At 44.8% G+C, this 288,358-nt stretch overlaps 2 protein-coding genes and 1 non-coding gene across 4 annotated transcripts; 1 reads left to right on the forward strand and 2 right to left on the reverse strand.

The window, feature by feature from the left end:
* The first annotated feature begins 2,375 nt into the window (after nucleotides 1-2,375).
* LOC129405212 (U6 spliceosomal RNA) lies at nucleotides 2,376-2,482 on the forward strand. Its single transcript, XR_008630395.1, has one exon. It is a non-coding gene; the product is annotated as a U6 spliceosomal RNA (small nuclear RNA).
* Nucleotides 2,483-9,876: 7,394 nt separating this feature from the next.
* ABCA4 (ATP binding cassette subfamily A member 4) lies at nucleotides 9,877-151,162 on the reverse strand. The gene is given in 50 exon segments (XM_055139903.1): nucleotides 9,877-9,909; nucleotides 13,140-13,223; nucleotides 15,204-15,453; nucleotides 17,617-17,709; nucleotides 17,796-17,899; nucleotides 18,916-19,050; nucleotides 20,984-21,125; nucleotides 22,053-22,159; nucleotides 23,532-23,594; nucleotides 23,940-24,060; nucleotides 27,144-27,273; nucleotides 27,538-27,661; nucleotides 31,547-31,694; nucleotides 32,535-32,650; nucleotides 34,108-34,285; nucleotides 36,372-36,541; nucleotides 36,829-36,903; nucleotides 37,017-37,122; nucleotides 39,376-39,408; nucleotides 40,462-40,556; nucleotides 43,687-43,869; nucleotides 45,788-45,890; nucleotides 46,157-46,281; nucleotides 47,972-48,225; nucleotides 52,407-52,455; nucleotides 52,823-53,028; nucleotides 58,234-58,321; nucleotides 59,405-59,598; nucleotides 60,929-61,066; nucleotides 61,419-61,558; nucleotides 62,471-62,602; nucleotides 64,504-64,678; nucleotides 66,353-66,442; nucleotides 69,539-69,604; nucleotides 73,509-73,713; nucleotides 75,685-75,906; nucleotides 79,870-80,092; nucleotides 82,542-82,718; nucleotides 83,347-83,552; nucleotides 102,745-102,942; nucleotides 103,835-103,951; nucleotides 104,658-104,797; nucleotides 105,787-106,027; nucleotides 108,973-109,062; nucleotides 125,831-126,028; nucleotides 131,238-131,365; nucleotides 136,996-137,135; nucleotides 140,219-140,360; nucleotides 141,980-142,073; nucleotides 151,091-151,162. Coding segments are annotated over 50 exon segments (6,837 nt in total). The 5' UTR covers nucleotides 151,157-151,162.
* A 41,407-nt stretch (nucleotides 151,163-192,569) lies between these two features.
* Nucleotides 192,570-257,944, reverse strand: ARHGAP29 (Rho GTPase activating protein 29). 2 transcript variants are annotated; one of them, XM_055140154.1, is made up of 23 exons: nucleotides 257,861-257,944; nucleotides 236,601-236,829; nucleotides 229,211-229,345; nucleotides 221,711-221,807; nucleotides 220,592-220,664; nucleotides 219,123-219,171; nucleotides 218,522-218,659; nucleotides 217,257-217,321; nucleotides 215,696-215,806; nucleotides 215,524-215,604; nucleotides 215,130-215,318; nucleotides 213,768-213,905; nucleotides 210,806-210,963; nucleotides 209,770-209,909; nucleotides 209,254-209,358; nucleotides 206,407-206,505; nucleotides 205,565-205,704; nucleotides 205,175-205,363; nucleotides 204,543-204,680; nucleotides 197,903-198,135; nucleotides 196,403-196,733; nucleotides 196,165-196,273; nucleotides 192,570-194,832 (listed from the first exon to the last, which is right to left on the reverse strand). In XM_055140154.1, the coding sequence occupies exons 2-23, from the start codon at nucleotides 236,803-236,805 to the stop codon at nucleotides 193,949-193,951; spliced, it is 3,807 nt and encodes a 1,268-aa protein (XP_054996129.1). In that variant the 5' UTR covers nucleotides 236,806-236,829; nucleotides 257,861-257,944; the 3' UTR covers nucleotides 192,570-193,948. The 2 variants fall into 2 exon arrangements, with proteins under 2 accessions (XP_054996129.1, XP_054996128.1); XM_055140153.1 differs by lacking the exon at nucleotides 257,861-257,944 and adding an exon at nucleotides 242,586-242,740.
* Between the last annotated feature and the right edge of the window lie 30,414 nt (nucleotides 257,945-288,358).

Here is a 288,358-nt window from a genome sequence, read left to right on the forward strand (position 1 = left end):
GTTCAGACTTGGCTGCTCCGTGGTCTGCCAAGCTAGTTTGGACAAGCTGCATTAGAACTCCTTCACATGGGGTCATTCAGGCCAATATAGAAGACCTTGAATCCTATTTATCTTTTCTTCCTCCTTACAAAGCACTGCGTGTACACTTTCCTGAAAAGTTGCACTCATTTATTTCTTAGGAAGAGGCTTCAGATAAATGCTGGGCTCATCAAAACATGCATATTCCTCAGAGAGCTGAGGTAAAGTCTTCTGGAAGAAACAGGAACACCGGTATTTGCAGGCATAGATCTGAAGGGAGTGTCAGGAAGCATTTGGTCATCGACCTCAGCTCATTTCACAGATACAGGAATTGCCATAGTTACTGCAGAGATTTCAGGAGAATCATACCTCCTGGTTCCCCACCCGCTGATGTTAGGGATCAAACCCAGGGCTGCACAGATGTAAAACATGTGCCTTACCCCCACTCACACTCCTGGCCCTTACTTTTTTTTTAGGTCTTTTCCCACTATATTATGCTTTTCATAATCTAGTTTTTTGCTTAGAAATTGAAGTCACTACATCATCATCATCATCATCATCATTTTTTATTGAGGTGCCATGATTTACAAGACTGTTAATGATGGGGTTTCATGCATGTAACACCACACTCACTACATTTGGGGGTATGTGTGAGAGGATCTTTAGGGTGATTATTTTCTCTTTGCTAAGAACCCTGCCCCTCCAAGAGGTGAGTCCCCACAGCCATGTCTCTCCCAGGTCACCCTTATCTGCAGACAAGGAGGTCCTCAACAACTTTAGAACTTGGCAGCTGGAGTGATAGTACAGTGGGTAGAATGTTTTCCTCATACACAGTCAACCTGGGTTCGATTCCCAGCATCCCATATGGTCCCCTGAGCACCATCAGGAGTAATTCCTGGTGCAAAGCCAGGATTAATCACTGAGCATTGCCAGGAATTGCCACCCCTCCCCCCGAAAAAAAGTGAAGACTCAATGCCCTGAAACTCAGAAGAGATGGGTACTCCCTATGAAGGGCTTCTCAAAGAATTCATGACCATTGTGCTCTTTGGAGCTGAAGAAACAGTATAGTAGGGAAGGTGTTTGTCTTGCACGAAGTCAACTAGACTCCATCATCATGGCACCACCCAAGCCAGGCCTGAGATGTTTCTTTAGCATAGAAACCTTGAGCACTGTTGAATAGGATCCCTCACAAAAGTCTAAATTTGTGTTGTAATACCAGCTAGCTAAAATGGTATGAAAAGTGCTCAAGTGTGTAGAAGGAAAAAAACCCTTGATTTCTTCACCTACAGGTAGAAATACATTATAGTAAATGGAATAAGAGAGAGTGAGAGATGGGGGAGGGGGAGATGTGGGACAGGTCTGTGTCTAAACCCTGCTCTGCCTCTCTTGAGCTGAGTGAGCTTGATACATCACACAATCTCCTAGAGCTTGAGTGGTCTCATCTGCAAGGTGGGAGTAAGAGTAATGACTTGACCATAATAATTAGTATTATTATATTTTTGCTTTTTGAGTCACACCCAGCGATGCACAGGATCACTCCTGGCTCTGCACTCAGGAATCATCCCTGTCGATGCTCAGGGGACCATATGGGATGCTGGGAATCGAACCTGGGTTGGCCACGTGCAAGGCAAACGCCCTACCCGTGTGCTATTGCTCCAGCTCCTTGACCATAATTATGAAAAAGAAATGCCGCTCATGAGAGAAGTGCGATTAATGTCCTATTCCTCCCAATCCCATGATGTCTTTGCAGCCTCATTGTTTGCTGTGGATGTGCAATAGGGTCAAAGCCTTTGCCACGTGGTCATTAAAACTTAGGGCAGTCAGTGAGATGACAGTTTGGAAACAGGAAGGACACAGTTTATCTGAGAGAAGAGGAAGCATCCAGGTGCACAAAAAAACCTTTTGTATGGCTATTAAGATGAAGAAAAACACTGTGTGTGTGTGTGTGTGTGTGTGTGTGTGTGTTTGTCTGAAATTAGCTTTTGTCATTTAGCGTTTGAGTAGCTCCTTAGCTGAAGTCATTTGGGTCCCACGGATAGGACCCTCTGAATCCTAGGCAAGTTAACCACACAGGGACAATAAAGAGAGGTTTTACTATTTTTAGGTTGTTACACCAAATGGAAATTCCCAAATGGGAAGAATGTGTAGCAGAAAGAATGTGGGGACTGGTGCAGATGGGGTGAATGTCAATTCCCACTATATAGTCTTGAATTTTTCAAAGCCTCAGCAAAAGTCTCTGAGTTAAAGTGGAGAAAGCCAGGGAGTGAGCTTTATTCAAGAGCCTGGCTCTGTGCTCAGGAATCACTCCTGGCAGTGCTCAGGGGACCATATGGTATGATGAAGAAAAAACCTGGGTTGTGCTCGCTTCGGCAGCACATATACTAAAATTGGAATGATACAGAGAAGATTAGCATGGCCCCTGCGCAAGGATGACACGCAAATTCGTGAAGCGTTCCATATTTTTACAATCGAAACAACATCTGCACATGTATGTTCATCGCAGCACTGTTTACAATAGCCAGAATCTGGAAAAAACCCGAATGCCCCAGAACGGATGACTGGTTGAGGAAACTTTGGTACATCTATACAATGGAATACTATGCAGCTGTTAGAAAAAAGGAGGTCAAGAATTTTGTAGTCAAGTGGATGGGCATGAAAAGTTTCATGCTGAGTGAAATGAGTCAGAAAGAGAGAGACAGACATAGAAAGATTGCACTCATCTATGGTATATAGAATAACAGAGTGGGAGACTAACACCCAAGAACTGTAGAAATAAGTACCAGGAGGTTGACTCCATGGCTTCGAGGCTGGCCTCACGTTCCGGGGAAAGGTCAACTCAGAGAAGCGATCACCAACTACATTGTAGTCGAAGGCCAGTGGGGGAAGGGAGTTGTGGGCTGAATGAGGGCTAGAGACTGAGCACAGCGGCCACTCAACACCTTTATTGCAAACCACAACAGCTAATTAGAGAGAGAAAACAGAAGGGAATGCCTTGCCACAGTGGCAGGGTGGGGTGGGGGGGAGATGGGATTGGGGAGGGTGGGAGGGACACTGGGTTTACGGGTGGTGGAGAATGGGCACTGGTGAAGGGATGGGTTCCCAAACTTTGTATGAGGGAAGTATAAGCACAAAAGTGTATAAATCTGTAACTGTACCCTCACGGTGATTCTCTAATTAAAAATAAATAAATTTAAAAAAAAAAAGAAAGAAAAAACCTGGGTTGACCGGTTTACAAGGTAAGCTGCTCAAACAAGGTAAGTGCCTACTTGCTGTATTATCACTCTGGCCCTTGTATTAAAACTTTGATAAATGATATCAGCTTGTTCTTTTTGAGTTTATTTAGATATCAATGGAACACTCACAAAATCCATTGTGTGACACACACAAATGATATTTAATTACTTATAACTTAGAAACTAGCAGAGAAGTTGGCATAGAAGAGTCAGAATCATAGAGTTAGGTCCTGTGTAGTTGATTTAAGTGGAAACATCTAGTGGTTGTTTAAACCCTCCTATCTTAAACTGTAAAAAGTTTACTGGACTCCACACCAGGCTGTTTTCCCTCGGGGTACCCCAGAGGAAGGTGGGTGAGAACCCTCCCTACCCCAAGGGACTGAGCCCTGGCAGCCAACCTCCACTACCCAGCTGCCACCATGCTCCAGGCTGCTTTCTGGACCGTGTGGCTGTGAACATTATAAGACACTTCCTACCCATCTTCCATAATTACCACACCATATTTGATAGAGTTCAGACAGTAGGCAACAAATCACAAAGAGTAATATATATATTGCTCGGCAAGTTACCGAGCCCGGCAAGCTACTGAGAGTATCCCACCTGCACGCCGTGTGGGCAGAGCCAGGCAAGATACCTGTGGTGTATTAGATATGCCAGAAACAGTAACAAGAGGTCTATTCCCCTAACCCTGAAAGAGCCTCCAATAGTTGGGAATGACGAGTAAGGAGAGGCTGCTAAAATCTCAGGGCTGGGAGGAATGGAGACATTACTGGTGCCCGCTCGAGTAAATCAATGAACAACGGGATGACAGCAACAGTGACAGTGATCTTAAACTGTGGCTATGACCTAAGGTGGCATTGCATAACTGAATGTTGTGGTCACAAAAAATTTAGTAAGTGAAAGATTTGTGAATGTGAAGGGCCAAAAAATTCTCTCATAATCTAACATGTTATGAATCTGGGGTGTTGCTGGTAGCACTTGTCCGTGTTGCGTTTCTTGGATGAAAGGGGTTATAAGGGAAAATGAAAAGAAAATGTTTAAGAAGGTCTTATTTGGAGGGCTGAAGGGATGATAGTACAGCAGGTAGAGTGTTTGCCTTGCATGAGGCTGACCCTGGGTTTGACCCCCGGCACCACATAATAGTCCTCTGAGCCCTACCAGAAGTGATCCTTGAGCACAGAGTCAGGAGTAAGTCTTGAGCACAGCTGGGTGTGACACATCCCTCTACCCCACAAAAAAAGAGGCCTGATTTGGGGAAGGGGAGATAAAAAATAATTCAGATGATTGAGTGTGCACATGATTTGCATGCAGGAGGCTTATGTTCCATCCTTGGCAGGACATGGTTCCCTGAGCACTGACAGGAGTGAGCCCTGAACACAGAGCCAAGAGGAGTCCTTGAGCACTGCTTGGTATGGCCCCAAAATTAAAAAAAAAAATTTAAAAAAACATCATCATCGCTGGTTTTCAACACTGGACTAGCAGCTGAAAAACAGATTTAAATCACCTGAGTGTGATCATTTCCCCCATTTCTTCCCTTGGATTCTAAATAGTGCCTTAATCACTGAACCTGGACTCCAGCAAATTCTTGCCAGGAATCAGCATTTCAGGGGGCCAGACTGCTGAGTGTAGCCCACCAATGTTCTAGGCAATGAACAGGAAGCAAACATCGCCATTCAGAGGCTGGTCACTGGGTCCTGTGTGTATGTGGCTGGGGGGTTCACATGAAGCCTGGTCCACTCACACAGAGGCTGTTGACTCATTTCACACCTGTTGTAACTGCCCCTGAGTGGGCGCAGGGGTCAGAAATAAAGAAGTTGCAGACAGGTTCTTGCCCCACTCTGCGAAGTCCTGTGGATGTTACTTTCTGCAGCTCCATCCAACTTGAGAAAGAAGCCACTTTACTATGGAAGAGGTTCGAGAAGAAGGGACAGATTCTGGGACAGGCTCTGGGCCCTGAGGACCACATACGGGCGTGAGCACAGAAGGTGGGTGTACAAAACCTTGCCCTCAGGGATGTTCGCCTGCGTCACGAAGTCTGGGCTTCCTGCCATAATCAAAATCACCAGAACACACGAAGGTAATTTCTGCAGAAATTCAGATCATTCCATTATTTAGGGGTTCTAAGAAATTAGTGGGTGGACTCTTGCTCGGAAAGATATCAATGCTGTCAGTGTGGATGAATTGCTTCTGAATCAGGTTTCTCTTTCATCTTTTATTTTGTAGTTGGGTGGGGTGCATGGGTTTGGGCTACATCTGGCAGTGCTCAGGGGTTATTCCTGGCCCTGTGCTTACGGATTACTCCTTGTGGTGGGAAGCATATAGTGCTAGGGATTGAAACAGGGTCAGGTGTGTGCAAGGCAAGTGCTCTCCCCATTATGCTATCTCTCTAGCCCTCACCTTGAGTTGCAGAAAACAAGGCAACCTTAATCACCACCATTTCAGTTCTCCGAGATAGTATATTTGGTGTTTCAAGGGTGTACTCAAATCTTCCCTGGACCTCTATTAACCAAATGAGGGTCAGTCCTGTCCTGCCAGAAATTCTTGAGCCCTGACCAGATTAGGCAAGGATCGCCTCCATGCTCTTGCTGCCAGCTGAGTGTGTACCCCTGGGAATCCTGAAGCCCCAGGGCCTTGTGCTCTCACATTGGCACCTCTTGTTGCCCTGGCACAGGGGCTCCAAAGGGTCCACAGCAGAAGGTCACAGAGCCCAGAGGCCTGTGCTTTGCTGTGGCTTCTGTCTCTCTCAGTGCCAGTGTGAGCCTGGCAGCCCTGAACTGGTTGCTGGAGGATTTTCAGAGGATTAAGGGGCTTTTCTGAGCGAGCAGGGATAGGGTACCTTCCGCCAGGGTGATTTTTCAGAAAAAGATCAAATCACACCAGCCCTCTCTCAGGCCTTGTCTCCTGCTTCTGGATCTGGGGAAAGTGTCTTTGGCATCTTCCTGACCCGTGAACACAATGACTCTTGAAGACCATTTTCCCAGGGCTGCTCCTTCACCTTTTCATCTGAACTGCTGAAGCCTTTCAGGAACCGCAGTTAAAACAGAACTGATTTTAACAATGTTCAGGTCTGAGAATAAAAGAACATTACAGGATCAAGTCCAAATGGCTTAGTCTTGTGTCCAGGGTTTGCTGGGATATGGCTCTGCCTCTCTCCTCCTTTCCCCGGAGCTCCTGTCCAGCCCACACACCTGCTTCTAGCCAAACTGGGCACCTTGTAGGATGAGGGTGCTCCCTACTACTGGAAACATCCATCCTCCCATCTCCACATCTTCCCTTTCCCCTATTATTCTTTTCTTTTTCTCTTTTATTTCAAAAATTTTAATTTACATTAGGGAGGGTGATTCAACCATACCCAGCAATGCCCAGGGTTTATCCCAGTGGTCTTGGGCTCACTCCTGGTGGGGCTCAGAGGACCACTGCAGGGTCCTGGTGGGGCTTGGGAGCCAGGGAAAAATTGGCATTGAACTTTTGTAGGGCAAGTGCTTTCCCGACTGTACTATCTCTCTGCCCTTCCCCACTTTTCCCCCTTACCCTTGAATCGAGTCATCATCTCCTTTGGATTCTGATTCCCCACCCTCGTGGCACTCACTTTGCATCATAACCACTCTCGGACTTATCTTACTTCCCACTGGACCACAAGCTCTATGCAGGGCGCAGGTCTTATCTTTGGATCCCCAGCATGTACTGTGCTTCCCAGTCCTCTGGGGAGGCTCAGAAGCAACTGGAAGTGAATTAAGTCCTCCGATTTGAGGCACTAGAAATGTTGGGGTCACTGGGCTGGAGTCCATTTTAACTTCAGTATTGAAATACTGGTTACGGTGGTGGTTTCAAAATTCTGGTTTCTCAGGGGGTAGAACAAGAGAAGAATAAAGGAGAAACCACCCCAGACCATGTTATTAATGATCAGGCCTCCTACATGCAAGCAACAAGTGGTAGGTGACGTGCCTCTGCGGTGTGGCCCTGTCCTTGCTATGCCACCCCACCGCATGAAGCTGGAGTTCCTGGGCAGCGCTGATGGATGGGTGGGCTACAGCTGTGCACTGGGGTCCCCAAGGACAGAATCTGAGATGGAGGTCCTATTCCAGGGCCCCAAGAAAGAACCTTGGGTCAGCATAGCAGGTGTACCAATGCTTAGCACTCTTAAGGACACCTTGGCATACCTCATCCAAAGGACAGCCTTGGGGTAGCAGCAGCACATCATGATCAAGAGTCAGGAGCACTGGGCCAGAGCAGGAAGGGCACTTGCCTAGCATGTGGCCAACCCAAGTTCAACTCCTGGCACCCAGAACCCCATCAGAAGTGATCCCTGAGTGCAGAGCAGAAGTAAGCCCTGAGCACTGAGGCAGGAGTAAACTCTGAGCACTGCCAGGGTGTCCCCAAACAACACAGAAAAAGCTACCATCGCTCTTTTGGCCCCAGCCAACTATAAATCCTCCTTACTTCTATCTTGATAGTCCCTTGCAGGTGAAGTCAGATCTGAGAGTGTGGGTGTGTGGGGGCCACACATTCGATCCTGGGGTGCGGTCCTGGAGCTGAGGGGCATCCCTGGGCAGGTGCCTGAGAGTAGAGCTCCACACACAGCTCATTCAGGTTTGCTTTGTGTGCTTTTGCAATCTTGGCTGGACCCAAACTTCCTGTCCGGCCTCTGGGCTGAAACCAAGTCTGCTCCTGGAGACCAGGGAGTGTCCGGCTCTGAGTGTTTATTCTCTCTTGCCACTCCTCGTCTTTTCCACTCTGGAACCCCTTTGTCTCTTTATTTCCCGTTTGGCCAGTAATCTGACTTGCTTTTCACCTTTCTGAAAGGGTGAGTGAAAGAAACCCTGTGCTGTGCATGAATTTCCATGGAACCCTGCGGACTGAAGGCGAAGTGGTTGGTGGGTCCTGAAGCCCAGGCGCTTGGCCTTCCTGCACCAATCTTCAGTATTGCTTTCAATCTCTTCCTCCTGCACTTCCAACCCCGAGAGGTGTGTTTTGCATTCACGTTTGAAGCATTGCAATACACCCCATTTCTTCCAGCTCTTAGGCTGTAGAAACGGGCGTTAAGTGTTGTGCTGCTGAGAAGAGGCCCAGTGTGTCTGTATATCCAGTTTGGACTCAGCTTGAAGCTGGTCTGCTGCTAGGTGGTTCTTTAGGATTAAAAGGGAAGAAGGTGCAAGTATTGGGTGAAGACAGGAGTGGGCAGCCACAACTTAAGCTTGCCCTGAGTTTGACCGAGCCTCCTACCAAGAGCCTCCCTTTGCCCTTGGGCAAGTTTCTTAATCCTTTTCAGGCTTTTGGGGAAAGGCTAACTATTGTTGAAAATGCTAATTATTGAAAATGCCTGCTCAACTGCACATATGAATACAATCCAGATTTCTTTCTGCAAGACCAGAGGTCCTATATCCCTCTGCCCTAACACCTCCAGCGAGCTGGCCTGTTTTTCACTAAAATAGGAAGAGCAGGCCTGGGTGTTCATTAATCAGAGCTATTTATGAGGAATCCAGACTCCAGAGCAAATTCAAATAAAATGTGGATATGAAAGCCAAGGGAGTGTGTGTGTGTGTGTGTGTGTGTGTGTGTGTGTGTGTGTGTGTGTGTGTGTGTGTTCTTGCTGTGGGTCATATGCTATGTTATGTAACATCTGCTCTTTGATCCCTGGCATTATCTGATGAGAGTCTGGTTGCAATTGGGGCCAATGTGCCTTGGGACTTTTTTTTGTGACCTTGCTAAGAGCTGGGTGACTCTCCAGAATCTCAATCCCGTTTAATGAATAATCACTTGCCTGGCTCCATGTGACCCAGCCCAGCTGTTTTTCAGATCCAGCAAGCTTGCTTATTCTTATCTCCTAGGGGAAATCCTTCCAGATGGTTTGTAAGGTGCCATGGGCTGGGCTCCTGATAGTCGGAGTCCGGAGGGTTCCTCCTCCCCATGGTGTTGCTGCAGCGACCACCGACCTCCGTGTGTGCACACATACTTGACACAGTGCTGGGGGCGGGGGGGGGGGACACGACACACGCACACAGTTGCAGTGCTAGGACTCTTATCCATGGTGCCCACAAGGGTCTGCATACATTTCCCTGTGTTTGCACACGTCTTCTCTGGGTGTGACCCTCTTCTGTTGTGCTCACACACACCTGGCTGTGAAGTGTCAGATTTCACACCCTCTATCACAGCGTGAGGGGTCCAGAAAGCTGAGCTTCTGGGACCCCAGTGATCACTTTCGCAGACGCTCACATGGTGACAGGAGCACACGCAGGCTCAGAGAGGTTAATGAAGCAGAGGGCACGCAGTATGGACAGCAGGGACTTTAGACAGTTTGGGATGAGGACATTTGGATTTAATTTTCTCCTTAACCAGAAAATACAGGAAAGGGGGAGAGTACATACGCGGGGGACACACTTGAGCAGAGTGATAGCCCAATCCAAGACAGAAGAAGGGACTGGGGGTTCTATGACCACAGCCAGGATGAAAGGGGCTTCAGGGTCATGTGCCTGGATCAGTTCCCCTAGTCAGGGAGTTTGCGTTGGTTTCCCCTCTGAAGGAGCCCCTTTGGCATTCACTGTGCCCACGGTGACTTCGGCAGCACAGGTTCCAGCTGCTGTTCCGTCTGAATGGGGACTGAAGGAAAAGCTTCCTGTACTTCCAACTACTCGGCGTTCCTGTCCAGCTGCCAGCTGCCCTGGGCTGAGGGGAAAAGATCAGACCTGTGAAGGGACGTCAGATGGGCCCTCATCATCTCGGCTATCTGAAGATGATGTAGCAATGACTTTTAGACTTTTATTTCATTTGTCTATTTTTTGTTTGAGGACCATACCCAGCAGTGCTCCGGGGGCTATTCTTGGGTCTGCTGAGGGGACATTATACAATTTGAACTGGGGTCAGCCACATGCAAGGCAAGTGCCTTAATACAGATACTATCTCTCTGACTTTGGTTTTTAGGATTTTAAAACTGAGAGTGCCAGGTTTGGGGTGGGGGTGAAAGGTTAACCAAAAAAAAAAAAAACACAGGAACACATCAAGTTCTAAGGGAGCTAACTGTATGCACCAAAGTTATAACTGTCAATTAACAAATAATGGGGAAGGCTGGGAGGGAAGGAATGTCCAACTAGACATGGAGGGAGAAATTATAGGCAATGTGGTGGCGGTGGTGGTACTGCTAACTTTGAACAGCAATACCGTATGCTGAACACTATAACTCTGTTAACTATAATAATTTCTTTTTAAAAAGTAGACATGGGGTTGAAGAGATAGTACGGAGATTAAGACGCTTGCCTTGGACATGGCTGACCTGCATTTACTTCCCAGCTCCACAGATGTTCTTCCAAGCCCCAGCCAGAATGAGCCCTGAGCACAGCCAGGTATTACTCCAAATTAAAAATTTTTTTTTAAATGAAAAAAGTCAAACAGTCATCTTCTTTCTCAGAAGGGAGCTCAGTGAATTCTGTGACTCAGACAGTTCTCCACAATGAGGTGAGCTATGTGTTTTCTTGTTGCAGAAATGTCAGAATCCTTCCAAGTCTCTCCTTGAGCTCTGCCACCCGGGAGCTGCAGAACTGTCCCCCTCAACCCCGGCTGAAGCTGTTACTTTTCTCTAAGATGCCAGGTAAGCTACCTTCTCTGTTTACCTGACATCTTAGAGGAAAGCGACACCTTCTCTCTCTCTCTCTCTCTCTCTCTCTCTCTCTCTCTCTCTCTCTTTTTTTTAAGGAGCAGAAGACTTTTTTTAAAAAGAAATTTACATAGAGAAATAGGGGAGAGAGAAAGAGAGAGGGGGGAAAGTGGGGGAGAGAGAGAGGAGAGAGAGACAGAGACCCATGTTTAAATAGAACTGAGCTTCAGAGTGAATCAAAGGACAAAGTTCCACCTTCCATGTTGTGCTATTTCAGAAGACTGGAAAGGGGTCACTGTGATTGTTTTTTTAGCTCAAGAAAGTTACTATGAACTTCTTGTCTCCCCCCGCCCCCCTTTGGTGTGTGTGGGGAGGTCACGTCCAGCATTCTCAGGGGTTACTCCTGGATCTGCACTCAGGAATCACTTCTGGCGGTGTTCAGGGGACCATATGGGATGCTGAGAATCTAACCCGGGTAGGCCGCATGCAAGGTACATGTCCTACTCGCTGTGCTATTGCTCCAGCCCCTCTGCTGTATATTGCTCTGGCCCCTGATCTTCCTGTTTTAATATCCATGAAGCTGTAATTTAGATCATCCCTCTGAGGAGGTGAACAATCTCTTTGCCCTCTTCCTGTATAGGTGGCTCCAGGAAAGCAGGAAAATTTGGAGGGGGTGGGAGGATACTGGAGCTGGGGTTCAGGATAGCAGGTTCCAAATTAAAATCCAGGCACTAAGTCCAGTCTGGAGAAGAGAACACCAAAGTGAACTTTCTGAAGGGAGAGATGTGATCTCCAGTGGGAAGGTGGAGTTCAGTTTCTGACCAGCACCAGGCTGTGGGGGGAGGGAGTGGGGCAAGCAGGAGAGCCGGGCATGGAGCACCACATCTAAATAAAATGTGGTTTTACCCACTCATCTGGTTGAAAAGTCACACATTCTCAGAGCTAGGAGTGTCTGCCTTGCATGCCTCAAGGCTGTGGGTTTGATCCCCCTAGGGCCCCTGAATACCACTGTGGAGGCCCCCATAAAAACACAAACATTAGGCTGGAGAAATAGTACAATGGGTAGGTTGTAGGGTGCTTGCCTTGCACATGTATCTCATATGGTCTCCTGAACACCATCAGGAATGATTCTTGAGTGCAGAGCTAGGAGTAACCCCAGAGCTTCACTGGGGTGATCCCCAAAACATTTGGTGACCAAAAAATACCCAAAAAACTAATTGGTAAGGATAAAAGTTAGGTGAAAAATCTGTAGTAGTGTATAAGAGTACAGATCAAAAATTAATTGAGTTGTTCCTAATTTTGGAAAAGAAAAATGTGCTGATTGCTCAATTATAATTTTAGTTGTGGTGGTGGAGGAGGTTGGTCATACCCAGCTGTGCTCAGAACTTCTCCTGGCTCTGTGCTAAAGGGTTACTCTTGGTGGTTTTTGGGGGACCACACATGGTACTAGGGACTTGAACCAGGGTTGGCTGCATATAAGGTAAATTTCCTATGTTCTGTGCTGTCACTCCAGTCCCTCAATTATTAGCCCGCTCAGGATGTTTTTAAGTTGACTTATCTATTAGTTAGCTCATCTGCAGCTAGAATTAGCTGCTGATGATCATAAACCAGATCCATCTGGCTCACAGACGGTTTAGTCTTAGTTTCTTAAGATTTGTGCCAGGTGGGAAGAGGAACATCACTGGTCATTCAAGGAAATACTTTTTCTATTCAGTTATGCATAGGTGCTGTGCTGGGCAGAAACCAGCAAGCACTTACTCCAGAAGTTATCAGAAACCAAGTTACAGATCTGTTATCTATAATCTTGATGTTTGCTGAAGAACAAAAGCCCTCTTCCCCAAGGACAACAATCCTCCATCTAATCAAAGCTTTGAAATGGAATGGAAATTAACTCCCTTCCTTTGAAACTCAAATGTATGACCAGGCATAGATGCTAAGCACACCAATACCCAACATTTAAATAACCTCTTTTATCTTTCCGTTTCTTATTTCTAAAATTCACATTCTCTTTCCACTAGAGGACAAAACATGGGAAAGATTGTTTCAGAAGTGCTCTCCCAGGCCATCTAACTGGTATTTTGATTATAAAAGAGATACACACTAAGTCTTTCAGCACAGAACTGGTGGAAAATGTCAAGGATAGAGTAGGGATGTGGTCGGGATCCAGAGGGATTAAGCACGGGGGTGGGGGTGGGGGTTAGGGGGGTGGTGGTTCTGAAGGAGACACAGGCCCAGTGGAGGCAACTCTGAGCAGAGGCCCCATCCACCATGGGCAGTGGAAGAGTGAGCCATGAGATTACCTTAGCTTATTGTCTGACTCCAGCAGCTCGAGGGTGCAAAGGGAGATTGTGAGTTTCAGTTTGTTTAGCAAAGTTCACAAACACCTGGAGGAAGATGAACAGATAAGTCAAATGCATTAGATGCTTCCAATGGACTATAGCTGCCATAAAAAAGAATGGATGTTCTGACAGGACTGTGGCATGGCAGAGCTCTGGGGACATATGTGAAGTGAAATGTTGTAGACGTGACAAGATGGAGGCTGAGGTGCCACTGCAGTGAGGTGGGAAAAAACAGAATGTGGAGCAGAGAACACATTCTATGCTCTGTGTCTGGAGTGTCTGGAGAGAGTGTTTAATGGGAGCTGTTTGATGTTAATGGGAAATGTTGAGCATTTCCAGAGTTTCAGATTGAACAGAAGTTTCCGAGCATGATGATGGCTGCTCAGCCATGCGGCTGCACTGAGACCACAAAAATGTGTACTTGGAAGCAGTTAGTAACGCCAGGTATTTTTTTAACCAAGATTTAGAAAGGGATCCCCATACCTATGACACTCACACATCTTTATCAAAACTCACTCAATCATACACTAATTTGGGGAGAGGGACACCAGGCCATATTTAGGGGCTATTCCCCAAGAACAACAATCCTCCATCTAGTCAAATGGAGGGGACCATGTGGTGGTAGGGACTGAATTGCACCCTGTATGCAAAGTGTGTGTTTAGTCTGATGAGTTTTCTCTCAGACCAGGAGTTTTAAAGCCTGAATTTTTATATGTAAATAAAAAATCAAATAGAAAATTAAAAAGAAAATAGAAGTCATCAGTAAATATTAACATAAAAAATCCCATTAAAAAATGGGGAGAAGAGATGAACAGAAACTTCCTCAAAGAAGGAAGTTAGGTGTCCAAATATATGAGAAAATGCTCTGCATCACTGATAAACAGGGAAACTTAAATCAAAACAACCATGAGATACCACCTCATACCAGTGAGACATCACAGAGAACAAAAACAACCAATGTTCGTGTGGATATGTGGGGAAAAAGAGCCCTCATTCACTGCTGGTGGGAATGTTAATTAGTTCAACCTTTTTGGAAAACAATGTGGATACTCCTCAAAAAACTAAGAATTGAGCTTCCACACGGGCCGGAGCAATAGCACAGTGGGTAGGGCATTTACCTTGCACAAGGCCGACCTAGGTTTGATCCCCGGCATCCCATATGGTCCCCCCAGCACCGCCAGGAGTAATTCTTGAGTAAAGAGCCAGGAGTAACCCCTGAGCATTACTGGGTTTGACCCAAAAAGAAAAAAAAAAAACGGAATTGAGCTTCCACATGACCTAGCAATTTCAACTCTGGCATCTATTGCAAGGGTCCAAAACCCTAGCAGAAAAGCCATTTGCACTTTTATATTCTTTGCAGCACTATTCATGATGGCCAAAATCTAGAAACAACTCAAGAGTTCAAAATGTGGCATATGAACACGATGGAATATTACTCAGCTATAAGAAAAGATGAAATCATGCCATTTGCTGCTGCGTGACTGGAATTGGAGGGCAGCGTGCTGAGTGAAGTCAGCCAGGAGATCCAGAATGATCTCATAGGTGGGATGTAAAGAAGCACAGTAGGGGAATAACAAAAGGCCCAAAGCAACAGAATCTAAGAGCTTGTCTCTAGAACTGAGCCTACTGTATCTGTGAGCTGGGGGAGGGGCGGGGGAATGAACACTCTGTTAGGACACGTGGCATGGGAATGTGTATTCATGCAATGGGTATGAATGTGTAGGAATATGAAGCATTGGCACTATTGCACATTTGTAAATCACACTGACTGGAAAAGGGGTAGAGAAAAAAACAAAAACAAAACAAAAACAATGACCATCACAGACCAGAAAGGATGAAATCATGCATTTCAGTGGCTGTAATGGGGTAGCATGATATTAAGGCGATGGTGCTTGCTGCTAAAATGTCCTCAGAGAACAATTTCTGTCCTATCATCGTCCCCCATCCCCCTCCATAACTAAGGGCTTAGAGTATGCAGCACGGCACCTGGGGAGCTCCCTCCCCTGTGGGGCCCCAGCCACTCGCCTGGTCCAGCGTGGTCTGCGTGACGGAGTACTCCTCGATGAGCAGGCTGTCCTTGTGGGAGAGGAGCAGCTGGAAGATCCTGGCCAGGGAGGAGGAGGAGACCTGGAACTGCAGCAGGTTGTGGTGCCGCTCCCTCTGCACGCTGCCCGGGAGGTTGCCCTGGAAGAACTGCTCCACCGGGTTCAGGTCCGGCAGCGAGCCATCTCTCGGGGACCTGATCTTCATGGTGACGATGTAGCCGTCTCCAAACCTGGGGGTATGCATGCACATGATAGGACAGACCCCTGGCCGGGACTGGGTCCTCCTCACATGAGGAAGGGACTCAGTCCCAATGTGGGAGATTACAAGCCCATATCAAAGACCTTGTGTGTGAAAGAAAAAAATGAAATCAGAAGCAGGCTGGTTCCTGGAGAGAGCACTTGAGCCTAATTTTGAAAGGTCTGAATATCTGCGGGCGGCAAGGACTGGAGTGCAGGCTCTGATTGTCTGGGGCCCTGGGTTCGATTCCCCAGCGCCAAATTAAAAATATCAATCAATAGCTCTGTGGCACTGTGGCGCACTGGACTGGGCCAGCTGTTTTCTGCATCCAGCTGTGGAAGGCACCGTGTCCTGCTCTTTCCCTCTAACTTGCCTGCTGAAGTCAGTGAGGTGGAGTGCCAAATGGAGGTCAGAGTCTGCCCCTGAAGGCCTGGGGATTCAGGGCTTAGTTGCTCATGCTAAGGGCTGCCTGGCCCTTTGAGAGTGGTGAGGAGGAGCTAAGACTCGGGAAGGCAGTTTATCCCAAAGAAGCTGCCAGAAGCAGACGGAAGTGTCAAGCTAAATGCTAACCCGTGTTCCCTCCTCCTTTCACCAATTGAGCTGGTCACTGCCACGTGGATGAATATTCCTCCAGAGAGTGTGTGTGGTCACTGACTGGCCTAGATACTTATGTCAGGGTGGACAGTGTTGGTTTAACTTAGTCCAGGGCTTCCCCCACAGCCAAGGATCGTCCTCGCTACCAGAAAATGTCTTTGCCTATTAGTTCCAGAAAGTTGACAGTCCCTCCATCTGGGAATACTCCCTTCTCATCCACTCTGCCTCATGGGGGAGTGAGGGAGAATGGCATAGAGGATGTTGTGTGGACATGGAAAGCAGCAGATGAGATCTGGTGACTCTCTGTGCTCAAGTTCCCCTTGATGTCCACACAGCTGAAGTTGTTCAAGAAATCAAGGGCCAAATGCCCAAATGCAGTGACTCTGCTTGATCTTTCCAAAGCATTTCTCTACCCAGATGCATAAAGGAGGTACCAGGACACAGGCCCCATGTCTGTATCTCTCCAGAAACTCAGCTGCCCAGCATGGCACGGTGGTAGAGGGCTGTTCCCTATGCTGACTAGTTTGTTGGCACTAGATAGTCTAGACTCTCAGTGAGTGATGACTCTCAATCCACTCTCGAGTTATTTATATTCAGAGGGGGCTGAATATAAATATTGCCAAGCCTTGCTCAGGAGACCCTTCCTAGCGATGACCTGGCAGGCCTGTTATCCAAAACAAGGTCTGAGGATGAGATACTAAGGCCCCCCACTGGTGTTCAGAAGCCTCCAGGGCTGTACACATTGGTGCTTGGGGAATCATGTGGTGTTCACAGGGATCAAACCAGGATTAGAAGAATTCAATGCAAGTGACTTAAGTCCTGTACTACATCTTCAGTCCCTGCTCCCAACTTAAAAAGCATGGGGAACATAACATTATTATAATAAACTTTTTTTTCTTGGGGGACACACCTGTCGGTGCGCAGGGCCACACCTAGTAGTGCTCAGGGAGCCATATGTGCTACTGGGATTTGAACCAGTGTCACTGCTATCGCTGCATGCCAAGCAAGTCCCGTAACCTTTGTACTATCCCTCAGTCCCTAATAATCTAATTTGAGTGCATTGAAAGCTTTGGGACACAAACTATCATTGATACATAATTCACAGCAATTTTCAGTCTATGGGTATAGAATAATCCCACTCAAGGTCTTTGGCATTGCTGCTTTGTTGTAGGATGCATGGTTATGTCTATAACATGATCTATAACATGACAGAAAGGAAAGCTGATTTCCAGGCTGTTCCGTTTCTTAAATGTCCCTCTGTTGGCTGTGGATTCTCACTGAAAAGATAGGTACCAGCACTGGTGTGATAATGCGGCCATGGTCAAGATCTCCCCACAGCCCACCAGCTTGGCGTGTGTCCTGACACGAGTGTGAGTGCTGCTGAGGCCCCAGTCACAGCCCCCAGCCCATTTCCTCTCTCCATCTGCTGTGGAAAATGAGTGACTGGCCCCACCGGTGTCAGTGGGATGAGGGGCAGCAAGACTCCCCCAGGGGTCTGAAGGAGCACAGGGCTGCTCTGACCACCCCCAGAGGTCACCCAGCTGCCCCAGCATCTCCTTACTTGTACTTGAGGTGCTGAGTGGTGCCCAGACACTGGAAGGTCCCCCTCACCATGATGGCCAGCCGTGTGCACAAAGCCTCGCATTCTTCCATGCTGAGGGCAGGAGAGAGGTGGTGAGTGGCAGGATGGGGGCCTCCCATGGCCCAATGGCTCCATCCCAGCCCCCCGGATGCTCTTGCCTGTGGGACGTGAGGACCACAGCTCTGCCTTCTCTGATGATGTTCATGATGGTGTGCCACAGCATGCGGCGAGCCTGGGGGTCCATGCCCGTGGTGGGCTCATCCTGTACAGGGGGCGGGCTTGGGGTCGTCTTCTCCCAGCCACCACCCCAGTTCTGTGGACTCCCTCCCACAGCTCTGCCCAGTGCAGTTGGGGCACAGTTGCTCCCTGGTTGTTGAGGCTGGGACTAGGTGCAGGGACTGAAGCAAGAGGTGAAAAGGGGGAGGAAATAACCATCCTACATGGGCCAGAGGTCAACAGAGGTCACAGAGGTCAAAGCACTTGCCTTTCACATGGCCCACCCCAGTTCCCTTCTCAGGCCACATAATATCTGGAACACCACCAGGAGTAGCCCCTGAGCACTGTTGGGCATGTCTCCAAAGTCCCACCCCCCAAAAAGAAAAAAGAAAAACAGTTTGTGCACCTCTAGACCCATTTCAGCCCATATTGGAGCAGATGAAAGCCAACTGGGACAGAGAGATAGGACAAAGGAACAGTCTTGCACGTGGCAGACAAGGGTTCGATCCCCAGCATGGCGTAGAGTCTCCAGGTCAATCCCAGGCATCATTCCTGATCACAGAGCCAGGAACATCCCCTGAGCACAGCTGGGTGTGGTTCCAAATCCCCACCCCCTAAAACCAAAAGGGTTAGGGGAAAGAACCTACATCCAGGAGATGGAGATAAGAGTCTCGGTGATTCTCACAGTTCCCCTCTGACCCACTTTTGGAAACCCTGGACTGCATGAACACGAAGCCTGCCGGCCCACCCAGTTCTGGAAAGAATCACGTGATGCTGTGGCACAGGCAGTGCACCTGGCCTGCGGGTGACCCTTGACCTCCTCCAGTGGCAAAATCTGTGAGCAGAGGCTAACATCCCCCAGAGGTGCCAAGTGCTGGGCCTCAGAAGAGACTCGGTTTCTCTCACCAGTTGGAGACCAACTGCATACAAAGTTGGGGGGAGAGTCAAGACTAAGGGGTCCACTGTGTTTTCTCAGTAGTGCACTCCACCTCAGATGCAGCACAAGGTCATACTCATCAGCCCACCTGTGCCCTCTGGCACAGGCTGTGCTGGCACCCTCACCAGCAGCACCAGTGGCGGACAGCCGACCAGGGCGATGGCTGTGGAGAGCTTCCGCTTGTTACCCCGACTGTAGGTACCGGCCAGGCGATCTGTGTAGAGAGTCAGCCCCAAAGTCTTGATACACCAGAGTGCAACCTAGGGCAGAGGAAGAAACCCCATTTGGGAGAGAATGGCAAGCAGGCTGCATGGCCCTCTCCCACCTCCCGCAAATAAAGCACTTCTTTAACTTTCTGGCATAATAATAAGACATTTCTGACTCTTTTTAGATGCATGCTGTCCCAAGCCTGGAGTTTGATGTTTATCTGAGGTTCATGGTTTCTTTGAAAGGGGAATGGCATTAGAGACAAAAATCTGAGCATAAAGCATTTTCACTGCTACTGAGGTAGTCTTCCTTCTTGGCCTTGTCAAAGACCTGGTAGACATATACAAACACAGAGATGTATAATACATGTACAAACGTGTGCTATATGCATGCACAGCTATAAGCATGTACAAACACATTCGTATGAACATTCCACTGGCTATGGTGCTAGTTGTAATTTCAGCCCAACCCCAGAGGGCTCGTTCTCTTCTTTTTCCCTCTCAATGTTTGCACGTTCTTCTCTCGCAGTGAGAACTCTGACTTCCAACAACATGAAACGTTTATTCATTACTTAATCCTCTATCATGTCTAAAATTTCAGACTCGCTCTTCCCACGCCCTTGTAAAAACATACAGACTGTGAAAGTGTAGAATGTGCTTCCAGTTCTTTCCCTCTGGTCACCTGGGCCAGGCTGAGGTCACAGAGTCCAATATCATGTCCTCTGCCCCGCACACTGCAGTGATTATGACATTTACTTAAAATAAAATTAAATTGTTTTTTTGCTGTTTCAGAAGTTGTGTGTGTGTGTGTGTGTGTGTGTGTTTGAGGGTCACACTTGGCAATGGTCAGGGGTTACTCCTTGGCTCTGCATTCAGAAATTACTCCTAGCAGTGCTACAGGGGACCATATGGGATGCCGGAGATCAAACGTGGATCAGATGTGTGCAAGATGAACATCCTATCCGCTATAATAGCTCTTCTGCCCCAAGAGTTCCTTTTCTCCCTCCTTCTTATTCTTACTAGATTGTTGTTTGAATATGTAGAAGATTCACATGCTCCCAAAACTCAAAACTTTGCAAAAGGATCTCCTGAGGGAATTACTATTCCCTGTCCTTTTCCTGTCTCCCTACTTTCCTCCCATATCTATGGTTTTTAGGATTATCCTTCTTGGGTTTCTATTGTAAAGGTAAGCAGACATATGTGTGCCTTCAAGCCTAAAAGTTATTATTCTATGTTCTTTCTTTCTTTTTTTTTTTTTTTTTTTTTTTGCTTTTTGGGTCACACCTGGGTTACCAGGGGTTACTCCTGGCTCTGCACTCAGGAATCACCCCTGGCGGCGCTCAGGGGACCATATGGGATGCTGGGATTTGAACCTGGGTCGGCCGCGTGCAAGGCAAACGCCCTACCCGCTGTGCTATCACTCCAGCCCCTGTTCTTTCTTTCATACTTTGTTTTTTAATTTCCCAAAATCTTTTGGAAATAACTCCAAGTCAGTTTATTGAGATTTCCGCCCCCTCCTATTTTTTTCACATCCACAGATTTTATTATATGTAAAACAAATGTGTCAGCTTAATGTACTATGCCTGAGCATGTAAGCAATTTCCACTATTTTGCAACTACAAATGCAATGCTTCTTGACCCTTTCAGAGACCCTCTGCATATGTGTTCTGTTCCCTTGTGCATATGCATTGTTTAGTTGTGGGAGTTTTAGCTTCAGGGTAAATTCTCAGTGGTGAGGTTGCTGAGTTGAAGCATGCACGGCTTTGTTAGATCTGAAGACAGGGATGTTTGTTTTATTCACTGTTCTGCCCCCATCTTCTACTAAGTACACTAGAATAGTAGGCACTCAGTAAGAATTTGTGGAATGACAGAATGCATAGTGCGTCCCAGTTTCCCCATCTCTAACGTCACTTTCACAAAACAGACTTCTGGTTTATTGAGTAAACCAGAGCAAACACAGAACAAACTACAACAAACTATCTCTTACGCTCTCAATTTCCTCTGCTGGTACCCCTCGAAGACGTGCATAGAGGTAAAGGTGTTCTCGCCCTGTGAGAAGGTCATCGATGGCATCAAACTGAGGACAGTAGCCCATATTTTGACGAACATCAGAAATACTGGTTAAAATGCTGCAAAAAAGTAGAAGCAATTAGCAAACTTCCTCCATAAAGGGGGTGACAGAGATCTGGAGTGGGCAAGCTCCACTAACAGAATAAGGCAGTCACCTTATCTCTTCCATTTTGTTCAGAAATAGGAATGGACTTCAAAGCAGAGCCTGTTAGCTAGAAAGTGATTAATTTCAGAAACTTGATGCTTTGAATCAAATCCTTCTAAGTTCCCTTGTGCGGAATACATCAAATACCTGTTATTCAAAAGTCAGCTTTGTTTTTTTCTGGATCACTTCAAATGTGAGTTAAAAAACAAAGAGAAGACCAGATTGAAGAAAGTAGATAGTGGGTTTTGGGGTCAGAGAGATAGGAGCTAAGGTGCTTACCTTGCACATGGCCAATCCCAGTTCAATCCCTGACACTAAAAATGGTCTCCAATCACTCCTGGGAGTGACTCCAGAGCACAAAACCAAGAGTGGCCTTTGGGCACTCATGGCTCACGACCCCCCAATCTGAATGCGTCTAGTGGTTTTAATTCCTTGGAGGCATTTGGGAGTAGCTAGAGAATATGCCTGCCTCCACACCCAATGGAAATGAATTTCTCCATGTGCATTTATTGGTAGAGGCAAAGTCATGGAGGAAATCATTAGATCACTGATGGATCAGTGTCTGACGCAAGATGATGGCAGAAATCTGTTCTGTTCTGAGACTGGGACTGGGACCAGGACTGCACAAAACACTTCAGGACAGGACAAAACACTCATCTTTTTTTTTTTTTTAATTTAATTGAATCACCATGAGATAGTTACAAGTTTTCATGTTTGAGTTACAATCACAAAAGGATCAAACACCCATCCTTCCACCAGTGCACATACCCCACCACCAATATCCCCGGTATGCCCACCCCCTTTCCCACCCTCTCCTGCCTCCATGGCAGACAATACTCACCTTTTGCCAGCTATGGTGGCATCGCCTGAGGTGACCGTAGTATCACCGGTGAGCATCTTGAAGGTGGTTGTTTTCCCAGCTCCATTCACTCCCAAGAGGCCAAAGCACTGAGGGGAAACACACAGAACTGGCCTCGCCCTGGAGCTCAAGGTCTGGAAATCCAGGCCCTAGGGCTGGTGTGTGGGTTGGAGAGAAGGATTTGATTTTATTTTACTCTTGGACCATACCCAGCAGTGCTCAGGGATGACTCCCAGCAGGGCCCTGAGGTCCATATGTAGTGCTGGAGATAGAACCTGAGTGGGCCTCATGCAAGGCAAGTGCCTTAACCCATTGTACTCTCTCTCTGGCCCTGGAGAAGTATTTCCAACCTGTATTGCCATTATAGGGGCCATTAGCCCCCTACAGTGCAGGGTAGCAGAAAGAAGTGCTCCCAAATATGGCATGAGAATGCTGAGCTGGAAGCAATTGAGAAGCAGCAGGTATGAGAAAAGCTCTCTGCTTTGCCTAAAAGTGGAAGAAACATGTATTAAGTTTGCATCCCACCCCACCACTCTATGAGGGAAGACAAAAGCTAATTAATCAGTGGAGAGGAGCCTGGGAACTATCACCAGAGGAATCACAACACACATGTCCAATTTGCCATTCCCTGCCCTTTGTGTCTAAGTGTTGTCTTTCTGTCGTTGGCCACTGTGGAAGCCGGTGTGGCTCCTGTGTCTTCTCTAAGAACACGTCTCTGCTTCGAGGGCCCACGGGCCCACATTCTAAGAAGTCTCTGAGTTGTTCATCTCTGATTGCTTCCCAAGAATGTGTGATATACAGGCTTAAAACTTGTTTTTTCCCACAGGAGGAAAAGCTAGTAGAGGGATGAAAGTGCTTGCCTCACATGTAGCCTACTCTGGTTCACCACTGCAGATGGCCCCCTGAGCACAGCTGCTTCCCCCAAAGATGAACAATGTTTAGGATCTCATTAATATTGCTTTTAAATAATTATTTTTAGAAAAAGTCCCTTTCCTTTTGGTTATGAGACTCTGGTGTTCTTGCCCTTGGCTCTGGTACTTACCCATGGTCTGTTTCGGAGCTTGTGCACATTTTAGTCCTGGTGTTCCTCTGAGTATCCACACTTTGCTGTGGTACCAGAATCCCCTGCCAGTGCTGCCAGGGTCTCAGTCACTAGTTGCATGTAAGGTGCTGCCAGGGATCAAAGTCAATGCCAGGTGGTCACTTGGCCAGTGAGTTATCCCCAGACATGTTATGTTAGTTGTATGCTGGATGAGAATCTTGCATATATTTTGAGTAAAAGTAATGACCAGATGATTTTTACCTGTTTTCCTTCTGTCATATGACCACAAAAAAAATCTTAAAGTGTCCTGCATGGCTTGCAGTATCTTTCTATTGACTAGCTGAGTTAGTGGGAAGAAGAAACGCACCCAGACACTGGTTTTCTGAAGCCCTTTCACATATGGTCTGTGGCATACCCACCTCTCCAGGGCGGACCCCCACACACAGCCTGTCCACTGCTGGGCTGGAGCTGCCAGAATAAACCTGCAAGATGCAGAGAAATGGGCTGGGAACTGGCAAGAGCAGCAGGGGAAGAGAGAGCAAAGTGGGTTTAGACCCAATCTACAGGAGGTGGCAGCCTACTCTCCTGGGCCCAGAAAGGACTCTGAGGCACCGAGAAACCTTGTGCAGGCCTGGTTCTCCCAAGGGAAGGGAGATGACTGAGAGGAATTCAAGTGGAATTGAATGTTCTTGGAAGCCAAACTATTATAACATGGGTACAGTTCCACATCTAGTTAGGATCGTTTGCATAGGCAAATTTGGGCATGCCTTTAGTGGGTGCAAAGAGCAACGGGCATTGTATGCTATGACCTACTCCTATTCCCTTACCTTGGTCAGTTCATTAAGCCTTAAGAGAGCCGTTTTATTTCCTCCACTATTAATTCTTTGTCTTTCTTCTGCCACATCATCGTCTTCATCTAAGATCGGCTCCTTTGTGGGCTCAACCATCCTGGAGGGAGGATGGAGTCAGGATAGGGCTGGCGACAGTCTTCTTTGCCTCTTTCCATCCCTCACAGCTGGCCCTGCCCATCCCACCACCCTCAAGGCCTGAATCCCTACAGGTACTCCCAGTAGGGATACCCAGCAGAGGGGGCTGCAGGACCCAGTTTGTCCTGTGTCCCAGGTCTGGTTTCCCTGTGTGATTCTGGCTGTCACTGATGCTCTGTTAACCTGGTCCCCTTAAACCATGAGACCAGGGGAAGAGATAAAGGGCTCTACTGAGAGGATAGTGGTGAAAACAAACTACACAGTGGCCGGTTGGGTCAGTCTCAAACCTGGCTGCTGTCACCAGTATTAAACTCTCCATGGTCTAACACAAGCACTCTGGAAAGGTGGCAACTGGGAACTAATCTCCTACAGCTTTGAGTCTAGTGTGTCACTCATGTCCCCACTCCCTTACATGGTTTCTCATCAGCTATAAGCTCAGGCCCCAGATCCTCACTGAGAGTCTGGCGCCCTGCTTCAGGACCAATAGCCTGCCCACCTGCAACCCACTCATCTCACACACTCAACTTCCACTGGCCCTTTGATCCCCCCTGAGCCCCAGCTGGGATGGCTTTTCCAGCACCTGCCTCTGCAGGAATTTCCAGTGTGTCTGCTTCTCTTCCTCCAGATGTGTGCTCTCTCTCTCTCTCTCTCTCTCTCTCACACACACACACACACACACACACACACACCACACACACATACACTTTCACACACATTCCCTTTTATTTTTTTTCCTCCTTTCTTTCTTTCTTTCTTTCTCTCTCTCTCTTTCTTTCTTTCTTTCTTTCTTTCTTTCTTTCTTTCTTTCTTTCTTTCTTTCTTTCTTTCTCTCTCTTTCTTCTTCTTTCTTTCTTTCTCTCTCTTTCTTTTTCTCTTTCTCTTTCTTTCTTTCTTTCTTTCTTTCTCTTTCTTTCTTTCTTTCTTTCTTTCTTTCTTTCTTTCTTTCTTTCTTTTTCTCTCTCTCTCCTCTCTTTCTTTCTTTCTTTCTTTCTTTCTTTCTTTCTTTCTTTCTTTCTTTCTTTCTTTCTCTCTCTTTCTCTCTCTCTCTCTTTCTTTCTTTCTTTCTTTCTTTCTCTCTCTTCTTTCTTTCTTTCTTTCTTTCTTTCTTTCTTTCTTTCTTTCTTTCTTTCTTTCTTTCTTTCTTTCTTTCTTCCTTTCCTCCTTTCTCTCTCTCTTTCTTTCTTTCTTTCTTTCTTTCTTTCTTTCTCTTCTTTCTTTCTTTCTTTCTTTCTTTCTTTCTTTCTTTCTTTCTTTCTTTCTTTCTTCTTCTTTCTCTCTCTCTCCCTCTTTCTTTCTCTTTCTTTCTTTCTTTCTTTCTTTTCTTTCTTTCTTTCTTTCTTTCTTTCTTTCTTTCTTTCTTCTTTCTTTCTTTCTTTCTTTCTTTCTTTCTTTCTTTCTTTCTTTCTTTCTTTCTTTCTTTCTTTCTTCTCTTCTCTTTCTCTCTTCTTCTTCTCTCTTCTCCTTCTTTCTTTCTTTCTTTCTTTCTTTCTTTCTTTCTTTCTTTCTTTCTTTTCTTTCTTTCTTTCTTTCTTTCTTTCTTTCTTTCTTTCTTTCTTTCTTTCTTTCTTTCTTTCTCTCTCTCTTTCTTTTTCTCTTTCTCTCTTTCTTTCACACATTCCCTTTTAAACACCATCACAACACATACGTTCTCTCATACATTCACTTTCACACACACTCTTACATTCACACTTAAATCACGTTCGTACACATGCACAATCACAGACATACATTATGCACTAACATGTGCTCTCACATACCCTGGCACATTCTCTGTCTCCTTCTGTCTCCTTCTTTCTCTCTCCCTCTTTTCCTCCTTTCTTCCCTCCCCCACCCCTACACACATACATGACCTATTCTTGAAGATGTAGCTTCCTCTCTGAAGCCCTTCTTAACCACCTTGATCTAGAGTCTTTTCTCTCCCACCAGCCATATTTGGTCATCACCAAGTCTTGCCTAAGAAACTTCTTGGGATTCACCCCATCACCCTCCCTTGCTCCTTTTCCTGGTGCCACCCATGTCTCCAGACACACTATGGTCTCATTCTTAGTGACAGAGGACTTCTGTCTGACCTCTGCTTCCAGTCCTGGCAGATGAGGTCACCCCCTCCCACTCTCCCTGATGTCCTCAGGCCTAAGTCCCAAGCCCTTATGCAGGTGAGAGAGCCACTCTCGCATCCACTCCCTCCTGCCCCTCCCAACCGGCCAGGAGCACCTGCCTCAGCCTGGTCCTCCCTGTCCCTCCCCACCTTCCACTGGCTCTGCCTGCTGGTCTGGGCAGAGGCAGGGAGTGGAGTCTGGTGCTAAAGTGTGCAGGGCTCACTCAATTGTTCCTCTCTATCTTTGATCTCTGAGGTAGAAACTAATGAATCTGGTAAATAACGCCCTCCCAATCTCCCAACTGTCTCTTAAAGGTGCGGTCAGGCACAGGCCACAGCAGGGCTGCATTTCTTCACACCCCCACAGCCCCGTAGGAGAACCACTTCGTGTCACGCTGTTCCACTCAGAGTGTTGACGGCGGTCTGCCTCAGGCCTCAGAGCCTTGTAGTTGGGAGGTTCCCAACAACCTAATTCTCTGTGCATCAAAACCTAAACAACCATCTCTGAATTTCTGTGTAGCTTTAACCCGACTCTCCTGAGAGGATGAGAGGGTAAGAAATAACTTTCCAGGACCCCGTGAGGTGCCGTCAGGCTGCACGCAGAGCCCTCAGTCTGGCATGGGCCGCCAAGGAGGTGGCTTTCTGGGCACTGGGCACCATGGCTGAGTGGGGCGAGGGGAAGGGCTGACCCTAGGAGGAACAGCCTGTGAGCAGGGGCCTGCAGAGTGAGCTGGCAGCTGAGGAGGCCTGACTGAATGGGGAGGTTGGTTAGTGCTTCAGTTCTTCATTCATCCTCTTTTAATCCATCTCTTCCTTATGTTACTCAGGGCAAGAGAAGCTTTGAGGCTGCAACAATCCATCATGGAGGGGGCCGTTGGTGAGGAAAGACAGAAGCCCAGAGGGGAAGCCGGGTCCCGAGCTTTCCCGGGCTGGCCGCAGGAGGAACATACCTTCGGGTGAGGAAGAAGTGGTGTTGGAAGAGCAGGGTGAGGACGAAGTACAGCACCCCCTCCAGCGCCAGCGCGGTCAGGTGCTTCCCCAGCAGGTCCCACCGGAAGGGGTTTGAGGAGTGTGTCTCACCTGGGGGCAGAGGTGAGCGGAGTGACGCCCACGTTAGCAGCCACAGTGGCCCCTGCACTCTGGGTCTCGGCAGGGCCTGAACTTCCTCCGGGAGAGCCCAGCTCCATGCCCCAGCCAGAGCAGGGAAGGCGGGAAGAGGCCCTGGCCCTCAGTCATGGACACAGGGGCTCCCCATCTCTCGGAAGGTCAAAGCCATCCCAGCCCAGCCAGGCTGCCCTCTGAACCACCTGCTGCCCTGGGCACCTCCCCCAGACCGCCACCCACCGAACCGGGCATAGACGTCCGTCACTGCCTGGCTCAGCGCCAGGTCAATGAGGCCCCGGCCCAGACAGAAGTGGGGGAAGATGGGGAGCAGCTTCCTCAGCATGGCGTTGAACCTGAGCAGCATCTGCAACAGAGAACCAGGGCAGTCAGGGCAGACGAGCCACCCAGCAGCAGGTGCCCCCCAGAAGAGGCTCCGGACAAAGAATGAGGCAGCTAGCGGGGCTCTGGAAAGGGCTCATCAGGCAGATACGGCAGTTCCACTGTTAATTTTTTTTTTTTTTTAATGGAGACCATTGCTAGTAATCTTAGTCCCGCCTTGCTGGCCTGATGATCCCCGGTGCTGGGTTAGCCCTGCCATGCTGCTTGGACCATCAGGGCTGCCCCAGCAGTGCGTGGCGGGAGGAGGAGTGTGTGGGGGGGTGGGGAGGTGGTATACAGTGCTGAGAGTTGGACTGGAGCCCTGGTATGTGCAGGTTTGTGCTCCACATCAGTGGCCATGTATGTGGGAAATAAAACATGCCCAGGAGATATTTTCCTTAAAGCCTGCGGTCAGGAGTGAGAGCTGAGAGGGCTCATGTGCATGCTTTATGTGCCCTGGGTTTGATTCCCAGCATTGCATGGATGCGGAGTGCTGCTGGGAGCAAAGCTTGGAGCTGGGACTAGCCCCTGAGCTCTGCTGGGTGTGGCCACCAAACCCACAGCAGCCCCCATGAAACCTGGTTATTTTGAGCCACACGTGGCAATGCTCAGGAGTTACTCCTGGCTCTGCACTCAGAAATTACTCATGAAGGTGCTCAGGGGACAAGAGGGGATGCTGGGGGTTGAACCTTCCCTGCTGTCCTTTCTCCAGCTTTAGGGCAACACACTTTGTTTCATTTTGTTTTGAGGGTGACACACTTTGGAGTGAACACAGAAGCTTTCCTACATCTATACCAGGCATGGTAGCAAATGCTTGCAGTCTCTCTCTCTCTCTCTCTCTCTCTCTCTCTCTCTCTCTCTCTCTCTCTCTCTCTCTCTCTCCCTCTCCCTCTCCCTCTCTCTCCCCCTCTTTCATTCTCCCTCTTCTCCTTCTCCCTCTATCATTCTCTTTCACTCTCTCCTCTCATTCTCCCTCTCCCTCTCTCATACTCTCCCCACATTCTCCCTCCCTCCCTCCCTCCCTCCCTCCCTCCCTCCCTCCCTCCCTCCCTCCCTCCCTCCCTCCCTCCCTCCCTCCCTCCCTCCTTCTCTCTCTCTCTCTCTCTCTCTCTCTCTCTCTCTCTCTCTCCACCCCCTTCCTTTCTTTCTTTCTCTCTTGCTTTGAGCTCTGAGCTCTGCAGAACAATGACAGCGTCTGAGGTTGTTACCAGCAGAAAAGAGCCAGACAATGAACCCGAACCTCTACTAAGCGCCAGGGTGATGTCTGTTCATCGGTGTCAGACTACAGGCTGCCTTAGACTGCACCTCACCTGCACCTTCCCCACCTGGCAGCATCCGTCCCCGGCAGCCACACTGCCTCCTCTCTTTAATCTATCCCTCTGCACAATCCCTTCTGCCTCTAGGCCTTTGCACTTTTTTTTTTATTTTTTATTTTTTGCTTTTTGGATCACATCCAGCAATGCACAGGGGTTATTCCTGGCTCTGCACTCAGGAATTACTCCTGGCGGTGCCCAGGGGGCCATATGGGATGCTGGGAATTGAACCCGGGTTGGCTGCATGAAAGGCAAATGCCCTACCCGCTGTGCTATTGCTCCAGCCCCCCCTCCCTCTCTCTCTCTATTTGCACTTTTAATCATTACCCTTAGCAGGAGGCATCAGCTCTTCCCTCAGCACCAAGAACCCTCTCTCTTAGGTCTTTGCAGTCTGCTGCTGTCTGCCATGGTGCCACTGCCGAGTATTTCCCACTGCCTACTTTCTCCACCTGTCAGTGGCTCCAGGGGGCTGGGCCTGAGCCTTATGATTCTGGGGTCCTTCCTGAGTACAATGACTGGCTTAGAGTCAGCATTTCATTACTACTAAAATCAGACTTATTCAGATCAGCCTAACTTTTGACCTTGGCCCTGACTGGGCACGATAGTGTTGTATCGGGGTACAATGCTCTGTCCGAGCTGGGGTTTGACTAGTCCCTAAGCTGCACACAGACGACTCTAATGCTGCAGGACACAACCAGTGGGCTGCTCATCCTCCATCCTCCCCTGCTGCTCCCCTGGCTGATGGAGCTGGGGCAGCCGCACCTGGTCCCTGGAAGCACCCACAGAAGCTGGGGTCTCGGCAGCATCTGCCCGCCTGGCCAGTTACACAGAAGTGATGAGCTTCTAGGTGTGGGAGGGGCAGTGGATGGCTGCAGGAGCGCAGCCCACAACGGGGAGAACGTTCAGAGCTGCTTTGCGCTGGCAACTGAATTATCCAGAAGAAACGCTCTGGAGGCTGGGCCAGCTGTGAGCTTTTAGAGATGAAACCAGCTCTAAGAAGCAGCACTTTTGAGTCTGCCGGACGCTGCGGCCAGGGCCCAGGTCTGCATTCTCGCTTATCTCAGTGATGGGACAGAGAGCTTTTGTTCCTTGCCGAGGGGCCACAGAAAGCATGATGAGGTCTGGGAAGGGTCACTGTCTGGAGCCTCGAGAACTGGGCAGATGGTGCAGGGCTGCTCTGGGGCTCACAGCAGGGTGGAAGTGGGGTGGCGTGGGGGGGGATGGGAGGGTGGGCTACAGTGTAGTAGAGCAGACACTGATGCATTCGGAAGACCTGATGGGGAAGGGAAGCCTGGAGAGGCTCTGGGGACACAGCTCACGGCCAGCCCGCCCTTCGAGGGGATGTTCCCAGGAAGTCGCAAGAGGGGCTGTGGAGCAGAGTCCTCAGCCAGTGTGAGGGGCCACCAGCGTGTGGGGGGAGGGGGGCAGGGCTATTCCTCCTCCTGCGCTCAGGAGTGACCCAGTTGGTGCTTGTGGGAACCTCTGCAATGCCTGGGATTGAACTCGGCAGTGGGCAAGGCAAGAGTCTTAACCTCTGTTACTATCTTTCTAGCCTTGTGACCAGCTAATTTATTTATTTGTTTTTCTGATAAGGATCATTATTGACACAGCTCAGGGGCCCGGGGCTACTCGAGGGCTCCCAGGGTGATGATGAGTGGTTCAGGGGTGCTGCATGTCTTACATTGCCAGGGATCAAACTTAGAGCCCCTGCACATGCCACTCACATGCTCAACCTCGCACGCTATTTCCCTGGCCCTGCTTAGCTTTTCTTGGGCAGGGAGAAGCCTGGGGGTGTGGATGGGGCAATTGGACTTTATAGTTCATAAAAATGAGTCATTCTTCATCATAAATTCCTAACCCTTTCCTCAGGATTGATTTTCATGCAGACTGGTTAGAATGTTATAATTAGCTTAAGAGAGGGGGAGAAAGAATATAAAGGTACGACTATAATCTTGTGTTTCAAGAACTCATAAAAAACTCAAATAAGAGGTTATCTCCGGAGAAAGGAACCAGGCAATTAGGAAACAAGGACAGGAAGGAGGCATTCCATGGCATGTTTGCTTTTCATTAAAAGTGTTGAAATCACATGAGTTCACTGAGGCAACAAGCAAATCTGAAAGTTTAGGATCAGAAAAGAGTTCAAAATCTCCTAACAGTCTCGGTGCACAAATGAAGAAGGGGCTTAAGGGGAGGAGGGAGGAGGAAGGAAGGAAGGAAGGAAGGAAGGAAGGAAGGAAGGAAGGAAGGAAGGAAGGAAGGAAGGAAGGAAGGAAGGAAGGAAGGAAGGAAGGAAGGAAGGGAGGGAGGGGAGAAGGGAGGAAGGGAGGGACGGGAGAAGGGAGGAAGGGAGGGAGGGAAAGGATGGATGGATGGAGGAAGGAAGGAAGAAAAAAAGTTGAGGGAATAGAGACGAGCAGGTGGGTGGTGGAGAGAACAAACATTCATTTGGTCAAATGGCTCTGCTGGACCTTCAGTTTGAAGGTCGTGGTTCTGTTGGCCATCCTTTGTTCCTGACTACCCAAGTATTCAAGCAAGGAAGCCAGGAAAGTCGCACTCACCGGGTTGTTCTCAAACAATTCCAGGACAAAGGTGATGGCACTGCTGTTGATGCCGATGAAGAGATTAGCACAAGACAAGGCCACATAGGCTGTGCTGGGGACATCAAACAGGAAGGACGCTGGGTACATCATGGGAATGATGGCCCACCTGTGTGAAAGGACATTGACTATGGACAGAGTTCTGGCTTCTGTTCTGTCTGCTGGCCCTCGTGAGGGGGTGTTCTCCTCTCACTAACCGGCTCTTCAGTTTCAAGTGGGGAGATACTCTATCCCCTCGTGGGTGTGGGTGAGAGGCAGAAGATCATGGTAAATGCGTTTCGGGACCGTTTCTCCATTTCCCCTGCAGCCCCCACCACCCCAGCTTGAACCACAGAGCTGAGCAGAGATCAAATCAGGCTCATCTCCACTGCTCAGAGAGGACAGGGTGCAGTCCTGCTGGGCCTCGAGTTCTCCACTCCCAAAGGAATGAATGGAGAGCACTGCTCTGGGGCATGGGAGGGCCCGTTACCACCATCTGCATTTTACAGAGTGGGAAACTGAGGCCCAGACGGCATAAGCAACAGGTCCATGGTTACAGGTATTTTATGTGCCCCATTTAAAGGCAAAGTGTCACCCATTGCTCTGTCATCTGACTGGATTGCATCCCCATCTCCCCCTGATTCAGAACCAGCTTTTCAGCTGGAGCCTTGTCCTGTGCTCAGGAATGCAGGGGCAGTGCAGAGGGAGATGGGACAGCCTGCCACGAGGACTCTGAGTCAAAGCGGCTTGGGGAGTGACAGGCTCCTAGATCAGGCCAGAGGTGGAAAGGAAGGAGCTTCCATCCCCATGGACCAGGACTCGGCACCATTGTGTGGTGTCACACAAGCTGGACAGACTCCTGGGCGGCAGACACAGACCATGAGGGGGCCAGGCCCCACCCCCTCCCGCCCCCCTTTCCTGTCTGAGGAGCCCCACCCCCCATCCTGTCAGCTTGCAACCCGGGACGCACCCGTAGAGCAGGAGCAGGGCCACAAGGGCAGGAAGATGGCTCGGGGAAGTGTAGGCTTGCTTCTGAAAGCCCACGAAGATGCTGACCACCAGCGCGGCGCTCACAGAGTAGTTCGCCTTGAAGAGAGGAGAGGAGAGGAGGGGAGGGGAGGGCGAGGCCCACACTCATGGCTGGGATTGTAGTTTTACCTGTCTGAACAGTTCTCGGGTAGCAAACATAAGTTAAACTGTTCCAAGACTCCTGACCCTGCCAGCCCCAGCTCGGGGAAACTTCCTTCCGTCTGTCACCTTCTTTTTCTTCTTCTTCTTCTTCTTTTTTTTTTTTTTTTGGTATTTAAGCAAAAAGGTATTTAGGCACCTAATATGCACTTACAACAGTTCTAGTATTCTGAGTTCAATTTTTGGTATTCTGGGGACTGGAGAGAGAGAGTAGAGCAGGTAGAGTGTGTGCCTTGTGTGTGACCCACTTAAGTTTCATCCCCTCATCCCATATGATCTTCCAAGTCTGTCAGGAGTGATCCCTGAGCACAGAACCAAAAGTAAGTGCTGAGCACAGCCAGGCTCAAAACCAAAAAACAAGCAAACAAACAAACAAACAAAAACAACCCCAAAGAAGCAAACAAACAACCCCCAAACATTTCCGTATCCTGAGTTTCAATTTGGGGTGGGGAGACTGTCACATCTAGTGATGCTCATGGACTCCTCCTAGCTTAGGGGTTGCTCCCTGCGACGCTTGGTGCTGGGGACAGAACCAGAGAAGACCACACACAAAACATGTGTTTTAATCCCCAACTTGTATGCAGCTGATCCCAATTGGATCCTTGGTACCACATGGGGTTCCTCGAGCACCACTTGTGGACTCTTCTAAGCGCAGAGCCAGGAACAGCCCCTGAGAACCTCTGGGTAGGGTCCAAACCCTCCCTCTCTAAAAAGAAAAATATCTCTTCCCCTAGTACTTATTAACCATTAGTAATGGAAGAGGAATTTGTAGTGGAGATGCTTTCAGACATTTTTGTACCCATGGGTGTTCTGGTACTGGACACTGGACACTGTCACAATAGTTGATGGGAGACAGCAGAAGTGCCTCCTGTCAGGGGGACATGCTGGGACAGCCACTCCTGGGCTCCTGCAAGGCCAGCCTTCTGCAGAGCCATGACCATCCCAGGGGTCTGAAGGGCCCTTAGAGCAGGGCCTCAAAGCCCCATGGAGGCTGGAGCGATAGTACAGTGGGTAGGGCGTTTGCCTTGCACGCGGCAGACCCGGGTTCAATTCCCAGCATCCCATATGGTCCCCTGAGCACCACCAGGGGTAATTCCTGAGTGCAGAGCCAGGAGTAACCCCTGTGCATTGCCGGGTGTGACCCAAAAAGCAAAAAAAAAAAAAAAAAAAAAAAGCCCCATGGAGCCCCAGCATGGGGTCTGAGTCCTGTGATTCTCTAAGCAGTTGTTAAGGGGCTGTAGATGCATGACGCCTTCAGATGAGTTCCCCGGGGCAGCCCCCACAGCACAAGCCTCTTTCTGTGTGTCCCCTCAGTCTGGGCACCTGGGAGAGGGCACCCTGACACCAACACTTACCATGTCCCACAGGAAGTTGGTCACCCAGTAGGTGGTGGGGCTCACTCCACTGAGAAACTGGAGGTGCTTGGCTTTGTTCACCCTCTCCTGGATCAAATAAAGGACGAAGCTGGCCGGGACGAAGGACATGGCGAGAATCACACATATGGCAACCATGGCGTCCACCGACGTGGTGAGCCTGCAGGAGGATGGAGAAGTGCAGAGAGAGGAAGAGGAAGAAGAGCAGGAAGGCAGCACCCCAGCCTCTGTGTGAGCCTCCAGGACCCTCTTTCCCCCTGTTGTTCCACTCAACTGTCTCAAGCAAACCGGGCCAAGAAGAAAAATGGATGAGTTGGAGCCATAGTATAGTGGGTCGGGCACTTCCCTTGCACCCAGCTGACCTGGGGTTTTATCCCTGGCACCCCATATGGTTCTGCCTCTCCCTTACCCCCCCCCCCAGCACCACTAGGAGGGATCCCAGATCTCAGAGCCAGGAATAAGCCCTGAGCACAGTTGGATGTGACCCCAAAACAAAAACAGAAACATGGAGACTTTGGGCTTCCTGTTCTGTGTTACAACGAAGATTCATATTTACTATTGTGTCACATTTACTATTGTATCATGTGAGGAGGAAAGTCTAGACACTTCTGTCATATTATTGAATTGTTGGTGATGGAGTATAAATGAATTTTTTCTATCAATCATATACTGATAGAAACCATGCACTGACTAGTGCTAAAACTTTGTCTGTAGAGTCTCTTGAATTGCCTATGAAGATACCCATAGGATCTGTGAAATTTCTTCTCTTAAATAAACATCTTGGGTAATTGATGTTTTCCAGAAACACATCCGAACATGGGGAAATTTCCATTAAGTATGTTTAAGTGAAGAGAGAGACATCCTGTTATACAGAATCTTTGTTCTACGCACACTTTCCTGGGTAGCAAAGAAAACAAATCTGCTAAGGGGTTGAGCATGGCCCTTAGCCTACCCTGAACTTCAGCTACACCAAAACCCTGGGCAGGGGGCAGTGCCCACCTGGAGAACAGACTCTTTTAAGACCATACTGGGGCTAAAAGACAATATGGTGGGTAGGGCACTTGTCTTACACGTGGCCAACCCAGGTTGGACCCCTGAGCATCTTTACAAGTAATCCCTGAGCACAGAACCAGACATAGCCCATGAAACTCTACTCAAAGAAATGAGAAAAGACAACATACTTACTATAACAGCCTGAAAAATAACTGCAGCTTGCACTATCCACACAGTAAGAACAGAACCAGGGAGAAAGGAAACTCACACGAATACCCCCATAGATGTGTTACTTATTATCTGTAGATAACAAGTCCTTAACATTCTACACATTTTTATGAGCCTAGTATTTTGTCAACAAAAGTGTCCTAGTTCAGGGGCTGGCGTGATAGGACAAAGGGTAAGGCATTTGCCTTGCATGCAGCCAACTTGGGTTCAATCCCCAGCATCCCACATGGTCCCCAAAGCCTGTCAGGAGTGATTCCTGAGTGCAGGAGCCAGGAATAACCTCTGAGTACAGCCAGGTGTGGCCCCCAAACAAAAACAAACAAGAAGAGTGTCCTATTTCCTATTCCATATTCAAGAGGCTTGGCAAGAGGTAAAGGAAAGTCAGGCTGAGCGGGAACTGAGCTCACACATTTATTTCCTCAGTCTGGGGCCCTCAGAGGCCTCAAGGGGATGGACCCACAATAACCTTCAGTACTGTTTATTTAGTAGTTTTGCAGAACGCCAGAGTACCCCAGTCACCCCAGAATCTTCCCAGAGACATTCCCACCTGAGGCAGGCCTTGTCATGCGTGCACATACAGCATACTGCACAGGTTGCAGGCGTCTGACCTGCCTGAAGCTATGCTGGAGGAGCCTAAACCAAAGGGAGGCAAAACCATCAACTTCTCCAAACCTTCACGGCCTGAGGGAAGTTTCCAGAAGCTCTGATAAATACTACTGAGGAGATGAAAGGGGAACAAAACGTACCCAGTTCTGGGGAGGTGGGCTGGAAAGAAAGCTATTTGCATAAGCTCTAGAGCAACTTGTTATCAAGAGACCAAGTGGAAACGAACCAAGCTCTGCTTATGACCCCGTAATGAGGCTGGAGAAAACTCTTGACTGACCACTATGTCGGCGCCTTTAAAAGTCTGGTTAAATCACTCTGTGGGCCAGCCCAGCGGCCAGCCTTAGTGAAAATCCTGTTTGGTCTGAACAAAGGGAGATGATGAGGAGACAGTGGGGCCCCAGGGAGCCATGGGGGCTTACACAGTAATCTCCGAGAGCTGCTCCTTGGTCAGATTCAGGGGCTGGCTTATGACAGTGATGCCATATTCTTCAGGGTCCCTGTCCTCAAGCAGGCGGGCCCGTAGGATGGCGTTGTGGGCCACGTTGAGGAAGCTGACCAGGGCATGCCAACCTTTGTTGTTAAACCATACCTGTGGGGTGCAGAGGCAGCATCTTTAGCTTGTGCTGGGCAGCCCCAGGACCCTCACCCTCCAGATGCCCCCATTATAGCTGAAGCACAAAGGAGTCCACAAAGAATGTGAAGAGGAGGAGGAGGAGGAAGGGCTTGGCATCTAGAAGGCATTCCACGCAAGATTTCAACAGGAAGAGGGATGGAATTTAATTAAGGAAGGAAAATAAAACTAAAATAACAGTTCATGTGAGCTTTTTATTTATTTATTTTTTTTTAGCTCTAGGGCAGATTAGGTAATGCTGAGACCTTAACGTTGTCTTCAGTTTCTAGATGTTTGAGGAAGGAAGACATTTCTTTAGAGGCCTCTCGGGTGATAGGGCCCTAGAAAAACATAATAAAGAAGAAGGAGGGTGAGGGGCAGAGGTTCTTTTTCCTTCGTCTTCAGCTCCTTTCTGTGTCCTGATGGACGCCACATCCCCAGGCTGTTGACCTACCCCGCTCATGTTCATGAGCTGCCCCAGGTCGCTGAGAAATCCCACCAGGGCATCAGCCGTGAGGGGGAGAGCCGGTAGCTTTGCGCCGACAGAAATTCCTCCGTACCTGCCAATGGAATCAGAGGGCCCAGGGTCAGAGCTGGCACACGGGGCTGTGGGCTTCATTCTCTACTGGGAAATGAGTATTCCGGGGCACTTGCCTGGGCAGAGCTCTGCTCAGCAAACCAACCCTTGGCTGCCCGGGATAAAGTTTGCTCAGCCTTCGGGGCTCGGTTTGCCCAGCTTTTCAGCCTCCCTTACCCCTGCCTTCTGCAGCACATTCTGGCTGGGGCACCCTGGTCCAGGCTGCCCTGGACTCGCTGCCTTTGCAGGGCTCCTAGTGCTGTCCCTTCCTGAGTCTCCACCAACTCCGGCTCGTCTGTCCTGAGCCCAGACTCTCCCCGACTCACCAGTGATACCTTTCCCAGATCACGGCTGCTTTGCAGGCTCTGCTGGAACACTGGCCTCGCCAGCCCCATCCCTGGTGCTCTCTTGCCTGTTTCCTGCCTGAACCCCACCCCCATTCCTGCACTCATCAGCCAGACGTGTGTGTGGGGGGAGGGGATGGCTCTGACGTCTCCACGTGTGTCACTTCAGCATGTGGGTTATAGCAAGCTGAGGTCAATAGAGTCCTCAGGTTCAACCTAAAGTCACTTCTGACTACTTCCTTAACTGCCTTCAAAAAATTAAAATTGTCATATTACCCAGAATTAAGATTTTTGTTTCTTCTGTTTGTTTTGCTAAGGCTTCCTCTTGGCTCTGCTCAGGGATCCCTCCTGGTAGGCTGGAGAACCATATTTTATGCCAGATCAAACTTCCAGTCAGATTCATGCAAGGGCAAGCACCTCAACCTCTCTACTCTCTATCTGACTCTAGAATTAAGAATTTTACTAGAAGGAGCCTTTCTACCTTATAGATAGGGGAAGCCTATCTATAAGGGGAAGCAAGCAAGCATCTAATTGCACTGCTGCTGGTCTTCACCATATGAGCCACCCTTTTCTCACCCTGAGAGAATAGGAGATCCCTTTCCTTTGTCCTTGATGCCACGTCCCCAATCTTACTTCCTAGTTCAGCATATATTCCCTCCTCCCACCCCATCAGCTACAGAAACCACATCCATGTAGATTCTCCAGAAAGATGCCATCTAATTCTTTCTTTTCTCCTCCCAAAATGTCTGATGTTAATTTGATGACTTATTTAGTTCAAGAAAAGTCAAGAGAGTTTGGAAAGTTTCCTCTCCACCCTATATTATTCCACATCACTGTGGAAGTCTACAGACCACGTAGACTCTAAATTCAAGCCCTTCTCTGCAGGAGAAAGCCTGATTACCCACAGAGCACAATACCCCTGCAAAGTGGGGGGGAGGAGCTTGAATTCTAAGGTCTCCACATTGCCCCTCTGCCTCTCAGACATGCCCCCCACCCCTCCCGTTTATGGCCTAGAATCCACCCAGGAAATCAAGTCAGCATCAGCTCTCTGGGGATTCTCTAGACCCACTTCTGTGGAGAGCTACCTCAGTGCTAGACCCCCGGGGTCATGCAAATCTCTAGAACTGTCTCAGGACGGTTAGTCTGGGATGGGCTCAGAAACTGGCCACGGAAAACCAGGGGCTCAGGTCAGGCGACTTCTCACGAAGCAACCTAAATTGTTACCCTTAGAGGTTTCAGAATGTCCGTTGGGTGAGAATGTTCTGGAATAGTTCTGGAAATATTTGCATTTGACATCCTTCAAAGAGAGTCACCACTGAGCATCCTCTGGTTGGGGTCTCCAGGTCACGTAGCTTCCTGCCAGATCTTGACCACTCCTGAGCCCGCAAGGCTAGAAGTATGATTCTTTTCCTACTTGCAGTTTTATTCATTCACATTTTTTTTAATTTTTGGGGTTTTGGGGGCCACATCAGGTGATGCTCAGGGCCTATTCCTGCTCTGTGCTCCAGAGTGACCCTGGAGATGCTCAGGGCATCGTAGGTGGTGCCAGGCATTCAAACTGGGACCAGCGGCACATAATGCAAACTCTTTACACACCGCATTATCTCTCCAGCCCCCTTTTGGGGGCAGGGGTAGGGTTGGGGATACTCCCAGCAGTGCTTAGGGGCTACTCCTGGCTCTGTGTTCAGGGACCACTCTTGGCAGTGCTCAGGGTACCATGTAGTGCTGGAGATTGAACTGGGCTCAACCACATGCAAGGCAAGTTCCTTAACCTCTGTACTATGTCTTTGAAACTTCAGATTATATATATACACAGACAGACAGAGGAGGGGGGGGAGAGAGAGAAAGAGAAAGAGAGAGTGACAGAATGAGAGAGAGAGAGAGATTCCTACCTCTGTTCATTTACCCAGAATTTGCTCTTTAAGCTGAAAGTCAAAACGAAACACAGTAAACACAGTGTAAGTACAACAGTAGCATTGACACTCTTTCCCAGATTACACCACTCCCATGAGAAGCAGTCAGGAGACAGAGTTAATGGAACTGTGATCTGCAAATACCAGGGGTGGGAGTGAGGGGACCTTGGAATAGTGGTGAAGGGATCCAGCACCCAGGAGGGGCATCGTGTAACAGCACCACACATGTGAAATAATAGCATTGACACGATGGCAAAAACCAAACATGTAAATAAATAACTAAAAAAAAAAAAACCACACCCTCAAAGTAAAACAAATAAAGCAGTCATTCCTGTTCCAACCAAGTCTGTGACCCTCAGCAGAGACTGCAGTCAAATCTCTGTGGCCCCTGGTCATTGTGACGACAGCAAAAAGGAACAGGAAGAGCAGAACCAAAGACAAAGATGTAAAATATCCTTCCTGAACATTTGCTGGGGTGTCTCACGTTCAGGGGTGGGTTTTTCCTTGCATTTCCATGTCCCGCCGAAACCCCCAGCCTAGGATTGACCCAAAAACTCATGCAAAGAGGGGAACCAATGTTCCTCACTGGGGTCGGCAAGTCACATCTGCACGCTAGACTCTCTGGCATCCTGCTGTCACTTGGCACTGAGTGCCTCATCTCCACCCAGAAAAGATGGCAACAACCGTGCAAGCATGTGGGGGTTAAGGGGTGGGAGTGTCTGTGCTGCTCCCAGGGCCCTTCCCAGGGGAAATTAAGGATTGCCTGCACACTTGGGGAGGTTCTGAATGAACCCCAAGCCCCAAGCTAAAGAGACGGACTTCCAGCCAGTCAAGGGGGAAACAGGGGCAGATGCCAACCCTACATCTCATAGTTTAGGTCCACGAGTGAACCACCTGCTGCTGAGAACACAGTCTGGGATGGTTGTGGTTCACTGCATTATTGAATCAATTGTACACACTCTAATCTTTGTGCTTGGATACCCTCAAATTAGGAAATGGGAAAGTGCACCACTCTCATTGCTGAGAAAATGATCCTGAGCTTCTCTGCTGCATCCAAACCCTTACCTGCTTTTTATAAGTGCGGGATACGTTTTGACCAAGAAGTCAGAGATGTTCCTATTGGTGAGGTCCTGCAGAATTTCACCACTACGCTGGGTTCGCTGAATCAATGAGACATCTGCATTAGTAACTGGCATTTGTTCTGCTCCAAAAATTACTGATGGGCTCAATTGGAAGAATTGTTAGTAAATAGCTGGTCTCTCTCTGGTTTCCACCTCTGTGAGCAAGAGTTATCTCTGACCACCCCTCATTTCTCCAAATTATTGACTAGACAGGTTCTCTCTCAAGATAAACTTCCAGTCTGTCTGCAATCCCCAGTTCCACCACAGCCCACCCTACCCTGGCCTCTGCACCTCTACGGACACTCCCAAACTTGCCTCCCTGACAATCCCATCTCACATCCTTCTTAATTCATTCCCAGCGAGTGGCCAGGTTGAACTTTAACTTTAAAAAATGTAGATCAGAACAACCCAGTCAATCCTAGAATCTGATCCTCCAGATTCAAGATCAAGGATGGTGGGGCCCAGGTAATGTGGCGTGTGCTCTCTGAACCACCTACCCACCTGCATCTCACACACACACACACACACACACACACACACACACACACACACACACACACACACACCTCAAATCCCCATTTTCTCTGACCATCTCTCATCCCCACTACACCCATACCCCTTGTCTGGACAACCTCACATGTAAGTCATCCCCATGTTTATTCCTCAGAGGAGAGTTTTCTATTTCCAGCCAGTCTCTCTCATCATATACTGTTGTATCGTCTTCACATTCTCTCCATCTGAGTTTTCTTTTTTCTGTTGGTGGTTGGGGGTGGTTAGGTCTTCCCTGACCATGACCATTCTTGGCTCTGTCCTCAGGAACCCCTGGGGGTGCTTGGGGAAACATTGGTGGTGTCAGGGCTCAGACTAGGTTCAACTGATTTACAAGACAAGCCTGGCACTAGCTCTCCAGCCCCTCTATCTGAGATCTCATTGCACCCTCTCCCCCCTGCCCCCACCATCTATTTCCTTGTTTTTATCTCCTTGAGGACTATAAATTCCCCGAGTGCTGGAACTTTCCCTGTTGTGTTGTGTTCCCAGCACCCAGAAGAGCGCCCAGACAGCTGAAACAATAAAGTTATGACATGAATAACAGAATAAGACAATAAAAGAGTAAAACTGACCTACAAGCAAATTACTAATTGCTTTCAAAATACATCTGGAAAAGTAGTTAACCAAATCTTTGGAGAATTTGGGCTAGAGCGGTAGTACAGTGGGGTAGGTGTTTGTCTTTCACGAGGCTGACCTGGGTTCGTTCCCTGGCATCCCATATGGTCCCCTGAGCACCACCAGGAGTAATTTCTGAATGCAGAGCCAGGAGTAACTTCTGAGCATCGCTCAGTGTGATCCAAAAAACTCACACACAAAGAAAAGAAATTCAAAAAACGTTTAAAAATTCTTTGGAGATTTTAAAAGTGCATTAGCTTGGCCACAAGATGGCCAATAATTATTTTAAATTTGAGTGTTCATAGTGCTGCTTTAGTTTCTTGTTTTGACAGGAAACTTGAGTGTCAAGGGTGCCACCCAGCGGTAGCCGAGGGAACAACCATCACTACACACCCTTTTTATAGACTAAAAAATCTTTTTAAATGCACTATTAAATCTCCAGGCTGGAGCAATAGCAGAGTGGGTAGGGCGTTTGCCTTGCACGCGGCTGACTCGGGTTTGATTAGTCCGTTCCTCTCGGGGAGCCCGGCAAGCTAAAGAGTAACCCACCCGCAAGGCAGAGCCTGGCAAGCTACCCGTGATGTATTCAATATGCAAAAAAACAGTAACAAGTCTCACAATGGAGACGTTACTGGTGCCTGATCGAGCAAATTGATAAACAATGGGATGACAGTGATACAGTGATTAAATCTCCACATGGTCTTATTCCTTCAATTGCCTTTCTCCACCTTGTTCATACCCCCATCATTCTGTTGTTCCTACTAACGATAAGTTGTTTATCCCGAGTGTTTGAGTGTTCACCACTTAGAACATGGCAATATGTTCTAAGCTGCTATTTTGTTTGTTTTTAGGCCACAGATAGCAGTGCTCATGGGCTACTTCAGGCTCAGTGTTTGGGTATCTGGGGACCATGTAGTGCCAGAGACTGAACCTGGGACTCCTACATGCAAATTATGCAACCAGCTCTTTAAACTATCACCCTTAGCCCTGGCAGTTTTCTTAAGCAAGTTCATTAATAAGTGTATTAGTGGACATGCATTTGAGTGGATGTTACTGCATTATTTATAATGGGGAAAATTAACATACATCCAGCAATGAGAAAAAAAATAAGTCTTTTTAAAAAATAAATAAAAGGGGGCTGGCGCGATAGCACAGTGGGTAGGGTGTTTGTCTTGCACACGGCCGACCCAGGTTCGATTCCCAGCATCCCATATAGTCCCCTGAGCACCGCCAGGGGTAATTCCTGAGTGCAAAGCCAGGAGTAACCTCTGAGCATCGCCGGGTGTGACCCAAAAAGCAATAAATAAATAAATAAATAAATAAATAAAAGAAGCAGATCAAAACAGTGGGGCAATGTGCAGGCATTTAAAAAGACAGTAAAGTTGTAAAAGTATCGAGATGGAACTAGTTCATGATAAGTTCTTAAGTGACAATTGCAGGATTCAAGAATCCTATTTAAGGGGTAAATCCAGATGTTACCGGTCATCTTCACAGGATAGAAGTTCTTTGCTCCACTCTGACATCTGCATTTCTAATTGTTTCCATGAGCGAGCACATCTTCATACCTTATTTATTTGGTTGGAGGGGTTACATCTGGTGGCGCTCAGCACTTCCGCCTGTCTCTGCACTCAAGAGATCACTCCTGGCAGAACTCGGGGCACCCTATGTGGTGCTGAGGGTAGAACCAGGGCTGGCGAAACGCAGGGCAGTGCCTTACCCCCTGTTCTATCTCTCCAGCACCAACCGTGCCTTGCACATTTTTCAAGACTTAAAGATATTCTCTTCCTAGATTGCCTCAGGAGTGTTTTACGGAGCCTTGGCTCAGGAGCTTTGACCAGGTGGGAGATCAGCCTGTCAGGAGGGACGGGGGGGGGGGGGCGGGGGGCAGGGGCTCTCGGAGTCCCGCTCCTGCTGTCAATGTCAGACACCAGCTGCCAGCAGCTCAGGAGGGCTGACGTCCTTTCAGCCTCATGGGTTTCCCACGGTGGGGGTGGGGGGGAGCTACCTGCGGAGGCGGAAGCCCCCCTGCACCCGGGGGGCACTCGGGGAGCATGGTGAGCTTGTCGCGGGTGCTGCATTTACACGAGGGCGAGGGGTTGTCCGCTGTCCACTCCTGCCATTGCAGTAGGTGGATGACACTCGGGGCCATAGTGGGCGTCATCCAGGGGGTTGCATTGCCGCACACGTACTCAGTCCTGGAGGACAAGAACACAGGGGAATTAGCTCCAAATCTGACAGTGGCTCCTAGAAGTGAGATCTGGTGCTCACCCTGCTCCCAGCCCAGTGCTCACCGTGCTCCCAGCGCCTGTCCTCCTCCTCCTCCTCAGGCCCTAAGCTTCCCTTCTGGTTCTTTCTATTGGCTTTAGGGCCACACCCACTGTGCTCAGGGGTCACTTGTGGCAGAGATTCCGCAGGCCACTCCTGGGCACCAGCCCTTTGAGCCCTTTCCCCATCTGTCCCCTACTCTTGCCAGTTGGTTTCTGCTCAAAGTCAGAAACTAGAAGTGACCGAGTGACCAGGCGCCACTGTGAAGTCACAATCTAGTTTGTGAATGGGTTGAGCTGCTCTCTTCTTCTTTCTTCCTCATGCTGAAGAAGAAAGAACGGAAAGAGGAATTCACAGAACTGAAAGAGGAATTTGAAATTAGCCTGATGAATTTGAAAAAAACTGTGGAAGAAGTTAAGTTGTATTGAGTCTGGGGAATTTTTAGTGGATTTCAACTGTCCTCTGCTGTTCCGTTCTCTATACTTTTGTGATAATTAAGAGTTGGCCATTGTGAATTTGTAACTCACAGTAAGAAGTATAAACTTGGTCTGTAGTCACTTCTGGCACAGATCTCCCCCAGCCCTTGGCATTTCTTGGGAAAGGATGACGAAGAGGGCTGGGCCATGACTCAGTGGTAGTGCCTGATGTATGTGCCGCCCTTGGTTGTGTCTGTGGCACCTGTGTACTCTCCTTCCTTCCTCTTCCCTTCTGCTCCTGCCCAACCCAACTCCATGGGGTGGACCTGGCAGACCCTGATCTCTGCAACAACTAAAAAGACCAACAAGGGTGTGAGTGTGTGTATTGTTATATTAATGCAATGACTTGAAAAGTGCCCTAGGATGGGGACTGGGTAAAGGCCCCAAGCATGTGGACGGGAGGTTACAACCTGCAGATCCAGTCCCGGGAGGAACTGGAGGCTGCATCACCAACACTGGCCAATGGTTGAAGCTCAGACTAAGTTAGAATCCAGAAGTCATCAATTAACGTATCTGGAAGTAAGCTAGAATCAAGCAGATCCTTACGTATCTCCCTCCACCCCCCAGCACAGGGCTTGGAGGGCTGTAGGCTAGAACACAAGGTAATGTGGGGATATTAGCACATTTCAGGAGGGCCAGCAGCTCAGCCCCTGCCCCAGGCCTTGACTCTCATCCCTATCTGATCCTAAGAAGGTCCCTGCATCCTTTTATAATATGCCGGAGGCCATGTAAGCGACATTTCTCTGAGTTATGTAAACTGCTCTAGCAAACAAAACGAACCCAAGAGAGAGAAGTTGGGTTGGGTCTTCCGGCTACATAACCTGTCAGCTAGAAACAGTCTCCCCTGCCGCTTGCAGGGTGATCTGTCAGGAGTGGACCTTTGTCCTTCTGCTCTAACGCTGTCTCCAGGCAGGTGGTGGCAGGACTGTGTTGGGTGGTGGCTGAGAAGTGCTTGGTGGTGTGGGTGAAATCTTCATAGACATGGGGTGCAGAATCTTAGCCACAGGCCTCTGCATTTGAGAATCAATGCCATTCTAGGCCCATTAAACACTAGTACAACTCCCTCCCCGCACCTCCTTTCCCTGCTCAAATTGCTTGCAAAGAAGCGTTGGAAGCCATGCCTCGCCAGTGTGACTGGGTATTGGGGAGTACAGAAATTCTGAGCTGCGGGACAGTGCGGGGCTTCCTAGGAGTGACAGAGGCCCTTGCACATAAGTGTGGGAGCAGCTGGGCAAAGCTGCTCAGGTTTCTGGGGGCGCCTGTGAAATAGAACAGAGCAGAGGTCAGGGTGGGGGCTTCCATCCTGCAGAGCGGGCACCTGGACACCAAGATTCCCAGGGCCACCACCGGGGTGGGCTTGGGCACTCACGGAAGCAACTCTTTCTTCAGGCAGCGGTTGCCGAAGCCCGGCTTGTCCAGGAGCACTTCGGTGAGGGCCGAGTGCTGCTCACTGTCCGGCTGGTCCATGCTAGACGGAGAAAGAGGGGCTGACGGGGGGAACCCCCACGGCAGGCACGAGGAGCAACCAACATGGGACTCCACCTGCGTTGACTCAACGGCTCACTACTGAGGACAGCGTGTGCCTGTGCCTCTGTAAGCCCTTGCGGCACCGTCCAGGGCAAGGGCGGGGACAGCCTTCTCGGGGGCAGCCCCACCCCCGTCCCAGGAGAGCGAAGCAGCATGTCAGGAGCTCACCCCACAGGGGTCAGTGAGGGTGTCTGGGGGCCCCCACACCTGATAAAGGTGTACTGTTGTCCGTACATCCAGGGGTGAAGGGTCAGCGCGGGGTATTCACCAAATGGAGGGACAATGATGGACAGCATCAAAGCCAAACACACGAAAGTGGCCGGGAGCACAATCTGTGGGAAAATCAACATGGAAACAGTGTGGACTATTGTATGTAGCATACTCTACACACTCACACACATATATGCACACAAACACATGTATGTGCACATGGAAAAACACGTCCGATTCTTTTAAGTATTAAATGAGCAGCCTCATGCCTGAACCCTGTTGGAGGTCAGGCTTGTGGGGAACATTCTAATTGGTGTGTGGAAAGGCAAGACGTGGAGAGGAAATAGAACATTCTGGCGGTTCGAGAGATAGTGAGGAGACTAAAGTGTCGGCCTTGCATGTGACTGACTATGGTTCAATTCCTGGCACTGCATGTGGTTCCTTGAGCACTGCCAGGCTTCCTCCTGAACACAGAGCCAGGAGTAGTCTCAGCCTAGCTTGGTGTGCCCCCCCCCCCCACCAAACAACCAACTGTCTGTAGCACTGTCACACTGTCATCCTGTTGTTCATCTATTTGCTTGAGTGGGCACTAGTAACATCTCCATTGTGAGACTTGTTACTGTTTTTGGCATATCGAATACACCATGGGTAGCTTGCCAGGCTCTGTCATGCGGGTGGGATACTCTTGGTAGCTTGCCAGGCTCTCCGAGAGGGACAGAGGAATTTAACCTGGGTCGGCTGCATGCAAGGCAAATGCCCTACCTGCTGTGCTATGGCTCCAGTCCAAACAAAACAAATATAAATAGAACATGGTGAGTGTCATTGAGGAACTGTTGAAGTAGACCAACAGTGAACTCTGACAATCTTTGAAAATCAATGTTTGGTTCGAGGAGAACCAGAGTTTCTTTCCCTTAATGGAAAACATAGAATAAAACAGAGGATAGTGACCTTACTCTATAGGGTGTGACAAATACAAATGAAAGCAGAGAGAGAGGGACAAACACAAGAATTCTTGCACTTATTTGTGGGATATATAAAAATAACCACACAGGATGTGAAAAATATCCACAGACATAGAAACGAGGGCTAAGAAGATTGGTCCATGGTAGGACGTTTGCCACAAAGGGGGTGGGGGAGTGCAGTTAGGACAAAGAAGGGACGACCATAACCAAGATAGTTGGAAATGATCACTCTGGACGAGAACTGAGTGCTGAGAGGAGATAGAGCTATATGCATGACACCCTTTCAGTAATAGTAACTGCAAACTACAGTGCCTAAAAGGAAGAGGGAGAGAGAGAGAGAGAGAGAGAGAGAGAGAGAGAGAGAGAGAGAGAGACAGAGACAGAGACAGAGAGAGAGAGACAGAGAGAGAGAGACAGAGAGAGAGAGAGAGAGAGAGAGAGAGAGAGAGAGAGAGAGAGAGAGTCGGCTGCGGGAGCAGGGTGGGAGGTTGGGGAGGTGGGGCAGGCCTTAGGGAAACTGGGGACACTGGTGGTGGGACATGTGCACTGGTAAAGGGAGCGGTGTTGTAACATTGTATGATAGGAACTAAATCATGAACAAATTTGTCACTGTGTGTTTCAGCATGATTCAATTAAAAAAAAGAAGCCAAACCTATTAACACACACCCTACATTCTATTTTCTCTGCAGGGGGAGTTGAATCCTCACAAAGAACCTTTGGGGTGCCAAGAAACAACACCAAGTTCGGGGGAGAGGGAGCAAAGCCCCGTGGTGGGCAGGAAGCCTGTGCCCAGCGGGCCAGGCGGGGCAGGGCAGGCAGCAGGAACAAGAGCCGGGCGAGGCGCGGCTACCTGGGCCAGGAAGTCCTGGTGGCTGCGAACCGCGTGGTGGCATCGCTTGACCAGCAGCGCCTGCACGTGCTGCAGAACCAGCCGTGCTCCCGAGTGGACCCGCGCGCGCTCCTGCGGTGCTCCGGACGGCTGGCCCTGGGGGTGAGGAGCCGCCTCCTCCGAGCTGGAGGCCTGGGACGTGTGTCTGGCCGTCTCTGTCTGACCCGCACGGGGGTGGCGGTGGCTGACGTCCTCTCTCGTGCGCTGGGTGTAGCCTGGGCAGGGAGAGGGGATGGATCGACAGAAAACACGTGGTGTGGACCCCCATTGTTTCCTCTCTGCACTGTGCTTTTCTTCTTAATCCCAGCCACGCCCATGGGGGGAGGGGGCTCACTCACTGCCTGCTCTATTCTAGGATCGGAGGAGCTGAGGTTCTGGGGATTCCCCAGGCCGTTCCCAGGGTGTTTGGGGCCTCGGGGAGCACTTGGTTCCTCACATCTGGGTGGGAAGCAACGGGGGCATGTGACTCAGGGATCAAACTTGGCAGGGCACTTGCTAGCCACAGGCCCTACCACCATACAACCTCCGGGGCCTTCCCTTCATTTAAATCTGCAGCAGGGAAGGCACATGCCTTGGATGTGGTTAATCAAGGATCCAATCCCTGGCACCACGCGTGGTCCCCTGAGCCCTGCCAGAACCGATTCCTCAGCACAGAGGCTCAGCAGAAAGCCCTGAGCACTGCTGAGGACGGCTTCAAAAAATATAAAAATGGGGCAAATCTGCAGCAAAGGGGCCAGTGAGATGGCTCAAAGGGCGGTAGCATACACTGCAGGTGGGAGCCCCAGATTCAAACCTGGTACTAAATGATTCCCTAAGCACCACTGAACCGAACTGCAGTCCTGTAACACAAGTAGGCCCCAAGCATCACCAGGTATGGGCTCTGAAAAGGAGTAAACCAGCAGCAGCAAAGTATCAGGTCAGGGAAGTTAATCTTCACAAAAATTTCATTTTGCGGGGGCTGGTGCGATAGCTCAGCAGATAGGGCGTTTGCCTTGCAGGCGGCTGACCTGGGTTCGATTCCCAGCATCCCATATGGTCCCCTGAGCACTGCCAGGAGTAATTCCTGAGTGCATGAGCCAGGAGTAACCACTGTGCATCGCTGGGTATGACCCCCCTCAAAAAAAGCAACCCCCCACAAAAAATTCATTTTGCTGTATAAGTAATCTATAGATAGAATAACTAGAACTTTTTTTTTCAATTCTCTATAAGAGTTAACAGAACAAGATAGATCTAAATGTATTGACAGAGAAATCTAAAACACATAATAGACACAAGTAGGAGGTAGCAGCCTATGTGCCGTAAGATCAAATTTATGTTAGAGAGAGCGTATGGTATACACGAAGAAAAGTGCTGTCTCATACACACCCTTGCCCGTGCATCGAAAGCCACAAGGGTCTGAAAGAGGGTCCCCAGCTGTCTGCTGAGGTTGTCACCTCAGAGGCAGAACTAGCCAGGGAGTGGAAGGGAAAGTAAGGAGGAAGAGCTTTTGCCTTTGTTGCATAATCTGAGTTTTTAAACAATAAAATAAATTCACTGTCACTGTATCACTGTCATCCTGTTGCTCATCGTTCACTCGGGCACCAGTAACGTCTCCATTGTGAGACTTGTTGTTACTGTTTTTGGCACATCGAATGCACCACTGGTAGGATTGCTAGTGTCATTAAAAAAACTATAATCAGAGTCAATTTGTTCTTTCAAGATTCTCAGAGTCACCGAGAAGTAGCAGAAAGATTCATAATCTGGTGTAAGGAGACAGGAAGCCTGACTCTGCCTTGATGTGGCTATTAGTTGCCTAAGGGATAGTCTAAACCTGATTCTCCTGTCAGAAGAAAATGAGAGCTGGCCACAGGGGGGCTGTGGAAGCTAAAGGAGCTAATCTGTAGGAAAGCGCTCTCCAAATCATTGGTTCTGTTGAGCCCTAGTTTGCACCACTGACAAATGCCTATTGCAGAATACCCGGAGGGACGTAAACTGGGAGAGCCGAGAGGATGGTTGACTGACTTACAGCTGTTTCCTTTTTCTTTATCATTTATTTATTTATTTATTTATTTAGTTGTTGTTGTTGTTGTTGTTGTTGTTGTTTTCCCTCCTGAAGGGGGAGGTGGTGGGTTTGGGCCACGTGCTGCAGTGCTCAGGGTTTATGGCTGGCTCTGTGCTCAGGGATCATTCCTAGTGGTGCTTGGGGGAACCTATGGGGAGGTGGGAATTGAACCGCTATTCCCCCCACCCCCGGTGTTCCCCTTAAGGGACTCAGCAGGGCTGGGGTCTGCTCTGTCCTCTTTTCAGCTACAATTCTCAGGCACGGGGCACCAGCCGGGGCCACTCAGAAGGGGGGTTTCTTCTGTAGCCCCAACAGAGTCAGGCACCCGAGTCCCAGTTGTCCAGAACCCGGCTCAGGTTTGATGTGGGCTGTTTCCAACCCTCCATTGGAGGATCCCCAATCTCCTCGGGGCTGTCCTGTGGGCCTTGCTTCCTGGCTGCTGCCCACGGCCCATAAGAACCTGTGCAGAACCCCTTTGTCCCTGGCTCTGCTGCCCTCTAGTGGTCCCCGGCTCCGAGTCTCCCCTTAGATACAGCACCAGGCATGGTGCATCGCGGCGTGTTGGACAGCCGCAGGCTCCTCAAAGCTTTGACAAGACCAGAAAATACCTAAAACCTAAAACTGATCAAAAATTTTTAAAGTATCATCTTAAAACATCCAGTTTTTTAAAAATCTGAGAAATCTGTTTCACACATTGACAGCGGGCACTAGATTGGCGAGTGAAGACTGCGGGCTCACTCTCTCCCTGGCTGGGTCCGAGTCCTGCCCCTCTCCTGAGACTGTAGTGATAATGAAACATGACAGTGGGTGCAGAAAGTTCTTTGTGAAGAATAAATGATATCTTAACTGAGGTGATTTGTAAATGTAGGCCTAAATCTTGCCCAGATCTCTCAAACTACATGCACAAGGAGTTGGCATACCTCAACTCATTTGATGCTCTCCGCAGTCCTCAAAAGTGCGGATGATTATTTTCACCATCTTTTGAAATGAGGATCAGAGGGTCAAAGAGTCTAATTGTTGACCCGAGGCCACTTACTCCCTCAGCAAATTACAGCGCTTAGGTTTAATATTTGTTCGACTTCATTCTGCACAACATTCTACACCTTTACCCACACTGCCACTTTGGAACATCCTGTTCTGAGCCCAGGTCGACTAACCTTCTGATTGTTCTCCTGAGAAGGCCTGATTATCAATAAGGGGGTATTCTGTGTAGATAAAAGGCCCTAACTTTTGAATCCAGTATAGCTGCTGATATAAACTTGTACTTATTCATTCTGGTCTTGGCCAAATGCAAATATTTGCCTTTGGGTGAGTTAGGAGAATGCAGTTTATGTGGCTGTAAAGCTGTAAAGGAAAATGAGGTCCTGTGATAAGCTCCCCACCCTCTCCGGGGGCGTGCAGGCTCCTTCTCCTTCCATTGGCAGCAGTGGGGGTGGGGAGGCAGGCACTGGGTCACGCCCAGAAGTGAGAGCTTCTGGCTTTGTGCTGAGGGATCCATCACTTCTGGTAGTGCTTAGGACACCATATGTGGTGCTGGGGGTCAAGCCTCGGTAAACTGTGTATGAGGCAAGTGCTTTGGCATCTGTGTTATCTCTCTGCCCCACGGCTCCTCTTTCTCCACCAGGCCAAAGGAAAAGGCTGGCACCGGATGGTCCCCCTACCCATCGCCCCCAACAGCCAGGTGTGTGGGAGCAGCGCCTCTGAGGGTCCCGACTAAAACATGTATGAGCACCACCCGGGGTTGACCTCCAGGGGGCGTCTGAGCACCTCCGCGTCTCCGAGGGAGCCCTGCAAGCACAGCAGCTCAAGTGCTGGGTGGAAGGAACTTCAAGGCCTAAATTAATGAGCACTGCCCAGGCCAGCAGTGATCCCCCGTTCACTGAAACAATGAAGGGAAGGGGAGTGAGGGCAAAAGAAAGAACTCACAACTAATTCATTTTGGCATCCTGTGTAGAACCAAAGGTGCAGAAACATCTGGGATTTGGGGGCCAGATCAAGACTGTGGAGGAGTACTCAGCTGCTTTGTGTTTCAGGATCTTTGGTTTGTTTCTTGGGCCTCCCAAGTGGTGTTCAGGAATTCCGGGGGGTCCTGCTGGGGGTTGTCCAACAAACTGGGACCTCAGTTCAGCACAAAGCCCCAAGAAGGTGATGCTGTAGTGTCAGGGGTACCCGGGCCACCTCAAGGTGCTGGAAGGCCTCTAGCATCATGCTCCGGGACTGCACCTTGTGTGCAGGGAGTGGAACCGGGTCAGGCACATGGGTGCTAATGGCTGTGCTGTCTCCTGGCCCCTGTGCTTCAGGAATTTCATTTTAGACTTTGAGGATAGAGCCGGGTGTTGGGGGAGTGTACCATACCAGCAAAGAGAGGTCCTGAATCAGAATCCTCCGTGACCTTCAGAAAAATCTATCAAGAAAGAAAAAGAGACAATTTGTTTAGGCGTTCCCCGCTCTCAGGACACTGCCTAAAGCAGGGACATTTTGTTGCGCATTACCTCATAATGGAAAGAAACTACATTATAACTCTTTGTCTTAGAACACGGTTCTTCTACAAACACAGAAGTGTGTGCACATGATGACCACAACTATGTAAATTGTGTGTGTGTGTGTGTGTGTACAAAGGCAGGAAGAAATAAGCCAAAAATGAAGAGTGTAGCTATGCCTGGGGGAGGGAATTATGGCTGCTTGCTTCTGCAAAACTTCCCTGTATGGTTAGACTTTTGCACATGACCTTCTTCTGCTGCCTATGGACACCAGCCAGATTCTCTGCTTACCTCCTCCAGGGGGGTATCAGAAATCCCAAAGCTGCTGAGCCCCAAGTCAGTCAGTGTTTCCTCCAACTCTCTGAAAAGACTGGCATAGGCCCTCTGCTTGAAGTTCTTGTTCGGAAGTAAAAAGATCAGTTCCTGGCCAATGCATTCCACCAGCTTTGCTTCTGGGACGTGGTGGTGAACCAAATCCATCAGCTCATTCACATCCCCTAGGATAAGATAAAGAAGGACTGACGCTAGCTCCATCCTCCAGAATCGGGAAGACTGTGAGCCCGCCCGGGCCCCTCCTTTTCTCTCTCGTTCATCTGAGGAAGGGGCATTTTGCTGCTCAGAAATGGCTTCGGAGGACTGGCTGCACCCTTGCACCGTCTGTAGATTAGCTGACTCCATGGTGGGTGCTGGGAGGGAGAAGGAGTGGAACAAAGGCAGCCTCTGTGAATCAGCTGGGAGGCGTCACCATCCCTGTGCCAATCTTTTACTTTGCTCAATCAATTGTTCTGTCCCTTCAAAGCTCTGCAGCATCAAGCAGGATGCTGATGATCAGCATCAGATCCTAATTTCTTCATCTACGAAAGGTAAAAATAACGGCACCTGCTTTATTTATGTGGACTGACTGGATCATTACATAGTAAACTCCTAGATTAACGTGCCCGATGCATAGATGAGTGTGGGCAGCCACTGGTAGCCGGACCATCATTTCGGTAAAGGAGCTTTTGTCCTTATTGTGCTCATTCTTATCTACCACAGTTGTCTAGGTAAAGTCAAATTGCTTTTGTGTTTCAGGTCTGACTGGAACTGGTGACTAAGCTGGCTGAGAACTCCCCTTCCCAAGTCACATACTGTGCCTTGCCTAACTAACTTCATAAGATGGTGCCACAGTCCTTGGAATTAGCCCCCCACCACCCACCCCTCACCTCAAACAACAACAACAACAACCACAACAGCCAACAACTTAATACCCAGCTGGCAGAAAAAGAAGCGGCATGAGAGGCTGTGGACTCAGGTCAGGGGACAGGTGTGGATGCACAGCATCAGCATGGAAGAGTGTCCAGTATTAAATATTTACCCAGCACCTCAGTCCATCAGAATTACATGTGATACTTTAAAAATTAAAAGCCTAATTAATGACCTTGATCCATAGACTCACAAATGAATCTCAGAAAGGATTAGCTCGCTGCAGAGATGTCTCCGGACCCCAGTTATTTACAATTTTAGAATTTCAGGAGTGGCCGTGAGGCACTCATGATATTCATAACAAGCAATAGGAAATAATTTATCTAGTATCTGCCTGTGGCAGGCAGGCTTGAATGCTGGTGGGAAAATTCGAAATAATGGTGGTGGGAAGGTGTAATGGTGGTGGGATTCGTGTTGAAGTGTTGAATGTAATCAATTAATGTAAACAACCTTATGAAAATAGAATTTTAAAATAAAAAAACCAAATGCCTCATCTTAAGAACCTTTTTTTCTTTTTTCTCTTCTTTCTTTCTTTCTTTCTTTCTTTCTTTCTTTCTTTCTTTCTTTCTTTCTTTCTTTCTTTTTTTTGCGTCACATCCGGCGATACGGTCAGGAATTACTCCTGATTCTGCACTCAGGAATTATCCCTGGTGGTGCTCAGGAGACCATATGGGATGCTGGGAATCGAGCCCGGGTCAGCCACGTGCAAGGCAAACAACCTACCCATTGTGCTATTGCTCCAGCCCTCGTTTTAAGAACCTTAAAACATGCATTTGAAGAGATAGTCTCCTAGCACATTATCTGGAGAGGCAAGTCAAAGAGGGAGGGATTCTGGGATTCCAGCTCTCAAATGTATTCCCCTCAAGCACTTCCCCTCAGAGTGTGAATCTGAGATGGAATTTTAGTGGGAATCTCAGACCTGGGACATAACGCGTGCCTGGGATCCTTCTGTCATCACAGCGTCACCTGGGTCCCTGACCCTGGCTGCTGAGACACCAGCTTCCATGCATGGAGTAACAGCTGCTGAGCACATCACATCACAAGCCGAGTGGAGACAGGACATGCCAACCAGGGTCCCTCTGCCTGCAGAGCAATGGCTGTGGCTGAGGTTGGGCCGGGTGCACGGCCTCACCCACTCAGTACACCACGGTCTTGTATTTCCATAGAGTGCAATCAGCAAGACACAGCAGATCAGCCTTGCAGACTTGTGGGTCCCACACAGGGATCTTACTCGAATACCTGACTTGGGCAGCCAGGGAGGACTCTGCTCCTGAGCTCCCCAGGATATCACCTGCGCAAGACCAATCTTTCAAGACCAACTGAGGTAGTAGTGAGACCTGATGCAAAAAGAGAAACCCAAAGAATGGGGGACAGAGGAAGGAACCCAAAGGAAGAGCAAGACAAAAACCCAGGGGAAACAAAAATCTTGAAGAAAATAGTGACTGGAGTGATAGGACGGTGGGCAAGCATTTGCCTTGCATGTAGCCGACCTGGGTTCAATCCCCAGCATCCCATGTGGTCACCTGAGCACCAACAGGAGTGATCCCTGAGTGTAGAGGCAGAAGTAAACCCCTGAGCATTGCTGGGTACAGCCCCCAAACAAAATAAAACAAAAGCAAGCAACCAACTAAACAAACAAACAAAAAAGGAAACGAAAATCAGCAAATTACCTGCTAAGGAATCCAAAGTGACAGTTATGAAGACACCAAGCCAGGGGAAAAAACAGATGAATTAGGGAAAAAAATTAAATGATCCAAAGAAGAAGTCAGGGAGCAAAAGAATAGTAGAACTGAAAATTATAATAGAGAATCCATCATGGACTGAATGAAGCAGAGTTGTAGACAAGTGAGATGGAAGATAAGGTAATAAAAATCCAGAATAGCAGAATAATAATTAAAAAAAGATTTTAAAGAAATAACCTGATACTGGGGCTGGAGTAATAGCACAGCGGGTAGGGCTTTTGCCTTGCATGCGGCCAACCTGGGTTCAATTCCCAGTATCCCATACGGTCTCCTGAGCACAGCCAGGAGTAATTCCTGAGTGCAGAGCCAGATGTGACCCAAAAAGCAACAACAACAAAAAAGCATAGGACCATGAGTAGCCCCTGAGCACTGCTGTGCCCCCATACCTCTCCCATACACACACGCTGAAAACAAACTTTGGGAACATATTCACATGTAGCTCTCAACACAAAACAGGATACATTTGCATAGAAAGTTATGCCATGCCAGGACCTCTCGGTGACCATAAAACTAAATCTATTTTTTTGCTTTTTGGGTCACACCCGACGATGCACAGGGGCTATTCCTGGCTCTGCACTCAGGAATTACTCCTGGCGGTGCTCAGGGGACCACTATGGGGTGCTGGGAATCGAACCCAGGTTGGCCACGTGCAAGGCAAATGCTCTACCCGCTGTGCTATCGCTCCAGCCCCCAAAACCAAATCTTATAGCACAAAGATGCAAAGCAAATGGACAGTCAAAACAAAACAAAGGCACAGATCATGAGCATCAGAAAGAATAATGGTGGCTATCAATCAGAGGGGAAGAAGAACAGGGTAAACTTTTGAAGGGAAATTAACTGTAAAATGGTGGATGGAAACGGGACTTTGGGAGAGGATCAGAATGTAGCCTACATAGCTGTCAAATTCTAATGCCTCACACTGGAAATTGAGCAAAATGTTTCAAATGAGTACATGAGTACAATGACCCAAAGAATCCTGTGACTTTCCATCCAAATCTTCTGCCTGGCTGGAACCGGAAGCGTGGTTTCACATCCAACCTGTAAATCAGACTCAATTGTCTTGGGTTCATGGATGACTTCATCAGGAGGCTGCCCGGCCTTGCGTGAGGAAGCCTTTCTGCCCCCAGAGCTCTCAGGGGTCACAATTCATTGTTCTCTTAGGAAGGAAATCGAGCCTGAGGCTGCTGGATTCCCAGGAGCTGAGTCTCAGAAGTGTGTGTCAGCCTTTCCAGAGGCAGGCTGAGCAGGGCAGCTGGCTTTCAGCACCTGGCAGGGAGTCTGTGAGGGGGTGGGAGTGAGGCACCGTCCCTGGGAGCTGGCTGGGGTGAGAATGTACTGCCTTCTCTTATTTGGGCTACTGATCGTGCTTCCTACCAGTCACAGAATTCCTACCTGTTCTCCTCAAAGTAAACACACTTTCACTTACATTAAAGCAATAATGGAAAAATAAAAGAAAAGACTCAGCTGGCCCTATTTCCAACTTGACATTGGTACACCAGAGTAATTAATCCTATTAGTATCCCTTTGTGTGTATGTTTTTTTTTTCTCCTTTAAAGATCAATTTCCTGACCAGGATTCCTCCTGGTCAGAAATGTCAGAATGCAGGGAGGGACCATAGCCATGCAGGCTGGGAAAAAGCCACAGGAATGTCCTGGTGCAAGAATATGTTCATGTTTGTCCCAGGTCCTGTCACTGCAAAGATAGAAGGAGAGCATAAACAGTCGGCCATGCTGGCATTTCCCACCAGCTTTCAAACAGAGTACATGAATATCGCTGACTTCCCTTATCTCATCAGGTCCTAGTAAATGCCCGAGTTAGAAAAATGTTTGTGCTACATCTCTTTGATTTGCAGATATCTTGTCCTTTGTTCACTTGGGTCAGTGTACAGGTTTGGTTGGGCTGCTGCTTAGAGATAGGAGTGTGTGACGTGCTCTGCATAGGCAGCTGTGTGTGTGTGTGTGTGTGTGTGTGTGTGTGTGTTGGGGGGAGATGCAGTGTACAGGTTTGGTTGGGCTGCTGCTTAGTGATAGGAGTGTGTGACATACTCTGCATAGGCAGCCGTGTGTGTGTGTGTGTGTGTGTGTGTGTGTGTGTGTGTGTGTGTTGGGGGCAGATGCTGATGGGGAATGGAAAGAATTGTTCGCAAGCACTCTCCTCTGGAGGCTAAACCCCACAGGGCAAGCGCTTCCACTGGGAGCGTTCCCATCTGCAGCTCTCTGGAGTTGAGGGTACACAGTTCAATGTCCACACTCACCCTAAGGGAGAGTTGCCAGAGAGCTGGGCGTCTAAGGAGAAAAGTTCAGTCTCACGGGACAATGAGGTCCTTCCACTCTACATGAGGCAGGAGAGCTGCGGGTCACAGCAGTGCCACCAGAGGGCTCCACCTGCCTCTTCTTTCCAGACACTGAGGAATGTGGTCAGGAGTTGGGCAGGAGGTCCCCAGGCGTGGAGGCTTAATATGGGCAAGTGTGCAGAGTGAACGGAGGCTGGCTTCCTCATGAGAGGGAGATCTTACACCCAGCTTTCCAAACCTCTTTAGTCCTAGGAAGGAGCAGGTAATTTTGGGAAAGAGATGGGCCCTCGTTTATGGCCATGGACCTGGGCACACAGGGCGTCCTTCCCCCTGCCCTGCCTGAATAAATGCATGACACAGGCCCTAGCAAGGCGGCTGAGAGTTGAGGACCAGATGGAACCGGTGTGGCACTGCCCCCATCTTACCATCCAGGACTTGTTCCAGACTCGGCTCATCTGGGCAGGCTGGACACGTGCCGGAGCAGCCGGGAGACACACAGTTGTCACGAGCCCCCTGCAACAGGTGACATCCCAGCTGCACAGAGAACGTCTCCCCGAGCCCCCACGCCATCCCCCTCACAGCCTTTCCGTTCTCTCTTCCCTGTGGGATCTACGTGTGCTGGACCCTCGAGCATCTCGAGGGTGCTCCCGCTTAGCGTCATCCCTTAGAGCGTGTGTGAATCAGTGTCCGAGAGAAGACAGGTCAGTGGGGCCCTTTGGTTTCTCATCCATTCGGGATCAACTCTAAGGCTCTGCCTGTGCAACGCCTCCCGCTCCTTCCCCCAAGGCTCCTTCCTCTGATACAGGAAGACAGAGGAGCAGGCACTTAAACCGCAGGGGTGCGGACACGAATAAAACATGACAACATGAATGGGTTTGGGGCCTGCACCCAGGAATTGCTCGCACGCCCACAGCCGCCTGTGCATCTTTGCCGCCTCCCAAAGCGGCCGAAGCAGACAGGGTATGTGGAAAGAAACCAGCGGCAGTGGCTGGGAACAAGTCATTCATCTGGGATGTCAGCTGTCAATCTCCCGGCCAGAGCTGAGCCTCACCATCTCCACTTGCTGAAGTGGTCTCTGCTGGTTGGTACTTTTGGTTTTATTATTTGAAGGGTCTATTTCTAAGGAGCCATTTCCCAGCTTTCATTTGCCAGTAAGACATTAGTGTTGGGAGAAAGAGGGAGGGAAAGCTTAAACTACTTCTTGGTAAAACAGAGAGTCTTACAGAATTGCTTCTGTGTTGTACTAACCATGTATGTCTTGGGGATTCTGGAGTATCAAAGACTCTAATCATTGAAAACTTGTTTCGGGGTGGGAGAAATAGGCCGGCGGGTAAGGAGCGTGTCTTGTCTGCAGACCACCTGGTTTGGACCCCCGCACCATATACGTTCCTCCAATCCCTGTCAACAGTGATTCCTGAGCACAGTGCCAGGAGTCAGCCCCAAGCTGATTGTCAAATCTTACAAATGGTCTCAGAAACCAAGCCCTGGACACCCCCTTTGGGTAGAAGGCATACTAGGGAGATAGTCACTGAGTGAGCTTGCGCATGCACCACACACCCGTTGCCCGTGCAAACTCATACACGGACAGGCACATACCTCAAGGCCTCGCCGTTGGCCCTGCACGGTTTTCATTCTGCGCACCAAGGTTAAGTAGAAGCCAGTGCCGAAGCAGCTCTTGAGAAAGAGTGGGGTGCCCGAGCAGTAGAGCTTTCCTTGGGAAATGATGGCGATGCGGTCCCCGAGGAGGTCAGCCTCGTCCATGTGGTGAGTGGACATGATGATGGTTCTGCCTGCAAGAGCAGGGGCCGGGGGAAGCACCAGCTGACCTGGGTCAGGCTGGACAGGAGGGGAGGGGCAGCCACCTCTACCTAATATGAATGCAAAAGTCAGGAGTCTTTTTTTTTTTTCTTTTTGGGTCACACCTGGTGATGCACAGGGGTTACTCCTGGCTCTGGACTCAGGAATTGCTCCTGGAAGTGCTCAGGGGACCATATGGGATGCTGGAAATTGAACCTGGGTCGACCGTGTGCAAGGAAAATGCCCTACCTGCTGTGCTATCACTTCAGCCCCAGTTAGGAGTCTTAAACCTGCCATTGTGCAGTGAAGTCCAGAATACTTGAGAATCACAGCAGCAGCTGACATTTTGGAGCAAAGTGGCTTCACATACATCTCTCGTCATCAGGAAGAGGATTGGGTTCAATTAAATCATTATCTTGGACCATTATTCTCTTCAGGCAGCATCCATTGCATGCTAGACCAGTGTTTCTCAACCCTCTTCTCTACCAGGTCCCCTTTCCAACCCTGTGTCCCTCCTGTGGCTCCTGTATTCTAGGGCTTGCCACCTAATCTGATGTATGGCTCCTCATTTATGCAGTTTCACCTCTGTCCCCTTGGAATATCCTGGGTACTGCCAGTCGAGGGGTTCTATTCCATATGTATGTGCTGGATCATTAAGTACTGCATTTATAATCTTAGCACAGCACTTATATGTGTGCCACATACATGCATTAACATATACTCTCTCTCCCTGGTACTGAAGATATCATTTAAGAAAAGGAGTAAATTAGGATTCCAGGATGGTAGAGCAACCATAGGATGAGCCACTATTTGAGCATTCTGCACTCTGCTGCTGCTGTCTCTTCTAAATCTCCATCTTCTGCTTGGAAGGTGGCTCAAGGTAGGAAGGAATGTTCCATTTCAAGACAATTTCCACGGGCAACAGTCTGCTGGCACACTGAAATCAGGTACATCACTCCTGTACCTGGTCCAGAGTGGTTAGCTGAGAGCTCTGGAATTTCTTGAGATGTTTATAGGTGACTCTGCCTCCTAGGTCTTGACGAGGAATTTTACCTAGAGCTGCACCCTCTGTTCCAGACAGAAGGGCTGCACGTTGAGACAACGCTCTACACTATTTGAGGAATCTGGCTGCTCCATCAGTAACTCCTCAGGAGGCTCATCAGGAGACTTCGCCTGGAACTTAGATTCACCCAAGACTGATAAAGCCCCATCTGCATGTGATTATGACTGTTATCATCTTTAATTACATAATACCAGGGCTGTGTGTTTTGGGGGGGGGGGTGGTCACAGATAAAGACTCAGTGAGGGCCCAGGGGCCATTACCTGCGCGATACTTCAGGAGCAGGTCCCAGATGGAACGTCTTGAGTAGGGGTCCACCCCAGCGGTGGGCTCATCCAGAACCACCACCTTGGCATCTCCCGTGAAGGCAATGGCCACAGACAGCTTCCTCTGCATACCACCTACAGGTCACAGCAGCCACGAAAGACAGGAAGGCAAAGGACTCGTTTGAGATGATCTACTAGGTTTCTCATGCCTCAAACCTGAGTGTTGGACCAGCCTGGGAAATGCAGAAGAGGCCACCCCTGTCTCCTAAAACCAGACCAGTCCAGAATGGAAGGCTAGTCTCAGATCTTAGCTGAGTCACATAGCATCAGAACAAATAGCAGGACAGCGTTCCATGTGGAAATGATCTCGAGGGGGCTCCCTGAGAGGCTCAGAGCTCTGTAACTCTCTGCATCTCCTGATCTATCCCTTAGCAGTCGGGAACCAGGGGTTTGCCGGCCACGACCCCGTGTTTCCCATCACAGGCACCTGAGAGATCCTGAGTTTCTTCATTCCTTTTGTGGTGGAGGCCCGTGTCCTCCAGCATGGCCTCCATCTCGAGCTGGGCCTCCTCCTCGGACTTCCCTTTCAGCTGCGCATAGAACAGGAGGTGCTCCGCCACCGTGAGGCTGTGAGGGGACAGGGTAGGGCAAAGGCCAGGAGCTCAGCAGCATCACTTCTAGACATGCATCTTACAGAAATCATGAGGGATGGAGATGGAGATTTAGGAAGCAAGTCTCATCATAGTATCTCTCACAGCAAAAGAAACAGAGCCTGCGAGACATGTAATAAGAGGGGGCCCTTTAGAGAGATGGTCCAGGGGTGAAGACCTTGCACGGGGTTGATGCCTTGTACAGCATGACCCCCTGAGCACAGAGTCAGGAATGATCCCTGAGCAGGATCCAGGAGTAAACCCCGGGAACTGCCAGTTGTATAGGCCAGGAACAAAGGGTCTGAGGATAAAAGATATAGAAAGTCCACCTGAAAAAAACAGTTTGCAGTGCCAGCTTTAAGAGGGGAACAAGGAACACTAGTTTCCACTCCTCCCGCTGCCCCATCTCGCCCCGCATCACTTGATCCTGAGTTGAGCAAGGTCACAGCAGATCCACCTTGCCAGAGACAAGTGGCTTCCTCTGAGCAGGAAGACCTCAGCTGGGATGGCAAAAGGCAGCAGCCCAGCTCCATGTTCTGAGGGCTATTGTCATTGTGAGCAGGACCAGGGCCTTAAACAGGGGGCAACTAGGGCCAGAGACAGCATGGGAGATGAGGCAATTGCCTTGCGTGCAGCTGACCCTGTTAGCATCTCCAGCACTATAAACGGTGCCTGAGCCCCACCAGGGTCACCCCTGAGCACAGGACCAGGAAAGTCCCAGAGCACTGCTGCGTAGAGCCGGCTACCTCTTCTCCCCACCTCATATAAATATGTTTACAGGAATCCAGACAGGGGTATCACTTCCTGTCCCCAGCATTGGCACCCCTGTGCTGGGCTCAAGAGAGGGCCAAGGTGAGGACAGAAGGGTGTCAGTTCTAGTTCTACTTACTGGTGGAACAGGATGTTGTGCTGTGGACACAGGCCAAGGCTCTGCCGGACGGCATCCAGGTTGCTCTCAATGTCCTTTCCCCCAATAAGCACAGTCCCCGATGTTGGCGGCAACAGACCCGTCAGGATGGACCTGCCAAGTGAAGGAATCAATGGCGGAAAAGAGGGCCTGGAGGGGGCAGCCCCAAAGCCAGGGTCAGGAGGAATCTCAGAGCGACTCCTGCTGCAGACATTCTCAATGAAACCAGCCATTGCTCCCTGTGGGAGCTGAGTTTCCCCTCAGACGCAGTAACAAGGAAGGCCCAGGCCGTGATTTCAGCACCACTCTGCCTGGTGGTTCTGCTCTCTGGTCAGTGCTGAGGGACTAACCAGATTCCCAGCTGCTGACTCTTCCTGTACCGCAGAAGATGATCCTCAACTCAGCCCCACTGCTCTAGGCACCGTGGGGTCCATCAAAGATGTTTGGTGCCTGATCAACGTTCTGTTTCATGAAGTCACCAGTGCAAAGACCCAGAAACGGTCTTGGTGGGTGAGTCCCCAGCATTTCGTATGCATGCTTTGATTGGTCGAATTGAAGTCAGGTGTGGGAGTTGCCACCCCAAGATCATCTTTGGATCAAAATACGAAAAAGCTTAATCCCAGGGTTGGAATTTATTTTGGTAAAATGACACTCATCTCATGGGGCTATGGTGAGGCTCCAATGGGCTGATACCTGCACTTCGAACAGTGCCAGCTTAGGGTAAGACTCAGACATAGCACCACTCTTTTGCTCATCATTGTTTCAAGACCCAGGGGACGGTGTCATTCAGCGACCATGGAGTCAGTTTTTGCTTTGGGGAGCCCTCAGCTTCTCGAGGGAACTCTGGCCTCCGACCATTCTTTAGTTAATAAGGAGCGAGATGGGAGGGAGCCCTCCCACCCGCCCTGTCCCCGAGTGCAGATAACTATCTCTGACTATTTGAACTTGTACTTAGAAGCTGAACTCTCTTGTTGATCAACCACTAGAGGGAAACAGACCCAAATATAATGGCAACAGCCCCACATTCCGTTCACACATTCCGCCCTCAGAGAACATTCCAACACAGGGTGGACACGGCTGTTCCTTCCTGGGGCTCTGGAAGAAGCCAAAGGACTTGAAGACTGTGTGTATCACACGGCTCCCTGCCCCTTCCTTGGCAGGGCGCCTTGGTGGCTCCATGGGAAACCCGCGCTGGCCACGGGATCTGCAGCAGAGGGCGCTCTGGTCTCTTCAGAGCCGGCGCCATCCTGAAGGCCAGTCTTCATCAGCCCCCAATTTTAGCCTTAGGTTGCCAGGTGGCTCCCCCTAGGTCCCTCAGAGACAGCACCCTTTCTACTCTCTCTCCAACTAACACCGGCTCTCACAGGTAGGGTAAAGATGCTTCTGGAAAAACAAATCACACTTATGACAGGAGGGGCCTGACTCTAGCCCCACTACTGATGACAGAAGTGCTGCCAAGGTGGGGGTGGGTGGAGGGGCAGAGACTAGAGACAGGTGTGGGAAGGCCTGGCTCTTGGACCATTACAAGCTGGGAAGCTTGGGAAAGTCACTTCAATTCTTCACATGTCCCAGTCACCAGCACACAAAAGTTACAGGGCACGGGGCTGGAGCGATAGCACAGTGGGTAGGGCATTTGCCTTGCACGTGGCCGACCCGGGTTCGATTCCCAGCATCCCATATGGTCCCCTGAGCACCGCCAGAAATAATTCCTGAGTGCAGAGCCACAAGTAACCCCTGTGCATCACCGGGTGAAACCCAAAAAGGAAAAAAGAAAGTTACAGGACACTTAGGCCACCAACTTCTCATGGGTACCGAGCAGAATGATGTGTGTGAGAGAGCTGTGGCTCCCTCACAGTGCTCGGCATGTGCATGATTTGGATGAGTGTCCTCTAGTCAGGGAAGCAGCGGGGGGCAGGGGGACGGGGAGTGAAGAGCAGAGGGTGGCTCACGGGGAAAGAGAACAAAAGATGACAGGACAGAAAGGCCAGCCAGCCCCTCTTCGCCCGGAGACTCACAGGGTGGTGGTTTTCCCTGCTCCGTTGTGACCGAGGAGCGCGGTGATCTGGCCCTCATAGAAGGTAATGTTGAGGCGATCCACGGCTGGCCTGCCATAGGGTTCAAAAACCTTGATGAGATTCTTCACGCAGACCCCGGGCACTAAGCCTGGAACCTCCCGTTCAAAGAAGGAGTCTGGGAGGGGGGAAAAAAACAACAACAACGACATGAAGGCCTGGAAGAGATAGCATAGACGTAAGCCACTCGCCTTGCACTTAGCTGGCCTTGATCTGATCCTGGGCACCACATAAGGTTCCCTGAGCATCATTGAGTCATCCCTGAATGCAGAGCCAGGAGTAAGTCCTGAGCATGAGCATGGCCAGGTGTGGCCCCCTCCACTCCCCCCCAAGAGATCAGTATGAACTTTTAATGTTTCCTGAGGATCTTTCTTGATAACCTTCTATTCCCATAGCTTTTAGCTATGACTTTGGTGAGGATGATGACAGAATATCATGGAAAAATAATCTTTAACACTGTGGACGGTTTCTGCCAGGAGCTTTCCTTGGACAGTTGCATGTCACCCTACATGCAAGGGAAGGGGACAGGGTAGTTGTCAGACTGCCCATTGCTGCCATGAGCAAACCTGAGTCACAGATGCCCTATGGCTCATGAAGGTCACGTGATCTGAGCGTGGCAGAGATGAGACTCGAGCCCTGGGCATTTGTTGTCTCTGTGAAGGGTGAGCATCTCCCCATTGGTCACAGGGCCAGCAGCTCAGGCCCCTCCTCTCATCACCAACCTGCATCTGTAGAGTCCCTCATGTCCACTCTTGGAACTACCTTTCCCATGGTCAGCTTGGCTAATCTCAGAGTCCACCTTGACTTGACCTGAGTTCTTGCTCCTCAGAATGCCTGAGTACCTTCAATGAACTGGGCGGCCAGTTCCTCTCTTCCTCGGGAGTGTCCTTCAGATGCTTCTCCTCCCCGTTAGCCCCCTAATCCTGTTGTTATGAGCCTGGGCTCCTCTACAAACAAACATGATAAATCAACCCAGTGCTGCTTCTCTGGGGCCTCCCAGCCTCTCCTGTAGTAGGGACTCAGAGCCCTGATTCTCATTTTGGAGTTCCACCCAGGAGGGAGAGAAGCTTTGGCAGCAAACAAACTCTTTGAAGAGCTACGGGTCACTGATCCCAACTTTGGGAAATGCTCCCTAGGCCAGACCAGAGGTGGGGGTATGCAGACCCTCTCCACCCCACTGCTCCACTGCCACTAGAGCCAGAGTGAGACTAAAGGGAGTATTTTAGCATTCACAGAGGAGTGTGTATGCCTGGGGAACAGAAACCAAGGAACAAAGCTCAAAACTGGCTCCAGAAAGAAGGTAAGAGCAGCAAACGCCAAGGTGACATTTGCCAGCCAAGCCCCCGGCTTGAGGAACTCTGAAGTCACTTCCATGGTCAGGAAGCCCGGCTGATGCTTGAATGAACGGGCGCCTGGATTTGTAAACCACGAAGGAGGTGTAGTCAGCTCTCTAGACTCCTTCCCTGTGTACAGAGGCATTTATTTTTGTCTTTCCTTATATCTCATATCCGCTCTGAGTCCCAGTGACCCAAGTTATTGTTCTTGCTAAATCCTCGGAAGTCAGCACATTTGTGCAGCTCCCTGGGGATTTGCCTAACAAGGGCACAAACGTACCAGACTGGGGGACTGGCTTTCTCCAGGAAATATGCGTTCACGTCTGGCTGGGCCCCCCTCTGCACGCGTGTGGCCAAACCCCAGAGAGGCTCTAAGAACTCACCCTTCCCACAGAGCCTGTTTCTGGGGGCTTCTGTACCCCGTGCTAAGGCGCTGCCTTCTCCAGTCTGGTTCTTACCTTTACCTCCTTCTGGGCCTTCTGGGTCCTCCATTTCCTCCGTGAGGGGCTCTGTCTTTTCTAGAGCTCTCTCTTCTCTGGTTGAACACCCTGCACCAGCCACAAACCGTGGTTAGGGTTACTCTCCTGGTGGGGACTGAGGGAGGGAACGGGAGGAACAGGGAGAAGGGGGAAGTGGAGCCCCCTCATCCTGCACTCAGCTCTCTTGCAGGCCGGTAGCCTGCCCAGACATCAGACCCACTCTCGGGGTTGTCGAAGTGGGAGAGATGGCTCAGACTTTGCCATGATGGCTGAGCCCCAGGGGGTTCTGTAACAGAAGCTTCAAAGCCTCTCCTTCCTTGGAGTGAGCCCCCTCTCCCCGCCGTCCCCCCCCCCCCGCCCCTGCATTAGATCAGACCAGTGAGTAAAGAGGAAATCATTAAACAAGCCGGGTTGCACTTGAAACAAGTGCCATTTCTTTATTTTATTTTATTTTTATTTTTTGCTTTTTGGGTCTCACCCAGCAATTCACAGGGGTTACTCCTGGCTCTGCACTCAGGAATCACTCCTGGCAGTGCTCGGGGGACCATATGGGATTCTGGGAATTGAATCTGGGTCAGCTGCGTGCAAGGCAAACACCCTACCCACTGTGCTATTGCTCCAGCTCCAACACGTGCCATTTCTTTAGCTACCCAGTGGGCCTTTTCACACCAACCTAAGACCTAGTAGTGTGAATCTCAAGTAAAAATCCAACCAAGGGGGTATAAGAGGAAGCTTGACTTACAGAATGAGAAAGAGTCTGCCATGCCACCCAAGAGACACTGTGTAAGGACATTCAGGTATTTGGGAGTTCAGGCATAGGCCTGTGAAAATGGAGACCCAGGCTGAAAACACAGGAGCATGTCTATGTGCACACAAAGACACATGTGCATGAGCACATACATGCATACACACATAGACACACACATTTCATTACATACTCCACACACTTACATTCTCATAGATACATGTACCACACCATGACAGTCACTTTTTGCAGCATACATTCTTATACTTCATACACCTCATACAATACACACACACACACAACACACACACACACACACACACACGCGTGCGCGCGCACGCACACACGCACGCACCATATTTTGTACACTTGACATTTAAAAGGACATCCTGGAAGAGGAAGAGAAGCAAAAGAACACGCCAGCCAAAGAAAAGGGCAAAGGGCAAAGAAAAGCAAAGAACAAGGGAAAACTGTGGCCCTTCGGCTTCTACAGGCTGCCTGGTCTCCAGTGCAAGAGTGTGGTGAGATTTTAAAAGAACAGCGCCAACAAGAGCCTCTGTCCTTGGCACACCCTCTGCAGCTGTCCAGGATGTATGTTGGAACCAGCTGAAAAGGGGCCCCCGGCTCCAGTACCCCTATTTCTACTTTCATAAGGATTTTCAAATCCATCACTCACTATTCCTTTGGTCACGTTACTGGCTGTCCTATTGTAATAATGTGTGATTAAATGACTGGGGAAACTTTTGTCTCCAGCCTTTAGTCATTACGGTGATGTCCTTGCCAAGAAATTTGTATTCTAGTTCCAGATTTTGTCCAAAATGACCAACACAAACTTGGGCAGCTACTTAGCTTCATTTTTTTCTGTGAAGGGTGGGGGACCTGGGGGAAAGCTCTTTTCTGATTTAAAAATACTTGGGAACTGATTTCAGCCTTGCCTGTGAGGTTAAAAAAAAAAGATATCTGGCTTCTGTCAGCAAAAATAAATGTGAATCATTCTTGAAAGGACACATTTGTCTTTAAAAAAAAATTTGAGGGCAGAGTGTCTGCTGAAACTGGAGAGAGGGGGAGAGGGAGGTGGAGGGGGAGAGAGAGAGAGAGAGAGAGACAGAGACAGAGAGAGAGAGAGAGAGAGAGAGAGAGAGAGAGAGAGAGAGAGAGAGAGAGAGAGAGAGAGAGAGAGAGAGAGAGAGAGAGAGAGGAGAGTATCCAGTCTTGATCTTCATCGAAATTCAAACATCCCAGGGCCACACACTTGGGTTGAAAGGTTTTTTCACTTGTGATAGACTATAACTTCATGATTGAAGATATTTAAACATTTACTGACAAGACAGGCAAAGGAACATAATGGAAAAATACTGAGCTGTCAAAGTGCTATTTGTTGGAGCCATAAAGAAAAGGAAAAGAAAAGAAACCCACCCAAGTCTTTTTAAAGGCCCTAGGCTAATCCCCTAGAGAAAACAAACATTTCTCAATGCTTCAAGGACAAATCCTGGCCCACACTCAATAACGCAAAGTAAAGAGCAGGTAGGTGAGGAACAAACAGATTGGAAAAGTGTTTCCTTTGCTTCCAAGTGTCCTAGCTCCCGGGGAGTCCCCAGCACTGGGCTCTGGAATGCCACTGTCTTCTACCAAAGTGTCTGTGTGGTTCCTCCCACTTCTAGAACTCTCCTTGGCCTCCTGCCTTGCTCCGTACATTTTAACTAAAGATGTATTGTGGGAAAATCTTTGGAGCCCTCTTCCCCAGCTGCAGGAAAGGTCAGTACAGTCAGTAAAGCGCCTGCCTTGCATGGGGCCCACCCAGTATCCCATGGGGTCCCCTGAGTCCTGCTGGGACTGATTCCTGAGTGCAGAGCCAGGAGCAACACCTGGGCACTGCCTCGGGGTGTGGAAAAGAAAGGGAGGGGGAGGAGAGAGAGAAAGAGACAGACAGAGACACAGAAACAGAGGCATAGAGACATAGGGACACAGAGAAAAATTCTGGGAGGGTAGGAGGGCCTGGGAGAGAAGGGATTCACTTCTGCGTTTGAAATGATGGAGCGGAATAAAAATCCAGGAGGGGAAGCAACCGAAATCAGTGCAAAGTTCCCTTCCGACTACTTTCTTGACTGCAAACAGAGAGTCTGCAAGTGTGATTTGTACGAGAAGCGCAGGGGTCTCCTTCCACAGAGAGGGCTGAATCCACTGCAGGAGTCCGGGGTCTTGTCAATGCTCAGCCACTCACACCAGCCCGGCCCAGTGACTCACAACAGGTGGGTTCTCAAGCCTGTGATGCTCCGGCCGAGCAGGGGCCAAGCCCCGCTAAACCAGCTAGCTAGGAATCACACTCTTGATGTCAGGAGGCTATCACCCCAGCACATCCAAAGGAAGTCGTTTCAAACATTAAGTCCATTTTTTTTCTGTTTTAATTTTAAATAACTCACCTTCAGTGCCAAGCCAATAGGACTCTTGTAGAAGGAAATACCAAGGAAGTGGGGTTCCATGTTCTCCTAAAAAAAAATAGGTAAATAATGAAAAAAAAAATCCAACCGGTCTTGCCTTTGCACATTACTAAATGAGGGAGAACTTATCTGTACCTCCGATTGACGCTACAAGAGTTATAGTTGAGAAGTAATTACATAGCATGCTCAAAACATAGTTTTGTTCAAAACATGGGCTTCTACAAAAATGAATCCTTCCAACACATTTTAATGTGCAGGGTGGTGGGTTTTGGTTGAACACAACAACACTGACTCCTAACACTGATGATGCTGGCAGACATTAGGTTCAGAAGAAAACCTTTATTTCAGGAATTCAGCTGTGCTTCAGTTCAACATTTACTCTCTCATGCTCAGGCCCTCTGTTTACCGCTAACATGCACTGATGCTCTGTGTTCAGTCCTGTGCAGTTGCCGTTTGTGAAATCATTTCATCCTAAACAGTCCCAGGAGCTAAATGGTGCTCTTCTTGTGCATTAGGAAATTGAGGTTCTAACCCACTGGACTATTGCTCCAACCCCTGGAGGCACGATGACTTTAAATCTTCCCAGTGTCACAGCTGATTACCTAGAGGTCCAGGAATTCCAGCCAAGGTAATCAGGTTTTAATACTACCAGGCTGAACCATCCACTTCTACCTGACTCATCTGGGTTGCAAAGAAAAGACTCCATTTGTTTCCATGCTTTTAGCAAGTTTTCCTTGCCGTGAAGTGCTGATTTGGGGAGACACTGACTTTGCTTATTTAATTATCCCCTTTCACGCTCCCTGCCAGCCCCTATGCTCCCTGGCAGGCCCAAGTCTGGCCTGTTTGCTTTGCTCAGAACCCAGAGGTGCTGCATCAAACAGGTGCAGCTCAGTACATCACTTGTTCACTTCTAAAGCTTTAGTTTGTTGGATGAAAACCTCTCACAAACAGGGGCAAATGCTTTCTTTTTTTAACTTTTAAAGTTTTGGTTTGGGGGCCATACCTGGTAATGCTCAGGGCTTACTCCTGGTTCTGCCCTCAGGAATCACTCCTGGAGGTGCTCAAAGGATTATATGGGATGCTAGGGATTGAACCTGGGTCGGCCATGTGCAAGGCGAGCACCCTACCCACTGTACTATCTCTCCAGCTCCAAAAACATGACATTTTCAACTCCTGGTGAGCATGAGTAGGGGCGCCGCAGTGACCGAGCACAGAGAGCACAGCCAGAACGTGTGAGCCTCACAGAGCATGACCTGGTAGGCACAGGTACAGCAGCGAATGGAGTGGAAGCCTCAGTGAGCACCTCTGCCCAGGGTGTGAACACCACAGCCTGATGTGCAAACCCTGGAGAGCACCACAGCTAAAAATGTGGGAGCACCACAGCCAGGCAAATATGCTAGCCCTGTCACTGCAAGAACAACAACAGTAGCCCTGAAAGGATGGGCAGGGGTGGTGGTGCCAGGAGAGGGAATAAAATGAAATAATGCAATAAATAAAATAAAAACAGAATTAAAAAAATAAATTTAATTTTCAACCTATTCAATTTTGACTTAGTCTACGTCCTTTAAAGTAGCCCTAGAAGATAGAAAATATCAATCTATTGTTTAAAATCACCATCACAGCCTTATACAATTAAATTAAAGATAGCACTGTAGCACTGTAGCACTGTCGTCCCATTGTTCATCGATTTGCTCAAGTGGGCACCAGTAACGTCTCCATTGTGAGACTTGTTGTACTGTTTTTGGCACATCGAATCCCACCATGGGTAGCTTGCCAGGCTCTGCCGCGTGGGCGGGATACTTACTTGGCAGGGGAGACACCATGATCACAAAATTAAAGATATGTTGACTAATTCAGAATAGACTCAGCCTTTGTTCTCAACTCCTGCCACAGCACTTCTAAAGCTCATGGCAGTTGTTGAGGGATAGGATAATAATATATTATAAATAATAATATAATATATTATTATTTTATAAAAATAAAATAATAATTTTATTATTCACCATGAGCTCTCTTTCCAGCCACACTTGAGTTTATGCTAAAAAGGTGACTCCTGGGGCCTGGGGGACCCTATGCTGGTTTCCTGGTGAATTCTGGTAACCAGAAACACCAAATATGTGAAGAAAGGACTGAAACATTCAGCTGTGCCTGTGGGGTGGGGGTGTGGGGGTTCTGCTAACTTCTGCACCAGAAGATTCCGAGAGCTTCCAGGCAGCTGAGAGCAGCAAGGTACAGGGTGAGGAACACCCTGGGAGGCAAGACAGCCCCACCTTCAGCTCTGTCCTACCTGCCCTGTGCATCTCTTTTATCTGACTACTGCAGGGTTTATTCTTGGTTATAAAACGGCAACTCTAAGTAGCCAACTTTCTGGAGTCCAGGGGGTTGTTCTGTTGAATTACAGAATCAGAGCAGAGGGGATCGTGAGAATCCCTGATTTTGATGTCACTTGGACGAAAGATGAGGAGCCTGGACACCACGTCTGCGGCTGGCACCTGCCACAGGCCTCGCAGGTCTGTGCCTCTGGAGCCATGTCAACTGTGGTAGTTGCTGTCAAAATGGAACTGAGTTGGTGGATCCCCCACTGGTGTTGGAAAATTGGCCAGTGTCGGGAGGGAAATGACACATTAGCTATTGAAAACGGAAATAGCGGAAGGAAAAAAAAAACCTACCAGAGTGTTAAACCCCCATCCCATGGAATGTGGCCTCTTTTGAATAGAGAGTAACTGCAGATGGGATTGGCTAAACTGAGACTCTGTGACACTAGAATCAGGTGAGCCCTAACCCGGTGTGACTTGTTTGCTTGTAAGAAGACAAGTGTGTGAAGACAGACAGACACCCAGGGAAAGTCTAGGTGAAATCTGAGAATGCAGCTCCGACCCCAGGAATGCCACAGCTTGCAGAAAAGTCACCAGAAACCGGAGGAGACGAGGAAGGATTCTTTCCAGTCAGGTTGCAAAAGGCCTGGGCTCCTGCCAACACCTTGCTTTTGGACGTCTAGTCTCTAGAACTACGAGACAGCAAATGTGTGTTGTGTAAAGTCACTCATAGCATTTTGTAATGGCAGCCATCAGAAATGAGTCACTTGACAAGGATCCAAAGCCAGGCCTCCTGACTCAGCCAGTGACCTCTGTCCTACTCCAGGGTCGCCACTGACATATTTCTACCAAAGCCCACCCTGGTGCTGTGAAAGCCTCACGCTGTCCTGCTGGCCATCTTCTGGACATGACCATGGGAGCTCCACCCCGGGGCCTCAGCCCATGGTGCCATTTCCACAGCACGCAACTTTCCAGCTCCTCTGCAAGATGAACTGGAAGGTTTGATTTCTACAAAGCAAATGAAAGAACCGTGATCCATCTAATAGTTATTCAGTGTCCACAGAAAGTTAGGCGCTTCTGAACACTTGTGTTCTAATAGTGTACAAAGTTGAGTGTGTCTTGTGGGGTCCTGTTCTACTCCAGGTATAGAGTTGACTTAAAAAACACATAAGGATGTATCATGTCAGTGGCATTTGATGGAGACATTTGAAACACAGGTTAGAATAAGGGGACAGGCACATAGGAAAGAAAGGGCAGGGAATGAGGAAGACCTGGTAGCTGGTAATGGAGCACCTTGTAGGCAAGGGTTAGGATACTGAATTTTACTCTGAGCAAGAGGAACCCACTGTATTGATCTGCCGGAGGTTCTGGAAGCATCTCTGAGCACCATGTATGGAGTTGAAAGGTCAGGAAAATGATGGCAGGAGGAGGCTGGGCTGGGGAGCACAGGGGCTCTGTACCTGCGGTCTACACAAAGCACTCATGGACTGAGGTTTGGTCCTGGACTTAAATGTCCAGTGTTGGTCTGACAGCCACATGGAAATAGCTGAGAAACAACGAGACTGACGTGGAAGAGAGTAACAAGGCCCAGGGCTCTAAGGAGCCTGATTAACTTCCCCTGAGAAGAGGCCTCGTACCTGGAAACACCTGGTCTAGGTACCAGGCCAGCAGGCCGTACAGCGCAGCATCGAGCAGCAGCATCTTCATGGACAAGAGGAAACTGAATCCATCTCCTTCCACAGGGCTGGTCCCGATGTTGGTCCACTGCAGCCCCAGGCCTTGCTCCTCAAAGCGAACCAGGTACTCAGTGCCAAAGCCAAATGCCACTGGAGACAGAAGGCTCTGCAGGGGTGGGGTGGAGGGGACAGGTGAGTGAAGGGTCTGCCCCAAGTCTGTGGCCCCCAGAGCCCAGAGGTTGGGGATGAAGCACCAGGAGAGCACCCACACTGAGCACCTACCCAAGGGAGAGGTCATAGAAATCTCCCCACAGTTCTTGGTAGAACAGAGATAGAAGCTTTGTTAGAACAAAGAAGCTAAGTTTTGGCAGAGGAGATAGGTGGGGACTCCTGAATTTAATCCCTTATACCCATGCCCCCCCTTGAACACCGGAATCTCTGACCCTATCAAAAAAAAAAAAAGATAATCTGAGTGCTTTGTGCAATTTCCATTGGAAGTATCCACCTTCCTGTGTCCTTGAGTGGATTTAGGGGACCAGGACCAGAGATGACCCCTAAGACCCCCACCCTCCACCTCTGTAAATTACATTCTCACTTTCTCCCATCTCTCAAAAGAGGCCACCCAGTGTCTTCAGTCCTCTGTGGTGTGCAGACGAGGTCTGCAGGGGGAGATCCTCAGTCAGGTCCTCCCTGCCCTCCATCCTGCCCCCTGCCCCTGGGGGGCCCTGGTGGGCAGGATGTCTGGGCAAAGGCTGGGCTAGTTCTAGGGCTTACAACCTAGAGACCTCCCTGTGGTTTGCGGGCCGGCTGGGCTCCCAGTGTCCCTGCAAAAGGAAGAAGCTGTGTGCTCACAAAAATAATTTAAAAAGATTCCAGCCCAGCCCTGCTGCACAGAGATGCTCATACCATACCCTGCTGGCCGGGCCCACACCCAGGCAGCAAGCTGTGGCCTGCAAACAACAGCCATCTGCCCAGTGCTCCAGGCAGCTGTGGGCTGCCCACAGGCTGAGTCCGGATTCCTTCCCGGTGGCCTGCTGGGATTATTTTAGAAAACTGGGTGCTCTACATGGTAGCAATTAATTTCCTATTTAACAAGAGAACTAAATGACAGCTGCCCTGATTCTGAAGCCAATGAGTTTGAGTCATCAGCACAGCTTAGAGCTTGGTCTTTACAAGGAGAGGCAGGGCCTGTCTTTTCTCCAGCCCTTCATCTGCACACTGAGGACACGGCGACTCTGCAGGACAGATGGCAGGCTACACCCCAGGCCTAGGGAGGGCTGGATTTGGTCAAGATGTGGGTGCACCTGACCCACTTGGAAGCAACAGGAGGAGTCAGTGCTGTTAGTTTGAGAATCCACACTAAGAGACCTCTTGGACAACCAACTGTTCTTTTCTGGAATCATCCCTGGCTCGGGACAGGCTCAGTTTTTATGTCTCTTTCTGCATGCTTTGGAATAGCATGATAAAGAGATGTGTACAGATGCCCCAATTCAAGAATTTTTGGCTAGAAAGAAGAAAAATTTAGTTCATGAAAACACAATTGTTTTCCCTTTCTCTTTTGGTTGTGCCTAGGATTGGGGACCCAGGTGAACACTCTACTGCTGAGCTACATCCCTGACCCCTGAAACCATCTTTTGGGACAGAACAAGATAGGCAGTTCCCTTCTTCTTCTTCTTCTTCTTTTTTTGCTTTTTGGATCACACCTGGAAATGCACAGGGGTTACTCCTAGCTCTGCGCTCAGGAATTACTCCTGGCGATGCTCGGGGGACCATATGGGATGCTGGGAATCGAATCTGGGTCGTCCGCGTGCAAGGCAAATGCCCTACCTGCTGTGCTATTGCTTCAGCCCCAGCAGTTTCCTTCTTTCTGAATCTTCCCAAACAAGAGGACGAGAAAACAGGGTAAAATGGACTTGGCTGTTCTGTGTGGAGCCACAGAGACTCAGGAGATGAACTGGCTTTCACTTCCAGGGCAGGCAGACCCAGGGGTTGGACTAGGAAGAACTGCTAGAGGATTGTCCTACTTTGTCTCTGTGTCTTTCCCCCTCACGTCCCTTTGAGTTAAAAGGTTAGTCCTCAGAGTGCTACAGATCCTCAGAGGCACAGGATCATGCTGGGGTGGGCCCCAGGCACTCACCATGACCATCTTTAGGTTGGCGGTCATGCGCTCTTGCCAGGCGAAGCAGAGAATATGCGGCAGGTAGAGGGTCAGGTAGATGAGGCCACTGCAGGCAGCAGCCAGGCTGGCCCTGGAGAAGAAAGTGCTGAGCAGGAAGCACTGCATGATGGTTGCCGTGGAGAAAGCCAGCAGGAACAGGAAGAGGATTAGTGGGTTGCTGTAGTGTAGAATTCGCCCATGCTGAAACCAAAAAGGATGACTTCTCAGTCTCTCCCACTGTCATCTAGAAGCCCCTCCTCTGTGCTGTGATTATGGGGCACTCAGAAAGATTTGCCTGGGGGTGGGGGGGAGGTTTACTGTGGTTTTTGGTGGTGGAATATGTGCACTGGTGAAGGGATGGGTTTTCGAGCATTATGTAACTGAGTCTTAAGCCTGAAAGCTTTGTAACTTTCCACATGGTGATTCAATAAAACAATAAAAATAAAAAATAAATTAAAAAAAAGAAAGATTTGCCTCACAGAAGGGCTCCCATCAGCCTCACAGAAGGGCTCCCATCAGCCTCGTGTTGGTACCCTATTTCCACAGTTAATTCTGCGTGTGTTGAGTTTCTCTAATCCTCTGCATACCATATTCTTGGGCAGAAGCATCCTTGGGGTTGCTTCTCCGTGTGAGTCATTATTCTGCAGGATAGAAATGGCCCTTGGCAGAGTGGAGGAATAAGCCTGGATCGGGGGAGTAAGAGCTGCAGAGCTGCATCTGGAAGCATCAGACACTCCCCATGTATGGAGCACACAAGGTGGAGGAAGGAGTGTTAGTCTTCTGTCGGGAACCAGGGGCCCTAACTCATCACTTCAGTGTCTATTTTGAGATTTATCACTCACATAACTGAAAAGATCAGTCTTTGGATAAATCTTCCCCAACCACAAATACCAACAGATACAGTTCCTAGAATTGGGTTGTGACATTCAGTATCTCTAGTCTTAGTTCAGGAATGGTTCACTTTGACTATGTAGAAATAGGGCCAGACTAGTTCATTTTATCTTTTATGCTTTTCTTCCTTATTATAGTCATTTCCTCTGCCCCTCCTCTTTGTTGTTAATGCCTTGGCTGTGATGACCAGGGGTTATTCCTGGTGCCTTCCCGAGTACATGCACATTGTTAGCATGATGCTCATGGAACTTACACACTCAGGTATTCTAAGCTACTGTATTATTACTCTGGGCCCTGACCGCTTTCAGTATGTGAACTGGCCTTCAATTACACTACAGGATAAACTAAAATTTGAGTTCATTTATCTTTAGTTCCTTTTGCGGTAGGCATCCTAACAGGATTTTTATCCTTTGCACATAACTTCAAATACATATAATGTTCTGTTCTTTTCTGAGGAACAGAAATGTATTAACAGGTTAATCAATTGACTTGGTTCTGATTAATTGGTGGTAGTACCTTGAAACATTTGGTTCTCAGGAGAAAAAAAAGATTAGCAATATCTGTCTTGGCCATGAAGTATTGGCCACTTCTTTGCTATTGCCTTCATTAATCCTTCATTCACACTTTCATGTCTGCAGGGCACTCATGGAACAGATCGGGAGGAGAATAAAGCAAGGGCAGAGGAGCGTGGAAGAGAGCCTTGCCTAACTGGAACCAAGCACCAGGAAATGAGAGAAGAAAGTAAACCGTGTGAGGACTGAGAGCTCCTCATCTTGTGTCAAAAGCTCTCCACGTCACCCTGAAATGCTCTCTCGATCACGTCCACCTCAGTGAAAGTCACAGCGTTGCCTGGTCATGTGACTAAGTCACAGTGTTGCCTGGTCATGTGACTTTTGAATGGAAAAATGTTAAATTGATTGTTGCTTTTCTCAATCTCTAGTTTCCAGCTCAAAGCAAAATCTTACTAACTTCTAGGCTGTATAATTTATCTTTGACTTAAAGTCGAGATGAGAATCACTTGGCTAACCCAACTATTTTACTGAACTTGACTTCCTTTAATGACCACCTTTTCTCTTTTGCTCTGAAGGGCTTAACTAACAATGAAACCTTCCCATTGTCCCAACTTCCAGCTTCTTTCCTGCCTTGCTGAGGTGGAAGGAAGGACAAGGGAAAGATGGGAGAGTCATTCAAAAGAAAATCTTATTTTGGTGTGTAAAACTCTGTTTCCGTCATCCCTGGAACAATGTCCTTGTTCCCACAAGGAGAAACTGCTTTGTACAAGAAACTCCTGGTGAACATTCTTTGCTTCATTGTCCTAAAAACTTTGAAGTCCTCTTGCCCATTCTCAGGAGAGCAGATCTCAATATCATGTATTGGCAACAAGCTGAGCGAAGCCTCATGACCAGGGCAAGATACGATGTAAGTTTATGCATTTCGCAAAAAGAAATGTTTAAAAGTTTTCACGCTAACTCTGAGGGCACAAAACATTTTGGTGGAGAGTGGTAGGCAGAGGCTGAAGAATGGAAAGAACAAAAGACCCCTGGAGGAGGACCAGGGCTCAGCTTTTTCCTCTCTGTAGGTCCCTGGGCCCCTTTGCAAATGTCGAGTCATATCAGAGCAAGGTGATGCTGTGCAGAAAGATCTTTATGTCCACATTAGTTTTGCTTGAGTACAGGAGGCTAAGGTCACAGCTCACTGGACTGCAGTGCTACCCTCAAAAATAAATCTCTCTAGACAGTCTTCCTAAGAGAAGGGGCAGGGTGGAGTTTAACAGGACATGTGCTAGTTGCATAGGAAGTAAGATGGAACACTCCTGGACCAGATAGGCACAGTGTATGGTTCAAAATAAAATGAGGGCTGCAGAAATAGTAAAGCGGGTAGGACACTTGCTTTGCATGTGGCCCACTGAGGTTCAATCCCCAGCACCCTGTGTGCTCCCTCCAGTCTCTCCAAGAGTGATGCCTGAGCCCTACTGGGTGTGGCCCCAAAACCAAAAGACATGCGCTGAGCCAGTCTGTGGCTCATCACACTTATTGCCAGGTGCAGAGACAAGTCTGATGGGCAAGACGCAAAACAAGTTAAAGGAATCTACGTTTGGAACTCAAAAGTCTGAGACAAAGATAAACAAGCCCCAACCAAAGAGGTTTTTAAAAACTGCCTACATTTATGTCTTTTTCATTCAACAAGTATGAAAGATCATTCACTGTGGAGGAAGTAAAACGGAAGGAAAGCAGTGCGTTGTGAAATACGGTTTTATTTTCAAGTCTAGCTCGTGAGGGAGTGGCCAGATTGCAGAGGATAAGCTGATTCATGCTGTCTGTAGTGATAATAACTCCTTATCACTGAGAAAGGATGGACTCCAAATTCTATCCTTTAAAGCAGAGGGGTCTTGGGCCAGAGACATAGTATAGTGGGTAGGGCATTTGCCTTGCACGTGGCTAACCCAAGTTCAAGCCCCAGCACCCCATATGGTTCCACGAGCCCTGCCAGAGTAAGCCTGTAAACCCTGATCACTGGCTGGGTGTGACCCAAGAACAAAAAAATAAAAAAAGGAAAACAGAGAGGTCAGGCTAGAGCAATAGTACAGTGGGAAGGGCATTTGCCTTGCACATGGCCAACTTGGGTTTGATTCCCAGCACCACAAATAGCTCTCCAAGCCCTCCTGAAGTGATCCTTGAATGCAGAGCTTGGAGTAGGCCCTGAGCATAGCCAGGTATGGCCCAAAAACCAAATAACTAAATACATAAATAAAACAAAGAGGTCTTAGAAAATTCTGCAGGGAGCAGAAATGTTCTTCGGAGAAGCCATGAATAGCATGGTTGTGATGCTGATTAACAAACAGTTAAGTCTCTTTCCTTCCCTAAAACACCAAAAGACTCTTGCATTCCTGCCCTAGCTGGTATTGGGGACTCTAATAACACACACACACACACACACACACACACACTAACTCTTTGCTCTGATATCTGTGTTTTGGGAAGAATTAGCTCTTTGCAACATACAGTCATGCTGTGCTGGTCCATGGAATGATACCGGCTAATTTATGTAGGTTTTCTGGGCAGGAAATGGAAGAGAGAGGATGTCATGTCTCAGGTTTTCTAATTCAGGGTTCCCTGGGGTAAACTCTGATACCAGGTTGTCCACCTTGGCTAAACTATGCCATGCTATCCTTGGTTGCCAAATTACTAATGTAAATACAAGTTCATTCACGGAAGGGAGGGTGGTAGGAATAAAGGAGTATGAGATTTTTTGGGTCTTATCCACTTGGCTTACCATGATGAATATGGACAAGAGGAAGATGCTCATTGACATGATGGAGAAGCTGTCCAGGAACCAGGTACACCAAATCACTGCATTGGAGACCCCCTGGGTTTTCAAGGTCTCCTTCAGTCTTAATTCCTTTTCTAAGACGATGCTCTTTACAGTCATGGAGACAGAGTAGATCCAAGCCAATACCATGAAGATAGGGAAACAGCGGTTCAGGATGATCATAAAACTGAATCAAGAGGAGAGAAACAGAAATACAGAATGGATGCACCGGGGTGAGGTGGAGCTTGGACTGGGTGAATATGGGGAGAATGAAGCCCAGGTAAAAAACGAAAGGAAAATCTCTACTGGGCACTCAGTGGCCTGTATCTAATATTACCTGGCATATCTTCCCTGAAGGATTACTTTTTCTTTATTTCTGTCCTTTCCTTTTTCATTTTATGTTTTTGTTTTTATGCCACACACAGCAGTACTCAGGGCTTACTCCTGGCTCCGTGCTCAAGGGTCACTCCTGAAAGGAATTGGGGGACCACATGTGGTGCAGGGGACTGTACCTAGGTGGGCTGTGTGCAAGGCAAGCACCTTACCCATAGGATTACTTTTTCTTTAGAGCAAGTTAGTAGCTTTCTGGTTGGCCCAGCTGAATATTCTATATGTAAAATGGTCAGATTAAACCGTATTATTAAGTGTGTATGATGGTTATATAGCTTCCCTGCCTGGTCTCTTAGGAAAAGACTACAGACTTGATGATATAGGAGGTACATGAATAGCTAGGTACATGCTAACAGATACTGACATCTGAGAAGGTGGACCACAATGGGAGCTTGTAGTGGTGAGATCAATATTTGGAACAAGGAGTTCAACCACATTCAGTAGCACTGTCTGCCCTGAAACAGCCATGACTCTGCCAGGCACATACGGGCAGACTAGACCCATGAATAATGCGTATGGCAAGCAGAGTGGGTCTGAGAGACAGGAATGACTTTATTGTGAACTTTACCTATGATCTTCCTGCTCTTGATGTGCTAGTAACACATCACTGGGACCATATTGTTAAAAACTGGTGAGGATAGATGCGTAGAAAAAGAAAGTGGGTACATATGCACAATGGAATACTACTCAGCTATAAGAAAAGATGAAATCATGCAATTTGCAGCGATTTGGGTGGTACTAGAGAGGAACTTGCCAAGCAAGGATAGTCAAAAGAAGAGGGATAGATAGATAGGAACGACCCTCTTCTACAAAGGGTATAAAGAAATACAGCCATGGAGCAACAAAGGGCCAAAAGAAACAGACCAGGAGAGCTGGTTTATGGAACTGAACTTATGTGGGGAGGGGTGGTTAGGGAGGGGTCCCTGGGACATTGCTGGAGGGAAGTGGGTGGTATTCTGGGAATGGTGGGTGGTGTTGGAATGATGTATGCACGAAATTATCATTAACAAGTACTGTAAGTCACTGTACCTCAATAATAATTGGGGTGAGGGGAGAATGAAAATAAACTAGTGGGTGTTTTCATAGGAAGGACCCTATTCCGGTAAGGGAGGATTTCACTCAAGATGGCCCTAGGGAAAGAAATTGAATTTCTGAAGGTTGCACTTCTAGAACCAGCCACCAGAGGGCTCTCCCACACCTAATGGCTGAACCCCCGTTGCCGAGTCACAGCTGCCCCATTTTCCTGCCGGCCACTCCCAAGTGCTCCGAGCAGTGGAACTGGACTTTTGTTCCTGGTTCTACTTTCCATGTTAACCTATAGTCTGACGGCAGAAAGGCCACTGTCATCTCTTTTCATCTTTTCTTGGGTTGAGGAGAGAGGCAGTTGGAGTAGGGTGTGAAGAGGGAAATTTTTGTGCCCACCTGGGCTATTTTACCATCTTATCAGCCAGCAATTCCACTCTTCTTCTCTTCCGCCTGTTTCTCTCTGCGCCAGCGCCCAAGGGCACTGTGGTAAATCGGCCCACTGTGGTTTTCCCTTCTAGTTGTTGGATTGTTTTAGCCCCTGTTGCAGGTCCTGGATATGAATCTGCCCCATCCACCAGCCAACTCTTCCTCTCTGCCCACCCCCAACGCCCAATCCGAGTTCGGGATGGGGAGGCCGTTCATTTCACTTGCTACCCACTAACGAACATACCGGACTGGGCATGGGATGCAGAGTTGGGGGCAGGGAGGCAGGGAGGGAGGAAGGATCCGAATCATCCACCACATTCCTCTACCTTTTCACTAAGTGTCCATCATGGAATGTTAATTAGAGAAGGAGATGCATTGTTCCAAGGCTCCTAGGAGCCCAACCTACTTGCCATGCAGAGTCCTAATTCGCTGATTTGGCAATCATTTGGCAAACACTCTGACCAGAACCCTTCCACATACCAAAGACACAACGTATTGGAAATTTAAAAAGCCTCTGCCCCCTCCCCCAACCTCACTTCCCTTCCTTCCCCTCCCCTACCCACCCTGCGTTTCACCTGACCTTTTTACACACAACATAAACTCCTTTCTCCTGTGGGTCTCTGGTGCTGCCGGGAGCCTGGCAGAAGCAGGCCCTGATGTCAGAACTCTCTGCCTCCCTCCCCCCAATCTGGCCCCATCCCCAGGCTTCTCTCCAAAGCTCTTGAAGCTGGGGGAACAGGCATCCCTATGAACTTGTCAGGGAGACAAACAGCGCTTCTGAGCTTCCCACTCACGAGTCATCCACGAAGCAGGGGTAAGGCATCTGCTGTAAATAGACTCCAACAGGAACCTCAGCCCGTGTCTGACTCCTGGTGATCCCCTGTTCAATCATGTCCTGCAGGTAGGCAAACCCTCCCCAGATGTACCGGAAGTCTTCCACTGGATCTGCTCTGGGGCCAGAATCCCAAAACCTAGGCAGAAACGAGAAGGAGGAAGGATGCAGAGAGGAGTTGGTCCTCACCAGCATCCCAGCATCACAGGGCTTGGAGCCTCTGCTCTTGAGATCTTTTCCCTAAGCTTTTGCAAAGGATCAGGTTTTCTCATTCACCATTAAACTCTCACTCATGAGGAGTAACCACAACATAACTCATCATTGTTTTCATTCCAGGAAGCTACTTTGAGTTCTACAAAATGTCTTATTTCCTCTTCCAGAACTCAGTTTTAGAGATGGATAGATGGAGTTCAGTCTCATGGGCTTACTTTTGCATTCACCATCATTTCCCAGGGATTCTGGAGAGACCGCTAGCTGCAGGACATTTAATACCTAGAAGTTTTCATCTCCAGACTGCACAAGGCTAGTCAGAAACAAATGCTGTGTGGAGGGATGAAGACATGAGGGCTGAGCCTTCTTTGTCTCCACCAGCTCACAGAACCTATGGCTTGCTTAGTTCATGGATACTGATGAGTTTCGATGCCTTCTCAAAGAACCCTCCTGCCCCCAGAGGGGAAGGTTGATCTGAGACCAGAGACCTGCCCCCATCCTTGCTGTATAGGCTTTTGGGGATGCCCAAATCCTTCAGGGATTTCCTGAAATATCACCTGTCTTTGATCTTGTTGGTTTTTTCCACCACGTCTATGTCCATCCGTATCTTGTACTTCACATGGGGTGGCAGGGAGCTGGTCCAGGGGTACATGTCAGGGAACACCACTCCGGCCCAAAGCCTGTTTTCTTCCAGCAGAGATAGGGCTCGCTGTGTGAGCTGAGTTTCATCATCGTAGCTTTCAAACTTATCCAGAATCAAGCACTGCAGACAATCACAAAAACTGAGAGAAGAGCCCCTACTTCAAAGATTCAACGGCCCAAAAAAGAAAGCAGGGGACCAGGCCTGCTGCCCCAGGAGATGGGTCAGATTCAAGAAACCAGTAAACTCAGTTTGAATCTCTCCAGGGCTTGGTGTCAAGTTTTCGATGTGTCTAGGTTTGGGGGTGAAGGGGGACGAGGAAATGCTGACTTGCCTGGACTCTCCGGCTGTCCAAATATGTGAGCTGTCAAAATGACAGAAGTACTCACAGCACCCCCCACCCCCCCCCGCCATGACACGGGGAGTCGGGGGAGTGGGGTCACTTTGGATCCAGCCTGCTTTGAAGATCAGAAAGCCTGCCGATAAAAGAGTTTTCAAGAGAGAGAAACAGTCCGAAGGGTGACCCTCTGCCTCTCGGCAGACACACAAAGATGGCCAGCTGCGTGAAGGGAGAGGAAGAGGAAGAAAGAAAACAAGAGCGAGTCAGATGGTCTCGAGAGAGAATCATTTCCAGTTGCAATCATCTTGTGCTGAGTAATGAGGGCAAAGAATGAATTGCCTTAATATGCACCCCCCCAACCCCCGGAAGTGAAGAAAATCTTTACCTACAAGGAAGCAAAATGAAGAATCCTTTCAACTCTAATATTAGGAGTGGTACATTCCATTCATTTATTAAAGAATTCTATTGCACACAGATCTGGTTTTCCCTTAACCTCTCGCTCCTATGATACACTAGGTTATTGTGTCACTGTTTCTTTCTTAGAACCAAATTCACGAGAGGTCAGATGGCCTTGTCTTGATTAATTTGTTCGGCAAATACTGAGAGCCTGCAACGTGCCAGAGCCTGCTGGACTCCAGGGATACAAGAAGGAAAGATAAAGCCTCTTCCTGAAGGAAACTCAAGACCTAATGAGGTAGAGGATTGGAGTGAATCAACCATCTGAACATAGAATTGTTCAGGTTGTGATGAGAGCCAGCCCAGAATTATCCTGTAGACCCACAGTGAGCTGTGGCTAAGTCTACCTGGAGGAGTCCAGGAGGGCTGTATGGAGGAGCAGACTCCGAGTAAGAAGAGGGTAATTGAGAATTAGGTGAAGAAGAGGAATCAGGAAGAGGTCAGCTCAGGCACATAAATTATCTGAAGAATTTAAGAATAGAGCAGTTGTAGAGCTGGAGAGATAGTACAGCGGGTAGGGTGTTTGCCTTGCGAGTGGCCAGCTTGGGTTTGATCTCCAGCATCCCATATGGTCCCTGAGTTTATGAACGCAGAGCCAGGAGTAGGCCCTAAGCACTGACAGATATTGTCCTTCCTCCCTGCCACCACTTCTTTGAGAAGAAGAAGAAGAAGAAGAAGAAGAAGAAGAAGAAGAAGAAGAAGAAGAAGAAGAAGAAGAAGAAGAAGAAGAAGAAGAAGAAGAAGAAGGAGAAGGAGAAGGAGAAGGAGAAGGAGAAGGAGAAGGAGAAGAAGAAAGAAAAAGAAGAAGGCACTAGAGCAGTTGTTTGTATCCTTGGCTGTGCTTTTGAACTATTCGGGAGCTCTAAAAGGACACCCACAGGGCTGGAGAGACAGTACAGCAGGTACATTGGCCTTGTGCACAGCTAACATGGGTTTAATCCCTGGCAGCCCATATCGTTCCCTGAGTCCCACAAGGAATGATCCCTGAGAACAGATCCAGGACTATGTCCTAAGAACTACTAGGTGGCCCCCCAAAGCAAACAAACTAAAAATTTTTTTAAAAGACCTGCATGCAGACCCCTCTCCAAACAATGAAACCAAATTCTCAAGAGGCAGGATCAGGGCATCAGTGTTTTGTCCAATATACCCCGGGTCCTTCCAATGTACATAAAATCAAGGGGGTCGACAGAGGTGAGCAGTAACAGATGGGCACAAGAAAGGTGAGGAGCAGGTCAGCCCTGCTGGTTTCCAGCCGATGGGGCCCTCTGTGCCCAAGCCAGGGCTGGTCTGGCAAACCCTGAAAAACCATCAGGTGTCTCTACTGGGCTTTTAGCAGGGTTGTAAGGAGAATCAGATCAAGTTCCTGAGAGAGCATTGCAGGAGGGATGGAAAAAGATAGCAAGAGAGTATTAGGAGGGTTTATGGAATCATGCTGGAAGGAACCAACGGAGCATACAGCCCACTGAGCCCATGAACTACCTGGGACTCTCATTCCACTCAAGAGGAAGCAGGAAGCAGGAGACCTACTGGGCCAGGCAACAAGAGGTGGGTAGGGAGAAGGACCCACGATTTCTTTTCTACTTTTCAATTCCAGGCCCAGGCTCGTCCTGCTGTCTCAGGAATCACAGAACAGGCTCTCCAGTCTCTCCATGTGCTCCAATTTTTCTGAGGGCCTCCCTGGAGATGCTCAGAGACCCCGGGATCAACTCCTGGTGCTACTTGGCCTGGTGTGACCTTTCAGTGTTTGGGGACGTAATGGGGTGACATTTGGGCCCAGCAGTGCTCTGGAGGGACTAAGTGGTAAAGGGAGCAAACTTTAAAGGGCCTGGTGCGTCAAGCTCCATCCTTCTGAGCTGCCTTCCTGGTGCTCTGTTTGAGGAGGAGAACGGCAACTTCAATTTGGCATCTGAAAAAGGGAGGTTTAAAGAGGCTAAGACACTTTTTGAAAGTGGTAGACAGGTATCAAATTCCAGTTCAGGGGATCCCACAACTATTTGTGGGAGAAGCAAAGAAGCAACGCTAAGTGGGCAGGTGGTACAGACCTGGCCAGAGACCCAAATTCCTGGAGGGAATCTGGCAAAGCCAGGCCAGGCACCCAGTTCCCTCAGCTCTGGGTCTTCTGAGTAGAATTGTCCCCCTGGTCCTGGGAGCCGGTCCCCTATAATGTTCTCAGTCTTTAGATAAAAGGAAAGAGAAACAAAGGAAACTATTTGCTCTCAGCTGATATGGGAAAGAGGAACATAGGCCTTCGGGAGCACCCCCAGCCAAGGCTTACGTGACACTCTACTAAGATCATTATTTTAAAAGGAAACGCCATGTGCGCCACACACAGAGGTAAAGGAACTAAAACACGTTTCCATCAACTGTTCTATTGAGTAGGCACTGCCCATCCTAGCAAGGGCCAGTCCTTAAATGAGATGGACTCAAGTAACTTGTGCCACCAAAGGTCTTAGGTTAAATGCTCTTTTTTTCTGGAAAGAAATCATGTAGGATTTGTTATTTTGTAATCTTTGAGTGTATTGGGGGTGAGATGGGGGGCAGATAGGGAATCTAACACGGAAATATTCACAATAGTTGAAGGCCAATGGTCTGGCTCCCAGTGATTCTCAAGTATTGAATGCAACAGCACCAAGATAGGGATAGAGGACTGATAGCGACATCAAAACAGGGCTTCTATACTACATACAATGAAAGAGAAAAAGAAAAGAAGGAAGGGTAGGAGGCAGGGAGAGAGAGAAAGTGGAAGGAGGGTAGGGGGGAGGGAGGAAGGAAGGAGGGAAGGAAAGAAGGGAGAGAGGGAGAGGGAAGGAGGGAGGAAGGAGGAAGGAAGAAAGGAAGGAAGGAAGGAACGAAGGAAGGAAGGAAGGAAGGAAGGAAGGACATTTGTTTTCTTTAGGGAGACAGTGTCCTACAAGGATGAATAAAAAAGTAGTCTTAATTTTAAAACCATTTGGTTAGTATAGAATTGCATACATAGAATTTCAGTATTGACAGCTAGAGTGAACTGGAATAACATTCCTAAATTAAAAACAAAATTATCTTAGGAAATAAAAATTCTCCTCTGTACTTTCTCTTAGCCACGGCATATCGTCAAGCATATAGTATTTGACCATCTGTTCACACAAGCACAGAGCATTTGGGTAGAAGTAGGCACAGGGGTCTTGTGATCTGATGTCCTTGTGACCACTGAGGAAATTGGCAATAGGAGGCAAAGGGCCTTGCTCGAGGTCAATATAGGTCAGAAACAGAATCTGAATCCGTGTCTTCAGGTGTCAAGCCTGAAGGGCAGAACTGTTCTCACATGTTGTTCTAAGTGTAAACCACACTGTAACCACAGAGAAGGGACAACAAAATTCCTAAACAAGAAGTCCTCTGCTCCATTCAGTGGAACTGTACGGTCAACCCGAACATTTGGCAGCAATGAAAATGTTCTATATTTGCCCCATTCAATATGATGGCCAGTAACCACACACGCGCGTGCACACATACACACACACACACACAGAGTTGTTGAAGTGTAACTAGCATGTCTAAGGAACTGATATTTTTGCTCTCTTAAAATTAAATAGTCACGTGTGGTTGTTGGTCACTCTACGGGTCAGCATGGTTATAATCTCTGGAGACAGTATGTTTGTGGAGGGGACAGGGGGCCATGTCTTGGTCTTTTGGTCTCTGAAATAGTCCTTTATTTAATCCTGAAAGGGATTCAGTACGTATTTTCTGCATTGAATTGATTGAAATTTCCAAGTCTCCAATGTTGTAAAAAAAATATAACCTTATTCTCATGTGTTTTGGGCATGATAAATAGTAAGAAAGTAAGAGAAATTATAAACATAATCGAAGTTGGAGAAATGAGAAAAAAATGGCATTTTGCTAGGATGCCACTGAGCATATAGTTTGCATGGAAGCAAACTAGCCGATAAAAGCAAATACATTTCAATAATGTGACTTTCCATCCTGGCCGTTTTATCAGGCAGCTGATTCACAGTCAGGCTTCCTGCTGCATCCTGGAGATTGGTGCCTTGATCCTCTCCGGACAAACAAAGCTTTAAAGGTTCTCGAACATGTGTGTCTACCCTAAAACTTCTGGCCTGTTTTCAAAGTTGGGTTAACGCCCTCCTCTTGGAGTGTTAAAGAGATGAATGGACCTGAGAAATAGCCCCACTCTGCTGTCTTCTCACTCAGTGGCAGGTTCCCCTACTTGTGAAACTGATGTACTCCAAGGATCCAGTGCTTGGGAAGGTCAGGTCAGTGCCTGCAGATAGGAATAAAAGCTGATACCAAGCCAGAGAGACAGTTCAGGCAGCAAAGCACTTGCCTTGCACATAGGTTTGATTCCCGGTACCACCTATATATACACCAAACTGCGTATTAGGCATTAGGTTAAATCAGATCACATCCCCAGAGAAAAGGCCGCCGGGACGAACACAGAATGTCACTCTCATCTCACCTTCCTGAGCCAACTGAACAATGCTTTAGACACAAATCAGAAGTTGGGTGAAGTCCTTCCAGGAGTGATCCCTGAGCACAGAACCAGGAGTGAGCCCTGAAATAATGCTGGGTGTGGCCAAAACAAAACAAAACAAAACACTGGACAGAGCATAAAAGTCTTTGGGGCAGGAAGAGGGAGCAGGGAGCTGGTGCTTGCTGAGTACAAGTGGTGCCAAACCGGCCCAGGGCTTTGTTCCTTTTAATCCCTTCATTTCTCACCATCACCATCATCATTGAGGCCGAGGCCGTTAGGATGATCACGCCCAGCTCTCTCCCTAAGGGGCTCAGGGAGCTTTCTCTGAAGACTGCCAGCTTTAATCACTAGGAACAAAAGCACTCGAAATAATAAGGATCTGATCAATACCATTTCATTACTGTTTTTGCAAAATATCTGGAAGGTAAGCAGAAAGCAGAGTCTAGTGGCTTTTAAGTCCCGGCCAGACGACCATGGATTCCCAGCAGCTGTTTATCCCTGGAGGAAGGCAGCTATTTTCTTTAAGTACTATGTCTGGGGAACATAGTCCAACCACAACACCTCCTCTGCTTGGAACAATGCTGTGGACGGGAGCCCAAGCCCCACGGTCCACCTTGCACAGTGGGGGCTGTGTGTGGGGAGGGCTGGAACTGCGTATTGGACATTAGGTTAAATCAGATCATATTTGCAAGCCGCAGGGGTGACTACAGAATGTCACCCTCACCTCACCTTCCTGAGCCAACATGGACACTGCTTTAGACATGAATCAGAAGTCAAGGGATGACACATGAGGTGTCTGTGCTTTCTTATGAGGAGGTCTTCCCTGATCCTGCAGGTGGCCATCCTGCCTAATAAATATACATATCTGTAGGACTATATGCATGAGTGGACTTGAGAGGCAAAGAGGAAGGACTAGGTTTTAGGAAAGGTTTTTGACATATTTGGCCTGGTGCCATTAGCTTATAAAGTAAAACCATAGGCAGTTCTCAGGCCAGAGAGACAGCTCAAAGGGCTGGGGTACATACTTTGCAAACAGGAACCCCAGGGTTCATCACCAGGTTCATAGCATGGTCTCCCCAGGCAAATCTAGGAGAGACCTACAGGCACCATGCCAAGAGTAGCCCCTGAACAGTGCTGGAGAGGACCCCAAACCAACCAACCTACCATTATTGGTTCCGTGTGGAGTCCTCTAGAAGAGCAATTTGGGTTTACACAGAGAGAACCTATGTGGTCATGAAAATTAGTTAGGAAAGAAGGGAGCAGCCAGGAGCAGGAAGAGAGCTCAAAGTGCTGAGAACATGCTTTGCACACAGGAGCACAGAATCTCAACATCACCTGCAGCCACTCCTGACCACCAAGCTGGGAGTAACCCGAGGCATTATGAGTGTGGCTCCCCGAAAACAAACAAGAATGAAAATGAAGTAGAGGGCTGGGGTGATAGCACAGCGAGTAGGGTGTTTGCCTTGCACGAGGCCAACCTGGAGCACCGCCAGGAGTAATTCCTGAGTGCAGAGCCAGGAGTAACCCCTGAGCATTGCCGGGTGTGATGCAAAAAGAAAAAAAAATGGAGTAAATAAGAATTGTCAGTATAAGGGGCTCAACATAAAGGTGACCCCACCTTGGGTGAAATAATTCAAAGGGCATCTTCTATAAATAAAAAGACTGTCTTATTGGGAATAAAAAGCCACCCAAAGGTGACTCAGTGACTTATAGCATTTCCCCAGCAAGGGTTCAAACCCCTGTATGTACCCTGAGGTCATGACGATAGCCCCACATCTGGGATATGGTGAGGGTGAGGGGTGGCAAGAGGGAAGGCCATACTTTACTAAGTATGGCCTATGGCCCAAGAGGAAGATTCTAAACAAATATTGCAGCCATAGTTCAAAACACCCTTGAACATCATTATTTTATCTGATGAAAAGCCAGGGCAATGAAGTCAGAAGAGGGTTCCCTTTACCCCTGAGTTCCCGAGTGCTGGAGTGCAGCCCTGTGACCGTCCTGTGAAGTTCACACCAGCCCTTGGCATCTCTGTGGGTTGTTCCTGATCCTTGCCAGGAAACAGAGCTGGAGTTCTCCCTGGTACCGGCAGCTGTGTCAAGACCTCTCAGAGGTCAGCCGTTTGTTTACACAGTTAAATCAAACACCACTTGAGAGGAGAAGTCTCGGTAGCAACAGGTTTCAACAATGACTTCTTCAACTCAAAATCAAACACACTATGTCACAGATGGATGAAATGCTCTAGGAAGGGCATTTCATTGGAACCGCTGTCCAATGGAGGAGAAAAACGAGTCTCTCTTTGGGGCCTTTGCGTGTTTTTTACTGTTTGTTTTAGTTTGGGGGGCCACACCCAGCAGTGTTCAGGGCCTTCTGCAGGTTCTGTGCTCAGGGATCACTCCTGATGGGACTTGGAGGACCCTATGTCAGGGATCAAACTCAGGTCAGCCCCACTCAAGGCAAGCACCTTACCTGTTGTACTATCTGTCCAGTTCCAGAAACATCTTTTTGTTTGAACTTGATCATCAAAGCATAGGTGCCTTTGGGCTGGAGTGATAGCACGGTGGGTAGGGCATTTGCCTTGCATGCGGCTGACCCAGGTTCGATTCCCAGCATCCAATATGGTCCCCCGAGCACCGCCAGGAGTAATTCCTGAGCGCATATCCAGGAGTAACCCCTGTGCAATGCCGGGTGTGACCCCCTCCCCCAATAAAGCACCCCCCCAAAAAAAAAGATAGGTGCCCTGTGCTGACATATTAGACGGATGTACCGAGGATGTGTCAGGGGTGAGACCTTCGGGGCGAGAGACGACCTGCACCCCTGGAGTTGTTGACTGCATCTTCCTGCCTCTGACGCCTCTCCCTGCCCAGCTCAACCTGAAAACAAAGAAGCTGACCAGAGAGCCAAGGGAGGCCTGGAGGAACCCTGTGCGTGTCAGCGTGGACACCTGAAGTTCATGCTGGAAAATGCCAACGGATGTGGGCAAATATCCCAGGATAGATTTCCTACCTGATCTAGATGGGAGTAGTCAAGAATCATTTCCCACGACATGGGCAAAGCTCTGGGATAAAACAGCTCTGGGCTGTGTGTAAGCTGGTTGAGAGGAGGAGCCAGAGGTCACGGTACTGCAGCCTATGTTCTCGGAAGACCTGAGAAGTGCACACAAACGTCTGAACTGTTGGACCACCAGGAGCGAGGAAATGCACCGCAATTGGCAAACAAAGGGACAGGAAATGCACAACTCTTAAAAAACAAACATTTTAAAAATAAACAAATGCAGTAATGAAACAAATAAAAAGGTCAAGGAGGGACAAAGTCATCCTCCCCTCCCCTTCCCCCCCACCTCATGCCCCTCCCCCCGCCCCGCCCCATGCATGTGTCTAGCTGGATCCAAGGGGATGCCTCCTGGCTAACACCTGCAGGGGACCAAGCTCACAAAGCTTTCTTGTTTAGTCATTTCATGTTACCATATTAAACATATTTTATCATCAACAGAATTGAGCACAGACAAATGAAGGCACTTACGGCTCACAAACGTCTACAAACAGGCAGTGGGAAAGTGAAGCTGCTCTAAATCCCAGATGCTTTGGGGGAAGTGCTGGAGTTGGCATACCCTTGCCTACAGGACAGATGCCTTCCCAGTGCCATCTCTGGACACCACTGCTCCTACTTCCCTGACGTGACATTAGCCCTGTGTTCAGAGGTCTATTTCTCCTTGCAGGTGACACCTCTGTTTGCAGGTGTTCTGCTTGCTGCCTGAAACCATCTTCTGGCCTTGTTGGCCAGCACATGCATCTCTAAGGACCAGCACCAATGTCTTTTTGGTTTTGATTTGCCATTGATAATGGCAGTCTCCCTCAGGTCACCGAAGCCACAGAGTTGAAAAACTACAAGATCGATAAAAAGAGAGATTCAGTGGATTGGGTAGAATAGAGAGAAGCATACCAACAAACAGTGGTCCAGAAACCATGATGCATAGAAGAAGGCCTGGAAACAGGAGCAGAGAGACCCCAGTGGGCGAGGTGAGGAGTCAGGGGCCAGCCTGGGCAGGGGTGAGGTCAGGGGAGTGGGCCACCTTGGAACATTGAGCAGAGGTGGCTGGGCTACCCCTGGTGAATGTCCCCTCAACAGTGATGAGGGGTGACTGGGGTACCTCATGGCAGATTGGGGTTTTAGGAAGATTTTGTTGGAGTGAAGGAGGAAGCTAAAGGGCATCAGTGGAAGACTGGAGGATGGGCGACAAGGGAGGCATGAGAGCAGAGGGCACAGGCCATACTCAGAGAGGGACAGGAAGGAGTTTCAGAGATCCTGTAGAGAAAAACATTGACAGTCTTTGGAGACTCTGTGTCATTTTAAATTTGCACCAAAAATGGGGAGGGGGCAAAGAGATAGTACAGGGGTTAAGGTGCCTGGCTTGCATGTGGGCACTCCTGGTTTGATTCCTGGCATAGCATATGGTCCTTCTGAGCATAGAGCCAGAATTAAGCCCTCAGCTCTCAGGCTGTGATCCCGGTCACCCCCCCACACACACACTACAAATAATTTTAAAATTTTTTATAGGAAGCACGCCAGGCAGTGCAGGGTACTGGCTGAATTCTAGCAGAATTGGGTCAGCAGGACCAGGACCAGTGGTGCTCAGGGGCCGCCAGGGCCATCTCCTTGGGGACCATGCCATGCTGGAGATGGAAGTCACAGCCCTGCTCATGTTAGGCATGTGTGCTACAACTTGAGTTCTCTCTCCAGCTTCAGACAGGCCATTGTTCTCCCAGCTTTGGGTGACGCCTTGAGGACAGCTTTATTAAGTGGCATGCTTATCTCATTGATGCTTAGCCAATCTGAGTAGTTTGCTGTTCTGAATATTAAAAAATAAACTGAACCTTCATCCTATTCATCAAAGAATTCATCCAAATTATACTTTCTAATGCTTCGCCCCCCCACCTCCTGTGTCACCAACCAATGTCTCCTCATTGGATATCTGATTTCATTGGAATCAGACAGGTCTGGATAAGAATTCTGCATGATAAGGGGTTGGAGCAATAGCACAGTGGGTAGGCATTTGCCTTGCACATGGCCAACCCAGATTGGATTCCCAGCATCCCATATGGTCCCCTGAGCACCGCCAGGAGTAATTTCTGAGTGTACAGCCAGGAGTAACCCCTGTGCATTGCCAGGTGTGACCCAAAAAGAAAAAAAAAAGAATTCTGCATGATAAAGTAGGAGGCAACCAATCTTAGAGGGAAATTTTTTTTACAGATATGTATACATACATATGTATGCATATATGTATACACACACACACTCTTGCTTTCCTTCAAGGAAAATTTTTTGTAGCATTTCCAGCAGTTTTTCATAACAAACAATGCAAAATAAATTATTTTGGTTCTGCTTTGGGGCAGGGGTTGCGGTTCAGGATGGAAACATCTGAAATATGGTAGTGGGAAGATGTAATGGTGATGGGATTAGTTTTTGAATATTAAATGTAATCAAATATTGTGAACTACTTTATATTAAAAAAAGAATTTTGTATGAGTGTAAGCATGCATGCGCGTGCACACACACACACACACACAAACACACACCAGCTGTGGTAGATCAGGTAAGTCAGTTGTTAATCTGCAACATGATAACAATCATGCCTCTTGGGCAGGTCCTTAGGAGAGTTGCATGAGATGACGTGTAAAGGCGTCCAGTATAAGTGACCAGCTAGACGAGACTTCCGGACACGTGAGTTTATCCCCATTCTTTCCTCAGCCCAGTTCTATGCTTCTGAGACTGAATAGGCTTCAAACGAAGCCACTGGCTATGAGATGTGTAGCATCTGGTTTATGGCCCTTGAAATAACATTGCCTTCATAGTGTAGATTTCTAGATCCTGCCCTTCCCCCTGCTTCTCCCCTCATACAGTATAGCTGGAGTCTAAGAGCCGAGACAAGAAAGCAACAACCACACAAATATCTACATGTTTGTCTCTAAAATCCTGACATCCCTAGAAGCATTATCTTCCTAATCCTGCTCTTTCTTAGGCTAGCCGGAAAAACACACTCCCAGAGCGAATTCTGGTTGGGTGGTGTTGGCCAGCAGCCAGGAACCTGCAACGTACAGAAGAAAAGGAGTCTCCAAACTCCGCTACTGATAGCTCATCAACCAGATAATCACTATGTAGATAATAAAGAGTTAGGCATATATACAGGCTGTGTTGACAGCCCTTAATGAATGCGTGTTTTTCAAGGCTTAGGGAAAGGTAGCTGGGCCTGGTTAAAGTACAATTTTATGCTTTGGTCAAAGGTATTTTCATATTAACGTTTGGCTGGATTCAGCTTCCTGATGTGAAATCCAAGACTTGTAATTCAAATATACTATGAAATTAAAATACACTGTGAACTCTAAATAGCATTCCATCTGTGCCAGGCCTAACCTTTTGCTAAACAAAGAAATCAAAGGGGAGGGGTGTGTGTGTGTGTGTGTGTGTGTGTGTGTGTGTGTGTGTGTGTGTGTGTGTGTGTGTGTGTGTGTGTGTTTCTTTTAACTAAAGGGGAATCGGAAAAATAAGTTATTAAATTTTCTAATTCTGCTTCTCTCTAGAGTCAAAGTATAGATGAGTAAGATGAATATAAATCATGGTTACAAACGTATGTAACGTACCATTTGAAGGTATTTGCCTGCATGAAGACTCATTTTGTCTGGGATCCTTTGATTGGAAGAATAGGGTGACCTGAGGCCTAGAGAATTTAGCCACCCACTGACATGGATGTGACTTCACTATCCCTGTTACTGTTTGAGGGAGATTGGGGGGGGAGGAAGGTGTTTTCCTCACATTCTTCACTTGGTCTGAAGAAATGGTACAGTGGGTAGGGCACTTGCCTTGTACGCCTCCAGTCTGGATCCAATTCCTGGCACCCCATGGTGTGAACCTTGAGCACAGAGCCAGAGGAGCCCTGAGCATTGCCAGGCACGACCCCCAAACAAACATCAAAAATTAGGTGGCTTGTAAAATGTGAGACTCCCCAGATATCACCACTTCCCTTTCCATAGTCTGCCACCCTCCATTTGCCTCTCAACCATTTTGTGGGGGACGCAACTCAAGATGCTCACTAGCCACTCCTGGTTCTATGCTCAGGGGTGTTTGGGGGACCCTATGTGGTGCCAAGGATTGAACTAGGTAGGTCTTTTGGCCTTTCATCCATTTTTAAAATGACCCCTGAGGGAAGAAGGAGCAGGTTTAAGGAACCAGTGAGATCTAAAAGCGCCTTGCTGAGCAGGATCAGAAATGCACTGGGCCTCGAGTCACACCCTCAGAGGTTCGGGGCCTTCTGGAGAGTCTGCCAGTCCACTAACACAGATGTGATTTTCCTGTCCCCGTTACTGTTTGAGGGAGGTTCATCCGGAGAAGAAGGTGTTTTCCTCACATTTCTCTGGGCTTCTGTGGGTTCATCGTCAGGGCTGTGGGGTGGCAACCTTCTCCATTCTATACCAAGCACCTTGTCACCCTTGTGGCCACTGGGAAATGGATACTATACTCCCGCCTCAGAGCAGGGCCCCAGGAAATGGACTCATGGGCCAAATGGTTCACCCATAAATGTTCCAGTTCTCTGCCACCAGCAACCCTCTGACATCTGCTGTTGGCACCTGGCTTTGCAGAGCAGAGTGGAGGCTTAGCAGGTCAGGGGGACTTCTGCTGAGTGATGCGGCTTGTAAGTGGCCAAGAGCCAGGCCCACTTTCCTCACCCAGTGGGTGAGAGGAACCCACCCACAGCAATGACCCAGCAGTCCAAGGGCATAGAACACTCTCCAGGTAGCTCAATGGAAAGTTGGGTGACCAAGGCCTCACCCCAAGCAGAGACAAGGGGGGGGGCTTATCCTTTATTTTAGGAGCAGGGGCAGACTACTGAATCATCCCCACTTCCTGTCAAGACAAACTTAAGAGTTTGCTCTTCTCAGAGCCTCTGTGCCATATTAATGTCATATCTGAATACCACATAGACTCAAATCAACAAAATTTTCTTCTCTTGTGTGTGTGTGGGAGGGGTGTGTGTGTGTGGGGGGGAGGCACCTGGCAGTGCTCAGGACTAACTCCTGGCCCTGTGCTCAGGAATCACTCCTGGAGGGAATCAGAAGACAATACAGGGTGCTGGGGGTTAACCCCAGTTTGGCTGCATGAAAAGCAAGTGCCCTACCCACTGTACCAGGTCTCTAACCCCATGATTTTTCTTCTAAAGAGCATCTTTGCTTCACCTTCCTGAAATGATTTCTTGTCTGTTTGGGAGTAGGCAGGGGATTAGGCACTGGGGATTTGGGGGGTGGGGGGCGGGTGTGCTGCTCTCAGCTGTTCGTGAGACAAGTCCACCTCCTCCAAAGAAGAGCCTGAAGGCCAGGAAAAAGGCTCAGAGGGCTGGAGCACAGGCTTCCCGGGAGCCCTTGCTTGCTCCTGACCCTTGAAGGCATAGACCACACTTGGGGGACGCCTGGAATCCCTGGGGACGGTTACCGAGTTCTGTGGGACATGAAGCTGTCGAGGCCTCAAGCATTAGAGGAAAACCATGCAGGATACACAGCATGACTGGTTTCGTCTTCACTGCAAGTGTCCTTCCAACCTTCTGCCCTTTTCACCTTTTGGCTCTTCTCCCCTCCCCCAGGGCTAGGCGATTCAAAAACCCCAACATAATCACCTACTGTGCTGCGGCCACTGTCAGAACCCCTCCTGGAACTGCCGTGGGGAGGTCACACACCTGTACCCGCTGCCTCCCCAGCTTTGCTTGGGAGTTCTTTGACCTCTGGGGCATTGCAAGGCCCTTGGGAAGTGGTGGAGGCTGAGGAATGTGAATCTTGCCCTGTAACTCCCAGAGTGGGGCAAGGAGCGGCACCTGGCGGGACCTGTCTTTACTGATGCCATCCTCCTCCTGCAAAGCAGTACTTTTTAATTTCTTTGTGATCGTATCAAAAGGCTAATCTCTATTTAGTGCTGACTATACGCCAGACACAGACACGTTCCAAGTATTTTTGTATGAATCGACTCAGTGCTCATTAAAAACAAAAACTGTGCGCTGTTCAGTAAATGCTATTGATAGCCTCATGTTATAAATGTGGGACTGACGTCAACCTAGCAGGGATGAGCACCAGTGAGTCTGACTCTGGAGACGAAATTCTTAAGCAGTTAAATACAATTTAAGTATCTGTTGGGTGCTGAGAGCTCCATTAAGCTCTAGCTGTATTGTGGGGAGAAGGAAGGAAATAATCCTTCAAGAAGCAAAGACTTTCATGACATGCCATGGCTCAAAGCAAAGAAAAGAAGGAGTTTTTATTACCAATAGCACCTTGCAACCCTTGTGAGAAATGCTGAGAGGCCTCCTGCAAGAATAAATGACTAGAGTCCCTTTCTTCCATCATGTCCCATCCAAGATTCTGCCTGTGTTAATCTATGGCAGGAAGATGGTGGCAGGCAGGGCCAGGGCTGGTGAGGACCTATGAGGGCAGGGGGCTGTCACCAGAGCAAGGTGACTACCTCCCACCCAAGGACTGAGATTATGCAGAGGGTTGGATCTCTTCCCTGGAAACTCAGAGCATCATCTGGATGATGTCCACGGATCTGCTTTGTAAAAAGCACTCATGGTCATTCTTGTCTTGATACAAGGTGGGGGCCACTTAATAATGACCCAAGTTTCAATGCTGTGGCTCCCTGCCCCAGACCCCATTGGGCACCTCTCTCTCAGTGCAAGGTGCACAGTCTGGGAGAATTCTGGCACCAGGGATAGCAAGGGAGTCTGCAAGAGCTTGAGGTGATGGGGGAAGCCTGGTTCTCAGCAGCAGGAATCTGGAGAGCCTTGCTTTCCTATTGCAGAAGATCTAGTACCTTCTTCTTCTTCTTCTTCTTTTCTTTTCTTTTCTTTTCTTTTCTTTTCTTTTCTTTTCTTTTCTTTTCTTTTCTTTTCTTTTCTTTTCTTTTCTTTTCTTTCCTTTCCTTTTCTTTTCTTTTCTTTTCTTTTCTTTTCTTTTCTTTTCTTTTCTTTTCTTTTCTTTTCTTTTCTTGTCACACCCAGCAATGCTCAGGGGTTACTCCTGGCTCTGCAATCAAGAATTACCCCTGGCGGTGCTCAGGGGACCATATGGGATGCTGGGAATCGAACCTGGGTCAGCCACGTGCAAGGCAAATGCCCTACCCGCTGTGCTATCGCTCCAGCCCGAAGAATCTAGTACCTTCTGATGGTTCCAGATGACACTAGGCCTGCCCTACCCTGCCCTACCCGTGGGTGTGACAAGGTTTTAGAGATGTTCCATGGGGCTTGAGTTGAGAATTCCCAAACAACTCTTAAAGTTGCTCCGTGGGCCTGAGGTACTCAGTCTAGCCTTGCAATCAGTAACCGCTCACTTGCTCTAACCATGTCATGGTCCAGGGGTGTGTGAAGAGGTGAAGAGAGGGCCAGGGAAGTACTGAAGAGTGGATGGCCCAAACTCCGTGGGTGCATGAGTGATATCTGAGCATAGAGTTTCAGAGCTGAAGGGATAGAAGCACACAGATGGGGAAGGAAGAGCCAATTTAGGCTTTGCACTTCTTCTTTCAGGAGACAGCCTCCCTGGCCCATGTCCCACTGCCGTCACCATGTAAATTCATCTACTGGCCTGGTTCTAGAGACTCATGAATAAATCTTGAATGAGATCAACTAGCTGCAAAAATTTCTCAGACACCTCTTCCCAGCTGACAAGTCTGTGGCAATCTTATTGAGGGAGCCGGACCAGACCCTACTCAAAGCCTCAGCAGCTATTCCCACACCCCAAAGCTGTCACCATGCCCCTGCAAATGACAACACTGACATCCCAGTTGTAGTAGTACACCAGATTGGATGGGATATAACACAGAAGCCAACTAACAACAGCATTAACTCAGAAGGCTCAACTTGCAACAACAGCTTAGTAAACCCTCCCACAAAGACTTAATGTCCCCATGATGAGATACAACAATTTTCACAAATTTTCTTCTATGGAAATACTTTTTGATCTTTCCATTGGCCGTTTACTAGTAACAAGCAATATAAAATAAGTTACTGTGGTACTGTGGGCCTGCTATGGGGGCAGGCTTGAGGGGCGGTTGGGAAAATGGAGACAATGGTGGAAGGAAGGTGATAGTGGTGGTGGGATTGGCGATGGAATATTGAATGCCTGTAAGAAGCCATCATAAACAACTTTGCAAACCATAGTGTTTAAACATAGTGTATGTGTGTGTGGTGGGGGGGGGATAAGTAAAAGGAAACAGCCTCCCACTGAACAAGAATCCTGTTCTCATGCGGTTCAGGTAAAGTTAACTCTGCTCTCGTTCCCCAGGGTCATGCAGCACACAACCCCAGAGAGACTGGGGTAGGCTGAGGGCCCAACCTAGAAAACTGCTTATGCAGAGGGAAGGCCATTTCCTCTTCCTGTGGACCTTTTGGGGTAAAGATACCCACCGAGGGCTGTGAGCTGCTGGCCTGCCTGAAAACAGAGCTGGACAGAGGCAAGCAGGAACGTGAGATGGAAGGAGAGGGTGGGTGATGGTGACAACCAATTCCTAGATCCTCTGAACTTCAACGTTATGTCAATCAATCAATTCTCTGCTTAGCTAAAGCAAATACACTTTTGCCCAGGGGTGGGGTCTTGAAAGTCAGAGTGTGCCAGAGGGTCATGTGGGGGAAGAGGGCAGGCAGCGGGGCTGAGAAGTGAGGAGAGAACAGGGGCTTGCAAGGTAGCCAGGGGTGTGCTTGGACAGGACCCATGTTCCATGGAGACAAAGGAAGAGTGATGTCATGAGAGGGGTATGATGGGATTCTGAGGTTAGTGTGGAGCCTTCAGAACTCGAATAGCTGGAGTCCAGAGAGAAGCTGGGGGGCTTCACAGACTGGTGGGCTGAAAACAAGTCCCCCAGCCCTTGGAGAGCCTGGAGAGCAACAGGCAACAGAGCAGACACAGCTCAGAGAAAGGTGTGATTTATATGAAGGTGCATGTTATGGAAATATTGTCCCTGATCATGAGCTCTGAAAACTCTTAGAATTTCCCGAGTGAGGAAAACGCAGTATTTCTCATTGACTTTTGGAAAGCACCTGCAAGTGGGCGTGGGTTCCTAGGGAAACCATCTGTGTGATGAGAGTGTTAGCACTCTTCCAGCAATCCTCTATAACCAAGGAGGAGGAGGACCTGGAGGTTGAATCAATTGCCAGTGGTCAAAGATTTAATCAATAGGGGCTGGAGTGATAGCACAGCATGTGCCTTGCATGTGGCCGACCCGGGTTCGATTCCCAGCATCCCATATGGTCCCCTCAGCACCGCCAGGGGTAATTCCTGAGTGCAGAGCCAGGAGTGACCCCTGTGCATCGCCGGGTGTGACCCAAAAAGCAAAAAAAAAAAAAAAAGATTTAATCAATAATCAATAATGCCTATGTAATCAGTTTTCCAGTCCAGTCCAGGACTGGAGCGATAGCACAGTGGGTAGGGCATTTGCCTTGCACGCGGCCGACCCGGGTTTGATTCCTCCATCCCTCTTGGAGAGCCCGGCAAGCTACCCAGAGTATCCTGCCTGCACAGCAGAGCCTGGCAAGCTCCCTGTGGTGTATTCGATATGCCAAAAACAGTAACAACAAGTCTCACAATGGAGACGTTACTGATGCCCGCTCAAGCAAATCAATGAACAATGGGATGACAGTGCTACAGTCAGTTCTCCATAAAGTTCCCCCAAAAATCAGGTTTGAGAGATTTCAGGTTGCTGATCTTATGGAAATTTGAGGTGAATGAGGCCCTGGAGAGGCCATGCATCTTTTCTTTCCATCTGGCTGTTAGAGTTATATTCTTTTACAATAAATCGGGCATCTAAGTAAGTATAAGCAAAATGTTTCTCTGAGTTCTCTGTGCTACTCTAGCAAATTAATGGATGCTGAGGAGGGATCATGATGCTCTTGTCTGCTTTGCTAAGTTGCTCAGAGGCAGCGGGGACAATCCAAGCTTGTGATTGGCCTCTGAGGTGGGACAGAGGCGCCATGGGGAAGCTGAACCCTAAGCTCAGGTGATCTGGTGGTGCCATAGGTAGAGTCAGAGCTACATCACACTGCAGAGCACAGATTGGTGGCAAGGGGGAATCCTGTCTACTGGAACTCGACACAGAATTGCCCTCAGAGACGGAAGTCACAGCAGGAAATGAAGAGCAGGCTCTGAATTCAAGAACATAGAATCTAGCTCCTGCTTGCTACCCATAACTGTTGTGAGTTGGGAGTCTTATTTAACCTCCTAAAGACTGACTGCTGCATCATTTGCCAGGTCTATTCTGAGGATGAAATCAATGTATGTCAGTAAAAGCCCTTAGGCCTGGGCCAGGCACAAGATTAGACTCAACACATCATTGCTATTGTGTGGAAGATGAATGATAATTAAGGGGACCTTAAAATCTCTCCTTGAGAGTTTGAGGAAGTGAGTGCTGAGCACCATAATCCAGAGAAAAAATGCCAGGGGTGAGGCTTTATTGGGAGTCAGAAGACAAATTTGGCCCTGGACGTGCTAAGAGTGTGAGGTTTATGGGCACTGTTCAGCAGTAGCCACGAAACAGTGGCAGATAGGAAAGGACAGAGATTAGAAATGGATCCTTTGAGATTTTTGTGATTTTGTTTTGGGGCCACACCCAGCAGTGCTCAAGCGTTACACCTGACCCTATGCTCAGGGGCTACTCCCGACAGGGCTTAGGGAACCCTACGTGGTCCTGGATTTCAAGCCCAGTTCAACTTCATGCCTTAATCTTCTGTACTACCTTCTGGCCCAGAAATGGGCCCCTTTTGGGCCAGCAAGAGAAGAGCAGCCAAGGTAGTGGCAGGGAGCTGTAGGAGGCGGATGTATAAGGGGGAAAGGTTTTAAGTGTGGACACACTTTAGAACAAGAGCCACAACTGGCAATGTGCTTGAGGGGATTATGGGAATTCTCATGGTAATTCTCCTTTCTTCTATGGGGAAAACAAGAGCTAAAACCCACACCACCTGACCAGCTAAAAGATCTCTGGCCTCGCCCATCAGGCTGTCTTTGAGGGTCCTGGTGTGGCCCTGAGGGGGCTTGTCTCACCTCCAGGTACTGATTCACCAGCCGTAGAGTGCGATCAGTGATGTTGAACACATCCCTCCAGTTAAAGTTGGCCATGTCATCCACTCTGCTTTTCTGTGGACCATTAGACAGGAAGTCCAGTGCCGCCTCCACAGTCAAACCTTCTTCACCAAACTGCCTGTCCAAGAAGTCTTTGACTGTTGGGTTCGCCAAGGTGTTCTTGGGGAAAGCAATACAATCACAGCAGTTAGACTTTCCAATGAGTCATTTGTCCTTCAACTATCCCCACATTTTAATGAAGGAGCTCTAAAGATTCCCAAAAGTGAGTGGGTTTCCCCCAGTGGGAGGGCATACCTATTTAGTTCTCTTTCCCCTGAAATTCAGATCTCCATCACTCCATCTGTCATCCCGTTGCTCATCAATTTGCTCGAGCAGCACCAGTAATGTCTCCATTGTGAGACTTGCTGTTACTATTATTGGCATATCGAATATGCCATGGGTAGCTTGCCAGGCTCTGCCATGCGGGTGAGATACTCTCGGTAGCTTGTTGAGCTGTCCGAGAGGGGCGGAGGAACCGAACCCGGATCGGTCGTGTGCAAGGCAAACGCTCTACCCGCTGTGCTATCGCTCCAGCCCATAATAGAGGGAAAGTGTGTATGTTGGGGGGTGAAAGTAGAGTGAGGGACGGGGGCGGGGAGGGATAGGAAATAGAGGACACTCAGAAGAGAGGATGCTCTCTTCTAAAGGAATTTCATTCTCTTTGACTAATCCCTGCTGTATAGGACCCAGAGTTTTGCAGAACTGGTAATGAGAGTAAACAAATTTGTGCAAGTAACCTTGCAGTCACAAAGCTGGCCCTTAGGGTGAAGCTTCTTGGATTCTGAATTCCTCAAGTGGCTTGATCAAAGCAAGAAACCTCAGGAAACCATTGGTCTTGTGGCAGTTTTCTCATTTCCTCCAGAATTCCACGAACACATTTGTCACCCACAGTCAATGACTTCACTTGGTGACAGCTTTCATATATTTAACCCTTTGCTGGGATGATGAAATATGGACCTTTCTAGACCTTCTTCCCTCCCCCCTTCCCCCCCTCCTGTAATGCCGTTCATACTCTGATCATGGTCATCTGTGTGCTCTTGTCAAAGAAGTCCCAGATCTGGGGCCCTACTTCTTCCCAGGCTTTGACCAACTTCCTAAAGCGTCCCAGTTCCTCGAAAGTCGAGTTGGCCTAAAATCAGAGAGAGGGAAAAGAACACAAAGGGGAAAATGTGAGAAATCTTTGGTTGTATCTTTGTTTCTCTTGTTACAAACTCCCTGATATTTGGGAAAATTTTTTAAAGGAAGATTTGTTTTGTTTTGTTTTCTGTTTGGATCCATCCTAGAACTATCTTGCTATTTCCCAACCTTCCAGAGGGACAGAATCCAATTTCTCAGTAGCTCAGAAGTAGTTGTCAAATTGATGATGTTATTGTATCAGAACCTCATTAGAGTTAGATTTGAACTTGCCCTGTGAAGAAGTACACCTCCCTTTCTCCCTGTCACTGTTCCAAGTAGCCAGGACTCAGAAAACCTGTGAGCTCTTCCCTTAAAGGAGTCAATAACTCAGCAATGGGAAGAGAAACTTCACTGTGGGCTGCCTGCGAAATGGGAGAATCCAGGCTGGGATCAGAACACTCCACTGATGATTGTAAGTAGGGGAGGAAATGAGAAGTTAGTTAATTTTGCAATTCTCTGTCTCTGCCTCTCTGTTTCTCCCTCCCTCCCTCTCTCCCACCCTCCCTCTCTCCCTCCCTGTATCTCTCTCTCTCTCTCTCTCTCTCTCTCTCTCTCTCTCTCTCTCTCTCTCTCTCTCTCTCTCTCGTTCTCGCTCTCGCTCTCTCTCATTCTTTAGGGCACTCTAAAGGAGGAAAGGGGTCAGACAAACTGAATCATACATTCTTCAGTATCTTGTGAGCTGCTGGGGAATCCGGAGTGAAGAGGATTTTTCCCATCAGCAAAGGCTTTGCGGCCCTCCAGGCAATTTTGGTGAGAGGATTTGACTCCAGGGTCCGGATCAATGCGTGACAAAAGGTCGCTGCCGGGAGAGAAGAGCCCGATTTCATAGAAACTACCCGTTGCTCAGCGCTAAACATAGTCATTAGTGTGTTCAAATCACATGTCTCATTCAACTCTGGATTTGACAAATAAGCTAAATTAATAGGCTGCACCCTACCAATAACAAGCTCGTCATTAGTAAGTAACAAAATGCCACAGTGCATCTCAATAAGGGCCTCTTCAGGAGAAACAAAGGATGGGGCTCGCCCTGTAGTTTAGTCCGCTTTAGGAGGCTGGGAAGCCAGCCCCGTCCCTGCCAGAACAGAAGCGCAACTCAGATGAAAGGCTCTGAAGCTAAACAGGGCCTCCCCTAGGAATCTTCCCTTTAGTCTCCATCATTTCCCTTCAATGAGCCATTTAGCGCCTTTGTGGCAGTGATTCTCTGGGAGCCCCCCTCCCTCTGGACTGTGCTTCTTGGCCTTCATTTTTAACTAGAGAGTCACCCCGTTGCCTTTCTTCTATCCACTCTCTTTTATTCCATTGATGCCAAACAAAATAGTGAGAGGTGGGAAAGAGAACTTGTCCTTTGGAAAGTAGTTCAGCACTATCCTTCAGCAGATTTTCACTGCATTGTGTTTGTAAATACACCCCACCACCCCATTTACTTGTCAGAGTCCTTCTAACCCAAGCTTTGTGTGGGCTGCTGGCTTGCCTCCTCTTTTTTCTTCCTGATCTTCCTCTGGCACTTAACCCTGGTTCAATGAGGTCAGTGGGAAAAGTCCACTCTATTCCCTTTCCAGGTGGCTCTTTCCATGAAATGCATCCAGAATCCAGAATTCTTCCTGAGCATCGGCTGCCCCTCCCTGCCCCCCACCTCCCACTACCCATTCACAATGGGGAAACGGACTTCAGGGAGATGTCGCCTCTTGGCAACAAGAAGCCAGAGCCTTCGGCAGCATGGTTTCCTTTGTAAGCTTTCGCAGCATGCCAGGCTGACTTATAGGCAGGACTAGAACTCAGAATACCTACTTGCGCTTCCATCTGAAGACTCGACGGGATCTTTCCTGGTGGAGTCAATCCCCAGGAAGGCCTTATAGTTGTTGTCTTCATACCAGTTGAAGGAGAAAACCCGTGAGCCTCCTCCTTCTGGGTAGCCGCACAAGAGGGCAGATAAACTGGCCATCAGCTGCGTGATGGTCTCGGGTCCCCCAGTCTGCATGAGGGGCCTGCTCACCCAAAGCAAGTCCTGCACACTTGGCCGATGGATGAACTAGAACAAGAGAATGGCTTCTGGTCATATCATCGGATTAATAACCAAATGTTTTCTCAGATTAATAATGATCAGATTAATTATAGAATGAACCCAAAGTCCAAAGCTTGGGGAGGCTTCCAGATACACATGGACTTCTACATGGTGAACAGAAATCTCCCGAGCCTGGGAGATAGCTCACAGGAGTGGGGTGCATATGTGTGAGATCTTCAGTTGAATTCTTAGCACTGTAGCTGCCCCCTGCCCCCCATCTGGGTGTAGCCCCAGTGCACTGGGTCAGAGCACTGACTTATAAATACTCTGGGCTGAGTATTGGTGGGAGTAGTCCCTGGAACCCTGAGCACTGCTAGGGAGAACCCTAAAATGGAAGAGATCCAAATGCCTATTTCCACCATAAAAAGAAAAAATAACAAACAAAACTTATTGCCATTCATCCAGAACCCAGGAGAAAACAAGGATATGACTTTAAAGCACAAAGTAGCCCCAAAGCATTTTAATCTCGTGCTCTCTTTCCCTTTGTCTGAATTCACTGAGCCAGTGTCCTTGAGGAAAAGAGAGGGTATTACATTACTGTAAGCCAGCTCAGAGGCTCTCTCTAAAGATCTCTGGTTCCCCACAGCCTCCAACCCCCAAGACAGGGAACTGGAACAAGTCTGGGGAATGGGAGATGGAGAAATGGCTGTGTCCAAGAAAGACAAGATTACACGCATTTCTTTGCTCAAACAGAGGAAATTTATTTTTGTTATTTAAGCTAAATTTAGTTACTAATGTTTGGAAAATGATTTTCTTGGCTTTATTTTACCAAATGTGATTTTATCTATTTTTGTGGGGGTGAGTATGGAGCATTGGTTTAAGATTTGGGGTGTGTGTGGGACCCCCAGAACTCAGGACTTATTCCTGAATTTATGCTCCTGGACCACTCCCGGCAATGCTCAGGGGACCACACACAGTAGAGAACATGTGTGGTTTTGGGATTCAAATAGGGATCAGTGTGCCCCTTAACCCCTATACTATCTTTCCAGCTTAACTTTAAGATTTGTAAGATCCTGTCAAGTACAGAAAAGATGAAGTCTCCATTCCTGGAAGGATACTTTAAATTCAGTGTTAAGTTAAATGAAGGCTAATGGTGGGCTCCTCTCCACGGGGGTACCCGTGGCCCTTGATGGCCTGGTTGTTTAAAGTCCATCCATAAAACTATGAACCAAATTGAAGGTTGTCAGAGGTGCCAGGGTCTCACAGTCCTAACTCTCCCTATGCCATTTGACTTTGGGGGATAAAATGAAAAATATGAACAATATGCTTCTATTCCTTAAACACACTTCATTAGTCATTTTCAAAGGCACGTGGGAACTTAAAAAACTATTCAGATTCAATCAGGTGAGACTGAAAACAGTTCCCCTCCCGCAGTCAATGATGTTCACCTGTCATCCTCTCTTTGTCCACATGCCAACACTTGCCTTCTGAAACTGTTGAGCGCTGGGCAGAGTGAGTCATGCCCCTAATCATAGTCTCGGCTTCAATCATAAAGGTGGAATCTCAAATTGCTTCTACAACAGTGGGTCTTATGATAGTCTTCTAAGGGGTTATTACCATTCTTATGTTGCTCACTTAATCAAAGCACTGGAAGATGAAGCAGCCACTCCAGGGTCAAATGGTCCAGTATCGGTTCCTGTACCCTGGGTCACTGGCTTCACCCTCACTCAAAAAATGTGCATATTTTCTAGCTAGATAGGCAAGAAACTTTCTGAAACTCCCATATGGAATTGAAAGTGCTGGTATGCTTGAGGTTTTAGTTTTTCTTTCTTTCTTTCTTTCTTTCTTTCTTTCTTTCTTTCTTTCTTTCTTTCTTTCTTTCTTTCTTTCTTTCTTTCTTTCTTTCTTTCTTTCTTTCTTTCTTTCTTTCTTTCTTTCTTTCTTTCTTTCCTTCCTTCCTTCCTTCCTTCCTTCCTTCCTTCCTTCCTTCCTTCCTTCCTTCCTTCCTTCCTTCCTTCCTTCCTTCCTTCCTTCCTTCCTTTGTCTTTTTTCTTTTGCATTGTCTATCAGCTTCACCCTATTAGGCTGCTATGAACTTTCACAATACTTATAAAGAAAAGAATGTTAGAGTCTCCCACCACAGCTGGAGGCCATCTGGACACCCGGCCCTTCTCTGACTTTCTGGAAACAGTGTACATTCTGTCCTGGTGGAACAGAGAATCTAACCATTGTACTTTCTCATGGTTACTAAGCCCAAGTCAGCAAAGGAGTCTGGAAGGGGGAGGAAGTTTTTTTGTTTTTGTTTTTAACGGGGGCGTGGTGTCTTTTGCAGTCCTACCAAGGTACTTATCTTGCTTGGAGGTAGTGGTTTTGCATTTCTCATATTTATTGGACTGTGTTTTTCACAAGACCAGCTACCATATCTATCTCTTCATCAGTATATGCCCCACACCTCTCATCGACTGAATGGAGAATCAACTTTCTACCTGGCAAAGATTTGTGAAACTGGATATTTATTACAACTTGAACATATTTGGCAAAATACTACTCCCAACTCAATGACTATTTTTGTGATGAAATGACCTGACAGAATAGTTTGGTAAATACTCTGTAAATCAATGCTACTACAGTGGGTTCTAAGAGCACAATTGAATAATGGACCATGGCAGTACTGGGAAAAAATGAGATTTGATTGTCAAACCACTGGTAATCTGTGCCACACCACACAAGAGGTGATTTCTTCCTGAGTGTGAAATTGAAGGAAAATTTCCTTTCTTTATGTCCTCAACTCCAGGGGAGGAGCAGAGGAAATTTATATAGGTACATATGCTCTGAAATTGCTGGGTGAAAAGAGTAAAAGTAGTTCTTCTTAAATAAGTTTGCAATCCAAAGAAGTGATTTGAAATAATAAATATGGCTAAAATGGTGGAATGATCGAATGAACTTCGAATTAATATCATCAGACCACTTACCTCTTGAATTCTTGGCGACATATCAGATAATATTTTCCCCCAGGATCTCACATCAATACCTTGAGAACCCCTGTCTAGGAGTGTGGAAAACTGTAGTGGAAAGGGGGAAAAAATTTTAAAAAACACCCATGTATCTGTAGCTGCACATATTCACATAAACACATTTGATCTCCTGACAGGAAGGAGGGCAACTACATTTTCTCTTATACCAAACACTAGACACTGATAACTGAACTCAGGTTGCCTGAAGAGAAGGGGTGGGGAGAAAGAAAAGATGGGGATGTTTATTAAGAAGAAAAGAAAACATTTCCTTCCTTATTTTTGATCCTAGGATCTCTTCTGCAAGACTGCTTTCAGAAACAAACTCTTTCATCTGATCGGGAGAATCAAAGCCTCTTCTCCAAGTGACCCTGTGAGGGAGGCATCACAGATAGCTTCACAGTGGCCTGAAATATGCAGAGTGAATCTGATTGCTGGTTTGATGACGCCGAACAAGGCCCATGGCGGAAGGAAACAGACAGCTGCAGCTGGCGGGGAAAGTGTGCGTGTGGAGGGAGCCCATCTCTTCACCTAGGCCTGTGTGGACTCTCCGGTGTTCTGATCTTTTGATTCATGGATTTTTTTCCCCTTTGTCTCTTTTCTAGGAAAGTTTCAACACTCCTATTCAGCCATTCACTTCTGCTATTTCTTTTACTTGTCTTCAAGTGGCTGTGGTTACTGGCAACTTTGTTTTTGGAAGGGCCACACTTGGAGGTGCTCAGGACTTACTCCTGGCTCTGTGCTCAGGGATCACGCCTGGCATTGTTGGAGGACCATGTGTGGTGCTGGGGATTGAACACAGGTCAACTGCTTGCAAGGCAGGTAAGTATGCACCTCTCTGTATTGTTTCTCCAGCTCAAGCTTTAAAGAGAGATGTTCCCTTGTGGATCCCCTGCTTGATCCCTGCTGGACATGGTGACCTCAGCCCAGGTGACAACACCCAAGTGTTCATGAGTTTAATGGAGAATGTGAGAGTCTGCAATTGGTTTGCTTCAGTTCGGAGCCTGAAGTGAACACCATGTTTTCTAGAAACTGAGATCAAGTTCTGCTGAAAGCTGTTCTTCGTCGTGGTTTCCAAGTGGCGTGAATCCGAGATTGGATGTTCTTTCTGACTGAATTCTAAGTGTGTAGGCAGTGGTTTTCAAAAGCAAGTCTGCCTCTAGGCTACGCCTGGAGGGGAATCTGCATTTAACAAGTTCAACATGCAATTCTGATTCAAGTACTTTTGGCCCACACGCCACATGTTTCCGCTTTTCGTTTTCCAGCATGGTTCTCCTCCATGCAGGCAGGCCTGAACCAGCTGCCGCATGAACAGCTGAGGATCAGGGGCTCTTGCCTTCACCCACCCAGCCTTCCGACCTAGCTGGAGCCCCTCTCCCCAGTGGGAGCAGGTCTTACATTCCCAGGGACCCTGAGACATAAGAGGGAGTGTAGGCACATTAATATGATTAGGCTTATTTTTTAAAATATACATTTACAACAGTAAAATGAAAGCTTTGTTATGTCCAAGAGCTACAGACAGGAAAGTACAGAAAAGCTTCTTCTCTCCTTAAATGGAACACTGGCCTCGGCATCGGTCTTTCCAGGATTTTCTTCCAAACTCCCTGAAAATAGCTTCAGTGTATACTGGGTAAAGCCCTAAATTCCTGTCTCATAGGCAGGTGGAGCTGAGGAGAGTTGACAGGAAGGGAGGAAGCTAGTGGGCAGCTTGTGCAAAGGCAAGTGATCACTAAGTGCTTCCACTCTCTCTCCTCTCTCCAGCAGGGTCTAGTACAGGAGATGGCTGTGCTGGGCGATAACTCCAGAGCTTCTCTGTCTACCTTGCAAGTGTCCGACTGTGAGTCCGACTTGGTGCTACTCCACATGCCAAGTACAATCCTGACAGCTCCACTGTCTGTGCTCCTCAGTACCACAAGCAGTCCCCAGCCACCCTACAACCAGATGTGTGCAAGAGCCACAGTGAAAGGGTGTGGCCCCTAAGAGATATGAACGTGCCCTAATGGAAAAGCAGGTCTCCAGTGAACATGTGTGCAAAGTACCATAACGAAAAGAGAGTGACCTCACAAGCACTGTGGTGGGGAGCATGCGCACTGCAACCTGATGTGCATCCCTTGGGCAACATAATTAGATGTGTGAGTACCACTGCCACGGATACATGTGACTCCCAATCACTGCAATCAAAAGGGAGGAGGGAAGAAATTGAGAGAGGGTCTAAAAGATGAATCAGTAAAGTTCCATGTGCATTTTATTTGATCAATCTGAACAAACCAGTCGAAACAGAGTGAAAGTGAATGGATTGTGTGTTAGGTAATATTAAGAAATTATTGTTAATGTGTCACATATAACTGTATCATTGTGGTTTTGTGAAAACAAGCTTTTTTTTTTTTTTTTTTGCTTTTTGGGTCATACCCAGCAATGGTCAGGGGTTACTCCTGGCTCTGCACTTAGGAATTACTGCTGGCGGTGTTCAGGGAACCATATGAGATGCTGGGGCTTGAACCTGGATCTGTTGTGTGCAAGACAAACACCCTATCCACTATACTATTGTCCCAGCTCTGAAAAAGAAATCACATTTTTTTATTTGTTAGAGATAAGTAGAGAAGTATTTAAAGGTGAAGTCATATATTGTCTATGATTTGCTTTAAATTATTCTAGGGGGAAAGTGAGGAATAAGTAAAACAAGAACAGCCAAATCATTGACAATAATTGAAATTGGATGATAAGTTTATGGGAGTTTATTGTATTATTCTCTCTAATTTAATACATAGTTCTATGATAAAATCATTTAAGATAGGATGTGTGTGTGCATGTGTGTGTGTGTGTGTGTGTGTGTGTGTGTGTGTGTGTGTGCAAGAAGAATAAACTGCCAGATGAATTGACTAGTAGGTCAATATTCTCTTTTCATTTTTCTTCTTCATGAGGCTGCCTTTTCTCAGGCTCTCCTAAAAAAACGTGATCACAACAGCCTTATTGCCAGGCCCTAACCCTCTAGAGTCTTCTTTTCTAACGCACTCTGAACACTCTCACCCGACTTTCATGATAGGCCAATCCCATTTTTTCCCTTTTCTTACTCCAAGTTCTTGCATGAGTTCCTAATGCCTCCAGCAGTGCTTTTGATGCTGGCATTTACTTTCTCTTTATCTCTTTTAATAGACCACCAAGATCCATGTAGACCACAGTTGTGCCCTAGGCTGGACATAGAGTAGACTCTCAAACACACATCAAACATGACGAGTGTATGGATGAATCCTCATATTAGGACAGTAAGCAGATCACTTGCAATTGCTATCCATCTAAAACTTCATGACAAGGCAATGAAATAGTAAGTATCTGGTCCCACTCTGTCAGTTGTGTGTTTGTCTGTATCGCATAAATCTTTTTACATGTAAAGATATAAGGAAGTGGTTCCTGCAGTTATGGAGGTTGACAAGTCCTACGTTCTGTAGTGAGTTGGCAGCTGGAGACCAAGGAAGAGGCAATGTTTTAGTTTAAGGACTTTTTATGGGGTGTGGGAATGGGGGAGTGGGGGTTTGGGATTAGGTCCAGCTGTGTGTGGGGCTTACTCCTAGTTCTCTGCTCAGGAATAACTCATGGTGATGCTCTGGAGACCATATGCGGTGCTGGGGATCAAACCTTGGTTGACCATGAACAAGGCAAGTACCTTCACCCCTGTTCTAGCCATTAGTTTGTATCTGAAGCCAAAATTAAAAATCTGATGTTCCAGTTCAAAGGCAATCAGACAAGTGATAAAGTCTCTTTTTTACCTAGAGAAGGAGGGCCTCTTTGTCCTAGTCAGGCTGCTAATTGATTGGATGTGACTAACTCATCTTAGGAAGGATGATCTGCTTTTCTCTGAGTAAATTTACTCTTCACATTAATATGAAGCTGATCCAAAAACACCTTCATAGAAGTATCCGTGATGTTTGCCCAAATATCTGGGCACCCCATAGGCCATTCAAGGTGACACACAAAATGAATCATCATAGGCGGGGGATCTATCTTCTATCTTTTTATGTTTGTATCACTCAGCCTTCCTCTCCATTGCATTTTTCTGTAGTGTGCAGGAGACCATTGTGAATCACAAGTGGGCAGAGAAGCGCGGGCTGCCCCAGGGACTATGGCACGCCACAAAGCACCCTTAGAGAAGGTGCTACAGGACAACTCTACTTTCAAGTTGCCTTTTTGAAAAAGAATAAATGAATTTTGGGGTTTTTTTCCATCTTGAAATAAAATTTCTCCCTACCAGAGGTCTTTGTTAGAAGTGGGATGCAAGAACAAGTGGTGAGGGGCTGGAGGTACAGCACAGCAGGTAAGGTGTTTGCCTTGCATGCGGCTGACCCGGGTTTGATTCCCGGCATCCCATAGAGTCCCCCAAACATCGCCAGGAGTAATTCCTGAGTGCAGAGCCAGGAGTAACCCCTGAGCATTGCTGGGTGTGACCCAAAAGGAAAAAAAAAAACAACCAACCAATCAAACAAACAAATAAACAAAAAAAACAAGTGGTGAATAAATTACTTACTGAAAATTCATAATTATCCCATTCAATTCAACTAATTCAATCACATTGTCCAGGTAGTTCTGGATTATATATAGAATACTTTTTTGTTTATTTGTTTTTGTTTGGGGCCACACTCGATGGTTCTTAGAGCTGACTCCTGGCTCTGTGCTCAGAGATCACACCTGGTAGTGCTCAGTGGACTATTTTCGGTGCCTGGGATTGAACCTGAGTTGGCCGAATGCGTTTTACCCACTGCAGTATGTTGTAGGCCCAGGATATAAATTACTTAAGAGTTTATTTGGTTTGGATTTTGGTTTTGAATCACACGTGGTGATGTGCAGGTGATACTTCTGATTCTGTTTCCAGGTGTAGCTGCTGCAGTGCACAGGGGAGCCAGAGGAGCTGGGGACGGAGCCCAGGCCTCCTGCACGCAAAACTTGCTCTCAGCCCATCCACTATCTCTCTGGCTCAGTATTCAGATGATGCTGTTGTTGTTTTAAAAGTAACAAAAGTAATGCCTCTGAAAAAGATCTCCCTGCAGCCCGTACCTCCCCCAGGGGCAGTGGCCATTAACAATTACTCTAAACTAATAACAATTTGGCATTTGTTTTTCTATAAGCATCAATTTTCTGACTTTATTTTTCCATTTTGGCCTGAACTGACAATCTGAAAATACATGTTGACCATAATTTGTAGCTAATTGCACTAGTTTATGTGGCAGAGCTTGTGGAACAACCCCCGTGCCCCAGATCATGGCATTTCTGCTTTCCTTAAAGACTGGGGACTGGTTTCAAGACTAAGAAATAAGCAGGTCCACCTCACCCTCACTTTTATCACTCTGTTGCCAGAGTCCTAGTAAATCAATAAAACAAACAGCAGAAGACCATAGGGGGAAAAAACCCAAAACAAACCAAGGCATGCATTTCTTCAATACTGACGAATTCTCAAGTTATGTACTAGATATGAGAGGTACAAAAATGAACAGATCTATGATGACCACTTAATACCTCTACTGCAAACCACAACAACCAAAAGGAGAGAGAGAGCAAAAGGGAATGCCCTGCCACAGAGGCGGGGTGGGGTGGGAGGAGGACGGGGTGGGGGTGATGGGAGGGATGCTGGGACCATTGGTGGTAGAAAATGGACACTGGTAGAGGGATGGGCACTCGACCATTGCATGACTGAAATGCAAGCACAAAAGTTTGTATGTCTGTAACTGTACCTCACAGTGATTCACTAAATAAAAATTAAAAAAAAAACTTAAAGAAAGAAATCAACAGATCTCTTCCCCCCAGAAAGAACTCATATCAAGAGTTGTAAAAATTCATCTTCCTCATATTCCCATCCCTTGAGCACAAACTGAGCCCCACTACACCCTCCCTTAGAAGCTCTAGAGTCCCTTCTATCTGAGGACAATCTGTGCACATAGGTTCTTGACCCTCTCCCTCCTGCTTCAATTTCTGTTTTGATGGTGCTGGGAATTGAACTAATTGTGCAAGGCACATAAAATGCTCTACCACTGTGCTACATCATCCTGCCCTTCGTCCCACTCAAAACTCTCTGTCGCAGAGATTACTGTTTGTTCATTCCTATTTTACTGGAAAAAAAAAAAAGGTATCTGGTCAAAAATACTACATTTCCCAGCCTCCTTTGTTTCTGTGGGTGGTCAGGTGACAAAATTCTGACCAAGGGGCCGGAGCGATAGCACAGCGGGTAGGGCGTTTGCCTTGCATGCGGCCGACCCAGGTTCGATCCCCGGCATCCCATATGGTCCCCCAAGCACTGCCAGGAGTAATTCCTGAGTGCAGAGCCAGGAGTAACCCCTGAGCATCGCTGGGTGTGACCCAAAAAGCAAAAAAAAAAAAAAAAAAATTCTGACCAATAAGCTATCAGGATAGGCCATAGCCTAGGCAATTATGTGCCTTGCACAAGGTCTTAGTTTTAGGGAACCACATTCAGTGGGATATCCATTCAGGTGTGACCTGCAAGCTGTCTTGATGAAGTGATTTAACAGAAGGGAGTCACAAGTTCTGCCCAGAGTCCTGAAGGGCACTCTTCAGCTGATGTTTGAAAAAAAAAAAAAAAAGACAAGTTGATAATCAGGAGCATGGGGAAGTGTTTGTGGATGTAAGGAGAGGCCAGGAATTTTAGGTGTGGGGAAAAATGTGAGGAGGGTCAGTGACAGAGAGAGAACTAGAAAGACAGCCAGATAAGAGGACACCAGAAATGTGGGGAGGGGTTACAGGATGAGCAAAGGCTTGAAGTTCATTTTCATGTCTGGTTAACATTTGTTTTCTCAATATTTTTTATTTTTTAAATGAGCTCTTATTATTCCAGTAAGTTATATTAGTCTTTAAATAATTTAAACAATACGCACTATTCAGATATTTACAGAGATCCAGTTATGTATCATGACACCAATTCCTTTCCTAGTTCTTCCCAGTGAAGGAAAATATAAAGGGTGTACTTATACTTTTGTCTTAGGAAGCTCTTATGCCTCACTAAAATGCCTGGCCCTTAGTCTGGTAACCAACTATCTGGTGTTGCCATAAATTAGAAAATCACTTTCCCAGCCTCCCCCTCTTCCTTTGGTTCCCTCCCCTATTATCTATTCAATGGATTGTTCTATTTGCAAGGATTATTCCTGCCAAAAGCACCACAAGAGACTGTAAAGTTTATTTGAATAGAAATGTGAAAACATTTCTGGAAGAAAGGTCATATACCAGAATGGCAAGTATCACACACACACACACACACACACACACACATACACACACACACACACACACACACACACACAGAGCACACCCTGCTGCTTCCTATGCCAAAAATTTTCTTATAAATTTCCAAGTCACAACTAACCTTCCCACGTCAGGACTGGGTGCAGCACTGCCAGCCTATTCCCGGGTCCGGCTAGATCTCCTGAGCAAGGCTGGCAAGACAATGGTGCTGTGGAAAGGGCTTGAATCGATCTTTCCCCATAGCTGTGTTTGGTCTTTTGGGTCCCTAGGTTTTGCATGTGTTAAAGAAGTAGATACAGAGTTCAAGCCAACAGCAAGAAGATTTTGGCTACATGAGGTCCCTGGATTCCAAAGGAAAATAAATGTGTCTATTCTTTGGAATCTTTTATTATCTTTCTTTTTGGGGGGGGGGATTTTGGGCCACACCCAGCAGTGCTCAGGGCTGCTCCTGATTAAGGGTAACAGAGTCATTCTTAGTTGTATTTAGTGGTACCAGAGATGGAACTGGGGTTGGTTGCATGCAAAGCGAGTTCCTTACTCCTGCTGTATTAACCATTTAGCCCTTCTAATACATTTTTCTAAAGGCAAAATATAAAGGTTGGTTTTTTTTTTTTTGCTTTTGGGCCACACCCACAATGCTCAGGGCTTACTCCTGTCCTGGCTCTGTGCTCCGGTGGTACTCAGGGGATCATATGAGGTGCTGGGGACTGAAAAGGGAGTCAGCCATCAGCCTTTTTTTTTTTAATTTTAAAATTTTATTGAATTACCGTGATATAGTTACAAGCTTTCATGTTTGGGTTACAACCTCACAATGATCAAACACCCATTCCTCCACCAGTGCACATTCCCCACCACCAATATTCCGGGTATTCCCCCCCTTTCCCACCCTCCCCCTGCCTCTATAGCAGACAATATTCTCCATACTCTTTCTCTACTTTGGGGCATTAAGCCATCAGCCTTAATCCTTTGCTATCTCTCTGGCCCAAACATATTAGTTATTAAGAAAAACTTATTTGAGCAGCATTTGCTGTATGAATTCATCATACAGATGCCATTAGGACAGTACAAAAGGAAGAGTTTATGAACTTATTAATGTTTTCTAACTTTCTCTGGTTCAAAGAAGACAGTATGGAAAATAGCATTACTTTCTAAATTGAGAATCCACCGAGGCCTAGAGTAAACAGGTAGCCTCAGGTTAAACATATCGCTCTGAGGATGGTGTGACCTCTGGGGGCCAGTAGAAGATTCTGGAATGAAGATGAGCTGGTCTGAAAAGCACCAGGATGGAAGTGATAAGCAGATGCAGCTGGCACAGAGGGGCACGGTGGCTGCCCTCTGTGTTCAGTCTGGGCTGCTGCTAGAGGAAATCCAGATTTATCCGGGCGGGAAGTTGTTGCTAGGGAACTGGGAGCATGTGGATCGGAAGCATGTTTGCTGCAACCTGACAGTCGTTAAGCATCAGATGAAAAGAGAGGAAGCGAGCTGTGGTGAGGGGACAACCAGGAGGGGACCCCGAGTACCAGGAAATGTGTCATGAATGGAGAATTCAGACTCAATCACTCAGAGGAGATGGAAATGCCAAACTGTCTCTATTGGGAGAGGTCACAGAGAGACGTGCTGTCTCCCGGGGCCGGAGGGGACAGCTAAAGAAATAAAAGGGTGAGCTCTGAGGTATGTTTACAGACAAGTTAGGGGGCTCTTTTGGCGCAAAGAAACCAGGACTTTTTCTCTCAGGGGTGAGTTCATACTCAGTATTTGTGGTCAATAAAAAGCAAAATGGGATTGGGAGCCGGGAGATGGCCGAGTGGTTCTCCTGCACGCATCCATCTACGGTTGGGTCCCAGGGGCTGCCGCCTGTGACCAGCGAGGTTCTGGGAACTCAGCGGCTGCTTGGGTCTCCCAGAGAGTGCTCCCCCACCCAAACAGTGTGTCATGCAGCCAACTGTGTGCAAGCCCCACCAACAGAAGAGTGAGATCCTCCCCGCAGCATGCACCGAGGCTGAGTGTGTGAGCACCACACCCAGACGGGCGACCCCCTGCCAGCCCCACGACAAGTGTGTGTGTGCAAGTCCTACTCCTGGCAACCATAGTGGAGGGAAGGGGCGAAGCGACTCAGAACTGCTCCTTCTCTGGTGGCTCCGCACTGGAATGGCCTGGCAGTTAATAACAACAAAACAAACAAACAAACGGAGGCCTGGGGTTTGTCCCCAAAGACTAAAAACAAAACAAATTCCTGAATTTGGAATCTTGGGGGCAAGCACAATGTCACTCTGTGAGACGGACCTCTTCCCAGGCTGAGGGGCCTGAGGGAGGAGAGTTCCCCCCTGAGTGTTTCAAAAGAAACTTTTTGGAGCCAGGGGAACCAGGGAGGCCGGGCCTTGGCATTCCTGTTTTGGTAAGGCTGAGATGTTCATTTCAAAGCTGGATCCACTGCTACCCTCACAGAAGCCTCACGACAGACCCCGCGAGAGGAAGATGGAGAGATTGACAGCAAATTAAGATCCATCCTGGAGCCAGAGCCCAGTCTCCTGAGCCCAGGAGATCTTGTGTGCCCCTGGGGGCAGCCACACGCTGATTCTTTCTCTACGGGGTCCCGGGTGGGGGTGGGGGACAAGATGATTAGAATTAAGGAAGAATCTGTGACTGTACCGAGACCTTTCAGGAAAGGATGTATATTATAGTAGGTTCTTAGGTTTTGGACCATAGTTGGCAGTGCTCAGGGCTTACTCCTAACTCTTTTTTTTTTTCTTTTTGGGTCACACCTGGCAATGCACAGGGGTTACTCCTGGCTCTGCACTCAGGAATTACTCCTGGTGGTGCTTGGGGGACCATATGGGATGCTGGGAATTGAACCCGGGTCAACTGCGTGCAAGGCAAATGTCCTATGGGCTGTGCTATCGCTCCAGCCCTTACTCCTAACTCTTGAGCTCAGGAACCACTTGTGGCGGGGCTCAAGGGTGGAACCTGGATTTGCTGTGTGCAAGACAAATGCCCTACCTGCTGTACTACCACTGAGGCCCCAGGAAGGAAATGTGAAAGGCAAAGGCTCTGACGCAGGGTTCAATATTCAGGGTTCCATGAGTTCCCATCACCCTATGGCTGTGAGGACTTTAATTTCTCTCGGCAAAAGCTTTACCACTGCAGTCAGAGTCTCAGAGTCTGAATCCAGAAAAAGGTTAGGAACTACTGTTCTGTAGCGATAAGATCCACAGAGGCCAAGGCAGGCCTAAAACCAGTTTGGTCTGTAGAGAACCTGGCATTCAGTGCTTTGGTTCTGGATCTGTTTCTGAGGAAAGGACATGGCCCAGTATGTCCTAAAAGAACTTCACAAAGGCCTGTGGATGTCTTGAATGACTTCAGCTCTGACGTCTCAGTATCTTCTTCTTTTTAAATTCATAAAAAAATACTATTGCTCTGTTGTGAAACCAAGCCTGGTGAGCTGCGTGGCAGAAGCCTAAATGACACCTAGACAGGCCAGTGACTGTCATGTGTGTGGCACGACCTACACAGGTGTCCACGAGGCTTCCTCTTGGATTCAGAGCATTTGCTCTAAAACTTTTTCCTGCTGAACATTTATATAAGTCCTTTCCTTCCTTTTTCTTATTCCCATTTTGTAAAGTGCACCCAGGGAAATTTTGATCACAGTAGACACCTAGCTCTGTACATGTAGTTTTGTATCAAATGCTGTAGCACTGTCGTAGCACTGTCGTCAGGTTGTTCATCGATTTGCTCAAGTGGGTACCACAACGTCTCCATTGTGAGACTTCTTGTTACTGTTTTTGGCATATCGAATACGCCACGGGTAGCTTGCCAGGCTCTGCCGTGCAGGCAGGATACTTTCAGTAGCTTGCTGGGCTCTCTGAGAGGGACGGAGGAATTGAACCCGGGTCGGCCTCGTGCAAGGCAAACACCCCACCCACTATCGATCCAGTCCAAATACTGTAAATCAAATACACTTGCTGTGGCTTAATAATTTTGGGGGAAAAAAATCCAACTTGTTTTCTGAGGGTGTCCAGTTTACCCTGTCACAGTCCTGCTGCTCCCCTGCCAGGGCTCACGCTGTTGGTACCCGGCCTCCTTTCTCTCTCTCTCTCTCTCTCTCTCTCTCTCTCTCTCTCTCTCTCTCTCTCTCTCTCTCTCTCTCTCTCTCTCTCTCTCTCTCTCTCTCTCTCTCTCTCTCTCTCTCTCTCTCTCTCTCTCTCTCTCTCTCTCTCTCTCTCTCTCTCTCTCTCTCTCTCTTCTTTCCTCCCCAAAATCACACACAGAAGTGGGAGAAAGTTACAATCTGAAGACTTAGAAATTGGAAAGGAGAAGAAGTCACAAAGTTTAGTCATGAATAGAACCTTGTTGGGAAATCCTGGATTTGGGGGCGGGAACCTGGACACAGCCGCGTCACTACCCAGAGTCGCAACTTAACAATGGAGGTGAATGATGGCAGGGAGCAGTGACCAGGCCAGCTCACATTGATTCCCAGTGATTCAGGAATTTAGGAAGCATGGCCAAGAACATGGCTGGGCACCGAAGGCAGCAGTCTGGCCTGCCAAGATGAGGCCCTCTCTCCACCTCAGAATTTAGTTGTCACATGCATGGATAAAGGCAGAAAAGAGGAGAATGGCCCCGGAGCAGCAGTGGGGGGAAAGCAGGCCACATCAAGCCTCACTGGACGTGCTCACAGAGGGGAAACCGTGGGCTGAAATAATGCCCAGGGAGGCCGAATTTCCTCTCCCCCTCTCCGTGGAGAGGGGGAAGGGAGGGAAACTCAGATTTCCCAGCAATGTGGCAGGTCTTGGCACTCGCTCCGGTTCCCCTGCCGAACTTCCACAAATAAACATTCCGAGAGAGCCGAAGGGACAGATCTGCTTCTCAGCAAGATTTCAAAGCTCTGCGCCAGCGAGAAAACAGGAAGGATCTAGAGGGAGGAGACGAGGGGAGGGGCGATGCACGCAGTGGGCCAGATCAGATGGGAAACGTCCCAACCCCTCACCCGAAACTGACACGCCATTTTTTATGAGGTGTAAACGTTTCAGGCGGTGTTGGCTGTGTGACTCCATGGGCCAGGGGCTGAGCTGCTGAGTTTCAGGCCCGGGGCGGTAAGCCCCGAAGGGCCACAGGTGAAGACAAGATCTTTCACGCCATCTCAACTCTGGTGAAACCAAGAGGGACTCGAGCGCCTGGGAGAAAACCCAGGCACCTGCTGGCGTGTTCCCTTCCCAGTCACCTCTGTCCCACCACTGTGCATCCAGTGAGTGAGTTTGTGTGTGTGTGTGTGTGTGTGTGTGTGTGTGTGTGTGTGTTCATGCATGTGGGTCTTCATCTTTGTGTGAGTGTGTGTGTGTGTTTGTACGTGTGTGTCTGCGTCTTTATGTGAGAGAGTGTGTGTGTGTGTGTGTGTTTGTGCGTGCGTGCACACACGCACGTGAAGTACAGACATGCATTTGGATTATTTGAGGATGATAACACTCACTTCTGACCTCCAAAAGGCTGAGGGAAAACACAGCTGGCCCCAGTTGGTGCTAACCCCCCAAGCACCCCTCTCTCTGATTCTCTAGGGTGCCACAGGTTCTTGGGTCCCAGGTGGAGGTTGCTTTCCCTCCCCCACACACCTCAGCTCCTCACACAGAAGGGGCAGCTGCCGTCACAGTGGCTTATGGAGTTTGTCCCTCTCTTTGTTAATGAGCACTGGCTTGACATTTACTAGAACCTTATTTATACACTGGTGTACGTGCGCCTGAGAAAAGAGCCCGGGAGCACAGGAGGCCCAGCCTTCCCCCCACGGAGCTAAGTGTGGCAGCTCGCCAACCAGCTGCAATAACAGCCTGGTCCCAGAGGGCCCCCGGCGGCCTCAGAGCAGTGTCGCCGGTCCAGGCCCAGCTCAGAGGCTTGGAGGCTCTGCCCTGAGCCCTAGGTGCCTGACTCGGGGTCGTTTTCTGAAAACACTGATTGGATGGGTAAAGGACCATAAAAACAAAACAAAACAAAATCCCATCTGAATGTTAGCAAAAAAAATTTTTTTTTTAATGTTTAGCATCCATATCCATTTATCAAAGGAGAAGGCACATTTCAAGGGCACCAGATAGGATGTTTGTCATCTTCACAGGGTGGGGGAGGGGGGCTCGCATCCTGTCCCACTCTGGGCTTCCCCCGCGGAGAAGGGCAGGAGTGAGAGGGCTGACAGGGTAGTACTCGGAGCTCTGGCATCTTCTCTGGACTGTGCTGGGGTCACCAGGCCCTTTGATAAGAGGCCAAGAGGCCTCTCCCTGCACCCGCTCCTCCAGAGAGAGCGCCTCACAGCCTCAGAGGCACGCAGGCTCTGTTATTATTCCATTTGGCCTGCAGAAATCGAGACATTAAATCAAACTCCTTGTTCTAGGTCGCTGAGTTTCAACCCTGGCCAGTCATTGGAATGATCTGGGCGGCTTTTATAAAATACCAGAGACTGAGGGAATCGGGCCCCTTTGGGGTGTGGGGGCTGGGCCCAGAGTTGTTTTTCGAGTTCCCCAGGTGGTTCTGTGGGCAGCTAGACTGGGCACCCCGTCCAGGACTTGGAGCCACTGTGGGGGTCTGTATTTCTGAGCTCTGCTGCTGGGGCCCAGGGTGTGGCTTGTCTCAAAGTTAGTTGTGAGTTAGCTGGGAGCTCAGGAAGAGCCACAGAGACACAACTGCTGCCATGTCATGGGTGACCTGGTACAGAACCGGGGCCCTCGCAAATGTCCAGCTCAGGGCTTCAAGCTTGGACATGGGTCCAAAGCTGGAGAAGGAGCACCAGGGCTCAGGTCAGTGAGGGTGGCCAGCCAAAGTTCTCCAGGACTTGAACTTTGGCACCTGCCAGAATAGCCTGTCAGGCTATTTCTTTCTTTCTTTCTTTCTTTCTTTCTTTCTTTCTTTCTTTCTTTCTTTCTTTCTTTCTTTCTTTCTTTCTTTCTTTCTTTCTTTCTTTTCTTGCTTTTTTGGGCCACACCCAGCAATGCACAGGGGTTACTCCTGGTTCTGCACTCAGGAATTACTCCTGGTGGTGCTTGGGGAACCATATGGGATGCTGGGAATCGAACCCGGGTTGGCTGCGTGCAAGGCAAATGTCCTACCCACTGTGCTATCACTCCAGCCCCATGTCAGTTCTCTCTTGTCTAGTAAATATACTCTGGAGCCAGTAGCCGATGGTTTGGTGTCCAACCTAAATGGAAAGTTCTACCTATCTCCCTTTCATACCTCCCAAGTTCAGAGCTGCCCTAGTTGGTTCAATGGGCACAGTCAGAAGGTATATTTACCTGTGCCAGGGCTCCAGGTGCTTATGGAAAAAAGTTATACCACTTGCCCAAGCCTGAGGATGACTGGCCCGCTGCCCCCAGAAAACCTCCAAGAGATCTTGCGACATGGGTACGGGGTCTCCTCGCAGAGCCCAGAGCGAGGGATCTTACTTTTCTATTCTGACTCAGAGCAGAGAAGCCTTTTTTTTTTTTTTTCGGATTCTGAAAAACAACTAAGAATATTCTAAAATAGGGCTCCTCTGGGGACTTTGGACAGAGACCTTTGAACCACAAGCTTTTAAAATTTTCCTACCACATTCAGGGCAAAGAGCCTTTTCTAGAGTCCTTGGCCTTTCCCCCAGCCTAGCAGTGCCCATCTCTTGAGCTGGGGAAATCAGAGGGGAAACCATAGGGTGATGTTCCAAGAGTCACACTTTGAGAAGGACAAAGTGTGAGCGCTGCCAGAAAGGCTGAGATCCTGTTTAATTAAAAATACCTCTCCCTTACTTGTCTGACGAGCTGGTTTTCTGGGATAGGAGAGAGCAACCATAAAAAGGCAAAACTTCGCATTCCTCAGCCAGGCACTTTGACCAACACCTCCCGCAACAGGGTGCCAGAAAATAAAAAGGACAAAGGTCAAAATTGCAATTCAGTGCCTAAGACTGTTATATATGTGTGTGTACATGTGTGTGTACATATGTGTGTATGTATATGTGTGTATGTAGTACACACACATATATAAACCTTCTCTGAAGGATTCTAATTTTGAATGTTAAAGCATGTCCTACTTGTTAAATCAATCAGGGCAACAGGGTAATAAGGCAATTGAGGGCAGAGCCCAAATCTCCTGAATAGTCTCAGAGGTGGAAATCTGGAACCTGCTTTTTGCTTTTGTGTTTTTGGGCCACACCTGGCTGTGCTAAGGGCTTACTCCTGGCTCTGTACTCAGGGATCACTCCTGGTGGGCTCAGGGGACCATCTGAGTGCCAGGAGTCAAACCGAGGTCAGCCACGTGCAAGCCAAGTGTCCTGTCCACTATAATATCTCTCTGGCCCTTGGAACCTGCTTCTTTTGCCAATTTCCCTGAAGACTGTCATGTCCTCTCAAGTGTAAGAACTACTGTTCTGCATGTCCTTTCTATAGTATTGTTCCCCCTCATCTTATCCTTCCAGCAAAAGAGGAGCCAGTATCAGGTCCAGAGGACTCTGGGATATGTTTCTAGAGCAGAGGGTTGAGCTTGATAGGAGCAGGACTTACTGAGTTTTTGAGACCATGAAAATTTTTTGTTCTTCTCTCCCAAAAGTAAGTTTTAGAGCCACGAGCAGACCCACAGAAAAAAGCACAAAGCTTTCATTTATTGAAATGTGTTCAATGTTTTGTGTGGACTTTTCTCCCTGAGTTTTTTTTTTTCCTACCAATTGACAATGCATTGTATTTGTTTAATGGGGTCAGGAAAGGTCACCTACAATGAGGAAACGGCCAGCAGGGACTAAAAGCAGAGCTTCTCATCCTCCTCCTCCTTTCCATGTGCTCGAGGCGGTGGACTCAGTCCAAGTTGCAGATGGACTCAGACCTGCCTCAACTTCCCACCTGATGTTGATCCTGAGAGAGACCCCAGGGCTGGGCCACTGCTCTAGAAATACGGCCCATCGGTATTTGGAAATGGACTCCTGGGGTTCCCTCAAGAATTCTCTTGACAGTGATAGTTAGAAATGATCACCCTGGACAAGAACTGAGTGCTGAAAGTAGGTGAAGGGATATATACATCATGACCTTTCAGTGCCTGTATTACAAACCACAGTGCAGAGAGAGAGAGAGAGTCAGAGAGACAGATGGACAGATAGACAGACAGAAGAGAGACAGAGAAAAAGAAAAGTTCCTGCTATGGAGGAAAGTGGGGGGTTCTGGAGAGAAACTGAGGAAATGTACACTTGTGAAGGAATGGGTGTTGGAACATTGTATGACTGAAACCCAATCATGAACAACTTTGCATCCGTGTGCTCATGGCAATTCAATAAAAATAAGTAATAAAAGGAAAATCATTTTTAAAAAATTGTCTTGAAAGACCAGACTAGAGGAGATGTGAAGCCAGTGGTAGAAGGTCAAGGGCTCTTCATTGGTGGTGGTAGGAGGGGGGTAGGAAGTTTGTATATCAGTACCACAAAGTTAACGCTATTGTAGCTTCCTAAACTATAATAAATTAAAAGAGAAATTGCCTGGAACCTTGACTCACGCTCTCCCCAGCTGTCCACTCAGGAGTTTCCTGATGGCTGACCCAGACCCCTCAGGATCTGGGATGACCTCTGAGCGGGCAAGCCACTAGCTAGTGCCCTTACCACACGGATGAGCTTGAAGAAGTCCACATTGGCATACAGCGTGTCTTCCACCCACTGCAGGGTTCCCTGAGAGAGGGGGCACAGGGCCTCCCGCACCGTCCGCGCCCCTCGGCGCTGGCTGAAGATGAGGAAGCGTTCCAGCAGCGCCTCACTGCACGCTATGTCCTTGAGCGCAAGGTCCGGGACTCCATGAGCAAACTGCAGTGGAAAGAAGTGGCATGGGGAAGTTTTCCAGAGCGAGAGAACATCACCAACCTCCTAAACTGCCACCATTTCCACACACACACAGTCTGTTGAGTGCATGGCCAGGAGAATTAAGATTGCGGATGGAATCAAGGCTGCTCACTAGTCATGAGACTTTACGAGGAGATTATTCAGGATTATCTAGAGGACCCGACATAATCAACCGCAAGGACCCTCTCATGTGGAAAAGGGAGGAAGTAAGCCCTTCTGAGGAAGGCTTGGCCAGCCTCTGAAAATGAGAATACATCTTCTGAGTTCATGGGAGCAAGGACTGTGGACAGCCTCCAAAACAGGCGAGAAAAAGGAATCAGGCATCAAGGCCCCCCAGTAAGGAGGAACAGTAGCTCCGCTGACACTTTGACTTTCAGACTTCCGGCTTCCTGAACTCAAAGATGATAAATTGGTGTTGTTTGAAACCATTGAGTTCATGATCATTTGTTACAGCTGCATTAGAAATGGAATATATTCCCAAGGCTCACTGTATCAAAGAATCATTTAAAGCTTGAGGAACCAAGGTAAAGGTGCTTGCCAACTTTACAAATGGTCCCCCGAGCGCCACCAGGAGTCACTCTTGGGTACAGCTGGGTGTGGCCCAATACCCCACCCTAAACACATTTTGGTTTTCAATGGAAAGATCCCCTCTTAGCAAGGATGCTTGGTGTGGGTGAGACTAGGACACACTTTAAGTGCCGGTAGATGTCCCAAACACAAAAGACAAAACACCTCTCCTCACCAAACTGAGCAGATAAAAATACTGACTCAATCCTTTCAGGAGGCAACAATTTTCCATATGAAAATATCCCAAATAAAATCCCAAAGAGATGTGCTCGTTTTCATATATATATGCATATATATGAAATATATATGAAATTTGACTAGGCAGGCTATGTTTTATCTGATGCCTCTGACTCATGGATATCCAACGTGCTTGATCACTGGCGGGGTGCATGGACAGGGGCTCTTAAAATACCATCCCTGGAATGGCCTCTGGGATCTGAGGAGGCTGACCACGGTCCAAGGGGTCTTGATCACCCAGAGCAGCAACTGACCACCGAGAGCCAGGCTCTGCCAGGAGTGGTCCTGTTCTGAATATCACAAATGAATTTCTGAGCATCCCTGGCTCTGAAGTCTTTGCAAGAATCTCCAGTGCTACATTCTTCTGGTCTGGAGAGCAGGTGCAGACCCTCACACCCTCTGCTCTGTCCAGATCCCACAGGGAAACCTGGTCCCTAACGAGACCCAGTCATGGTTGCCCAGGGGCTGGGCACAAGCCTTTCAGGGTTCTGTAGCAGGAGACAGCTTCCCAGTTTTGCCTGCTCCTAACTTCTTACCTGTAGGGAAACCCCCTTTCCCTACACTCATCCCAGAATCTGAAATGTTTTGACGTAGATGGAATTAGTCTGTTCTTTTTGTCCAAACTTCTCATATTACAGAGGAGAAAAGGGAGGAGCAAGGAGGATTTAGGAGACCAGAAGAAGTTACCCATCAGGCAAGTGGGAAATCTGGGACCCAGGGAAGGCTCCTGGCTTATTTTCTCTCCCCCTCACTGCTCCTTCACTGAGTCCCTGCTCTGCCAGGATGAAGAGAGCTACCGGGCACCCACAGGGAATAGACAAATCTGTGACCCCTCAAGGAGATCACCACCACGCTGGAAATACAGATAGCTGTGAGCACTGGGTGGGGAAAACTCAAACCCAAACACAGAAAAGATAGGGCAAGGAGTGCCACTAAAAAAAGTCCTGCTAGGAATGATCCTTGAGCACAGAGCCAGGAATAATTCCTGAGTTCTACTGGGTGTGCCCCCCAACAAAATGCAAAAAACAAAAAACGTAGTGTTTTCTGGATCCTTACTAGGTGCCAGCAGTGTTCTAAGTAGTTTACTATCAATTCCTTGAACCCCCAACCACCATAGATAGCAAACACTTTTATCATTCCTGTTTTGTAAAGGAAACCGAGGCACAGAGTGGTTAAGCAAGTAGCTTCAGGTCACACTGTTACTGTGGCTGGCTAAGTTATGAACCAGAAGCCTGTCCAGAACCATTTGAGAGCCCTTTGTCAAATAGGGAGGGGGGGAGGGCAGGACAAAGAAACGAGGGCTTATGAATGATTTCACTGCGGCAACAATTATGCTGAGTCTTAAAACCTGTCTGGGAATTGTTAGAGCCTGAGGTGAGGCTGGCGAGGGGCCACAGATCTGCCCAGTTCTTGCTGTCTTCTTGGCCTCTGAATGGTGCAGGGAGGAGCACTGCCCATAGAGGTATGTACCCTGCAGGCACCAAGCAGGATGGGCCTGGAAGGACCATTTCAGTGAAGACCCTTGGTCTTGAGAAGACCCTTGGTCCACCCAGTCCTGAATGCCACACCTCTGTTTGACCAGATGGATCAATTCATTATACAGTCACAGGCCTCGGACTGCAGTTGAAAGTCAAAGTCAAGTTGACCCAGGTCCACTGATACATTTTTCCCCTTGTACCCCTGGGTCCCACACTCACAGATTCAGTGAACTGCACTCACTCTGTGTCGAGTCAGAGGAGGCAGAGTCCAAGGACTGTCTCTAAAGGACTTGAACCACCACTGAGAGGACAGCCTGCAGGGTTCTGAGACCAATCCCTGTAGGGCCAACTTCAGTTAAGTTTGGGGGAGTTAAAAAACACCAAGCAGGAGGGTCAGTGGCTCTTTCCCCCATGAGCACTTGTGTTAAATAAAGTAGTGAGTGCACGGCTACTGCGTCTCAGTCTGAGGTGTGTGCTCTTTTGGCTCTTTCCACTGGGCTGAAGCCCACGTTCTCTGCTGAGTGCAAAATACACCTTTCCCTCCCTCCTTGGAGTTCCCTAAATAAAACGAGTTTATTTAAAAATAAATAAATAAATAAATAAATAAATAAATAAATAAATAAAACAGAATTCAACAACTAAGCCATGAATAGAGTTCAGTTCCTCAGCTGCCCTGGCCCCCTGCCCAGTGCCCGTCTGTCCTGGGGACTGAATGTTCACGTTGGACAGCTCAGGGAGCGAGAACATGGCCTCCGGGGAGGGTTGTTCCAAGGGAGAGAGGGAAGGCCTCGTGGAGCCGGGGAGCAGGGGACCGGGAGGAAGAGGCAGCTGAGGGGGCTGCTCTCTGTGACTGCCCCGAGTCAGTGCAGGGACCTCTACTCCCACCTAAGCCCTGGGGTCTGCCACCTGGGACAAGCCAGCCACATGTCACAGAGGCATGACCCTGTGAGCCCGTCCCCTTCTCCACACATGAACGGCCCCAGGCCCGCTGCCAGCATCAGGGTGACTAGTTAGCCAGCAGTCCAAATGTCACATGGCCTGGGAAAGGGAAAGAAATTCCCCCTAAATTCCTGCCCTTATCTCCATCTCCCTTTTATGACCCACTGAAAGCCATCACTGGCATTTCCAGGACTCGAGTTTTACGAGCTGAAGAGAAAGCGAAGGGGAAGAGGAGCCGCTGGGGGCAGCTCCCTGGGCAGGCCTGGCATGCTCTGTGGGTTAACACACTAGCCCCGTTATCATTTCAGTGAAGACCCTTGGCCATGAGAAGCCAGGAAGTCAGATCCGGGTTTCTTGACTCTTGTGCAGAGAACAAGCTTCAAAACCGATTTTGAATCCCTGGCACCACATATGGTCCCTTGTGTACCATCAGGGATCACGCCCTGGTGGGACCCCCTCTGTCCCCCATCCCATGGCAGAATCAACCTCACACCATGAAAATACACACCCAGGATGCTCCAGACCAGGGACCCAAATCAGAGTCAGCCAGGAACCCCTGGAGGGCTGGTGAAAACCCAGGACACAAGCCCAGCCTGAGGCAGGGCCTAGGAGTTTGCATTCTTTACTGGCTTCCCTTCTTGTTGATGGGTCTGGTTGGAGACCCACTTTGAGGACTGGGGTTCTCACTTCAGCTTGAGAACTTCTAAACTGCAGGAAGGGGCAGACCCCACCATGGGCCTGGGAAGACCAGGTTCCTCTTTAGTTCTAGAGAGGGAGGGAGTCACCGAGTTGGACGCTGCCTTGGGGTCTCCAGGAGGGCTGGTGGGAAGGTCACAGTAGCTCGCAGATGAGAGTCACGTGTGCTTGGCAAATGCGGGAGTTTCGAATAAATGGGGGAGGTTCTGAAAACAGACAAAAGAGCTATGGGGCACAGGAGCAGTCAGATATGCAAGAGGCATAGAAGGCGCTGGTGGGGTCTGAAAAAAAGTGGCACAGGAAGTCAGGGGTCCATGCTGCCTTTATCAAGTTTCCCCGCACCCCTGAACACTGTATGGATAGTGTTCCCCTCGCCTCCCTTATTGCCCAGCTGCCTTCTCCTCAGCCAGGTCTTTTCTAAGATCCTTCCTCAGGAAGACCTTCTTCTGTGGCCATCTCACTTAATATGGCCTCACCCCAGGCCAGAGAGATATTACAGCGGGTAGGGTGACTGTCTTCATGCTGCTGATCCAGGTTTGATCCCTGGTGCTGCTTATGGTCCCTGAGTCAGGAGTGATCCCTGAGCACAGAACCAGGAGTAAGCCCTGAGCACCAACAGGTATGGCTCAAACACTCCCTCCCCCCCAGTAAATTAAAACAGGCAAACAAAACTGTCCCATCCCATGCTTTCCAGGGCTTCTCTACCCTTTTTTTTTGTTTTTCTGTAAGGCCACGTGTGGTGGTGCTCAGGACTTACTCCATGCTCATAAATTTAGCACGACTTAGGGGGCCAACTCGGGTTCCATGGAGAGAACCCAGGTTGGCTGCATGCAAGATAAGTGCCCTTCACTGTACTATCTCTCCAGCTTCCACTTTTGCTTCTTTGATTCTTACCTGTGGCCCTGAGAAATGCACACTCTGGGAGTGAGGTGCTTGGTCCATATCGCTCACATTTTTTTTTCATACCTAAAAATGCCCTAGATACATGATTATTAATTAATGCCCCAAGATACCTCGATTGCCTCGGCTCTAAGAAGAGTCTGGACCCTAAGATTCCTATACACACTAAGCATCTGTGGTGCTTTCAGTGTTTCTGGAATTTGTGCCATTTCAGAACCCTGGGCCAGAAAAGCGCATCCTCTCAGGCCCTTTTCCTGAACATGAATTATGGATTCCACATGTGAAAGGAGCAAGAGGGAAAAGCTAGGGTGAGCCAGGCCTTTCCCGGAGACCCCTAGCTAATGATGTCGACCTACCTGCTCAGGACGAACTTGGGAGCTGACCAGAAGGTGGGCAACCGAGTCAGACAGGCCAATGTTTTTCACCAGGAATAGTGTCAGTGCTTCTTCGTGTTTGAGGATGTCCTGAATGCGCATCCCCTTTCCTGTATAACAATGACAGAGCAGAGGACGTGGGATCAAAAGCTGGGGGCAGGCATCTAGAATGGATTGAAAACATTTCTACTGGGACTCTTGGAAGAAAGCTCTGTTCTGGGGTGTTCTGGAAGCACCTGGAATCAGGGATCCTGCCGGTGGGTTGTCCCCAACACAGCCACAACATTTCCTGCAAAACAGCCAGGCAGATCTGAGTGCGAAGGTGCAGAAAAGTCAGCATGAGGAGCAGGGGGCTAGTTAGATGTTTTCCCAGGTCGATACAGGACAGTAATCTCAGAAGGGCAATCTCAACCAGAGTGAGGTAACTGTCATCCAGGGAATCTTTGGCAATGTCATGAGGCATTTTTCTGCAAGTGGATAGAGATCAGTGATGCTTCTAACATGCCATATGCACTGGGTGCCCTCACCCCACCCCAGCTTACCCTCCCGTCTCACATAGAACTACCATCAAAAAAACTTTTAAAAAAGCAACCAAAGGACTCTCTGGCCCAAAGTATCAACAGTTGGGAGGCTGTAGCGATAACACAGTGGGTAGGGCGCTTGTCTTACATGCAGCCGACCTGGGTTCGATCCCCGGCATTCTATATAGTCTTCTGAGCACCGCCAGGAGTGATTCCTGAGTGCAAACCCAGGACTAACCCCTGAGTATCATCAGGTGTGGTCTCAAAACAAACAAAAGTACCAACAGTGGGGTGGGGATGTGTCTCAGAAGGCAGCTCAGGGGGAGAGATCAAGTGCCCTATGTGTGAACCCTGGGCTTTATCATCAGAGAAAAGTCATTCGACAACATCGAAAAATAACTACATAAAAACAGACAAGCAGAGAGATCATCTTGTCATCGGCCACCATCCATGTCGCACGTCCTTCTCTCCCAGAAGGGAGCATAACATGACACTCACCATAACAATGCCGCCAGCCCCCGGGCCAGGCTGTTTCACTCAGGGCGCCCCAGAGGGGTGCGGGTGAGACCCCTCCCCACCCCAAGGGACCCAGCCCGGGCAGCTGAAAGCCCCCAGAACTCAACCGCCGCCATGGTCACAGCCGCTCTCCTCATACTCAGGCCGAGCTTCACCCACAAGTGAACCTATTCCTGGACCGCACAGCCGCATCCTTGGCCACGAGACACTTCATACAACACACCTACCCATACTCCAAGAGTACCACACCACATTTGATGAGGTTCAAAGTAGAAGGTAACCAATTTTAGAGAGAAATATTTTTTACAGATATATATACATATATATGCATATATATGTAATATATATGTGTATATATATGTATATATATATATAAAAGCACACAAGGCTCAACCTTTAACAACATGTTAGTGATCTCTTATAGAAGGGTTTAATGGCCCCTGGGTGAAATACAACAATTTTCACACTCTTTCCTCTGAGTATACTTTTTTTGTAGCATTTTAAGTGTTTTTTCATAACAATACAAAATATAATATTTCGGTTCTGCTTTGGAACAAGGATTGGGGTTCAGGATGGAACCACCCAAAATATGGTGGTGGGAAGATGCAATGGTGGTGGGATTGGTGTTTGAATATTAAATGTAATCAAATATTTTTAACTCCTTTATAAAATAAAAATAATAATTAAAAAAAAAACCCAGACAAGCAGAAATTCCAAGTGTCCACAGAGCTAAGAAACAAAAGAACCACTCCAGAAATGGAGGGGCCATGTACGGTGTTCCCCTTGTAGTGGTCAGGGGTCTGAAGCTCCTTCTCGGCATTTCTGCCATCACACTAAGTCTCCAGGCTATGGGTGTTTTCACCAACTAGGAGATAATGCCCTTTGGGGCAAGAAAATTTTTAAGTGGGATAAAGGGGATGGTTGTTGCCTGGGCTTGCAATTGCATGCCCTGATCTGCCCCAGTCACACTCCCTCCAAGCCTCAAGAAGTAGAAATTTTTTTACATGGAGGCATGAAGGGTGCCTAGCAGTTAAGGTGACCTTGGGGCAGGTGACTGAACATCTCTGCACTTTCTACAGCTGTCTCCTGGGGATATCGGGGTGGCGGGGGTGGAGGGGAGGGATAAGGAATGGTAGGTAGGGTTTCAGCTCCCAGGTCTGCAGACCGTAAGTGCTCATCTGGCTGCATGTTTTACCCTACTAGCCTCTCCCAGGGGACTCACACCCACCTCCACCACCTGTTTCCAGGGTCAACACAGCCTGCAGCTGGCCTCTGCCACGGTGAGGGAAGAGCTGGCGAGAGCGGAGGGGCACAGCTCCAGGTATTTGTGAAACCATTTCAACATCAAAGGAACGATTGCGTGGCACAGTCTGTTTCTCCCCACCCCTCCAGGAGCTCAGTGAACTGCTCTTTCTTTATTCTCATTTAATTACTTTACCCTCATCCTAACACTCTAGAGTGCCGCCCTGTCCAGTCCCCCAATTTTCCCCTCACCAGGCACCAGGCCAGGAGGCATCCTCCCTGACTGCTTACCCTTCTGTTCTCAGGGTGGAGATGGGGGTTTCGGGATTGGGATGGGGGGCTCTCCCTGTCCTGTGCACTTTGCTGTGACTTTCCTCTGGAAAGGGCAGGAGTCAACACACAGGCCTGCGTGAACAACTCAGGCCAAGGTCACCAGCCCTGACATTTCCACACACCAGCAGCTACCATGGGTGGCCCTCATGGCTGGCCCTTTGCTAGGAAAAACCCAAAGGCTTTGATAGAGGGGGAGATACGGTACAAGAAGATGCCCAAGCAGACAGAGAGCTGCCTCTAGAGCCCTCTGGCCTGTCTTACTCCTGCCTGCCCTCCTTGTTGGCCGTGTAAGCCTGGTCACCTCCTCATCCAGCTCTCCCTGCCTTTCAGCCTTCCTCTGGGCTGCCAGCTCAACTGTTCCTCTCCAGTCCCTTCCTACACGGCAAGACAGAAACACAGTCCTTAGCAAACACCACGTGCCTACAATCTCTCCAGCTTGGCTGGAGATCTCTATGGCTCTGGCTGCTGTACTCTGTCTTAGATTCTGTCTAGCAATATTGAGCACCCTCTTATGAGTCCTTGAGGTTACCTCTCTCCCATACCCAGCATTCGAGTCTGCCATGGAATCAGGGCCTCCTAACTGTGGAATCACAGGAGGTGCCAATAAATACTTTTGTTGTCTTGACTGGGAGTCAGGGCCCCCATTTGACTGTTTATCTCTGTTATTCTTTAACTCGCTCACCCAACCTTACATACAAATAATTTGCTGGGGAGAGGGAGACCTGGAGTGATTCCAACCCCCTCCCCCAGGTGCCTTTGAGACAGGGGTGGTGGTGGGAGGAGGGACAGGGTAGGAGCTGGTCCCATAGCCCTGAGGAGGGAAGGGGCCACCCAGGAGGGAGACAAGACCCCCACATGGAAGAGGTGACCGATACCAGACTAGTCTCCTGAGGGAGAAATGTGAACTGGGTACCGGAGGGGAGAAAAATACATTTTTTGCTTAAAATGTGGTTCTTCTTGTTCTCTTCCTTGGGAAGATTAGCATTAGGGGGTTGGGGTCCGCCAGGCCCCAGGAGCTGAGGGAAGCTTCGGGCCAGCTGGGGTGGGTGGGAAGCCTGCAGAATGTGGGAGGTACAGGGGAAGGTGTTGGGAAGATGATTGAGAGGCCCAAGCTGGCTGGGGGGTGAGAGGAGAGGGGGCTTTGGGCTGGTCTTTTGACTGCTAATCCTCCCCTGCTGAGAAATGCAGCCCTACAGGTTTGCTGGGGAGAAGGGCGCCGCCTGGGTCAGCCATCACATACTTTCCCAGGTCACTGTGGAGCTGCCAGGCAAAAGGGCACCCAGCCGCAGCCCCGCCTCCTCCCAGAGGCTTAACCCTCCACGGGGCACTTGGGGACCAGGACTCCTGGGCCCCAGGAAAGACTCCAGAGTCTTCTGCAATGGGTTTCTGTTCCCCAGCCCGGAACTCCAACAGAGACCAAGTCCCTGGACTTGGGAAGGGTCCCTGTGCTCACTCTCACAACCACCAGGCTCAGGGGATCTCAGTCCCCCTCATGTTTTTGGGGGGAGCCTTGGTGAGTGGGCCCCTGTCCCTCCTTTCCAGCCTCCAAACTGAAGGTTCTCCTGCCACAGCCTTTCTGCTCTGCCCGCAGGCCCGCAGAAGCGGCCTCTTGCCTGCCAGTTCCCAGCTAGTGAGGCTTGCGTTGGGTCCCAAGGCTCCTTTGGGGTTTCCTAGAGCCACAGCCAAGAGCACAGAGAAGCCTTGGTCTGGGGTGACTTTGTCAACTCGTCCTCTGGGCTGCACACTGAAAGGACGGCAGTGCCGGGTGGTGGGAGGCAGCACTCGCGGTGAGGACAGCCTGTCCGAGTGCTCCCAGATGCCCAGGAAGGGTGCTCTTTAGTGGGTGGCTCCTCTTTCCCCCTCCTCCCAGAGTGATCGCCGTGCTCACACCTTTCCAACTTCTTCCAGCCTTGGCTCACTGAGCTTGCGTCCAACACAGCAAGGCGCCAGAGAACACAGGAGGGGTGATCTGGTGGCAGGAGGTGACTATGGGAGGCACAGGAGATCAGCTTTTTCTTTTTTCTCTCTTGATTTTACTTTATTTTTTATGTTTTTCCGCCACACCTCGTGATGCTCAGGGCTTGTTCCTGGCAGGCTTGGGAGACCATATGTGGTGCTGGGGATAAAAACCCAGTCAGCAGCATGCAGGCAAGTGTCTTCCCTACTGTAATAACTCTCTGACCCCCCCTTTTAAAAAAAGTTTGGTAATATCTCCAAGGACCCAAAAACAAAATGCAGAAAAGATATTGCACTCCTATGTTCATTGCAGCACTATTACAATAGCCGAAATCTGCAAATAACCCAAGAATAGATGATTGGATAAAGAAATTATCACACACACACACACACACACACACACACACACACACACACCAATACTATTCAGCTGTAAGAAAAGATGAAGTTATGTAATTTGCTGATACATGGATGGATCTGGAGAGTCTGATGCTGAATTGAATGAGTCAGAGAGAGAGGGACAGACTTAGAATGACCTCACTCATATGTGAGATATAAAGAAACATAGGGCTGGAGCGATAGCACAGCAGTAGTGTGTTCGCCTTTCACGCAGCCTACCCAGCCGACCCGTGTTCGATTCCTTTGCCCCTCTCGGAAAGCCTGGCAAGCTACCAAGAGTATCGCGCCCGCACGGCAGAGCCTGGCAAGCTACCCATTGCATATTTGATATGCCAGAAACCAGTATCAATAAGTCTCACACTGAGAGACGTTACTGGTGCCCACTCGAACAAATCGATGAGCAACGGGATGACAGTGACAGTGACAGTAATGGAATAACTAAAGCTCAAAGGCATTAGAAATGAAGAGCAGGAGAACAGGTCCTTAGTAGAAAGCTTGCTACTGAGGTAGTAGGGGGAGCGGGTGGGGGCAAGGGCAGCAAAGGGAGATGGGATAAGTCTGGGAAGTGACCACGATGACAATGAAAGAGGGAATGGTCATTCTGGACCAGGACTAGGTGCTGAAAGGAGATAAGGTGCCAGCTCCAGCTCTAACCCTTCCAGCCCCACCCCCTTGAGTGTTTCCTGCCTTTTCTGTTCCCCCTTCCTGCGCCTTGAATATCTCAGATGGGTGAGGCAGGAGATAGTGAGGAGTCACCCCACACCTTCCGTTACCTGCAACTCTCTCAGGGTGTGTCCTGAGGGTGTTCATCAGCTGGGATAAGGTGCGCAGCTCTGCCCAGACTTGGCCCAGATGCTGGCTCTCTGGGGCATCCATGAGGAGCTGTTGGAAATCTTGATACACCCTTGCCAGGCTGGAAAGAAAACAAGCCTCATCAATGAAGAGAGATACCATTTGTTCTTTTTTTCCTTCTTGGTTTTTGGACCACTCCTGGCAGTTCTCAGGAATCACTCCTTGCAGGATTGAGGGATTAAATGGGGTGCTGGGGATCGAATCCACACAGGGAACGTGCAAGGCAAGCACCCCACCTGCTGTACTATCACTCTAACCCAGGAGAGTTGTCATTTTCATGATAACTTCTGTGCTGTTTTGTAAGGTGACACATGTGTCCTACACATTATGTCGCCTTCCAATGCTTCCAAGGGAAAACAAGGAAGAGGCTAGTCACTCCTTAGCACATAGAGAGCAACAGCCAGGGAGCACTTTGTCCATCTTGGAGCTGGACCAGATCTGGTCACCTCTCAGCCCTGTGCTCTGTGTCCCATGTCCAAAGAAGCATTTTGTTTTATTATTTAGTTTTGGGGGTGGTTTGGTCCATACCCCATGGTACACAGGGCTTAAGCTTTGGCCATACCCCGTGGTACTCAGGTACTCAGTTCCTCCCTACAGATGTAAGCACCTGAGCACATCTACATGTATATACACACGCTGGTGCACACATGCTCCCCTCTGCAATGGCAGATTCAACAAGGAAAGCAGAACAGACTAATTAGATTTGTTCCAAGGAATCTGAATGCACAGGTTGAGTCTGAGGTTCTGTGATGCATCTGGGCATTGAGAAGCAGAAGACCTTGGTACGTGGAGACGTTGGTACATGGTGAACAGGGCAGATGCCCAGAGGCAAGCTGCACCTTGCAAACCCAGATGGGAGAAAACAGCTCCTGATGACCTCCAGTTCTCATCTGCTCATCCTGGAACTGCCTCACTGCCCTTGGCTTTGCAAGGTCTAGTATCCCAAGCATACTTCTGGGACTTAAGCTTGGGAGTGGGGGATGGGGTGTGTTTGGGTGTTCTAAGTAAAAGATCTGTGAATAATAAGTCAATATCTCACTCTGTGTGTGAGTGTTTGAAAGAGAAAACCCAAATATCTGCTTCATATGCCAAATCCATCTGCAATCTAAAGGCCTCCTTCCAGAAATCCCACCCTGAGATCTTGAGACACTGCCAGTCAGTCCTAAATCAGTTCTATTCTGCTCCAGGGACCCTCTGCTGAGACACCCCAGGACTCTCCCTGCTTGATAGCATCACCCCACAGGAAGTCCTGGACACGTGATGGATGATTTTCCCCAGACACCTCCAAGAGATGAAAGCTGGATTGTGAGTTTGCAGGCAGTGTTTGCTGCCACATGAGCCCCACTGAAATGTCACCTCCGTGACATTCCCAGGAAGACAGGTGTTGCCTCTTTTACCTAACTAGCTCCCGGTGTTAGCAAATGATAGGCGCATGACAATCTGGGCACTTTGCGGGGGGGGGGGGGGCGGGAAGCAGCCGTTGTCTGTTCTTAGTGGGAGTTACCAAATATTCTTTGGGTTGGACTGATAGCACAGCGGTTGGGCGTTTGCCTTTCACGAGGCCGACCCGAGTTCGATTCCTCCACCTCTCTCAGAGAGCCCGGCAAGCTACCGAGAGTATCGAGCTCTCGCAGCAGAGCCTGGCAAGCTACCCGTGCATATTGGATAAGTCTTTCAATGAGAGACATTACTGGTGCCCACTCGAACAAATTGATGAGCAACGGGATGACAGTGATTGATTTCACAATAAGTCAAAAGACAGTTTTGTCCTAGAGAAATTTTAGTCAAAATTCCTCCAAGAAAAAGCTGGAGGAGTCAAGGGTCTCAGTTTCCATCTGACCTGGAGTATCTGCGGATGGGGTGAAGTGTTTGCAGCTGGACTGCAGGTGTAGGTCCAGACAGCCCAGTGGGTGCAAGAGAACCTCCTCTTTCCTGAGCCCTGGAAATCGGACTCACCCACATCACATCGCTCACCTCCTGGTCTATGGGGTGACCCAAAACTAGTGGTAGAATTTCAAGTCAAAACCCAGAGCAAGAGGCTGGAGCAATAGTACAGCGGGTAGGGCGTTTGCCTTGCACGCGGCCGACCCGGGTTTGAATCTCAGCATCCCATATGGTCCCTGGAGCACTGCCAGGAGTAATTCCTGAGTGCAGAGCCAGGAGTAACCCCTGTGCATCACCAGGTGTGACCCAAAAAGCAAAAAACAGACAAACAAACAAAAAAAACAGAGCAGGAGCATCTACCTAAGACCAGAGATCCTTAACCAGCAGTCTACAAGTTCCATGACATTCTGTCACTGTCACTGTCATCCCGTTGCTCATTGATTTGCTCGAGTGGGCACCAGTAATGTCTCCATTGTGAGACTTGTTGTTACTGTTTTTGGGTCGGGATACTCTCTGTAGCTTGCCGGGATCTCCAAGAGGGGCGGAGGAATTGAACCCGGGTCAGGGGTGGCATGAAAGGCAAACGCCCTACCCGCTATACCATCGCTCCAGCCTACATGACATCCTACCAACTATAATACTTTGTGTGTATGATAAGTTCCTGGGAATGCGGTCCCCAGTTTCCATCAGCTTCTGGGATTGGGTTTCAGCCCCACAAATTAGGAATGACAGCTCTGCAGCCATATGCAGGCCTTCCCTGGCCCAGGGAGCAGGAGGCAGTTATGACTGAGGATTGGACAGTTGTCCTTTACTCCCCGGGAGACAATTTCAACTTAGATTCACCCACATTCATAGTGTCCTTGACCTTTGCTCCAAGCCTCTCCATGGAGGACAAGCTCTGTCAGGGCGATGTCTGGGGAATGTGACCGGGAGAGTTTTGTGTAGGGTCATTGTTGTTCTCATACTGTGACTCTACACAGAAGATGGAGCCCCTGGCAGTGGGGAGGACACAGTGCTGCGTGGAAGGACTCCAGGTCACAGTGTGGGGATATAAGGACCCATACCTGTGTTACCTATGTTTGAAACTTTCTCCTGGGTGTCCTGGTGGTTAATAGAATGTTCTAGAGAGACAGTGCTGCTCCTTAAGCCACAAAACATTCCCTCCAGGGCTACGGGGAAAATAGGGGAGTAGCCGTGGGTACAGGTTCCTCTCCCACCCCACCGTGAACTTCCCAGCAGGCCGGGAAGCTCAACACTTACATGGAGTTATTATAGTTCGACACAACTCCAGGAGATTCTCCAGGAGTGGGACTTTGAAAACAAGGATTATTCATGTTGCAGAAAATTCCTTGGAGCCATGGCAAAAGTCCTGCTGAGGGCATCGCCTTGTTGGGAAAATGGCCTTGAGGACAGAAAATGAAGAAAGGCATTAATTAGGTCTGGAGGTCAAGCCCAGGCACCCCCTTCTTCAGTTAGGAAGCAGGAGCACCTAAGGTGTGCCCACTCAGGGCCAGGGGCTGGGACAGGCTCTCTTCACTCAAGCCCCCAGTGGAGTGAGGGGACGACAGTGTCTTAGGAGAGTGTGGATGGAAAGGCAGAAAGGGACAGAGGGAGGGGAAGCACATCATTTTCTGGAGGAAGGGGAAAGGAATATTAGCTCAATATGGCTCAGGGACTGGTTGAATACCCAGAAGGAACAGAGATTCATCTGTTCCTCAGCTGTGTTCTGAGTAGCGCTGTCTGTAGCACTGTCATCCCATTGCTCATCGATTTGCTCGAGCGGGCACCAGTAACATCTCCATTGTGAGACCTGTTGTTACTGTTTTTGGCATATCGAATACGCCACGGGTAGCTTGCCAGGCACTGTCATGCGGGCAAGATACTCTTGGTAGCTTGCCAGGCTCTCCGAGAGGGACAGAAGAATCGAACCCGGGTCGGCTGTGTGCAAGGCAAATGCCTTACCCGCTGTGCTATCGCTCCAGCCCTGTATCTCCCTTAAATCTGCTTGCAGGTTGGGGAAGCGAGAAGCTCCTTGGGGATAAGGTACAGAAGCAAGAGTTTGGTGCCCAGGAGGCTGACACTGAACTTGGAACTTAAAGCTCATGGACAGGAGTCAGGAGAAAAGAGAACTGAAGAGCTTTGCAAAATGTCAACTGCCCAGAGGGAGATGTCATCTGACTAAAATTGGGTGCAGACAAGCTCATGCTCAGACCCAGAAAAACTCTCAGATCTGAGAAATAATAGTTTATTAAGCATACTACTTTTTTTTCTTTTTCTTTTGACTTTGAGGTCATACCCTGTGGTACTCAGGGCTCATTCCTGGCTCTATGCTCAGCGGTCATTCTTCGTGCTATTCTAGGGACCATATGCAGTGCCAGAGATCAACCTGGTCAGTCGCATACAAGACATGTGCCCTAACCCCTGTGCTACCTCTCCACCACAAGTATAATAATACCTTATATACCTTCCCTTTCTATTTTTTTTCTAATACCATATATGATATCCCGAAATTGCCTCCAAATATTTTAGGAAACTCACCTGTAATATGCCTCTTTAAAAATCAACAAGACTTTTGATATTTAAAACAAAAACAGAAACTCCAACAGAGAGAAGCTAGGGATTTTGTGCAGGAATAAGGGCAGACACCTGCATGTACCCAAATGAAGTTTAGCTCAGGTGCCACATGGCCTCCAGAACGCTGCTGCGTGGAGCACTGCGTGGAGTGTGCTGGTACCCTAAGCAGCATCACGTTCTCTGCACCCTCAGCACCTAGCACAGAACTGGCCACCTGGGTGACTAAGTAGTGTGAGGCGTGTCCCCAGGTTCCCTGAGCGCCCCTCGAGAGTGCTTCCCTCCCGAGCAAAAACAAAAACTTCAGCAGATGCAAAAACAAACAAAAAATGTACCTGAGCAGATTTGCTTGTGACCCCTCTATTCTCCCCATCCCACCTAGGCCCCTCCCCCAAAGACCTTTCTGAATGGCAGAGCAGGAGCTCCAGGCTGGCCCAGGTCCTCACTTACATTCGTGATGGCTGTAGAGTGGATTGATATTCCTCAACCAGATCAAGACCAGAAATAAAGATAAAGGCCACACAAGTTCCACCACCAAGCGAATCTAGAAGGACACGATGAAATAAAGTCAGACCAGCGATCCTGAGGTTAAGGGTACTTATCAGCGTCTTGCCAGTCTAAGCTATAGGGACTTGAACTGAGGAAGGGGAAGCACATTATTTTGTGGAGGGAGGGGAAAGGAATATTAGCTTTTATCTAAGGTTTCCTTCTTCCATCCACTCTTTTACCCTGCCTCTACCAGGTATTTCAACTCTAAGACTGTGTCCTTGTTGTTGTGGGGAGGGGTGGGGGAAGGGGGGTGGGCGGCGGTAGCAGTGGTGAAGGTGCTATACTGCTTCTGTTTTTAAGGAATCTGCATTAGCTCAGAGCCAGTGTTCTTCCCTTGGCAACTTCTTATGGTTTAAAGAAACAAAGCAAGCCAAACTCCTCCCAAGGATTTTTACAATTCTGGGGGAAACTTCAGGTGTCAATCCAAGGAATTTTACAATTCTGGGGGAAACTTCAGGTGTCAACATATAACTGGAAGTCAGTATTTAAATATAAATTCAATTCAGATTTCAAAACTACTGTCTAAAGTGGTTGTTGCAGCCTGCAGGCTGTGGCTTAGCACTTGAGGGTGGGAGGTGTTGGATTATAGGGGGTGAAGGGAAGACGTCAATCGACAACATCCTAGATCTTTGATCCAACCCCCACTCCAGAAACCTTACGAAAAACCCGAAGATCCCAAGGGCACCTGAAGCATGTTGCAGATAGATAAGTAGCGGGGCTCCTGTACAGAACTTTTGGGGTGAAAAATTTAAGAAATTGGCAAGCCCTGAAACCCAAAGGCATGGAGATCACATCCCTTTTAGATGCAAATCTTAATAAACTCTTTAGAGAAGGAGAAACTGAGGCCCCACCCAAACAAGGGTAAACCCCACTAGAAAAGAAAAAACCACAGGCGATCTGAAGGGTCATGATAAGAATATAAAAGGATGATCAAAAGTATGCCATATGGCCCCAGACTGACTTTTTGTGTAGGTTTTTTGTTTGTTTGTTTTGTTTTTTTAAATCACTGTGAGATATAGTCACAAAGCTGTTCATGATCGGATTTCAGTCATACAATGTTCCATCACCCATGCCTCCACCACCAATGTCCCCAGTATTCATTCTCCCCACCCCAACCACCGCCAGCCTGTCTCTATGGTAGGCATTTTTCTTCTTTCTCTCTGTCTCTCTGTTTCTGTCTGTCTCTGTCTCTGTCTGTCTGTCTGTCTGTCTGTTTGTTTCTCTCTCTCTTTCTCTCTCTCTCTCCTTTTGGGCATTATGGTTTGCAATACAGGTACTGAGAGGTTATCCTGTTTGGTCCTTTACCTACTTTTAGCACACAATTCTTCCAGATTGATTTTTATGTATGCAGAGAACTCTAGACCCAACAATTGGAGAAATTATATATAACCTTCTCCCAAAAGCCGTTCTCTGCATTTTCCCTCTCTGGAAAAGCTTGTCTTATATCTAGAACATGTACCTCTCTCTGTCTCTGTCTCTGTATCTCTGTCTGTCTCTCTATCTCTGTGTGTGTCTCTCGCCTCTTACACTTCTCTAAGTAAACTTCTTTCAGTAAAACTATTTTGCTTCACTATTTTGCGTCCTTCTGAAATTCTTTTCTGTGAGGGAGGCGATGGACCCAGGAAGGATTGTGTTTCCTTTCCTTCAAAGAGCAACTCCTCATTGCAGCCTAAGTCCATAGACCCTGAGAACTTGGGTGGAGGGAACCTGTTCCGTGCCTGCAAAACAAGTTTGCTTTGGGTATAGCTCGGTGAGTGCCGTGGGGGGCTGGTGGGCCATGAGTGTCTATGGGGTAAAGGTGCTCGCTTGGGCAGGTGTTAGCAGTCCTGACCCACACTAGGTGGCTAAGCATTGAGGTGTAGCATCAGGCTGGCCTCATCTGAGGTACAAAGACACACCTGTGGAATGAGTGTGCCTGGGTCGATACTGGGCTCGGAGGCTCCTTGGGAAAGTTGGAGTTGACATGAAGGCTTGTTTTCAGGTTTAAGAATCTGCTCCCGGGGCTGGAGCGATAGCACAGCGGGTAGGGCGTTTGCCTTGCACGCGGCCGACCCGGGTTTGATTCCCAGTATCCCATATGGTCCCCTGAGCACCGCCAGGAGTAATTCCTGAGTGCAGAGCCAGGAATAACCCCTGTGCATTGCTGGGTGTGACCCCCCAAAAAAAAGCAAAAAAAAAAAATTTGTAAGAATCTGCTCCCCTGGGCCGTGGACAGTGGCGCTTCTCTCCCACCTCCCTTCTCAGGGGCTCCTGTGTACGAGCAGGCCGGGAAGAAGCAGTAGGAGTGATACGGGCCTGTGAGGAAACCGGAAGTTGTTCCAAGTATCTCCACCACCGAAATGAGGCTACCAGTCTTGGCTCTGCACATCTGACTCTTCCCTTAAGTCTCAAGTTTACAACATTGGCTTTCTGCCTTCCTTCCAACTAGTGAGATTAGACACTGATTTGGAACTGCAAGATCTGAGATAAGAATCACTTTTGGGGAGCTGGGGAGATAGTTCAGAGAGTTGGACTATGTGCTTTGCCTGTGGGAGCCCCGGATTGAATTGCTGGACCTGCCTAGTCCCCTGGCACTGCCAAGAGTAGCCCATTCCCAAGCAACTCACCAGGAGTGGCTGCCCAGCATCGCCAGGTGTGACTCCTTCCACCCCTCAAAAATAAAAAGCAGAAACAGCTACAAGAAGAATCGCTTCAGGTTGCTTAATCTCTGAGACTTGTTTCCTCATGCATAAAATGGTACTACTTTGTCCTAAAGTATACCCCGAGGGTTGAAAGTATATCAGCGTTCTCAGACTGCTCCCAATTAGCTCTCTGTCCCTGAACAGCCTTTCAGTGTCTTGGGTCTCACGCATTATAATAGGGCGATACCAGAGCCTATGTCTACGAGCAGATACGCGGATGAAGTAACTGAACAGTGTGAAACACCTAAAGCAGAAGCTGGCCCGGGAACGTTTATTGCTGACTCACTTCTTCCAAGGACCCCAAAAACACAATGGGTGGTATACGTGGTGAAGGCAAAGGAACAAGGAGATAAAATTAAAACGCTCAGCCTACGCTTAGGCACTCACAGCCGTGTCCCCTCTACTTCCTTTTTCTAGATTCCCGCTCAGTTGCCGGTGTGGAAGTGCGGGGCTTCCTGGGAAAGTGATCCCGGCTTCCTGCAGGGGGGTGGAGGGCCAGGGCGAGGATCAGGCAGTGGGCCTGTCTGGCCTTGAGGAGAATGGACACCCCGGTCCAGTGCAAAACAGCCCTCTTGGCTCCTGGCATTGTCTGGGTCTTCCTTGTGTTGCTCCCCGCTATGCTGCACTGGCCACACTCTGCCGCTCTTCCCCTCCTGGATTTTTAAGTAGTTTAGTCAGTGATGGGGTAGTGCCTTAAACACAGTTCTTTTTTCAATATTTAGGAGAGTCGCTGGCACATAATAGTTACTGAAGAAACATTTGTTGAGATGAGTCTGCTGCCTGGGCTGGAGCGATAGCACAGCGGGTAGGGCGTTTGCCTTGCATATGGCCGACCCGGGTTCGATTCCTCCGTCCCTCTCGGAGAGCCCGGCAAGCTACCGAGAGTATCCGGCCCGCGCGGCAGAGCCTGGCAAGCTCCCTGTGGCGTATTCGATATGCCAAAACCAGTAACAGGTCTCACAATGGAGATGTAACTGGAGCCCGCTCAAGTAAATTGATGAACAATGGTACGACAGTGCTACAGTGGTCTTTGTGTTGAGAGTCACAGTCCTACCATCCATCGGGAAAGCTTCCTCTTTCTTCTGTTGCCTGACCCTGGGCCTGGCGTGGGCCTTATCTCTGAGTGAGCCGGCTGCCTTCTCCTATAATCCCTGCCCGGCCAGGCCAGTGATCACCTCAGGTGACCCAGATTTCCAGTTCTCACATTGCTGACTGCAGCAGTCCCCTGCAGGGGAGGGGAGTGGGGAGGGGGGACACTAAGCTGAGGCCTGCCTCCCCCTCCCCCGCACCCCCCACATTGGTGCTGCCAGGATCCCTAGAGGGAGGAATCAGTGTGGCTTTTCTTTGAACCCAGCTCAGGTAATTCCATGCACCCCTGGGACAGAGATCCAGGCTGTAGGTAGGGGTGTGTGGGTGCGGGGCGGGGGGGTGGTGAAGGGGGCTTAGAAACACACTTGTTGAGGGGCCTTCGTTGTTACTCTAACTCAGCAGTGTTTGTTTGGGAGGACTGTGTCTCACGCGTCAGTCCTCCACAAAGACCCCCGGCGCTCATTTCCAGCCTTGCTGCAACCACTTCTCCTGCCCACAGACCCCCAGTCAGCGCCCCCACCCCGAAGCGGCATCCTTGTCGCTCTCTGCTGCTCAGCAGGGCAGGCAAGACCCTAGGGAGAAATTCCACAGTGGAATTAAAAACATGTTTTTAGAGCGGCCCTCACTCCCCCCCCCTTCCCTTTAAACATGTCTGTAACTTTAATTAAGCCCAGCCGATGCTCAGAAGGGGCCACGGGCATGTTTTTTTGCAAACTGGTATTTCCTTGTTCTCTGTCTTTTTCTGCCTCCCCTCCCCCGCCCAGTGCTACTCTGTCTGCGTGGGGGAGGAGGGGTCATCGGGAAGGGCAGGGCTGAGTTTGTTTTACGCCCTCCCTTGTTCCACATTCTTCCCTTCCATGGTTTTAGATTTAAAAGTGGGTAGAAATGACGCTGGAAATAAACTGTGGGGGTTTCCAGTCAGCACCTAGAACCTAGGTGGAGTCTCAGCCTGGACAAGTAGGACCAAGCCCTGGCTAGGCTGCCAGCTGCCCGCCTGTGTCCAGGAGCTGCCAGACACCTGGGCCTGGGACAGAGGAAATGAGAAGCCCCCCTAGACTCATGAGGCCTCAGGCCTCCTATGGTTTAGGTAGTTAGAACAGTGTTCATGTTTACAATATCCATATACAAAAAGCAATCTATCCAATCACCACCAAACTGCCCGTAACCCTCCCACCCTGCCCCGCTAGCCTAGTCTTTTTTCCCCCGCTTCTCACTCTTGGTGATCGGTTTGTATTTCGAGGGGTTGTCATTGTTCAGTCTCCTCTATTCCTTTGTTTTGTCTTGCTATATTCCATATGTTTAAGATCATCCAGTCTCTGCCCTTCTCTCTCTGCTCTCACTTACTATGACACCCTCCATTTACATCCACATTGGCAAGGAACTGCATGATTTTGTCCTTTCTTACAGCTGCATAGTACTCTGTTGTGTATGTATTGCACGACTTCTTGATTCACACATCTGTTGTTGGCTATCTGGGTATACAGGATTTCTATATCCTGGCTATTGTGCAAAGTGCTACAATGAACTTAGGGGTGTGTGTGTGTGTGTGTGTGTGTGTGTGTGTGTGTGTGTGTGTGTGTGTGTGTGTGTGTTCTTTTGAAATAGAAGGACATGGAAGCTGGATGGGGGTAATGACATGCAGGAACCTTAGGTTGTGTGCTCAGGTTTAGGGCACAGGAGATCATCTTTCTAAGCCCTCCCCAGGCAGTACTGGGCCACAACAATGGCAACTGTGCATGTGTCACCACGTAGTGGTGATGCACACTTTAGAGGTTAACCGTTTGAGAAGTTGTCTCTGGCCCTTTCCAACCTGTTTCTCTTCTGAGCTCTCACGGTTCCTCCTGGCACTGTGCTGCTATCTCAGTTTTCCCTGTCTTGGTGATTTTTCTCCATCCTCCTGGGAGGGTACCAGCTCCCACCTGGCCGGGACTCCTGAAGGCAAAGGTTGGGGCCCACTCAGCCAGCCCTGTAGTTCAGACCAGAAATGAACTTACATTTACTGTCTGGAGCAGTTGTCCACAGTGCTTCTGGGACTCTCTACACTGCCCTGGTGTGCATGACATATTAGGGGACGCCCTGTCTTCAAACCAGTCTGTCGCACTTGAGAGGTGGGGACAGTGTGGGGCTGCGGGCACGGCTGCAGGGCTGAGTCCCAGGTCAAACCCACAGCACCTACTTTCTCTGAAACCACCTTCCCCACCCTTCCCTGGGGGGCAATGGCGCTCACAGAATGAGGTGAGGGTTATGGTGACAGGACATTGCTGGGCACTTCCTGATACTTGATCAATGTGAACAGAGGAAGGAACAAAAATTGAAGAGGAAGGAGGGCAGAGATCTGAAGATTGTCACTTGAGGCCCTGAAGGGCCTGAGACAGCTGAGTGGGGGGAATGTGGCACCTATTTCCACTCTTGCTCATAATAGTTAACCCCAAACCATGAAAGTCTAAGGGATTAAAAAAACTGGGACTGAATTATGGGCTGAATATGTGGTGCTTTTTTTTTTTTTTTTTTTTTAGAATCACCATTTTGCAGAGGTAGAAGTTTCCAGAAGAACCAAGAGTTTGTGGAAAGAGTCGTGGACCCCTCTTGGAGCTACAGAGGGCTATGGGGGCTGCCGCCCTCTTACCCAGACATCCTGCAAATCCCTGGAATGTGGTGGCAGCGGGAAAGCCAGCCGGAGGCACAGCAGACATTGATCTTACCTTCCAGTCCATCAGGGACTGCAGCCCGGGAATGCGGGCCCAGACGCAGTGCAGCCTGGGAGAGCCCTGCCAAAGGCCCTCAGTTGAAAGGCTCCTCACATTGTAGGACGGCTGGCAACGCACTTGGGAGCACATTGCAGACAGACTCCTTCGACAGGGAGCTCCCATCAACACCAGAGAGAGGGAGCAGAGGCTTGTGACATGCAACTCTGTCTTGCCTTGAAAGGGCGATTCTGGTGCATCCCACCAGGAGTGGGAGCCATTTCTGGCAAATGGTCCTCAGGCATAGTTACAGAGGCCCTCAAAAGCACATTGAAAATAAAATAAAACTGAACTTTGAATTTATTCTTCAAATATTTTGTTGTTGTTGTTTTGGGGCCACACCCAGCAGTGCTCAGGACTTACTCCTGGTTCTGTGCTCAGGGATCATTACTGGTGGGCACAGAGGATCACATGGGGTGCCTGGTTGGCTACGTGCAAAGTAAGTACCTGCCCACTGCACTATTGCTCTGGCCCCTCGGAATCTGAATTTCTTGGGAGTACTAACAGTCAGCTGCTGAATTGTGCCTAGACTACGCACATCCTGTGCACAGGGAATATGATTGACTTGTTTGCTGTTGGCCCAGGGCCTGGGGATGAGTCACACTTGTTGATGAAAGGGACCCATTAGAGATGCATTGCTTTAATTATGAATTTTGTTTTAAGCTTTGTCTATTTTCATCCTAGCAGGGAAGCCCGCAAGCGAGTGGCAGTGGGATCCTGACGTCAAGGCTACTAGGAAAGTTCCACCAACTTCAACAAAGGAAAGCAAGTCTGAGGACTGTATTGTTTTCCACAGAAGCAGGGGGACTCACTTCCCTCCTCCAGCCTTCCAAGTCCTCTCCAAGCCACATGCAACAGAGTGCATCAGGATTGAACTATGTCCACTACCACTTGCAGTTAGGCTAGCTATTAAGCTGTGAAATCAGCTACAAATCCAACTGCTGACCCATCCACCCCCACCTTACGGGGTTGTGTGTGAGACCTGCAGCAGCCTCCTTGTACCCCTTCCTCCCAGGTCTGAGTTTCAACTCCAAACACATCTCTGTCTGCGCAAGCCTCAGTTATTCCTCTTCCTTCCCTTGGTTCTCCGTTCACATGTATTTTGAGGCCTGGAATTTCAACCTTCATATCTCATGATTACCTTTTTTGAGGTGCCAAGGAAATACTTAGCAGTGCTCAGGGGTCGTACCTAGCAGTGCTGGGAGAACCCATTATGGTGCCAAGGATGGAACCCGAATTGGCTATGTGCAAAGTGCACACCTTAACCCCTATGCTATCTCTCCAACCTTGATCAAGCTGTTTTATCTTAGATTTTTCTTTGGAGACTCCCAAATGTGTCTTCAGCCATTCTGCCAGTTAACCCCTTTCTTTCCTAACGTTCCTTTGACTCTCAGAAAAACCCTGTCCTGCCTATATAGACTCATCCTAATTCCAGAGCAAATTTGCTCTCTCCTACAGCAGACAATCTTCCTTGTCCACCCAGCCTCCCTCCATGAGCCTGGATCTCATCTCTCTACACTCAGCCCTTCCCAGTTTCCTCTCCTCCTAATCTGCCCTTCTTCTCCAGCTCTCATAGTCTTTTGCATTTGCATGACTAGGAAACCTTGTAGTACATCACTTCCTCAAAATTGTATTTTTTAAAGAAAAATCACCCTCTACCTTTTTTAAAAAATATAAATCCGTTGGCATTTACACATCCACTTTTGGGATCCTCTGATCCCTCAAGGTTTTTTTGCCTATACTTCTCAGGCGATAACTGGATTATGCTCTTTTTGATTACTCTTGGACCCAAAACACACTTCAGATCTTCCCAGCCCGTGAGGAAGTCCATCCAGGGAAGAATGTGCATTGTGTGTTTAGGTGCCTGGTCCAGCTGCGTGCTTGCTTGCTCTAAGGGGTCAACCAGAGTGTGGGATGGCGAGTAAGGGATTGAAGCTCATTGAATCTACATGTCATCCACTGTAAGATGCACTGCTGATTTCTTAACCGTAAAGGAAGGAAAAGATGTGTCCAGCCAATGACTCGATGGAAGCAGCATCCCACTTTCCAAAAGGTGAAAAAACAGATGACCTCATGGAGTTTGCGGGGCACAGTCGGTTCCCCTCATCCTCCATAACCCCTCTGCAGGAAAGTTCTTGGGGAGCCTGGCTTTCCTTTGAGTGGATTCTCATGGGCTGTGGTTCTTCCCCCTGCAGCATGGATGCCTAAAAGCTGTGGACTGGATTGTGAGGTCAGGGCCAGGGGTGGTCAGGGAAGGATTCCTTCCCTAGGGGGCAAGAGAAGACGGGCATATAACTGTGCTGGGTTGCAGGTGGGCAGCAAAGGCCTCAGGACAGAGAAAGATGGCTTCCCTTGAAGGACACTTGTCACAGAGGCTCACAGTCACTGTCAGTTTACTGCTGCTTCAGAACTAAGGGGCAGCCCGTCCTTGTGCTGCCCTCGCCCACCCTGCTCTTTTCATCCCTATTTATCCTTCCCAACCCCCAGCTGTCTGTTACCTTTTGTCTTTTCCTCAGGGTCCAGTTTTTCCAGAGGAGAAGCTGGATCTGCCTCACACAGCCCATGCTGATGAGCACACAGCCAGGGGTGCTCCCAGTGGCCCTGTGGGGGCCTGGGCTCCGGACGGCAACAGTGACAGACAGAAATTCCTTGGAGCTCTTCTGCCCCGGGCGGCGTGTCCTTCCCTAGCGATTAGAGGCTGCTTTCCCCCTTCAAGCATAATCCTTTTAAGTCCATGAGAGCCCTTGGTGGGGGGAAGCTGACAGTCACTGTGGGCTCCTTTATGAGAAAGAGGAGCATAAAGACAGAGGGACTGAACACCAATGGAATTCAGGAGGGGCCGTTTTATGAATAACCAAAACCCTTCTCCATCAATAGGGGTCCTGCAGGAAGTGCTGTAGGAACTGACCTTCCTATGTGGGACAAAACCTCTGCACAAATATAGGCTGGGTTCAGTCTACAATCTGGGTTTGACAGCCCTTGGAAGTTCAGTCATCCCATTTGCAAGTCCCAGGTGATCCCTCCCTCTGTGAGCCTTTCATCTTGCTCTCTAGGTGCTACATTTTGCCTTCATCCACCCATCCATCATCCATCCACCCATCCATCATCCATCCACCCATCCATCCACCCATCCATCCACCCATCCATCTGTTCGTCCGTCCTTCCGTCCATCCATCCATCCATCCACCCACCCACCCATCCACCCATCATCCAACCATCCATCTATCCATCCATCCATCCATCCATCCATCCATCCATCCATCCATCCATCCATCCATCCATCCATCCATCCATCCAACCAACCATCCATCCATCCATCCATCCAACCATCCATCCATCCATCCATCCATCCATCCATCCATCCACCCACCCACCCACCCACCCATCATCCAACCATTCATCTACCCATCCATCCATCCATCCATCCATCCATCCATCCATCCATCCATCCATCCATCCATCCATCCACCCATAGTCTGTTTCTATTTGTTGGCTAGCATGAGTAATACTGCTATGAACTTGGGTGTAAGATAATGTCTTCTAATCTCTGCTTTCAGGGTTTTTTTGGGGGGGGCTGGCGGGAAGATATACTTAGATGCCTAATTTTGGACCAAGGATTCATTCTAAATTAATATTTTTAGGAGTGGGTGAACTGTTTTTCATACCAGCTGTGTTACAATCCATCTGTAGGGACAAGTGTTTCTACTTCACATCCTCACAGACATTTGCTACTTTCTATTTTTGTTTTGTTTTATAATAGCCTTTCTATCCTAGGTGACAAGGCATCTTGTTTTTTAATATTTGCAGTTCCCTAATGATTAATGATGCTGAGGACACTTATTCTTTCAACAGTACAACCATGTTTGAATGTGATTCTCACCCCAACTAATTAACTAGTATTTTTAAATTATGTCAAAATAAAATGTTACTGTCTCAATTTTTCCAAATACTTTTTTTAGGGGGCTTGCTCAGTGGCACTCAGAAGAAATTCCCAATTAGGTTCTCAGGGTATGTCTGGGGATCATGTAGGTCTGAAATCAAACCCAGGACCTTTCTCAGGCAAGGCAAACACTTTACCACTGAGCACATCCTGACGCAGTTTTCTCAAAAAAATATATTTCTTTTTGATTTTGTTTTTGCTTTTGAACCACACCCCGCAATGCTCAGGGCTTACTGCACTCAAAGATCTCTCCTGGTGGGTTCAGGGGACTATATGGGTTGCTGAGGATCAAATTCATGCTGGCCATATGGAAGGCAAGTGCCTTACACACTGTAATATCTCTCCAGCCCGTCTTTTATTTTTGAGAATATACCTACTCAGTGAAAAGCAGTACTAATATGTGCATATTTCATTCTTGATCTCATAATTATCACTGTAATAATACATTGATGAGGGTGGGGAATCTGGAATTGATATAAAAATAAAGAAGGCTGTGGTTTCAGATTAGGATTCTAAGCATATATGAGAATCTTAAAGATACATGATGAACAGATCAACTCACATTCTTTCGTTTTGATTTTTTTCAGATCATTTGATAATGGTGAATAAGATAATGATGCAATAAATAGGAACATCATTTCATGAATGTTACTCTTAGGGGAAAAAAATATCCAAGACCAGGGATAGGGCTCAGTAGCAAAGCATGCACGTGGCCTGTATAAGACTTGAGTTCTCAGGCACTACAAAAAGCAAAACCAAAATAACAAATAAGTAAAAATGAAAAAGAGAGCAAGGAACCCAAACCTGGGTAGAAGTTACCAACAGTTGGTTTCCTAGCTTACACAGATTTATCCTTCTTTGGAGATAGCCCCAATGGCTGGATCTACAGTAGACAAGAAAAGGCTGTGAGTCCCTGTGTCTTGGTCATAGCTCATTGGCTATGCGTGGTTGACTGTTGGTGGGGCCCATCAGAACCCAGTCAGAATTTTGACTGTTGACCCAAGAGAAACATGAGCTTATCATTACAGGAGTTGTGAGAAATGTGGGGCCGTACTAGGGGACTAGATTCCTTTGGCATTCTGTGCAAAGATGCCCAGGTCACTGAGCAGAGCAGGGGCTGAATTCTCACTTGCTTCTGCTCATCAAACCTTGGGCCCCTGGTGGAGGTATGGCTCCAAGGAGAAGCAGAGCCATCTTCTCTTCATAAAGGTACCCTGGGCTTACCAAATGATGCGATGGTGAGGCTGCCTTCACCCGTGGGAGCACCTCTGATAAATCATACAAAAGTGGCAAGAGCTGGAACTTGCTTCAAGGCCGTGTACACCATCACTGGGAGAAATCTGATCTGCAGGAAAAGGGAATGACGGGAATGCAGAGAAAAGCCAAGGCCGAGAGAACACCCCAGCTGCAGCTGTGTCTTTGTTCCAGCTGTCCAGGAACACAGCTGCCCCACTGCTGCTCTTCAGGCCATTTAGCTGAAAGACACCACAATCTTTCCAATAAAACACCCTCCTTCGTTTAACTTGACTTCTATCAATTGCAACAAAAAGGCTCCAGAGTGAGATGTGTCAACTGTCATCTAGAAGAGGATCTGACCTGGACCAAATGACACAGGGGGAAAAACAAAAACCAAAAACCTCACTGTTTTCAGAATGGATCTGAATGGAATTGCTAACTAGATACGTGGGTGCAATATTATAGGAAGCAGAAAAATCAATAGAGTTCCACCATAAGATCAAGAAGAGAGCTACACTGTCATGGATGATTTTTATGGGGTCCAGAGGAGTTGGTTTGGAGGTTGACCTTCTGTCTTGCATGTGTGAGGCAGAAAGTTTATTCTTGCCCTCCATGATGACTGAGCACCATCCCTGCCTGCCTTGGCAAGTGGCTGTGGGCTCTGCACTGTGACTGCCAAAACAAAAGGAAGATAAGAGATAGGAGGAAAAAGTAAAAGAACTTCAAAATAGCCAATACCACTTATTCCTGTATCTATTTAGGGAAAAGTTGACAGTTTTTTCAAATCATGATAAGCAGGGTAAAGGTGTAAATAGCAGAGGCACTTCCATAAGTGCCTGGAAAATGCAGCAGCTGATCCTTTTTTTTTTCCTTTGGTGGCCAATGTGTCAAGTGGATTATTGAGCTTTGCCTGCCTGCCTACTCCTTCCCTCTTTCCCTCCCTCTTTCCCTCCCTCTTTCCCTCCCTCTTTCCCTCCCTCTTTCCCTCCCTCCCTCCCTCCCTCCCTCCCTCCCTCCCTCCCTCCCTCCCTCCCTCCCGTCCTTCCTTCCTTCCTTCCTTCCTTCCTTCCTTCCTTCCTTCCTTCCTTCCTTCCTTCCTTCCTTCCTTCCTTCCTTCCTTCCTTCCTTCCTTCCTTCCTTCCTTCCTTCCTTCCTTCCTTCCTTTTCTCATTCTTTTCCTTGGGGAGCACACCTGGTGGTGCTCAGAGCTTACTCCTGGCTCTATGCTCAGGAATTACTCCTAGCAGGGGTTTGGGGGGACCGTATGTTGTGCCAGGGATTGAATTCAGGTCCACCACGCACAAAGCAAACGTCTTATCCACCGAGCTATCACTCCAGCCCTGAGTTTTTTGCTTAATTTTGAACTTTCTGTTTAACGATTGTTGTTCACTATGACAAGGACTCTTTCAAAAGAGCCTGGAAGAAAACTTTAAACAGATTTCCTCCTTTTTGCTTTTAAAAGTATAAGTGATACCACTGTTTATTATCAGGGAGAAATGATGAGTACTTAAAAAAAATTGGCACTGAGTAGAGGAATTTCTCTGGAAAAATAATTTCCAAAATTCCCATATTTAAAAATAACTTTGAAGGAGAAAAAAAACAGAAATCATGAGAATTTGGGTAATATATTTTATCTGGAGGAGGGCGGATGTGCTCCAAGTGGAGCTCAGGGGTCCTGGGCCACTCCCCAAGATGACCAGCTGCTGGGCAGGATGGGGGCATGGTGGGGCCTGAGTCTTTGGTGCTTCTCAAGCCCTATAGTCCTGGGGCCACCCCAAGTGGTGCTTGAGGGGTGCCGATGTGATGCCAGGGATCAAACTGGGTCAGCTGTGTGCCTGACATGCCTAACCCCTGTTCAATCACCCACCTCCTTTGGTAATGTATTTTTGTCCTGCTTTCCCAGGACACTATAAAATCAGCATCTCAGAGCTAGAGAGAGAGTACCGAGTTAAGGTGCTTGCTTTGCTGCAGAACCCAGTTTGATCCCCACCACAGTTTATGGTCCCCCAAACACTATCAGGAGTGATTCTTGAACACAGAGCCAGGAGTCAGCCCTAAGAGTATAGGGTGTAATCTAACCACCCACCCCGCAAAAAATTAATATTTAAAAAATGTTTTTCCCTAGGTATTTTTATTTTCTTAATTTTTAAAAATTGAATCACTGTGAGATACACAGTTACAAAGTTGTTCATGATTGAGTTTCAGTCATACAGTGTTCATACGTGTATCTCCACCAGTGTACACACTTCCCACCACCAATCATCAATGTCCCCAGTTTTGCTCCTACCACTGTCCCCCCTTCCCGCCACTATTGCAGACACTTCTCTCTCTCTCTCTCTCTCTCTCTCTCTCTCTCTCTCTCTCTCTCTCTCTCTCTCTCTCTCTCTTCTTTCCCCCCAACATTTTGAAATATAAATCAATATATCTTTATATGGGCTGCTAATGGTATTGCTAGATTTAAATGTACAACTTTATTTTTTTTTGAGAATGATCATCCCCAAATAAAAATGATCTCTGCAGTATTGTGTGAAAGAGAAAAAAAAAACATAACTTTTTTTTTACAGATTTGCTGCAAATATCCTCTTGAAACTTTGCTTGAACCAAAAATATCTACTGCTCAGTTTCACCTATGAATCAGTGTCGATTACTTGACACCAGACTCTCTCGCTTGACAAGGTCTTGTGGTGAGTCCTCTTGCAGACAGGTCTTGGAGCTTGAGCTTTTGCAGACCATGTTGACTCAGCCAGTCACTGTAGTCAGAATGGCGCACCCATTTTCTACGTTGCCCCACCAGGAACACTTTTACAGTATCATCAAAGAGGTCCAAGTCTCATCATTAGTTGTTGAGGAATGAAGATTAAGGAGCCAGAGTGATAGGACAGCAGGTAAGGCGCTTGCTTTGCACGTGGCTGACCTGGGTTTGATTGATTCCAAGCACTTCATATGGTCCTCTGAGCACCCCCTCTGCCCCCAGGAGTGATCGAACTTGAACATTCAGTAATAGTATTGCATTTCTGTTCCCATGCTCCTAGATATAATTTCACATATTCCATACAAATTTTACACACTAGCTGGTGCTAATTTAATCTTCCCTGCAAGAATTTTGGACTTTAGGTAATTTCCACTCTTGGGTTAGTATGCATATATGAAAACTTAGCTTGTAAAACTTGCTCTATTTGAAGAAACAACCACCTGAAACATTTCTATGGGTTTCTTTCTTGGTCAATGAGAGGAACACTGCTTTCACTTTAAGCGACCTTTGCCCATGTATCCTCAGAGCTATGTGGAGGGTGAAGACTAGGACGGAAACGTAGAGCTCACAATTTAAAGAGAAGGAATGGTATTTACACCATTACTCCCTCAAATAGCAAACCTTGGAGAGTCATCAAACACTCATCACAAAATAGACAAATGAACTGAGGTCTATTTTCTGTCAAAGCTCATTGAACAATGAGCATGAACAAATTATCTTTAAAAGTATTGCTCAGAGCCGGAGTGATGGGACAGTGGTTACTGCACTTGCCTTGCAGTGCGGCAGATCCAAGTTCGATTCCTGGTACTCTATATGGCTCCAGACCCCAAGCAGGAGTGATGTCTGATACTGGCAAGATGGGTTTGAGATTGGAAAAATTATACATTGGAATTTGGTCATGGCCGATTGTAAAACTGAGTGCTATGAATAACACTGTAAATTACAGTACCTCAACAAAATAATATTTAAAAATAAGTATTGTTCATGAACAGTGCGGGGCCAAAGATGCCACAGATAAAATATTTGTAGGTCACAAGTGCACAAAATCAAATACAGACATCTCTCATACTGGAAGTCAGGATGGTGGTGACTCTGGGAGGGTAGGGTGACTGGAAGGGGCATTGGGGGGCATTGGGGGGATGGGGGTGATGCTGGAACAGCCACTTTTGATCTGGTTGCCAATTATTTGGGTTGTTTGTAAACAGTTATCAGGTTGTGACTTATGATTTGTAGGTGTCTGAATAAATATGATATATTAACAATAATGGGGGATTTTTTGGTTATTTTTTTAAAACAAGTGCATAAAGGAAGAAACTTAACCAGTATGAGCTAGAGAAGATGGGGAAGCTCAAATGGGAAGTGTTCTAAAAGCCATGGAAAGAGGCAGGTTCAAGGAAAAGGAATTTTCAGCTGTACCAAAGGTGCCCAAAACAGTAACAGGTCTCACAACGGAGACTGGTGATGAACAACAGGACGACAGTGCTACAGTGCTACCAAAGGACTCGAGCAAGTTTAAGCAGAACCAAGACTGAGTTTGATGATTGGCCTGAGACATGGCGTTAAGGCAGCTGAAGACATGGAGACAAAGAGCAGAGCTGGCCTTTCAAGTAAGATGCTAGGGAGAGGGATGGAGAGAACGTGAGGTCAGGCAGGTCTTCCTTTCCCTGAGGACAGCAGAGAGCTGACCATGTTAATTTGTGGGAGAAGCCCATTGGAGGAGGTAGACACACTGAAGTTAATGGAGGATGATTGATGGGGTCCCAAGAAAGGAGAGGCAGTGGAATTAGCCTTGGGCAGGGGAAGGGGCACCATGCATTCCAGGGACACTGAAAAAAAATTAAAGAAAATGGGGAAGAGGGCAGGAGGAGCAGGTGAAGATTCACTGGGGTGGGGGTGGGGCCAGGGGTTAAGGAAAAGCCTTCTAATGGTGCTTATCTTAATTGTGGCATAGGAAGAAATAGGATCTAATGTGAGATAATACTGAATTATTTTTTTAAAAACACCTTGTCATTTATAAATTGATAATTAAACATGCACATTTGTCTCATCTTTCTTCTCATTTTTCCTGCCCTCCTTTAATCCTTTGTTAAATAAAATCCATGTTTAGGCACCATCTGAAATGAAATTGTCATTTATATTCAGCGTGTAAAAATTCCTCAGAGTCAAGTGAACCACAGACAACCTGCCTCTCACCACACACATTCACACGCTTACTGTTAGAATCAGCTACTTCTCTGGCAATTATTTCATTCATCTGGGCAGGCTACGTCAGTGACCAGCACCATCAAAAATGGCTTCTAGGGGGCTAGAGTGATAGTACAGTGCATTTGCCTTGCACACTGCCTACCCAGGTTCAATCCCTGGCATCCTATATGGTCCCCAAGCAATGCCAGGAGTAATTCCTGTGTGCAAAGCCAGGAGTAACCCTTGAGCATCGCTGGGTGTGACTTCCTCCCCCCAAAATAAGCAAAAAAAAAAAAGGTTTCTGGACATTTTCCCCATCAGAGCCAACCCAGGAGAACTGAATCCCTTTGAGGTCTGCCAGCCCGATGAAAACCAGTTCCTCATTTTGGGGTTCTCATCATCACCTTTGCTTCCTTTGCTTCCCCAAGACTCCCCAGTCCCCAAGTCTAAGGTCTTACCTTTCTGAGACCCACAACCCCAGTCATGCCTCTGAAGTTGGTCCTCATTCTTCACACTACATAGGCCCCCTCCTTGCACCCCCATCTGCACCAAAAGTAGATTAATTGGGGGCAAATCATTACTTTTTATTTTTAAATTTTTAAATTGGATCAGTGAAACACAGTTACAAAACTGTTCATGGTTGGATTTGGATTTCAGTCATATAATGTTCTAACATGGCACTGGGGGCAGTTTGTGGGTGTGGCTGCCAAGCTACTGGAAAATTGGGGGTCTTGGTGGAGAGGCCCAGTCCCAATCCGAGCAGGCTTGGAGATCCCAGCCCCGGGTCCCTCACACCTGGGTTCCTCTGCTGGTTTCTTCATACGTGAGGCTTGTCCGAACGTGTGGAGAGGGGCCTTGAGTATGGGTTCTGGCTGGGTTCTGGAGGTCTTCAGCTGCCAGGGCTCTGCTCGGGGCGGGAAGGGAAACTCAACCCGCCCCACTCCAACCTCCTATAGCCTAGTTCTCCCTCTCAGAGAACCTGGCAAGGTACCGAGTGTATCCTGCCCAAACGGTAGAGCCTGGCAAGCTCTCTGTGGTGTATTTGATATGCCAAATACAGTAACAATGATGGGTCTCATTATCTCCTTACCTGGAAAGAGCCTCCAATGCAGCACCTCTGGGAAGAATAAGTAAAGAGAGGCTGCTAAAATCTCAGGGCTAGGACAAATGGAGATGTTACTGGTGCCTGCTTTCACAAATTGATGATCAACGGGATGACAGTGATACAGTGAATGTTCTAACACCTGTCCCTTCACCAGTGTACATTTCCCACCACTAATCAATGTCCTCAGTTTCCCTCCCCCACCTCTGCCCCACCTGCCTCTATAGCAGGCACTTTCCTTCTCTCTCTCTCTCTCTCTCTCTCTCTCTCTCTCTCTCTCTCTCTCTCTCTCTCTCTCATGGTTTGCAATACAGATACTGAAAGGTTATCATGTATATCCCTTTACCTACTTTCAACACTCAGTTTTTGTCCAGAGTGATCATTTCTAACTAGTATTGTCATACTGGTCCCTTATCTAACCTAACTGCTCTTCGAGCCCCTCATTCCCCGCCCCCCTCCTCATTTGTGGCAAGCTTCCAAATATTGACCAGTCTTTCTGGCCCCTGTTTTTTTGGAAAATTCTTTTTTTTAATTTTTAAACTTATGATTTTAATATTGGAGCTTTGTTATCTCATCAGTTTCAAGTCTAGAATGTAACAATGGTTGTTGCTTTTGTTTACATTTAAATTTAATTAAGTTAATTAAGTAGTAATTTAAAAAGCATGGTATTGGAGTAGAGACCAGACCCGAAGATCAGTGGAATAGAGTTGAATATACTGATACATAACTTCGAATATATGACCACTTAGTCTTTGACAAAAAAGCAAGAAATGTGGAGCAAGGAAAGCCTCTTCAAAAAGTGGTGTTGGGAAAATTGGATAGCTGTGTGAGAAAAAATGAACTCAGACCTCTGTCTAACACTAGGCACAAAAATAAAATCAAAATGGATTAAAGACCTCAATATCAGACCTGAATCCATAAGGTACATGAAGGAAAATGTAGGCATGACCCTCCATGACATTGAAGCTAAAGGAAGCTTCAAAGATGATACACCACTGACCAAGCAAGTGGAAGCAAAGATAAGCGAATAGGACTACATTAAGCTAAGAAGCTTCTTCACCTTAAAAGAAATAGTGACCAAGATACAGAGACAGCCCACAGAATGGGAAAAATTATTTACCCCAATACCTATCAGATAAGGGATTAATATCTAAGTCACTGATAGAATTTTATAAGTAAAACATCTTCAACCCCATCAAAATATTGGGAGAAGAAATTAACAGAAACTTCCGCAAAGAAATACAAATGAACAAAAGGCACATGAAAAAATGCTCTACATCGCTGATATAAATCAAAACAATAATGAGATATCCCTTTACACCACAGAGACTGGCACACATCAAAAAAATTACAACAACCAGTGCTGGCACAAATGTGGGAAGAAATTCACTGTTGTTGGGAATGCCTACTGGTCCAGCCTCTTTGGAAAACAATATGGGCATTCCTCAAAAATCTAGAAATTGAGCTTCTGTTGCGTGAACGTTCTGCAATCGGAGGCGCTGAGATAGGAACGCGGAAGAAATAATCACTGATTGGAGGACTAAGGCTCGCTCTGGCTCTTAGCAAAGGCAGAGGGCCTCGTGGACCTCCTTTTATTGATCATGGTACCTCTAAAGGGCGCAATATAGTGACGTCACCAAAGGCATCAAAAAATGTTACTGGGGGCTGGAGAGATAGCACAGCGGGTAGGGCGTTTGCCTTGCACGCGGCCGACCCGGGTTCAAATCCCAGCATCCCATATGGTCCCCTGAGCACGGCCAGGGGTGGTTCCTGAGTGCAGAGCCAGGAGTAACCCCTGTGCATCGCCAGGTGTGACCCAAAAAGCAAAAAAAAAAAAAAAAAAAAATGTTACTGGGAGAACGTTGAGACAATGGAACATATTGTTTCCTTGTATGGGTAGGCCTATAGCCTCGGGAAAAGAATACAGAACTGAGAAGGGAAAGATACAAAACTGAAACTGAAACCTTCTTCAGGCACCTAGATTTACATCCCAAAGACTAGGCTGTGCTTGCCACTTCAAATACAAACTGGGCAGGCACCTGAAATCTGCATCCCAAAGACAAAGCTGGGCCTGCACCTGAAATCTACAATTTACAATATCAAAGGTCAGGCCTGGCTAACACCATCTGCATGTCAAAGACCAGCCAGGCTTCTGTGAGAGAAGGAAAAACTGCTCTTTTCAGTATTCTGAAATTATTTTTCTGAAGGCAGCTTGAAGGGGGAAAATGTTCAGCTTCATCCAAACCAGTCAGGACACACGAGAAGTCTCGCCCATTTTCATGGGTCCCTATGTTCCTGTCCGTAGTACGGTACAGTATACATGGGCTCGCCCTGATAGTTCAGTCCAGCCCCAACAAGCTTCCATATGACCCAGCAGTACAACTTCTGGGAATATTCTCCCAGGGTGCAAAAACACAATGTAGAAATGATATCTTCACTTTTATGTTCATTGCAGCACTGTTCATAATAGCCAGAATCTGGAAACAACTCGAGTGTCTGAGAACAGACAACTGGCTAAAGAAACTATGCTGCATATACACAATGGAATACTATACAGCTGTTAGGAAAAATAAAGTCATTAATTTGCTTATAAGTGAACTGACATGGAGAGTATCATACTGAGTGAAATAGGTCAAAAGGAGAGGGACATACAGAGGATGACTGCACGTATTTATGGAATATTAAAAAATAAGCATAGTATGAAACTAACACCCAAGGACGGTAGAAACAAGGGCCAGGAGGATTGGTTCAACATTATAAGCCTGCCTCAAGGACTGGGCAAGTGGGCAGTTGGGATAGAGAAGGGACCTTTATGACAATCATGGTTGAAATGATTACTCTGGATGGGAGATGTGTGCTGAAAGTGGGTAAGGGACCAAACATGATGGCCTCTCGGTATCTATATTACAAACTATAATGCTCAAAAGTGGAGAGAAAGAGAGAGAGAGAGACCGAGACAGAGAGACACAGGGAGAGAGACAGAGATCGAGAGAGAGAGAAGGAGAGAGGAAAAGTGCCGCCATACATGGATGCAGGCTGCAGAGTGAGGGGTTCCTCACAGGAGGAATACAGGGAATATTTGCGATGGGAAACGTACACTGGTGGAGGGATGGGTGTTGGTACAGTGTGTGACTGAAACCCGATCACAAAATCTTTGCCACTGTATTCACCATTAAACATTTTTTTTCTTTTTGGCGATGCACAGGAGTTACTCCTGGCTCTGCACTCAGGAATTACTCCTGGCGGTGATCAGGGGACCATATGGGATGCTAAAGGAATCGAACCTGGGTCGGCCGCATGCAAGGCAAATGCCCTACCCGCTGTGCTATCGCTTCAGTTCCCATTAAATTTTTTTTAATTTATTTTTTATTAATTCACCATGAAGTACAGTAACAAAAATTTCATGTTTGAACTTCGATCATATGGTCATCAAACACCCATCCCTTCACCAGTGCACGTCTTGGGATTCATTCTTATGGAAATTAAAGATCTAGAAACATATTCACTGGAACCTTTGGGCTTTGAGAAGTGGGGGTGGGGTGAAACTGGGCTCCAGCCGAGGAATACTGCCTTGAGTTGTTATCCAGAGAGGAGATGGCAAGCTCTTCCAAGCACGTTCACTACACTCCCTGCAAGAGCTGCTCAGTGTTTGGCTGGTCGAACAGTCAGAAGCCCACAGAGCCCAGAGATTTTACATTTTCTGGGTATTACGTGCAAAAACGTTGGCCAGATAACAGTTTCAGGGGTTGCCTCGCAGACCATCTGTCTGGGCTGTTATCACTTGAGCCTCAGCAGGAGTCGGGAGCTGCAGGCTGCTCTGGGCTTGACGGCACCTGAATCACCTCACTCCCAGGCAGACCTGCCACTCAGCAATCCCAGAGGCGGCTGAGTGTGTGTGAAGTCAGACATTCCAAGGGGCTCCTGCCAGGGTGAGCACCACTACCAAGCCACAAGCTTAACGCCCAGAAGGAAAGACACATCTTGGGGCCAAAATGAATTTTTGAGAATCAGGGATGAAGGCTGAACTAAGTGTAGTTTGGGAATCTTTGAAACAAGAAAAATCCCAGAAGGGAGTTTGAGCGCCTGTGTGAAAGGCCTGTGTCTCCTCACAGAGCTCACCCGGGGCACCTGGAAAGGCCTGTGTGTTTTCACAGAGCTCACGGGGAGCACCTGTGGGAAAGGCCTGTGTCTCCTCAGGGAGGTCACTGGGAGCACCTGTGCGAAAGGCCAGTGTCTCCTCACAGCGCTCACTTGCTGGGGGAGACTTGGCACAGGCTCTGGGAATTCTGGAGCAGGAAACCGGTGAGTGAAAGGTCCTGGGCTTGTTGTGTCGGCACAACTTTCCACCACAAGAAACCAAGGCGGCCTCCACACCTCATGCTCACAGAATGGCCAAATTAAACAATGACCCCTAACATTTGACCTTCAACGTAGGGCAGCCAGAAGGAAAATGGAAACTCCTTAGACAGCATTCTGTGAGGTAGCAGAAGCAGCGTGGGAAAATGTTTCTTTAGGCTGACAGGGAAAGCTTGTGGTTTGTTGTCGGCTTCCTTCAGCTAAATTTGTCAAAGGCAGAACAGACCTCTCCCATGAGGAAAATCTTTTTCAGAATGTTCGCATCCTCCCACCTCTAATCACTCAATCTGAATCCCCTTCTCCTTCCTCATACCCTTTAGGAAGAAGAAAAGGGGACAAGAGCCAGACACTTGCTACAAATGGTGTGTCAGTCCTCATTGCTATCCTGCTTTCTCTCATCTCCCACTTGACCCCAGTGAGAAAGTTGTACTGGTGATTTAGCAAACATGAAGCTTTGGCAGAGCTAAGGCCAAAACAGTGCTCCCACCCTCACAAATTATGCCCAGTGCCCCCATGAAATGGTGTACAAGTCACTTACCTTCCTATAGCTTGATCAAATTCCAAGTCTCTTCATTTTTGACTCAGAAAATCCTTATTTATTTTAATTTCTAAGTGCTTGAGGGTATTTCCCCTTTGCTGCCCATAATTAATTCCTATTGCAAAGCCTTCCTGATTTTATGGATCTGTTTCCTGACCCAGCACGTGGTCTATCTTGAAGAATATCCCATGTGAGCTGAAGAATAATGTGAACTCAACATTTTTTTTTTTATTGAATCACCATGAGATACAGATATAAAGCTTTCCTGTTTGAGTTTCAGTCATATATTGATCAAACACCCATCCCTCCACCAGTGCACATTTTCCACCAGCAATCTCCCCAGTATCCCCACTTCCCCTGCTGCCCCTCCCCCTGCCTTTATGGCAGACAATTTCCCTCTTACTCTCTCTCTCTCTCTCTACTTTGGGGCATTATGGTTTGGAATACAGATACTGAGAGGCCATCATGTTTGGTCCTTTATCTACTTTCAGCACACATCTCCCATTCCAAGTGATCTGGACTCAACTATTTTTTGGAGGCGCACAAGTGCCCTACCCACTGTATTATCTCTCCAGTCCAGGGAAACAAAATCATTTTTACTTAAAGAAATTAGAGAAGTGCGAGGAGAGAGAGAGAGAGAGAGAGAGAGACAGACAGACAGACAGACAGACAGACAGACAGACAGACAGGCAGACAGATACAGGTTCAAGGGAGAACACAGACCTCTACAGAACGGGAAGAAAATGCCGGTTGAGTTTTTGCTTTGTTGGCAGCAGCGACGGAGGAGTATTAAAGATTCCTGACTATTGTGTTGCTGTCAGTATCTCCTTTATCTCAGTCTTCCTTAATGAAATGAGATCATTATAAAGCGTAACTTTTCAGTAACAATCCGTAGAGATTTGAATGTAGATGCTGTGGAAGGGTGAAACGTTGGGGTCTTGGGAACCAGACATAGATTCAAATCTAAAACTTACTCTTTTAGCTCTTCCAGCACAGGTGACTTCCAAAACCTCTATTTATCTTAAAAATAAAAATTTTTCTATTAAAATAATGGGGGAAAAAAAAGGTCTGCTTAATTAGGAGCTTCTCAAGAAGGCCTGTGTCATGAAGGATTTTTATTTTAGTTTTTTTTGTGGGGGGCGGAGGGGACTTGGCAGCCATATCTGGTGGTGCTCAGGGGCTAATCCCTCTGTGCTAAAGGATCATTCCTGGCGGTGTTCAGGAGACCAACCACATGCAGTGCTAGGGATCAAACGGGGGTCAGCCACATCTTTGGCAAGTGCCTTAACCCTGTCCCACATCTCCAGCTCACATGAAGGGCTTTTAAAAAAAGAACAGAAAACTAATTATGCTTCTTTTTCTCTCAACAGTGATTTAAGTTGCTAGTTAATATTTGGAGAAAGATTGGACATGGCCCATGGAAGTCCCTTAATACCTAAAACTGCATTTTTTTTTTTTTTTGAAGAGGCCATGTCAGGTCGGACCTGATTTCTCAGCAATGCCTGAGAAGCCATCTGAAATCAAGTCCTGTCATCAAAGACAAAACACCTTGCAGTAAAGTCGAGGTCACTGGCTTTCAGCCTGCAGCGGCCTAATTTGAGCTGGGGAGTGGCAAACACTCGGGGTCTAGCTGAGGAATGTTGCCAGTGGAGCCCAAATAAACATTTCCGGAGCTCCTAGTCTTTGACTCTGAAAGTTGTGCGGTGAGGACCTTGAGGACCCCTAAAGTAAATTCTCACTTCTTAAAGTGGGTGCTATGTCAAGGTTCAGCCAGGTTTCGGAGCCTGTCTGTGCAGGGGGAAAGCACATTGCTTAGAGGAGGCACGAAATAGCCCTTGGTTCACACCGCCCGCCCTATCAGTGCCTGAGCTCAGGCAGGGGAGAAGAGCGCTGGGGAGTCTGTCAGCGGGTCTCTGCTGTTCTTAGGGCTCTTGTAGAAGACAGAGGGGATCAGTAGGGATCAGAGGAAGCCCCAGACACTGCTTTGAGATAAGTCTGTTTTCAAACAGAGCCTGCTTTTGTCAGCGCTTCCTAAAATCATTTGTATTCTTTTACCCTATCTACCAGATCTGTGTAACACCTTCATTTTATCAGATTGATTTAAAATGAAACCACCTAGCAAAACTCTAAAACAAGGACTCCAGGAAAATCATGAGTTTTTATGTTTATATATATTTTCTACAGTGTTTTAGAGCACCGAATTTTAAAAAGAAAAAATATATATATGTATATATATATATATATATATATATTTGATTATGGGCCAAACTGGTGGTGCTCAGGGCTTACTCCTGGTGGGGATTGGGGACTGAACCCATGTCAGCTGTTTGCAAGGCAAGTGCCTTAGCTGCTGAACTAGCTCTCTGGCCTCACATATTTCTTATAATAATCTTGTGTCCCACCATACTCTGAAAGATACTTGTTTATGATCAAATGTTATGAAAGGAGTAACTGTTACAAGCAGGGGATTAATAATTATTTTCTTTTCCCTAACTACTTTCTGGTTGAAGAAACTTTAATAAAATTCTCCCTTTCTTTTGTATCTAAAACTATTTCCCCATGTACCATCTCACTTGATCTTTATAATACCCTGTGAGTGGACTCAATAAATGAACTGCTCCACCCACAAAGGAAATTAAGGTTTAGAATTTACCTACCCAGAGATACAGAACTAGCTCATAAGCAGGCAATGTCTGAGTTCTCTGCCTCTGTTATATCATGGCTGAGAGAGACTGGGTGTGAGGGAGAGAAGGGTGTGTGTGTGTGTGTTTGTGTGTGTGTGAGATTAAATTGCTTTTTTCATCAGATATCACTCTAAAAGACAGTAATTTAAGGCAATTTAAATGCCAGAGAGACAAGATTTCTATTGTAATTCAATGGAAAATGCTGTGGCCAATTCTTTTCATGATTTGGCAGTTAAGGACAAACTGTAGAGTTGGACATGCTTGGGTTGAAACTTTATTTCTCTACTTATTAGATGAGAACATTATCACATTTTTAAATGAAATTTTAACTGATGAGTTTCATTATCTTTAAAGTGAGACTAATAATGCTTTAATGGTATTTTACCCTAATAATGCTTAAGATTATTGTTAATAGTGGCTGATGAGAACCCATACATCACAGGGATGTGATTAAATAAGATCTATGATGAAAATAGTTTATCAGTGTTCAATCTGAGGGGACATTAACGCGATGGCTACTTTTACTGAATAAGAAATGTTTACTATTGATGCATTTGCTACCTAATCTTTTGAAATAATAATTACACGCCTAAGCTTTTAAAACTATGTATAGTTTATGTAGCAAGATTACAATAGTGTTAATATTTATAGTATTGATGAACAAAGTTACTGCATCTTCACCACCTTCAAGACCCTCCATCACTCACTGTCCTTGTATCCCACACTTGTAGTCAGTTGCTACCTTTCCCCTTCCCCCACTGCTTGGTACTCTCAGTATTGCGATCAGAAGCCAAAGGTTTGACCTCATTCAATATTGTCTTTGTTGTTGATATACCACAGATGAGCGGCATCATCTGGTATTTGCCCTTCTCCCTCTGACATATTTCAGTTAACCTGATGCCCTTCAGTTCTATCCAAATTGCAGTAAGCTGCAAGACTTCATCTTCCAGCTGATTAGGATTTCATTTACCACAACTTCTCAAACATTTGCTCTTTCTCCACTAATCATAGTAACATTCAACGTCATCTCTGTGACCCGGTAATCATGGCCAATCTCTCCAAATATTTTCACAGCAACAAAGAGACTTTACATTTGTACAGGACTTACAGTATGCATTCAGGTATGCCAACTCGACCAGCCTTTATCACAGTCTTGTCATATAAATTGTATTCTCATTTTATAGATGAGGAAACACTCTTGCAAAAGGTTGTAGGACCTACCAAGGTCGTATTGTGTGTGAAGAGCAAAGCTAGTGCGGAAACACAGGCTTCTCATTCTTTCCCAGCATAAGTCTCTGGCAAAGCAGGAAATAGCTAGATGCCTGAATCTTCCTCTCACTTACAGCTCCTCTTCCTGTTATAATGTCAGAGGTCTCGGCAAAACATTACCCACTCTGCTTGTTACTCTCCATCCCAGACCATTATTGGCCAGCTGTTGTCATTTTGTTTGTTTTTGTCCACACCAGTGGTGCTCAGGGGTTACTTATGGCTCTGCACTCAGGAATTACTCCTGGTGGGGCTCAGGGGACCATATTTAGCATTGGGGATCAAAGCCAGTTTGGCAGCTCACAAGGCAAGCTCCCTACCCACTATGCTATTGATCTAGCCCAGTTGTGCTCTAATCCCTATACTCAAATTAGGAAACCAGGTGCCTAAAATTGAGTATTTTTCAAAAAGGAAAAACTGAATCATTTGTTTTTCTCTGCTTTCCAGTTGACCCTCTCTCTGTGCTGATGGATGGCAAGTGTCCCCCAGACCTTTTGGTGATTCATCCACATTTTGGCAAAATGTCTGTGGTCCCAGGTTTGATTCGGGGGACTCATTTCCTATTTCCTCCCCATTTCAGAAGTCATCACATTCAACTTTTATGACTTCTTTGAGCATCCCAAGGTGGGCTGTTGTCAGAAACTATGACGTCCTGTCAAGGTCAGCCAGCTCTCCAGCCCTTTTTTCAAAAGCTCAAATAAGAGTCATCTTATTTTTTGAGTGTTTGGAAGGGCGCTGGGTTCCAGACCTCACCGACACTTCATTGACACTTCTGAGGTAAAGGGAAGGCAAACACAGAAGACAGAAAAGAGGGAAAAAGGTGAAAAGTAAAGGGCAGACAGTTGTGAGCTGTGAGCTCTCTCGGTCCCTTGGCCCATTCTCAGTGGCACTCCAGCAGGTCAAAGACTTCACTGTTCCTTCCCTGACGCTCACCTCCCTTTACAACAAGCTTCCCAGGCCTGCACCACCATTAAAAAAAAATTTATTTGCTTATTTTTAATATATATTTATTTTATTTTTAGTAGACTCACAGTGAATTACAGTTACAGAGCTATAGGTTTTAGTTCTATAATGTTCCAACACCCATACCACCATCAATGTACATTTCCCACCACCAATGTCCCCCATTTCCCTCCCGTCATCCCCACCCACCCTCAAAGCCTGTCTCTATGACAGGCTCTCTCTCTTTTTCTCCCCCCCCCAATTCTCATCTATCTCTCTCTCTCTCTCTCTCTCTCTCTCTCTCTCTCTCTCTCTCTCTCTTCTCTCTCTCTCTCTCTCTCTCTCTCTCTCTCTCTCTCTCTCTCTAAACCACCATTTTAATTGAGCCCTTTCACAGCACGAAATGTTTACCCACCACCGCTCCCTGCTGCAGACAATTGTTACCATGTCAGGTTGCTCAATGTTCCCTCTTGATTAGATCATGAATTTGAAGTTGTTCTAGTGGAATCTGTCGCCTATTTTCTTTCAGATTAAAGAAACAAGGCTTGTCCAACATTCCCAACAGCTTTGATAAGACAGTTCAATTCACAGGGCTTGAAATCCCGGACTGCAAGAACAAATGTCTCCAAGGGATCACCAAGGGTTCTTTGGTGTTAAATGCATTTGCTAAATAAAATAAAATTGTGTTTAAAAACCAGGGTGGAAACGAGTTAAACATTTTAACAATCTAAGGAACACCCAGTGAAAAGCCTCATTCATTAAGCTCTGGCCTAGGTGTCCTCAGCTTCTGGAAGTGAGAAAACAAAAGAGAATTCAGAGTCACCGTCCAACACTTGTCGCAGAACCTACGCAGGATGCTACTCCACACCCAGATTCCCCAGGCCTGGTGCCTCGATGCTCAGTCTGAATCTCAACGGGGCGGGGCCTGAAAACCTGCAAATTTAGCAAGATTTTGAGATGACTCTGAAACACCTAGCATTTGAAAAGCACCCCAGAAAATGGAAAAGCTGCTTTGTCTTCCACTTTAGTTTTTCCCCAGTGATCAGCTTGCAGGCTCTATAGTTCACACCCAGTTTATACTGCACTGGCATGGCTATAAGCCCTGCAGGCATCACAAGAGTGGATTGATTTCTCAAAGGATGCACAAGTCATTTTCATTCTATCACCTCCAATGATTCAAGTTTACCTTATTGGATCAAAAAGTTCTGCTTTGTAGGAATCAAGGAATTCATCCATTTCTTTTAGGTTCTCTTGTTTTGTGGCGTATAGACCTTCAAAGTAGTCTCTAATGATCTTTTGAATCTCACTGGTTTCTGTTATGATTTCCCCCTTTTCATTTCTGATTCGATTTATTAGAGTTCTCTCTCTTTCTTTCTTTGTGAGTCTTGCTAGTGGTTTATCAATCTTACTTATTTTCTCGAAGAACCAGCTCTTTGTTTCATTGATCTTTCTGATTGTTTTTTTTGGTTTCGATGTCATAATTTCTGCTCTAATTTTTATTATTTCTTTCCTTCGTTCTGGTTTGGGTTCCTTTTTCTGGTCCTTTTCTAAGGTCTTGAGCCATGAAGTCAAGTTCTCTATGTGGGCCCTTTCTTCCTTCCTGAGAAATGCTTGGAGAGCTATAAATTTTCCCCTTAACACGGCTTTAGCTGCATCCCATAGGTTTTGATAACTCGTGTCCTCATTTTCATTTGTTTCTAAGTATTTTTTGATTTCTTCTTTGATTTCCTTCCTGACCCACTCATTGTTCAACATTGAGTTGTTTAGTTTCCAGGTGTTTGATTTGGTTCTCCGTGTTGGTGTGTGGTTAGCTTCTATCTTCAGCACTTCGTGGTCTGAAAAGATGGTTGATACAATTTCTATTTTTCCGATTCTATTGAGGTATGTTCTGGGGCCCAGTACATGGTCTATTTTGGAAAATGTTCCATGTTCACTGGAAAAGAATGTGTATTCTTTCTTTTTGGGGTGTAAAGCCCTGTATAGGTCTATTAGGCCTCTCTCTTCCATTTCTTCTTTCAGAGTCAGTGTTTCCTTGCTGAGTTTTGTTCTTGTTGATCTATCCAGAGGTGATAAGGGGGTATTGAAGTCTCTGACTACTATTGTGCTGTTAGTGATGTCTTCTTTGAGGTCTGTAAGGAGTTGTTTTAAGTATTTAGCCGGTCGTTCATTGGGTGCGTGTACTTTTAAGAGTTTGATTTCCTATTATACAGATTCAACGCGATCCCTATAAGGATACCCATGACATTCTTCAAAGAAACGGATCAAGCAATCCTAAAATTCATATGGAACAACAAACGTCCACGGATAGCTAAAACAATTCTTGGGAAAAGGACGATGGGAGGCATCACCCTCCCCAACCTCAAACTTTACTACAAAGCAGTAACAATTAAAACAGCATGGTACTGGAACAAAGGCAGACCCGCAGACCAATGGAACAGGGTGGAATATCCCTACACACAACCCCAAATGTATGATCATCTAATCTTTGATAAGGGAGCAAGAGATGTGAAGTGGAGCAAGGAAAGCCTCTTTAACAAATGGTGCTGGCACAACTGGACAACCACATGCAAAAGAATGGGCTTAGACTTCGACCTGACACCATGCACAAAAGTCAGATCAGAATGGATTAAAGACCTCAACATCAGACCACAAACCATAAGGTACATTGAAGACAAGGTTGGCAAAACCCTCCACGATATTGAAGATAAAGGTATCTTCAAAGGTGACACGGAACGAAGCAATCTAATAGAAACACAGATCAACAAATGGGACTACATTAAACTAAAAAGCTTCTGCACCGCAAAAGATACAGTGACCAAAATACAAAGACTATCTACAGAATGGGAAAGGATATTTACACAATACGCATCAGATAAGGGGTTGATATCAATGGTGTATAAAGCACTGGTTGAACTCTACAAGAAGAAAACATCCAACCCCATCAGAAAATGGGGCGAAGAAATGAACAGAAACTTTCCCAAGGAAGAAATACGAATGGCCAAAAGGCACATGAAAAAGTGCTCTACATCACTAATCATCAGAGAGATGCAGATCAAAACAACCATGAGATACCACCTCACACCACAGAGACTAGCACACATCCAAAAGAACAAAAGCAACCACTGTTAGAGAGGATGTGGGGAGAAAGGGACCCTTCTACACTGCTGGTGGGAATGCCGACTAGTTCAGCCCTTTTGGAAAACAATATGGACGATTCTCAAAAAACTGGAGGTTGAGCTTCCATTTGACCCAGCAATACCACTGCTAGGAACATATCCCAGAGGAGCAAAAAAGTATAGTCAAAATGACATCTGCACTTATATGTTCATCGCAGCACTGTTTATAATAGCCAGAATCTGGAAAAAACCTGAGTGCCCTAGAACAGATGACTGGCTGAAGAAACTTTGGTACATCTATACAATGGAATACTATGCAGCTGTTAGAAAAAATGAGGTCATGAAGTTTGCATATAAGTGTATCAGCATGGAAAGTATCATGCTAAGTGAAATGAATCAGAAAGAGAGAGACAGACATAGAAAGATTGCGCTCATCTGTGGAATATAGAATAATAGAATAAGAGTCTAACACCCAAGAATAGTAGAAATAAGTACCAGGAGGCTGTCTCCATGGCTTGGAGGCTGGTCTCTCATTCTGGGCAACTCAGAGAAGGGAACACCAAGTAAAATGTGGTCAGAGGTCATGCGGGGGAAGGGTGACATGTGCCGAATGTAGACTAGAGACTGAACACAATGGCCACTCAACACCTTTATTGCAAACCACAACACCTAATCAGAGAGAGAGAACAAAAGGGAATACCCTGCCATAGTGGCAGTTTGGGGTGGGGGGAGACGGGACTGGGGAGGGTGGGAGGGATGCTGGGTTTACTGGTGTTGGAGAATGGGCACTGGTGAAGGGATGCGTTCTCGAACTTTGTATGGGGGAAACATGAGCACAAAAATGTATAAATCTGTAACTGTACCCTCACAGTGATTCACTAATAAAAAAAATAAATAAATTTAAAAAAAAGTTCTGCTTTGGATGTTTTCTGTGAAGCCTATTTGAATGCATGGTTTTCATTTTTAATTCAAAAGAAAAGACTCCATAAACAAAGGATATTTTCTGACCACAAAGGTATACAATTTCCACAATCTTAGGTAGCAAACAATCAGCATCTCTTTGCAAGAAAAAAAAAACCAAAACCTTGAAAAAGAATTACAAAGGCAGTTGGGTCTGTCTAGGTTAAGCCAATAATTTGAGGATTCAGACATCACAACTAAACAAGTGCCCCTGTTACTTTGTTAGCATTTGATTTCCTCGGAGTCACTGCATTGACTTAATGTAAGGGTCACTGATGACCCCTTAGGTGAAGCTGGATCTCAATTCACCAATTGTGTTGACAATATTTGAGGATTGTCTTGGTGCCAGGCAACCAAACTGGTCAATATGGATAAAATTAAGCATACTACAAATAGTACTACTTAACTCTTAGCTATGTGTCAAAATTACTGTAAATTAAATAAATAAAATAAAATTCGGGTTTTTCAACATTGTGAGATCAGGGGGCTGGCACAATAGCCTAGCAGCTAGGGCATTTGCCTTACACACGGCCAACCTGGGTTCGATTCTTCCACCACTCTCAGAGAGCCCAGCAAGCTACCAAGAGTATCTTGCCCCATGGCAGAGCTTGGCAAGCTACCCGTGGCGTATTCGATATGCCAAAAACAGTAACAACAAGCCTCACAATAGAGACATTACTGGTGCCTGCTTGAGCAAACTGATGAGCAAGAGGATGACAGTGACAGTGACAGTGAGATCAGGACTTTCAGGAACAGCACCCAGGTGACTGAATAGCATCCTTGCCAAGTGACCTTTGTTCAGACACCAGGTTCAAAACCATGATGTTTAGGCCAGAGAGATAGTATAGGGAGTAAGGCAAATGCCTTGCATGTGATGGGCCCGGTGCAATTCATGGCATCTCCTAGTTCCTGAGCACTGCCAGGAGTGCCTCCCTATACCCCCACAGCACAGAGCCTGGAGTAGCCCCCATAAGCACAGAGTATAGACGTCCCCAAAGGCCCGACCCCTTCCCTCCCCCAAATCAACAAAACCATGATATTGAAAATCCTACCTTCTGAGAATTTGAAATCTATCAATTGATAATATGAATGTAAATAAATCCATAATAGGACATGTAGTAAGAACACATTTTAGGCAAAACAATATAACAGATAACATCATACTTGACATAGAAACAAAGAGATATGGTAAAATAAATATGAAATCAACAGAGGTTGGGCAACAAGGCATTTCTGGAAAGATTCTATTCCATATTACTGATGGGAGATGGACAGATATTTGTTTTCTTTGGGGATTTCACATTTAAAATGATACTGAGGACAGCTGATTATGGTTTAAAAGACAATGCTTTTTCTTTCAGAATGCTATTGTATTTGAAGTTGTATTAAAATAGCACTGTAGCACTGTCATCCGTTATTTATCGATTTGTTCAAGTGGGCACCAGTAATGTCTCCATTGTGAGACTTGTTACTGTTTTTGGCATTATCAAATATGCCATGGGTAGCTTGCCAGGCTCTGTTGTGTGGGCAGGATACTCTCGGTAGCTTGCCAGGCTCTCCAAGAGGGACGGAGGAATCAAACTCGGGTTGGCTGCGTGCAAGGCAAATAAATGCCCTACCCACTGTGCTATCACTCCAAAAAACTGTAACACATTTTTTTAATTCTCCAAATAACTCTCATTTTCATAAAAATATACAAGCAAGGCTTTAAGTCTGTTTTAAAATAACTAGGACTGGAAAGACAGAATAGGAGGCAAATAAAATGCTTGCCTTAACCAACCTCAGTTCAAATCTTTTACATCACATAGGGTCCCCCAAACAATACTAGGCATGATCTCTAAGCACTGAGTCGAGTCAACCTAAATCATTACCAGGGGGGATCAAAAACCAAAATAAATAGCTGGTAAAACATAACAAGTCATCAAATGTACCGGGTTTTTCTATTTATAATACAATTAAAGTGAATTGTATGTGGAGATGAAAAGATTGTATGATTTGTTATACAGAAGAAATTTGGAGTGTATACAATTTTTATTAAAAATTCCTTCAGGTCTGAGGAGATGGCTCAGAGGCCTGGAGAGCTTGTGTTAGGCCTAAGGTTTAATCCCTGAGCACCTCTGGACATAGCCCCAAGCAGCTGGCCCTGAGTACTGAACTGTCAGATTCGAAGAGGCAGCCTGAGCATCACCAGAACCTGTCACCAGACCTCTATACTTTTGTCTTAGAATAGAGCTGTAACAGTTTACCTGCAGAACATTCCATATGTTATACAAGAAACATGAAAGGCCTAAGCAGTACACAGTGAACAGGGATGAGCATCTTCTACATACATCTCTCTCACTGCATGCCAGGCTGTGGTGTCTCGCATGAAAAGGTTCGCAGGCCTGCTCAAACCCTAAAGGCCGGGCTGTGGAATGTGTTCTGCTTGGCAGTTGCTCTAGGAGACCAAATTCAATTCTAAGCAGATTTCTTTAATCCTTGGCTTTAACTGGGTCAGCATCATCTGACTGTAAGTATTATGACAGGAGACAAATGCACAACAACTATCTACATAGCGACAATCTTGCTTGGAAAGTTGCTTTTCCTTTAAAAACACTCAAAGACCCCATTGTCCTAAATTGGAATCTCTCAGGTAGGACCTCCAGGATAGTAAGGGACAGGACAAACAGAGGTGGGCCTCAGCTGATAAACATGCCAAAAATTCCACTGAGGTTTTGTTTTGTTTAACAGGCTGCTGAGGGGGCCGGGGTGGGTGGTGTTTAATTAGCTTACCATACTCTCTGCATTGGTTCAGGAAAATTCTGCTGGGTAATTTGAGGGCACAGACTTCAAGAGAATTTTCAGATGGGAGAATAAACACTTTGTTTTAATGTCGGAAAATATAAGTAAAATAGTCCCTGTGTGGCATAACACCAGATATAATTATCAACAGGTGAGGCAGTGATAGTATTTCAAGGCAGTGACTAGAAGTTCCTCATTAACTTAGGATCTTTTGTCTATACTCCATTATCTCTTGCTTGTCAGGGATTCTTTTTTGAGTTTTTATGTTTACAATTGTATTTCTACCACAACTAGTGATCATTTTATTTCATCCTTTCCAAGTTTCTACCTCTTCATTCATGCTTTTGCTTTTGGCCAATATTTATTGTACAATGTTAAAGGATAGATAGCTGTCACGAGAAGCATTCTGATCCTGTTTCTCTGTATCGGGATACTTCTGGCATTGTTTGCCCATACCAGTATGATGCTGGTAGTTTAGGTTTTCAACCCATTCCATCCCCACACAAACTTTTATTAATAGATTTAATGTTACAGGAGAGTCCTGTATTTCTGGAATAAACTACAGAGTTTATCAATGTCGGAGGCAGTCTACTGGCCATGTCTAAGGAAGCAATAGTATTCTTTTTTTTTTTTTAAGGAAATAAACTAAGGGTGAGAAACTCCTATTGTTTTTGAGATAACTATACAGAAAATTCTTCACAGGCAACATATATTATCTATCAAGTATTAATGAAGTCATGACTCAAAGACACACACACACACACACACATACACAAACACACTTTCAGGAGAAGATGGCTCAAAGGAATGGAGGGTGTATGCCTTGTGTGTGTGAACCCCAAATTAAACACACACACACACACACAATCTCATGAAGGTTTATTTCTTTGGTTTTTGTGCCACACCTGACTGGGCGCAGAAATCACTCCTGATGGGCTCAGGGAACACTATGCAGTGGCAGGGATAGAACCCATGTCTGTTACATACAAGGAAAATGCTTTCCCCACTGTGCCTGCTCTCTAACTCCTCCTGAAGACACTTTTGAAAGAGCATAAACATCTAATAGTTAATCTCGACAAAAATCTTAGGTTAGTAACCTAATTCTGTGTCAGGGGTAATGCTGGTGGTTACTGGCGGAGTGATCTTGGGTAAAAGTCTTAAAGAAGCTCTATATTCCTTGTTTATAAAATAGAAATGACATCAAGTCTATTTTTTAAGTATGTAAAAGAAGAGACTTCATAGAAATAAGTCTAGCAATGTCTGGCACATACTGGAGATCCAATAAATGTAAACTTTCAGGATTTTTTTTAGGTTTCCATAGGTAGTAGATGTTTATATATTTCATAGGAATGACTAAAAACAAGACTCCAGATCAAAGAGGATGGGTTATTCATTTCCCTTTAGTTCTCAATGACATTTATAACTATAACCTAATTTCCACGAAATGTATTTTATCTCATGGCCAGGGGAAGTATGATTCAAAACATTAAAAAATAAGTGTGTGGCTCAAAGATCTAAAATAATCCTGAGATCAAAATTTCAGAGCAGCCATGAGTCTTTGAAATAGGTTGGAAAAATTGGGTTTATATATAAAGATATTACATATTTAGCAGCTATTATAAGAGCACACAAATACAATATCCATATGAAAATATTAAGCTTTAATCATTTTTTCCCAATCTTATATTCTATTTTAAACCTATTGGGTAAAACTCCAAAGAGATAATTCCTATACATGAGACAGAGACATGTAAATAGTAAATGAAGTGTTTAAAAAAACTGTTTGAGAGTTTTAAGGCCATACTTAGCAGTGCTCTGGTGCTATTCCTGGCTCTGTACTCAGGAGTGACCCTTGGCTGTGCTCTGCAGACCATATGCAAAGCTGAGGATTTGCTGCCTGCAAGCACTCCTCAACTAACTCTCCAACCCCAAGCAAATATAGTATGTAGCTCATAGTAAACTCATTTATCAAAATCAGGAGTTAGTATTCTATTTCTTATAAAGGGAAAAGTTTTCTATAAAGAACTAGTCTAGTGTTTGGTTTTTTTTTTCAACATCCAGAGATGTTCAGGACTACTCCTAGCTCTACACACAGGGATCACTCTTGTCAGTGCTCTGGGGACCATACGTGGTGCTGAAGACTGAACCCAGGTTGACTGTGTGCAAGGCAAGCCCCCGACCTACTGCACTGTTGCTCCAGCCCCAGAGTCTAAATATTTTATGAATGGGCATAGCTGTGTTCCAGTAGAATTTTATTTACAAAAATAGGTAGCAGGGGTCAGAGAGATGACACAGAGGTTAAGGAGCTTGTCTTGCATGTGGCCGAACTGGGTTAATTTCCCCGGCACCACATATAGTCTGCTAACCTCCACCAGGAGTGATTCCTGATCACAGAGCCAGGAGTAAGCCCTGAGCACCACTGACTGTGGCCCTCCTGGCTTTGCACTCAGTAATTACTCCTGACAGTGGTCTAGGGACCATATGGGATGCTGGGAATCGAATCCGGGTCAGCTGCATGCAAGTCAAATGCCCTACCAGGTGAACTAATGCTCCAGTCCTGAGTCCTTGCTTTCTGACCCTTGCTTTAGACCAGGACATTTTAAACTTTCACTGAGAAATGTATCCTGTATATAGGACTATAAAGTATGTATGAAAACCATTTACTGATAATTGTAAAGAAATTTAGAACAATTTTTTTTAAGTTATGTGACTCCTCTGAGAGTCTCTTGCCCGAGTGCCTGGCTGTCTTCCCCAGGGCCCCTTGGAGGGGGTGGGCTTCAGTTTTTCTCCCCACCCTGACCAGAGCCCAGCCACAGCCATGCTCAAGGCCCCTCTCCACACGTTCGGTCGAGCCTCACTCATGAAGGAACCGGTAGAGGAACCTAGATGTGTGGGACCTGAGGCTGAGATCTCCAAGCCTGCTTGGATCGGGACTGGGCCTCTTCCGCCCAGATCCCCATTTTCCAGTAGCTAGGCGGTCATACCCAGGGACTGCCCCCAGCACTGTGTAATCCCACCAATGGCCAACATCCAGAGACCATAAAACCAAGCTCCCAGAATCTCGATCTGGGCGACATCTTATAGCCTAGTTCTGCCTCTGGGAGAAACTGGCAAGCTACTGAGAGTTTCCTGCCCCCATGGGAGAGCCTCACAAACTCCCCATGGTGTATTCACATGCCAAAACCATTCCCCTGACCCTGAAAGAGCCTCCAATGGAAAGGACGAGTAAAGAGAGGCTTCTAAAATCTCAGGGCTAGGATGAATGGAGATGTTACTGAAACCGCTGGAGAAATTCGACAATCAATGGGATGATGATGATGATGATGATGATGATGATGATGATGATGATGATAATGATGATGATGATGATAATGATGATGATGATGATGATGATGATGATGATGATGATGATGATGTGACCCGTCTGGTGCTGGAGCAGGTAGAATGCTTGCCTTGCATGCAGCCAACCAGGGTTCTATCCCCAGCACCACATACAGACCCATGATAACAGACCCCACTAGGGGTTATCCCTGAGCACAAAGCGAGGAGTAAGTCCTGAGCAACACAGGTGTGGCTCCCATAAGTAAAAAACAATATTATCTGACCCGCATATAGGCGCCACAGTTTAAACTAGGTTCTAAACCAGGAATTTTCAACTTTCTTACACTCCAGACCAGTGAAAATAGGAGAAATATTTTGCAGACCACTAAGATAGAAATAAAAACATTACTTGTAATAATGTTTTGTGCATTAATTTATTATTATAAAATGGAGATTTTAGTTACTTTAAATTAAATAACTATCAGTGAAACAACTTTTTCTGAGATCAGCAGAAAATTTCCACAGACCAGCAATTGAATACCACTGCTCTCAGTCAGATGTCAGACAACTTAAAATTTTCTGTAAAGGGACAGTATAAATTATTTTTACTGTAAAGCAGCAAGATAAAATAAATTCAGTCCCTTTACTAGTTAACAATTTTGTGCACTGTTCATACATGATATATAACTGTGATCAATATACTTATAGATAGCTGATACATAAAGTAGTAAATGTTTCCTATAATTGAAAAAGCTTTAAACTGCATTGTATTTATTGTTCTTCCATGTATTCAAATGTTGACAGTTTTATATAACATCTTTTAACAATGCAAAAAATATTGTTAAGGTGATCTTTGAACTATGGGTTTGAAAGATATTATTTGGAACATAATTTGATGACTTTTTGACACTAATAGTAATTCCTCTCCCAGTAATTCTTTGCTGATGTCTGTATTTTATACAATTTTTAAATACTGCTGATTTTTTCACCATAAATATTTAAACTTTTAGCATTGAATTTAATTGGAAATTAAAAATGCACATATATCAAAGTCCAAATACTTAAAGAAAATGTATTTTAAAATTTCATTAGTGAAATTTAGCTAAACTTGTGATTCAGATTTAACTAAATCATATGCATCTTTCTTTTGGCAATCTAGGTGATAGTCATAGGTAAAAAAGAAAAAATCTTCTCATGAAAATTTGTAAATGTAATTGCCAACTTTTGGCTATTACAAGAAATTCTAACATTACATAGACATTTTAGAAAATAGGAGAATGTCAACTGTCATTTAGAATATATAAAATCTTACATTTAAAAGAGGACAATTGTTTCTTTAAGTCCTGTTATCTTTCTACAGATGTTTTGTATTCAAGTTCCTTTTAGTCATTGTAGTCAGAAAGTTTATTTTTTACAAATAAGCGCTAGGTTTCACTTTGGCAGTGAGACTAAAGCAGGCCATTTTATGAGAGAAAAAACATTCGTGGAGTAAAAAAAAAAAAAAAATCAGCCTGCTGTACTTGTCAGTCTCAGCATGTGACATAAATAAGGATGGGTGTGTACACTCAGAGGGACCCCCACATCCTTTGCAAGGGCCAGTGGATTCTCGGCCAGCACCCTGAAAGCATTTCAAGAACTAGAAACTGAGCAGGATCCAGCCTTTAATTCTCTCTTTTAAAACAGCCTGATCCAGCTCCGCCCAGATAAGATCTGGAGCTGCTGCTCTCGAAACGGACCCTCTGCTCCTAAAGACTATGATCCGAGAGGTCTTCTAACCCATTTTGGCACCTAGAGCGGCTTCTTACAGAAATGCATCTAGACTGTGAACTGAGCTAAAATATCAGAAATCCAAAACCAAGCTCATAGAGTCTTCATTCTCAGCAATGAAAAGAAATTATTAAATGGTGCCTTTTCAGGAGGCCTGATTGTTGGGGGAAAATTCCAAACAATAATAGTGAGTTCTCTATTGAAATATTGAATGTATTCAAAGTATAGAGAGAATAAAGTGAAGATCATTAGCTACTTAAGTGGGGGGTGGGTAGAAGGGGGGTATATTGGGGTTCTTGGTGGTGGAACATGTGCACTGGTGAAGGGATGGTGGTTTAATCATTATATGACTGAGACTTATATGACGTATTTTTTTCACGGTGATTCAATAAAATAAAAATGAAAAAAAAATTTAAATTAAAATATTTTTTTAAAAAAGAAGCTGAATCATTCTTGTGGTTGTTTGAATAGATCTAAAGTTGAACTACAGAAGATAAGGGAAAAAAACTAAGCTTAGAAAGTATAAAACATGCTTTATTAATAAAATTTAAAATGCATAAGCTTTGGAAAATTAAAAAAATTAATTAATTAAAAAAATAAAACACCCTGACCCAGAAATATTCTTTCTGACAAAAAAGGGAATGAATGTCAAGTAATATTTTACAAACCAAAATGCCATTGTATCAATAACCATTGCAGTTCACTGGGGCATAAGAGCTCACTAAAGTTTATTGAGAAACAGTTGTGTGGTTCTTCAACTAGTACCAGTATACTTAGCTATTTTGTATACGTATATTGGTTTTAGGGCCACACCTGGACTACTCTTTGTTCCGTGCTCAGAAACTATATGGTGCCAGGGATGGAACCTGGGCCTCCTGCATGCAAAGCATGCACTCCAGTCCTTTCAACTCTTTCTGTAGCCTTGTGGTCATAACATTTTGTAATACAGTATATCATGGGGCAGTAGAATCATGGAAAAAACTAAATTGCTTAAGCTCCCTTGGATCATTTCACAATGGACAAAGTGGTGATACTCCAGAACTTAATTTAAATTTTCCCTGTCAGTTCTCTTACTGGGAAGCTTAGCAAAGGGGTGATCTACATGTTACACCTATAGCAGGCTAAGTTACAGGTCTAGTCAGAGTTCAGAGGAAGCTGATTAGGGTTTTATTCAAATACTTTATTTTGAGGGAGGAGTCATGTTTTGAGCTCCTGCTCTCCCAGACGGTGTAAAATATCACCTGAAAAGGAAGAACAGCCATCAGCACCATTTCATAGCATCACCTCTTGCTTGACGCTGACCCCTCCCCAGTTCCCAGGGCATCATTCTCATCTTGCTGCCCCAGGTCCTTTTCACAATTAAGGACTGTCCTAAGGGACCCAACTCATTGTGGTCAGGCGTCTAGCACCCACCAAAGTAGATCTGTGGGCTCTGAGGGAAAAACTCACAATGCGGGGACAGATTCCGAAGTCCTGTACAGCTCTGCCAATCTCACACTGAGCAAGGCCATCTCACTGTCCCTGCGTCTCTTCATCTGTCAAAACAGAACTGTAATTGTATTTATGCCAATATGCAGCCCAATCATCTGAAAAGAAGCAAGCTCAGAATTATCTTGTGAATAATAAACACTTGAAAAAAGTAACATTTCAGAAGGGAGTGATAGTACAGTAGGTAGGGTGCTTGCCGCAGACCTGGGTTCCATCCCTGGCACCACATATGGTCCCCTGATCCCCACCAGGAGTGATTCCTGAGTTAGAAGTAAACCCTGAGCACAGCTGGGTGGGGCTCAGAATAAAAAAGGAGCGGGGGAGAATAGAACAGTTTTTTCTTTCCTCTATATGAAGGAACAGCAAGATATGGGGTTTCTGGGAATCGGAAAGTAGATCCTCACCGGACACCAAATCTGTCAACTTTATCTTGGACTTGCCAATTCCCACCACCATGACAATTGTAGTTTCTAAATTGAAAAAAGGAATATTGTTGGTATCATTTCAAATTGAGAGCCCTAGATTGTCAAGTGTAAATACGCACTATTTCCACTAGCTGAAACATAAAAGTCAATTCATGGATTCAAATCATGACTGAAAAGTTTATTAGTGGCATAACTGGGTATATTAACTGAACTGTACATGCTAAACTCTGTGATTAGGACTATTTTAATATTATATGTATAATATATCTATTTTATTTCATATAACAGATTATCTTGAGAGGTGGGGGTGGGCCATACTTGGTGGTGTAGGATAACATTGGATTTGTCCTTTCAGCCTTGCTGCAGGGAACTTAGTTTACCTTAGAGCAATATCCTTTCTGTATGGACCCAGGAAGACAGTTAATATTATGCTTTGTAACTTGGGAGTTGATTGACTCCAATAATATTTACTCCTGGGCATCTTCTTTCTCGACTCAGTTGCCCTTAGTTCCTAGCACCCCAAAATCAGGGTCCTGACGAGGGACGGAATGGACCCAAGGCAAGCTGAGCTACCCTGGCATCGAAATGGGCCAGGCCAAAGAGCCACAATACTCAACTATGAGTTGAGAGCATGGTTATAGACAAATGCTATCATGATCCAAAAGTAACAGCGAGACTAGGACCCTGCTGGGGTTAGGAAGACTAACTTGACTGTGGTCTGGAATATATAGTGAGATGTCCTCAGGAAGAACCAAACTTTAAGTTTGATATATCTCTTACTGTGCTCACACAGAATGACATTGCTAGAAATATTAGAAGTAGATTTACTACAGCTAGATTACTGGCTGAAAAAAGAAGAAAACAACACACCCTTGATGGGATCCCACCCTTCAGCAGATCTCCTAGTAATCTGGAGTAATCTCTTTATTTTATTTTATTTTATTTTATTGCTTTTTGGGTCACACCCGGCAATGCACAGGGGTCATTCCTGGCTCATGCACTCAGGAATTACCCCTGGTGGTGCTCAGGGGACCATATGGGATGCTGGGATTCGAACCCGGGTTGGCCGCGTGCAAGGCAAACGCCCTACCCGCTGTGCTATCACTCCAGCCCCTGGAGTAATCTCTTTAGATGAGATTTTGACCTTGCGTTAATCTGCTGGAGGAGTGGTCTTACCCTTCTTTGTTGATTTGTTAATGTTCAGTCCACCTTTTTATCACCACCCTATGTGATTGCTACATAAACTAAGACTGGAAGAGCGGAGAGAGGCGGAGTCAGAAGTGAGAGCGATGGAGAATCAGAAAAAGGGTCAGAGTCAGAAGTAAGGGGTCAGAGTCAGAAGTAAGGGGTCAGAGTCAGAGTCAGTGGGGCTGGAGTGATTGCACAGCGGATAGGGCGTTTGCCTTGCACACAGTGGACCTGGGTTCGATTCCCAGCTTCCCATATGGTCCCCTGAGCACCGCCAGGAGTGATTCCTGAGTGTAAAGCCAGGAGTATCCCCTGGGCATTGCCAGGTGTGACCCCCCCCCAAAAAAAAAGAGTCAGAGTCAGAAGTGAGAGTGAGAAGGGCTCCAAAGAGAGAGAGATCAAAAGAAGAGAGATCGGAAGAGACCAGAGGAGAGACAAGAGAGACAGAGATCAAAGGAGAGACTACAGAGACAGAGTCAGAGATCGACAGACAGAAGAGAGCACAGCAGCACACGGAAGCAGAGCACAAAGGAGGAGCCATCCTGATCCAGTCCATACACAGCGGCTCAAGAGCACCGAATGTGAGCATCGAGAGAGAGAGAGAGAGAGAGAGAGAGAGAGAGAGAGAGAGAGAGAACCCGTGAACACACATCACACATCACCCTTCCATGTATGCACTTTTATATTTTTTATAGCATGGTGCTGGGGATTAAGCCCATGTCATTCGAATGCAAGGATTTCCTGCTATAATATCTTGCTGACCCTGGTGATAGATTGTCTTTGTGTGAGGAGCACACCCAGCAGTGCTCTGAGCTTACATCTGGCTTTGTGACCAGGAACAATCAGTGCTTGGGGTCCTAGCAGTGCTTGGGGGACCATATGTGTTGCAAGGGGTCCAACTTGAGTAGTCTGCATGCAAGCACCCTACCTGCGATATTATTTCTCCAGCCTAGTGTTCCATTTTAAAAGTTCTAATCTTAAATTGCTTAGAAAAAAACTGGAGGAAAACCTGCCTCTGTTTAACTAACTCCTAGTCACGGGCTGGTATTCTGTTCACATGAGCAAGCAACTCATTTAACTGAAAACCTTTTATTTTCTTTTTTAACATGTCCGTTCTTCTTTTTTCTTTTTCTTTTTCTTTCTTTTCTTTTTTTTTTTTTTTGGCTTTTTGGGTCACACTTGGCAATGCTCAGGGCTTACTCTCTGCACTCAGGAATCACTCCTGGCCATGCTCGGGAGACCATATGGGATGCCGGGAATCGAACCCAGGTTAGCCGCATGCAAGGCAAACGCCCTGCCAGCCATACTATTGCTCCAGCCCCTAACTGAAAACCTTTGTTTTCAGTTATGCTATCTGAGGAATGCTGTTATGTACCCAGGCTTCCTGGTAAGCATCGCTTTCTCCACCCAGCACAATTCCTCACCCTTAACCTCTGCTCACTCTACATTCAAGAACGGTCACTAATCTCTGCCAATTATGCTCCTAAAAATAAATTGGAATTTAGGTCATCATCCTCCCCATGGATTAATTTCTCACCTGGATGGCTCACACTTTCTGATTACCAGCAGAACCTACCATCTCAATCCAATCCAATTCTTTTTGCTTAACATCTTCAATAGCTCTTAAGTCAGCAAAGCTCTTTTCTAAATGATTCTGAGAAAGTGGAGAATTGCTTATTCTGTCATCTGCTCTGCTGCTCCCTCATTATTAGAAAACTTTAATCTACAAAACTCACTCTAACCAGGGAAAACTTTAGCAATTTTTAGATGCATTTTAACTAAATGAATGTACTTTATATAGACACATTATAATTTCATGTTTGGAGTTGTAATATGATAATCTTAACTTCAATTTAATAAGAAAATATAGCCTGAAAGAAAAAATAGAGCTTCTTGACAATGAATCCCTATCAAAATTCCAATAACGTCCTTCAAGGAAATAACTAAACAATTAAATCAGAACCCACTGGATAGCCAAAGAAATTGAGGGAAAAGACAGAAAGCCATGAGTTTCCCAGCTTTAGACAACATAAACCTATAATAAAATAGTATGGTATTGGAATGAAAGCAGACATACAGATCAATGAAATAATTTGGAGTCCAGAAATAAATCTTTAAATATGTGAGTAGTTAATTTGTGACCGAAGAGTTCACTTACATTCTGGAGCATAAAATAAGAGGAAAGTCTCTAACAAATAAAAAAAACAGTTACATGTAAAAGAATGAAACTGAAGTGGGGATATAGCTTAGTGGTAAAGTGCTTGCGTTGCATGAATGAAGCCCTGAGTTTAATCTCCAACACTGAAAATAAAAGTGCCAAGAATGAAACTGAATCACTATCACACCAAGACAAAAGTGACCTCAAAGTGAATGAATGACTTGAATATTATAGCAAACCATAAAATACAATGAGCAGAGCAGGGGCATGACATTAGCTACAGTGCTGAAGTGATGATTTGACTCTGCTGGCAAAGAAGATAAAAGCCAAAACAAAGGGGATGACATTAAACTAAAACACTTCTACACAGCAAAAGAAACTATCATTAAAAAAACTGAATGGGGGGGGGGGCTGGAGCAATAGCACAGCGGGTAGGGCGTTTGCCTTGCACGCGGCCAAACCGGGTTCAATTCTCAGCATCCCATATAGTTCCCCGAGCACTGCCAGGAGTAATTCCTAAGTGCATGAGCCAGGAGTGACCCCTGTGCATCGCCGGGTGTGACCCAAAAACCAAAAAAAAAAAAACTGAATGGGAGAAAATATTTGCATATTATACATCTGACAAGGGACATTTAATATGAAACAAGAAACAAAAAATATGAAAAAGAAGTCATAAAACTTGGTAACAAGGACAACAAAATCCCATCCAAAAAATGAGGAGAAAAGACAGACACTTGACTGCTGACATACAAATGTCCAGCAGAGGTGGAAATTTAAAAAAGAGAGATTATTATTATTAGAGGTGGAAATTTTAAAAAAATGAGATTATCACCTCACACTTGTAAGAATGGCCTGGATCAAAAGGCAGAAAGAAGTGCTGGTGGGGTACAGAGGAAAGTGCTGTCACTCACTATTGGTGAGTGGATAAAGATGTGGCATATCTACCTAGTGGAAAACTACAGCTCAGCTATTAGAAAAAATCTTGCCTTTTGCTGTATACAATATAGAGGGAACAGGATGGACTCATGCTAAGCAAAATAGGTCAGGAGGAAAAAACAAAATTCTGGGTGATCTCATATGTGGGTACATTATTTAAAACAAGAGAAAGGGAGAAACAATGCCCAATGAAAACAAATCCTTAGATGCAGAAAGGGCTCAACAGGCTGAGGGCAACCTTTGCATGAGGAGCCTGGGTTTGACCACCCTCCCCTGCCCCCAGCCTCTGGCACTGCATGGTCCCTGAACATTGAATCTGGAGTGACCCCTGAGCACTGCTGGGTATGGTCCCCAAAAGAAAACAAGCCCTTTGACCTGGGCCACAAAAACCAAGGTTACCAAGGGGTAGAGTCCAATGGACTGTTGGGGAGAGCTACTTGCATTTTAGTGGTGGAAATAGTGTGGATACTTTGTACCTCTAAAACTTATTATTCCTCAATAACTGGTTCCCACTTTCAACTATTTTACTATTTCAGTTCTTATTATGTAATTAAAAGATATTGCTGCCTTGGTTTCAGTGAAAAATATTAAATCACTTGCAGGTATTAGAGTTGAAGTGAAAAGGATAACAAAAATAACAAAACATTCCATAAATTTCACAAACATGTTCATCTGTTTAACCATTGTCATAATCCAGTGATAAATCCTTTTAAAATGTTTCCAAGTAAATTTATGAAACAAGAATTTAATAGCTGCTCAAGACCATATCCATCCCTTCCCTTCTGTTGGTTAGGATGGAAGTTTTTTTTCTCTTTTTGGGTCACACCCAGCAATGCTCAGGGGTTACTCCTGGCTCATATACTCAGAAATTACTCCTGGCGGTGCTTGGGGTCCATATGGGATGCTGGGAATCAAACCCAGGTCTGCCGAGTGCAAGGCAAACGCCCTACCCACTGTACTATTGCTCCAGCCCCTGGGATGGAAGATTTAACTGGATGCCTTATCCGGGTCTAAAACTCAAGTGGCATAGTCAGGATTATCATCACAGAAGCCAAGGAATCAGTGGGTCTGGTCCTTAGTTGAGTAAGGGAATACCTGTCACGTTTACCTGTCACGTTTGATATCAGACTTTTTTCAAGACTATTTTCAAGACTGCTGTAGCAAAGGCTGAACATCAGGCATCTTTGAAGCTAGGGGACTCAGCTGGGTAGCAGGCGCTTACCAGAAGGTTTGGAATAGGAAAAGTAAGCAAAAACTAGATTTAGGATTACAGGAGCTAAGTTTCTCATGATGAGAAAGAAAGAGAAACAAGAATAGGTAGAGAAAAACTGATTAAACCCATTAGCATTGAATTAGTATTGAAGCTATCAATGTGAACTCAACTTCAATATATTTATGTATAGGTGTACCAATAGTTGTGTAAGTGCATATACAAATTATTCCTTTGATATGTCTACTAGTAGGACTAAAAATCATTTCCTAATAATAATGAGTACTTCACAGTTCTTGGTTTCTGCATATTATTTTCCATCTGAAGGTACCAGGTCTCCTTGGAAAAACTGCTGAAGCAGAGAAAAGGTAAAACATAAGCTTGGAACACCTTGATGTACTGAAAAGAAAAAAAAAACACTCAGAAAGACAAAAGGACATAGATGCAAATTTGCAAAGACCAATGGCCAATCTGGAAAATTTTCCACTAACAGACTTACCTTACCAACAATGCAGAAATCCGTGACTCCATGATGTTAAAAAACAAATGAACAAATGGAGAAAGAACTGCTCTTCCTTCGAGTAGCATATTAGTCAAAGCATAAGCAATGATGAACTCACCATTTGGGAATCAGGATAATAATTGAATCAGGCAACTAATGTTAATGACCTAAAGTTAGCACTAACAGTTGGTAAGGAACGGGACATTTACACAGGTCTCAAAGAATTTCCCCACAAAGTTCATTTTATTTTATTTTATTTTGGCTTTTTGGGTCATACCCAGTGATGCTCAGGGGTTACTCCTGGCTTTGCGCTAAGGGGTTACTCCTGGTGGTGCTTGGGAGACTATATGGGATGCCGGGAATTGAACCCGGGTCGGCCGCGTACAAGGCAAACGCTCTCCCCGCTGTGCTATCACTCTGGTCCCACAAAGTGCATTTTGTAACTTTACAATGAAAAAAATCTTACAGATACTAGTCTAAGCAAGTGACCCAAGCAAAGGGAATGGAGCAATTTGACATCATGTGTCTCCTGATGACACTGATGACTCAGAATCATTTCTGAGATATTTCTGATGTAAACTGAATTTAATGAGGAAAAATAAGATAATCCTAAATGAGAGATATTCTACAAAGTAGTGTCTTGGTGATAAAAGATTTTTTGTTTTTAAATTTGCAAGTTAAGAGATGAGTCAGGACAACCAAATACAGCACGTGATCCTGCATTAAAATGTGGGATGAGAAAGAAATATTAGTGGGTTAATCAGAAAATTTTCAACATGTTGAGTTCATGTCAATTCCCTAATTTTCAATGCTGTATTGTGATTATGTAAGCATGTGTAGTTTAAGGAAGTATCACTATTTAGGAAGTAAGGGGACTTCATGTTTGTAATTACCTCTTATTGGGTGAATATAATTATATCGAATCCAAATGTTAACTGGAATTTCTAGTATTGAGGTTATGCACTCCATTATTTAGGATCACCCTAAATATTCCTTGATATAATCTAAAAGTTTCTCAAGTACCTGTATATAACATATTATTATTACTTTCCTTTTTCTTTTTTTTTTTGCTAGAGGGAGAGAATGCCAGTCTGACATAGAAAACACTATTACTGAGTGTTATTACTCTATTACTATTACATCTCTTGCTACTGTTTCTAGATATTTTGAATATCTTATGCTACTGACATCTTTCTAAAAACTTTTAACTAGTTGCTGATATATCTATAAATACAACTGATTATCTGCATATTAATTAATGTGGCAAGTCAGCTGAATTCTAGAAGTTACTATATTGTCAACATATGTAATCAAAACATCAAAATAAATTTGTTGATAAAGAAAAACTCAAAAGGATTACACTGACTGTACCTTGCTATAAAAATGCAGCTGGGGTCATTCAAAGACATTTTTCATAGTTGTACGAACACTGTTAAGTAGCACTGTTTTAAATGGGAATAGTGTGCCTATAATATCGTTTTAAATCACAAGCATAAGTGAGCTATGATTATATCTGCTTCTAAGATTTCTAGGTCAATGATTCTCAGCTTTCTTAACTCCTGTGAAATGCTACCTGTCCATGGATTAGAGGTAGAAAATGACTGCTCTGGGCATGGACATATAGTGCAGAGGATCTGTCTTGCAAGTGTACGATCAGGAGTTAAAATCCCTGTAATCCCACCTGGATTGCAACACACACACACACACACACTTCAAAGCACCATAAACAATTTCTGGCCAAATCGTGGTAAGACAGAAGCACTAAAAAGGGTGCAACCTCTGAAACACATTAGTACTATAATCCCCAGCAATTACACCTATAATTCATGTCAACTAGGAGTGTGACCCCTGGTTAGAATGCATATAAACACAACTAAAAGGGAATACAGGCCTTGGTAATCTCTGCAGGTGAGTGTGCAAGCACCACTACCAGGCATGCGCACACAGACCTTCACTACAAGAATGAAGAGGAGGGTAAAATAATTATTTTAAAACACAAAAATCTTAATTAAAAAAACCCAAAAAACTACTGCTCCAGGCAAGAAGTCCTCACAGAATGTGTATCTTCATAGCAGTTTTAGAAGAACATATTGCGGGTAATTTAAAATATTCACAAAATCAAATTGTGTCCTCAGAATGTGAAACAAGCCTATGGAGTAATGACCAGCCCCTTCACACGCCTTCTCAGGGATAATTTTTGGCAGGCTTGGTGCCAGGGATTGAACCTGAGTCAACCATATTCGATGCAAACACCCTACACGCTGTCCTATCTGGCTTCTCAGCTCTTTTCATGTGCCACAGACATGTGCCACTCCATGGTGACTGCATTACTGGCCAGCATGACGCTGCACACTTCGGGAAGCAGCAACAGCTCCTTGGGAGGTATTTGCTTAAAGAAAGCATTTGTTCCCTGATGGCTTATGCTGGGTGAGATGCCAAAGAGCCCCGGATCCAAAGTCAAACTCTAACACACTAAGTTTGATGGTGAGGGAGACAGAGAAGTGAGCTGCTAAGACGATGGCATTATTTGAGTTGTCTCATTACAAGAATATCTGAAGGAATCTTTTTAAAGTATTTTTTTCTAAGCTGTCAAAGGTAAACTTTAGGCTACGCATACTTACCACAACAGGAAAAAAAATGAAGTGGTATATATATATATATATATATATATATATATATATATATATATATTTTACTAAACACTGTTGCTAAACTTTACCTGGCATTCCACAGTTATAACACAGTTGCTAAGAGACCTAACCATCGGGATCTGGGATGTGGCTTAGTGGGTCAGCGGGCATGGTTTGCATTATGTAAGCCACTTAATTTCACCCCAGCACCACATACAACAGCAACAGAAACTGACCACCACAATATGACGTGAATCTATTTTATCTACAGAACCTGCAGCATGTCAGTTAACTATAAGCCTCACTCTTCTTGTCTGTATTACAGAAGTAATTAAGTATCTTAGAGACTGCTATGATCCTGAAACAACTGACACAGGAACTTAGCGGAGTATGTAGCACACAGAACTCAACAAATGTTAGGCCTTCCTTCCTCTTCAGACTTCCTTATCAATACCATTCTTCCATATTGTGTAGAATGAGGACTGAAAATAAGGACAGAGCACAAAATGGCAGACTGTTTATTTCTCCCCAGTCCATAAAGTCACACAGAGCTACATTCAAGATGTATGAGCCTGAGTGTTGACCACCAAACCAATGGTTAAATAAACCTTTGCATCTCACATACTTAAGAGGCAGTAATTTTAGAGAAGTCATAAGAATGTGAAATAATTTAACAGGTTTATATATATATATATATATTTCTTTTTATCAAGTACAACATGGTCATACAAAAGCATTTACTACAAATTGAACTCACACATACAAAAAGAGGCTGTTTTAATTTTTGTCCCTTTATATCCTATTTTCGGCACAATGACTGGACCCAGAAAAAAATAAAAGAACTGTTTTAGTTCTAAACACTGGGAATTTTACAAATGAACCCGATCCAAATAACTATTCTTTCTCAAATTCCAAAGAGACCTATGAACTATACTTTAGAATCCACTTAAATAAATCTTTGCATGATTCAGATGAAACATACATTGTCAATGGTTAGAGTCCAGGTTAAGAAAAGGTACAGGTAGAAAATATACATAAAATTATTCATAAATGAAAATATTTTATACAAAAATAGTTTTAAAAACATGGACAAAATCAAGAGGAAATGTACTGAATTTAAAACATTTTGGACCATCATATAAAATTTATATAGAACAAATCCCAGGGGTAAAAAAATTATTAAATGTATTACAGCTACCTAAAGTCAAATAAGACATATATTTTAGAAACAGGTTTAAGTGCGTTTTCTTTGTACAATTCAACTACCACATGTAAAAACAGGCAATTGAAATGCAGTTACATATGTATTTGCAAGCCTTTTGGACAAAATGTGAACATTAAAAAGTGAACTGCTAACCAAATTAAAAAAAAAAAGATTATATACATACTATTAAAGCACAGATGGTCAAAGCTGTGCTAAAAACTTGTGGGAAAAAAAACAATCATATCGAACAAAGGTCTTTCAGGCACTTGCATTCAGAAACATTCTTTTTTATAAATACTTATTTTCACTTCAAAAAATAAAGCTGGTTTTTCCCAAATTGCACCTATTAGTTGAGCACTATATCATATATTAGGGATGCATTTAAATGGACCATTTTAGGGAGGGAAATCAACTAAACTCTTTTAAAAAATGAGTTCACCTATTTATTCACAACTTCAAAAGTACAAATTTAAAGATCATTTTCCAGGAAGGCACAGTTTCAGCCCTATCAAAACTTTCTACCATGGATCAGACCATACAATGAATGACAGCCAGCAAAATCCATGATCCTGCAATCCTATACAAAAGGGACCTCCCCATCAAAACATTTTTACAAAACAAAGATAATACCACAAAACAACAACAAAAGAAAAACTGCATTTTGACAGCCCTACACAAACTGTGGAATTTCATCTTCAAGGTCTTCAAATTGCTGCATTCGTTTTAGTCTTGGTCTCTGACAGGGTGGCTGAGTATCAGGCAAGTTACGGTCCTCCGAGTTCTCTTTAGGTTTACTAAGCGGCTGCACAGAACAAGAGGATGTGTTTTCGGAGTCTGGGATTAGTCTCAGCACCTGGCCCTGGGCAGTGGGAGCTGTGCCAGGAGGCACGGCTGTGGCAGGTTTCTCCTCTCCGACTCTCACAGTGCCAGTGGGAGCGTGTGGTTTGTAAAACGTTGTCCAGTGCTGAGGCTGCAGTGTTCTGGGGGCTCTGATGGCAGCCACGGGGCAGGAATCGGAGGCTCGTCGTTCTGACACTTGTTTTGCTGACCTGACAGGCTCTGCGCATGGCTTGCTGGGCTGGGGAGCACTGGCAGGATGGTCCCCACTGAGCCTGATGCTCATCACTCCTCTCTCCTGGATGGAGCTCGCCAAAGCCATCGGAGTCTTTGCAACTGGGTCGTTTTGTTCAGATTCTCTTTCCCAGAGTTTTGGTTGACTCTGTAGATCGAAGTCATCAAAGTTGGAACAAAAAATAGTAGGGGTATCTTTTCTATTAAATCCTTGAGAGGCAGGAATTCCCTCAACGGTAGGAATCTTGCAAAACTTTTCTGAATTTACATTTCTTCCATTTCTCTCATTAGGAGGGTTTGAAAGTAGTAGTAGTCTATCTACAGGCAAACTTACAGGTCTCATCTTGGTCCTTGGAATATGCCTCCCAACAGTGTTTATTTCCCTATCAGATTTCAGAGGGAGTTGTTTGGAGATTTTACAGACTGTTTCCATCTTTTGTGCTGCTGATTCAAGCTCCTCATCTGCAAGCAAATGCACGGAGTCTAAAAAAGGAAAAGAGATTATGAAAGGCTCATAGATGAAAACCCAACGGTCCAACATAGTTTTTCTATGTTACACTGTTTTCTGGGAAGAACAAAAATATTCAGAATACAAAAGATACACTTTGTGAAAAATGTTAGAATTGATTCAGGTTCGATCCCTGGCACCCCACATGATCTCCAAAACCCACGAGGAATGATCCTTGAATACAGAGCCGAGAGTAAGCCCTGAGCACTGCCAGGTGTGGCCCCGAAACCAAAAGCAAGCAAGCAAACAAACAAACAAAAAAACTGTTCAGGTACATTCTTTTTATGAGCTGTGTAGAAGAAACTGTTATTAGATAAGCTGTCCATGACAATTTCAATAGGTGGACACTGTCAGGCCATATCATCAGACACTGCCTGCCTGCCTGCTGACCTCTCTCCAGGCTCCCGAGGCACCAGTGTCTTGTCTTGCTTCCCCTGGTCCTTCCCACAATTAAGGATCATTCTAAGAGGGACCAGAGAGGTAGTACAGTGGGTAGGCTTGCCTTGCACACGGCCAACCCATGTTTCATCCCTGACACTCCACTCCCGAGCCCGCCAGGAGTGATCCCCGAGAGCAGCGCCAAAAGCTAAGCCCTAAGCACTGCCAGGTGTGGACTCTCCACCACCCCAAAAAAGGGACCATTCTAAGGGACACAACTCATTGTGGTCAGGATTTCAGTTCTGCTTCTGCCCATTTATACTAAGCAAGGCCACCTCATGACAAGTCTTCACCTGCCAAAATAGAATCATAATCATATTTATGCTAAGTGCAGCCCAGTGATCTGGGCAGAAACAAGCCCAGAATGACCTACAGCAATATATCTAGAGATAAACAATAAGCACTTAAAAAGAAGATCTTTTTGCTTGTTTTTGCTTCGGGACCACACATGGCGGTACTGAGCGCTACTCCTAGCTCTGCACTCAAGGATCACTCCTGGTGGGGTTGGGTATTGGAAACCATATGGAGGTGCCAGGATTGAACCCTGATCAACTGCATGCAAAGCAAATGCCCTATCTGCTGTAACATAACTCTGGCTCCTAAGATACCTTTTTTTAAAGCAAGAGGACTATAAAAGCACATACTCATTTAAATGCTATATATACCATAAGGCAACTTTAATTGACTAAAGACCGGTCTGCTAACAAAGGTCTTTTTTTAAGCAAAGTAATTCACTGTATGTTTCAGATCACTACAGAAGCTTCCTATTTTGACTTTTCTCAACTCTACTCACTTTGACATTTAACCACTTTTGTCTGCAGTTTTAAGTCAGCAAACTTAACATGGTTACATGTTAGATGGCTACTCACCAGTGAAAGATGCATCATGCTTTTCTAAAACACTTTGCTTGCGTTCTGACTCCTCAAATAATGTCGCTGATTCCAAATTTTTACTCTCACTGACTGAAGTACGGATATCCTGTTGATGGAAGAGAATATTTAAACTTGAAGAAGCAAAATGCACCTAAAAAGAATATTTTAAGGATTTTTACCTTATTACATAAATATCACTAAGTGCTAGTACAATTCCATAAGGGTTAAAACTCACTTCCTTTGAAGAGAAAAACAGTGGCTTCATGGAATGTTCTGATTCTCTCTCTTCTGGTGACAACAGAGGCTTTGGAGAGCAACTCTGGTCAGCGTGAGGTACAACACCCCCCGGACTACACACAACGACATCTTGCGGCTGCAGAGACCCATCGAAGATCTTCGGTGAATAAGTAATAAGGAATTCGACCAGCCGTGCTTGATTGGAATATTCAGCAAGAGAGGAGATGGTGACAGGGGCAGTGGTGGGCCGGGGCCTGATAAGACTTGGTCCAAAGATAACCCCCAGGTTTTTGGAGTTCATCTTGTTTTCTTCTGAATGATCTACAACCCTGTGAAGCAAAAGACATGAAGTTATTTGAGATCTGATTAAACTTCTCTGATGTTAGCTCACTATGGACTGGGAAGGGCGCAGAAAAAAAATGGGTGACAGAAATCTAGTAAAATTACATAATGAATTTGGCTACATCTAATTGGGTTTCACAATTTCAGTATAAAATTTAAGTACAAGGAACTACTGTAAATTTGCCACAGAAATTTGGAAATAATCCTAAAAACTGCTCTCATCTAAGTATATATAGTACATCCTCCCAGATCATTTCTGCTGGAACCTTATGAATTATTGTTAATTTCTCTCACTGGCCACAGCAAGTCTTTAAGCCCAGCTGACCTATTCTCCTAAAGATCTCTTCACTTGCTACTTCCACTGCGCTGGCCTGACCTCGGCCTCTCATGCCCTTTTATTTTTCTGACTATTCAAGAAGTTCTGCACTGTAGTAAAGGCGCTCTCCTCTGAACACTTCCCACACTACTGCCAGAAAGATAAAATAGGCAATTCTGGACATATTAAAACCCTGACTCAAAATTATTTTGTGATGTGTACAAAAGAAAGAATCTACCAAGGAAGACTTTATCAGCCGTCTATCCAGCTCAGTTCCTGCTAATGCTTGCTATTTCCTAGCCTGTCCATGCACATATGAAAAAGTGTTCATTTTAAATTTTTCCTTGTGCAGGTTTGATCACACCCATCAGGCTCAGAGATGACTCCTGGTGGGACTGGGAGATGTATGAGATACCTCGGATGGAACTATCATTGGCCCTGTGACAAGACAAGCACCTTAAGTTACCTTGTACTATCTCTAGGGTGCCTAAAGTTGTCATTCTGAAACCCACACAACAAAGTGAATGGACTTAATACTAAGTTAACTGTCGTAGTAAAATGGTCAAGATGGCAAATTTTATGTTGTATTTTGCAACTTAAAAAACTAAAACCCAGAATTCTCTACTCCCTACTGGATGTTCATCTTAAAAGTTCTTACCAAGGGGCACAGTGACAGGTAGGGCGCTTCCCGTGCATGCAGCTGACCTGGATTCGATTCACAGTTCCCCCTAGGTTCCACATGGTCCCCTTACTCCCACCGGAGAGACCCCAGAGCCAGGAATAAGCCCTGAGCACAGTCAGGTGTGGCCCCAAAACAAGCAAAAACAAAAAAGTTCTTACCGTTTAAGATGTGCTAGAAGGAAATGAAGACTGTTAAAATTTGATGCTGGCAATTGTCTTAGAAGGTCCTTGCTTTTTAGAAGAATTCGGTTTATTTCAACACAAGTGCTTGACCATTTTCTGTCCTCAGAGATACCCTTTTTTGTCTCCTGCTCTTCATTTACACGATGGATCTCTTTTGCAAGGTCTATAAATTCCTTGTATAATCGGAATAAAATAAACGGTTCTGGGAGCTAAAGAAACAAAATTACATTAGGATGTCATTCTATCCATTTTTCGTCCCCTATTAACAATCAACTAGGGAGCCGCAGCAATAGTACAGTGGGGAGGGCATTTGCCTTGTACGTGGCTGATCCAGGCTCGATGCCTGGCATCCCCTATGGCCCCCCGAGCAGCAGAATAATTCCTGAGTGCAGAGATAAGAGTAAGCCCTGGGCACTGTCAGGTGTGACCCTAAAAAAAACCCCAACCAAACAAAAATAATCATGCACAAAAAACAATCAACTGAAACGAGGCTGGGAGATACCTCACAGGGTTTGAGTATATTGTAGAGGACTGGAATTTGATTCCTAGCACTGCATAGATCCCTGAACCAGGAACAGCCCTGGGGGACCCCAAGCACCATAGGCTACAGTCCTGGAGTAGGCCACTGGTGGCCTGGGTGAAAGCCCTGGCACTGCAGGGCTCAAGCTGCACTGCATCAACTAGCCCGAGTTGAACCACCTGATCCCTTTGGCCGAGTACGACTAAAAGCAGCCCTTAGGCGCTGGAGTAATAATACACTGGGCAGGGCGCTGGCCTTGCACATCACTCAGCGATCCAGATGAGTACAACCTCTGGCATAACATAGTCTCCTGAGAACCAGCAGGAGTGATCTCTGAGCAAAAAGCCAAGGATAAGTTCTGAGCACTGCCAGATGTGGCCCAAACCCCAAAATAAGTAAAAGTAACCTTTAGCATTTGCTCGGGAGGCCCACCCCAGCCTCTCCCCCAGCCCATAAAAATAATCAACTAAACTGCCACTGAATAGCTTTGATTATTTCTCAGATTATCAAAATGTAAAGTCAAGTCATGTGTAGAAATGTACATAGGATCTTCAATGTGGGTTTTTACTTAAAACCCAGAATAATGAGCAAAGTACATTAGAAGCAGCTTATATTCTGAATTTTATGGGTTTGGGGAGACAGAACAAATGCTGTAAGGACCAGTGCTTTACTTGAGACAAAAATAAAGATTAGCTTGGGCTGGAGAAATAGTACAGCGGTCCCCCAGCATCCTATATGGTCCCCTGAGCCCATCCAGAAGTAATTCCTGAGCAGAGCCAGGAGTAATCCTCGAGCAACACATGGTGTGGCCCCCAAACAAACAAAACCAAAACAAAAAAGATTAGCTTCAGACATTCTGTCTCAGAAAAAAGAAACTGACATCCAAATTTTAAATTCAATTTAAATTGATCAAATTCCTTTGTCCAGCAGTCATAGGGCATTCCACCAGGATCTGTCTACTGTCAAAACTAGTTTTACTGTTTCTACTTGCTCAGCGTGGCACTAGTTATATTATGAAGTATTTGTGAAGTAGGTATCTGCACCTGTTTGTTGCAAAGCCTTGAGATCAATTTCTAACTCTACCACTCTGGGATCTGAAAAGAGATGGCTAAACTCTCCTAGAGAGATGAATTTCCCACATGGCATATAAGGAGAATGAAGGCTACTCTATAAAACTGCAATCATGGTGCACAGCTTCCCATGTAAGTGTCTTGGTCTCATAATATTCTTGAGACAGAATGAGCACTGATACTAGACCTGACCCGCGTTTCCCTCCCTGACTGATTATACTCCATAAATTTAGGATGAGTCACTGTAAAATTTACTGCTATTCAAAAGTACTTTTATGTTTTTCTGGGCCACACAGCAGTGCTCTCCGGGTTTACTCTTGACACTGTGCTGAGGGATTGCTCCTGGCATATGGGGGGCTGGGGATAAACCTGGGTGACTGCATGCAACGCAAGCGGCAACCCACTGTACTATCACTCTGGTCCCTATTCAAAAGCATTTTGTCTCTCTTAACCAGTTTCTGTAAAATGTGACTAAGGTGACTTAATATTTAAGACAATTTTTGTGGCAAAATATACATAAAATGAACAAACTATTCGAGCTCATCTTTCTGAGTTATTTTTGGGAAGGTACAAATTCCCAAGGGGTGCCCAAGAAGCTGCCGGAGGGGTGGGGGGGCTGCTCCTGGGGATTCTCAGTCAGCTGTGCTGGTGGCTGGAGCGATGGCCTAAGGATGTGGTGCTACTCAGGCTCCACAGTGCCAAGGCATTACCCGGGCTACCCTGGCAGTGCTGGGGCCAGGGCCGCACACAGGGGTGCCCGGAGGCTTTCAGCATGCGAGGGCGATCAAATGGAGACCAAACCAGGGCTGGCTGCACGCAAGGCACATGCTTCACTACCTCTCCAGTCCCTGTTACGGTTTTGGTGAGCAGGGCACCAAGATTTGGAAACATGTACAGCAATAGCATTACCCAAATCTCTAGGCTAACATGGCAGATCCAACATGTGTCCCAGATTTTTCTCTCCTTAACCCCACTGAAATAAAATCAATTCCACAAGCCTAGGAGACTAGAGATGAAGACAAAAGCAAGTCACAAATCAAGGAGCAGAGGAACAAGTGCTGATTTAGCTGTCCTGAGAAAACTGAACTCCCGAACTGAGAACCAATTTGATTTGCAGGTGCCTAAGGACACTCAGGTTGCCAACATGATGTCCTCTGATCCTGGAGAAGACAGTTATCCCACTAAGGCTTAAACGCTAACACTTTAGAGCTGGGCTGAAGAGACAGCACAGGTGTTAATAAAGCACTTTCCTCCTAGAGGCCGGCCTGAGTTCGTCCCTAACATCATATATGGCCCTCTGAGCACTGCAAAGAATGAGTTTTGATCAACAGGACACTGAGATTTGGAAACTACTCATTGAGCAATGAGCCAGGAGTAGCCCTGAGCACCCCCAGGTATGGCCCAATTCCTTTTCTGCCGCTCCCCAATTTCTAGATGCTCACAGATTCACTGTATGTTCCTGAGTAATTTATTACGCAGAAGACCAGGAATTTCTTTTCTGGCCAATACAAAACAGAGTCTCTATAAGGGCAAAGCTCAAGCACAAATAAACTCTCTAAAACATAAAACACTAGTTTCAACCACTGGTCCACAGATTGTCACAGATTGTCACCAGAAGCAAAAAGGCTGAAAAACAGTAACCTCAAATCAGGCTGAATACAGAGACGCTGGGAGCCTTGGTCCCTCCATATTTCTCACCTTCTTTTCTGGACTATCAGACCAGCCCCAGAGCTCAGACCTAGACAGACAATTCAGTTTCCAAAGAGCCCATCTGGCTCATACGGAGTACATGTTAAAATCTTCAAACCCTTCATACGAGACCTCAGAGATTTAAACTCTTAGTTCTTTCATTTCAAGAAGACTATCATGAAGGATCATCAAAATAGGCAGGAAAAAAAACAACCTGAAGGTCTAAAACTGTGCTGGGATTAGGGTAACCACTGACCTCAGAGGGCTACTGTGCACTGGCAACGTGCCTGCCCAAACTGGCACATATTTGCAATGGAAAAATGCAAACTGGATTTCAAAGACTAGGAGCCAAATACGAGGCAAAACTATCTCACTATTAATTTTAAAATATTAACTATAGATATTTATATATGTTCAGTGTGTTAAATATTAACTTCACTTGTTTCTTCAGTGGTTACTACAAAAATTCAGTATTATACATGGAACTTACATTTTATTTCCACTGGGCAAAGCTAAAGGACAATTTAGGAAAAAAACCTTTCTTTTTGAAGAGAGAAAAGGAAGTTTTCTTTAGAAAACAAAAGTTATCAATATCCTCCAGATAAAATATTGCATTCAGGGAAGAAAAATAAATTCCATAAAAGGAACAGAGAGGCTGGAGAGATAGTACAGCGGGTAGGACACTTGCCTTGCCTGTAGCCAACTCTAGTTCAATCCTGGCATCGCACATGGTCTCCCCACCCCCCACCACCCAGCCCCACCAAGGGTGATCCCTGAGTGCAAGAGCCGGAACAAATCCTGAACACTACTGGTTTGACCCAAAAACAAAAATGAAAAGAAAAGGAGTTCTCGGGGCTGGAGAGATAGCACAGCGGGTAGGGCGTTTGCCTTGCACGCGGCCGACCCGGGTTCAAATCCCAGCATCCCACATGGTCCCCTGAGCACGGCCAGGGGTAATTCCTGAGTGCAGAGCCAGGACTAACCCCTGTGCATCGCCAGGTGTGACCCAAAAAGCAAAAAAAAAAAAAAAAAAAAGGAGTTCTCATAAATACAAACATTTTCTCAAAAATCAAATGGTTTACAGAGGGCTGGAGACATAGTATAGCAGGTATGGCTCTTGACGTGCATGGGGCTGACTGGGTTCAATATCTGGCACCCCATATGTTCCCAGAGCCTGCCAGGAGTGACCTCTGAATGCAGAGCCAGGAGCCCTGGGCACCACTGCATGCGGCCCAAAATCAAAACGAAATAAAGCAGAAGTGGAAGATAAAACTAAGAAAAACTTGGAAAGTGTTGAAACAAAAATTAAAAAAGGAACTCAAAAAGATAATCAAGAGTAAGTTATCAAGCATCTACATAATAAATTCCCAGAAGAAAACAGAGGAATAAATGATTAATAAGACAATAGTTCCAAGAACTAATTGGAAGTTAAGTAAGTAAACGACAAGTAAGTAGAGTGCCTACAGAATGCCCCCAAAGAGCAGATAAAAACAATCCCACTCAAGGCAAATCACTGTGAAACTCTAAAGTAGGAGAAGGATTCTATGAGCTTTCAGAGAAAGTAACAGGCCACATACACCTACACATTAAGGAGTTCAGGCTTCAAAGAGAACAACAAAAAAAAATACCTTTAAAATTTCAAAGAAAAATCATTTACATACAGACTATTTTATAACCTTCCACACCATCCACATTCTTCCTTTCCCATTCAAGAAATTAGAAAACATTTATAGGTAAGTCTTCAAATATCCACTCTTTTTTTTTTTTTTTGTGGGGGGGTCACAGTGTTGCTTGGGGTATGTCTGGTGGCACAAATGGGATCAAGCAGTAGCCAGGGTTGACCCAGGGCTCCCAGAGGCAAAGCATGCCTCTAGCCTTCTGAGTCAGCAACGAGGCTTCTCAAATTTAGTTACTCTTATTCCACAAACAGCCCAGGAATGGACACGACGAAAACGGGAGAATATATCAAACCCAGGAAGATCTGGCACAGAAGACAGGTGTTCTCACACAAAAGTGAAGTATGTGAAGAAGAGGGGTCCCGGGTTAACAACTATCCACTCTAACCGAAAGCACTCACATGGGGCAACAGAACTCCCAATGGATTCTGTTGAGGCCCCCTGTCAGGAGGCTCTTCAAAACTGTCTCTTCAGTCTCACCTCACAACAGAAAGCAGCTGGGTTTAGCCTGAGGTATTTTCTGTATGCGGTTCACCAGGACAACGCGCTCATTGTTCCAGCATCACCCACAAGAGCTGTGCCCTAACGCCACTATAGCCACTTACTTCACACCCACCTAAAAAGTGCTTTCTGTGGACTTACTCCTGTAAAACTGCAGGGAGCACAGGAAAAAAAAAAAACTACGGAGCAGCCCATTCCCTGTGGCTCCTCTAGCACTCCACTGACAGGGCAACGTGATGTCTCAAAGATGAACTCCCAGGGTCCGTTTATGACCCTGCCCGCTGAACAGCCACACAAGCCATTTAAAAATATTGATGAAGGTAAAGCCTGCCTGTAACTCAGACACCATTCTACTTAATTAATCCTTCATCTATCAGCATGTCTCTCCCTACATGGCTAAATTCATGTTTTCTGCAATTTTCCAAAACTTAATGATACATCATCATCAATAAACACACGTGTACTCAAACTATCAAGGAAAGAGAGGGAACTAGGAACCTTCCACACCATCCACATTCTTCCTTTCCCATTCGAGAAATTAGAAAACATTTACAGGTAAGTCTTCAAATATCCACTCTTTTTTTTGGGGGGGGGAGGGGTCACAGTGTTGCTTGGGGTATGTCTGGTGGCACAAATAGGATCAAGCAGTAGCCAGGATTGATCCATAAGAACACTGATGAGGAGGTAATGAGGGACACACAAAATATTACCCAGCACACAAGATAGGGCTTTCTATTTGGTACAGTAATGGTCTATTTCCTTAAGCTAAGTAATGAGAAATGAGTCACTGTCACTGTCATCCTGTTGCTCATCGATTTGCTTGAACAGGCACCAGTAACATCTCCAATATGAGACTTGCTATTATTTTTGGCATATGGAATATGCCACGGATAGCTTGCCAGGCTCTGCCGTGTGGGCAGGATACTCTCAGCAGCTTGCTGGGCGGAGGAATCAAACCCAGGTCGGCCACGTGCAAGGCAAACACCCTACTTGCTGTACTATCGCTCCAGCATGAGAAATGAGTATGTTCTAATACTTTTACTGTACATATATATACAGTTATCAGCAACAATGTGTTATTGTACAATGTGTTATCAGCAAAATCCCAATGTTTTTCTTATTTTCTACTTAACTGTAGGTTAACAAGGTAAAAACTTTACCTGTCGGAGGTATAATTTCAAGACGTCACAGATGTCATGAGAACTGAATTCTGAAATGTCTACCAAATGCATACCACTTTCCAAAGCTTGGCACAGTTTATCAGTTTTTATTTTATTTCCACATACACGATAAATTCCCTTGAAGAGAGAGGAGGAAAAATTTGCAAAATTCTGCATGAATACAAATGTTCAGCTAAAGGCAGACATCTAAATATATCTGATATGTCCACATCAAATTTCATTAGTATATAAGAAAAAAATTAGGGCCAATGAGGCAATATTTTCCAACTAAGTCTGAATAACTTCAGTTACTTATGAGAGCACTGTTTCCCTTTACTTCTTTTATTTTTATTTTTTTATTTTATTTTATTTATTATTATTATTATTTTTTTTGCTTTTTTGGGGTCACACCCAGCAATGCTCAGGGGTTACTCCTGGCTTTGCACTCAGGAATTACTCCTGGCAGTGCTTGGGGGACCATATGGGATGCCGCGGATCGAACCCAGGTCAGCCTCATGCAAGGCAAACGTCCTACCCGCTGTGCTATTGCTCCAGCCCCTCCCTTCACTTCTTAAACAAGATACACAAGCATTAAGTTTTTAAATTTAATTTTCTTAAGAGTCCCAATGTACCTGCAGACACAATGCTCGACTTTCTATCTCTGAGGCACACATTTTGAGTATAAATGGAATGCCATCTGGTTCCTTTTTGGCAATTTGGGTGAATTCTGCTCCAAATAAGTGTGTTTTCCCCAGAAGTTTCTGATGGCCACAAATGATGACTAAATTCTCCAAACACTTTCGGTGACAAACAAGGAGACACTACAAGAAAATGAGAGTTGACTTGAAAAAGATTTTTTTTTCTGGTGTTTGAAATGTATTTAAGAGCAAAATAGAATACAAAATAGAAGGGATACAGAGGTTTTATTTCTAAAAACGTATTTGCAAAGATGTTGATCAATAAAATTAATAAAAAGTATAAATCAAAAACCCACAAAAAGGTAAATTCCAGGGAGATCTTACCTCTTCACATTCAACACCCTGAAATACCACAATGCCTTCACAATCTCTACATTTCGTGGGGGATCTCAATTTGCGAAATTTATGAGTTAAAGCTGCCTTTGACATCAATGTTTTCTTAAATGCTCCAAGGGAATTAGGTCCTTAAAACAGAAGTGAAATAATACATAAGAAGTATAAACTAACAGAAAATTTTACATATGAACATGGCAGCCATATACATATATATAAAGCTACACTGAGTCTCAACATCAAAATAACCACCTATTTTTAAATTTCTTATAAAGCACACTCATCAAATATTTTAGTTATTTTTTTACTAATAAAAGTCACCACTAAACCAATAGGACACTTCTAAAATAGCCAAGGTATAATATATTCAGAATTGGCAAGTTTATGTTGCTATTAATATGCTCTTTACAGAACTGGGAAGGGTGTACAAAAGTGGCATTACATTCTTAGAAAATGTCCCTAAAAAACGTGTCAAAGAAAATTACCTGTATGAGACTAGTATGTTGGTATTATCTGAACAAATAATAAGGTTATTCATTATAAAATTATATTCTATAATGGCCAAATACTCCATATTATTTTAGGAAACGATACCCAAAGCAGTTATATGGCAATCTCAAATATACAAAACTAATTTATATGAATCTATTTTAAAACTTTAAATTAATGGCCTCTTTACATCCTCCAACATCTCCAACTTTCCTTGTCCTCAAGAAGCATACTGTCTTCAGGTGCAAAAGGCTGAAAACGATGCTGTACATTTTTCCCCTAATATAAAGCAGTTCTACTGATACACTGGTTTATTGAGCATTTGATTAAGGTGAGTGAAATACCAGCTTCTGAAGGGGAAGGTGGTTCTCTTTCATCTAAATCGTCTGCAGAAGACATGGTGCCACTGGATGGAGTTCGTGGAAGTTTCCGATGAAAGTCTCCTAAAAGAAAATTGCGAATACAACATGTTCACTGTGGAAATTCAGAAATACATAATCACATCTTTTGAGTAACACTAGTCACACTATTAGCTATAATGCAGAAATTTATTTCTGTCCTTAAAACTTTGGACGAAGAGAATTCTGATGACTTACTCCCTGGAAACACTAACTAAAAAATTACAAAATCTAATTTTTCTAAATAAAATTGAGGATCATACATCCCAGTGGGACCATACTGCTAACTGACAGTATTAGGGACTATTAAGCTCAAGAGAGGCTTAGAGTATTTTCTATTCACATCTTCTATGAGTATCTGATTGACTAACATGGTTAAAGTTGTCATTAGATATATGTAGAATTAAATGATTTAATAGTATACAAAATATAACCCAAAATTTTCTGAAAGAAAAAAAAATCTACTGATGTAGCAATATGAAATACTGATGGTTGGAAAGGGTCAAGGAAATTAAACTAAAATCTTCCCCCCAGATTTCCTTTTTACAATATGGCCTTTAAAGGGTCTTTGCTTTGAATATGTTCCTAATGATTGAGCCATCATGCAATCACATTTTACTGTAGATCTATTCAAATTGTAAAATGGATTCCCCCTTTTACTACTGAAATCTGACTCACCATAATTTCTAGTCTTTGATTCTATTTCTCCCTCAAGGAACAAAAAGGCAATCTAATTTTCATCCTTTCTCATTTCCAATATGACCATCATGTCCCAGTAATTTAGGGCTTTTTATACAGGACTGTCACTCTGGCGAAAGTTGGACCCATTTTTGTTTTTACAAAGTTAATTCTCAATATTCCATTAAATATTTCAGTTCACTTCTCCAGCATTAGTTATACTCTTTTTTAGCTTTTAAATAGTAAGGCCCTTACTGGCTTTATTCAGCAATTTATGAATCATGCACCATCAACTTTAACAGGAGGAAGAGCTTAAAGCAGCTAACAGAAAGCAGGAAGGAGGAGGAACGGTACCAGGCAAATATGCTGATTGGTTTTTACAAGGTTTCTAGCCTCACAGGCAAAGACAAAGGTGTATTAGGGAGATTACCTCGCTTGAACAGCCATTAGTTTTAAAGAACACAAAGTAAGACTACAAGCCCCAGAGCTGCAGGGTAGCTGTTCTAGTTTTAAATTGTGGGGTCCCCGCTGTGGGCATCATCCTGTCCCGCAGGGAGGACCTTTCGTGGGGCTAAGGAGGGGACGTAACCGAATGAACAGACGCAGAGCCAGAAGGAGGAGGAGGAGAGAGAGTTTATTCACAGCAGTTACAATACTTATACTTCTTGGTGGGAGGGGGCGGTATGCATGCTTGGACCCCCATAGGAACAATAGTAAAATGCAGATCAGGCATGGGCGTTGGGCAGATCAGGCATGGGCGTTAGTTAGTGAGAGAGGAATGGCGAACTGATAAGATCAGTAAGGTCAGCAGTGGTGACCTTGTTACAGGAATCCCAAGTAAGCCTCCACTTGACTAGAGGATAAGAGCCGGGCTTGTAAAATGGCTCCCTACATTAAATCAAGGGAATTGTTGAAATTAATGCATTTTTCTATATTATACGGAACACTAAAGTAAATGCCTTGGACTTTGAGGTAGATTATTTCCTGTAAGCTATCCCTCACTGTGTCAAGAATCTAGAAGAAGAGAAACACAGGAAGAAAAGGACCGGAGGATTCTTTGGTGGAAGAGTAAGAAGAAAGAATGCGGGGCCAGAGCGATAGCACAGCGGGTAGGGCGTTTGCCTTGCACGCGGCCGACCCAGGTTCGATCCCCGGCACCCATATGGTCCCCCAAGCACCGCCAGGAGTAATTCCTGAGTGTAAAGCCAGGAGTAACCCCTGAGCATCGCTGGGTTGTGACCCAAAAAGAAAAAAAAAAAAAAGAAAGAATGCCTAAGAGAAGAATATCAAGGGCTACTTACTTCTCCTATGTGGTATAATCTATGGAGGCAAATACCTTTTTTGTTTTGTTCTGGGGCCACATTTGGCTGTGCTCAGGGGTCACTCCTGGCAGGGCTTAGGGGACCCTATGTGGTGCTGAGGACTGAACCCAGTTTGGAAGCACGCAAGGCAAGTGCCTGGCTTGCTGCACTGTCTCTCTAGTCCCACCCTCTCTGAAGCTACTATGGGAGAGGTTGAAATATCAACTATGCCTAAGAAGACTGGTTTCAAAACACCTCAAAGTACATTTGCAAAAAAACTTAATAAGGTTAAGTAATTGTAAGTGTAAGAACTATACTATTTTTATAGTAATTAACTTAAAACAACCCAAAGGAAGATAGTTATGTTTACAAATCTATTATTATTACACAGGATACACTGTAAAGTGGAGATAACTGCTTATATTAATACGGATTTTTTTAATTCCACGAAAGTCACAAAAAGTAGGATTCCTTCTGTACAACATTCAGAAGATGACAAAGTTCAACTAGATACAGGTAGTAACTAGGAAATTTTACATAACTAGGAAATGATTAATAAAACAAGACAATAACTTACTCTGGGGAGGTAAGAAAGTTATTAAGGTTATCAGTATTACCAAAGAAGTAATATAACAGACTATTTTTCAGGTGCGTAGTAAATATATAAATAGTAAATATATATGAGTAAATAATTCTTCTTTAAATTCTCTATGTATGCACTCTCTTTAGTTTATTATAGATATCAGATAGTAAAAAACAGTCCTCCAAAAGAATACTTTATATTTTTCACTGCTAGACTTAAATACTGAGGTACCTGGACTTATAGATTCAGAATCCAGAGATCGAGATTCACTGCTTCCCCCCGTGCTCTCAGAGTCACTGAACATCCCAAATGTCCATGACCTTGTGAAAGAAGGACCTTTAAAAAAATTAAAAGTCAAACTTAAACAAATAGATTGTTGTAAGGCAAAATACTGACATTATATAAAATGAGACAAATAAGTTCTATTCAAGTTATTGATGTAGCCTTTTTGTTTGCTTTTGGGCCAAAACCTGTGACATTCACAGGTTACTTCCTGGCAATGCTAGTGACTAAACCAAAATTTGCTACATGCAAGGCAAATGCCTACCCCAAATACTATTTCTCTGGCACACATCAATTTTCTTCGAAATGAACAATCAACTTTAAGACAGGCACAGCATTTGCAACTATGAATAAGAGCTTAAAAAAATGACAATGCAAATTTGATTTTTAATTTCAGAACTGCAATTCATTTAGAATTATATTTAAATAATACCTCCCATAAGTTTATTTAACATGAAAAACTACCTGTCATGTCCACACTGTTAGAACATCTGTCTTCTTCCATCTTACTAGAACTGTCAGGAAGGCGAACAACATCCTCTAAAGAGTCAGAAGGCCCATACCCAGAGGTTTGGGGGCTACCTGTTAACTGCTTATTTACATGCCTAAAAAAAACCCAAAGAAACTCATCACTAAGAGGAATGACTAATTATTTTATTCCATTTTCATAAAAATATAGCAAATGTAAATTAAATGCTAACTTATCTGATACAACTACTTTCTGAAAAAACCTATTCATTATGTGTAAGACTGAAGCAGAGAAAAGAACAACAAAATTAAAGAATACAAAATCAGTTAATTTCATGGCTGAACTTCTAGTATAAGGGGCTAGAGAGATAGTACAGTGAGTAGGGCAATTGTCTTGCAGCAAACAAACCTTACTCCCCGTCCCCCAAAATCTCTAACATCCCCAGCAAAAACCATCGTTTTTGGGGGACCACCCCTGGTGATGCTCAGGGTTTACTTGCAGCTATGAACTTAGGAATCACTACTGGTTACGTTCAGGGGACCACCTGGGATGTCAAGGTTCAAACCTGGGTCTGCTGTATGCAAGTATCCTATAGGTATGCTACTATTATTCCAATCCCCCAACCTCCAACATCGCTTCTAGTTTAACAAAATGCAATTTAAATTTATATACACACAAAACACACCATGATTTGCCTTTCTGGCAAGTGGGGAGTTTTGGGCGCCAACCTGGCGGTGCTCAGGGGCTCATATGGGATGGGTATTTGAACCAGTCACAGCTGCCACATCTGTGTACAAGGCAAATGCCTCCCTCCTACACTTTTTCTCCAGCCTTTTTTGAAAGAACTCAAAATCTGTAAAAATGGAAACACTCTACTCTAAGTGAATTAAATCCACATAACATTTTAAAAAATCCAGGCAATTTTACAATCAATTCTATAAATGTTAGAAAAGACACCTTATATCAGGTAGAAATTTAGCAGTAAACATTTATTTCCTTTTGAAAGAATTACATCTATGAATTAATTCTTACCCATCAACTTTCTCTTCTTCGGTTGAACTTGTGGCCTTCACAAATTCACTGTACTCCTGGCCTGGATCATAGAGTTTGGCATTGTCACAAAGAGTCTGCAACCTGCCCGCAAGGGACGAGACCTGCTGCTGCTGCATCTGGAACAGGTTAACTGTCACCTACGACCACAGGGACAAAAGGCAGAGCAACCCGTGAGGAAAAGCATGCTAAGTATACATTCATTGGGGCCGGAGAGATAGTACAGCAGGGAGGGTGTTTGCCTTGCATGTGGCCGACCCCGGCTCTATCCCTGGCATCCCATATGGTTCCCTGGGGAACTGCCAGGAGTAGTTCCTGAGTGCAGAGCCAGGAGTGTAACCACTGAACATGTTGGGTGTGACAATGCTCAATGCCCCCCCCTCCCGCCCAACAAGGACACACACAAAATATGTATTCATTTCAGTGACAGCACTGAGAAAATGGCTGCAAAGTGAGGCAGACAACAAATATTAGGAACATATTCTTTGGCCTGATCAACACAAGGCCACGGCTGCAGCCACAGTACAGAGGGAAGGCACCTCCTTGCACGAGGCTGACCCGGGTTCAATCCCCAGCACTGCATATGGTTCTTCCGAGCACTCAAGGAGGGATTCCTGAATGCACAGCAAGGAATAAGCCCTGAGCATTGCTGGGTATGGCCCCCAAACAGAAAGAACAAACGAAACACACAATGAGGTTAAGAGCAAGGGGAGGGGGGCCCACACCAGTGGTGTTTGGGAACCACGCAGTAGTGGGGTTGAACCAGGGCCTCAAGCAGGCACGGGCTTCAGCTCTCTGGACTATCTTCCAAAAGTAAGAAGCTGCTTTTTGGGGGGCCACAGCCGATGGTGCCCAGGGCTAACTCCTGGCTCTGCACTCAGGGATCACTCCTGGAGGGCCAGGAGGACCATATCTGGTGCTGAAGACCGAAACCGTGTCCACCATGTCCAAGCAAGAGCCTTACAATCTCTACTCTCTCTCTCTAGCCCCCTCAAAAATAATTTTATTACAGTATTTAAAATTAATTATTTCCAGCTAAATATACCTTAAAATGAAAAGTACAAGAGTAAAATCTCAGGAGAGGGAAGACAACTCAAATGGTGGAGAGAGGTTCAGGGGAGGGGCTCCGGAGTGGGAGGCCCAGGTTCACTCCCTGGCACTATATAGTCCTCCCGCAACCAGAAATGGTCCAAAATATTTTAGACAGTATCAACAGTGATGGGAGGGGCTGGAGCAGTAGTAAAGTGTGTAGGGCATTTGCCTTGCATGTGGCCAACCCAGGTTCAATGCCTGGCACCCCAGATGGTCCCCCCAAGCCCATCAGGATCAGAAATCAGAAATATACCTATGATTCATTATGTGGTTGATTCTGAATTAATCTGAGTGCAGAGTCAGAACTAAGCCCTAAACACCACAGCTCCAAAACAAAACAAAAGTGGTGGATTGTGACTAGGTATGTGTTTGTAGAATGGTTTTGACCTGGTGCATTAGTGAAGGCATCTTCAAGGAAATAACACTGGAACTGAGACTTCATGAAAAACCCAAAGGAGAAGCTGCAGGGAGATCAGTCCAGGCAGAAGGAAGAGGAAGGGCAGAGATCCCACTTAAAGTGAGAAAGAATTTGTCAATCAAGAACAAATGAGGGCAAGGAAGATAGTTCAAAGGGATATATTCCTGAAGAGTGTGAGACCCTAAGTTTGATCCTGCCTGCTACCCTGCCCTAGCACCACCAGGAGCGGCTCCCATGTACTTCTTTGAAGGCCCAAAATGGAACTTTAAGATAAAATCATGAAAGGGAAGCAGTAATCTAAACACTAGATTAAGAGTCACATAACTAAATGTGGGGATCATGAAAAATTTGGTAATAGTAAAATGCTCAGGGATTACTCTTGGCAGTGCCTGTGTGATCACTGATCATATGGGATACTGGGGATAAATCTGGATCAGCATGGGCAAGCATCCTAATACTTAGGAAGTTATTTATAATACTGTTAATGCTAGAGTTTAAGGCATCAGTGTCCCTCTACCACTGTCAAGGTCCCCTTAACACCTACCCTCCCTATCCTGCTTCTTCGACAAACTCACTTTTTTTAAATGTAAGTACCATGATGTACCAAGGCTTTAGTAATTGTTTTGAGCCTTCAATGTTCCAACTTAGGGAGAACAACTTTTATATTAACTCCAACTCTCTCATTATCTCTAACTCACACACAGTAAGCTAGTATTTCCTCTGCCCTCTATTATTTCCAGAGCTGGACACCAAGGAACTACAGATCATCTCTTTACTCCAAAGTTAAATGGAACTAATTCAAACCTGTCAATCCTAAACTACTTATTCTCCCCTAACTTGCTTTCCTCCTGTGTCCTAATGAAGGCATTGTATTCTGCTCTCCCCTCATTCCTGCCTCTGCTGACCAAACCTGTTCTGTCACCTGGCCTTGGATGGCATACCATGTCCCCTGATCTCTGGCAAGGTCAATAATTTATCTTTCAATTAAGACTGACCTTTCAGTGTCATGCATTCAGTCACCGTCACAAACTGAAATTCCATGGCTTTAATTTCAATATAACGTCTGTATGCAAGAAATAAACCCCAACCAATACTGATTTTTGTTTATTTTGGGGGCACACATAGCAATGTTCACTCCTGGTGGTGCTTAAGGGACAGTATGGGATGCTGGTGGATTAAACTTGGGTGGGCCATGTGCAAGGCACGCACACATCCCACTGTACTCCCTCACCAGCCCCCCAATTTACACAAAACCATAAACAAATACTCATAGTAGCTCTGTTCATCTGGAGGTAACTATGCCAAAGCAAAAGCAGTGCAAATGCTCAACTGTTGAAACTAAATCACAAAGAATCATTTATCGGGCGTCACTCTCCTGTAAGTACACACTCTTATTTTAGCTTCTTGCCTTCAAAAACTGAAGAAATTACTTACAGCTTTAAGGGTAAGGTCACACTGGAAAACAAGTTTCCGAAGTTGTGCTAAAATTTCTCTTTTGGTATTTTCCAGATCATTTCGTCTTTCTTCAACATTAGTCACACAAACTTTGTATAGTTCATTTGCTTCTTCCACCTTCAGGAGATGACAGAAAAAAAACAGAAAACACAAACACTAGATTTATTTTAAAAACAAACACTCTGGTCCGGTACAGCAGGTAGGGTGTTTGCTTGCATGTGGCCGACCTGGGCTGATCTCCAGCATCCCATATGGTCCCTGGAGCACTGCCAGGAATGATACATGAGCACAGAGCCAGAAATACTACTGAGCTCTGCTGGGTGGGGCCCCAAAACAAAACAAATGCACACAAACAACAACAACAAAATAATGTTGAAAAACTCAGTTTAAGTAACTGAAAGCTTCTATGCATGAAAATTCCAAAATACTCTGTCTTAAGTATTTCTGAACATAACTGTGTTTGTCAGCAATTCAAGGGTATCCATATTATGACTTACATTTAGTATTTTATCCACTATAAAATGTTTGTTTCTATTTGTATTTAACATTTTCTAATTGTACGCTTTTTTTTTTTTGGTTTTTCTTCTGGGGTCACACTCAGCTTTGCTCAGGGTTTACTCCCAGAGCTATGACCAGTGGTCACTCCTGGTGGTTTTCCAGAACCATCCAATGCCACAGGAATCAAATCAATGGCAAGGCAAGAATTTTGACCCCATACTATCTCTTTCTCTAGCTTAGTTTACATGTTTAAGATAAAATCTTATTTAATAAAATATAAAAAGCTGAGGGCCTGAAAAAGTTCTCAAGTGGTAGAGCGTTAGCCTTGTATCAGCATTAACATTAGCATTAGAGCATTAGCATGTGTGAGGGCCCAAGTTTGAGCCCTGGCATAGGTCTTCAAGCACACAAAGGCTCAGAGTGACCCTGGTGTTTGCGCTGACCCTTGAGCACAGCCAGGTAGGTGTTGTGCTGATAATTAACCAAAGCTTTAACTTAGGTACTGGAGTTAATGCACAAAATGTGGTACCTAAACGGTGAACTCTGTTAACAAGCAAGTATAAAATACTAGACTGCCTTCTCTAAGATACTTCTTTCATAAATAAACCAAAGCAAAAGTTTCTGAGCATGGGGGAATCTCAAAATTGGGTCATCAGGAGCAGCACCACCTTGGAACGTGTTAGAAACACAAGCTGGCTGGGCCCTATCCTAGAATTACTGACTCTGAGGTTGGAGTCCAGCAGTCTGGTTTTACAGCCTTTTGAGAGATACCAGTGCTGAAGTCTTAGAACTAACGCTCTGGCAGATCAGAGCTAATTCAACTTGCAAACAAAAGATCATTACTTTCTGAAGAGCCTCCTCTTCCAGCCTTCGCTTTTTCTCTAGCTGCTTGTTGAGATTTTTCACTACTCCACCACTACTTGAACAAAGATCCTCTTCTGCACGAAACATGGATGATTTCGCTTTTTCATACTCATCCTGTCGTTGCATGCATAACAATTTTGCCTTCTTAAGAGCCGTCTCCGTTTCCAGCTACACATAGACAGGATTAAATAGAGAATAATAAATGTATGAGTTTTGTATATGTAAGTCTCTCTAAAATACTCAGCAAAAAGTTAAGAACAATTTAGAAAGACTATTGACAGAGTAAGGAATGCCATCTTCCCGAGGGAAATGCTTCTATACTGCAGATGACTTCAGATATTCATAAATAAGTAAATGAAACTGTTATACTAACCATTTTATTCTGTTCCTGTTTCCAAAGTTCTTTTAATTCTTTCCTTTGTTTCTCCATTTCATTTTTCCTTCCAAGCAGAGGCTATCAAGGATAGAAACAAAAAAATAAAGGTTGCTTTCTAATGGCAAGCTATTGTTTCAAAAAGCACATACTGCATGTATTAAATTTTTACCTGCACAAATTTGTTGGCTTGGAGAGCTGAAATTGTTTGTTGTAATTGCTGACTACTTTCTATATCATTCAGAAGAGCATTGGTAAATAGAGACTGCAGTGGCATAAACTCCTAAAATTTAAAAGGCAAAATGTCAATGGAAATAGTACTAGATTCTCTCCTACAACTTTCTTTAAAAGAGAAATTTTAAGTTTAAACTTTCCTCCCAATAAGACTAAGGACAAATATAACTGTGAGAAAATGAAAAAAAATTACAATGAAGTTAGAACTATGCACCAAAACTAGCAGTTAAGAAAACAACACTAGGGACCCTCTGCGCCTAAAGACTTTGATTCCAGAGATCTAACACATTCGGGCATCCAGCGCAGCATCCGATAGCAATGCACTGGGACTGCGAACTGGGCTACAACTCTGTGCTGCCGGGGGTGGATTTTTTTCCTCCCCACCCTGTCTTCCTGCATGGAAAGCGGCAGGCTGGCGGCACCCACGCTGCAGGCGCCATCTTCTGAGACTCCAAACCCAGAGGTATTCAGTTTTTACTTTTGGGGCTCCCAGGAACTCATGGAAAGGGGGCGTAACCGGCACGCCCTTGGCCCAGATAAATCCAGAGCCGCTGAGCGTGAAGCGGACCCTCTGCGCCTAAAGACTTTGAATCCAGAGACTTCTTATAGCAATGCACTGGGACTGTGAGCTGGGCTATGTAATTTCTGGCAGAATTTTCCCTGGACTTTATACAGAAATCCAAATACAGACTTAACATTTATAATTGTCAGCAATGTGAAACGGTTCATTTTGAACAGGTCTGACTTGGGGGGGAAACTACAAAAAATAACAGTAAGTTTTTGTTGAAATATTGAAGGGTTTTAATGTAGCAGCCACCTCTCTAGACTGTGAACTAAACAAAAGCCCCACGCTGGCCGACGCAGTGTGGCGTACACCATACTATGAGGCGCGGGAAGGGGGATGAGGGGGAAAAAGAAAAAAAAAAAAAGGGAAAAGGAAAAAGGAAAAAAAAAAAGAGAGAGAGAGTTATGTACTTGTAGCAGTGGGGCTACATATCTCTTCATTCCCAGCAATGAAAAACTAATTATCAAATGTAGTAGGTCTGTCTCTCTTGGGTGGAAACTCCAACAACTATAGTGAGTTTTGTGTTGAATTATGGAATGTAATCAAGGTAAAGAAAAAATGAAGTGAAATTCATTAGTTATACAGTAGGGGGTAGGGGGTGGGGGAGGGGGTATACTGGGGTTTTTGGTGGTGGAATATGGGCACTGGTGAAGGGATGGGTGTTTGAATATTGTATAACTGACATATAAACCTAAGAACTTTGTAACTTTCCACATGGTGATTTAATAAAAAGTTAAAAAAAAACACTAAATTAAGTAGGCAAATTTATTGTTCTGGGGGGGGTTGTTTTGTAAAATTAAAAGAATCTTATTTTGCAATAAAAGATTAGCATTAATCTCCTTCCTGTGCTGCATTTTTTTTAATTTCACAAGGTATTACCCAGAGCTGTTCTGCATAATTTTGGTAGAATTCTGAAAGTTCACTGAACACTTACCTGTAGCCCAATGTTAGTCCTAGTTGCCTCTGCCAACTTGACGATATTTCTAGTGGACTCAAACTCTGAAAAGGTCAAAAAAGATATCAGAAGGTAAACTTAACTTTTGTCCCCAAAAGTGATTACAAGCATCCGAACATAGCTCAGTGTCAAAGAACCTGGCAACACGTATGAGGTCTTATACTCAATCCTGAACACTACAGAAAAAAATTAAGTAATTGCAAAGATCTGTCCAAAGCATGGTAGAAATCTCTGTAATTCTTAAATAGAGGGGTTAATTCCAATTAAACTTTCAAAATACACTTGTCAGTGAAAAGACCTCACCGCTCTAGAATGTGAGACCTGGACATGTGTACTTTCCTATCATCAAACAATCCAGATCACTCTGATGGACACTCCTATTAAGAGCAAATAACGTGACAGAAAAATCAGAGGCTAAAAAAAAAAAAATCAGAGGCTTTGGGTAAAGTCTATACTCTTGTAGTTCCTACTCTGTGATCCTAGGCAAATCTGTTCTCTGACCTTAGACCAATTAGACTTGTTTTGTTTGCTTCAACTTTAAAAAGTTGGGAAATGACTCATCCTGCTCACCTTGCAGGGTTTGGGTAAAGAATAAATGAGATAATAAATGTGAAAGCATGCTGTCAGCCGTAAAACACTGGGAAGATAGACACTATTAAAATCTTCTTTATGGGGGCTGAAGCGATAGCACAGCGGGTAGGGCATTTGCCTTGCATGCGGCCGACCCGGGTTCAATTCCCAGCATCCCATTATGATTCCCTGAGCACCGCCAGGAGTAATTCCTCAGTGCAGAGCCAGGAGTAACCCCTGTGCATTGCCAGGTGTGACCCCCTAAAATAAAAAAAGATGTTCTCTATGTTTCCACTGTCTTCTGTTCATATAACTATTGTGGCTTTATATCAGTTTATATAGGATTATACTTTTTTTAACATAGCAGATTTTCCTTAGTGGTTATGTTATCCATAACATAACATGATTTTCCTTAGTGGTTAAATAATTTTGTCTTAAGACAAAACACACACACACACACACACACACACACACTGAGTAGTTGAACCATAGTAACATTTAGTAAGAACACTTAAAAGTCTTCCTATTTCAAGAAGAAAAAAAAAGTTAATGTTATTCACTACAGTGAAATAGCTATTTACTTGGATTCTTATTATAGTACATAGAAAATTAATTACAACTAATTTAGTTCTTTACATTCTAAATTTAATTAGATGACCAAAGGAACCACTCACCCAAGTTAAGCTTTTTTTCAACCCATGAGACTATGTTCTTTGTATACTTTGACCAGGTTTTAGCATATGACAAAGCCAACTCTATAGAGTCAGTGTTCTTTAACAGCACGCTGTCTAGTTCTATAGGAGAAAAATTTCCTGCAAACAAAATATAAAGACAGGCATATTAATAAATAAGGTTTAATCCCTGGCATCACAAAATAATTATTTAATTAACTCCTATAACTAAATAAAGAAGCATCAAACCCTAAGGTGTTCTTCGTTTAAAAATTGGTTAAAATAATACAAATAACATCCAAAACTACAGTCATAGTTTAAACTTAAAATGGCTTCAAATTCTAATATTTTTTAAAACCTAGTATGTATTTCTATTATTCATCAAGTTATAAAGTTCTATGTAATTCTTGATCAGTCTCATTATATCTATAACTGACAGGATTTCCTTCAAGTTTTACATCTAAAATTTTATATAATTTTAAGTTGAAAACCAATACATTAGGTCACTAAGCAGAAGAGATTAAGTAAACCAACAGTAACAAAGAAAAAAGGAAAAAAGGAAGCAAAAAGCTTCTCCAAAATTTTAAATACCTCACAGCATTACCTTTTTCATTGGATGAGTCAACTGATTCCACAGAAACATTTTCAAAAGACTTATAAAATGGAAGAAAACAAAGTTAAGATTAGAGCAGATAACCAATCTCTGCTTCACTAGAAATTCTTCACTCTTAATTTGTTACTCTGACATAATTCTGGCTAAAGAATTTCAAGTATTTAGAATTCAAAGGACCAGAGAAGTCTGCTTAAATGCCAGAACATTTTATAAGAATTATATAGCTTTTTACAACAGCAGGGCTGAAAGCACAAGAATGAATAACCTCATTGTTTACTAACATCATTAGCTAACATCGGTGAATCCACTCAAAACTTTAAATTTGGCACACCTCAAAAATAGTCAAGAAATTATAGAAGCAATAAAAGTACTTATTTTTCTTTCAGACATATTTTACCATTTTGTTATATAACGAGCATGTTTCTGAAAAGTCTATTAAACAATTTAGTGCAGAATTTATGATGATGGAAATGTTCTGTATCTGCACTTTCCAATAAAGCAACAACCAAGCTATGAACTTCTCTAGTGCAGCTGTTTAAATATCTAGCATTTGATGAAAATTTTTAATCAAATTTAAATGTTATTACACTTCTTTGGCTTTTGGGCCATACCTGGCAATGCTCAGGGCTCACTCCTGGCTCTGTACTCAAGAATCACTCCTGGCGGTGCCCAGGAGACCATATGAGATGCCAGGAATTGAACACACATAGGCTACGTACAAGGCAAGTACCCTACCTCCTGTACTATTGCTCCAGCCTCGACTAACATTCTTTATACACTCTTGATGATCTATTATTTCATAGCATTTACCTTCCAACTCAGAATCAGAATCCCAATACTAATCATCTTTATCCCAACTTTGATAATCTTTTAAGAATGTACTTCAGGTAGGGCTGGAGTGATAGCACAGCGGGTAGGGCGTTTGTCTTGCACATAGCCAACCAAGGTTCGATTCCCAGCATCCCATATGGTCCCCTGAGCACCGCCAGGGGTAATTCCTGAGTGCAGAGCCAGGAGTAAGCCCTGAGCATCACCAGATGTGACCCAAAAAGCAAAAAAAAAGGAATGTACTTCAGGAGAATTAAGAACTACAGTCTTGTTTGTAAGTAGTAACAAACTGTAGGATATGCTATAAGACTAACATGCTACTTCTTTCACTATTTTCCTAAGTTTTCACCAGTCTTCAAGTGTACAATTAGAAAGAAAAACTCAAAATCATTAAAATGACAGTTCCACTTAAATAAAGAATATATACATTTTTTGTTGCAAAAATTAACCATGTTATATTATCAGTTAATCTTATGAATGAATATATGCTATGTATTGAATAGATAAAATATATAAACTACAATGATCACAAACCGAAAAGTTATCAATCCCTGGTAGGGCAAAAAAAAAAAATCCCTGAAATATTAGATTAAAAATATTTAACTTTGCGCTTTTGCCCAAACTTGGCTTACCTTATTTTCTCGGGAAACAGGCAGTCGCAGTAATGAGTCATTGCCTACATCTCCCATAAGGAAGTTTGTAAGACTATCCAGAGTTTAAAAAAAAAAAAAGAAATAAAAATGTGTCATTATACTGCTGTTACAGGGTTTACATTTAATGTTACCATTTAGAACTTAAACTATTTTAAGAACCTGAGAGGGGATGGAGAGAGAGTACAGTAGATAGGAAGTTTGCCTTGCATGCAGCACACCGGAGTTCACGCCCCAGCACCACAGGAGGGCCAGGAGTGCTCCCCAAGTGCAGAGCCAGGAGGAAGCCCTGAGCAGTGTCAGGCATGGCCCCCAAACGAACAAAAGAACTTAAGAAATAAACTCCTAGCTTATACAATCATAAAACTACAAACACAGTACTTGCAAATGTTGCTTCTAAAAAGCTATAAAGCCACCATCAAATATAGCACTAGAGGGGCTAGAGTGATAGCACAGCGGGTAGGGTGTTTGCCTTGCACACGGCCAACCGAGGTTCGATTCCCAGCATCCTATATGGTCCCCTGAGCACCGCCAGGAGTAATTCCTGAGTGTAGAGCCAGGAGTAACACCTGTGCATTGCCAAGTGTGACCCAAAAAGCAAAAAAATATATATATAAATCTATATATTTATATATTATATGTAATATTATATATTTATTTTGATATCATATAATATATAATTTTATATATTATATAGAATATAAATTTATACAATTATATATTTATATATATTTACTGAACTGTCACTGTCACTGTCATCCCGTTGCTCATCGATTTGTTTGAGCGGGCACCAGTAACATCTCTCATTGAGAGACTTATTGTTACTGCTTTTGGCATATCCAATACTCTTGGGTAGCTTGCCAGGCTCTGCCGACCGGGCTCGATACTCTCGGTAGTTTGCCGGGCTCTCCGAGAGGGGCGAAGCAATCGAACTCGGATCAGCTGGGTGAAAGGCGAACGCCACTAGATTAACAGAATGCAGCTTTTCCAAAGTTATTTTGTATTAATACTTTATTTTTATATACCTACTGGATTATGTGACTGATGTACTCTCAAATAAAACATCTAAGCCTATACTACTTTAAATGTTTCTCTACTTACATATTCCCGAAGGTAAAGGCCAAGGTTTCTATGGAAGAAAACACTTCTCTGAAGAGATCGTTTTTGTTTTCTTCATTAACTTCAGTGAAGTTCACAGCTAAAATAAAGTATTAGTCATAATAAGTAAAAGGGAAAATAAACTATTTTTAAATAATCATTTATTCCTCTAAAAGATTCACAACCGCTTTTAGAAACTGAAGGTTCAGAAACTGGAAAGTAATATGGAAAAATGTATTAAGATGTTCACATTTTTCTACTATTAAAGAAAGCAAAGCATGGGGCTGGAGCAATAGTACAGCGACAGGAGAATGCTTGTCTTGCATGTGGCAGGCCCAGGTGTAGTCCCTGGCACCCCATATGGTTCCCCAAGACTGCCAGAGTGATTCCTGAACAGAGCGAGGAGGAAGCCCTAAGCAGAGCTGGGTGTGGCCCCAAAACCAAAACAAAAGAAAAAAAAAAGTAGGTGCTAAAGTAGCTGGCATTCCAAACTGACTACTCCATGCATTACATAATTCGACACATCTAAAAAGTGACTCAATGTGAAATCAATCATCTCAGAGTCACAGAGTCCATGTTATAGCAGACCTTTCTCATTAAGAGCACTCTACTTTTTTCTCTTGCTTATTATGTTTATGGCATTAAAAAACAGCAAACACACTGTGGCTCATGATAGTCAACATGGAGTAAAATTTTCACGAGAATTATCAAGAACTGAAATCATATTCATTAGACGTAACATAAAACCTATGTACAATGCGTATATACAGAAAAATCTAATCATTTAGAAAATTTAAATTCCCATTATTGTAATCTTATTCTTTACTGGCCCTTGGGTTCTGAGGTCTAAGATAACTGATACATAACTATCTTTTATTTACCACAGGAGTAGCACAGCGGATAGGGCATTTGCCTTGAATGCGGCTGACCCGGGTTCGATTCCTCTGTCCCTCTCGAAGAGTAAGCTTCGAGAGCAAGCTACCAAGAGTATCCAGCCTGATGGCAGAGCCTGGCAAGCTACCCATGACTTATTCAATATGCCAAAAACAGTAACAAGTCCCACAATGGAGACATTACTGGTGCCAGCTCGAGCAAATCGATGAACAACAGGATGAACAACAGTACTACAGTGCTACAAGAGTATTATAGTATTTTACACTTGGTTAAAGCTAACTGTGTAACCTAAGTGAAAAATATTTAACTGTCTGTACATATATTTGTTAAGGGCTCAGTTACAGTTTACCAAGTAAAATATGAATTGGATTGACACTTTTTTAAGTAACCCATTCCACTTAGGTTGAGTTTTAGAACAACTGTTTCCTTGCATCCTAACCTTTTTGCAAGGTTCCTTGCCAAGAAAGGGAAGCGAGAAAAAGCAAAAGGAGAGAAAAGTCATTCTTTGCTTAAAACAGAGTTGTTTTTAAGTTTGGCTGCATATCAGAATTAATCTATGGAGTTTTAAAAACAAAGCATGAGTCCCACTACCAAAAATTCAGATTTCAGGGCTGGAGCAATAGCACAGTCGGTAGGGCATTTGCCTTGCATGCAGTCGACCCAGGTTCGATTCCCAGCATCCCATATGGTCCCCTGAGCACCGCCAGGAGTAATTTCTGAGTGCAGAGCCAGGAGTAACCCCTGTGCATCTCCGGGTGTAACCCAAAAAGCAAAAAAAAAAAAAAAAATTCAGATTTCACTGATCTCGTGAAGCATAGATATTTGTTACAAAACTATGCCAGCAGCTTTTACTAGTCACAATGCTGTATTTGCTGTATGCAATTTTGCTGTTCTTTGAGACACTCTAGTAAATTAAAATAGCTTAAAAAAAAAAGCCAGGTGATTCCAAAGAACAATAGGGTGGGAAACAAGGATTCCTAATGCTGAGATAAATTAAATATGAGACTATAAAATTATAATTCAAGTTTTATAGTATTGAGGCTTTGTAGAAACAAGAGAATGCCTTTCATTGGATCCTTTAAATATTCCTGATACAAACAATAACCGTCATAACTAATTTTAGAAGTATTTGTGAACTTCTGCTATGAACAGGATGGGAGTATCAGTGAAACCAGCCTGCATATTTTCTCACCCCAGCTGAGTTTCCAGATGAACGTAGCTGCAGACTAGTAAACACAGCTAGTGTCACGAAGGATAAAATAATTGCCCACTATAAAAATAAATTTTTCAAATCGCTGCTGCTTTGAAAACACCTGGAGTGGGGCTGGTGCAATAGCACAGCAGGTAGGGCTTTTACCTTGCATGCAACCAACCCAGGTTCGATTCCCAGCATCCCCTATGGTCCCCCCTGAGCACCACCAGGAGTAATTCCTGAGTGCATGAGCCAGGTGTGACCCAAGAAGCGGGGGGGAAAAAAAAAGACAAAAGAAGAAAAAAACCTGGAGTTTTAATATAAGAGTAGATGATATGGAAACAAATTAGGTATGTCCAGTGATTTCCCTATCTTACAAATAAGAAAACTGCAACACAGGAAAGTGCATAAATCATCTGGTATTAAGCTAAAACCAAGATATGAACTGAAGCTTTCTGGATCCAGAGACCACAGAATCATGCTAAGATGTGGTAAACTGAAAGGGGCCTCTTTGGGATGTCTTTATTCTTATCCTGAAACTTGTGAAAAGGACTTCTCAGAGGTGATTACATTAACGATATCCTGAGTTAAATGAGGAGGTACAATACAAACAAGGGACCCTCATGCAAAAGGCAATGGGATGAAAGAGAAAAAAAAAATTGTATGACAGAGCCCTAAGTCTCTGAAGCAAGAAGTACAGACAGCCTTTAAAATCTGGAAAAGCCGGGGCTGGAGTGATAGTCCTGCAGGTAGGGCATTTGCCTTGCAAGAGGCCAACCCAGGTTCAATTCCCAACATCCCATATGGTCCCCCGAGCACTGCCAGGAGTAATTTCTGAGTTCAGAGCCAGGAGTAACCCCTGAGCATGGCCGTGTGTGACCCAAAAACAAAATAAATAAATAAGTAAAATCTAGAAAAGCCAACTAGGCCAAAGAGAGCTCAACAGGTAAGAGTACATGCTTTGTATGCAGGAGTCACAAATGGTTCCCTGAACACTGCCGGGAGTGACCCCGGGGCACCACGGGCTGTGACCTTCAACCGAAAAGAAAGAGAAAACAAGTCATCAGATATTCCTGTAGAGCTTCCAGAAAAAAAAAAAAACGAAAAGTAAAATAAAAGGAACAATCCGTGTATCCATTAGTAGTGAACTGGTTAAACAAATTACTGGATATCAATATAATGGATATTTATGTACCTTTGAAAAAACTAACAAAAGAATAAGAAAACACTGTACCAATAACTCGGTATGCAGGGAAAGTACTGGCTTTTTTTATAAGAAGGTGTAAAAGAGATCACGTTATAGTACTTGTGTATGTGATATAGCTCTGAAAAGTACAACAAGAGCTTTTGCTTATCTAGGGAAAAAAAATAACAACAGCAAAGGACCTGAAGTAAGAAAGGCCATTCACCAGCGAACTCTTGTGCCATCCAATTATGAGTCATAGTAATGCACCGACTATTGAAAAGCTAAGTTTCAAAACAAAAAGAACAAACAAGACCTCTACAGTTTTGGATGCATAATTAAACTGTTTTTAACTTGCCAAATGTTAATTACTGGGCTAAATACAATGATAAAAAATCTACACAAGGGCTCTTTTAATAGATATTATAAAGATTGTTCAAAATACACACTAATAAGGGAAATACATATAACTAAATACACAACAAATTATGAGTGCTAAAGATGTCTTTATCTCCTTCAAAAATAGGCTGTATCTCTCTCACCATATTGCAAATATTTTGTCAGATTGAACTTCCTGCTTGGAAAAAAGAAGAGACACAGGAAATACAAATCAAAATTAGAATGAGTGGAGGAAAGCTAAAAATTTTTCTTTTAAAAATACTGAAAGGTAAATTCCACACTTAAGAAAGTGTCAACTATAATAATTTCACTTTAGTGTACAGGAGTTGGATAAGATTTCATACATCCAGTCTGGCTGCAACACAACATAATTTGCACCTCCTAGCTTTTTCAAATGTTACTCGGATTCTAAAGTTACTTTTTTTCTCAAGCTTGGTATACTTGCAAAAAGACCTCCAAAAGCAAGTTAACCACTGTTTTTTACCTACACCCAAATGACTGAGACAAAATAATCTACATATTCCTGAGAGTTCTCCTGATCCTATTATCTTTTAATTTTTCATCTTTAAAGAAATTTTTAAAATGTGTCTTTGTAGGTCTTTTAAAAGGATATATTAAAACAGTATGCACAAAACACGTAGATTGCACCAAATGGTTATTTTTAAATATCCACTTACCTCCCCATTAGTTTTCCAGAGTTTTTATATTATTAAAATAGAAGAATTAAATAAGCTCTGCTCTGACCTCAATTTTTCAGGTCAGCTGCATATTTTGCACAGGGGTATCAAAGGTATTTTTAGGTCACTTCAACAATAAGAGTGGGAGGAAAAGTCTTATTTAAAAACAAACTTACACTAAGGAAAACAAAATCTTTAAAGTTTTGTAGTCTCATGGAGTCTTACTGAAACAGTCTACCAACAACAAAGTAATCTTTTAATTTTCACCAAAACAAACGCAAAATCATAACAATAATCCCAAGGGTAAAGACAGTCCTGGCTAGGAAATAATATCCAAAAGACTGCTTTATCTCAAAGAAAAGACATCTTCAAGGGAGCTGAAAGGCTACTTATTCCAAGTTTGCTTCTGGAATGTGAATACCCACGACCCAGAGCCTTACTCCTTCCCCAGGACATCCTGCACACAATAGCTACTGACAACAACTGAATGAGCTGTGGTCGCGATTTCCAAGCATGGAAATTTTACTATCTATAGACACAAATTTCCCTAAGTTAAATTAAATGGTACTTATAAACAATCTATTTAAAAACTAATCTTGTTACTAAGCACTTTTTATTTCCTTATTTTAAAAAGTTTTGAGGGGGAGCACACCCAGGGCTTACTCCTGGCCCTGTGGCCAAGGTTTACTCCTGGTGGTATTTGCAGGGGTACATCTGTCCAGGTCGGCTTTGTGCAAGCTGTACGATCTGCCGTTCTCTCTCTAGCTCGAGAACATTTTAAAGTCACAGGACAAGTCTATTCATTTTTCCCATTAAAACCACCAACGGGCTGGAGCGATAGCACAGTGGTAGTGTGTTTGCCTTTCACCCGGCCGACCCTTGTTTGATTCCTCCGCCCCTCTCGGAGAGCCAGGCAAGCTACCGAGAGTACCTAGCCCGCACGGCAGAGCCTGGCAAGCTACCCGTGGCATACTGGATATGCAAAAAAACAGTAACAATAAGTCTCACAATGAGAGATGTTACTGGTGCCTGCTCAAACAAATCGGTGAGCAACAGGATGACAGTGACGGTTACAGTGAAACCACCTACGTTTTTTTTAATGCTTGAAAGACAGAAGAAAAGAACCACACAAATCTATTTCCAGAAGAAGGGAACATTATAAATTATATGGAATTTTGTTTTATTGGCAAGATTTTTCTGTTTCAGCCTCATTTCTTTAACTTGTTCTTTGCTCTGCCTAGTTCTTGTTGGATACAGCGGGCAGGGTGTTTGCCTAGCATGCAGCTGACCCAGATTTGATTCCTCCGCTCTTCTCGGAGAGCCCGGCAAGCTACCAAGAGTATCCCGCCCACACAGCAGGGCCTGGCAAGCCACCCGTGGCATATTCAATATGCCAAAAACAGTAACAAGAAGTCTCACAGCAGAGACATTACTGGTGCCTGCTCGAGAAATTCGATGAACAACGGAGGACAGTGCAGTGCAATGCAGTTCTGAGTATATGTAATCACCAACAACAGCATGATGTTCCTCACATCCAGAGTTCTCGTACAAGTTTCCTATATCACAGCCTCCTCATCACCCCACAGACGCAGCCCAGTGAATTCCTAACTCAGCCTTTGAAGACTCAGACATGTAACCTTGCCACCCCCACCCCACCAAGTAATCTTTCCTTGTCTTACTCAACATACAGTAAGTCACTTTCTGTAATACCTCACCTTGAAGCCATAACACCCACCAGTGACCTTCAGTTCTGATGATCATCTTTTTGGGGGTGTTTGGTTTTGTTTGGGAGTTTTTTCTTTTTCTTTTTTTTTTTTTTTCTGTAACGCCAGGGATGACTACGGTGCTCTTCCTGGCTTAGTGCTCAGGGTCCCTCCCAGGGCTGGGGAGCAGAGGCCTCTGCAGGCCATGCAGAGCACGCAGTCCAGTCTGCTGCTCTCTCTCCCACCCCGAGAAGCTCTTCTTTGCCTTTGCACTTTTCAAATTCCATGACTTCTTTCTCAAAACCACCTAAGTCTTAGGGATTACAAGTGTTTTGTTGGTGGTGGTGGTTTGTTTTAGCTCTTTTCTCTATTCCTGAGATTCCATACTTAGTTCTCTTATTTATTCTGCACTGAGATACTTTTCTCTTCTAATACTCTATATATGATTTTCATACATCAGTTACTCTCAAGTTCTTCGAACTCCAATCTTCAGTTTGGTCTCTATCATTAAATCTATCAAACACTTAATAATCACAGCCTCTTGGGGCTGGAGCAATAGTACAGCGAGTAGGGCGTTTGCCTTGCACGTGGCCGACCCAGGTTCGACTCCCAGCATCCCATATGGTCCCCCGAGCACTGCCAGGAGTGATTCCTGAGTGCAAAGCCAGGAGTCAGCCCTGAGAATTGCTGGGTATGACCCTCCCCCCCCAAAAAAAGCCAAAAAATAAAAAATAAAAAAATAATCACAGCCTCTTTCCTATCAACTATCACCCACCTCTACCATACTCCAGCCTCTAACTTAGACCAATCAACCTGTATCTAGTCCAGTATTCTAAACAGTCTCCTAAGCTTCCTGCCCTCAGTCTCATCTATCCTCAAATACTCCCTTTACCCTCAATCCTTCTTATGTTCTGCAGCACAGTAACACTTCTGGTTGGTAAATCATTTCGTGAGAGGATACTGTCCCAACATGATTACTGCAGCACTAGAATGCATATATGAGTGTGGCTTATATTTATGTATATAAAGATATACATCAATACATATGCATATGTTTATGTGTATCTATAGATATAAATACATAAATATACATGTATACAAAGTATATGCGCATATCTTTATTCTATAAGTTTTATTTTTTCAGTCTACAATAAAGTTGCCACTTTAGATCTTTTTCTACATTTGAGTCTATCTTTAAATTGTAATCATGAGATAACAGATTATAGTCGTTTATTTGTTTGTTAGTATTAGAGTGCTTCCTGATAAATGAAATTTTCATTTTTGAAAGAGTTTCAAGTGTGATCAGGAATATTTTAAATATTTAAGTTTGTGTAACTCCTGTGACACTGTCATACTAAGGCCGTGAAAAGGAAGACTCTATAATCATCACAGACCAAAAGGTATTATTTGGAACTTTTCTGCCCATGCCAACAGACTTTAAATATGTCTTCTTACCTTTCACTTTTGTGGCAAGCATTTCTGCAGCGTTCTGGAGCTCAACGGAATTGAGGTTCTGGTGTTTATTCATTACTGACTTTAAAACACGGATAAGTTCATCCAGACGTATATGAATGACTTCTTTAAAACAATCTTAAAGAGAAAAGAGGCATATTACAGGAGAAAAAAGACAAACTCTCAGAACAATGAAATAAATTGAGAACCCAGAGACAAGCCTTCAGGTGTACGGACAGCCTATCTAAGACAAAGGAACAGATAGGTGAAGCGAAGCAAGTTAAGTCTCTTCAATAAATGGTACTAGGGAATGGATATAAAGTATAGGGGTTAATGCACTTGCCTTGAATGCAAATAACCTGGACAGTCTCCAGCTGTCCCCTGATCACCTCCAAGAATAACTCCTAAGTACAGAGACACAAGTAGCACCTGAGCACTGCCAGATGTAGCTCCAAACACCCACACATACCCGTCCACACCCCCCCCCCCGCAAAAAAAAGGTGTTGGGAAGACTGAACTGTCACATGCAAAACCACAAAATGGATCCATATCTCATACCCTACACATAAGTCAACTCGAAGTGAATTAAAGACCTTGAAATTAGATTAAAATCCATAAAACACACTCAGGAAAACACAGGTGACTTTAATGACATAACTCTATTGGCAACATCAACAAACCAAATGAGATTATATCAAACTATAAAGCGCGTGTACAGCTAGGGTCAGAGAAATGTTACAATGGGTAAAGCGCTTGCCTTGCACACCACTGATCTGGGTTCAATCCCGGCACCCCATATGGTCTCCAGAGCCCACCAGTAGTGACTCCTGAGCTCAAGCCCTGGGGGCAATGGGAGAACATGGTACGGTGAAAGAAACAGGTTAAAATAAAGGTATCCTACTGAGTGGGAAAAAATATGTGAAAGCCATACATTAAAAAAAAAAAGGGCTAATAGTCCAATTTATTGGAAATGTTCAAAGATAATCACTAGAAAAACTCAATAGGATAAAAGAAGAAAAATTCTATCACCCATCCACCAAATATCCCATCAACAGCATTACTATGAGAAAAAAACATGGTAGGTAAGAGGAACTGCAAGTGGGACATGAGCTGGCATATCCAGGCAGATATTCCAGGAAAAGGCAAAGAAGAATAATTCAGGTAGCTTTTTGTTTGGGTTAGGTTTGGGAACACACCCACCAATGCTCAGGGGTTACTTTGCACTCAGTAATTACTCCTGGCTGTGCTCGGGAGACCTTATGAGATGATGAGGATCAAACACAGGTCAGCTGCATGCAAGGCAAATGCCCTACCCACTGTACTATACAGCTCTGGCTCCAGTTCAGGTAGTGATTTTAATGATAGGAAAAGGAATACAGAGGAATAGATGCTGGTGAAAATATGACTCTGGAATGAAGTAGAATCTAAAATACCAAAGGCAAAGAAAAAACACCTACACTTAATACAGTAGTCAAGAAAGTATTTTCAGTGAGTGTTTAGGATAGCATTTTGATAATGTTATATATCCACACACATATCTACTATAATTCAACAATTGAGAAAATAGGTACTTTATGGTGTACTTTATGGTGGAAATCAGTTAATCTCATTATTAGGAACAGAATTTACAAAAAAAAACAGGAAGAAGATTCTATAATACGGTGATGAATGGGGTTGAATACTTCAGTAAAAAAGTCATGTTTAGCTTAATAGACACAGGTGCTAGATACAGAAATATTTAGATACCTGTAAATACAAACAAGTCTTTGCTATTAGCTGAAAGACTCTAAAAGAAATGGCAGTTTAATAGCTACTAACAAACCTAGCACCCTAATTGTGATTACTTTTACCACTCACCAATAAAATAAACCAACATTCTATAAAGAAAGGGCTGGGTCAGAGGCCCGGAAGAATAGTATAGATTGCCTTGCACACGGCTGACCCGAGTTCGATCCCTGGTATCCCAGGGTCTCCTGAGTAAATCCCAAGTGCAGAGCCAGAAGTAACCCCTGAGCATCACCAGGTCTGAGCACCCCCAAAAAAAGAGAGAAAGGGAAAAAAGAATGGCTGGGTCTAGGCCTGATGCAAAAAGTATACAATATGAGTTAAGAGTATCTTGTATTGGCAAAAATACAAGATCAGTTAAGAGTATCTTATACTAGCAGAAATATCTTTAAAACAAATAAACAAACATTAAACAAGTTATGACAAGGGTACAAAGGAAATTACTTTGGTTCCCAATGGCCAAGTAGGAACAATTTAAGCAATAAAGCAAGGAGTACTGGATCATAATCTGAAGCATAAATATTCATGAACCCATAGTGATATAAGTAACTGAATAAATTTTAAATGGTGAAATAAGAAAGCTGTCTTGTATAATTTATACAATTTTGTCCTCAAGCAGGTGAAGCATATATATAGTGACATTCTTACATGCCTATAGTTTGGAAAGGGGGACAAGAGGAGTAGAGACACTTGAAAATTACTGCTAAAGAGAGGCGAGTCATGTCATCATCAAGAGTGGTAAAATCATGTTTATTTGACATGCTCCAATGGCACTACATGTGCCATCTCTCTCCCAATTGCTCATTGACACCGTTCATTCATGAGGAAAACATCGAATTCTAATTATGGCACATCCTACAATCTACTTGACAGGTACTTATAGGCCCAAGAGTTGAAGGCGCAGAGAGATCGATAGTTCAAGGGGTGGACCACAGGCTCTGCATGATCAAGGTGCCTGAACTGCCAAGCAGTACCAAGGAGAAACAGTACCCCCACAGCAAAAAAAAACCCAAAAAACCAGAGAATATAATAGGGATTAAAAAACACCTGCTTTGCATCCTTAAATCCTAGTGATCTCAATTCAAATCCCTGGCACCCCATACGATCCCCTGAGCACCACCAGTAGTCACTCCTGAGCACAGAGCCAGGACTAGCCTGTAAGCACCACTGGATGTGGTCCCCCAAGACCCCCAAATAAATAAACAAATATATGGAAATAAGTAAATTTCTTTTAAATTAAAGATTTTTAAAAGTATGAGCTGGTGAGACAGCACAGAGGGTAAGATGACCTGGGTTCAATCCCTTGCACCATATATGGTCCCCCAAGGATCACTAAGAGTGAACCCTAAGCACAGAACCAGGAGTAAATCCAGAGCACCACAAAGTATGGCTCAAAAGCCAAAACCAAAAACTGTTATATTGTTAGAATTTCCCCCATAAACATATAATGCTTTCATAATTTAAAAATTCATTTATAATTTTTAATTTCTAAGGAAAATATTCAGTTACCTATTACCTGGAATGATCATTGTTTTATTTTAAAACTATGCTGTTAGGGGCTGGAGCAATAGCACAGCGGGTAGGGCGTTTGCCTTGCACACGGCCGACCCGGGTTCGATTCTCAGCATCCCATATGGTCCCCTGAGCACCGCCAGGAGTTAATTCCTGAGTGCAAAGCCAGGAGTAACCCCTGTGCATCGCTGGGTGTGACCCAAAATGCCAAAAAAAAAAAAAAAAAAAAACCAACCCTATGCTGTTAAATGGGTAGTTTTACTTAGCAGAAGCAACTAGCGGCTGTTTAAAGTGTAGTGTGTAGGGGGCTGGAGCGATAGTACAGTGGGTAGGGCGTTTGCCTTGCACAAGGGGACCCAGGTTCGATTCTCAGCATTCCACATGGTCCCCCAAGCACTGCCAGGAGGAATTCCTGAATGCATGAGCCAGGAGTAATCCCTGTGCATTGCCAGGTGTGACCCAAAAAGCAACAACAACAACAACAACAAAAGTGTAGCTCATAGACTCAGAACTTGAAATCCCAACTCCATGGCTGAGATCTGGGTGAACTGCCTACTCTCTGTGTCTCAGTTCCTCACCTCTAAGAAATATACTACTGTGTATTTACTGTAAAATACTAATGGTGTGAAAGGCCAATTAAATCAAAGCAATACTGTTTTTTTCAGAGTTAAGGAAATTAAGTATGTTGAAATCGTGTATTTCAACAACATACAATTATTAAATACATTTCATTTTCTTAGTTTTGATTTCTAACAGAGTAAATAGTTATAGTATAGCCCATAAACAAAAACAGTCAAAAATTTGTTTTGACACAGCGATAGTACTGGATAGTACTGCTGATAGGGTGTTTGCCTTGCACAAGGCTGACCCATGAGACTCTTGACAACCCATATGGTCCCCCAGGCATTGCCAAGAGTGATCCCTGAGCACGGGTGTGGCCCAAATCCACATCCCCACCCTAAATGTTTGTTTACAAACACTATGGGATTCTGTAACTTTTAACAATAACTCAAATTTCTGATAAACTGAACATACTTTTGAAACTATAAATCCACAGTAGTAAGACAAATAAAGTTCTAATTACAAAGATTTATAAACTTTCCTAAGTATATGAGTAGAAGAGTCAATGACTAGGTCATCAGTATATACTATAAACTTACTGGTAAAATCTCAGATGAGACTGTATAAATTAGCTCCATCACTACACCCAGCCCAGCTTTAAAATGTTAAGGTGACTACACTTTAAACAAAATAAAATTTATAGTATACTAGCATATCATGTATATTAATATGATGTTTAAAGTCTTAACATCAGTTAACTAGAATGCTAAAAATCATAATTCCAAAAGTCAACCTGGTTTATCTACCATCTCTGGAATATGATAAGCTGAATTTGTGCCTTTTTTCATATATTTGTGCCATTTATTTTCTGCTTCATTCTGCTTATCAAGTGAAAACAGATCAGGAGCTCTCTTTGGTTCTCATGCATTAACACAATACACAGTGTTTATACTGCAAACACTTCATGGAAATAGATAAGTAAATAAATGAAAGGAAAAAAGCATGGTGTTTTCCAAGATTTTAAAAATTGACATTAATTTTAATATTCAGTTTTGTTCATTCAGTCTAACCTCCCTGGGAAAGCAATGAAAGCAAAGGGAGAGGAGGAGTTTTAAAACATCTCTCTAGAATCCTCCCTCCTCTTCTTTTTTTTTTTTTCCCCTGTAATAACTTCAGAATTTTTAGGATAAAAATAAAGCCTGAAATACGGTTTTCTTTATCCAGCTACTTGGGGGATAAAATAATGGACATTAAAAACATTTTTTCTAAGAGTTTACACACAGGAACTAATTTAATCTTCATAATCACACAATGATGTGAATACTTTTATGCCTTTTTAAGAGAATTTAGAAACTGAGGGACAGAAATGATGAGTAATTTGTCTAAAAGTTTTATCTAAAGCTGGGAGAGATCATACAGGAGGTAAGGCACTGACTAGCCTTGAGAGTAGCCAACCCTGTTCAAATCCCTGGCACCACTTATGGGCCCCTGTGTATCTCAGGACTCAGAGGGAGTCCTGAGCACAGGGCGAGGAACAGACTCTGACCACCACTGGGTGTGGCTTCATATCCAAAAATATAAAAAAATAAATAAAAACGTAGCTATATTTAACTACCCAAGGAACATAATGAGGAATCCAACTAAGATACTCAACTTTAAAGGAATAAACTATATATTGCCACTTTAAGGGAAAAAAAATATTTTGGTGTTTGGGTTATACCCAGCTGTGCTCAACGCTTACTCCTGGCTCTGCACTCGGGGATCACTCCTTGCAGCCTCGGGGACTATATGGGGTACCGGAGACTGATTTTATACAGTCAATCTTGTGTAAAGAAAACTTAAATATTAAAATGTTTACATCACATGTAAATGTTTACACAACAAGTGTATACTTCTGGAGCATTTCAACCTCACATCAGTGGATCATTAACCTCAAAATTACAGTTAAGTTCTAAATACATTTCTACTACTGCTTTTAAAGTTTTAAAAGCATTTTACAGATGTGGTCTTTATTTCTACTTTCAAAATGTAGATCAGAAAATGAACATTTAAGTTTCAAATATAGGAAGTATGTACTGAAATGCTATGTCTACGAAACACGAGGTCATCTAACACTATAAATCTTTATTTTCTACATCCAATTAGATTATGAAACTAGGAATGAAATGCTTTGTCTTAGAAGAATAGGAGCTGTATCTTTAATAATTATCACTACCATCAAATTTGGTTATATACAAGACAATCAAGTTTATTTTTGTTCCTGTTAGTTTTGCTTAGTGTTTGTTTGGGGGCAATATCTAGCAGTATCTAGGGCTCACTCCTGGCTCTGAATTCAAGATCACTCTTGTTGATGCTTGGGTGACCGTATGTGATGCCAGAGATCAAACCCAGGTCAGCACAGATAAAATTCGGGTCAGCAAGTGCAAGGCAAGCACCCTTCTCAGTACAACTGTTTTAGCCTCAAGAGACACTCAAGTCTTGTTTTGTTTTTAATTTTATAAGTTAGTTCACAATATCTGATTACATTTAATATTCAAACACCCATCCAACCACCATTACACCTTCCCACCACCAAATTCAGGATGTTTCCATCCCAAGCCCCAATCCCTGTCCCAAAACACAACCAAAATGAGACACTCAAGTTTAAAAACCTGGGTACCAAGATCAAATTGGAAAGTTCAGATATGCATTGTTTTATTTCAGGAGAATCAAATAACATTTTCCACTATCCACTTCTAACTAGACGGAGAACAAATGTTATAAGTATCCCTTAGTTAAGAAGAAGCTATAGGACAGAAAGAATTAAGTCTGACTGTTGAAAAACTAAAATTACTGGGGAAAAAATAGAAAATTACTGGAATATAGTAATTTTAGATTGCCTTAGAAAAAATGTAAAAAACTAAATCTAGGCAGACATATGAAGAATGCAAATTACAAGCAAGTAAGTCAACACACTGTTACCATTAACCAAGTGCTCTAAAATTTGCCTTTGTCGAGAGAGATAGTAAAAGAGAATGTGCCTGCCACAGAGGTGGGGGGGGTGGAGGAATGGTGGGATATAGGGGGATAGCGGGAGGGATACTGGGAACATTGGTGGTGGAAAATGGGCACTGGTGGAAGGATGGGTACTCGATCATTATATGACTGGAATGTAATCATGAAAGTTTGTAAGTCTGTAACTGTACCTCATGGTGATTCGTTAAAATTTTTTTTAAAAATTAAATAAATTAAAAATAAAATTTTCCTTTGTCAAATAGGTCCAGCGGCTAAAAGCCAAAGACTGATTTCCATTCTTTGTATTTTGTTCCATTACACTTACCAGAGTTTCTTTTATGTATTACATTGTATCTGATTGTAAAATTTACACCAGAAACATCAAACTTTTGACCAAAAAGAAAAAAAAATCATGAAGTAAAACAGAATACCGTGTTTTTTTAAGTACACACTCATTTGTAGTTAGGACAACATTTAAAACTTGACATTTAAAATTTTACAAACTCCCCAGTAAAAATGCTAAGAGAAAAAGTTGACCAACCTGAAAGAATAGCTTCTTTTAAATACAACAACATGTGGGAGAACTTCCTGATATCATTCACCAACTCCTTGATGTAATCCGGATCAAAAATGGTATTAGAATTTATAGACTTGAGCCCCATTTCAGAAGTTGTAACATCAGTAGAAAGCTGGCCTGGTACCAAAACACGTTTTTTCTTTGTCTTTTTTTGTTTGTGAGCAATCATCCTTTCACAGAGCAGTCATAAAAACTGAAATTAAAGGGTGAAGGGAATGGGAGGGAGAGAAAAACACAAAAATTCCATCAACTAGGGGAAACATTCTAGTCTTTTCACAAGCAGCCCTTGCCCACATCAGTGTTTTATTAAAAAAACAAACAAAAAAACCCGCAAATGTACCACTAATAACAGCAATTTCCATTTACTATTAGTAATGAAGACTACTACTTCATATGCAAACCATTATTTTCATTTCACAAGTGAGGACACTAAATTTGGAGGTTAAATATAAACTCTGCGCTGATATCTGATGAACTGATACTTAAACCCAGATTTGCCTTCTCACCAAAATCCACACACAATGTCCTCTTAACTCCTACGGTACAGAAATTTTTTTTTCTTTTTTGCTTTATGGGTCACACCTGGCGATGCACAGGGGTTACTCTTGGCTCATGCACTCAGGAATCACTCCTGGCGGTGCTCAGGGGACCATATGGGATGCTGGCAATCAAACCCGAGGCGGCCGCATGTAAGGCAAACGCCCTACCCGATGTGCTATCGCTCCAGCCCCCAGAATTTTTTTAATTATAAAAATTTGTTCTGAAATCTCACTTAGTAAAAGGACCTATCACTTTCAAAACTAAAAATAAAATATGAGCTTTAAACAAAGACTTGTTGGACCAGAGACCCAGGGCAGAGTAGGGCACAGGGAGACTTGCACACTGCTGACTCTGTTCAATCCCTGGCACCATATGTGGTCCCCTGAGCCCCGCCAAGAGTGATCCCTGACCTGAGAATATACCCTAAGGACCCAAAAGCACAATGTAGAAAAGACGTCTGCACTCCTATGTTCATCACAGCACTATTCGCAGCAGCCAACATCTGGAAACAACCTATGCACCCAAGAAAGGGTGGCTAGATTAAAAAAAAAAAAAAACACTATGGTACATCTACACAATGGAATACTCTGCACCTATTAGAAAAGACGAAGTCATAAAATTTGCTGATGCATGAATAGCTCTGGAGAGTATCATATTGAGTGAAATGAGTCAGAGGAAGGACAGACACAGAATGACGGAAAAGCCCTCACTTGAGGGACATATGGAAATACAGTAAGAGAACATTACCTGGAGACAAGAAAAACCAAGGCCAGGAGGACTGGCCTTTAGAAGGAAGCTTTGCCATAGTGGAAGCAGGGAGTGAGGACAGGGAAGGTAACACCATGACAATGGAAGTGGGAAGTGGTCACTCTGGACAAGAACTGGGTGCTGAAATGAGGTAAGGTGTTATGCATGATACCCTTTCAATAACAGTACAGCAAACCACCACAGTACCTCAAAGGAAAGAAAGGAAAAGGAAAAAAGTGCCCACCAGAGAAGGAGGCTGGGGGGCAGGAGGGAAACTCAATGGAAGCAGGAGTAAGCCCCAGGTAAAGCTCAAAAACAAAACCAAACCAAAAAGACCTGTTTTAAAAATCCACCCCCCTCCTCAAATTATTATGAGAAAGAGGAAGAGAGAGCCCCGCTGCTCTATATCCTCTCCCCATTTTGGCATACTCATTTATAAAAGGGAAATAACAATCTGACAACACCTAACCCATGGGATTATTGTGAGTATTAAATGAGGCGACATGTAGAAATATTCAGCACATAAAGTTCAATTACAGTTCTCAATTATAAAGTGTATGCACATGCCCACACATATTGTAAGGCATCACTTTCACCCAGCATATTTCCTCCTTGAAAACAAATTCTAAGAGGGTCACTAATTTGACATCTCTGACTGAACACAAAAATACATGATTACTAGAGCAGTGTTTTCAGTAATTTCAGAAGAGCACAGTAAAATTCACAATCTTTAAAAATGAGTTTTAGAGTTTAATTAGAAAAGCAGATTTTCCAAACATGTAAGCTGTACCACTGCTGGCAAGCACAAAAACTAAAAGATGTTAGAAACGCTGTTTCTCAACCTTTATCCCAGCCATGGCCCCCTTCCAACCTGTTTTCTTCCTAGAATCCCTCCTACGCTCCATCCTACCTGTTGGCCCCCTAGTCTCCTGCTGTGGCCCTCCCCTTTACTCAGTTTTCACCTATGCTCCCCTTTGAGTATCTTGGGAGCACACAGGGGGCCAAGCAGAAAGGTTATGCTAAAAGACCACCTGATCACACAGCTGGTGCTCAAGGAAATCTGTTTCTTTTTCATTTTCATCTTTCCACAATCCAGATTTAAAAGTCCCGATATCTTTTAATAAAAATAATGATAATAATAATAATAAAAAGTGAAGGAATTAACGTACCTCAGCATTATCATTCAAGTACTTTTCAAATACTTTAACTTGAAAGTCTGAGTGCCTTTAAAATGCAATCATTAAGGACTGTGAAAACAGTATAAATTTTTTACCTAACATTCATTTCTGTGCCCTATGTAAAATATAAGTGTATCATTTGCTGTTTCCTATAAGTTTTCCCTATTTCAGAAGGGTTTTTTTGCTTCCTAATTCACAGATCTTTCATCTATGAATGTCTACTTCTACTATTACATTAAGTCAGTGACAATCATTTATGGTCTGAGCTTTTTTATTAATTATGTAAAGATCTCTCCATACCCATTCCTGCCCTATTGAATCTCTGTCTTCAAACACTTGCAAAGATCAGCAAGAAGCTATTGTGCATCACAAAGCTCAACTAGAGAACTGGCCTTGGCAATGTCACCTGAATCACAATTCCTCCTCAACACCCCCACCACACACATATCCTTCTCACTATTCCAAGAGGATTTGTTTACCATGACCCACAGGAAATAATTTTACATCATGAGCCAGGATAAATGTTAACTATGCTGCTATGTTTGTGTGCAATATATGTGTAGGAACATATTAAACATGAAACAGACTCTAGGTTAGAAGCCAGGCTGTGTATTCAGATATTTTCTATCCTGTCCCATTTCATTTTTTTAAAAAATGCTGGTTATAACCCACCAAATTAGTTTTATACTTAACATGACCCTAAAGCTTGAGAAACAGATTGTTTCCATCTAAGTTCCATTTGCCTGTTCTACTTCTTACCCCTTCATTTCTTCTTCATTCTGATCTTAGTGTAAAGATTACCTCAAGGAAAACTTCCCGATCACTCCTGTCCCCATAAATAATACTAAACTGCAGTAGAATTTCCTAGTAGATGCTTTATTGCTTCTTATGCTTTTTATCACTGTACTTATCAAAGTTCAAATAGATTATTCATGTCTAGATGATAATCTATAGGAAATTAAGACTCGGTCTGTCTGCTAACGGTATGTTCTCTACTCACAGCACAGTATTTGGCATATAGGGGATAAACTACTCAGAACTGTTTGACAAATCAATAATGAGCTTACAAAATACGTGAAGTTTTAAAGCTTCACTTTAAGAGTGAAGCTGGATCACTCTGGATTATTTATTGAAATGTTCAGGATTGAAAACAAATGTTTGTTTGATTTTTAAAACTATTTCTACAAAGTACCTTTCAAAAAATAATCAAGCATGCCCGCTTCAGCCGCACATATACAAAAAAAAAAAAAAATCAAAGGGTATTTTTCTACACATCACTATTCCAGGGATATGGCTAAGAAGGTCCTGGATTCCATGTGTGCACCACCAAAAACCGAAACAGCTTTAATCAAGCATACTAAGTTGAGTGAATGTAGCATTATATAAAACTGAAATCAAAGTTAGACTTTTTATAATTGCTTCCCTACTTTTGTTTATTAAAGTTTCACAATAACAGTTTTTAAAGTTCATTTATTGAATATTCTTTTTCATTTAAAAATCCTTCTGAGAGCTTAATTTCTATGCTAAAACATTTTATATTAACTTAAAATTAATTTTCAAATAAACCGATGTCAATTTTTTGAGAATAATTTCCAAATGAATCTGGGACAATATTTTAAGTATGTTATTAGACCAATGTCTTCTCACCATCAAAAACGGTCCACTTCAGGGCCTTTACAACTCTAATTGAAAAGACAATTAGTATCCTCACTTTAACACTTATGTAACTTATTTTATAGGGTCACTTATTAATGTTGTTGGCTTTTAGTTTGGTAATTAGAAAACTGATCACTGTCACCAATTAAAAAAAAAGACAAAATATCCTATGCTTCAAACAAAGCGATCCATCTATTTCAGTTAGAGTAACTATGTGTCAAGTTTGTTTCCAAATGAAGTTTGAACTGTGCAAACAGCTGAGCAAAGTATTTGCGAAATAACTCTTCTAACCAAGTTATCTCTTCCAACTCCAACCAAAATCCTTTTTTATCAATTCCCAAATAACTCAGCAACAATCTGCAAAACTACTTTCTGTGCCCATCCAATATTCTTAGTACGACATGCAACACAAATGTGCACAGCACCTTCCATTGTCTTCTGGTACCCAGAAACGCTGGTTGTCCTAGGCTTTAAGCTGCCTGTGTTAACTAAATGTCCGTGTCCTACCTCCCTAGATGAATCATTATAGGATTATTTTCACTTCCAGGCACTGGCACGTCTCACTGAAGTCTAAACTGCTCCCGAATATTTCACTATTTCTACCTCCAGAAAAAAAAAAAAAGTTGATATGTTTAGAAACCTACTTTTTGTCAGTCCAGTTTCTAATTTGGTTAAAAAAAAAAAAAGAAAATCTACTTTCAAAATGCCTTAAAAATCAGAAAAACTCATAGGGGGTGGGGGATTATCTTTGATTCTATTTTTAAAAATTGGTGCCACCCACCCACGCAAACGGAATGGTGACGTGTAGAAAAAAATGAACCAGAGTATTCCAATAACTGCCACTTCTGCAGGCGGGCACGCGATCACATACATTTCATTCCTGGGCAGCAGCGCGCCACACAGACGTGGCCGCGAGGAGGCAGCGGCCTCCCACGCGGGCCTCGAGTCCAGCATTCCTGCAGGCCGGCGCCCCCCGACGGGCCGAACAGCCCCGTGCCACATGCCCGCGCAGACAACGCAGGGGCTCCAGGATCCGAGCTGGAAGCCCCCCCTCCACCCCACCCCCCACGCTCCCGGCTAGCCAGCACGTCCCCGGGAGAAGGGAACCTGGGAAGGGTGAGAGGAAAGAAAATAATAATAATAATAAAGGACCAACAGTGCACACGAGGCGCAGTGTCTGCGGCTCCGACTTCAAACGTCCCGGCTTGTGTTCCCCCCAGTCCAAGACTTAAGTAGGAAAACAAACAACAAGCACCCGGGTCCGCAACGGAATCGGAAAGACCTATTAACACGGAGGCAGGGGAAGGAAGCTCCCCTCCTCGGCCCCCAAAGACGGGGACCAGGAAACGACGCGCCGCGGAAATCCTCCCCTATTTCGGGAACGTGCCCGGGGCAGCGCGCGCCGCCGCGGGGCAGGTGGGAGCGCGGCGGGAGCGGGGGGTCAAGGGCGCGGATTGGGGAGCAGCTGCCGCGCGAGGAGGAGCAGCGGGGGTAAGGCTAAGCGGTCGGGGGATCCGCCGCGATAGTTTAAAAAGGTCCCCCCTACCCCCCCAAAGAAGTGGATTTTCTCGGAACCGCGCGCGGATTGAGCGACGCGCCGTGGGATTTTAGCAGTAGCAGCAGCAGCTGCTGCTGCACTTCCCGACCTCCCGGGCACTCCCCGCCCGACCCCGCCCGGAGGACACTGCCCCCCGAGACCCCTGACCCGGACCCCGACCACCAACCACCCGCGCAAGCCGCAGTCGCACCCCGCCCCCGCCCCGCGCCGGGACCGCTCGGACCCTGGACGGCACCAGCGCCCTCGCTTCCGACACGACCCCGCACTCACCTCGGCGCTCCATCCCGCGTCCCGGAAGCGGACGCCCGCCCCGCACTCACGGTCGCCGCCGCGGCCTTCGCCGCGGGCTCCGACTCGCTGCCCCCATCCCCCACGACCCGCGGACGCCGGGCCCCGCCGCCGCCGCCCCAGCAGCTACCGCCACGACCGCGCCGGCCGCAGCCGCTCCTCCCCTAGCCACGCCCCCAGAGCCGCCACGCCCCCCTGGGCTCGGCCCATTGGCCCGCGCGCTGAGGGGCGGGGCCCGGCGAGTGGCGGCAGGTGGGGGCGGCGGGCGGCGGCGAGTGGGCTAGTCTGCTGCTGCGCCGGGAGCCTGCAGTGTCCCAGACGCCGGGGAACCCTGTTAGCCACCCTGCGGGGCTTCGGCAGCGGGACAGGTGGAGCAGAGCTTAGTAACAACTCAATGGCTAATGGGCTCTTCTCAGATAAGCACTCAACATTTCTTTTCTTATTTTTTTTGCTTTTTGGGTCACACCCGGCTATGCACAGGGGTTACTCCTGGTTCTGCACTCAGGAATTACTCCTGGCGGTGCTCGGGGGACCATATGGGATGCAGGGAATCGAACCCTGGTCGACCGCGTGCAAGGCAAAAGCCCTACCCGCTGTGCTGTTGCTCCAGCCCCAGCACTCGCCATTTCTTGAGATAGTTCCTATAAGCCAGTTCCTCTCCTACTCCCTTAAAAGAAAAACAGGATTCCATAGTTTGTCAAGTACAACAAAGGCTCACCTCCTTTCCAGAAGAATGAACTACACTGAAACTGCCCAGCCATTCAGTGCTCTGTAGAGGTGACTATTTTCCAGTTTGTCCTTTCTTACCTATTTCAACAGCACTGCCTCACTCTCCGAATGAGGAAAATTGGAAGGTGGAAGATTAAAATCAGTACAGGGTCAAAAGCACATTGGTTTCCATACCATACTTTTAGCAGAAACAAGCAATTTCATTTATCTCAATGCTGAAACATGAAGAACTGATGGAGAAAAGGAGTAACGAGAAGGTAGTAGTGGGTGGCAAAGAGAAAAACTACCACAAAAAGAAAAAGCAGACAAAGACACAGGGTATAAAAGAGAGGGGGAAAGCAAATGAAGATGCAACACCAATAGAAGAACAGCAGAAACGGGTGAAGACAGAAAGAACAGGATGAGGAAAAGGATAATAGACAACAGCTTAGCAAGAAAAAGGGGGAGACTCCAAAAGTGGAGAGAAAAATACTGATAGACAAAGAGAAGAGGGACATCTCTCATAATTTTATTATTATTATTATTATTTGCCGGCGATAAACAGGGGTTACTTCTGGCTCATGCACTCAGGAATTACTCCTGACGGTGCTCGGGGGACCTTATGGGATGCTGGGAATCGAACCCTGGTCGGCCATGTGCAAGGCAAACGCCCTACCCGCTGTACTATTGCTCCAGCCTCTTCTCTCATAACCTTAAATTTTTACAGAAGTAATGTTGGGGATACAAGTAAATTTAACCTTTAGTGCTTCTCAAAACTTATGGAAAAGATATTTATGAAAAATATCCTTAGCTACTTTAGCTCCAAACTAGAGTTCCCAGATTTGGCTTATTCAAATTTACTTCTTTAAACACTAAACACAACTGTACCAAGGTCACATGCCACAGATCCGCAGGAAATCTCAAAGCCAAACTATTATCATTAGGATGCACATGGACTCTGGCTATGGAAATGATACTTTAAACTGAAATTAATTAATAAATGAGATCAGAAGCCTGAGTCAAAAGGAGTCTATCGGAGTGCAGCCCTGACTAAGGCTTGGGAGAAAAAAATTAGAGGAAGTCACTCAACCTCAATAAACCCTTTTTATCTTTTTTTCTTTTTTTTTTTTTTTGCTTTTTAGGTCACACCAGGTGATGCACAGGGGTAACTCCTGGCTCTCATACACTCAGGAATTATTCCCAGCAGTGCTCAGGGAACCATATAGGATGCTGGGAATCGAACCTGGGTCGGCAGCGTGCAAGGCAAACACCCTACCTGCTGTACTATTACTTCAGCTCCCTTATTTTTATTTTTAAATATGCTATCTCAGCCACTGTTTTAATTTTATGCTACCTGATGCACCATTCCCTTTAGGATAGAGAATTTTGTTCCTATTTAGAGAATTGACAGTGTCATTGGCAATGTCTTAAAAGATTCAGATGGGGAGAAAGTGCATGGGTAGGGGTGTCAGAACAGAAAGGAGCAGACTAGAGTGAGTAGGAAAGAGAAAGAGCTAGAGGTATACAATAGATCTCGATTGTGGAGAGGAGAAAGAGGGTAAGAAGCCAAGAAAGACACAGTAAAAAGCAGAGGCAGAGAAAGAGAAAATAAGATGGCAGGCAGAAGAAGGAAGTTCTAAAAGACAACGAGATGACAAAGTAAGAAAAGATTATCAACTGGTAGAGAAAAACAGAGATAATTTTCAACTCCAGTTTGGGGAGGTAAAGCCAAATAGGTCCCTACACTGTTACTGGGAAACGGTAACTATAAGAACACCAAGCTTTTCTATTACAACTAGGGTCTACAATTCTAAGACGTGACTTTTTAAAAACAAAAGTAACTACACCAAAATCAAAATCACTAGAAATACTAAAGACACCAATAAATCAATGCCCCTTCAAACATTCTCAAGAACACTGGTATGCCCTGAATCCTCACCATAGAAACCATTGGTAACCAAAACTGACGGCAACCAATGGCAAGAGGGGAAAGGATTCTGAAGGCTTAAGCAGGCAGAAACAGGGCAAGTCTCAGAAAGCTCCAAAGAGGAATCTTCTCCTTGGATCTGCTGTGTGTTTATCTCAAAACAGGTCAGACTCAATCTATCCCTGATCCTCTCAAAATAGCCAACCATTGCACATAGGGCCTAAGACAAGATAACAAACATTACAGTTAGGGTCCAAGTGTTAGAACATCGGGAGCGGGTAGAGCATTTATATCATACCCAGCCAGCCCAGGTTCAGTCACCAGCATCCCATATGGTCCCCAGAGCACCACCAGGAGTAATTCCTGAGCAGAGAGCCAGAAGTAACCTCTGAGCATTGCAGGATATGATCCAAAAATAAGGGAAATATGTGTGTATGTGTGTGTGTGCGTGCATGCATGTGTATATATATATATATATATGTGTGTGTGTGTGTATACATATACATATACATATACATTACCAAGTAAAGAGGTAGTATAGAGGGTAGGGCGCTTGCCTTGCATGCTGCCAGCCCAGGTTTGATCCCTAGCATTTCATTATTACCCCCCAAGCACCACCAGGAGTGATTCCTGAGTACCTACCTGGGAGTAGTCCCTGGGTGTGGCTCCCCAAAAAACAAAACATTATAAATTATCTGAGCCTCTTCAAGCTCTTAAAAAATACTGTGTGTCATTTTCTCTACCTTTCTTCTTTAGTAAAAAGACATTTAGAAACATTCACAAAAGTGATAGTTCATGTTCAAATAAAAATGATTTTTTCTTAAAGTCCTCCAGCATTTTGTTTTGTAAAAAAAAATTTTTTTAATACATTTGAAGTATGAAAAGTATTTATGTTAATATAACAACAGTTTTATGTAAGTTCCAGATTCCTAGTCCATAAACTGTAAAGTGTTCAAAATTAAATCTGGGTACAGAGAAATAACACAGGAGTTAAGGTGCCTGCCTTACAGGAGGGTACCCATGGTTTAATACTCAGCACCCCATATAGTCCCTGCAGCACAGCCAGGAGTGAGCTAAGTGTGGCTGAACCTCTGCCCCCAAAAGAAAATCTGTCAGTAAATAACGTTTTATAATGTTCAGTAAGTTACAAAAACATTTACAGAAGCAACAATAATTGAAAATTCCTTGTCATTTTACCATTTTACATACCAGTATTTTTCCTTCTCAAATAGAAACTCACACCCATAATGCTGTTCGAGTCATTCATTCTAGGAAGGCTCACTTGTCCCGCTGAGTTCTTCACAAGTCAGGCCCTGTAGCGCCAGCATAGCTACTACCATTATTTTTACTATGAAGATGTTTTCAGACTTTGGAAGTTGATTCTGCCTGTTTCATAACAATACGGGTAGAAATATTTTGTATCATCTGGAGACCTTTTTTTGATTGTCACAACAGGGAGGGGATTGTACTGACATCTAGTGGGTAGAGATAGGATGCTAGTAAATATCCTACCTCCCCAACTTCTCCCACCTTTACAAGGATTATTCAGCCCAACATGGTCCATATGATCCATGGTCCACATGTTCTTGGGCCAGAGAAATAACATAGTGGGTAGGGTACTTGGCATGCACATGGCCACCCAGGTTCCATTCCCAGCACCACATATGGTCCTCTGCCCTCCGGGAGGGGGCCACCTGGATTCTAGAGCTTGGAATAAGCCTAAGCAACAGCAGGTATGGTTGAAACCCAAAATCAAAATAACAAACCCCCCTCCCGCTAAAAAAAAAAAAACTCTTCAATAGATCCAATTACCACTTTATAAGCAATTTAGAGACCAGAGAAATACATTAAATGAAAACAACATCACCAGCCCCACCCAGGAAAATCTGGATGGTGGGTCATTTTATAGAATATACTGCAGAGTATCTTAAATAAATTTCAAGAAAGATGAATAGCTAGAAACTTCTATGGTTAAAAAGCCTTAAAAGATATATTAAATGTTGGGGCCAGAGCAATTGTAGAGTGGGTAGAGTATCTGCCTTTCCTGCCACACACTTGGAGCCTCCAGGGCTGATTCTTAAACGCAGAGTCCGGAGTAAATCCTAAGCACAGCTGGGCCTGGGCCTGGGCCTGCCCCCCAAAATATTTTTAAATACAGAAAAAAATGAGACCAGAATTTCACTTCATGTTGACTGGACTGTAGTCAGACTGCAAACCTTGAGAGAATGAGGTAACAACTATAGGGAAGCCTTACCATCACTCCAACCTTCTGTCTGGAGGTATGACCATAGAACAGCAAAAAGGAAGTCAAGTGTCCGGAAATGTACATAGGTAATTCCATTCTCTGAACATCAGCTGTCCATAAGAGTTGAGAGAAACTCCACAAGGAAGAGCAAAGAATTTCTAGGGAGCTGTAGCTGAGCAATTCCATGGGGCTAGATGACTTTTGGGTTCTCATCAGCCAGAGTAAAGAAATCTGTGGGACATCCAAGGTGAGATCCCAGAATGTTATGTGTTCACTATAAACCTAAGCCAATCCTAATTTTTTAAAAAGTATATATATATATGTGTGTGTGTGTGTATACATAAATATATTCTAGATTCAGCCCAACAGCTTTCAAAAGAAAGCTCACTTTGCAAATTTACTTAAAAAAAAAACTGTTGCTTAAAATAAAAGAACATTTGTGTATGTGGGATTTACAACATATACAAAAATGTATGATAACAGAGCAAAGAAAGGTAACAAATATTACAATAAGACTCTTATACTGGAAGGGACCAGAGGGAAAGTATAGTGGAAGGCAATTTCCTTGCATGCAACTGACCTAGGTTCAATCCCCGGCCCCCTATACCCGGTCCCCAGAGTATACCAGGAGTGATCCCTGAGATTCAAAGAGCCAGGAGTAAGCCCTGAGCATCATCAGGTGTGGCTCAAAAACAACAACAAAAAGATTCTTATGTTGGTAACTAAAGTAGCATAACACTATTTGAAGGTATAGTATAAGTTTAAAATATATATTAGAATTCAAATATTCAACCTAAAAGAATAAGATAAATAAGTAAATACAAATTAAAAACAAATAACAGGCGGGCAACAAGAGCAGGAGATGTAGTAATACAGCAAGTAAGGCACGGGCCTTGCACAGGGCTGAAATGGACCAAACTGCCTGACTGAACCTCAGGGGTCCTTTCGCCCTACCAGGAGTGAGCCTTGAGCACAAAGTCAGGAGTAAACCCTAAGCACAGATAGATGTGTTCCAAAATCAAAAACCAAACAAAAACAAAATGGCAAAATGACAAATTAACCCAATCATATCATATTAATATCCTAAACTATATAAATACCTTAAATACAAATGAAATAGAAATATCCTAAAAAAGAGCAGACTAGACTGAATAAAAAAAAATCTCAACTATATACTGCCTATGAAAACAGATTTGAAATAGACATAGATAGAAAATAACACAACAGAAAAAGATACAGTGTGGTAATTCTAATCATAAGAAAACATTTTATTATGATACAAGGATAAAAAGAGTTATATTTCATAATGATAACTTTCATCATAGAAACGTACCTATCCTAATAGTGTATAAAAATAAAACTAGAGGTGCAGAATAAGGGCCGGAGCCATACTACAGCAGGTAAGGCACTTGTCTTGCACAAGCCCACTAGGGTTTGATTCCCCAGCACTATAAAAAGTACCCCGAGCCCTGCCAGAAATACGCCTGAGCCCATCAGACTACCGAAAGTATCCCACCCGCACAGCAGAGCCTGGCAAGCTACCCGTGGCTGATTCGATATGCCAAAAACAGTAACAACAAGTCTCACAATGGAGACGTTACTGGTGCCTGCTCGAGCAAATCGATGAACAGCGGGAGGAAAGTGCTACAGTGCAGTGCTACTGATGGGTACACTATCAACCAACATGACCTTACATTTACGAAAAATTCTATCCAGTAACAGCAAAATACAAGTTTTTATCAAATGTATGTAAGAGATTCACTAGGACAGAAATTTCCCACACACATCATTCAAATAATCCATGGTTCAAATTTCCATAAGAAAAATGCACAATAGTAGATGCTTTACTTTCTTTCTTTTTTTTTTTTTTTTTGCTTTTTGGGTCACACCCGGCAATGCACAGGGGTTACTCCTGGCTCTGCACTCAGGAATTACTCCTGGCGGTGCTCAGGGGACTATATGGGATGCTGGGAATCGAACCCGGGTTGGCCGCGTGCAAGGCAAACGCCCTACCCGCTGTGCTATTGCTCCAGCCCCTAGATGCTTTACTTTCTAAAAAGGATATTTTTTATTGTCTAGATTCAGTGATCTAAGACTCCACTTAAAAAGTTAGAAAAATGAAGAACAAGTTAAACACAAAGAAAAAAGAATGAAATAGTAATGAGAACATAAACCAAGAAGCCGGAGAGATAGTACAGATAATACTACAGCAGGCAGGGTGCTTGCCTTGTATGTGGCTGCCCCAGATTCGATCCACAGCGCCACAAAGGGTCCTCTGAGTCCAGCCAGGACTGAGTGAACAGCCAGGAGTAAGACCTGAGCACTGCCGGATATTATCCCTTACCCCCTAGAAAAAGGGCTGGAGCAATAGCACAGCAGGTAGGGTGTTTGCCTTTGCATGCGGCTAACCCGGGTTCGATTCCTCCGTCCCTCTCAGAGAGCCCAGCATGCTACCGAGAGAATCCTGCCTGCACAGCAAAGCCTGGCAAGCTACCTGTGGGGCATTCGATATGCCAAAAACAGTAACAAGTCTCACAGTGGAGACGTTACTGGTGCCCACTTGAGCAAATCGATGAGCAACGGGATGACAGTGATACAGTGATACCTCTTAAAGCATAAGTCAGTGACATAGGAAATAGATAATAGCAAAAGCAATGTAACAAAAAGCTAGTTCTTTTTAAAAGATTAATTAAATTGATGAATAGTTAGGATGACCAGAAAGTAAAAGTGGGTGGGAGGGCTGTGTAGGGCTAGTGGCAAAGCGCCTGCCTTGCACACTTGAGAGTATATATTGGGTTCCCAGCATCATCCATACGTTCCCAGCATGTTCCCAGCATCACCTGTTAGTACCCTTGGTGCTACAACAAACCTAAGTAAGCAATCATTGGTGCACCACAGTCAAGTACATGAGAGCCCCTCAACTAAAAATAAAATGTCTGAGCACCCTGACTGGGTACATAATCCCTGGCAAACATCATGACCAACTGTGTAAGCATTGTAACCAACCATGTGTGCATAACTTTAGGTCATCACAACAACAGAAGAACAGAAGAATAATCTTTTCTTAAAAAAATAGGTAAGAGAGAAAACACAGATTACTAATACTATGAAATTATGGACCAAAAGAAGGAGCTTCAGCACAGATTAAAAGGGCAATAAAGGGAATGCGACAAATTACTGTCAGCTCAAAAACTCAAATGAAAAGGAAATTTTTTGAGAGACATTAACTAAATCTGATGTGGGGAGTAGAGAATCTGTTTAGTCTCGTACGTATTAAATCAACCAAATTTATAACTTAAAATTTCGTACAGACCTTGGAGCCAGAGAGATAGTACAACAGGTAGGGCACTTGCCTTGAACATGGCTGACCAGGGTTTGATCCCCCGCATCCCATATGGTACCCCAAGCACCACCAGGAGTGATTCCTGAGTGCAGAGTCAGGAGTAACCCCTGAGCATCACCAGGTGGCCCAAAAAACAAACCAGAACAAACAAACAAACAAAAAAGAGTGAAAGAGAACTATGGGCTCAAATATTCCATCATGAAACCTATTAAAACCATGAAATCTATTGAAACCATGAAATCTATTGAACAGAAAAAAATACTTCTACAAAAATTCTCGAAAATAGAAAATACAGGAACACTTCCCAATAATTTCATTATTATTCTGACACCAAAATTAAACAAACAAAAAAAACTAAGAAAATTACAAATCATATTTCTCAACACAGTATTAACAAGGCAAATTTAACAATATATAAAAGGATGTCTTTTTATAGGAGATAAGATTGTCTCAGAAGTAGAAGCTTAGTTTAATATTAAATAGTGAAAAGCCATGAGATCATCTTAATAGAAAAATCTTTTGAAAAAATTTTGTACCCCCTTATGATTAAAGCAGACAGCAAAATAAGAGTAGGAAATAATTTATCTGGGGGCCCAAAGCAATAGTACAGTGGATAAGGTGCTTGCCTTGCACACAACAGACCCAAGTTTGATTCCTGGCATCCCATATGGTCCCCTGAGCAATTACCAGGAATAATTGCTGAGTGCAGAGCCAGGAGTCACCTCTGCGTATCGAGGGATATGGCCCCAAACCAAAAAGAAAAAGAGAAAAAGGAAATGAATAAATTGACGAATATACCATGTTTATAAATTGGAAAACTCAGTATTGTTAAAATCTTTAATTGTTTGAGAGGTTGGTACAATGGTGATGAAGTGTAGTGTCAGAATTATGTACAGAGGAAACCATATCAACAGTAAGCAAGTCAGTATGATTTTGGTAGAGACACAGATCAATAGAGACAAGATATAGTGAACTAATTTTCAACGAAAGTGCCAAAGTAATTCAGTGGGGTGAAAGGTAGTTTTTGCAGTTAGTGGCACCAAAATAACTAGATACTCCTATAAAAATGATTCTTAACCTTTTTTTTCACAACATATTCTAAAATTAACACATTTATCATTGACCTAAACACAACCCAAAAACTATCAGTTTTTTCAATTCAGAAATGAAAAGGTCTACCTGCTTTTATAAATCAAGGTTTGGAGGTTAATCACATCTGAGGAATTGAGTACAGTCAGTAAACCTAAAATTCATAATCTGGCCATTTAAGAAAAAGCCCTAATTCTAAAAGTAAACCGACGAGAAAGTTTAGGGAACAACTTCTCAAAGACAAAAAAGGCAAGAACAAGAAAAACAATATAGGTAACTAGACTTCATTAAAATTTAAAACTTCTACTTTTTTGAAAGACAACTGTTAGGAAATAAAATATGGGGACTGGGCAGACAGTTCAAAGGGCTGGTATGCATGCTTTGCATGCAGGATTCTGGGTTCAATTCCTGGTACCACATGGTCTCCTGAGCACCAAATCATGAGCAGCCCCTGAGCAATGCCAGCTAAAGTCCAAAAACAAAAGAAAAAATAAATGCAAAAAAGAAAAAAAAAGAATGAAATACAAGTCATGATCTGGGAGCAAAACTTGAAGAAAAACTTTTATTCAAATATACCAACATCTTTAATAAATCAACCTTTTTACAAAAAAGTAAATGAGTAAAATGGAAAGAAAAAAGGCATAAAACAGGGTAATAAGGACATGATATAGTGTTCAATATCTTTAGCATTTAGAAATGAAAATTTAAACACTGAGACACCATTAAAGAGGATACAGAAATGAAACACTCATACACTGATGCTACACCAGGTACCATAAACCCCTCTGAAAAACATTCTAGTAATTTCTTATAAGTGAAACAACTTTCATATACCCTAGCTGTTGTGCCATTGTAAATATCCAAAATAAAACACAATTATCAAAAAAAACTTCTAAACAGTTGTACACAGCAACTCTATTTTTTTTTTTATGAGAGTCAAAGCCTGGAAAAAACAGATAAATTAACTGTGGAATAACCTTATTATGAATACTCTTTAACAATAAATATACTGTAACAAAAACCATGGATGAATTTCTAAAGAATTCTATGCTAGGGGCTGGAGTGATAGCACAGCGGGTAGGGCGTTTGTCTTGCACGCGGCCGACCCGGGTTCAATTCCCAGTATCCCATATGGTCCCCTGAGCATGGCCAGAGGTAATTCCTGAGTGCAGAGCCAGGAGTGACCCCTGAGCATCACAGGGTGTGACCCAAAAAAGAAAAAAAAAAGAATTCTATGCTAAATCATAGTAAGGAACAAAAGAATATATTGCTGCATGATTTCCACTAGCATTAAATTCTAAAAAAAAAAAAAAAAGAAATTCTTTAGTAATGAAATACCTGTCAATGACAAATATAAAATCATTACGGTGTGCACATGAAACTAAAGCTATATGTCAATTTCATCTCAACTTTAATAAGGCATTTCAGAGTAGGTTGGTGAGAGTTCCAAATTAGTTAAGGAACTTTCTGGAGTGATTTGCAAAGCTCTATTCTTTAAAAAAAAAAAAATTTGATTTGGGGGCCATACCCAAAGATATTCAAGGTCTACTCCTGGCTCTGTCTTTGGGAATTGCTCCCAAGGGTGCCCAGGGAACCAAGCAGAGCTGGTAATTAAACTCAGGCCTCCTGCATGCAAAAGCATGTAATTTAGTCCACTGAACTATCTCTCTGGCCCAATTAAAATGCTCGATAGAGGCTCGAGAGATGGTACAGCAGATAGGGCACTTGCATTGCATACAGCTGACCCAAGTTTAAACCCTAGTGCCATATACAGCCCCCTGAGTAATGCCAGGAGCCATCCCTGAACACAAACCCAGGAGTAAGCCCTGAACACTACCAGGTGTGACTCAAAACCAAACCAAAAAACGTCTTTTTTGTATTATAAAGCACTCACAAAATTTAACAACATAAAAACACATAACCCTATCAAAATATGGGGAAAGGAGATAAACAGACACTTCTTCAAAGTGGACATATGGTTGGCCAGCAGGCACATGAAAAAGTGCTCAGCATTACTTATTATCAGGGAAATGCAAATCAAAACAACAGAGGGATATCATCTCACACCAGTAAGAATGACATGTATCAAAGACTGGAAACAACCAGTGCTGGGGGGGATTGTGGTGAAAAAGGAACCCTCTACTATGAAGCAGACATAGTGGAAATGTCTGCCTCAGCTTCTAACAGTATGAAAACAGTATGAAGACTTCTCAAAAAACTTAGACCAAAGCTAACACAGGACTGAGTAATTCCACATCTTGGCATCTACACAAAAGCTACAAAAATTAAAAGCTACCAAAAAAAATATATATATACATATATATATATATTTACCCCTATGTCCACTGCACTGATAAGAATAGCCAAGATACGAAAACAATCCAAATGTCCAAACACAGATGAGCGGATAAAGAAACTGTGATGTGGAATAACATTTGGCTATAAGAAAAGATGAAATCTTGCAGTTTGCTACAACTTGGATGCAACGGGAGGGCATCATGTTAAGGAAAATAAGGAGTGAGAAGGACAAACACTAGATGATCTCACTCATGTGTGGTATACAGAGAAACAAAACACATTCCCTAGCCTTTGATTACAAAACTAAGATTAGCTAGAAATGAGGGTATGGGGATGTAGCTGGAAGAGAGGAAGAGATAAAAGTCCATAAGGACTGTGGTGGAATGTCTTGGGTACTTCTGTGGGGGCAAAGGTACATTAACTTTGTACATCAAAATCATGAAAGTTAACATTATAGTTGGGCCTTGAGGGCAGTTCAGTGGCCCTGCACATGTCCAACCTTGGTTCACTCCCTGGCAACCCATGTGGTCCCCCCAAATCCCACCAGAAGTGATCCTTGGGTGCAGGGGACAGGAGTAAGCCTTGAGCATTGGCAGGTGTGCCACCCTCCAAAAGAAAGTAACTTAACACTATTGTAACCAACTGTTATAACGAAGCTAGCAATCAAAAATTTTAATGTTAGGTGCTATATCTTGAATATGGTGGTAATTACATGGGTGTATGCATTTGTCAATCTCAAAGTATACAAAATTCTAACACTGCACTGGTGCTTGCTCAATGAATATTAATTATAAGCAAAATCATAATAAGCCCTCAAACTCAACTTACTTTCAAATGTTATTTCCCACCTTTTCTAACCTCTTCCTTAGGAAGACTATGAAAAATTTTCTCTGCAACAAAAGCTGTAACAGTAAGGGGGAAAAATTTTTATCTAAGAAGAAATGTCATCAAATGGCTCTTTTGCTAACCATAATAACAATAAAGACCATGAAGAAAGTGCAAACCCTCTATAAAAATCCTCATTAAACCAAAACATACTCCAAAGTACCTATTCAAATCTCATTCTTTAAATTTTGCCTTTATCGTGGTTTATCGCCATGCTGGAGGCAGTTAAAATGGTCTTCTAAGCAGAATTATGGAAACTGATTAATAACATCTTAGTATACATTAAAGATACCCAGCAATTCTGCCCAGAAGGGCCCTTTTGTCCTCTGAGCTTATTAAAATCATCCTGTCACCTCCACTCACACACAAAACACCACTGTTTTTCAAAACTTTTCATTCCCTCCACTCGAAGCAAATCAAACCTCTACTTTTTTTTTTCTTTTTGAGTTACACCCGGTGATGCACAAGGGTTACTCCTGGCTCATGCACTCAGGAATTACTCCTAGCAGTCCTCGGGGAACCATATGGGATGCTGGGAATCGAACCTGGGTCGGCCTCGTGCAAGGCAAACACCCTACCCGTTGTGCTATCAATCCAGCCCCAAACCTCTACTTTCTTATAGGACACGCAATATACTTTTCCTTTTTTTTTTTTTTTTTGGCTTTTGGGTCACACCTGGCGATGCCCAGGGGTTACTCCTGGCTTTGCACTCAGGAATCACCCCTGGCAGTGTTCAGGGGACCATATGGGATGCTGGGAATCGAACCCAGGTCAGCCACATGCAAGGCTAACATCCTACCCACTGTGCTATCGTTCCAGTCCTTCAATATACTTTTCTTGGATAAATCAGATACTGTGCCTGAGTTGTAATTATTTGAGCTTATCTAATTCTGCTCAATAGAGTGACAGATTCTACTGGATGCTTTATAGTGGAGAGAAAGGGATCACACTCAAGTTTCCTGGAGTGGTGATCTGGGGGTGCTGAGGCTGGGGGCCCAGGGATAACAGTGGCGGGATCCTGTTACTTTGGTGTTGGGCATGGTGTAGCCACAGAACAAGTATAAAACAGTGATACTGAAATACCAAACATTAAAAAGGAAAAAAGAAATAGAATTTTTGATGAATGCTGAATGGACACCAACAACAGCACAGGAACGAAAATCCTTCAGGTGCCTCTGAACAGGAGTTGTGCTCTGTTCAAAGCAATACTAGCCACTAGAACTAACCACCAGGGTCATCATAGAAGGCCACATTCCTAAGTCAAGAGCTTTCACAGCTGAGAAGTGAAGGTGCTGATAACGTAGGTGCATGTTCTATTTTAGGGAGGTGGGCAGAGCAGGAATGGCCAGCCACCGCAGGTTTTCGGGACAGTGGTTTTTTCATCTCCAGCCAAGTTCTATTTGCTGCCAACGCGGGGACTGAAACATTTTCTGCCCAGGTATCTTACCTTCCTTCAAGTTCACTCTTAAAGTCTGCTCAGAAGCTAATGAAGTTCGAGGCTCTGGGTTGCTGTGCCTACAAAGCATCAAGTATTTCTAAATAAGGATTTCTGGGAAACTGCCTAAAGAAATCTCTTGAGAGGGATTTAAAACTTCCATATTTTGGTATGATTTCACTATTCATCCTAAATATTCACCTTCAAAAATAATCCCTGATTTTCTTCTCTTGAAGAGAACGCCCTCTTTCCCAAACTGAGTAAGAAAGCAAAGCTAATCCCCACCCCACTCTCATGCCCACCCTCACCACCCCCCCCCAAAAAAAAGAGTAAAGGAAAAAGGTAAATAAGGTACAAAATACTCCTGTGGCTATTTCCACTCCAAAACAGGTTGGAATTTTTTCACCAAAAGCTCCCAATACCCCTTCACCAAAGATCCATTAATCCATACAAAAGATCAAAATATGGGGGGTAGGCGGGAAACAGAATAAAAGTCCGGGTAGGGACTAGTGTGGCGTGGGAGAGAAATCAGTCTCTAAAGCGGATGGCAGTGGAAAAGTGCAAATCAGAAGGACTCTGAGATAAGTGCTCCATCCAGAAGAATGCGATTTCCCTCCAGCGACAGGCTTATTAAATTCAGGAGTCCTGGGACAAGTCTCCGGAGCAAGCTCTCCAGCAGTGGCGACCCTGCCCCTGCCACTCCGACTCTGCAAATCACCCACGACGAGGACCGAGCAGCAAAAGGGTGATGGGGGCGGGGTACGGAGACAGTGACCGGGTCCGAGACGCGGGCTGGGAGTGCGGCACGCACCGGGATTGAAAGGGAAGGTGGGTGTTCTCCGAACGCGCCTGCCCCCGACCCCGCCCCGCCAATCCCAAACAGAACTGCACAGCCCTGAGCGCTGAGAAAGGGGCTCTCAATCGTTTACTTGATCGCGGCCTCTGCATCGGCCAGGCGGAAACTTGAGAAAAGGTCGCCCGGCTTACCCAAAGAACCCAGGTGACCTGAGAGTGCGGAGAAGGACACCCTAAAGCCGGCAGTACGGGCGCCCCAGGGCCAGGAAGCGGATCTGGGAGGGGGCTGCCGGGCGGGCGCGGGAAGGGTCAGTCCGGCCCGTCCGTCCCGGGCTGCTCGGCCGGCGCGGAAGGCACGCGGAGCCGCGTTCGCGCCCCGCCCGACCCCGGCCGGAGGACACTGTCCCGAGACCCCTGACCCGGACTCCGACCGCCAACCACCCGCGCAGCCCGCAGCCGCCCCCACCCCACCCCCCCGCACCGCGCCGGGACGGCACCAGCACCCTCGCTTCCGACACGACCCCGCACTCACCTCGGCGCTCCATCCCGCGTCCCGGAAGCGGACGCCCGCCCCGCACTCACGGTCGCCGCCGCGGCCGCCGCCGCGGGCTCCGACTCGCCGCCCCCATCCCCCACGACCCGCGGACGCCGGGCCCCGCCGCCGCCGCCGCCGCCCAGCAGCTACCGCCACGACCGCGCCGGCCGCAGCCGCTCCGCCCTCCCCGAGCCACGCCCCCGTATCCGCCACGCCCCCCGGGGCTCGGCCCATTGGCCCGCGCGCGTGGGGGCGGGGCTTGGCGCGGGTAGGCAGGTGGGGGCGGCGGGCGGCTGCGAGTGGGCTAGTCAGCTGCTGCGCCGGGATCCTGCAGTGTCTGAGACGCCCGGGAACCCTGTTAGCCACGCTGCGGGGCTTCGGCGGGGCCGGCGGAACGGAGCTTAGAAAAGAGTCATCTTTTGCACGGTCCAACAGGGAGCGGGTCTCACACTTTTTTTTTTTTTCTTTTTGGGTCACACCCCGGCGATGCACAGGGGTTACTGCTGGCTCTGCACTTAGGAATTACTCCTGGCGGTACTCGGGGTACCATATGGGATGCTGGACATTGAACCGGCTTGGCTGCTTGCAAGACAGACGCCCTACCCGCAGTACTATCGCCCCAGCCCCACTTTTTTTTTTTAAATATAAGTGAATGTCCCTTGGGTGGACACTGAATTTCCGGTCCGGAATCTGGTCTTCAACTTGATGTATCTGCCTTCTCCCACCCTCCCTCCACCCTCCCTCTCCCTTTTGAAACAAAAATATGATTTGTCTTTAATTTCAAATTCTGTCTTCCACTAATTGTCATTTTCAGAGAGCTAATCAAAACATTAACTATTTATACATCTGTCTCACAGAAGTTACTCGGTAAATACTAGTTGGAAGCTTATCCCTATGATACCTATGCTATGTATCACTTAATACTCCTTGAGTAATGGGACTCATCAGCTCTGTTGGGGAAACACCAACAAAGCATTAAAGCGTTTTTCTAGATTTTGGATCACAGATGAGGTGAGGAAGGAGTGTTTTCCTTGAACAGGGTAGATTGTTAATAACACTTAACAACTAGACCAAGAATTTTCTTTTCCTGCCTTCTCCCCACAGGCATAAAGGGTGTTCCATTAATATTATCTGAATAAATGGATAAAGTTATGTGGAGGGAATTTGTAAGCCTCATCCTCCCCTTATATCTTTTTTCAAAATATATTAGACATCTGTTCCCCACTCTGCCTCATTACTGAAGAGAAATACGATATTTGGAAAAACATTCTCAGAAAAAGATGGTAATTCACTTCTATAAAAATAAATACAGGTGTTACCTGAGAAAGAATGAACGTCAAAAATCTGTTATTTGGAACTGTGTGGCTCATATGTTGTAAAAGAAAAGAAGGAATAAAGGGCAATACTGCCACCAAATCCTGTAACAGTGTCCCATGTCCACATGCCCATATAATCCAACCGGTTTTTCCTTTTCCTCTTCTTTTTTAACCAAGTATTACTCCTTTAAGATCATTTCACGTGAGTGTGTATGTGGTGGGGGGGTCATGCAGGAGGGAAACTGGGGACCTTGGTGGTGGGAAATGTACACTGGTGAAGGAATGGGTGTTGGAATATTATATGACTAAAACCCAATCATGAACAAATTTTTAACTATCTCACTGTGATTCTATTTAAAAACTAAAAAATAATAAAACATAGGCATTAAAAAAATATCATTTCACGTGATTCCTTTGGAGGACAAGGAATCATAAATTTAAAAAATGCATAAGCAAAATTGAATGCTAGATAAATAATAAATCATGACAAATGCATAATGTTTTGGTACTTTATAATTATGGAATTATTAATAACACATTAAGGACTAACTCTTGAAATTTGATTCCCTTTTTCTATGATAGAATTTCACCTCTGCTCTGAAGTCTTCCTAATCTCTCTACCACAGGATGCTCTTGCGGCCAGGGGAGTAGGAGCCCAGCCCCCTAGAGAGGACAGTGGCCAGGCAGTCCTCCTCTCTGCCACCTTCAGCAATAGCCTATGGAGGAGGACACTCCATTGTCCATCAGCTCTGATCTGTTTTCATTAATTTCACAAGTATTGAGTATTTCCAATGGGTCAGTCATTGATTAAACAATGGAAGTAGACAGAAATAAGCTGAAGGCAGGCAGCTTCTTCCATTCCCGTTGCTATTTTTGACCCTCACTACTGGAGCCTACAAGGCAGTGTAAGAGTACAAAGACTGCAGATTCCAAAATGGACAAAACTCACCAAGCAGGTTATTAATCTTGATTCCATGATCATTGTCGTTGAGAAACAAGGAATCAATTCAGATTACATGCTAGAAATGAATGTGAAAGACATTGTAAATACCCACGAATAAATATGCTCTCCTGAGGAATGAAAATTGAATAACACTGGGGAAAAAAACTCAAGGGAATCTATGAATATGATGGCATAGTCTATAATAGCTAGATTAAGGTACTGAGTGTCAAACTCCAGTTGTCAATGTTGTTTCAAACTTTCTCTAAGACATTTCTAAAAGCCACCAAGTGTCATAATGCCTGATGTCTAAATGGGTGAACTCCTGATAATGGTCACTGCAGAAAAGAAAAAGAAAAGAAATGAGAAAAAAGGAAAGAAAGAAGGAAGGAAGGAGGGAAGTAAGCAAGTCAGCCTAAAAACTGTAATGGTTGTGAATAAAGATATGATAGTGAAGGTGATTTTCTACGGATAACTCTGGAAACTTCCAGGGTTTACTTTGTACTTAGTAATTGCCTTGATCCAGTAAGTTATTTACACTTCCCAATATCCCTATGAAGTACTCAGACCCATCTAACAAGTGAAAACCTGAGACATAACCAAAAAATCAATAGTTTCTACTGATTTTAATTTTTTAATGATATGTGATTTGGTCCATTACAATCTCTTCTCAATACTCTAGATCACTAGTTGTTTTTCTGATCTCTCTTTAGAAAATAATATTTCCCTCTTCATTACTCTGCTTTGAATTTTGCCAAAGAACTTATGACTCTACTGACTTATTTAGATTTTTTTTTACTTGCTTGCTTCGGGAAACACCAGTAGTGCTCAGGCTCTATTCCCAGCCTAGTGCTCAGAGACTAGCAGTTCTTAAGGGATTATGCTGCGCTGGGGATTTAACTCAGTGTCCTGCACACCTGCATGTAGATCATAAATGTATTATTTATTTCCTCTCTTTAATACACAGAATGTAATTCTGTGACAGAAGGAACTCTGCTTGTTTTGTTCACCACTATGTATTCTGAGCCCCTGGAAAAGTACTTGGAACTAATCAATAATATAAAGGTTTAAAGAAAGCAATAGTACACATGTCTCAGTCCAAGATTTATCTTTTGCAAAGATTGATTTGTTAACACTTTGAACATTTTTAATCAGATAAGAGAACCATATTGTTTTGTTTGACAAAGATTTTATGTTAGCTGCTTGTAAGCAATATACTAACACATGCCAAGTTTAATTACTTCACTTAATCTTTATCTGAAAGAACCACAGTAACTCTAGAATCTAAAATTATTTCCTTCCTTTTTTGTAAGTTGTGGGGTAAACAATGTTTTTTGCAATTTTTTTTCCTTCGATCCCACCAAATGCTGACTTGATAAGGAAAATTACACAGGTACATCTCACCTATGTATTCTGTTTATTGGATGTCACTTTGCTTTGGAATACCTCATGTCATCTGATCCTCAAGAAACTTTATAAGATGGGAGAATGAGATCTGTTTTTCTCAAGACAATATTCTCAGAGTCAGAGGGATGTAGAATTGATCAACTCCATCCTCCTTAACTTACTGTTTGGCTTCGTGTCTTGGTGGAGGAACTCCCAACATTTTTGGGAGGACTATGAGGGCTATACTCAAAGGTGCTCAGGAGACCATATATTGTCATGTGGTTAAACCCTGGGCCCTGAGCATGCCAGGCATATGCTCCAGCTTCTTGAGTGATCTCCCTAGATCATCCCATTCTTTTGTTTGTTGTTGGTCATGGTGGTGTTTTGTTTTTTGGGTCACATCAGACTGTGTTCGACACTACTTCTGACTCTGTGCTTGGGGGTCACTCTTGGCAGTGCTCAAGGGACCAGGGATAGAACCCAGGTCTCCCATATGCAAAGCATATGCTCAGCCCATTAAACTGTCTCTCCAGTGCACTCCTACTGTTCCATTTTTTAAAGGAAAGCCCAAGACATCATCCCCAAAGATTACAGATTATAAACAAGACCAGGGTTCTTTCTACATTAACTGATAAATTAATGTTTTAAAATGTCTGTATGAAACTAGATCAGAGCACCTCCCTGAATTATTTTTGACACTTTGAGTAAATATTTGAACTACACTAACATGTTAAAATATGACATTGGCTCTCCAAATTTACTCCTGTTACTTTGGAGGTCTGATTTCTTCAATTACTGAAGACTAATGGCCCTGAAAAAAAAAAAAAAAAGGTGGCTTAGCCTGGAACCCAAAAAGGGGTTGGTTTGTTCTTGACGTGGAACATTGTCCTAAAGGCACTTCACAGCATACACATATTGTGGCTTTGCTCCTGAGGGGAAGGCTGGCTGACTTTATGAAGGAGTAGAGCTCAGTGGAAACATTACTAATCTTCTCTTTATCTACCCACTGAACAAATACTGCTGAACTCTGAGAAACAATACTGCCAATAGGGACTTTAATTAGTGTTTATCTTTCTAACTATGTATTTATACAGGGAGGCTGTTTGTGCCATGCTTGCTAGAGGATTGGGAAGTACCTCCTTATAAAAGTTGAAAAATACTTAGTTTTACAAACCTGCATTAACAAAGCCTCCTTTTAATTTTATTCAAGAGGACATTAAATTCTATAGCATCAGAAAAAAAAATATTTTTACCCAAACATAAAAAATTTTAAATGATTTTGCTCTGGAACGATTTTAATAGCTGATTATTTTGTTAGCAAAAGGAAAGTACCGGAAAAAATAGTTCTATGAGTTACTAATCCTCCACTGATAAGGGCTCTAAATATCTCTAAATACTTTGTTTCAAAGACCTTGAGAAATATTGTCTGATTGTTGTTGAGGATTGGCATCCTTCACCCCTGGTAGATTCAACACTCTAATTGTGTTTGATGACATACCCAGTTTGGGATTCTCATCAATGTAATTAAATTTTGTCTGGAAGCTACATGGTACTATAGTATATAAGGTCACAAACATCAGCACATATCCAACTAGCAAAAAAAAGACGTGATGAAATACCTGTTATGTAACATCACTGAAACCATCAGCTTGGTATATTCAGGGTGGAGAACAGATGGAATAGGAAACAAAGCATAGGACAGTAAGTTCAGTAAGTTTCCCTGCTTAGTAGTTAGCCAGAGTGAGGTTGTGAGATGAAACCTGCTTTAGATCACTCCTGTGAGTACATGAAGACCATAGTCTGAGCTGGAATGAACATCACCAAGCTGATTTCTAATGACTTCCTTTTGGGGAATGGCTAAAAGACCAAAGGGATGGGGGTGGAAAGGTTATGTTTTGGAAAAATTACTAAAAGATAAAACAATTCTAGCAAGAAAATAGAATCTAAGGAAATGAGTAGGCTGGTAGATAAGAGGTCTCTAGACCTTAGAGTTACTTAGAGACCAAATAAAAAGTAAAATCATAAGATGTGGGTCAGGGGACAGTGGATTTTAGAAGAATTCTTTGAAAGTGTTTCACAGAGAATTGCTCTTTTCATTTATGCAAGCTTTTCTTAACACTTTAGTGAGATGGAGTTGCCAATGGGAATTGCAATATTGTATTAGTGCATCTGTGTTTGAAGTGCTTTGAAAACTAAAGGGGAAGGTGGTTTGGGCAGAGGAGGTGGAATGAACTCTGTGTGTGTGTGTGTGTGTGTGTGTGTGTGTGTCTGTGTGTCTGTGTGTGTGCGCGCGCGCCCAAGTGAGAATAAAAAAGAGACATTATAGGGAGAATTTGAGAACAAAGTAAATTACTAATTGATCTGACAAGGTGCTATGGGCTGAGCCTAATCCCTCATAATGTGACTGTATTTGGATATAGGATTTTAAAAGAAATGTTTAAGCTAAAATAAGACCATTTCTCAGCCATGTGCAAGGCAAACACTCTACCCGCTGTGCTATTGCTCCAGTCCAATATATATGTATATACACACACATATATATATGTTGCATTAACAACTGTTTAGCATACCTTAAGACAATGTTCAATTAATATTTATTACTTATTTATGAAAATTATCATTTTGTAGTACCTACCTATAGCTTTTGTTTATCTATTTGGTTTTTGATTGAATGAGGAATTTCATTCCTATTCAAGTGATATAACATTTTAACATGAATTGCAAAGTGGGAGGGTTCCAAATAGAGCATAGAAAATTTGATTTTAAAGTACAAATACATCTGCACTAAATTGTCAAAACAAATAAGCAAAAATTCCTATTGGAAAGTTATTCTTTAAATAAAATTTGAAATTTAACTAGAAAAAAAAACAAGACCATTTCTGTGGGTCATAATTCAAGCATCACTATAAGAAACCAAGCTTAAGACATAGGTACTCACAGAGACAAGACTATGTGAAGATAAGAGGAGAAGATAGTCATCTATAAGCCTCAGGAAAGACCAACCACGATGACACTTTGATCTTGGACTTTGAGCTTCCAGAATTGTGAGAAAGTTAATTTCTCTTAAATCACCCAGACCATGGTAATTATGGCAGGTGTGGTAACCTAACATACAGGGAACTATCGTTTAAACTCTAGGAATAAAATAATAATTCCAATAACATGTTCTAGTTCAACCTAAGTTTGTTCTTTCCATTCCCCAAAAATATTAAGTTCGAGTCAGACTGAAAGTTGCCAGTACCCAACTTTAAGTGGGGCATTTCTTCATAATATTCACAAGTCACAATGAGTCAATATCACTCCTACTCTAGGGTGTAGGCCAGGATGTAGCATCATATCCATTGTAATATTGTTATTAAAATCAGAAGGCAGGATGTTTACAGGCCTGGGGTTCTGCGAGTATTTTCAGTGGGAGGAGGTTGGTTTCTGCTCAGAGTAGAAGGGAGGCCCTGAACTTATCGTTTGTAGCCAACAGAGGAAGATCTAGAATGGCAATTTTAAGGATACTATTGCTACCACTCTGATTTGTGTTTATGGTATATCTGTGGCAAGTTGATACTAGTAATCCTTCCATACTACTTGCTTCAAAATAGAAGTTTAGGGGGCTGGAGTGATAGCATAGCGGGTAGGGCGTTTGCCTTGCACGTGGCCGACCCGGGTTCAAATCCCAGCATCCCATATGGTCCCCTGAGCACCGCCAGGAGTAATTCCTGAGTGCAGGGCCAGGAGTAACCCCTGTGCATTGCCAGGTGTGACCCAAAAACCAAAAAAAAGAAGTTTAATAAGCATGAATTAACTTTTATGTTACGTTTGGCCCCATTTTACATGTCACAATGTTTAAAAAATCAGTGAAATTGTTTTATGGTTTGTTATGAATTGTTATATGTTTTTTATTAAAATTTCTGATAAGAAAGCTATGTCATAATGAAGTAAATGATTTGCTCAAAGCTGTACAGTCATATAGAAGACTGAACTCAAAGCAAAATTGCATATCTTATCAAGATTCTTTCCAATAGGCTCCCACATCTATTTCACCTTATACATTTCAAATAATCCACTTTTACCAAATAATTATATTTTTTGTATTTACCAAATATTACATGTAATAAAGGTCTTTGGTATTTAACATAGATTATGTTTATTCTATATATGCAGCATAAAAAATATTTTGCACATACAAATGGGCAGGACGCTGTATCCTAAACTGCCTTAGAATTTACTTCCTTTACCATTGGCCTTTATTCAGAATTTTTTAAAAAAAGAATTCTTAAAAAAGAAAAAGAAAAGAAAGAATACTTACAAGACATTTTCTCTTACAGAAATACACAGTCTGTTTACTAATACCCATAGAGAGACTGAACACTACTAATTCATTTTTATTTACCCTTATCTTGTTAGGTCACACCAGACAGTCATTAGGGGTCACCCCCAGCTGTGTTCAGGGGACTACGCAGGTGCTAAGGATTGAACTCAGGTTTCTGAATGTAAAGCATGTGGTCAGTTCTTTGAACTAGTTTTTTGGTCAGTATCAATATTCATGTAGCCTAATATGTATTTTATTTAATTTAGTTTATTTTAGATGTATGTGGGAGCTTGTGGAGATAACAATATAGTTCCATCAGGAAAATACCTTTCAGATTCTCATGATAAACTTTCAAGCAAATCTTTGGAATCCAATTCAGCCATTAAATGGATACTCCTTGACAATTAAGAATTTTTCAATAATTAACTTCTGTTCCTCTCCAACAATCTTTTTACATTTCAGAAGGCACCTCAAGAATCTTGCTATATTGCCACATAAATATTATGACACAGGTGATATAGACAGTGATATATGTCCATTAGGTGCAGAGAACTAATTATTAATAAGATGCCGGCTGATGACAGAGTGCAAATGGCATGACATGAACATTGCCATGCTATTGGAAATTCTATCAGAATTCCTGGTAGCACTTATATGAGGTCTAGCATATGCATATCATTGATTGATTACTCACCTTATGCTCTTTCCTTCCTCGAGAAAGAAGATGGTAGAAACCCAGGTCAGAGAGATTAGATTCTGGTGCTAGCAAGTTAGTAAGTAGATGTGATATACAAATGTGTTATAATAGAGATTGAACATTCTACACCCTAGAGATTGGGCCAAACTGAGAACACCAGACTCCTGATAGGAACCAGACTAATTAGCTCTAACTCCTAAAATTTCAGGTGAGATGATAATCCCCAGGTCCTGAATTGCTGCTGCTTACTCTCAGAAATCTGGGTGTTGTACACTTGGATTTTCAATGTTTTAAGCCCAAAATGTATGCTCTTTTAAAAAATTATTTTATTCTTAATATGGCAAACAAATTCCAACTTCGTTAATATTTTGTCCAAGTCAAGGAAAATGTACGAGAGTCAGAATCTAGCCCAGAAGCAGCCGGTTTGTGGCCTCTGAGTTAAAAATCTCTGAATGAGCAGTCAGAAAAAAATACAGCAGGTTGGGTGCTGGTCTTGCATGTGGCTGGTTCTAGTTTGATCCCAGCTGTTCTTGGTGGTCCTTGGCCTGATGGTATTTGCTCCTGCCCAAGGTGCTGAGTGTGTGTGCCGGTGGGGGGTGAGGGAAAGGTGGCAGAAAGCCACATCTAGTGCACAGAGACCACCAGGGCTACTCCTGGTTGTGCTTTGGGGCCCATGTTATATAAGTCTCAGGGAGTCTTATACCTACTGGTCATATGTTCTGACACTTGAATCAAAACCTGCATCCAGTTTCTTGTTCTGCTTTGTTTTGTTTTGTTGGGGGCGGGGGGCACACCTGGTAATGTTCAGCTATTACTCCTGGCTCTGCACTCAGGAATTGTTCTTGCAATGCTCAGGGGACAATATGGAATGCAGGATAGTGAACCTAGGTCAGCTGTGTGCAAGGCAAATGCCCTACCTGCTGTACCATCGGCTCCAGTACCCCAGCTTCTTGTTCTTAGATGAGCTTCTGATCTCTGTGAGGCACAGTAGTAGAGAGTGAGTTCTCTGATGTCTTTATATCCTACATCCTTGTAATACCAACCTCTTACTCTTTGTAACATTAAATAAGGCAAAAGTGTCTCTCCCGTTAAAACATTTAAATGAAACAGGCTAAGAGACCACTACCTGGCACTGATAACTTCTGTCAGATTAGGCTTCTGGCTTACCTTCCTACCGATTCTGAGTGTCCAGTGCCCTACCAGATACTGACACTTGAATGTTTATTGCTAGAGCTGGACAAATTCTCTTACCTCCAGCTCTGCAGCCTGATCTTTCATTGCCAAAACTCTGGAATGCCTTATGAACCAAGGCACACCAGCTATGATGACCCTGATCCCATTTAATGATGAAGCAATACATGTTTGTGTTTGTTATGAAAGGATGGATCTTATTTGACTTTCCTGTATTGTGCACACAGGCCAAATCTAGCTTTATATCCATAGAAATGAAGATTTCAGTAATTTAGGTGATCAGGAGTCTTGTGGGTCTGGTCTATCTGCTATATAGAAAAGCTGTGCTTTAAAGGTGTTAGAAATAGTACAGATCATGGACATGAATGAGTCCTTCAAGGTAATGAGTTTCATACTATCTCATACTTTCCTCTGAGTTTTAGACAGTTATAATAATACAAATTCAATGAGAAAATTGGTAGGAATTTTTAAATAATCTATGTCACTGCCCATATAGTGGTTATTAATGGCTTAGTATTCTTCCTTTCAGCCTTTTTATTTGGGTAGGATGGGGGCGAGTTACATACATTAAAATTGTCCCTTTACATTGAAATTATTCTCTATATTCCACATTTTGTATCTATTTTTTTGTTTGCTTAATTCCACCTAGTATTTTATAACATAAATATTTACCCATGTATTTCTTTAGAAAGCTGACTTATAATAACATCATACTATTTTCTAGAAGTGCAATCCTCAACCTTTTGATGGTTCGTTTCGTTCCAATTTTCCCTGGGTAGCAATAGAATGGTGTGCTTCCTAGTACATGAAGCTGAATTTGCACTAACTCTCATTTCCTCTGATTAGTTTCTTGGAAGTCTGAATGTTTGGTCAAAGTCTGGGCGTATTTATACAGATCCTACACATATTGCCAAATAGGTCTCCAAATATTATTCGTAGTCTGTAGCACCACTTCAGAAAGTCCATTTCCCCATCCTAACAGCACTTTCTTTCTCCTGTAAGTTAGTGCTAGTTATGTTTAGTCTCAGGTCTTCTTGCTGATTCTTCTCTAGGTCTTATTAGAGTCTACATTGATTCACATTTCATCTTCATTGTTTGTAATTGGTTCCCAGGCATCCAAAGCCAACCCCTTCTGCCCCAAGACTGAGAAGGCTCCATTGAGAAGAACATCAAAAGGCAGCAGAGGTATGAAATGAGTTTTTGGTTCATAGACTGAAGCATCAGACCCTCAAGAGTTTTGTATCTCTGGGAAATGCTTCTCTCTGAATGCCCTGGATGTCTCTCTAGTGCTACCTCCACTTGCTTCTTTTGAGCTTTGGAGCTTTTATGCATGAGAATTCTATCCAATGCCCTACCGTCATGTTGACAACTATTTACGTGTTTTCACTATTGCCGAGTTCCATTTCCTGGAACTAGTCCCTCTCTTGATTTTCTCTTTCTCAAATTGGATAGATTTCTCTGGAAATTTGAGATTTACATCTCTGAATCCTCCATCCTACCTCCTGCCTGATCTCCACTAAAGGCCACTGAAGATATTCCATTAAGCGGCTCCTCTAAATTTGTTGTTCCATTAACCTTGACATCTGTGAAAGGGGCAATGTTTTGTGTCCCATTGTATAGTATTTGTCTCTTATGGACAGCTTCTTTCTGGGTATCCACCCTGATGTTAACTTTGCCCCTGACTCTGACAACTCGCTCACACTTTGGCTCTGGACTTCTGCTCCCAGCCCATGTTGCAAGCCTAGTAAGAACCTGATACTTCAAGACATTGCTTCGGGTTATTAGGGGAGTGTACTAAACGTGCACTGAAAGACATGGCAGTTTGCCAGTTTCATCTTAATAAACCCTATTCCACTCCCCAGACTTCTTCCCTCCCAGCTCAGCTTCCATCTGATTTCTAGTTGTGATTTGTTCAAGCTCCATCTCTGTCTGTAGCACTTGATTGACATTCCCTTTTATCTCTGGCCCACCCTATGCTCTGGCCTTTCCCTACTTGGCTCTTCCCTTCTGCATTGGAATTACTGGCCTGGTCTTCCTTCCCTGTGAACTATATCCATTAGCTGTCATGCCAAAGATTGACCAGGCATTCCTAAGGCCCTGCCTTTTCCCTGTCTCTGGGCCTGCTCCAGAAACTGTGAGGATAGAATATTTAAACACCTCCAATTTCATTTTTCTTCTGAGAAATTAAGGCTCAACCCTTTACTCTGGCCAACCCAGGCTTAGAGTATCCCTTTCCAGGGTCAGGCATTGGGAAGGAATGTGCAGAATAAGAGCAGACACTTAGCGCTGAAGAAACTCCACAAAACAAAGCCTCTATTAGTGCTAGTATGCCTTGATTCATGGGTTAGGGTCTATCTCACCAGGGACAATGGGGGACACCAAAACCAAGAGAGTAAGAAGTCATCTATTTTGAGAAGGTCAATATTTAAAATTCTAGGAGAGTAAGGTACCTCTTTACTCTCACAGCTGTTAGAAACTTGGTGCAGACCCAGGAATGTGGCTATAGGGAGATGGGGAGAAATATTACTCTTGTTTCTGGCTTATTTTATGAGACAGCAGGCAAGGCACACGATGGTATTCTTTCTAGTCAAGCTGCTTTTGATTAAATGAAACCAAAAACCTATTCAGAGTTCAGGCAATTGGAATGAGAGGAAGGACTAGTCCTTCCAAAGAAAATTTAGCAGGGAAATAGAGAACGACGGCAAGACTGGCATGTCCGGAACAATGGGCCAGCCAGACTCAGATGCCAGTCAACTAATGGACACAGGTCCCTGCTGTTCTGTTCCTTTGACACCATGCTTTTTTCTAGGCTCCCTTCAGCTTGTACATACCTCGGGAGCTCCTGAAGTTCATGCCACTCCAGAAACTGCTCTCAAAGAGTCAATAGTCTCACCTCCAAACTATGCTGGGGAACGATGAGAACTTTACAGAGGATTCTGAGTCTCCCTTCCTGAGAAGGACTAACTTTTCCAGAGTGCTGTGTTTATTGTGCTAGTTTAAGAGCTACTGATATCTCCTTGTCTCTCCGATCTCCCTTCTCCCCACTTGATATGCTGGACCACTCAGAGATGTAAACTTCGGTACTTCTTATCTGCATGGTAGTAAGGCTCAGAGTGAAGAACACAGAGACTGTTGGGAAAATTAACTCACTCATTCTTACAACTCTGGTTCAAAAGAGGACTCCTGGGAGATCAATGGAGTCCCTGTTAGCCAATCCTTACTGAACTCATAATTCACCTACTCGTACTCATAACCTCCCCAGCACTGAAGTTTCCCATTCAAGGCTTCCAAAATAAAAACTTATGGTTCATGAGATACACACTCAAATAGCTTCTTTGTGAGAAGTCATCATTAGCTCCTAAAGGGAGTACACCCATTTGCATCCTTTCAACATTATAGCATTGGGCAGCATATGCGTAAGGAAACCAAGGCTCATAAAGATGCAGTTATTTGTACAAGGTCACATGAGTCAATCGTAGAGCCAGGACAAGAACTCAACTCCACTGTCCTCATTTTAGATACCTTTCATTATTTTATTATGCCTACTTTAGAGTTTTGCTCATCTTTGGCTTATGTAACACTATATTCTGAGTTGAAATTACTTCCATAGCTTAGAAGCAGATCAATAACCTGTCCAGGATTTTTCTGTCTGACTTCCTACAATAGAATCTCACAATTATATAGCCTGATCAAAGGTAGAACTGAGTCACCATGGGCTCTTGGACTGTCAACTGGTTATTAATAATCCCAAACCCTGGAGAATATATTTTTGATGTGTTCTCACTTAAGATGCAGGCTTGTTTTCCGAAGACTATAATGTTATAGCCTTGCAGTAGATTGTATATGGTTATAATATCCATTAGTAACAATTGCTTACATTTTGAAACCAGGTAGAAGTGCAACCTGTCAGGTCCTATTTATATTTCTTCTTTGCTCTAGTAATGATCTAGTTCCCACATCTCACATCTAGTGAGATGTGCTTCATCTCACATCCTTGACATGACTGTAACAGTAAAATGTGATAGAGAGGTAGCAGAGTGAAAAGAGTGAGATGGTGGGTTCTGATGTGAAACAAATCTCTGATCTTATCCTGACCTGGCCTTTATTCACTGCATGATCATGAGTAACTTACAGAATCCCTCCAAGACTGGGCTGGAGCGATAGCACAGCAGATAGGGCATTTGCCTCGCACGTGGCCAACCCGGGTTCAATTCCAAGGTCCCTCTCAGAGAGCCCAGCAAGCTACCACGAGTATCCCACCTGCACAGCAGAGCCTGGCAAGCTACCTGTGGTGTATTCGATATGCCCAAAACAATAACAGCAAGTCTCACAATGAAGACGTTACTGGGGCCCACTCAAGCAAATGGGATGAATGGGACGACAGTGCTACAGGGCTCCAAGACTTGATTTTCTGTTTATTAGAATAAGTAGGACTGGGCCGGAGCGATAGTACAGTGGGTAGGGTGTTTGCTTTGCACTTGGCCAACCCGAGTTTAATCCCTGGTATCCCATGTGGTCCCCTGAGGACCTCAAGGAGTAGTTCCTGAGAGCAGAGCCAGGAGTAACTCCTGAGCATCGCTGGGTGTGACCCAAAAAGCAATAAATAAATAAATAAGTAGCATTGTAGCACTGTCATCCCATTGTTCATCAATTTGCTCGAGTGGGCACCAGTAACGTCTCCATTGTGAGACTTGTTACTGTTTTTGACATATCGAATACGCCACAGGTAGCTTGCTGGGCTCTCCAAGAGGCATGGAGGAATCCAACCCAGGTCGACTGCGTGCAAGGCAAATGCCCTACCCGCTGTGCTATCGCTCCAGCCATTAAAATAAGTATTACTCAAAATATTACTTGAAATAGTTATTTTTTTTAAAAAATGGGTTTTTAAACTCATTAGATTTAAACTCAGAGTTTTAAACTCAGGGCTAAGAAGAGCTTACCTCACTATTTGACTTATCATATCTTCTCCCCTATGATTTAATATGATGGAATTCCTTTGAGCTTCCTCATTCTTCACTTTTATTTTTAATTTAACGGCCTCTGACATGTAAGGTACTAGGTTAAATAATTGCACTTCTCTGGCATATTGGCAGTGCTAATATTTGTTCTCTTACCTTTCCCCCAGTTTTTCAGCTCTCCATTTTTACATTGTGTAAGCTTCAGATCAATTCTGGCTTCTTGGGGCTGGAGCAACAGCACAGCAGGTAGGGCATTTGCCTTGCACACAGCCGACATGGGTTCGATTCCCAGCATCCCATATGGTCCCCTGAGCACTGCCAGGGGGGTAATTCCTGAGTGCAGAGCCAGGAGTGACCCATATGCACTGCCGGGTAGGACCCAAAAAGCCAAAAAAAAAAAAAAAAAGGTAGGCTTCTTCTGAGAAACAAAAGAACATAAATTCTCCTGCTTATATTTCAGTTTAATAATTTGAATTTTAAAAGAGATTACATCTGTCTTACTTTAGATGTTCATTTTTAATATAACCATTAAAACTTATAGTATAAAATTTTAAACAAGGAAAGTGATAGATAATATTTGATGCATTAATTTCAAAGCTGTGTAATGTATTAATTCCCTCCTCCTTCTTTAAGTTTTTGCCCAGCACCCATCTTAATGATTGACCCATTCTTTGATTTGTCCCATTGAATTCTGCAAGCTTCTACATTTCCCTGCCACTTCCCCCACCATTACAAACACAGATTGGGCTAACACACTTACAAGCTCAACTTTTACCATAGCACTTTTCATCATTCAAAATGCTGTGAAAGTGTTTATGTTTATTGTATATTTATTTTTTAATATTTAATTTTTATATTTAATATTTATTGTTTACAAATAAATATACAATAAATAAATAAAATTTCTCTATCTCACCAGCTCTCTCTCTCTCTCTCCCTCCCTCTCTCTCTGTCTCTCATGTTAATATTTTCTAAGAGCCTAGAAGAGAGTCTTGGACATAGTATCTAGTAAATACAGTAAATATTTGTTCAGTGTTAGTTAAATAAATACTCAAGCATTTATTTAACTAAAGTATTCTACTTAAACTGCCAATGGTTATCTTCTGTAATAGATATACAGACAAATCCCCAAGCCTCCCCCCCCCAAGACTTTCATTCGTCTCTGTCTTTTTGTCTTTTCTTGCTAATTCTAACTAGATGTGAATAATGGCTATACATATACATTTGTATGTGTAATGCATACACATGAATTTTATATATGTGTAAATGATTTTACGCATATTTTATATATGTGTAATTTTATATATGTGTAAATGATTTTTTTCTACTATGCATGTAAGTATGTTTATGCAAATTTGCATGGATATAAGAAGATATAAGATTAAGCCTGTTAATAGAGAATAAGTTTTCTTCTTTTTTCAATTTTGAGGCAATTTTTTTTAAAGACTGAAATTTCATCACATATCCCACAGAGCAATGAATGCCCTGGGGTGAAAGGCCAGAAAAAGTTCTTTTAAACACTCCCAGAGTCCGTTTCTGGCCCAGATCCAGTTTGATGACTGACTCATTTGCCATGTTGGTACTTGAAGATGGGGTATCATTTCAGATTGAAATTTAGGAGTTTGTTTTTATCTAAATTAACCTCGTTAGTTGTTTAGCCCTGGCAGGCAGATTTGATTAATCTATTCACGAACATTTATTAAATTAACTTACTTCCATTCTTTGTCCAACATTGTGCTAAATCCTGGTTACATAGGATAAAAGGGCAAAGTTCTTTTAAGGAATCTAATCTAGAGGAAGTAATGGATAAGTAGAAAAAGGCAATTGTAATGCAGTGAAGGGCTCTTTACAGCTGATAACAGAATGCTAAAAGAACACAAAGGGTTAGGATATGTTCATGGTCTCTAATCCAGAATCACTGCCAAATTCAGCCTTATACAATCTGATTTTTAAAGATTGTATCAGTCCTTCTGTCTGTTCTGAATGGCAATTGCTTGTGGCCAGGAATAAAGGATGCAAAATTTATTGCTGTAATTACCATGCTATTACATTGCAATGATAAGGATAGTGAGGAAAAGGCAGTTTATAGGTTGAGAGAGGCAATATTCTCATTATATAATTGTAGCACTGCAAATTTAAATAATACAATAAATTTATTAATGGAATATCTGCTATGGTGTGGCTTAAGGTGCTGGAGATATAGCAGAGACTAAAATTTAGAAAGTTGTGGCTCTCAAAGGATTTGTGTTCCTGTTGGGAAGACATAAAAGAAGAAAATAAATAAGTAGTAGTACGTATATGACTTAGAAATCTGGCTGAGTCCCATTTATAGTGTGTCCACTAAGTTCATGGATCCAAACAAAGATCAATTCCCTGTCCTAAACGTCTTGAGATCAGCAATCAACAATCTTAAAGGACAAAGGTAGAAAGTCAAGGAAATGAACATTACAATTTTGTACCTGGCTTTGAAAGCTCATACCAATTTTGGATAAGGGAAGCAGCACATTCTATACCTAACTATTGTACCAGTACATATATGAGTGCCATGGAAGACTACCAACTTGGAATGGGCCCTGAGGAGAAAAGGGATCCACAGCAGGTCCATCACAAGTAGCTTGGATGCTTGGGCCACAAGTTCTGATTGATCTACTTTGACTATGCTGTTACTGGTGGGAAAGCAGAGTTTGAGTAAGTTCCAGTCGACAATCACATTACAGGCTCCTGGAGTTCAGGATCCCGGTCTTGTCATCTGAAGCTAACATGATTTATCCATTTAGAGAAAAAAGAAAAGTTCTTGAGGCTCCCCAATGACATGGAATGCTTGATCTTGAAACCCCACATTTTCAGAACTAAGCATAGGTGTTAGGGCAAGTCATAAGGAGTTCGACAATAAATGGAACTGATAGATTAGAGATTGCCCCCAAGCAGCTCTAGAGGGTAAAAGAAAGTTTTATGAGCAAGAAATCCAGCCTCCCAACCACCCTCATGGATTCAACAGCATCTCTTCCTCACTTGCATTACACCTAACAATGTCATCTGGGGGTCCCTTTAGGATCTTAAACTGAAGGGGAAATCTAGATTTAAGTTATGGGTGCACTGGCTTCAAATGTAGCGACCTGCAAATCATATATGGACAGAAGCTATATTGCACCTATCCTTAAAGATGTGCTTAAAGAGAGTGAAGACAGGAAATTCTCCCAAGGGGCACAACTGCAAGCAGTGGACTTGAATATCAATTTTGTGAAGAAGTCACAAAATTGTATATTTGTTTTCTACTGCTATGTCACAACATAAGCTTACTCCTTAGCAACTTGAAACAACACATCTCACAGTTTCTGCAGGTTTGAAACTTAGGTGTGGCTTGGCTGGCTCCTCACTCAGGGACTCTCACAAGACTGCAATCAAGATCTCAGCCAAGTTGGAGTCACCACCAGGCCAGAACAAGGGAGGATCTGAAACAAGCACACTCAAGTGGTAGTTCATAGGACTCACTTTCTCATAGAATGTTAGACGGGATGCCCCAGGTCTCTGCTGCCTGTTGGCCACAGGCCTTTCTTATCTTCTCTATAAAATCACTCACGACCTTGCAACTGGCATCTAAATAAGAGAACGCAAGGAAGATGGAGGCTGGTCCTTTTGCAACTAAACTCTCAAGTGATAACCCATTACTTTTGCTGTGATCTGTTGGTTAGAAGAGAGTCACTAGATTCAGCCCACACTCAAGGGAGGGGATTGCATAAGAGCATGAATACCAGTAGGAGGAGATCATTGGGAGATGTCTTAGAAACTGCCTTCCACATCACACCAGATTCCTGGATAACAGCCAGCAGCGACAGAGAGAGCTTCAGAATAGGAAACTTCCTGGACAGCTAAAGTGCTGGTTTGGTGGCAGTGCTTGCAGGAGGGAATGCCATCTTTTAGAACATGGTATGGTTCAGAAGGCTTTTGGATGAAACCGTATCCTCTCTAAAAGGAACAAAAAGGATAGTCTCACTCATCATTTTTCCCAGTGACTCATCCTGGCAATTCTGGACTCTGAAGAGCTAAAAGTCCTACTCCTCTTGCCAAGGAACTGATGAAGGAGCTGTATTGATTTATAAGGTACAGTTTCTACTAGATAATTCAGAACCCTTACCCCTAGTATTAGTAATAAAAGATTAAAATTAGCATCTTGACAGAAATAAGCAATAGCACAGCGGCAGGGCGTTTGCCTTGCACGAGGCCGACCCAGGTTTGATTCCTCTGTCCCTCTCAGAGAGCCCGGCAAGCTACCGAGAGTATCTTGCCGGCACGGCAGAGCCTGGCAAGCCACCCGTGGTATATTCGATATGCCAAAAACAGTAACAACAAGTTTAACAATGGAGATGTTACTGCTGCCTGCTTGATGTGTAGTGGGATTGACAGTGACAGTGACAATAGGAGAAAAGGAACTGCTTTTATACAGTAATGAACAAATGTAGAACTCACATGATCTCCCTGGACACCCCTTGGCAATTTGTTACCCTGTAATAGCAGTGAACAGGCACATACAGCAACCCTGGCATGGAAAGATATGGGTACTCCCAGGATATGGGTTCAAGCATGAGGTGAGCCTATTGAAGTGCAACTTGAAGATGAAGGAAAATTAGAATGGTAAATAGGGGGTGGAGAAGATAAGTACCAATTTTGACTCTAAGACTAAGGGCAGACATAAGTTAGAGTTTGTCTCATTCACCTCTTTTTTCTCAAGAAGGGAGGACTCTGGGAACTAAGGGGGAGCTGTTTTTTGAACTCTTACAAGGAAGTGTTAATTTGGGAAGAGTAAGGGGTCAATACAGAAGTGTGTTGCTCAGGACTCCCTCCAAGAGAACCACGTGCAAATAGTTCGGCTACTGCCGTTTTGTAGGTCTCTACCAGCATACACTCCAAGGCCACAGTCTCCAGTCTCATCCTAGGCAATGACTGAGGTGGTAGGATAGTAGAGCTGGGCCATTTATGTCCAACACAAGACTCCTCTGATCGGCAAGCTTAGCTCTAGGACACTCCTCTGTTCTGACTGTGACTTCTTCCAAGTAGGCCTGCAGTCCAATTCTCCTTCCCCTTCTCTCTTTTCAACATACTAAACATGCACCACAATCTGGAAGCTGTTCTTGCTTATACTCACTCTCTTGGCACCCACATCCTTCATGAGCTTTGCTTCCAATAAATCTTGGGCATATCTAATTCCTTCTGGGTGACTGCTTCGTGGAGAACCTGAACAGATACAAGAGCAAAGTGAGCTTATCTGTCAGAGTTCAGGATAAAATTCCAAAAGACATTTCTTAGCTCTACATAGATTTTAATCCAATATATGAGTCTTCAAATATACAAATCCACCCTGCATTCCAACGCTTAGAGTGTAGATTTAGATTTGAAAAAAAATGGTGAATTCTGGTTGTTACTGGCAATCAGACACAATGCAGACAATTCCTTGTGTGGGTAGAGGGTGTACTATAAGAAGTCAAGGGAGGTATTGCCCAGTCCTGTAACTCTGGTCAGACAGAGGTTTTGGTCAATGCCAAGATTTTGGACATGTTGAATTCCAAGAAAAAGCTGAAATTCCATTTAAGCTTCACAATGAGAAGGAGAAACTAATAAATAAGATGTTAGATGAGTCAGAGAGCTGTCATCCTCTGCTGAGCTGCTATCTACTTTGCAGAACATCTGTTTGATGAAAGGACTTTCGCAATTAATTTTAACAGGAGTGGTCAACTAACTTTCAAGAAATGAGGGTTACAAGTTAAGTAAAAGATGCCTTTGGAACTTCTTAGCTTGATCTCTTATTCATTATTCAGATCTCTCTTGCTGCAAAAAAAAAAATATATATATATATATATATATATATAGTGACCCATTCGGGTTGAAAGATGAGAGCTGAAAGTAGACTATAGACTGAACATGAAGGCCACTCAATACCTCTGTTGCAAACTACAACACCCAAAAAGAGTGAGAACAAAAGGGAATGCCCTGCCACAGAGGAAGTGTGGGGTGGTGGGGAGTGGGGTGGGGATGGTGAGAGGGATACTGGGATCATTGGTGCAGGAGAATGGGCACTGGTGGAGGGATGGGTAAACGATCACTGTATGAGTGAAATGCAAATACAAAAGTTTCTAAGTTTATAACTGTACAACACAGTGATTCTCTAATAAAAATTAAATATATATAGTGAAAAAGAAACAACAGCAACAACAACAACAAAAAACAACCAAAAAACTCCTGTTTGCTATATTCAGTACTCTACCTTTGTCTAATAGGAGTTTTGTGTATTTGGTTTTAGAAGCAATGGAGAAATGTGTAAGAAAGATACCAGATATGGGCTTTAGAAATAAAGGTATGTAAAGTTGAGCCCTATGTCTGTGTATTATAATTGTATCTTATATTAAAATCTTGTATTAACACATATATAAAATATACCCAAAGATCTTGCCTTGAATTTTTTGTAGCTAGAAATTAAGGACTTCTAGATAGTAGTTTATCATGGAACAGTGACAATCCAAAGTTTTTTCAAATGTTTTTTCAAAGTATTTTTCAAAAGTGCCAATTTAAAGTTTTTTCTAATGCATCTATTAAAATGAGAGAATGTTCTAATTTTATTTTAAAAGTTTTTTTTTTAATTGGGGCTGGAGCAATAGCATAGTGGGTAGGGCGTTTGCCTTGCACGCAGCTGACCCGGGTTCGATTCCCAGAATCCCATATGGTCCCCTAAGCACCGCTAGGGGTAATTCCTGAGTGCAGAGCCAGGAGTAACCCTTGTGCATCATTGGGTATTACCCCCCCAAAAAAAACTTTTAAGGTCAGAGAAATTGAACAGCGGGTAGAGTACTTGTCTTATGTGTAGCTAACCCAGGTTCGACCCCTAGCACCACATTTGGTACCCTGATCCCTGCTAGAAGTTATCCCTGAGGCACAGAGCCAGGAATAAGCCCTGAGCACAGCTGGGTGTGGCCCAAATACTAAAAACAAAACTTAAAAGATTTTAAAGCAGATGAAGAATAGTAGGAAAAAGCAAGCGCATAGGCAAGTTTTGTTGTTGTTGTTGTTGTTCATTTTTTGGTCACTCCCAGCAGTGCTCAGGGTTTAATCCTGGCTCTGTACTCTGGGATCATCTTTGCAGTGTCATGAATGAATCCAGACAGGCTGCATAAGAGGCATGCAAGGAAAGCATGTTCCCTGCTATACTATCACTTCGACTCCCAAGGTTCGTTTGTTTTTTATTATTATTATAAAAGTAGCAGATAGTAACTCCTGATCACCTACTTACTATATGTAGGTTTACAAACATTATCCCATTTGTTCCAAACAAGAGCACTATAAGATAAGAATGCCATTATTATCATCCCTATCAAGGTTTGAAGAAGTTCAACAGTGTGCTCAGGAAGTCAGGATCAGCAAACTCTGCATTAAGATCTACACAGTGAATAATTTTATCCTGGCGAGTCTCTTCCTTGCAGCTACTCTGCTGGTCTGACGAACACAGTTATGAATGACAGCGGAAAGGAATGGGGATGACAATCGTCCAAGGAGATTTCATTTACAAGAACAGATCAGCTGGATTTGGCAAATCAGTCTACCATGTTTTCTGTTATGGGGTGGGACCGTGCTTTAAACTGTGAAGCACACAATTTGCTTAAAAGGATGGATCCACAAAGACAGAACAATGTCTGATTCCTGGATGGACCCGAGAGAAAAGGAAAGAAGCAGCTGCACTATCCTTCCCTTCCTCGTTTTACCATGTCAAGCAAATCACATTGTGAGAAATTCACCTTGATGGAAGAAGAGAATTTTAGAGAATGAACACACACACGCGCACACACACACACACACACACACACACAATTTGTGTGAATGAAATACTGAATCTAATTTACTTAATCTGACAAGAGATTTTTGGATTTTTCAAACAGCTCCTTATTAGACTTACTGACTTCTTAGCAAAATGAGCATTTGCTTTAACCTTCGGCAAACCCATAGAGGAGTATGATCTGAGAGAAAAAGCAAGATCTGAACTGTCTCATTCAGTTCAGCCAAATGTTGCTTATCCTAATCCATGACAAATCTGCCTTTCAGTTTCTTTGTGACATTACTCCCTCTCCATGCATATTTAACTCATCTTCAAGAATAAGAAGTTGGCCTGTTGTGAAGTTTCTTTAGAGCCGGATCTTCCCAGATTGGCAACATTATTTTATTTAAAGTTCATTGAATTGCCAGAGTTCTAGAAACATCCCTATTCAAAAGTTAGAATAAAAACTCATTTCAAAGTTTAATGAAAAAGTGCACTCTGCTCCAAAGCATAGAAAATTCAGTGTTGCCTCCTTTGGAAAGTTCTTGCTGTGTCAAAACTAGATAAAAGCATACTTGTTTTCATGTTTAGTATTTAGAGAGGACACAGTTACAGTGACAATATGAAAGTTATGGCTATGGTAGTTAACCCCAATAGTTTATTGAAGACTTAAATACTCGTAAGTCATTATTGTTTGGTAAAGCTAGTTTGCCCTTTCCGATGCTCAGGAGCAGGGTGTGCACTTGCTTCTTGCAGAGGGCTGATCTGAGTTAGATTTCCAATACAGTCCCTGAGCACTTACAGGAGTGATTCCTGAGTGCAGAGGCAGGAGTAAACTCCTCACTCCTCTCTTCTTCTGTCATCAAAAAGCATTTAAAAAGAATAAATTGAGCATAATACAGGATGAGTACTTTTCTGCAATATATCAATAATAGCTATAATAAGATGGGATCCAGGAATTTCTAATACCTACATTATAGTTTTTAATCTTTATATGTGGCAATTATAACTTAATTATAGCTCAGTGTGATCATTTGACACCATTATAAGACTGTCCTTATAAGATCATGTTTCTCTAGTGAGATTCTCCCCTACTTTATATCCTCCAAGGATTGAAAAAAAAAAGGGCAATAATTGAATATTCACTAGAATTTATTTATTTATTTATTTGTTTTGCTTTTGGGTCACACCTGGCAATGCACAGGGGTTACTCCTGGCTCTGCACTCAGGAATTATTCCTGGCAGTGCTGGGGGACCGTATGGGATACTGGAACCTCAAACCCGGGTTGGCCGCGTGCAAGGCAAATGCTCTACCCACTGTGCTATCGCTCCAGTCCCCTAGAATTTATTTTTATGTCCAAAATCTTCATATCGGTTTTGTGACTCTAATGGTACCCAAACACCCTAATTTTTTTTTTGCTTTTTGGGTCACACCCGGTGATGCACAGGGGTTACTCCTGGTTCTACACTCAGGAATTACTCCTGGTGGTGTTCAGGGGACCATATGGGATGCTGGTATTCGAACCCGGGTCGGCCGCATGCAAGGCAAACGCCCTACCCGCTGTGCTATCGCTCCAGCCCCAAACACCCTAATTTTGAATAGAAGCTGGGACTCAGGTTTTAGGGGATATCTGAGAACCCCAAGTCTAATAATTAGATATAAATTTTAAAGCAGAACTCGGAAATAGGGCTGCCACTTCAACCTTTCTTTTCTATTTCATAATCTTTCAACAGTCCTTCTCTTGTATGTTTCTTCTCCCTTACTCGTTCTTTTCTCTGCTTAAACATGTTGCCAACTGACACCCAATGACCCCTACTGCATGTTAGTTTAAGCCAAGACTGGGCAAAAATAGGCTGCCAACCTTTGCCTGTCCAGAACCTTGAGGCAGGAATAATCTTGCATGTGTTTTTCTAGGCTTGATTTATAAACAGGTGCTACTCTTTTGCTATGTGAAGCATGCCTGAAGTAAACTTGTAGGCATGATCCATCCAAGATTCACATTTTTGTCCTGTTACTTACCAACGAGGTGCTCCTGACCATTCTTTATCATATTAGGGCAGCAAAACTAACTCCCACACTACAGCCTGTCAAACCAATAATTGTCCCTATATGGCAGTGATGGGAAGGTAAGAACCGTGATAAACATCCCTAAAACCAGTTAGATTTCCCCTCCCATCTTGGTGGGATGTTTGTGAATGTAGTCATGGCAATAAACACAGAAGAGCCAGCTGGAAAGATTAAAAGCAACTTTAGAAATCCTCCTGTCTAGCCATTTCCAAACAGTTCATGTATAAAAGAGTCACTTGTTAAAAAAATTGGATTCTCAGACACTTACCCAAGACTTTCTAAATCAGAGTCTTCAGAATCAGTATCCTAGAACCCAGAACTCAAAGCAGTTTCTTCGATAGACAGCCTAGGTTCAGAATAACTGCTGGGCTTATCCAGGTACGCGCTTTGCTGACTGTTCTTAGGGCAAGTAGATCAGTCTTGAAAGTGAAGATGACGATTTCAGGAAAAGGATCAGGGTTCAAGGCAAAGCTAGAGAAACTAAAATCCTTAAAAAAATAAATCGGTTAGGAATATAATCATGAAAGTTTATAAGTCTGTGACTGCACCTCAGGTGATTCACTAAAATAAAAAAAATTTAAAAACAATAATAAATTGGTGGGGAAAAAAGTAATAAATTGCTAGATTCTTTGACCACTAATCATGTAAAGCGCTGATGTAGGAGACGCTGGCTGTAAAGAGGAATTTGAAAATGATGGCGAAGCAGCAAGTCAAAGCCATGTTTCAGCTGTTGTTGTTCAGATACTTTGTTCCTGGAGAATGGTGTTGAGGGGTAGGAGCAAAGGGTTTGCCCTGGATCTTTGGCAGAAGCCTTCTGATTCCCCAGGCCAGCTTAGTTGCCTCTCCTCAAAGTCCTTTCATACGCTAATCACTTTCCCTATCATAAAGCACTTGTTACAGAATATTCAAAGAGTAATTGTCTGGCCATTTTTTCCCCCCACTGTAAACTCTATATCTAAGATCTATCAGTATTTTGGCAGCATCCCAGTAGTAAGTACTGAACTAGTGTCTGCTGGATGAGTTTTTATTTTACGTCGTTTCAATTTGGCCCTATTTTTCTCTGTGGGATTCCAAATACATTGTAAATAATTGGATTCCTTTGAAGGACCCTTAAAAAATCATCAGGGATGGATCCTTTAAGACATAGCTCCTGGAAGAAAACAAGTCAAACCTTCAGGAACAGAGGGATTGAGTACTTTGGGGAAACTAAACACATCTTGGTAAGTCTAAAATGTGTATAAATTTTATCAATACATCAGCCAGTTAAGAAAATAAAGAATCTTTCTGCACACCACCAATAGCATATCCCATATCCCTAATTCACACACACACACACACACACACACACACACACACCCTTGTACAGTTTGGGATCTACTGCCCCTCTTAAAGGTGAGTGTGAATAGCCTCAGAACTGTAGCTCTAATAGAAGGTAAGAACTTGAAGCACTGAAAATCTTTCCTTTACAGATAAGACAAAAAGCAGTCGAGAGATGTTGGGTGATTTTTTTCCCCTCCAAAGTCCCTGACAAACCAGTCTGAAGCCCACACTGTGCTGCCTGTTTGTGTTTCTCACCACATGGAGAGTAGATTTGTCCCGAGAGACACTCTGAAACTCATTAAAAAATTAACCTAATGGAGGCTGAAATTGAGAGTGTCTTAATTAGTTATTAAGTTTATTAAACCACTTTGCTGAGGACCCTTGGGGCACAGTCACATTAAAATATTTTAGGCTATATAAAAGCTTTTAAAACTTTACTTTAATTACTGAGAAGGCATGCCAACCTGGAAAGGTGGGTTTGGGACCAACACAATTATCAAAAAACCAGGAGCAAATGCCTAATAGCTGCACAGCTCTTGCTGCTGGCCTGGTAGAACCCATGTCCCTACTTTGGTTTATCATAAGCCTTGAAAATAGTCCTACAGAGGATTTACTCAGGCTTACGGGGCAAATGCTCAAATCTGACATTAGAAACAACACCAACCTCTGATGTGTAGATGATGTCAGCAATGTGGGTTGATTTGTGTTTATAAGGAATGACACAGGTGACATATACTTACAATCCACATTGGTGGGGAATCAAGGTGTTTCAAGACTATCAATTTGCCGTTAATCCAGCTGAGATTCACAGAAGTGGTAGACAGCAGTGTCCTGCTTTCTGGCTGCTTTGACGGTTTGGGCCAGGTTCGCCACTACTCAGGGTTTCCTTTTGTCTGTCTGTTGAGCACAGTGGTTCTCCCAGAGCAGCTGTGAGGTCCTCCAGATGGTTAATCTCCAGCAGTCTTCATATTTCTGCATAGATTAGTGAGCAGCTGCTTAGAGTATGAAGCAATGCTTTCGTTGCCATGTAATTTCATGCTCCTTTGTGCTGTACCCTCTGCCTGCAGTGCCCTGCCCTTCTCTAACTCACAAGCTTCAACACTGTGCTTCAAAGACTGAGTTTAAATGTCAACTGTGTGTCTGTGAGGTTTTTCCTGGCCCATCAGAGGTGGCACCAGTCTCTCCTTCTACTGTATGCCATTTCGTGAAGCGTGACTCTTCCATTCTGGTGCTTTTCAGTTCCCATCAAAATATTTAATCTATCCTTTTATCGTTCATAGTAGAACAGAGGCCCTTGCAGATAGTAGGTATCATCCCCAGCTCTTATTTTGCCACAGAAATTGCCCAGACAGGTCTTTATCCCTGTTTACCAAATGGATGCCATTGTTTCACCATTTCATGATTCCCTAAGTAAGTGTAGTTTTAGTTTCTTTCCTCTGTCTACAATGGTGTCTTAGTTCTTGGGCTTCACTTCCACTTCCCGTTCCCCCACCAGGTCCCCAGGCCCCTATAAAAGGTAGAATGATTTGGAATTCCCCCCTATCAATAGTCTCCTCAGGGGCATTCTTCCTATCCATTTGGATGGGAATTTGGTGAGATTAGTTCTTGGGAACAGTTTCCTGAACTAATTCTAACTTTGTGTCATAGTACTGTACTGATCCTCATTACATTCACCTCTTACATACCAATATTCAAAGTTCCTTTGTGTCCACGGTCCCTATCATTGGATTCAGATTTGGTTTTCCTTTATTTAATAATTCACAATATCTTCATTTCATTTATTCACTCGATAATCCTTATTGTTTACTTAGTATACACTAATGTAGTGTTTGCATATCTTCTTACTATGTTCGGTCATAGTCACCCTTATGCTTCTTTATTTTTCCACCAAGCTTTTGATTGAAGCATCTTGATTTCTAACAACATTAATATTAATGTGGTAGGTTCAACAATGCTACTGCACCATCCCACTAGAAATTCTATTCCAGGTCAGAAAGATAATACAACACATAAAACTCTTGCCTTGCCTGCTACGGATCAGGGTGTGACCCCTACCACCACGTACAATCCCCTGAGCATGACCAGGAGTGATCCCTGAGCACTGCTGGGTGTGACCCCAAGACAAAAACACTCCCCAATTTTTCTTATTGATTTCTTCTTCTTCACTTGTTTGCCCTCTTTCTTCTACTATTTCTTGTCTCTCCCTTTAAAATTTTTCATTTTTAATTCAAATTTTTTAATTTGATAAATTTAGTTTGATAATTCATTTTTAGTCCTACATGGAGTGATAGCACAGTGGGTAGGGCATTCGCCTTGCATGCAGCTGACCCGGGTTCGATTCCTCTGTCCCTCTCGGAGAGCCCGACAAGCTACTGAGAGTATCCTGCCTGCACAACAGAGCCTGGCAAGCTACCCGTAGCATATTCGATATGCCCAAAACAGTAACAAGTCTCACAATGGAGACATTACTGGTGCCCACTTGAGCAAATTGATGAGCAATGGGATGACAGTGATACAGTGATGCTTTCTCCAGCATAGGAAGTCTTGGAGATTAGGAGATGGGTTACAATGTGTATCTCTTACACAATCTGGTATAGCCTTCTATAGATAACTTTCTCTTGAATTGAAAAGTAGTTTAGTTTGGGATATGGTGCTGCCAGCAGGTCTACCTCCACCTGTGGGGCGAGTGCATCAGCAGCCTGATGGTGTCTTCAGGCTTCCTGACACCCCAAATGCTGCTGTGCCTTAGGCTGGACTCCAACAACTTGGGACCAAACTTACCAAGAAATTAAAGGGCCAAAAGTTAGATATGTGGGAGTCACGCCGTAAGCCACCTCCAGATCAGCTATATAAACTCATTTATCAGTCTTATTTCAAAGATCCATAAATAAATCTCAAAAGAGATCAAAAGCTACAGTCAATCTCCAACCCACGCATGCTGAACAGACTGGAGTAAATTGAAGGGGGGTGGGTCAACCTGGAGCCCATTCAAACAGAGCCCCTGGTAGCTGCTTGCTTCCACAAACCAAAATCGCTGCCATATCTCTGGCCTGACTCCACTGTCTCAGGATGGACCTCACCAAGACATAATCTGCTGAAGATTCTGGTATGCAGGTTTTGTGACTGAAATATCCAGGCTTTCTCAGGGTTGGGATGGGCTACCTCCCTCCACCTCTCTGTACTTCCAGAAGCCTCGGCAGTTACATCCACACCCCAAGGCTGCTACCCAATTAAAAAGCTACAGCAGCTTTACTGTCCCGATAAATATACTGAATGACCTAAACAAGCATCAGGACTTCTTAGCACCTGTATTGCAAACTGTAATGCACGAAAGAAAAGGGAGAGAGAGAGCAAGAAGGAAAGTGTCTCCCGTAGAGGGAGTCTGGGGGTGGAGGTTGGGCGGTAGGGAGATGGTGGTAGGGAAATGGGGGTCATTGGTGGTGGGAAGTGTGCACTGGTGGAAGGATAGGTGCTGGATTATTGTATGACTGAAACCCAGTTATGAACAGCTTTGTTATGGTCAATTTTATATAAAATTGTGGATATTCAATTTTAAAATGTTTTTTAAAAAGTAAAGTGGAGGGGCTGGAGTGATAACACAGTGGGTAGGGCGTTTGCCTTGCACGTGGCTGACCCGGGTTTAGTTCCCAGCAACCCATATGATCCCCTGAGCACCACCAGGGGTAATTCCTGAGTGCAGAGCCAGGAGTGATCCCTGTGCATCACCAGGTGTGACCCAAAAAGAAAAAAAAATAATAAAAAGTCATATGGAGTTCATGCCCAATTCAATCAGCTTAATCAATGACTTGATAAATAGCAGTACTCCTATATTAGGGAAAAAATAGGTTAGTTATTAGAGAACTTATAGGGAAAGATAGGGAGGTTCCAGGGTTCTTGACTATACATTCTTATTAATCTCTTCCATGAGCAAATAAGTGAACCACAATGGACATTGTGGGCCCATGGATTCACTGCTAAGTCCAGAAATTAAATACCAACTAACTGTACTTTTTTTTTTTTTTTTTGCTTTTGGGGCTATACCTGGCAATGTTCAGTGCTTAATCTGGCTCTGCACTCAGAAATCATTGTTGGTGAGGCTCAGAGGACCGTATGATATGTTGGGGATCAAATCCAAATAAGCTGTGTGAAGGCAAATATTTTATCCATTGTATTATCTCTCCGGCCCCCTTAATGGCTTAATAATAGCTTAGGCGTCCCAGTTCCTTCCCTCTCATACAAACATAAAGGTTTGGTGCGACATGAGAAACTTATAGATCTTTGTTTTAGAAAAGAGTTTAATTGTGTATCACTTGTATCTACATAAATACTTTATAAATGCCTATGTGTGCCTGGTGTGTTTACATATGATATTACGGTGCTTATATATACCAATATGCTATATTGCATCATTTTAACCATCTCTAAGAGAGATGGTTAAAATGATAGATATTTTGTATTACATTTTAAAATGTTAAATTATCTCCGAATAAAGAAAAAATGCTTTCCTGGAGTTGAAAA

The sequence above is a fragment of the Sorex araneus genome, chromosome 5 (genome assembly GCF_027595985.1).
Source record: "Sorex araneus isolate mSorAra2 chromosome 5, mSorAra2.pri, whole genome shotgun sequence".
Classification (NCBI taxonomy): Eukaryota; Metazoa; Chordata; class Mammalia; order Eulipotyphla; family Soricidae; genus Sorex; species Sorex araneus.

Excerpts from the sequence above, each read along its gene's own strand:
- ARHGAP29 (XM_055140154.1), bottom strand. The coding sequence starts at position 236,805 with ATGATTGCTCACAAACAAAAAAAGACAAAGAAAAAACGTGTTTTGGTA. Across the intron at positions 221,808-229,210 it reads GCTTGCCACAAAAGTGAAAG|CTGTGAACTTCACTGAAGTT; the intron begins GTAAGAAGACAT and ends ACTTTATTTTAG. Across the intron at positions 213,906-215,129 it reads AAGAGGAGGCTCTTCAGAAA|GTGGAAGAAGCAAATGAACT; the intron begins GTAATGATCTTT and ends CATCTCCTGAAG.